General features: G+C 38.4%; 13 protein-coding genes and 1 long non-coding RNA gene across 27 annotated transcripts in view; 7 read left to right on the forward strand and 7 right to left on the reverse strand.

Annotated features, from left to right (window-relative positions):
• Positions 1-3980: 3980 nt before the first annotated feature.
• ctns (cystinosin, lysosomal cystine transporter) lies at positions 3981-19092 on the forward strand. Of its 4 annotated transcripts, XR_003297908.1 has the most exons (12): positions 4010-4095; positions 4986-5082; positions 5276-5354; positions 5903-5993; positions 10005-10108; positions 10844-10981; positions 12504-12603; positions 13335-13454; positions 14634-14804; positions 14918-14972; positions 15231-15348; positions 17679-17813. XR_003297908.1 is itself a non-coding variant. In XM_026345921.1 (11 exons), exons 2-11 carry the CDS (start codon positions 5007-5009, stop codon positions 17822-17824), a joined length of 1143 nt encoding a protein of 380 aa, XP_026201706.1. In that variant the 5' UTR covers positions 3981-4084; positions 4986-5006; the 3' UTR covers positions 17825-19092. The 4 variants fall into 4 exon arrangements, 3 of the variants coding, with proteins under 3 accessions (XP_026201706.1, XP_026201707.1, XP_026201705.1); XM_026345921.1 differs by lacking the exon at positions 14918-14972 and having other exon boundaries at positions 3981-4084; positions 17679-19092; XM_026345922.1 differs by lacking the exon at positions 14918-14972 and having other exon boundaries at positions 5951-5993; positions 17679-19092.
• Positions 19093-20162: 1070 nt separating this feature from the next.
• On the reverse strand, positions 20163-61455 carry trappc8 (trafficking protein particle complex 8). Its single transcript, XM_026346424.1, has 29 exons — positions 61165-61455; positions 58926-59135; positions 53255-53344; positions 49800-49974; positions 48882-49035; positions 48450-48546; positions 47578-47840; positions 47271-47386; positions 46525-46675; positions 44982-45082; positions 43990-44095; positions 42774-42905; positions 42416-42640; positions 40598-40703; positions 39734-39928; positions 38880-39046; positions 38701-38775; positions 38365-38470; positions 31853-32010; positions 30024-30457; positions 29239-29392; positions 27486-27582; positions 27179-27247; positions 27001-27059; positions 26038-26238; positions 25343-25444; positions 24102-24241; positions 23405-23494; positions 20163-22200 (listed from the first exon to the last, which is right to left on the reverse strand). Exons 1-29 carry the CDS (start codon positions 61319-61321, stop codon positions 21966-21968), a joined length of 4365 nt encoding a protein of 1454 aa, XP_026202209.1. The 5' UTR covers positions 61322-61455; the 3' UTR covers positions 20163-21965.
• A 2453-nt stretch (positions 61456-63908) lies between these two features.
• commd2 (COMM domain containing 2) lies at positions 63909-69365 on the reverse strand. Of its 2 annotated transcripts, none has more exons than XM_026346469.1 (6): positions 69200-69365; positions 65996-66073; positions 65343-65425; positions 64910-64984; positions 64708-64794; positions 63909-64445 (listed from the first exon to the last, which is right to left on the reverse strand). In XM_026346469.1, the coding sequence occupies exons 1-6, from the start codon at positions 69264-69266 to the stop codon at positions 64236-64238; spliced, it is 600 nt and encodes a 199-aa protein (XP_026202254.1). In that variant the 5' UTR covers positions 69267-69365; the 3' UTR covers positions 63909-64235. The 2 variants fall into 2 exon arrangements, with proteins under 2 accessions (XP_026202254.1, XP_026202253.1); XM_026346468.1 differs by having other exon boundaries at positions 64708-64806.
• Positions 69366-71344: 1979 nt separating this feature from the next.
• lmnb2 (lamin B2) lies at positions 71345-84767 on the reverse strand. The gene is made up of 13 exons (XM_026345849.1): positions 84324-84767; positions 79921-80057; positions 79577-79733; positions 79120-79245; positions 78866-78964; positions 77460-77531; positions 77251-77376; positions 76953-77173; positions 76035-76269; positions 74769-74876; positions 74145-74264; positions 72975-73052; positions 71345-72520 (listed from the first exon to the last, which is right to left on the reverse strand). Exons 1-13 carry the CDS (start codon positions 84540-84542, stop codon positions 72485-72487), a joined length of 1734 nt encoding a protein of 577 aa, XP_026201634.1. The 5' UTR covers positions 84543-84767; the 3' UTR covers positions 71345-72484.
• Positions 84768-93055: 8288 nt separating this feature from the next.
• On the forward strand, positions 93056-95752 carry rpl36 (ribosomal protein L36). The gene is made up of 4 exons (XM_026343027.1): positions 93056-93186; positions 94046-94140; positions 95372-95506; positions 95626-95752. Exons 2-4 carry the CDS (start codon positions 94048-94050, stop codon positions 95713-95715), a joined length of 318 nt encoding a protein of 105 aa, XP_026198812.1. The 5' UTR covers positions 93056-93186; positions 94046-94047; the 3' UTR covers positions 95716-95752.
• Positions 95753-99176: 3424 nt separating this feature from the next.
• Positions 99177-110732, forward strand: pde6d (phosphodiesterase 6D, cGMP-specific, rod, delta). 3 transcript variants are annotated; one of them, XM_026346166.1, is made up of 6 exons: positions 99177-99454; positions 103985-104073; positions 106749-106874; positions 108726-108831; positions 109510-109570; positions 109758-110732. In XM_026346166.1, exons 1-6 carry the CDS (start codon positions 99405-99407, stop codon positions 110010-110012), a joined length of 687 nt encoding a protein of 228 aa, XP_026201951.1. In that variant the 5' UTR covers positions 99177-99404; the 3' UTR covers positions 110013-110732. The 3 variants fall into 3 exon arrangements, with proteins under 3 accessions (XP_026201951.1, XP_026201953.1, XP_026201952.1); XM_026346168.1 differs by having other exon boundaries at positions 99180-99454; positions 109510-109620; positions 109739-109893; XM_026346167.1 differs by having other exon boundaries at positions 99181-99454; positions 109510-109620; positions 109758-109892.
• Positions 110733-113483: 2751 nt separating this feature from the next.
• LOC113152071 (prohibitin-2-like) lies at positions 113484-120036 on the forward strand. Its single transcript, XM_026345032.1, has 10 exons — positions 113484-113622; positions 114973-115105; positions 115489-115573; positions 116456-116535; positions 116940-117124; positions 117457-117586; positions 118744-118847; positions 119009-119086; positions 119271-119350; positions 119732-120036. The coding sequence occupies exons 1-10, from the start codon at positions 113536-113538 to the stop codon at positions 119754-119756; spliced, it is 987 nt and encodes a 328-aa protein (XP_026200817.1). The 5' UTR covers positions 113484-113535; the 3' UTR covers positions 119757-120036.
• Positions 119729-138555, reverse strand: lrrc40 (leucine rich repeat containing 40). Of its 5 annotated transcripts, none has more exons than XM_026345028.1 (15): positions 138326-138555; positions 135605-135786; positions 134682-134755; positions 131871-132000; positions 131653-131776; positions 131256-131395; positions 130284-130456; positions 130013-130103; positions 127100-127145; positions 126409-126511; positions 124869-124976; positions 123745-123798; positions 123407-123484; positions 122609-122794; positions 119729-122331 (listed from the first exon to the last, which is right to left on the reverse strand). In XM_026345028.1, exons 1-15 carry the CDS (start codon positions 138474-138476, stop codon positions 122226-122228), a joined length of 1746 nt encoding a protein of 581 aa, XP_026200813.1. In that variant the 5' UTR covers positions 138477-138555; the 3' UTR covers positions 119729-122225. The 5 variants fall into 5 exon arrangements, 4 of the variants coding, with proteins under 4 accessions (XP_026200813.1, XP_026200812.1, XP_026200816.1 ...); XM_026345027.1 differs by lacking the exon at positions 123745-123798 and adding an exon at positions 123848-123958; XM_026345031.1 differs by lacking the exon at positions 119729-122331 and having other exon boundaries at positions 122654-123484; positions 123621-123798.
• A 32261-nt stretch (positions 138556-170816) lies between these two features.
• Positions 170817-210443, forward strand: nfic (nuclear factor I/C). 2 transcript variants are annotated; one of them, XM_033325956.1, is made up of 13 exons: positions 170817-171090; positions 177085-177255; positions 177454-177630; positions 180027-180210; positions 187107-187181; positions 188080-188154; positions 188286-188418; positions 189714-189835; positions 190311-190424; positions 190507-190664; positions 194306-194489; positions 197938-198026; positions 198459-199503. In XM_033325956.1, exons 1-13 carry the CDS (start codon positions 171010-171012, stop codon positions 198462-198464), a joined length of 1569 nt encoding a protein of 522 aa, XP_033181847.1. In that variant the 5' UTR covers positions 170817-171009; the 3' UTR covers positions 198465-199503. The 2 variants fall into 2 exon arrangements, with proteins under 2 accessions (XP_033181847.1, XP_026201975.1); XM_026346190.1 differs by lacking the exon at positions 198459-199503 and adding an exon at positions 199554-210443 and having other exon boundaries at positions 170818-171090.
• On the forward strand, positions 180227-186000 carry LOC113152762. The gene is made up of 4 exons (XR_003297915.1): positions 180227-184348; positions 185464-185518; positions 185611-185692; positions 185906-186000. It is a non-coding gene; the product is annotated as an uncharacterized LOC113152762 (long non-coding RNA).
• Positions 210444-212557: 2114 nt separating the features above from the next.
• On the forward strand, positions 212558-233445 carry sass6 (SAS-6 centriolar assembly protein). 3 transcript variants are annotated; one of them, XM_026345137.1, is made up of 16 exons: positions 212558-212787; positions 213256-213316; positions 215181-215260; positions 215351-215455; positions 217475-217643; positions 219111-219188; positions 219725-219844; positions 220232-220423; positions 223532-223726; positions 225349-225438; positions 226406-226585; positions 227739-227820; positions 229591-229700; positions 230073-230176; positions 230771-230859; positions 232922-233445. In XM_026345137.1, exons 1-16 carry the CDS (start codon positions 212726-212728, stop codon positions 232972-232974), a joined length of 1770 nt encoding a protein of 589 aa, XP_026200922.1. In that variant the 5' UTR covers positions 212558-212725; the 3' UTR covers positions 232975-233445. The 3 variants fall into 3 exon arrangements, 2 of the variants coding, with proteins under 2 accessions (XP_026200922.1, XP_026200923.1); XM_026345138.1 differs by having other exon boundaries at positions 230091-230176; XR_003297885.1 differs by lacking the exons at positions 230771-230859; positions 232922-233445 and adding an exon at positions 228176-228272 and having other exon boundaries at positions 230073-230095.
• Positions 233446-233548: 103 nt separating this feature from the next.
• ahsg1 (alpha-2-HS-glycoprotein 1) lies at positions 233549-237632 on the reverse strand. The gene is made up of 7 exons (XM_026345139.1): positions 237403-237632; positions 236785-236895; positions 236568-236652; positions 235869-236038; positions 235552-235668; positions 234365-234442; positions 233549-234279 (listed from the first exon to the last, which is right to left on the reverse strand). Exons 1-7 carry the CDS (start codon positions 237598-237600, stop codon positions 233668-233670), a joined length of 1371 nt encoding a protein of 456 aa, XP_026200924.1. The 5' UTR covers positions 237601-237632; the 3' UTR covers positions 233549-233667.
• Positions 237633-242965: 5333 nt separating this feature from the next.
• LOC113152105 (leucine-rich repeat-containing protein 24-like) lies at positions 242966-254401 on the reverse strand. The gene is made up of 8 exons (XM_026345136.1): positions 254070-254401; positions 252096-252261; positions 251436-251522; positions 250634-250825; positions 250122-250290; positions 247387-247649; positions 244662-245234; positions 242966-243373 (listed from the first exon to the last, which is right to left on the reverse strand). Exons 2-8 carry the CDS (start codon positions 252258-252260, stop codon positions 242966-242968), a joined length of 1857 nt encoding a protein of 618 aa, XP_026200921.1. The 5' UTR covers position 252261; positions 254070-254401.
• Positions 254402-254938: 537 nt separating this feature from the next.
• Positions 254939-260482, reverse strand: part of lonp1 (lon peptidase 1, mitochondrial) — an 11950-nt gene continuing 6406 nt past the window's right edge. Inside the window, exons 11-21 of the mRNA XM_026346142.1 lie at positions 260312-260450; positions 259335-259513; positions 259025-259112; positions 258308-258430; positions 258095-258211; positions 257804-257944; positions 257514-257679; positions 257342-257428; positions 257123-257250; positions 256707-256871; positions 254939-255592 (exon numbers count right to left, since the gene is read on the reverse strand). Of these exons, the coding sequence (XP_026201927.1) occupies positions 255437-255592; positions 256707-256871; positions 257123-257250; positions 257342-257428; positions 257514-257679; positions 257804-257944; positions 258095-258211; positions 258308-258430; positions 259025-259112; positions 259335-259513; positions 260312-260450 (1489 nt within the window). The 3' untranslated portion in view covers positions 254939-255436. The remainder of the gene's footprint in view (positions 255593-256706; positions 256872-257122; positions 257251-257341; positions 257429-257513; positions 257680-257803; positions 257945-258094; positions 258212-258307; positions 258431-259024; positions 259113-259334; positions 259514-260311; positions 260451-260482) is intronic.

Below are 260482 nucleotides of genomic sequence, written 5' to 3' on the forward strand. Positions count from 1 at the left end.
GAATATCTGACTACCTCGTTGTTGTTTTCACTCGTTGTTTAACTCGCTGTTTATTTAATTACGCTTTGCTTTAATTTAATTACGCTTTGATTTATTTAACGACACACCGCTCTCTTATGTGCTTTGAGCAAGTGGGTTGCTCACTGTGGATCAAAAAATTGGAGCAGTTATCTGCCAATCATAGGATCGGTGGTTTAATTTCAAGCTCCTTCTATCACATGCAAGAGTGTCACTGGGCAAGATACTCAACCCTAAGCTGCCCCCCGTGAGTCAGATCAGCTGCATAGCAGCTCTGCCATCAGTGTGTGTGCGAATGCGTGAATGAGATGCAGTGTAAAAGCGCTTACCGTACTAATTAGGTAGAAAAGCGCTATATAACTGAAGACCATTTTCCATTTAACTGAATAATTCAATGACTGGTCAAATGGAAAGGAACATCAGCTAGTGTGATTTTCTGAAGTTTAAAGTAGGTGCAGTCCGAAACACATTTCTTGCTTTTATACAGACATTAAATACTGTATCTTGCCAGGAGTCAAGCAGATGACTTGATGAATTCTCCTACTGATTGAATGGTGGCAAATATCAGGTACCTACTGTTTCTGGAAGTTGAGTCATGGCAACTGGACTTCCTTTTTATTAGGTTGAAACGTTTTACTACTGATCCAAGTAGCTTCTCCAGTCTCAAGATAGTTGGTTAGAGCCCACAGATGTATGCTCCAGGTTTGGTTTCACTCCACCCCTGACCTAAATAGTATGGAGATTTGGAGAAACCAAACCTGGAGCATAAATTTGTGCACTCTAACCAACTATCTTCATACTGAAGAAGATTCTTGGATGAGGTAGGTGAAACAAGGAAACGGGAGGTTGTGAAAAATTTAATAGTCACACCTCCAACCCCTCTTATCTCCTAAAGTGGATTGTTAAATGAGCCCAACCTGGTTAAGGTGTGAATTGGACCTGGTCTTTCTGTGGATTGATGAAATGGCAGCATGATAAGTATGATAAGGCAGCATGATAAGTAGAAGACAGGTTGTGTCTAAGGCCTCCACCTGTGTTGATTGAGGGGGTGTTATTTTGCACAAGCAAGGCTTTCCTTACCCTGCTCTCAAACCACTTCTCTCTCCAATATGTGAACCCCATCTTCAGACTGAAGAAGCTACTTCAATGAGTAGTGAAATCTTTTGAACTAACAATAAGGAAGTCCGGCTGCCATGACTCAACTCAGATAACTTCACCTGGATGACTGAGAATCGTCACTGAGAGCAGGTACCCATATTGACATAAAACAAAATAATCACTATTTTACAAAAGCACATGAAAAACAGATTTGACAAATAATTTGAATCTGACTAGCTGTTGTCTTGAAGACCGCAAGTTATGGCTTTGCAAGGCATGAGTTGCAAGTTGTCATATTTTTTTGGATAGAGGTCCCAATTAGAGGAAGAAGGAGTTACCACCCAAAGGGCCTGAGATGGCAAAATGAGGTGTATGACACATACGAAAAGTGCTCAGAGAGGAACTTCCTATGCAAGGTCTTCATTGTATCAATAAGCACCTCTTCTGCATCTTTTTCTCTGCATTCGACCGACATCATCTTAAAAAAAAGACCTTCTTTGTAATCCCAGTGAAAAATGACACACTTCCTCTCAGAGTAGGTAAGATACACAGTATATAGATAATTTGCTCTCTTCTGTGAGTAGCCAAAAACAGCTAGGGCATACTTTTAAAGTTTGTACTTCCTCACCACATTCTACTACTTCCTACAACAGTGGCCACTTTTGCAATTAACTGCTTTTCTTTGTTTGTTTTTGTAGTTTATACGCAAATTAAAAATTGAAAATTAAATTTTAATTAAATTTTATTTATATATTATTATATAGCGCCAAGTGACAATATCAGTCATCTCAAGGCACTTAACGGTGTTTAAGACCTTACAAAACATATCTATATATAGAAAACCCAACAACCCCAGTTGAGCAAGTACTAGCAAAAACACTGGGCAGGTTGGTAGGGTCGGTAGCTGCACCCTGGAGACATACAGCAGAGGATACCTGAAGAGGATTACATAAAGATGAAGACAGAGAGGAGAAAGCACAACTACAGGAGAGAGAAAAGACAATGTTAAAGACATTTAATTGTAGCACTTGAACGGATAGATGAGAGTTTAGGAGGGTGGAGGATAGAGGAGAGGAGGTGGGGGGGGCATATATAGAGAAGAATCAGAGACACTTTGTCTAATCATATTCTTACCTTAGATGACTTTGTATTGGCCTCAAGTAACACTATGAGAAATGTTGGAGTTATCTTTGACCAGGATATAATAATAATAATAATAATACATTTCATTTAAAGCACCTTTCAAAACACTCAAGGACACTGTACAATCAACAATAAATCAACACAATAAATCAAAAACAGACTATACAAGTAAATCAACACAATAAATCAAGACTATATAAGTACAAAAGTAGATTATATCTCCTGTACTTCATACCTAAAATACATATCTAGAACTGCCTCTTTGAGGAAATATTGCGAAAATTAGGAGCATCCTGTCCCAAAGTGATGCTGAAAAACTAGTCTATGCATCTGTTACTTCCAGACTGGACTATTGTAACTCATTATTAATAGGATGTCCCAATAACTTCTTAAAAAGCCTCCAGTTAATCCAAAATGCTGACATGTTTCTCCTACATTAGCTTCTCTCCATTGGCTCCCTGTAAAATCCAGAATTTAATTTAAAACTCTTCTACTCACGTATAAACCACTTAATAATCAAGCTTCATTTTATCCTTATTAACACCTCATAGTTCTGTATTTTCCAGGCAGAACTCTGTTCTCAGAGTGCAGGTTTACTTTCCTAGAAAAATCTAACCAACATTTGGTTGGGAGGCAGACACAATATACAATATAAAGAGGGAGGCAGACACCCTCTTTATATTTTAGACTAGACTTTAAACTTTTTTTTTTTTTTGTAAAGCTTACAGTTAGAGTTGATTCAGTTAGTTATGCTGCTATAGGTCAGTCTGCTGGGGGACCTCTACTCATACACTGAGCTCCTCTCCTCTCTCCTTTCTCCTTTATCAATTCAAATGCCGGATAGATCTAAGGTTCCCAGGTCTGACAGAACCTGTGCTGCAGTTACAGTGCCGAGTCATAAAACGGACATATTCAAAAGAACATTGAATGATTTAAGTGTATATTCGGTGGAAATGTATGCCATTGTATTGGCATTGCAATGGATAAGTACTGTACTGTACAGCATTAGGTTCAGTTCATCTAAGAACAGGCAGGTTAAAACTGCTGTCATTATACTCAGAAGCTGTAAGTCAGGGTATGGAAATTAGATTTGTGTGGACACCTGCTCATGCAGGCATAACTGGAAATGAGAAAGCTGATAAATTAGCCAAGCAAGGTCTTGATCAAGAACACATGGACATTGATTTTAAACTCATTAAGTCTCCAGGGAGGAGACAAGTGTGGAGTGTGATAAATAGAAAGTGGCTGCACTGCTGGGACCAGGAAGGGAAGACATTTATTTAGGATGCAGAGGAAAGTAGGATACAGACAGAGACAGAGTATGGGGCACAAACAGACGGGAAGAAGTGTTTTTTAAGCAGACAGGAAGAAGTGTTTTTTAACCAGACTACAAATAGGACACAGTAATTTAAACAGTGCATTAGATTTAATAGGGAAACGTGACACTGGGATGTGCAGAGAATGTCAGGAGCCAGAGACTGAAACATGTTATGCTGAGATGTAGGAGATACAACCATAAAAGAGAGGTCATGATGGAGGACTTCAGGAGGAGAGGCTTGCAGGCAAATTATTTAAATAATATTTTGAATAGTAGAGGCTTGGATAGATTAAGTGTCTTCAACATCGTAAGAATGTCTGAACTCATGAAGAGACTTTGACTAAGGCAACGCAATAAGTATCCTACAGATGGCAGCAATGCAACATTTTTGGATGCCGGCTGCCTTAAAACTCCACAGAAGAAGAAGAAGAAGCCGCATTCAGATGTGTCTTGTGACATGCTAATGGGGAAGTAGTTGAGGTACACAGTCGGATATAAAAAGCAGAGGTACAATCGCAGTAAGTTTTAGCAGGGGTTAAACCAAATGCACGCTTTTATATATAAGGTCCATATAACGGACTTTCAGATTTAGTTGGGACCCAGTTCACTGGCGACTGTCAAAAGCGTCAGTAGTTGCTCGTAGTTACCTATGTAACCTACAAATATGTGCATCAATCTGTTTCATTTAGGGTTAGCATCTAGGCATGCATATTCCACAATTATATTAATGTATTGGTGGTGTAGGAGCCATTTTCAGTCTTGGGATAACTGGTGTGGTGTGTGGTTCACTTTTGGGTCCACTATATGTCAGTAAACATAATTGGGTTCAATTCGTATAAGGAACCATCACGCAGCTGGTGTTCCTAGACGGCCAGAGCAACAGTTTTTGACCACTTTGCTTTGCTTCTCTTTGTCCACTCCATGTTTTGACGCTTTGCCCCCCCCCCCCTATGAAAAGTAGCCTATACGTATTATGTTTTTGACTCTAGACACTTTTTTGTGTCATGCTCAATAAATAATTCACTGAAAACAGCAGAGCAACCATGGACAATATATTTCAGTACGAGCGCGTCAATTACTTTTTTTCCCGTCTAGCAGCCCCTCATTGGCTTTATGTTTAGGCTTAGCTGCTACAGGTGGTAGACATCGTTAATGTAGCAGTTGGGAAATATGGAGCCGTTTTTACCCGCTTTATGTATAGATACAGTAAGTTGTTAATACATAATAATGTAGTGAAGTAAAAATTGTTAATTGTAGTGAGTGTTAACTGTGTTAATTGTTAATCTCTAAAACTACAGCATGTTCAGTATAACACTTGTTCCTGGTGCATTTCTACTTCTGTAAAGCCAATGAGTCTTAATGACAGATGTACTGTACTGAAATGCTGTTTATTCCTTGTGTTCTCTAGGTTGACAGAGGTGTTACAGAGATGCCTGCTCGGGATTTGACAGAGGGATGGCGACCTGCTCATGTGTTGCTTCTGTGGACTCTGATTAACATATCTGGTGAGTGAACATTCTGTAGCTGCACTCTAAACAATTGTTATTTCATACAGTAAAAAGTAACTGTAAATACTAATATTATTTACAATTTAATTAAACATGCTTTGATGTTACCATTCCATAATACCTGTGTAATTTGCCATCTGTGAGCATCCGGAATGATAGAGGATTGTTTTTGACTGTTTCTGTCCTTCAGATTGCAGGGTTAATTTGTTTGCACCTGATGCTGTCACACTTGAGGAATACTCTAAAGCCAACATCACCATTACTTCCAAGTAACAAAGCTCTTTTTTTTTGTGCTGCTTTGCTCTAGTCTGTGTGCTTTGGAGATGAACATTAGATTTCATTTGTAGAACTGCATATGTAAAAATTATAATAATAATTACATAACTTATTGATCCCCGTATAATAGTTGTAATAGTAATAGTTGTTAGAAAGCTAACAGACAGTTCTTGGTGTAACATGTTCCTTTTCACAGACGGGAAAAATACTCTGCAATGCTGGTTAGGTTTTGAGAGCAAAAAAGATAATCTTTAAAAAGGAATTATATAAAGACAGTGGCTATATAAGCTACAAACTTTTTTTTCAGAAAGTTAGAGACACATTGTAAATATATTATATTTTATGGCAAACCTGGAAGTAAAGAATTTAGAATAATAACAAATTATGACTTGTAAACAAATTTATAAATATTTAAGATTTTGCACAGTTTCCTAAAAATCTAATGTAACCAACTTGCACTGACTATTTTAACTTGTTGATGTTTTGACAACAGCTGTCCGGATACATGTTGTTCACATTGAATTTTTGTGTCTTTTCTTAGTTCGTCTTTCAACCAGTCAACCGTGATTGTGTTTAATGTCACCTACAGCTCCAAGTTAAACTACTCATCTATAATCACAGTGCCTGAGAAGGTAAGAGATGTTGCAGCAGTCATACCTACACTCTCTATTTAAAATAAGTGATAAGTGAGTGGACTCACGTTTACCATACAGCCACTATATGTGGTACTTCTGCACCATCTACCGGGCAGCACACTCCTCGCCTGGTATGATACTTGTATCCACCACTTTATCTAGGCAGTACAAGAATAACCTCAGAAATAGCCCTTGCTGTACCCTGCTTGATTACTTTTGATTTACCTTTTACCTACCTCTACCTTACCTACTTTATTATCTTGACTAGGAATAATATTAACCACAAGTCCAGTTGGCCAGTCATTTCGTTCCTGCACTAGGGTTACAACGTAAGCCACTTTCTCAGTTGACTGCGGTCCAAGCTACTTAGAACGCAGGCTGGTGCTTTCTGTGATTTGAATATGTTTGTTTAATATGATTTTAATATTGCTGAAAATATCTGCTTCCTTTTGTGCAAATGACAGTTCTTTCATCTTCAGCCTTTGCTCGAGCAGCTTCAGTTGATGATGAGATGAGATGACTGGAGTGAAAAGAGCCAGAATATCTTGATCTTGTCTCTAGGGTGTCTCCAAAGCTTCATCTGCAGTTGCCATGATTGATGAGCCCTTTCTGATCCTTGATGTACTGACAATTTAGCTTTAGAGTGTGAAATGACAAATGCCTTTTCACATTTCTGCGCTCCCTGAATATGGGTGTCCAGTTTGGCAGAAAAGGAAATGGTTCCCCAAATGAGAAACAAGAGTTGCTAGTTTGGGCTGTTTGTTTGCCTCCGAAATGAAAAGATCGTAAAACTGAAACAAACTAAAAAAAAAAAGAATATATAACTCAACCAATCTGAAAACAACTAAATACGTTTTTACAATGTTAAGTTATATAAATCAGTATTTGTATTAATGGGCATATAATTACTTTGCTCTATAGAAATCAAGATATGATTTCGCATTTATCTAAATAACATTGTGCTACTCTGTTAGCATGACTGACCTCTGACCAAAACTCAAATACAGCCAATTTATGTGTTTTTACTGTGCCATTTACTGGGTGGCACATTTTGTAAAGGTCTTAAACTTTTACTCTGTAAAGTGTATTGATATGATTTTTTTTGCCTGGCTATTTATTATTATTATTTTCACTATTATACTGCATTGGTTTTACCCAAAATGTAAATAAACCCACTCACTGTTTTAATCACACCCTTGATCTTGTTCTGACATACGGTGTTGAAATTGATCATTTAATATTTTTTTTTCCCCAAAATGTCTCTTAGACCCTATCCTGACTAGACTGCTCAAAGATGTCTTACCTCATCAGCGCATCCATATTAGATCAGATCAATCTATTTTTCCTAACAGGCTATGTACCACAGGCTTTTAAGGTTGCTGTAGTCAGACCTCTACTCAAAAACCCCACTCTGGACTCAGAGTAGGGTTCTATCCAATCTACCCTTTATCTCTATTCTTGAAAAGGTAGTTTTGAAGCAATTATGTAACCACCTGCGCAGGAATAACTTGTACAAAGATTTCTAGTCAGGCTTTAGAGTACATCTTAGTGCAGAAACAGCAATGGTAAAGGTCACTAAAGATCTTCTATTAGTATCAGACAATGGACTACTCTCTATACTCGTCTTGTTAGATCTTAGTGCTGCATTCGACACTATAGATAACATTTTATTACACAGACTTGAACATGTCATTGGCGTTAACAGAACAGCGTTGAACAGCACTAAGCTGGTATAAATCGTATCCATCAGATAGATTTCAGTTTGTGCATGGTAATGATGAGTCTTCCATGCACCCAAAAGTTAGCTACTGAGTTCCACAGGGTTCTTTGCTTGGACCAATTCTTTTCACTCTATATTTGTCTTCCTTAAGCAATATTATTAAGAAACACTCAACACACACAAATTTTCATTGCTATGCAGTTGATACCCAGCTATGTTTATCTATAAAACCAGAAGAAACTAATCAATCAATCAAGCTTCAAGCATGCTTAAAAGACATAAAGGCCTGGATGTCCTCCGGTTTCCTTCTCCTAAATTGAGACAAGACAGAGGTTATTTTGTTTGGTCCTAAAAATCTCAGAGACACCATGTCTAATCACATTCTTACCCTAGATGACTTTGTATTGAAATCTTGGGTAGGATATCTCGATTAATTTCTACATAAATGAAATCTCCAGAATCAGAGTGAGGGTTTACTTGTGGTTCCTAGAGTTTCTAAATGTAGAATGGGAGGCAGAGCCTTTAGCTATCAAGCTCCTCTCCTGTGAAACCAGCTGCCTGTTCAGGTTAGTGAGGGAGACACCCTCTCTACATTTAAGACTAGATTTAAAAAGACTTAAAACTTTTCTTTTTTATAAAGCTTACAGTTAGAGATTGCTCAGATGACTCTAAACCATCTGTTAATTATGCTGCTATAGGTTAGTCTGCTGGGGGACCTCCACTCATACACTGAGCTTTTTTCCTCTCTTCCTCTCTCCTTTCTCCTCTATCCATTCAAATGCCACCATTGCAGTTGCTCTTTTCCTTGTGATATCTTTTGCATCACCTTTATGGAAGAGTGGAAATTGTTCAAAAAAAAAAAAACCTAAGAAGTCCTGTTTGTAGTTTGCAATTAGACAACGACAAAGCAATTATGTGAAAGTTTAAAGCGCTCTTTAAAGTGCTCTGCTCAGATTAATCCAGAATTGAACTTTTTGGTCAATATGGAAAACTTTCACTTCCCACACTGAAACATCGCTGTAGAAGCATCATGATGTGGGAATGGTTCTCTTCAGCAGCTTTAGGAAAGCTGGTCAGAATTGATGGAAAGCTGAATAGAGTAAAATACAAAAATAAAAGGAAATCTTAAATCAAATCTGTTAGGATCTGGGACAGAGGGTTTACTTTCCAGCAAGACAATGACCCTAAACATATAGCCAGAGTGATAATGGAATGGTTTAGATCAAAGCATATTCACGCGTTAGAATTGTCCAGACCTAAATCAAACTGAGAATCTGTGGCATGACTTGAAATTGCTGTTCACAGACACTCTCTATCCAATCTGACTGAGTTTGAGCTATTTTTCCAAAGATTTTATGTGCAAAGCTGGTGGAGATATACCCCAAAAGAATTGCAGCTTGAATTGCAGCAAAAGGTGGTTCTACAAAGTATTGACTCAGTAGGGTTAAATCCAAATGCCCGCCACAGTTTTCAGATATTTATTTGTAAAAAAAAAATGTGAAAACCATTTATCATTTTCCTTCCAGCACACAATTATGTGTCGCTTTGTTTTGGTCTGTCACATAAAATTCCAATAAAATACATTTACATTGTGGTTTAATGTGAAGTCGTATAAGCATTTTTGCAAGGCACTGTAACAGGAAGTCGAGTTGCCATGATTTTACGTCAAGACGATGTTTTATCACAGCAACTCAAAATGTGACTCTGAATGTTTATGGCCCCTGTGTGCCTGTCTGCATTCCTGGGAACATTTGAGCATGATCCTGATGAGTCAGCCTACATGGTGTAAACTGATTGGGTTCCAGCTACTGCCTCATGCTACCTGTAGTGACAAGAACACTAGCAAAACACAAAATCTGAGGAGAGTCTGTCAGAAAGGATTAGGAGAGATCATTTGGACAACACATACAAACATATAGAAATACACTTTGGGTTCTTTTGCTTTTGCCTCTCCATTGCATTTTATGTCACTCTCATTTGCACAAAATGGACAGATTTACTAAAGTTTAACTGACTTGGTGATGATTACGTAGAAAAGTAGTAAAGTGTTTGAGCAATGTAGTGCTGTTCTAAACTAGTCTGGAAACAAATAGATACAGGTAGCACGTCACTAATCCTTGCTATAAAGCCCAACTCTTGTCCAAAAGAGATATTAAGATATGTGAAATACAAATAACAGATGAACCACATGTAATTAGTGTCACTGAAAATTAACTAATAATTATAATTAGAAAATACTGTTGCTGACTAAACTCTCTTAAGTTTGTTTTTTTCTTGTTTTTGTTTAGGTACTTCTACCAGTGAAGGAAACCTCTGTCAGTTTCACTGTGACAGGCCTTGATGTTGGTCAGGTGACTACTTACCTGTATAGCAACAACACAGACCTCAACGGGTAGGCATTTATACCTGTGGTTAATGCATTGAAAATGCAGTGCTGGTATACCCATCTCAGTACCTGAAAGAGACAAAATCCACAAAAACATAAACTCAGAAACCCATAATGAGGATTCACCACACTGTGTTAGACAAATAATATCAGTTTTAGTACACAAGTACATTTTATTGAATGTCATTTAAGGAACAACCAACTTACATATAATTTCTTCTATTCAGAAATTGATCCTTAAATTAGTAGTAATAAAAACCAAGGCATCAGTGAAACTGCCTTGCTTTTACTGTTCCATTGGAAAAGTAAGCCTAGATAAGTAAATAAGCTATTTTTCTCACATAGACTTGCATGCTCTCACTCTCAGTCACTCTGAACCATGGACGCTGCAATCATGGGAAATGCACTGTAACCATTGGATTATCAGTGTACTTGGGCTCAGACTGTTTTTGAACTATTAACAGCAACAGGTGCTTTTAATGTTGTGGGGGATGATGGTCAGCATGGTCAATCAGTGGCTCTGCAGCAATGCACAATGCACTACATTTTTCCCATGCTGACCTTTGTCTACTACAACACCACCAGGTTGACTGGTGTATATTGCATACTGCTGAAATTCTATGACAATAAACCTTTCTTTAAATCCTATTTTATATGATGATGATGCTACTGTATATTACAATGGTATATGGCTACGTTCCAGTTTCTTTGTGTCTATAAGCCTGAATCTCTCTCGTCTAGTTTGCCTGTCAGGATCAGCTTTATGGTTGTCCATAGCAATGCCCTGTCAGTGATCAGTCAAGTGATTGGATGGATTTACTTTGTGGCCTGGTCAGTGTCCTTCTATCCACAAGCTTGGGAAAACTGGAGGAGGAAAAGGTAGATATTAATGGCATAAATTCATTCAAACATGAGCATGTTAATTATGTTAGTAATAATTTTATGTATTGTTTGTTATTTATTAAAATACAACACATTAAGTAATCCAAAAGTATTGAAATGAAAAGACCAGTTCATTTATGTTTGCCGTACACTGAGCAACATTGCATTTTAGGTGAATTGTCACAATTTCAGTTTTTCACTTTATTTGATTTGCATTTCACCTAGATACATTAAACAACATAGAAAATGGCACCAATTGAATTAAGTGATCCCAATAGTAAGTAAGTAAGTTGTGAATATGCATTGAACATTTGACTGACAAGTGTTTCTGGTTGCTCAGGTGAGCCATGAGAGATTGATTGTTCAAACAATTATGAACTCTATATGCCTAACCTTTGTAGACTGTATTTGTTGTTAAAAAAGATAAATCTAAATGAAACCATGGTGTCTACAGGAGAAAAGCAAGCCTGGAATCTAGGAAATAAGGCATAACAATTAATGGCAAAGCACAAACATAGGGCTAGCCAATACAATAATTTTGAATGTCTTGAAAATAAAAGAAACCACTGGTGTACTGAGAAATATACACAAAACAGATGGGCCAAAGAAAACAATAACAGCTAATTACAGAATCATTGTGACAGCTGTGAAGAAAAGTCAGTGACTTCAAGAAGCCTCACAAAGCAGCGGTGACAGTATCACAATAATAACAAAAGTGATAAGAATGAGAAATCATGTTGGAGTTAGCAAAGAAAATATACAGAGATGAGTCAGAAAGGTTCTGGAACAAAGTTTTATGAACTGATGAGACCAAGATTAACTACCAAAAGTGATGGAAAGGCCAACATATGGTGTGTGGAGCAGGAAAGAATCTGCTCATTATTCAAACCATAATTTGTAACATCATAAGATCTTTAATGAAAACATGAAGAAACAAAGTGAAGGTAGTGTCTTAGCTTTGGCTGCCATGGCTGCTTCTGGAACAGGCTTATTAATCTTTATTGATGATATAACTCATAATGATAGGAGGCAAGTCAGAGTTGTACTAAAACATCTTGTCTGTTAACTTACATAGAAATTGGGATGAGCTTTGTAATGCAGCAAGTCATTAATCCAAAACACAGGGATAAAGTGGAAGACTTTTAACTAACTGACCTTCTGCCTGGAGATGTCAAAAGGAGATACTAACAATTTTGATGCAGTTATTGCAAACAAGGTATTTGCAACCAAATATTGAAATGTAGATACTGTCATTTATTGAATTAGGTATCTGTTCCTATTAATTTGCTCACTGAAAAATTGGTTAATCTCATACAAAATGTGCTATGTTCTATTTTGTTTAATGTCTATAGCTGTAAATATCATAAAATAAAAGCTGCAGTTCTAAACTGAACTGTCCAGTGCCTGTTTCCATCCATCTTTATACTAAAATGTTTTCAGTGTACAGCAAAAAAATTGACATTTTAATACTTGTGGAGCAGAATCACACGCGCAAGACACATAATAAAATTGTTTTCAGTGTTGTAGGTCTCAACTTTGACTTCCTGGCTCTCAACCTAACTGGCTTCACTGCATACAGTGTCTTTAATATAGGATTGTTCTGGGTGCCATATATAAAGGTAACTTTCTCCTTTTTTCAAATGTTTCTATGCTGTTTGTAGACATGGAGATAAGTTTTGCCAGTAACATTTAGTGCTAATGCATTGAGAGATCTTTCATGTGATATGAAATCACTTCATTTATCATTTAGTCATTTAATCAACAGAACAAAGATCTTTAATGTGTTTTGAAGAGGTTTCGTGGAAATAACATCCATTACCTCTTGGAAGAGTTCTATTCAAACAGACGAAGTGCTTAGCATAGCTAAAATGCCATATGATCAAACAGGGAGGCATCTTTTCTAAAGGTCACATGAGACCTGTCTTTTCTGTCGGACTTGATCATTTGACAGTCATGCTCATGTTTTTCTATTCGGAAACAATTTCCCATCTTAGTCTGATTAGGTTCCTCTCGTTCCTCCCCTCTTGTTAAATCTCCTTACACTTGAAGTAAGGGATAAAAGTTTAGAAACAAGATAATTACTTGTATAGGTTAATTAATGCTAAACAATGCTGACGATTAGCACTTTGCTTTGATGTTTTCCTGCTCGATTTAGATTTTTGCTTGCCTTGTTTTTTACTTGTAATTCGCCAAATGACTAAATATAAATGTACATGAAGAATTTAGAACACATCATTATTGGCTAAAATTTTGTACGCCTTACCTTTGTTTAGAACTATAATGGATTTTGGGTGATCCATGTACAGTTTAGAGTCTAATGTCTGCTATTTATTATGTACCTGCACTGTAGGAGGAGTTTCTGAAGAAATACCCTAATGGAATTAATCCTGTCAGCGCCAATGATGTCTTCTTCAGTCTTCATGCTCTTCTTCTTTGTTTGGTTTATGTAAGCCAAGCTGCTATCTATGAGGTGTGTCTTTAAAGAATAGAAGCTTGTGGTAAAATTGAATTTAAGTATTCTCCTAGTATTCAGGAAAGTGCATCTTTCCCATTTATTTTGATGATGTTTATTTGTGTGCTTTGTGAATTAAATATAATAACCTAAAGATAATATACACAATTCAGATGCATGCTGCAAGAACGAGTAAACATGCCTTCATTCTTTAGAAAATAATTGGGTAATTTACTTTGGTGTGCAGGCGGAGTATCCTTTTTATTGTCCTAGCAGAATCATTCACTGTCCAAAAAGTACATTGGTATAGTATAGCTGATTGTGTACCCAATAGTAACGTTGTGGTTAAAGGTAAAACAAGCTTGAAATTTCAAAATCAGCAATGGTAGTAAAACACCCTGATACCAAATGTATTTATTTAGTGTAGCTAAATGAGTGGGATGAGACAGGAGATACATTTGCTGAGAAATTGTGGGGAAGATAACTAAGGGAGGTATGGAAGACATACAATTACAGGCATATAGTTCATTTAAGTAGTCACGTTTTTCAGTTTTGTTATGTTGCAGTTTGATACTACAGTTGTTTAAATTATTGTTGTCTCATAATCTACGCTTAGTACCCCATAATTACAAAGTGAAAACAGAATTTCAGAAATGCTTGAAAATGTATTAAAAAGAAAAAAAGAAATTAGGCGTAAGTAATCAGACCCTTTGCAACAATAAATTTAGCATTTAATTTCTCTTTATTGTTGCTGAGATGTTTCTACGGGTGATTCTACAACCGTTCAAAATTTATTTAAATGATTATCGTATCAGGCTGCCACATAACAAAAGTGTAAAAAGTGAAAGGGTCCTGAATACTTTCTGAATGCACTAAACATTATACATTTGTTATTGTTGGGAATTCTCATAAAGACAAAAATACAATGAATCCAATTAAAGTATTCACTCAGGTACTCACTCCAAATAACATGTAACTCAGTGTGCTCAAAGACTAAAATAAGCATACAGAGTGGAAATGTGGCAGCTCATCTACAAATTCAGATGGACATGTCTCTACAAATATTATTTAAGCGATTATAACTTAAAAAATATAGATTCTCAACTCTTAATGAAAACCAAAGATTGATATGAAATGAAAAATGCTTGTGTGTGCTTTACTTGTCAGTGGATAATCCTTTATTGAACTCTCTTCCAGAGAGGGGGACAAAAAATCTCTTGGATGGCCATGTTTTTGTTACTGATTGGCTGGACATTTGCCTTGGTCAGCTTGTTTGTTGCTGTAGCCAGAAAGATCACGTGGTTGGAATACCTCTACAACTTCTCCTACATTAAACTAGCAGTTACTCTTGTCAAATATGTGCCACAGGTAAGCTAAATGCATACAAAAAGAAAATTAAAAGAAACACCTGCACAGTATAATTCATGCAATACACTACTGTAGTAATGCAATGAATTCTGTTTTTGTTAAATTTCATTTAGGAGTCAGTAGTAGGCACAAGCCATAACATCAATGCAGACGACAGATTGGAATCACGTCAGTAATTCAAATGTTTAGATTGACTGTTTTGTTATTGTGCATTCCACGTAACGGTAGCTTTCATAGTTGGTTGCAGACTTTTGTTGCATGTCATACTAAAGCTAATACTACATACTAATTGAATAATTGAAGAAAAAATGGAAAATCGATAATACCATATACAGTTAGGGTGCTAACCAAAAAAATATTTGTTCAATATCATCCATTATTGCATTTTAAGTTTCACCACTGAAAGATATGTGGCTGTGTTTTCAGGCATACATGAACTACCGAAGAAAGAGTACTGTGGGGTGGAGTATTGGTAATGTGTTGCTGGACTTCACTGGTGGAGTCCTAAGTGTTCTACAGATGATCTTACAGTCTTACAACAATGGTAACCACTATAGCTTATGCTATTTTAAGCTTTATGCTACTTTACAGAATTATGTAGACTTATGTTGAATACATTTCACTGACATTGCATTGCTTATCTCTCAGTCCTTTGTGGAGATCAATATGTTCTAAAATCAGTCAGAATCAGTCGGAAAGAAAATAACCAAATAACAGACAGCATTTAAAATATTTTGTGTCCACTATGTTCACTATGTAAGTCAACCCTTGCATTTAATAACCAGTCAAACCTCCTTTGGCAGCAATAACCTCAGTCAAGAAGCTGCAGATAAAACCATGTTAAGGAGGAATTTTGGACCATTGTTCTTTACCAAACTGCTTCAGCTTTACTGTACTTATTTTAACTAAGCGGTATCCCTTTAAAATTACACGATGTGTATATGACGTACTAAGAACAATTAAAGGCTGTGATCTAAAGCTTAACCCTAATTTCTTCTGTCCTTCAGCTGACAGACATGATATTACCTTGTTAAATTGCTTGATAAACTTGGCAAATCATTTTCCTTTTATTGATGGCAAGCTTGGCAGGGCCAGAAGCCATGAAGTAGACCTAAATTATGATGCCTTCCACCATACATACTTACATACCATCCATCCATCCATCTTCTTTTGCTTATCCATTTCCATTACACTTACATTTAGTCATTTGGCAGATGCTTTTATCCAGAGCGACTTACAAGGTACAAGGCAAGCAAAATATCTTGAACTGTTTCTGTTTCAAAAGGTGTAAGCGCAAGATATTTTTGTAAGATTTAAGTGCAGACCACAAGACGTCAGTCACTGGGAGAGTGCAGTGGATGGGAAGGATTGTAGACCTGGATAAGGGAGTTCAGGTAGGAAGAGAATGGGCAGCCCTTGATAGAGGGCCCTGGACCCCTTACTCCAGGAACAACCCCCTATCTTCCATTAAGAGGAGTTTATCCTCCCCACTGTTGTCAAGCAATGCTTAAGTGGGATTGTTAGATTTTCTATATAATTCTGTGTACAGTTATGTCTTGTAAGGCCTTTTATTGAAAGTACCTTGCTTTGGCATATATTGAATTGAATTGAATTGAATTGGAAGTCTACAAAGCTCACCCTAGGGAGGGTATGATATTTTCGCGTTGCTATACAGTGACCTTTAAACCATCTTAGTGTCATCAGTGGCACTGTGGGGTCTCATGTTTCACTGTAGCTTTACTTTAGGCATCGTGTTGTGTAAAAGAAAATACATGAAAATCTTTTTGGCATCAGCAGATGAGTGTTGTAAATGGCAAACTCAAAACATTTGAGTAGTAGTAGTAGAAAATGTCAAATTACCAAACCACATGCATTTAACTGTGTAGTTGTACTGAAAGTTGTAAGTTGAACTAAAATCCTGTGTACACACAAAAATTCGAAAATGCATAAGCATTCTTTTCACCTCAATTATAAAATGGCAGATGCATTTGGTTCTGTTTAATGATTCTAAGTTAATGCACAACTGAGTCTACTTGCAAGCCCCATTTTCACTCTCAAAGCTGTAGCAATGGATACAGAAATGACCTAAATCAGGTGTTTACAGTTGGAGTGGTGCATAATCCTTCACTCTTGATGAAAAGAATGGCAAAAAGGGCAGTTAACAACTGTCAGGTCAGAGAGGTTCTCCTAATAATATTTCTCATTTCACTGATGATCACTGTAATAATAATGACATTAAAATTGTTGTAGATGTAAATTAAAACAGATAATCCGAAGACAAGCTCTGTGCCATAGGTTGCTGTAACAATACAGTAGTACATAGGTTGTGTATTTCTTCAACTATGGCATCACTGAGATGAACAGTTAATCAGCCGTAGATAATCATAAAACTTGCACTATAACTTTATATACTATATATATTTATATACTGTTAAATTATGTTAATATTTGATTACACCCAAACTGCACAGTTTTATTAATAATTGAAAAATGAAATACGGTACATACCCCTACATGTGCACATATAAATGCTTCAGTGTATATATATGATTTCACACAACTCCTATAACCCATAGTAACAGACCCACACACATATTAGCAAAATATAGTTCAGCAAAAGGCTGGGTCTAGTTTTATTGGTATTTGGTTATAGTGATGATTTACCTGAAGATGTAGGTAAAAGTAAAATTAGGATACAAACAAAGTGATCACAGCTTATCCTGAGGGAAACGTGGATTGATACATGTATTGAGAAAATGTAATTAGTTTTATGAACTGCACACACATTTTTTCATGACAAATGGCATGCATTATATACTTTCTGACTGATAAAGCATGCTGTTTGTACTAATAATTGTTTTTTTTTTCTCTCAGATGAGTGGGGGCTGATATTTGGTGATCCTACAAAGTTTGGTCTGGGTCTGTTCTCGGTGGTGTTTGACATCCTCTTCCTGGCTCAGCACTACTGTCTCTACAGGCATTCACAGCAGTATGAAGTTGTTACAGAAGAAGAAGATTGATGTTTGTGGATTAAATGTCTCAAAAGACAGTCACAAGGGAGCATGTGATAGTTTTCTACCAATCAACAAGAATTAGCACATCTGATTAACCAAGAAATGATTTAATCTGCTAAAAAGAAGTCATGGTTTTTCCCAACTTTGATTTCCATCATCATATGTTTCAGAAAAGCAGGTTTATCATATACATACCCAGCTGCAAACATACAGATCCTGAGATACTGTAGAAGGAACATACAGCCTTCTACAGCATCTCAGGATATATACCTTTTTTTAACCATTATAAAATGTATAAGAAAAGCTGATGTAATGACAATTTGTATTACTGTTATACTACACACATTTACTTGACGTGACTGTGTTTAGTGTTATACAGATCTGATGGTGCTGAAACTGGATAAGAAAGAACTGAACAGACTCCTGCAGTACAATCCAGTGTCACAACAAACCTACTTTTAATATGTGTGTAATTTCTCCTAACAACCTGCTAATTAATACACTGACTGCCTCCAGTGCCCAAGAGACAAAATACTCAGTTGATTTTCATGCAATTTCTCAAACTAGAAGTGTGTATTTATTGGACAGAATCCTGTATTATTCCAATCCGGAAGATATATGTGTAGGAAGAGTATGTGAAGGTTTATCAAAAGAAATTCAAGTCAGGTATCTCTATCAGTGGGATGACAATCAGGTGCAAGTTGAATCTCAACCTTGATTATAAACATCTGGTTGTCACAACATAAAATTTGAAAAGTTAAAAAAGTTGAACAAAAGAGATTTGGTGTACATGAGCTGTCACTATGGTGACAGCTCATGTACAAATGCAAAATGTTTAACACTATTGTTACCCTACCCAGGAAAATATCACAGAGCTGTGGTGTGCATGAGTTTACAAGGAACCCCAGGGTAACATCTATGAAAGAGAAGCCTTTAGCTATTACAGTGTCAAGAAAAACTGAAGGGAAAAATTAGCAATTTGCATGTGGAGAGTCAAAGTGGTCTTCAGCAGAATTCAGGCAGTGCTTCCTCCATGGTGTCCTGCCATGGATACCATGACTGTTCAATGTTCAATGTGCGTATGGTTAACTTGTCAAGGTACGTCTACAACACAGCTCTATTCTTGCTACATTGATTGGACTCTACGTTTGCTAACATTTGACTCCAGCTCTGTTTAATGACAAAAGAAGCCTATTGTTTCGCTTTTTTCTACCATTACTTCTGTTGTGATTTGGCGCTATGCAAATAAAATTGAAATTAATACTATAACTATATTTATTGGGTGTGGTCATTAAAGACATGAGTGATGATGACTGCTTGTGTTTCATCAGCTTCGAAATATTGTCTTTGTTGATATGGGTGACTTTGGTCAATGTCAGATTGCATTTTATGACCAGAAGTAAGTAAGTACTTCAAAAGTAAGTTAGAACTGTAGTTCCCTGTGAGTCAAGTGAAAAACGATGAATCTTTATCCTGACCTATATATACAAGCCATATATGCTGCCATCCAGATATCTTTTTAATGGAAGATAATTTGCAAATCTTTACCTTATGTTTTCATTTATATTTTGCACAGCATCTAAGCTTTTTTTTTTTGATAAAGTTGTAAAACAGAATTTATTTCAAAATAATATTCTCTACTTAACATGAAGAGGTACAGAAACTTATGATGGAAACAAGCACCATAATCCCTGTCTATAAATTTTTAATTTAAATTAATAAATAGCTCAGGGGTATTTTCTTTCATTTGAAACAAGGGCCACAGATAGAAAGTGAATTGTTATACATATGGATTGTCTTAATATCAATATTGGATGGTTGTTTTCTATTCTGTGTGCCTCACACTCACTCTATTAGTGCAACCATGCTGCATTCATTTCACTTGTTGCATGTATAGCATAAGTAAAATACAGTTGCAGATTACAGCCTGTGCCATCATTTTCAGTTAGAGCCCAGACTTTCCAAATTAAAATATTATGTAGGTAATTAAGGTAGCTTCAGCTTTTGTATGAAGAGAATAAAGAAAGAGACTGAATCACAAACTACACAATTTTTGTTAAAAATTGTTTAAAATTCCATCATGCATTCGCAGTCTGGGTAACACAATGTGTAGATTTGTGCCATGGAACCAGTTATTCTGGAGGACTGGCAATGTTTTGTTATAATTTCTTAGTTACAATTTATTTGAAACCAGTTACCAAAGCCTTCAGTTGTAGAGATAATTAGTTTTCAATAATGAACTATTAAAGAATGAAGGACATTGTGACAATGTTAGGGGACTGATGTCTAAGGTTTTCTATCTGGGGAATTTGAAACATACATAAAATAAATTTACAGCAGGTAATAATAATAACATACTTTATTGATCCCTTTCAGGAAATTATGGTTGGCCAGACACTACACACCGGCACTACTACAGGGTTTAAGTATCTTGTCCAAGGACACCTTGACCTTGACAATTAGCCAGGAGAAACTGAACCACTGACCCTGGGGATTATAGATAGCTAAACTACTGCCACCCCAAATAAACAAGGGAATATAAATGCTCATTAATACCTCTGCAAACACTAATGATACCAACACTGATACTGTTATAAATCTGGTTTCATTGCATTAATAAATTAATTATTTAACTATGTTAAAATGGAGCATATAACTAGATGGATTAAAGAAAGTTAAAAAGCTGACGTTCTTTTTATCCTGAAACAGTAAGAGAAGGAATGTAGTGACCCTGACAAAACATAAAATGTGGATACAACTTTGCTAAGTCCTTATATTCATGTTCCTCTAATGTTTCAGTCATATTTTTTGAAAAAGTAAAGCTTGCAATTATAGTACTGAAAAGGAATATAGATATTTGTGTTTTTGACTAATCTAATTTAAATCACAGATCAACTTCATCATATATAAAATGGCTGGGTAAAGCTCTTGGCCCTGATGTTGGTCTGACCTCAGTAACGTAAAGCAACAGGGATGCCTAATATGAAACATTAAGTTATGACTTGCAAAAATAAAAGAGCATTGGATAACATAAGACCTATTACCTTCCTCAATAGGGATTATAAAATTTATCTCAACACTTAACACTAAACAACTGACATTTTGTTTTTTTCCTTTCAACATTTTGTCCTGAAACTATCACAACATCTATAAAAACATATCCCTGCCCAAACTGTAGACAGTGTTTCACAGTACATACAGTATAGTTTGTTGTTTTTATTGTTTTCTATTTACATCTAATTTGTTGTATAAATATAATACATAACTTTCATTAGAGGCATCAAGTCATTGCATACAGAAGCTTGATCACAATATAGTGAAGCACAGAGGTTGGGGGGATCTGCAAATTTGATTGGCTGTGAGAAAATCAAGAGGGGGACATATTGGTGTGTACTGAATGAATGAAAAATCAAAGAATGGCCAGTAAGAAGGAGGTCAGTAATCAACATTCATCTTGGTGACTCCAGTCTTTAGCTAAATTCTTAGCTAAAGACTGGATAAATAGACAGCTGGTTGGTGAAATGTAAAAAAATCTGCTGTGGTCAGCATGTCACCGTGACATACGCTCAGAACATCTGATTCCTCTAGAGGTCAGTAAATATGCAGATTAGCTCAGAGTCTATAACTAAAAGCCAGTCCAGATGACTCGGACCAAACATATAGAAATTATATGACGATCTTGTAATGTGGTTGAATGTAGAATGAAGCCTTTTAGGTCTGGTCTACCATCAGAATATTCTAGCTTGTGTTATGTCCAAGCAAAAGACAGTGTTTAAGATTCAGATGATGGGTGGAAACCATTAAGACATGGAGGGCAGGATGGTAGATGGATAAACTAATGTGTTGATATGAGGGGGCTGCATACAGAAAAAGTCATATGCAAGTGAAACTGAAAAAACTGAGTTGGGGCCGGGGGGTTCATACATTCCCTGACCACTTCATGTGTAACATCAGTCTATCTTTATAAACTGTTGCTGTTTGTTATAAATAAACCTTTTTATTTTACTAATTGATACAAAACACATTGCATTTTCTGTCCAGTAGTATTCCAGAACAACAATATGGTCATGTATAAAGCAGTGAATCATTGGGTTCTGGGTGCAAGTCCAAGTCCAAGCACTGCTATTTGCAGGCCATCATGCTCTGCTCAGGCGTTGTTGATTATTATTAGAGCAGGGCTTGCTGTCTGATGACTAGTCTCACACATTGTACCCTGCTCAATTGGCTTGGCGAAGATTCGCAGAGTGTTAAGGTTGTAGACTCCAGCCTTTAGGAAACAGGCTCGCAGAGTCAGACACAGCTCCTCTTGAGGCTTCAGCTGCAACTTGTACTGGGTCTGACCCACCCAGGAGAAGGAGCTGTGGACATCCAGAGACTCTGGGCTAAAAAAGAGATAGAAAATATGTTTTTACTTAAGACTATGAAAAATTATACTGATATCTTTTCAATGTCAGACTGCAACGTCTTTCAAAATAGAACAGAATTTTACAGCATGGAATTGTGATTTTGTGAAAATCAGTGAACATTACATACAAAACAAAGAATAGGAGAGATTACAGAATGTGATTCTTTTGATGAAAAGTTTATGAATTATAAAATGTAAAAAAAAAGGTAAATGGTCTGCACTTACATAGCGCTTTTCTACCTAACTGGTACTCAAAGCGCTTTACACTGCGTCTCATTCACCCATTCACACACACACAAGCACACACACACCGATGGCAGAGCTGCTATGCAGCTGACCTGACTCACCGGGGGCAACTAGGGGTTCAGTATCTTGCCCAAGCATACTTTGGCATGTGACGTGGCAGCCGGGAATCAAACCACCAATCCTGCGATTGGCAGTCAACTGCTCTACCTATTGAGCCACAGCCACCCCTTTTTAATTATATCTTTCCTTAGCTCCATTCTGCCTGTTAAGAAATGTCTTTTTCTGGACTCTGTTTAACTGTAGTGCACATTTTACTAAGACCCAGGGACACACCTCCCTCTGGAATTATGTTTACATTTATAAGAAAACATCCTACAAATTTCCATTGCTATTGATCGATTGATAGATAATACAGAAGTTATTTTGTTTGGTCCTACAAATCTCAAAGACACTAGATCTATTCACACTCTTATCCTTTGCATTGGCCTCAAGTAACACTGTGAAGAATCTGTGAGTTATCTTTGACTTTTACTTCATACATTAAAGAAATATCTAGAATTGCCTTTTTCCACCTGTGGAATATGGCTAAAATTAGGTCTATCCTGTCTCAAGTTGATGCTAAAAAACTAGAGTTTCCAAATGTAGAATAGGAGGCAGAGCCTTTAGCGATCAAGCTCCTCTCCTGTGGAACCAGCTCCCAGTTCATGTTCAGGAGGCAGACACCCTCTGTACATTTAAGACTAAATTTAAAACTTTCCTTTTTTATGTGAGTGCAGTTACTGTCCCTACCAACCTGCCCAATGTTTTTGCTGCTTGTTGTTTTCTGTTGCCTGCTGGTCGCATCTCTCTCTCCTTTTTCCATTCACCCCAACCGGTCGAGGCAGATGGCCGCCCACCCTGAGCCTTATACACACATCATTTGCTATAACACTCACCTTGTGCTTTTGTGCCGTAAGTCAATTATGACATCCACCTGAGCCAACGAGCAGTTGGACAGAGTCAAAGTAACTGGCACCACACAGAGACTAGAGACAGAGAGAAAACCAGTTTTAATAACAAATTGCTTTAAAAGCTTATATTATATATACTATATTACAAAAATATCTGGGCTTTTTATGAGTTGGTTTAGTTTATTCCTGTCTGCTGAAGTGAGGTCACTGCCCAGAATATGGCTGATGCCACAACAGAGTCATAAAACATTAGAGAATGACAATTACAAAACTCATAGCGTCATATTAATCTAAAAGAACACTGCAGGGCTAGATTGGGAGCCTTTACCTATCAAGCTCCTCCCCTGGGGAACCAGTTCCCAGTTCAGGTTCAAGAGGAAGACACCCTCTCTACTATCAAGACTAGACTTAAAACTTTCCTTATAGTTAGAGTTGACTCAGGTGACTATGAACCTTGATGTCTTAGTTATGCTGCTAGACTTACGTCTGCTGGGGGTCCTCCCTTGATAGAGGTAGGTAATGGGCCATCTAATCTAAGTATAGTTCTGCTAGGTTGTCACCTGTGCTGCTAAATGGGGATAGGTGGGGTTTTGTCCTTAAGGTCTAAAAGTTACTATGTAGTATCTGGAGATGATTTTGTGTCATGTAAATCTATGTTACTGATGAGACTTGTGTGTCGTACCTATCCTGGACAAATGGATGTGTGTAGGTCTCAGGGTAATGCAGGTTGGTTTTTATGAGTTGAGACAGATCGGCAGAGGGCAGGACAACTGGAGGAGGCAGCTCTGATTTAAACTTGAGTAGTACCATCTCCTGAGCTTCCTGACAAAAACATACACAAACACACTCAGTCATTACAGTCTACAACACTTGCTTTAACACATCTTATTTATAGCTGCATCCATTTTCATATTATATCCTAAATAAGATATGCTGTCCATCCAAAAGAAAGTCACACACTCTAATATTTTGTTGGACCGCCTTTAGCATTTGCTGTGGCATTGTTTCAATAAGCTTCTGCAATGTCACACCATTTCTTCCCATCCAGAATTGCATTAATTCTTTACCAAGATCTTGTATTGATGATGGGAGAGTTAGATCGCTGCATAAAGTCTTCTCAATGGGATTAAGGTCTGGACTCAATCCCTGTGTGAAAATTATGTGTCATCCTCCCTCCCTTAACCTCCCTTAACCACTCTTTCATAATATGAGCCGGATCAGGGAAGAAAAAAAAAAACGTTGATGGTATAACCTGGTCATTCAGTATATTCAGCTGACATATCATAGCACTGCCCCCACAGGCTTGTACGGTAGGCACTAGGCATGATAATCATTTCACCTGCCTCTCTTCTTACCCTTATGCGCCCGTCACTCTAGAACAGGGTAAATATGGACTCATCCCTCCCACCCACTATACAGTGTGCTGGCTGGACAGAGGACTTTACAATTCTGGCTCCCTCTGTAAGGGGGAAGGGAACTGACTATCATCAAAATTATTATTTATGTAATTCCACCATTATTATTGACCTCTTTTTATCCATCTTTACATATTCTGTAAGTAAAATTACTGTTAGTAAATATTGATGTCATTTTGTAGTTGTGGTTCCTTTTCTTTCTGTCTGAATTGAGAGCAATTCTAACTAGGCAAAACAATTTCCCTCTGGGATTAAAGTTTTTTGAATATTGAAAATCTTAAAGCTGTCTCTGTGGGAGCTGTGTTACTCAAGAGAAGAGTACCATCAAATGTACACTTCCCACTCTGCAGTACTTGTTCAACAGAAAGTACAGAAACAGAGCTAGTAGGATTTTTAATCGTCTTCACCAACTGCTATGGTGTTTAAATGAAAAAATGTGTGACAGGAGGAGCTTCTTGATTAGCACAACACCTCTAAATAAAAGCTCTGTGTGCATGTACTTACTGACCTCTTTGAGAGTTAAAGAACTGCATTCTTTGCCAATGGTCTGCAGTGCTACGTGTAGTTGACCTTCAAGGATCAGCTGTTTGTTGTCTTCAACCACATAAGCCTAAAGAGACACACATCATAAACTGGAAATTAAAGCTGTTGAGTGTCATTGAAGTTATTACATCTTCAGCTGTGTTACTATTAAAAGTAACTTCGTGTGAAAAGGTCAACCCCATGGTCCCTATTACTATACAGCCTCTCATTACCAGGCCTGACCTTTGACTTAATGGATACATTTTTCACAGATGGTAATTGTGTACATATATAACAACCTTGCTTGGTTTACCCAGATATTACCAAAGTAATAAATGGGATATTGTTTCAAAATAAGTAGAATTGGGACAAAACAAAAAGTGCACCCCATTGACAAAACTATTAGCCTTGATGGAACAGTTACTCAGAATATGCCATTATAAAAACCATTACAGGGCAATCACCTATTCTGGTGAGAATAGCTACGACCAACTTACTTCCAATGTTGCATGGAAAGACATAATTCTTGTCGAGTTGAAAAAAAATTTGAATATTGCTGTTTGCTTTGTTGTAAACATACAGAGTGTGAAGGAAGTATGAATGATATTAATTTTCGATTTTTGAGGGGTTTTTTTTTCCCTTTATCACAGAGTTAATTATCATCTAGCTTGTAATATGTACCTTCCAAATGACAATTAGGTTGAGGTCCAGTTCATTACACTTCTTGATAATGTTAGCAACATCAGAGATTCTGTCTTCAGTGGGGACAGAGGTCTGACTCTTGCTGCTGGATGATGTCTTGGATGATGCTATATTCGACTGGTGACTGGTCTGACAGCAACGGAAAAAGAAATCTCCACAGGGTGTGAAGGAACTGATGATCTGCATGGAATCAGTAAACAGTGGTAAGTGAAAGGCAAAGTGGGGTGAAAATCATAAAATATACAGGTACATGTAAATCAAATAAATGTGTAGACTTTACCAGAATGACATCCATACGAACTATGCATTATACTATTTAGTAGTTACTGTAGCAGCGTGCCATTTCTTGCATGTTGCGGTGGTTACCTTTACTATAGGGATTTGCTGTTGTGTTGCACCTCTGGGTCATCATTTAGATACTGCTCAATTGCATTTGCATTAGAAACCCCTCTAACATCATGACGGTCCTAGTGAAAATCATTTTTATTTTTTTGCAGTTACCTCTGATAGTACCCCAGACCTGAAAGGTTTCTGATATGATGTTTTCTTTTTGGGGCATAAAGATTTGGGACAATTTAATGTGTAATGTATATAGAACTAAAATAAAAACAAGTGATCATGTCTGATCACTAAGCTCCAAGAGGGACACATGACAAATATTACAAAACATCAACATAAGAATATTACATTTAAATGTAGTCAACTGGCAGATGCTTTTATCCAAAGAAATTTACTTGTGATGCAGGCAAGCAAAAAAATCTAAGTCAAGGAGAAAAACATTAAATATTTTCTCCTATAGCAAAGTGCTATAGGAAAAAATATTTCTGTTTCATGAAGTGCAAGTCCAAGATGAGACAGACATTGTTTTCTATTAAGATTTAGGATAATATACACACAACATTGCTATTAGCAACATCAATTAATCAATTAACATTAATTTACCCGTTCATTTCCCAGGTTTAGGTCTGCAAATGTGTACTTCTCTACAGCACCCAAGCTAGCTAAAAAAACAATAAGACAACAGACAAAGCAGTCAAACTCATGCTTATTCAAAACTGTTATCTTGTATGTGGTAACAGAAAATTGCAGCATTTTTTGTTTTTTCCCCAGTATAAATTACCTTGGTAGGGTGTGCATCGTGTAGCCTTGAAACACAGCTTGGCTCTTTCTCTGCTGGTAAGCTTACAATCTGCAGTAGAACAGACAGAAAGAGATGTTTAATGCAGCACTAATGTTGCAGCATTGTGGGACAATTGAATATGTGGCCATTCACATCCACAATCAGATTCCACAGTCTGAGATATCTGTCACCAACGTAAACTTCTTTGAGGTAGATGAATATAGGAGGAATATTAGTTCAATTCCAGATGTTAACTGAAAAAGAAAAAAAAAAACATCTTCACATTTTAACTCCATGTGCAACAAACCATTGTCCTCGCCCGGGTTGATACACTTATGGAGGCGCCAGTGTTGACTGCTGCTAGACACCTGGACAATGTGGAACTCGCGAACGCCAGCTTCACTCTGAAAGCCAACAGGAGAGTCATTAACACAAAGTTTCACCTGTGTCAATTTGTTCAACTTGAAAGCAAAAGCAAAAGGATGCCTACTGTGGTAAAATTAAATCAATCAAATAATTCAACCCTACCGAGTTTGAAAGGGCGTACACATTAAATATTGTGTGATCTAGAATTTTTACAATTACATTACTTGGTTGAGTAACAATCTTTCTAAATAGCAGACCTTTGCAAGATAGCTATATTATTCCACCCATCTAAAATTGCTGTTTTTAAATGAAGTACTATATGCTAGATCGGGGGTCACTGACAGGCGGACCGCGGATCCGGACCCAGAAGCTGTCCCATACGGACCCGGAGCTACAGACATTACCAAACGTTTTGATTCCAAATCTGGCGGGACACCTTAATTTTAATCGGCACGGCTATTTCAATCTTTACGGTATATATTTAGTGGACGCGAGAACTGCAAAAGGAAGAGATAAATATAAAAATGTCCAAAAAGAGAAAAGTGGACAGTGAAAGTAGAGTTTTTAATCTAGAATGAACAGACTCCTTTCTGTTCTTATTACCCACTGGGAGCACTAAACCAGTGTGTCTGAGATTTATAGAAACTGTGGCTCTTATTAAAGTACCAATGTCAAACAGCATTATGAGACAAAACACAAAGGTTTTGAACACACATACCCACACAAATCTGAAGTGCGATCACAGAAAGTTGCTAGTCTCAGAGCCCAGTATGACCAGTCCACCAGGATCTTGAGCCACATGCTCGGTTTGATGTTACATAATAATACATTTGTCAAAGGGATTTTGAATTGTACTGAATTAATTAGATTTGACAGTAAAGTATGGATTACATGTAGACTACTTAATAATATATCACAGTAAATAGTTAGACAGTTGGGGGTGGCTGTGGCTCAATAGGTAGAGCAGTTGACTGCCCATCACAGGATTGGTGGTTTAATTCCCGGCTGCCACGTCACATGCCAAAGTGTCCTTGGGCAAGATACTGAACCCCAAGTTGCCCCCGGTGAGTCAGGTCAGCTGCATAGCAGCTCTGCCATCGGTGTGTGCTTGCCCATGTGAATGGGTGAATGAGACGCAGTGTAAAGTGCTTTGAGTACCAGCTAGGTAGAAAAGCATGTTATAATTTTAATCATAAAAATATACACGTTATGCCACTCTTCAGATCTCTGCTACTTTGTGTAGCTGCCAGCATCAGTTTCAAAGCCCTGACCCTTGCATACAGAGTGGTCAACTCAACAGCACCTGCCTAGCTAAACTCCCTCATCAAGGTCTACAATCCCTCCTGCCAAGAGCAAAAGATCCCAAGCTGAGCTCTTTAGCTCACTGGTTGCACTATGGCGGAAAGCACTTCCAAGCTCAGCAACCCCACTTTCAGTTTTAAAAAACAGCGGCACAAGGACAAAAAAAAAAAAACAATCTTGCATTTGCACCTCATTAAACAGACATGTATTTGCTTGCCTTGTACCTCACTTCTCCTGTTTTGGGGGTGTTTTGTTGCTGCAGAAAGTGACATCATGGATTCTTGATCCATGAAATATCAGGCCTTTCTGAAGATAAATGTGCTGGGTGGCCATAAATTCTGATTGCAACTGTAAGTATTAACTAGAGGTGTGCAGCATACTGTGTATCTTACCGTATTGATGTTCTCCACATCAATAAAGACCAGTGTTCCACAGTTTCCTTTGTTATCTAGACTATGATGTGAAGCACTGCTGCGACATGCCGATGCCTGCACACTCAGAGACCGACTGGCACAGATAAAGACTGTGTGACGTAACACCCGATGACTTAACAAAAAGACAGAGAAGAAAGAGACAGAGATGATGTACTGTAGATGGGTTCAATAAACAGTGGCCATCCTCACAAATGAAGTTACACACAATTCACTATTTACCCAACATTGCATTGATAAACATTAGAATTGGCACACGGACTATACGTGGAAATTGTTGTTTCACAAAATATCTTTAAAGTGAAAGATTAAACATTAAGAACATGAAAAAAATCCTGATGAATGTTTGCAGCACATAATTTGGTCAGATGGAACCTAAACAAATGAGTTTGGATCAAATGGGCTTCAGCCAGTTTGCTACAGTCTAATATGTGAATGAGCCAGTGCAAAAGTTTAAACTTAAACACAGATGAAGCTCTCATGTACCTAACAAGTTCCTGGAAATAACCTACAAGATCGATAACCTGTGTGCACACATTTCTACTGAAATTAACAGACTTTATTCTTATAATTGCAGGTGTGTTTGAGCCATTGGCACACAGATACAGGTTTGCTGTCTTGTAAATACAAACACGATTCACTTTAATTTAATATGTGAGCTTGTTCTTCATGATACAGGCTAAGCATGTTTGTGTAAAGGTTTATTATTATTATTATGCATATCTTTCAGTTGATTTAATTTGTACCTGATTTTGTTTCCTTTCTCTGTGCTCTCGTAGTAGAACAAGAAGTTGATTTCATGGACTCCCTCCTGGTCTGGTCCTCTGAGCCAGAGAGGCAGCTGAGTGGATTCCCCTGGTTGTAGCATGTTGCCATTTAATGGGATCTCCATTACACCTGATGGCTGGCTGAAATCTTCAGCTGAAACTAACATTTCAGTTGCCACGAAGTCTGGCTGAAGGGGCGTGGCCAAGGTTTTATAGGCTGAGCAGTTTTCAGCTGAAGTTGGACTGAGGGGCGTAAGGGGTGTCGTTGCCTGACTACCAAAGGTGAAGAAATCAGGGTGTGTAGATGAAACTCGTAGACCGCTCAAAGCAACACCACTGACATTACAGAATTCAACATAGGCCTTCCTGATCTCACCACACAGCAGAGCAGTAGGAAACTGCAGGAAGAAAACCTGACAAGCACACACAAAAAAACACACAGACAAAAAAGCTTAACTAAGAGGCAAAACTGCATGACCTTCTGTTTATATCAAGAAGAATTCATGACAACATCAAAGGATTGTAAACAATAAATGGAATATCATCGCAAATTCTCAAAATTATCTACACATTTATCAAAAATGTTACATGCTAGAAATAAGTAAATCACATTAAAGGTAAAACGTCTTAATTTGGTGAACGCACTGGTATAGCATAACTCGTAGTAGTGCAACCTTGCAGCTGATAAAACCTACATTAAATTTGATTTTTTTGAAAATAAAGACCCATATCAATGTGTTTAATTTGTCTTTGGAAAGACATCTGGATATTTTGAATTTGATAGCAGCATCACATTTCAAAAAGCTGGAATGAGGTAACAAAAGACTGGAAACGCTCAAAAAAGAAAATGAAAGACTAAAACAAAATAAATAGCTAGCACCAAATTGAACATCTCACAACTAATAAGGTTAACAAGGTAGACAGGCAACTAGTTTTAGAAGGTCTCTCTACATTACATTTAAGGTATGGGAGTGAATTAGAGCAGAACTATGATGTACTGCCTACACAGTACAACTGTCTAGGCCCCAGTAATGTTGAACAATATATACAGGTTTGAGAGGTGCAATCCAAACACGGTAAGGTTTATATCAGTAAAACAATGCCAAACTACTTTAAGCAAACAACTGTCATGTACTAAAAACATTTGGTACATTATAAAAGTGAAAAATATGTCAAAGGACACTCTGAGCTGCTGAGCAAATGAAAACCTATATCAAACAAAGGTGGAGAAAAAATAATTAATAATGTAATTTTTGTATATTATAAAAAATGTTTATGAAATCAGGATTGCTGTATGATGGATGGATGGATGGTTGGATGTTTATTCATCCCCAAAGGGAAATTCAACTGCCCAGTAGCTCACAAAGAAAACAACCACATTTCCACTTCCTCAACAATAAAAGATTATTGATAACTGGTTTAAAATCTAACATTGAAGTAAATTTAAGTTAAAAAATAAATCAAAAGGATATTTTCCCTTCTCCCATTCAGCTGGGTTGGGTACAGAAATATATGCAATTAATTGATTCATTAGATTATTCCATTGCTGAGCTAATCTGAGGTCCTAGGTGTGGTGTGCCTGTGAGCTTATGTCATTGTCACAGTATTGCAAACTAGGCAAAGTATGCTCGTCTGTTGTTTTATGTAGGAAAGTAATTAAATAATAGTAAATGCATTTAATTTACTAAACATAAAATTACTTATATTGGGTTGGGACAATAAAAACTAATAAGGACATCTTTGGTCTTCCTAAGTAGATATTTGAGAATCTATTACAATTGCAGTACTGTCTCCACAGTTACAGGTACCTCCATCAGGGGCATGGGTGGTGTTATGATGGGATTTAGACGTCGATCAGGACCATGTTGAACCGACATCTTGTCCTCTTTGGTCTGGTTGAGTCGTGGGCCCTGGATCTTCAGGTCCTGTCTTCCATATACCATCATCGTGTCCATTTTCTGCTGGCCTGTAGATGTAAGGAAATTAACACTTTGAGTTAGTGTGGCATTAAAGAAACATCCTGAATAATTTATCCTTTTTTTATGCAATACACTTTAATGTAATAATAATGTTGTTGTCTTATTGCCTGCTGTTCTTTTCTCTCTTCTTTTTCCACTCACCCCAACCGGTTGAGGCAGATGGCCGCCTACTGTGAGCCTGGTTCTGCTGGAGGTTTCTTCCTCTAAAGGGAGTTTTTTACTCTCCACTGTTGCCTAATGCTTGTTCAAATGGGATTGTTGGGTTTTCTCTATAATTTTTTGTATAAATATTTTCTATAAGGTCTAAAACCTTACACTGTAGTAAGTGCCTTGAGATAACTTCTGTTGTGAATTGGCGCTATACAAATAAAACTGAATTGAATTGAATAAATATAATATAGACAGAATGTGTCATTAAATTAGAAGAATAATTTAATTCCCACAAGCCAAAATTCATTGTAGTCAGTTAGTTTTATTAATGTGACAAGTATACATCCAAACACACATAAAGATGATCTTATCATCCCAACTACTTTTTGTTTTCTATCCACTGCCTATAAAACTAATTTTTAAGCAATTCAGTAAGTTGAAAAGTATTTCAACTTACTGAACAGGTCAACTGGTTAAATCGGACTACCCTGTTTGGAGGACTTTTACAGAAGCAACACAGCCACGTTTTCCGATATGCTGGTGCAATCCTGCAATGTGTAACACTGTATGGGCCTGTGGCTTTAGACTTAAGCATCATGTAGTGAAGAAGTAATCATGTGTGCTGCTGAGTGGATCAACAATGTACTGATTATATTTTTTCGGCTGGCAGGTGAATTATAAATGCACTCCAAAAACTACTGCCACTTTCTTCACACAATGGTACAAGATACAGTCTGTAGAATTCAAACAGACTGATATTTCAGTTTTTCTTTTTTAGTAAATCTGCAAAAATGTCAACTGACTGTGTATGGTGGGGTCCCAATGAAAAACCTTGCCCCCCGAAACCCTTTTTTCCCCCATATTTTGCTAAATTGACACATTGGTTAGACTATCAGGGGTCTCAAGGTCGCGGCCCGCAATTGGCCCGCGGGACGATCATTTGTGGCCCCCTGCCTTAATATGAAAGTTTAATGTTAGTGCGGCCTGCGAGTTTTATATGTATTACAGTGTTGGTGCGAAGCTGAACGAACCAACCAATCACAGTGGGGTACATGGGTCTCGGGGGCAGGACATCGGCCGGGCTTAATCCAATCAGAGAAACATTTCTCGATGAGTGACAGCAGCGTTGCCATGGAGAGTTTTCAGCCTGGCTAGCGGCCTCGTTTCTATGAAGCACACGCAGACATTCTCCCAGTGCTGCGTTCACAACACTTCAAAAAAAAAAAGCTTGCTGCCCAGCGGGACATTATAAGTCAAAGAGATGCGTTTGCGGCGGGTTAAATGAAAATTAAGGAAGTCAATGCAGCCTACTGTAGTCTGCAGTCACATAGCGACACCTGTCCATCGACAATAACAGCCCCCGGTAACCCGGACCAATTAGGGTCGCACCGCTATTTGTGGGTCATTGTTTTTTATTTGCATCGCGCTATTTGTAATGTATTTTCATAGCTCTTCTCCACCTTGTAGGCTACTTCAATAAGTCGCCGAACAAGCTAAGTGGATCAACTACAGCCACTGCAGAAAGGTTTTAGGGACACATGAAGACTTCAAGTTCTACCCACTCGCTGTGCACGCACATATACAAACAAGAGCGAGCCTGCGGTCCCCGAGCGTAGGCGGACACAAACGAGTGACCTTGAGTCACCCACGAGAGAAACACATGTGAACCCCTAGCCTAAGAGCTAATTGAAGCCAGGAATGAGCCAACCTTGAGTCCAATCAGTGTGATGATGTTGGATGTGTTGCTGAAAGCTGTCCTGTCCTTTAGAAACATACACCAGTTCTGGGTTTACTGGTTTCAAGAAGCACTTCCTGATGTGAACCATGCCTCGCAGAAAAGAGCTCTCAGAAGACCTATGATCAAGAATTGTTGACTTGCATGAAGCTGGAAAGGGTTATAAAAGTGTCTCCAAAAGCCTTGATGTTCATGTGTCCACGGTAAGACAGACTGTCTACAAATGGAGAAAGTTTCAGCACTGTTGCCACTCTCCCTAGGCGTGGTCATCCTTTAAAGATGACTGCAAGAGCACAGCGCAGAATGCTTAATGAGGTAAAGAAGCATCCTAGAGTGTCAGCTAAAGACTTACAGAAATCTCTGGCAAATGCTAACATTTTTGTTGACACATCTATAATAAGGAAACCATCAAACAAGAATGGAGTACATGGGAGGACACCACGGAGAAAGCCATTGCTGTCCAATAAAAATATTGGAGCACGTTTGAAGTTTGCAAAAGAGGACCTGGATGTTTCACAGCACTACTGGCAAAATATTCTGTGGACAGATGAAACCAAAATTGAGTTGTTTGGAAAAAACACTATGTATGGACAAAAAAAGGCACAGCACACCAACATCAAAACCTCATCACCACTGTAAAACATGGCAGAGGGAGCATAATGGTTTGGGGCTGCTTTGCTGCCTCAGGGCCTGGACGGATTGTTGTCATTGATGGAAAAATTAATTCCAGAGTTTATCAAGTCATTTTGCAGGAAAACATAAGACCATCTGTCCGTCAACTGAACCACAGATGGGTGATGCAACAGGACAATGACCCAAAGCACACAAGTAATTTAACAAAAGAATAGCTTCAACAGAACAAAATATGCCCTCTGGAGTGGCCTAGTCAGAGTCCTGACCTCAACCCGATTGAAATGCTGTGGCATGACCTTAAGAGAGCCATTCACCTCAGACATCCCAAGAATATTGCTACACTGAAACAGTTTTGTCAAGAGGAGTGGTCCAAAATGACTCCAGATCGTTTTGCAGGTCGGATCTGCAACTACAGGAAACGTTTGGTTGAGGTTATTGCTACCAAAGAAGGGTCAACCACTTATTAAGTCCAAAGGTTCAATGTTTACATGTTATGTTCACTAAAAACATGAAAACATATAATGTTTGTGTAGTATTATTTTAAGCAGACTGTGTTTTTCTATTGTTGTGACTTAGATGAAGATCAGAGCACATTTTATGACAAATTAATGCAGAAAACAATTCCAAAAGGTTCACAACATTTTTCTTGCCACTGTATGATTCATGAAATCAGGGGTGTGACAACCTGTGTTTTTTAAATTTCACTCCTAGCAGCGCAGCCAGATAGTTTTGAATGCACTTTAAAAAAAATCAAAAAACATGATCCTCACTAAGGCCCCGGGGCTTGTCCAGGTGGGTGTAGGTGCAATGGAGCAGATGTATGATGGCATCATCCACCTGGGGTTGATAGGCTAACTGGAGGGGGTCAAGTAAGGGTTTGAACAAAGCCCGGAGGGACTCCAGGATCAGTCTCTCAAAAGCCTTCATAATATGTAAGGTCAGAACCACTGCTCTGTAATCATTGAGGAGACTGGGATGGGACACTGTCTTATTCATAGGAACTACACACAACTTTTTCCCAAGAGTTCCTCTTGGGTGGAAAATAGCGATTAATGGTATGTGAAAACACTCTGGGCAAGTAATATGGACCAAGTCCCACAGCCAGCAGTTCAATGTTAGGGCTACAGACATACTTTCTCACAGTTACACGATTAGGATGGCCTGTTGGCCATTCTTATTAACCTGTTGTTAATAAGAACGGCAAGCCTCCCTCTTCTCCTCTTACCGTTCTCCTCTCGCCTCCGGTCAGTGCACGGTGCTGAAACATTCTATATTACCCGTCTATATTAATCTGGAAATAGTCTGGATTAGTCACGCAGCCATGTCTCTGTAAGACACATCAGACTGCACTTGACAAAGACTTTCTCCATGCTCACCAGAGCTGTCCGTTCATCCATCATATTGTCTAGTGATCTCACATTACCCATAATCAGAGAGGGGAGATGCGGCTCAAATCTTCTCACCTTCTCTCTGTGCATCGCTCTTCCCGCTCTTTAATTCCTCCCTGCTGTTTTCTGCCTCCCTTGTATCCCCTCGTTGTCTCCCTTCTGATCTATTTTGGGATGTTTAAAGTCAACAATTCAATTCACTTCAATTCAATTTTATTTGTATAGCGCCAAATCACGACAGAAGTCATCTTAAGGCACTTTACAGACAAAGTTTGATCTTTTACGCCAAGCATCCTCAGTAAGATCAGCTGATGCCGAGTGTAAACAAAGGGGCTGGCTCCATGGTGATGGAGCAGCTGCCAGACACCGGCCTATCAAATGAGTGAAAATATGAATCCAAAGATAAAAACGGAGATAAAAACTCTCTCAAACACCATGATCTGAGAGGGTATAACTTAATTTCCAAAACCAGTTATTTATCTACACTAAAACAATATGAATAAGATAATAAAATAAATAAAAAGATATCACCGGGAAGAGAGCTGTAACCACTGCAAAACCGCTGTAACTGCAGCCCAATAGCAACATGCAAAAATGACAAAAAATCTGCCAGAAAGGATGGGGAGTGGGAAATGGTCTGTGGCCACCACCTACAGAACCCTTCCTTTATAGGGTTTGTCTTGCTAATTACCTCTAATCTCCAACTGTTCCATTTGCACAGCCGCAGATGAAACGGATTCACAGGTTGATATCCCAGAAGTGTGATGGACTTGGACTTACATTGGAATGATTATGTGCTCCCTTTATTTTATTTTTAGTTTTTTTGGTTTGGATGGGACGGTTGTTGGTATCTATTTTTTCAATTGGGGTGACAGCTGCAGTGTGGAAAGAGTTCCAGTGGTGAGTGAGGCATGTATGATGGCAGATGTAAAAGGAAACATAAGAGGAGAGGCAGGATTTGACCGAGGCTATGGGGAGGGGATTTATGGATGAGGTCTGAAATCTCTGAAACCCAAGCTGGAGAATGTCTGACAACACAGGAGAGGTTCAGAGAAGGAGAAAGGCAGCGAGTTAGAACATGGGTGCTGATAAATATTTAGATTTTTTTCATAAAGAAAATTGCACTAAACAGTTGCATGCCTCAGTTGTACAAGTGAGGGGGGTAAGGAGTCTGACAGTTGGAGAGGTTTATTTAATAATGAAAATACCGTTTTGGTACTACCTTTGGTGGAGCAGATCAGGCAGGAATAGTCGTCAGATTTAGTTTTAGCAATTGAGTCCTAGTGTAATATGTGAGTTTTGTGTATTTCTTTGTGAATGGTAAGGCCAGTTTTCCTGTAGAGTTGCTAAAGTTGTCGACCTTTATCTTTCATTGACTGGGTCAAGAGAATTAAGAAATGTTTGTTAAACCATTGTTATATTGAGCTATCAGGGGTGGATAAATAGTCTGGAATAAGAATATCGTCGATACTAGAGAACAGGGTGTCAGAAAATGTTAAATGAAAGGAGGAAGTGATCACTTATGTAAAGTTCATCAACTGTGCAGTTGGAGGGAGTGAGACCAGAACAACAGATTAAGTCCTGAGTATGTCCTTTAGTGTGTGTGTGGTAAAATCAATGTATTGGTGGAATGCAAAACTCTCACGGCATGATAAAAAAAATCTCTAGTGAGAGGAAGATTCTTACTGTTCATATATATATTGAAACCCCCTAACAATTTTATTTTTATAAGTTAATCATTTTAAAAAGTCATTGTGCGGCTTAGGGGGACGCTAAACTGTAGTGATGATGGTGGGAGTGTGTCCAGACAGTTTAAAGACAATAGATTCCCATGAATGGAAGGCTGGTACAGACACAGACAGGACTTTCCATTAAAACCGCCTCAGCAAGAGCTACAGGATTGACAAATGTAAATAAAACCTGGAGGAGTAGAGTCAATTAGTTGGGAAAATCGCTGGGGTGTTGCCATGTTTTAGTCAAACAGAGAAAATCAAGCTTACAATCAATACAGAGATCCTGGATGAGATGTCCCTTGCTGGCCCACATTGTGGACTGCTAAGACCGGAAGGGTCACAAAGCCGGGCAATGTGTCAAACAGGTAGGCCAATGTTAGCCCACTCACACAGGAGTGTGGCCAGAATTGCCTGTTCTCCGCAAAATAAGGCCAAAATTATAGTAGGACTACGGAAATGTTCATAGTTGGAGGATAGATCGTTGGCTTCAGTCTCACATTGTGCAATTGCACAAAGTTAATTTAGGACATAAAGCCGTAGACTACTTAGAAGTTGCCGTTGAGCAGCAACAGCAAGTTGCACCAGCTTCCGCACAACCAGAAGAAAACTTACTCCAAATATATTAGACATAACTACTAACAGCAAAATAAATATTAAGTAGCCAACTATAATAACAGAAAATATTAAATCTGTGAGCATTACCTTCAATGCCGGGAGACATCTCTCCAGAGGAGGCTGCAGCAAGGTAGTACACTACACCTACAATGTTCAGTTGTCCAGTTCTATGCGGCAAAAGCTGGAGTCGAGCCTGAGATAAACATTAAAAGGGATGATAAACAGCACAATAGTTCAGCATGATATGTCATGGGCCAATGGCTTGGTTCAAGCCAAATATTATTTGTTAGAGGTTTTTAAATTTTCAGTTATTTCAGTGGTATGTATGCATTTTTATAGCTAATGCCACTGCCATGATATGGAACACCCACACTGAACAAATAAACAGAGCCTTCTTATGACTCAGAGAGTCAAGCGCCTTACCACTTTGGTCTCTTCTGGACCCATGTGAAATTCCAGGATGGTCTCAGTGGTGACAGTCTCATCTTTTTGTTTTATCTGTAAGATGAATGAATATAAGAGACTATGGCTTTTATAGGTGAATATATTACAATTAATTAAAAATCACAATTTCTCAAATTAAATTTTATCAGGTTGCCCACCTGTAGTGCCAGGGTCTCCTCATTGGTGATGGTCTCTCCAGCCAATTCTTCAGTCGTTTTCTCTTCTGATGGAGAATAAGGAGTGAACCTCCAGAGGAGTGAGAGTTTGGATAGAGCCAGAGAAACCTTCAAAGGGTTCCTGAACATCACCTCCACTATGATAGGCTCTGCAGAGATAGACTAAATGAGGGCCATGTGCAATTTAATGATATAACGGTTCATATTATGATTCTTCACGTGTCAGCAGAGGGGCCCCTGGGTAGCCTACCGTGGCCTACCTTACCATGGAGACCCAATTACCACATCCATGATGACGAAACTGCATCCTCATTGTCATCCCACCTCTCTCTTTAGATTAACTGTCTGTATCTCTACTACCACTTAGAATTCTTCGTGGACTCAAAACTTTGGACCTGCCCCAAACAGACATGAGAAATCTAACCCACCCCAAATATAAATACATTTATTTAAAAAAAAAGAGGGTTCTGACCTGACAAGGATGTGAGCACATGTGTGATGCAAACACCGGCAACACGTACACGCTGATGTGTCACTAGCTGTGACCTACTTATACTCTTCGTAAAAGAGTGAAAAGAGACCTAACCTAATTAGACTGAGCAGAATTTGGACCTGTGAGGACCTCTACTACCACTACCAACACACACCCAAGGTGGACTTCTGTACTTATGTTATCTCTCTCTGAGTGCAAAATTTGTTACTCTATATTGTGATATGTTTAACAGTATACATACAAGTGCTGTAATTCTACTCCTAAGACAAGCAGCTGTCAGATTTTGTACTGTCTATATGTATTAGTCTAGATACCAAGTTCCATGTCTGCCAGGACCTCTTACCCTCCACTACAGCCAGTGGGTTGCGCAGGTTGTCTGTTTTACTGTTAAGGCAGAACTGGGTGGGCAGGAAATTTACTGGGACAATCCCCCGGTTGGCAGAGGCCACAAGCTGCTCCTCTAGCTGGCACCACATGGCTGCCAAATCCTGGTCATACTCCTGGTCCAGGGACACATGAGTGGCTGCTTGCTTCTCCCCTACACACATTAATTAATTAGAATAGGAAATTCAGTTGTTATAGTTGTATACTCTTTCCTGTCACACAGTCATTCCTCTGAGCCCCATGTTTGTTCCAAAATATAAATTCTATTGTTACTGTTCAGATCAGACTTGTACCCTTTCCAATAAAAAGTCGGCACCTGAATTTAACTAAGCAAATAGGTAAGAACCTCCCATTGAATAATAACTGCATGGATTATTTTTCAGCTGGCATCAGTTGTTTAACCCCAACTGATGCAGTGATTAGCTTCTCATTTCTTAAACAACCATGTCAAAAGACACACGCTGTGGTCGTGGAAAATTATTGGCATGCATCAAGCAAAGGGATTGCTGAAACTACTAAAATTGGGTTAAGAACTGAGGAAGAGACTGATGAAAGAAAGGTCATAGGATTCATGATTTGCACCACACTGACTTTACCTGACAAAACTAACAATGTTGCTGAGTCACTTGCACTGTTGCAAACAAAATAATTTGTCAGCTTTAAGGTTTGCTCATGCATTATAAAATGACTATTAACACAGATTAAGTCACATACCGACTGGAAATATGGGTTCAAGGTCAAAAGTTTGCACTCTTGTAATCATCAAACATTTCTTTGGATTTCATTAGGCTTGGAGATCACAAATTGTCAATTAGTGCATTACCTTCTGCAAGACGGCGTTCCCGTCCAAAATAGACCCTTGTGGCTGAGCTGTTGATACAGGGCAGAGGCAGATGGGGTAGGCTGACTTCATTTTCCTCCATCACACTCTGAAAACCACAAAGAAAACTTATTTGTGAACTTGTTTGTGAACCTATGTAAGTCTATTTAATTTAATTATTCCTTATGATAATCTAAGGATCAGCTTTGAGTCCCTTCTTGTTTGCTATGTTGATTGACAGGCTGACAGATGAGGTCAGACAGGAATCACCCTGGACAATGATGTTTGCGGATGACATTGTGATTTGCAGTGAGAGTAGAGAGCAGGTGGAGGAACAGCTGGAAAGGTGGAGGTTTGCTCTGGAAAGAAGAGGCATGAAGGTCAGTCGTAGTAAGACAGAATACATGTGTCTGAACGAGAGGGATCAAGGTAGAAATGTTAGGTTACAGGGGGCTGAGGTGAAGAAGGTGCAGGAGTTTAAGTACTTGGGGTCAACAGTTCAGTGTGATGGAGAGTGCGGAAAAGAGGTGAAGAGGAGAGTGCAGGCAGGTTGGAGCGGGTGGAGGAAAGTGTCAGGAGTGTTGTGTGACAAAAGAGTGTCAGCAAGACTCAAAGGAAAGGTGTACAAGACAGTGGTGAGACCAGCTCTGCTCTATGGGTTAGAGACGGTAGCAGTGAGACAGAGACAAGAGGCTGAGATGGAGGTAGGAGAGATGAAGATGTTGAGGTTCTCCTTAGGAGTGACCATGTAAATGTAAATGTAAATGACCAGGTTAGACAGAATAAGGAACGAGTACATCAGAGGGACGGCTCACGTTGCCTGTGTTAGCGACAAAGTCAGAGAGGCCAGATTGAGATGGTTCGGACATGTTCAGAGGAGGGATAGTGAGTATATTGGTAGAAGGATGTTGGAGATGGAGCTGCCAGGCAGGAGGGCAAGAGGACGACCAAAGAGGAGATATATGGATGTCTTAACAGAGGACATGAGGTTGGCTAATGTTAGGGTAGAAGATGTTCATGATAGATTTAGGTGGAAAAGGATGATTCGCTGTGGCGACCCCTGATGGGAAAAGCCGAAAGAAGAAGAAGAAGAAGATTCCTTATGATAATCTGTCTATATACAGTAAATGCACTTACAGCTATTGTTTCTTTAATTTCTATATTTTGTCTTACATCATTCTTACAAAACAATCCTATCCATCTAAATCTTTCAGAATGACATCTGTGTTATTAAAATGTGTAAATAATTAATAAAGGCACTCATACCATAAATGTTACCATACCATATAGGTTCTGAAAAGGCATGTACAGGTTTTGCATATTTGTCCAAAATATATGTTCATCCATCCATTCATTATCTATACCTCTTATCATGTTAAATTTCCTAGCTGGACAGGCTGCCACTCTATCACAGGTTTGACAGGCAGACAGACAACCCTTCACAATACATATACATGACCACAAATCACTTGGTTCCATCACTGTGAAAATGTGTATCTGGTCCACATACACTTCTCAAAAAACAAAAAGGATGTCACATATGTTCCATTGCCAGGTTAGCCGTGTCTCCCAGCACATTTTCAGGAGCACGAAGGAGATTCCAGGAGACAGGCAGCTACTCTAGGAGAGTTGGACAGCGCTGAAGAAAGACTGATGTGTTCCTTTAATTGTTTCTTATTTTTGAGTTGGTGGATGAATGTGGCAGAATATACTGAAGCATTGAGTCTTGGGTAATGTTATTCACTCAGGACTATGGTTACTCATACTAACTCAAGGTTGTCTGTATCCTGTAAAGTCATATAGATTACAAATTTTATTTACCTTGTAAACATATAGATATTCTCTGAGGAAGGCGCCCTGTTGTGTGGCTGTCTGTCTACTGCCATTGGTCAGGATCTGTCTGAAAGCTGTTACAGCATCCTTTGGTTTGTGAAGTGTGAAGGACTGACGACCAATTGTGAAGTTGATATGGTCCTCTGCCAAAGACCATCCCCTGTCCTTGTACACCTGCATGGCTTGGCAGTAAGAGCGCAATGCGTGCCTCCTCTACAAGAAAGATAATTAACACAAGAAATCAGGTTTGAAATGAATAAAACTGCAGTTTAACCTTAACAATTCTTGTCTGCATGTTTGTGCTATTTAAGAACCAAAATTAACAAAAAGTTTAAAAAAAGATTACCTGTCCTGCTTTGCTAAAACGATGACCAGCCAGGATCATATGGAAAGCAAACTTGCGCACCATGGGATTACGCATATTAATAAAGCAGTGGGCAGCCTGTTCCAAGAGCAGAGCACTGCGCAGGTCAGAGTCCTGCACCCAAAAAAAAGGTTCCAATAACTTTATAATATACACATTTCTCAGAGATAAGAGCAAGGAATCAGCTGCTTTGAAGAATAATCTGGGCACTTCTTGTCAAACAAGTCCTGCCTATGAGGAACAACAGGTCTTGCAGACTTTCAAGCATTACAAAGCTAGAATTAGTCCTTGTCCTGATGCCATCAATAGCCTCCTAGAACTCCTAGAGGAATTGTGCTGAGAAGCTTGGTCACATTTTCACATACATTTTCAATTTGCCAGCAAAGGGTGCCAACTCTGTGGAAACAATTGACTATTGCTAAGCTTAGAATGAGTGAGCCTGTAGCATTAATCTTACTGGTTATGAAATCTTTTGATTAAATAAATTAAATTATTTAGAAAGGTCAGATTAAGCCACACAGGTCAAATTAAGCCTTTTGGACCCCTTGAAGTTTTCCTATAGAAAGCAATAGGGGAGTGCAGGGTGCCACCATAATACTCCTTAACTAGATCTATTAACACCTGGAGAGGAATGGAAATCTCTGATTTCTGCAAACAACAGAAATTTGCAAACAACACATCCAGCCCCACCTGATTGGTGGTGAACAGTTTGATTTAGATGTAAATGTTGTTGGCTGGATCTTAGACTTTTTAACCTGCAGGACTCAGAGTAACCGGGCACTTCTCAGACCAGACCAGGCCGGGTAACCAGTTCTTGGAGTCCTGGTTGTGTCGAACTTCTTCAATTTGAGAATTATGGAGGCCACTGTGATCTTGGGAACCTTCAGTGCAGAATTTCTTTTGCAGCATCCCCTAGATTGCCTTGCAATAATCTCATCTCTGAGCTCTGCAGGCAGTGTATTTGACCTCAAATGTTACAGTATGCACTAAATGTAGATTTATTAGAAGAAAAAAAATTCAACAACTGTAGTATCAGGCTGCAAGATAAAAAAATTAAAAAAAGAAATGGGGTCTAAATACTTTCTGAATGCACTGTACATAGCCATCATAGCATTGCTTAAGAAACAAATTTTATGGTGGCCTTGCACACTACTGTATCTTTTGGAGAAAGAACTAAAGTCCATGTGTGTTTCCTCACCTCACTGGTCATCTTAATGAGGAGAGTTGCAGCATCTGAGTATTTTCCCTGACTCTTAAGTATCTCAGCACTAAGTAAAGCACAGCGCTCAGCCAACACCATGTTCCTGTGCAGGGCAGAAGATATGCTGTTAGGTGAAATACACATAATATAAACAGTTACCCTAAACTCATTACTGATGAATTAGCGAACTACAAATATTGTAACATAATGGATGTTAGAATTAGAAGAAGTATTTTGTTTTGTGTCATTTTATAAAAAAAATAAAATATTACAATAGATACATTTTCGATACATTTGCCATAAACAATCGTGTGTACCATCATGCAACCTTGTGGTGAAGAGTTATATATTATATGCTTGATTAGAATGCACTTTTTTTTTTTTTTTTTTTTTTAAATCACACTGACTTCTGACTAATGTAAATGAGCCAGAAATATTAGACTGTGGTCTTGCACATAATGACTTACAGTCTTGAAAGAGTTTTTATTTAGTTTCTTCACTAGTTCAGTGGTTAATTAGCAGATTAGATGTGGTAATAATTGCAGATGTGCTTGAATGTTTGAAACCACTTGAGCCTGGTTCTCCTGGAGCTTTCTTCCAGTAAAAGGAGTTTTTCTTGTCATCTAGTGCTGTTCAAGTGGGATTGTTGGGTTTTCTCTATAATTCTGTGTACAGTTATATCTTGTAAGGTCTTAAACGTTAAACATTGTAAAGTGCCTTGAAATTACTTTTGTTTTGGCTTGGTGCTTTAGTAATAAAATTTAAATTAACTAAATTGAAAAAGAAAAAGTCTTGAAACGGAACTAAACACAACTCTAGATACTATTAAACATCCTTTGCCTAAATTTTCTTATCAAAAGGAAGACAAGTATTAAAAATGGGATTCTGGGACACAATACATTCACACTCAAACACCATAAAAATACATTCACACTCAAACAGCTGAAACTTCCTATTAGGTACAAAAATATTATTTCATTAGGTCATACTTGCAGACATCCTTATAAGTCTGCATTGCTGTGTCCATGTAGTGTGCTGGATACGGTCTGGGAGCTCCAGCTTGCAGAAAGGCTGACACTGCAGCCATTTCCTAGAGAAGAATTAATGAAACACACCATTGGTCAGTTTAATTTGGTGTTTTTTTTAGATTTTTTTACTAGTTGGAATATTAGATTTAATGTTGCTAGGCCTGGAATCTTAAATGTTCGTCTCTAATCGACTTTGTGGACTTTTGTAATATATTAGAAACAATCTACTCTTTTACAAATAACAGTGTACTTTATTGTTACTAATAATAAGTGTATTGGTTTATTTTGTGTATTGTGAATTAGTAAATGTGAGCTGAGATTTAGTTTTTTTTTTTTTTTTTTTCTTCTAGAGATTTTGATTTTTATACTCCTACTGTCGGCTCCTTACAATGAGCATACACTGCCCACCAAAAGAAAAAACAAGTCAGACACTCTAATATTTGGTTAGCTTTTGTCAGTTTGTTTACCTTTGATTGTGCCACACATTTGCCGTGGTATTGTTTCAATAAGTTTCTGCAATGTCACATTTACTCTTGTCCAGAATTGCATTCATTTTATTTAGTAGTTTCAGCAATCACCTTAGATGTTTTATTTGCTTGATGCCTGTCAATAATTTGACCCTTCTGAAACAGATTAACATCTTTTCCATGACCACAGCGTCTTCCGACATGGTTATTTAAAAAATGAGAAGCTACTTTCTCCATAAGTAAGGGTTAAATAACGTGTTGCCAGCTGAAAAATAATCATCAATTCAGTAATTATCCAGTGTGAGGCTCTTACATTGGATAAGGCTGGCTGGTTAATTAAATCCACATGTTTTTTTGGACGGGCAGTGTAGTTAAACCTGGAAGGGGCACAGTAAAATTCTTCGGTGCATTCTAGCAAAACAAGTAGAGCTGAAAGCTTGGTGAGACAGCTCATACTGTGATCTCTGTTACTAGCCACACAATTAAAGTACTGAACAATTACATTAAGTCACACATGCAGTTGACATTCCATTGTGGAACACACCAGTGTGACTTAGCTCTGTCGCAAATAGAACCACAGTCTCAAGTGCAAGATTACAAGCACAGCACAGCAAAACACTGCATTATTGTCAAAAAAACTCCTGTTAGAAAGTCCTGCCTAACCCTTTCTTATACTTTCCTTAAACTGACTAACTTTCTTTGAAAAAGTCAAATCATGTTGCATCGTGAGTTGAGTACTGAAAAAAGTTTTAGACAACTTACAACTCTTTTCATTTGCCTGAAACTGTTTAATCTAGCTGCTGTCTCTTTAAAGACCCCCCTCAACCAAAGCTAATAATAATAATAATTTAATCATGTTGTTAACAACTTCTTAAATAAGAACCCATCACCACAATATTAAAATAACAACTGAAAATACAAAAGCAGCATGACCGTTTTAATGTAAATTTAAGATGTGGGTTGAGAAAGTAAAGTTACCAACACATGGTGCTCATAAGGACAAATGGATAGGTATATATGAGTGTGTGTGTTCTCACCAGTGACCCTGCAGCATACAACATGGCCTGGTCTGACAGGAAGTCTTTTTTGGCAGTGTGGTAACAACTGTAGGCCAGCTCGTAGTGCTGAACCAGGAAGCACAGATCAGCCATCTTCCTGATCTGCAACTCAGGGGCTTCTGGGGGATATCTGACATCACAGAAAATAATCATCAAACTAGTAATGTACATTTATAGTGTAGCATAGTGCCAATATATACAGTACATGCCCAGCAGCTAATGGTGTGTTATTTATTAGTCTAATCTAATGCGTAATTTTAAGGATGTGCGAGTTGAGTTGTGTCATGTTGTTTAGTAGGACAGACTACTCAGTTGCCCATGTCAGGCCTAAACCAGCCAGACACCAGTGCAAAGACACACTCAGCAAACGTCCCATAAATCCTTCTGCAAAAAAAGTGCCTTATGACAATAAAAACAGCAGATGGTACAACATAACAAATGCTGTCATTAATTACATCACAAAAGGTAGTGCTAAATTCAAGCAGTTTGAGAGAGGTTTCAAACAACTTTTCTATACTTTAGGCCAAGATACACCCTGGCAGAGCAAAAATATTAGAATTCAATAACTATAAATTTCCTAAGTTGTATAATTCATGTTGTCAAAGTTAGTTGCAGAAGGTTTCACATTTTACAAATATTGTCGACTTATTGTTTTTGACAAAATGCCAGAAAATACATTTTTGGACCGTATCACACATCCTACAGTGTGCTGCTGAAGAACTTACTGAAGGCCACATGAGCTCTTTGGTTCACTGATGCTCTTCTCAGGAACTTTCCCTCCACCAAACCACTTTTTAGTTGCAGTGAACAGTGATCGACTTAGACCCTTCCTGGAGATCAGCTGTGGACAGAAAAGTATGTCATGTGCCTCAGTGCTGAGAGGATGTTGTGAGTTATCAGTTACTAAAAGTTGAGGTGTTAAGGATGAAGTACTATTGGAATTCAATACACTTTTGAAGTAGCTCTAGTGATTACCAATGCTCATTTATCCCAATGTTTCAGTGTGTTGGGGATTAAGATTTGACGTGGCACCTGGTCATTGAGCTGTCTGATGTTCTTCTCTATGTGTGGCAACAGGCCCCTGAAGGTAAACTCCTGGATGAACTGTCTGATACGATCATGGTCATTCAGGGTGAGACATGTCCCATGGCTCACTGAAGCTCCTGCCAAACTCTCTGGATCTCTTGCTTCTTTCTTTAGGTTGGTGTTAACAGCACTTACAGTTTGCAGGTTCCCCGAGCTGCTTACTGTGTCCAGCTGGAGTGGATGGCTTTCAATGCTGTTTGACACTATGCCTGATAGAAAACATTTTAAACAATAAACTTAATCACAAACATGTGACATTTGGTCAGCATTGTTTTCTCCTTTCCCTCAGACTTATTTTAAAAAGCGTGGCTCACAGATTTTGGTGGTGAGGCACTTTATAATCATACAGTGAGTATGTGCATATAGTAACCCTATGCCCACCTCCCACCCAATAGCAAGATTACTTCCTGTGCTGATAAACTGTAATTACAAAGGTTGACTCACATTTTTTTTGTTTCATTACAAAGCCAACATTTTGCATACATACTGGACGGACAGCTAGAGGAACATGAGGACAACATGAGGAGAAAATTGGTGAAACACTGTTTAAAAAAGTTTAGATTTCAAAACTGCCAGTAACACACTGAGGAATTAATGTTAACAATATCACAGAAACACACAGCCAGGAACACATTTAAACTGTAGTCAATTTCTGCACGGTCCACGATCAACCAAAGTTGGCAACAGTCTCCTAGGTGCAGGCAAACATGTAAAATGTGTTTGTATTGTTCCAGTGAAAACAGGCAGAAACATACAGAAAGGTGGGTTAATTTATCTGTGATTGTCTTAATGTTTTCAGAGTTGTTAAATTGCCTGACCTTTCTCTGCTGAGTGCTGGCAGTCTTCTTCAGTTGCACTGAAGTTGTTCTCAACAGCATCACTGATTGTAGTTGGAGCTACATCATTGAGCATATTCTGCAACAAGGTATACAATGTTAACAAGACGCATTTTGGTACACAAAATGGACTGATCCTCCACCTGATTCATGCTTTCCAGGAACTTGAAATTTCTAAATTTGTGCATTGCTAAAAATAAATAAATAAATATATGATTCATGTAATTACACATGCAGATTTTAGGCCTGGAAACGGAATGAAATGACATCCAGCTTAAAGGAGATTTGCAGGTTCACCACTGGCCAAGCTTTGTCTTTAATAGGGCGTAAGTCAAGGGGATGTAGATTTTTCCAAAGCTGAAGCTGACCGTTGACACTACGTTCAGTTCATGTGGGTAAAGCTACAGTGTTTACCTCATTATGCAGAAAATTTCTGTGCAGGTATTGACTCCATGGGTCTGGAATCTGTTCATCATCTTCACTTGAGAAAGTACGAGAGTTAATTTTCAACAGATAGCAACCCTGAGGACCATATCTCTGTTTCATATCCTCATACAATGTATCTGCCCTGAAGAGAAAGGAGGAACACTGGTCAAACATGCAATATTTTACTAGTGATAAAAGCAAATCAATAAAGTAGCAGTTTTTTTGCATTCTAAACATTTTTACTTTTACAACATCTGATACCATTTAAATAAAGAAGTAGAAAAAGAAGAAAATTATTTCAACATAAATTGGAAGATTGGCAGAAATGTATATGTGTGCAGGGGGGTACGAAATCGGAGACCACACTAAAAAAAAACATCACATTTTCATGTAAACCTGTCAACAGTGAGATAAAGTGTGACACAAAAACTGTTCTCAGTAAAAAAAAAATTTATGAACATTTTTAGATTTACTTTGTGAACCTGCAGTTAACATCTTTACTATGTTAACGTCGTTGTACAAAAGGTTACAAGTTGGTATATGTTTTTTTTAATAAAATAAATTTTTATTGGTTTATCATCATCATCAGTGGAGGGGGGGTGGGGGTTGCAATAATTTTACTGAGTTGTAGAGGATTAAGTCTTTAAACCATTTTTCAGAAAGGAATAAAATGTGTTTTTAGACTGCTCATCAACCTATGAGACCACTACCTGAGAAGATCAAATTTACCTGCCTGTTATCCAAACATATTTTAATAAAAGTGATAAACTCATATATGTTCATACAGTTAACGTCACAAATTTGCTTACATTTTTACATTTTTTCCAGTTTTACATGAAAATAATAATTTTTTAAATGTTTCAGAATTAAGAGCCCCACTGTACACAGTAAGTTTTTATCCAGTACCTCTGTTCTTCTCCCTCGTTTATGTCATGCAATAACACGTAGTACTTGAGTGTGTTGGGGATAAACCACTTGGGGCTGCTGTATTCTCCACTGTGCTGAATTCTGTGCTGCTCCTGAGAAAGCTTGAGAAATTGCTCAACAGGCACTGCCTCAGTGGATGACACCACCAGTAGGCCTGTCATGATCAGCTGGTCAAGGATACAACTTTAAACCATGGAGATTCATCAGAGAGACAAATAAAACAAACTCACAACATTTTTGGAAAGTAAAAAATTTGGAAAGGCACACACCTCTCTATAGCCTCACAGAGGGATGATACATTCTGTAGGTTTCCAAGAACACAATGGCCTCCACAATTTTCAAAATGGAAGAAAGTTGAGAGTACATCACCGTACAGAAACAGCACTGGTAGAGGTCATTAATGATCTTCTATTAGCATTGGACAGTGGACCTCTCTCTATATTCACCTTGTTAGATCTTAGTGCTGCATTCGATACCATAGATCACAACATTTTATTATACAGAATGGAACATGTCATTGGGGTTAAAGGAACAGCACTAAAGTGGTTTAACTCGTATCTATTAGATAGATTCCAGTAATTAGTAAACACTATAAATTTCCATTGCTATGCAGATGATGCCCACTTGGATGCCCCTCAATTTCCTTCCCCTAAATTCAGACAAGACAGAGGTTATTTTGTTTGGTCCTAAAATCTTAGAGACACTATGTCTAATCACATTCTTACCCTAGCTGACTTAGCATTACTCTGTAAGGTCTTAAACCTGACACTGTAAAGTGCCTTGAGATGTCATCTGTTGTGATTTCGCACTATACAGATAAAAATGAATTGAAATTGAATTAAATTGAGTGGCTAGTAAGAAGCCATGAGAGCAGAGAATCCTGTTCCTCACATTCCGAGAGTCCTTCAGATGCTTCAAGCAGGCTTGTGTTTTGCACTGAGGAGAGGCTTTAGTTTAGCTACTCTGCCATAAAGCCCAGATTGGTGGAGTGCTGCACTGATGGTGTGTGCCAATGGAGTTTACCACAGCTGGACTCCAGACAATGTGTAAAAAAATCTCAGTAATGATCAAAGGGAATCAGAAACACCTAAATGTTTTTCCAATTGGTCCATTTAAAAATTAAGAAAACTGAAGGGTGTCTGAATACTTTCCCAATGCACTGTATATAATATAATTAAATTTAATTTGATACTTTAACCACCTTGGGAAACTTCTTGGGATATATACCTATCTCTCTCCAGTTTGGTGTTGATTGTGCGAAACATGGTCCACACATTACTTTGGCACAATTTATATGTAAGGTGCCCTTCCTTGCACCCTACCCAACCCTCCCAGGGACACTTCAAAATATGCAGAGAAAGATAATTTATTGTTGTCATTAACTGTTAAAACTAGTGTCAAGGGGAAACCACTCTACCAAAATTTTTATGGCCTAAATAAAGGCCATTACCCTTACAATACCATAGCAGAATTTTTGGCAGTAACAGCTCTTTGTGTACTGCAAAACAAATGTTTGTTAAGAATGTTAATATGGAAATAACAATCTTTCAGATAAATATTGCAAATGTAATTTTAATTACAAATACAAACCTAATTTCAAGAAAACCAGGACTTTCAAAAATAAACACGATGCCCTTTAACAGACATGGACAAAATTGTCGGTATTTTCTGCTAAAGAAAGGTTTGTCAGTTTCAATTACTTGAAACTGACCAAAGGACCAAGTCTAAGGACCATCTCCCATTAGTTTGATGTTCCTGTGACTACAGTTGCAGATATTATTCAGAAGTTTAAGGTCCATGGGACTGTAGTCAACCTCCCAGGACATGGCCACAACTGGATAATTGATGACAAACTGAAGAGACTGAAAATACAAATGGTAACTAAAGAACCCAGAACAACTTCCATAGAAATTAGAGGTAAAATCCAAGGTCAAGGTACATTAGAGTCAGATCCCACCATCAGTCAGTGTTTAAGCTAAAGTGGACTTAATAGAAGACGACCGTGGAGGACTCCACTGATGAAAGCAAATCGTAAAAAAAACAGAATACGCATATTCACAAACCACAAAGGTTCTGAGACAAAACTGGAACTTTTTTGCAAAATCACATCAGCTCTAAGTTCACACGCAAAAATGAAGCATACAAAGAGAAGTACACTGTACCTACTGCGAAACAGGAGGAGGTACAGCGTAGGAGGCTTGGTTATGTTCTTGGGCTGCTTTTCTCCTCCTGCTCCAGGGTATGTTAAATCAGTGCAGGTTGCAATGAAATCTCAAGACTTTCAAGACATTCTGGAGCAAAACATGCTGCCAAATGTCACAGTCTTTGTCACAGTTCTCCAACAGTAAAATGACCCAAAACACAGCTAAAAACACCCAAGAATGGCTAAGAACAAATCATTGGACTATTCTGAAGTGGCCTTCTATGAGTCCTGATCTAAATCACAAGGAACATCTGTGGAAAGAGCTAAAACATGCAGTTTGGAGAACTGACCCTTCAAACCTGGGACAACTGAAAAAAAAAAAACCTGTTGACAGGTGCAGAAGTCTAATTGTTATAAAAAATTGTCTGATTGCACTGATTGCTTCAAAAGGTTGTGCAACAAAATGTTAAGTTAAGAATACTATAATTTTTGTCCACACCTGTTTCATTAGTTTGTTTTTAAAATGATTTTATTTTGCCTATACTACTTTCACAAGTATAATATTTTGCCCTTCATCTTGGACACAAGATTTTACTGCACAACAGTATGTGATCATCTTTGCCCAATTCTCCTCTTCATGATGGACCATACAATTTCCACAGGGAACGGATGTGGACTGTAAGCAGGTCACTAAAGCACATCACTCTTTATCTACAGCCACACAGTTGTAGCACATGCATTATTAGGCCTCATATTGTCCTGCTCCAATATGAACTGCCTTCCTGGGAAGAGATGTTGGTGGCAGCTTATATCACTCTAAAAACCTTATTTAGACCTCATCAATAGGATCTTCATCTCAAATGCAAATCACCCATGCCATCTGTCTGAGACTATGCCTTTTGTGTATGCTACTTTTGTCATCAAAATCTTGATACCTTCACCCGTTACCAATTACATCCTAGTCCTAAAACCAAATACTAAAATTTTGAATTAGCAAGTAAGCCAAAAACAGGACAGAATGCACAATAGTTATCAGTGTTAAGAAACTTAAGTATGTTAAACATATAACAAATAATTTTCTGATAGAATCATGACATTCAGTCAGTAATAACCAAAGTTACAGTAGGCTGGCAATGATCAACTACCAGTAAGTCTTGCCTGACGGTTAATATAATACACAGAAAATGATAGCAAAGCAGAACCAGGACAATGCATAACCCAACTGGAATTTAGAGAAGAAATTATGTGACTAGAGCTAGTTCATGAGATTTGTGCTCTGTTTAAAGGATACAGGCAAGGTAGTGATTGAGGAACTCGTGGTCGGAGGCAGGCATTGACTGCAGGAAATTCTCCCTGTAGGCTTCAAACCAAGGTGTGGTTGCTAGAAACAAAAAGACAAAAAGAGGCAAGGTTTCATCAATAATTTAATTGAAATATATACATCGTATAACTAACAACAAAAGCAAAATGTCACTTTCATCAAGGATAGTGATTAAATTCAATTAAATTTTATTTATAGTATAATTATATTAAAAAAAATACATAGAAAACCCAACAATCCCATTTGAGCAAGCTTTGGGCAACAGTGGAGAGGAAAAAACTCCCTTTATAGAAAGAAACCTCCAGCAGAAACCTCCAGCAAAACACCATGAGCAGAAGGCTCACGGTGGGCGGCCATCTGCCTCGACCGGTTGGGGTGAGTGGTAAGGCACAGCAGGCAAGAAAAACAACAACAACAACCAGCAAAAACATTGGACAGGTCAATTGGAGTCTGAAGATGAATAGCTCCAGGCCAAGGTTACCTGCAGAAAAGTACAGAGAGAGGGACACAGAGTGGAGGAAACACAACTACGGGAGAGACAAGACACAAAGTTAATGGCATGCAATGGTGGCATTTGAATGGATAGAGGAGAAAAAAATAGAGGGAAAAAGCTCAGTGTATCAGTAGAGGTCCCCCAGCAGACTAACCTATAGCAGCATAATGAAGAGATGGTCAGAGTCACCTGTCCATCTCTAAGCTCTCTATAAACTATAAGCTTTAGAAAAAAGATAAGTTTTAAATGTAGAGAGGGTGCCTGCCTCCCGAACCTAAACTGGGAGCTAGTTCCACAGGAGAGGTGCTTGATGGCTAAAGACTCTGTCTTCTATTTTTTATTTGGAAACTCTAGGAACTAAACCTGCACTCAGAAAGTTCTGCTGGGAAAATATGGAACTATGAGGTCTTTAAGATGAGATGAAGCTTGATTATTGAGTGCTCTATATGTGAGAAGAAGAATTTTAAATGAAATTCTGGATTTTACAGGGAGCCAATGGAGAGAAGCTAACATTGGAGAAATATGATGTCTCTTGCTAATTCCAGTCAGATCTCTGGCTGAAGCATTTTGGATTAACTGGAGGCTTTTTAAAGTAGTTATTGGGAGAAACTATTAATAATGAATTACAATAGTCCAGTCTGGAAGTAACAAATGCATAGACAAATTCTCAACATCACTTTGCGACTGGATGCTCCTAACTTTAACAATGTTTCTTAGGTGGAAAAGGCAGTTCTAGAGATTTCTTTTATGTATGCAGTTTCCTGATATAGATATCCTGGTCAAAGATAACTCTGAGATTTCTTACAATGTTACTTGAGGACAATACTAATACTTATCTAGGGTAAAAATGTGATTAGACATTTGCTGATATCACAGCAAACCAACATGTTTTCACAAATTGATACCTTGCACTGTTACACACATTCAACATTTACAATGTTTCTGCACATGCAATGCAACTCAGTAGCCAATTTGTGGTAATTTCAAAGCCATGCAGCCAACTACATATGCATTATTTCATTGTGTTGCTCTGATGCATTGATGGAGCTGCAACTGGCCATGATATGTAAATGCACTGAATCAAGAAAACTGCTGCATAGCTGACTAATCATCAACACCTCACTAAAAGGGGATAGCTGTGATTGTCCCATTATCAAGTCCATTGAAACTTGTGTGGGAATGGCTTCATTCTGTATTTAGAGTGAATACCATTGTCCAAGAAGAACCACTTCCACTGTGACGGGAGCACATTACAGAGGATGCCAGAAGGAATCATCTAGTTTATGGGAAACTTGTATCATGTCATTTGGATTTTTGTGTTATTTGTCTAACTTAAGCGCTGACTTGTGTTTGAATTCATTAAGTTCAAAGTGTTAAGGCCGTTGTATGTGAGAAATGGAAGTAAAAGGTGATTCAAATCACATTCAGATTAACTCAATCATTCAGATCTACATCCCCTCCTGTCCACTGTGCTGGGCCAGTGAACAACGTCTGGGGGTACCAGCACCACACAGTAGATAACAAGGAAAAATCTTCAGCTCAGTGATCCTACGATGGTGGAATGAACTGCCAAACTCTACACGCTCAGCCACTGCACTTTCAATATTTAAAAAACTGCTGAAAACAGAAGTCTTCCACATCTTCCTTGGCACTTTGCAAAAAAAAAAAACTTTTCTGCTCTCTTGTACTTATAGAAACAGAAACACTCTTTGATAGCACTTTGCTTTGATGTTTTTTTTTTCTCCTTGACTTAGATTTGCTTGCCTTGTTCTTCACTTGTAAGTGGCTTTGGATAAAAGCATCTGCCAATTGACTAAATGTAAATTTAAATGTAGACATAGTGCCTCTAAGATTTTTAAGACCAAACAAAATAACCTCTGTCTTGTCTGAATAACCTCTGTCTTGTCTGAGAAATGGATTAAATAGCGGCTGGATATTGTAGTGGTAAGATTACCGCCCTCTATGCAGGAGACCAGGGTTTGAATCCCAGCTGTGGCCTACCTCCAGTAGGAGTCCCTAGGCAAGACCTCCGTAAACTTACTGTGCCTTTGCCTTGTACCCTTGTAAGTTTTTTTGGCACTGCTGACTGTGGGACTCTTATGGGACACTTATTTGCCCAGAGAGTTTTCACACACAATAATCACTGTTTACGTTCCTCCATCCGCTAACACCACTGCTGCATGTTACATTATACAGACGGTCACCACCAGTCTTCAGACCAGACACCCTGACGTCTTCTTTACGATCTATGAAGACTTTAATCATGCTCCTACATTTACCCAGTTTGTGAGCTGTCCCACCAGGGGGGAGAGGACACTGGTCCTGATATATACTAATGTTCAATGACTACAGACCAGTGGTTCTGAACTCATATTATGAAGGCTTTTGAGAGGCTGATCCCGGAGTACCTCCAACCTCTGGTCAAACTGGAGTTTGCCTATCAACCCCAAGTTGCAATGAATGATGCCATCATACATCTGTTTCATCTCACCTACACCTACCTGGACAGGCCCAGGGCTTAGTGAGGATAATGTTTTTTGATTTCTCAAGTGCATTCAACACCATCTGGCCTGCACTGCTGGGAGAGAAATAAAAAAAAAAAAAAAAAACATGCACATTGACACTCCCCTGATTTTGTGGATCATGGACGACCTCAGAATTGTGTGTCTGACACTGTGGTCTTTAGCACAGGTGCTCCACAGGGTACAGTTCTGTCTCCATTTCTCTTTACCCAGTATACCGCAGACTTCAGGTTCAACTCAGAGTCCCCTCACTAAGACAATTCCTACATTTACCCAGTTAGTGAGCTTTCCAAACAACAAGCTCCGGGTCACAAAGGACATCAAAGCTATCCAGAATGACAAAAAGAAGGCATTCAGGCCAGGAGACAGGTAGGCTGCAAGAGGGTCCAGAGATTGCTGGCTGTCAGCATCAGGCAGAGAGGTTTACAGGAGGAAAATGGAACAAAGCCTTCAACATAACAACACCAGGGAGTTGTGAGTTTCTTTTCCAATAGGCTGAGAATTAGAACCTCCTACACTTCTCTACAGGCTCCTCCGTCCCTCCCCCACAAGACTCCACCACCCAAATGATCTTAGCTGATCGGGTGAGAAGAGACCTGAACAGGCTTCACCCCACAAAAGCTGCAGGGCCAGATGGATTCAGCTCAAGGGTGCTGAAATCTTGTGCTCCTCAGCTATGTGTTCACCTCCAACATATCTCCAATCTTAGCCTGTGTCTGGAGAAAGTCCCTCTTATGAGGAAAAAGTCATGCCTAGACTTCTGGTACAAGTCAGAGACCTGCCATCTTCAGAAGTTCTCTGATGTCTCTGCCGTTGTAGGATGTATCCAGGATGACAACGTCATGTGGTAATGACTTAATGTACCCAACGTCAAAACTTGGGTACATTATTAAAAAGCATTTTAAAAGGCCTACAGAATACAACTCAAGGAATGAAGACAAATGAAAGGGGAGGATGTGAAGCATGTCAGACCCGTGCCTACCCCTCCTAGCACCTAAAAAGGGTTGTTAGGTGTGTCAAACCTGGTGCAGGTGTGAATTGGCAGCATCCTGCACCAAAAAAAGAACAATGAAACAGTCCAGGTCCAACGCAAAAACCTGGTCATCATTCTTTACCCATGGCTGGGGTTTCAGAAAAGCTGATAAGGATTTTTAGAAAATATAGCATACCAGTCTATTTCAAACCCTCCAACTCATCCACCCCAAAGACCAGACTCCAGAATTGTTAGGTTTAAATGTTTAGTTTCTTGAGAAAATCCGAGTTATAAACGAAACACGATTGATTTCTGGTGTGTACTTTTTGTGCCATGTCGTTCCTCCTGCGCGCTCCACACAAAGACCCCCCCACACACCAAAATCAAAAGGAATATTTCCCAGAGTGGGATAGTATATCACCCGAACTTTCCTCCTGCACAATGTCAAGACCTGATCTACCAGAGATAGTCCCGTGTTCATATGTGAAAATAGCTTTAGTTATTCTGTTATAACCTGGCAGACCTCTTTTGAAACACTGAGTTCCTCTCCTCTCCCTAATCATATTAGATTACATGTCAATAACTTTGCCTCTCCCATAGTTTTGCTTCTTTCTCTTTGCCTCCCTGACCAACCTGCCCAATGCTCTGCTGCTTGTTGTTGCTGTTTTTGTTCTTTTGTTGCCTGTTCTTTTCTCTCTCCTTTTCCTATCTTCCAATCAGTCGAGGCAGATGACTGCCCACCCAAAGTCTGTTTCTGATGGAGGTTTTTTTCCATTAAAGGGTCCTCTTTATTGTTGCCCAGTGCTTGGTCAAGTGGAGTTGTTGGATTTTCTAATTGCCTTGTTCATAGCCCTAGAACTCTTTCACATTAAGTTACAATGAAACCACAAATGTTACATGTATTTAATTAGAATTTTTTTATGAGTATGAGTCAGTAAAAACATAAATAAAAACAGTAACAGTACTTAGTAAATAAAAACAATCAGACACCACATACACCCGCGGCAATAAATAGCATGTAGGGCTCTACTCCTAAACACAACCATATTGTCATGGGCCTCTTGGCTGCTTCTTTGATTAATGTTCTCCTTGCCTTGCCAGTTTAGGTGGATGGCTATGTCTTTGTATGTTTTTAGTTGTGCCATACTCTTTCCATTTCTGGATGATTGAATTGAACAGTGCTCCATGAGATGAAGATTTTTTTATCCACGTATTAAAAATGTAATTTTTTCCAAATACCTGAAAATAGAAGTACTTTTTATATAATGACTGTGATTCCTAAATGGTAAATATGATATGTCTGTGAAAACTGAATGTCTACACCACATCTTGATTGCATATCAAATCCACTGTGGTGGTGTATAAATGCAAAATCATAAACAAAAAATAATAATTATAATTGTTATTGTCCAAATACCTCCTACCAGGAGTGACCAGAGGGGAACCCCTATGCATAAAATTCAAAAATACACTCCTGGCTACATTAAACTTACATTAAACATGAGTGAAAATCATGTTGCACCTCCAAAAAAGATCATCAAAAAATCAAATATGTTTATTATTAAGTTTACCATGGGTGGATATGATGTCTGAAAATCTGAACTCAGTCAAACTGAAATTCCACTTTTGAACCTGTTAAACTATAGTCCTTACCACTGAAGTTGAGATTATAGTCTCCTGCTGTAATCACACTGCTCAAAGCGCCCTCTTGTGGCTGACAGGATAACACCACTTCATTGAGCAGCCTGCGTTGGGTGGCACTCAGAGCACCAGACACTGTGTTTGGACATATCATCATATTGTTGACACAGATGCGCAGGTTTTTCACAACCTGCACCTGGTTGTTGGGGTCCCGGATGTGACCTTAAAAGAAGGCAAAAAGACAGAGCCAGAATTGACTGTACTGGAAGTCACATAAATGGTTGCGACTAAATGGCTGTGGTCTGGAACCTGATAAGAAATAGGGGTTTATTGATTGCTGTTGTGTCCTTGTGGCTACAACTCTGCTAACAGCCCGTGGCACTGACTAAATTTGCAGTTGACAAATTGATTATCAAACCCTTTTGCAAACTATATGCAACTTACATATATACTTAAGTAGTTCATGCGGCCACAACTAAGCAAATTACATAAACTCATGAAGACAGCTGGTGGACGTTGAGTTAAGATTTTATTTTTTTTAAACACATTTATTTATTCTTGAATTACAGAAGTTTCCTTTTAATTTAAAAAGGAGACTAATACGTCATGTCACTAAAATCATAATTACTCTAAATCTGATCATCAATAGCAGAATGATCGAATCCAACATTTTTCCTATTTACAGTAATAAGCTATTAAAAAAAAAAAAAAACGCTACCATATCTTCATCGCCACATGCTTTCCACAAAGGACCACGTGCAAGCATCTCTGTTAGTGAGTGTGCACCATCCACAATAATAGATGTGTTCATAATGAGAGCAGGCACTGTTGATGCTCCCTGACAGTGCAGAGAGAGAGAGTTCTTGCAGTGTTCAGAAATCAAGAAGAACCACTCTAGGTTCATGTCAGTGGTGTGCACAGGGTTTTGCAGCACCTTGGGCAAGATGCATGAATCAACTCTTAGGTTCCACCTGTTGCTCATGTTACCTATTCTTCTAGTGACCCCTATTTTTTCCCTTTTCTGTTTATGCCCGACTTGTTCAGTATGAATGCACTGATTGCTGCAGATGACACACGCTCACCCACAGAGATTCATGATTCAATTCAGGAAGAGTGTGCAGCTCTATTTAATTTTTTCTCTTCTCTTAATTGCATTCATCTTAAGAACATCTGTCTAACTAAGTAAATGTTACAAAACAACATAGGTGTGAAACTGAGTTCTCCCTCTCTCTCTCTGTCACTGACACTCAGGCACTGATATCTGTTTTTATAGTCAAATATTACACACATTGTTCATTTTTATAATACTGAAAATTAAGGTAAGTTTTAGATTGTAAGTTCCCTGCAGCGAATTATTTGTGAGAAGGGCAATGTTAATACTGTAGTCAAACAGTTGACAATGTAGCTGCTTTTTTCTTTTGCTCGCCTTGTGAATTTTGAATAGTGTTTCAATTTTTTTATTTCTTTAGTTTGAGAGGGACAGATCCAGCAACTAAGTTTGGACAGCAGATTTTCTCCATCAGCAAACTAATGCAATGGCTACTTTATAAGAGAATTCTATCCCATCTATATTTTCATTTTAAAATTAGTCTTTTAAATGAGCAATACGGGGCTTAAACCACACTGTTACAATGATCACTGATTACAGATAGTAAGTAGCATTTTAACTGGCTAGACCAACATCCAGTGAAACATCAACACAATTCATTAGGAACTGGATGGACTGCACTGATAACATTTTGTTCCGGTTTGGATCAAACATGACCAGTGCTCTAGTCGAGGCGAGTCTGGGTAGAGGCGTCATCCATGTGAAAGAGCCTTTTATGTTTACAGTATTGTGTTGTAGTCAGTTTCCTGCAGAGATGTGTTTTCTCTTACTTGAACCCAAACCATCTCACCTAGCTATTGTGTTTACGCTAGCCTTAAGGTGTGTAGTGCAATTGTTGCAATGCAACAAGTTTGTATACTCCTTCAGGTGCTCTAGTTCGGTATGATAACTAAGCTTCCACCGGGCCAGGTGTCGTAGAGCCCTCTTAAATGTAAAGTCTGGACTTCAGCTCTCCTTCTTTCAGCGAACAGCTGCTTAGTCACAATCCAGACAACTAGCTGTCTGTTAGCGCGGAGCTAATGTTAACTGTGACCCCTCTCAGGCTACAGAGCCTAGCTATCTCACTAAAGCTCACTTTGTTACCGCCATGTCACTGAGAATGCGCGGTCATGGTGGGTTGTAACGTTAAAAATCTGCTCTCACCTTCGGAGGTTAGCCTGCAGAAAGGCCTCAGCAGCTCAGCGAAATTCAGGTTGTTCTTGCGAGTCACTCTCTCCGCTTCTTCACTACATAAGACGGCCACCATCGGCACAAAGGAGTCCTGAACGAACTCCTGCACAGATTGAACACATCTGGCCATGTCGGATGATATCTGCTAACAAACGTAAACCAGTCAGTTTCCCTGTAGTTCCCGAAAGCCTAGTTCATTTCTTAAGACAGCTCCTCCTCTATTTTCCCTCAACAGCCATATTGAATTCGCCAGCCCACTTCCTGTGTAGAACTCACGGTCAGGTGATGTTTGACGCTAAATGGCCAACTTCCTTTTCCGGAGTTATGCCAAGTTTTATATATATATATATATATATATATATATATATATATATATATATATATAGACACACACACACACACTCTCATCTGTGATCTTTGTCCAGAAGAGTGCAGTCCTAGACCTGAGCTTTTAGGAATAAGACTGCTCCAAAAGAGGGGGCGAGTCGGGAATTTATGAATATATATATATATATATATATATATATATATATATATATATATATATATATATATATATATATATATATATATATATATATATATATATAATGTATATATATATGTACATTAAAAATTTAGATGATCGATTTTTTTTTTTACTTTTTTCTTTTAGATAAATGAACATTATTGAGTAAACACTTATTACTATTAGTCTTATATAGTGTATAACTATAGATACTATGATGTCCAGCTATATTTCCATGTTATCCAAGACTAACTAGCTAGCTAACCTTAGACATTAACTGAATGTAAAACCAAAAGATAAATAAAGAAAGGAAGAAAAAGAAAGGTAAAAAATAAGCAACCACCCATTATCCTAATTGCTTGTATTCTTAATGGTTGTTGGGGTGCTGGAGCCTATCCCAGCTGTCGTTGGACATGGAGATATGGGGTACACTCTGAACAGGCCGCTAGTGTATCACAGTGAAATCCAGACAACCTAACTGCATACTTTGGACATTGGTAGGATTACCGAGAGAAAACTGATGCACAGCACCATGCCACTCTATACAAAAACATATAAACAATATAACATAAATAAATAAATAAAAATTATTATGCAAAGAGACAGAAACAAATTAGATGGAAATGGAATGGAAATTATTCATTGGGATACATTGTTAAAACATAATAGTATACTTGGTTTGGCCTTGGAAATAGAGGGGTGTTTTTTTGCTTAGGGTGGCAGAAGTGTGTGCATCGGCTCTGGATATACAGCAAAGACACAAGATGGCGCCTGTAATTAGACAATGTCCAAATTTATTAATTATTCTCAAATTTCATTCAGTATATTCACATTTTCATTAAATATTTTTATGGTCACCTGCCTGACTTTCTGCTTTGCCCATATTTGGTTCGTATAATTACCTCTGTCTGTGTCTCATCCTCCCCCTCCTGAGTACCCTTTAATAATCACTGCTCTTTTGAAACAGCCGTGCCTTCTGGTTTCTCTTATAAGCAGGTTTGCACTCCTACAGTTTTGAAGAGGCATGCCAACCAAGACAGCCCAACAATAGTCAATGCCTTCAGCATCTTAGGTCAGATCTCTTCCACACCGGTTGCCGTGCCTCCAGGTACTGTAGCTTTTTAATTTCTCAGACACCTCTGCCAAGGATGTAGATTAGGCCTCCAACAATGCTTCAGACTCTGCCTCCTCCACAGAGGACATGTCGAATGAGTCAACCCCCTCAAGTCGTGTTAATTATCATGTTCCTAAAAGCACAGGTCAGTGGACTGGACTTGGCAAGAGAAATCATATTTTCTCCCTCTTTGTATGATCCAAAACTGAATTTTTAATAGTAATACTAACTTTGTGTCTTTTCCTCCTGTGGTTGTGCGTTCACCTCTGTCGCCCACTCTCCCCAGCCTCAGAACTGTATATATAGTGCAACTCTGTCCAGTCTTTTTGCTGCTTACTGTTATCATTCTTTTGTTGCCTGCTGTTCTTTTCTCTCTCCTCTTTCTACCCCCCCCCCCCACACACACACACACACCCACACACACACACAATTTTACTTAAACTAGGCAATCTCTAACTTTATTTGAGAGAAGTCTATGTTAACAAATTATTAAATAAAATTTAAATAATTTCTTCAACCACATTAGTCAGCAGTTTTTGATTTGTTCACCAGATTGCAATTGCTTTCTTCATAATGGCTAACAGCAGTGCTTTTAAACCGAATCAACCACCCTACTATTTATTTATATAGCACTATATATATATATATTTATTATTATTATTTTTTAAACTTATCTCTATCTTATTACTTCAAGCTCGGGTCCTACCAGAGGTCTGGGAGCATGAGGGTCCTGTGCAGTATCTTAGCTGTTCCTAGGACTGCTCTCTTTTAGACAGAGATCTCAGATGTCGTTCCTGGGATCTGCTGGAGCCACTCTACCAGTTTGGGAGTTACAGCCCTCAGTGTTTCTATCACCCCGGGTACCACTTGTGCCTTCACCTTCCACATCTTCTCCAGCTCTTCTTTCAGCCCTTGGTACTTCTTGATCTTCTCGTGCTCCTTCTTCCTGATGTTGCTTATATATATATAAATATTCTTCAAGGTTAAACAATTTGCAGTGAAAACAGCAATGTCTTAAGCAATGGTTAAACACTCATCAACATCATTACCATGATACAAGTTATTTTTTTGTTCCAGTTAAATGCAGAAGTAATGTGCTGTTTGAAGTAAGTCTTTCTGACTTTATATTCTTGGCTTTGACAAACAAGAAGAATTGCGTTTGTAATATCAAAAGCACTTATGTACCACAAAGTCAATACCATTTGGCACCTTTTATTACCCTCATTGGTAATAAAGACATTTATAAGGACGTAATAAAGACATTTGCCAAAAAGGCAAAAATCTAGTTTAACCTCTTACACCAAATGAAAAGGAACTGAAAAATACAGAGACACCGCTAAATGTTTTCCACATATGAAAATAGCAATATGGTGCTTTGCAGGTGGTACAAGGCACACATGTGAGACAGAGTGATGTGGATAGTTATTTGATGTTGCGTAGTATGCGCCGAGTGTGAGTGGTTTTCATGGTGGCCAGAGCAATTTCCAGCGTAGAGATGAGGTGCAGAAGGGTGCTGGGGTCAGTCTGGAGAACCATGCTGCTGTGGTCACTGCAGCTGTCACAACCTCTGGTTAGGTGCAGGTGTACTGTCAGCAAGGGAATTACCCGCTGTCGGACTGAACGACTTGCCAACTGGCAGGAAGGAGTGAGGGCAAGCACAAAAACAGAGAACAAAGGGAAATAAAGAAGTTAAAATCTAGCTGAAACACAACCTGTATGGGCACAAGTTGTAAATATAAACCTATTAGTTGCTCAGTTTTTAATGTACCACATATTTCTCCTTTTCAAACTCACTGATGGGCTAATCTTTGAAAATTGTTTAGCTTTAAAACTATCCACAGCAAATGAATAATAATTTCTAAATTGTGCAAAATATACACATGATTACACACACCTGCACATCCAGTCTCCATTCCAGGTTGTTGTAAGCAGGGAGGTTGGAAGGCAGTTGACTCAAGATGGTGCGGATCTCATTGTGGTGCTGTAGGTAAAGCTGCATTAAAAACATTCAGTCAGCTGGAAACTGACAAACACTAACTGCTGTACACTGCTCAAGTCATTCTCTCCCAAACACCCGGAAATAATTAAAAAAACACCTGTAAGAGGATTTGGTTAAGCTCATCACCAAACCCCAAAATCAACACTGAGTCCAGGAAGTCCACTCCAGAGATCTACACACACAAATACAAACAAACAAGAGATGCTTATCTGTCTTTTTAACCATTTTTGGTGTTTAGTATTCAATGATGACACAAAATGTACACATCACTAAATATTACAGACAGACGTTGATTAATTGATTGATTAGTTGATATTTAATTAGTTATGCACAATGGCTCACAAATATCAAAAAGCCATTATTAATGTTGTTACAGCTGTGTTTCTTGTGTTAAAGTCTGCTATAAAGCTTTACATTAAGCATTGTTTTGAGGATATTGTAGCTCACACTAATTGATGTGGAAAAAGACACTGATTGGCACTTATTGTGTCTTTTCTACTATTTCAGACAGAAAAGTGATTGTGTGTCACCATGTGTTTGGAGCACTCCGTCATTAGGAACATCAGGCCTTCGACTCCATGTTGTACCATTTCCACAGGGACACACAGCTTTCCTGCAAGCAGTGAAGCGTCATGGATATAATTTTAGGTCCTACTGCAGCTGGTAGCGAGTTAGTACAACGTGTTAAAGCTTCACTTCTGTTCAGCACTAACAGCCTTAAACAATAACAAAGATTTATATCGTGTGACTTATCAGGAATGTTGTACTGTGTATGCTTTGATGTTTTTCTCCTTGACTTAGATTTTGTTTGCTTGCCTTGTTCCTCACCTGTAAGTCGCTTTGGATAAAAGCATCTGCCAAATGACTAAATGTAAATGTAAAGAAGCAGGTGATGACTGTGTTAAACTAAAAGGTATTATATTATATATTGTCCATGTCACAAAAGTTTAACATTATTACTGTGTGGCTGTCTGAATTGACTTTAGTGATTTTGACAACTAAATACATATTTTTAAAGCCACATATTCAGCAAGAATTCTGCAGTATTAAAAACATTAACAACTACTGGATACAATATATGGTGTGTGTAAATGCAGATGAATATAATGTTACTGAAAATTCTGTTTAACCATTGCTTGCTGGCTAAGGAGTGCACAGTATAATGCAAGGAGCACAAACTTACTGGCTGCTCCTTCATAGATCTTGGGGCTAGAGCCTTTCCTGAGGAACTGCAGTGCTATGCGTCCAAACTCTCCGACCACTGAAGACAACAATCAAAGACAAATATATATCAGTTTATTAAAGAAAGCACATAATTGCACATAATATGCACATAATTCTCAGTGTCTATGTTAATAGACAAATAACTAATGCCTTACTCTCTGTCCTTCATTGCCTTCCTTAACAGTTTTAGTATTACACTTTTCTGAATATTCTTTCCAATCTATGGATACCAACTTGTAAAAATATTATTTTGAAAGAAAATTTCTATTCAATTCAATTTTATTTGTATAGCGCCAAATCACAACAGAAGTTATCTCAATGAGTATAATTCTATACAAAATCATATAGAAAACCCAACAATCCCATTTGAGCAAGCTTTAGGCAACAGTGGAGAGGAAAAATCCCTTTAGAGGAAGAAACCTCCAGCAGAACCAGGTTCATGGTGGGCGGTCATCTGCCTTGACCAGTTGGGGTGAGTGGAAGGAGGAGAGAGAAAAGAACAGGAGGCAACAAAAACTACAACAAGCAGCAAAAACATCGGGCAGGTCAACTGGATTCTGGAGATATACAGCTCCAAGGCCAAATATACCTGCAGACTAACCTATAGAAGCATAACTAAGACATGGTTCAGAGTTATCTGAGCCATCTTTAACTGTAAAATTTATAAAAAAGGAAAGCTTTAAGTCTAATCTTAAATGTAGAGAGGGTGTCTGCCTCCCAAACCTGAACTGGGAGCTGGCTCCACAGGAGAGGAGCTTGATAGCTAAAGGTAAGAAAAGGCAATTGCTGAAGAAATTACATGGGAGAGCTGTTGACTGTTCTTATCTAAAAGACAAAAGAAAAAAAGTTGTCAAACTGAAGGTTCTGTGTATTTCTGTATATATTTGTTTTCACAACGAACATGTTTCCCATAGGAAATAATAATAATAAATTGAAATTGCATTCATCACTAAAGGGAACTTTATTATTATTATTATTATTATTTATTTAATAATTTGTCAACATAGATTCTTTTTGCTAATGAGACATTTGGTCAATGCAGAGTGGGCTTTCAGTCCAAATGCTCTTAAAAGTCGAGAAACTGTATGACGAGACAGACCTTTACCCTGCTCGGCACTAAACGTCCTAGCAATTCCAGCTGTAGTGTTAAAGAGATTGCCCACTGACATTCTCTGGATCATCCTGTCCTCTCTTGCATTTATCTGCCGTTGTGACGTTGTAAAGATGAAATATTTTGGAAATTACAGATTTGGAACAACCAACATCTCTTGCTATGGATGATTGTGTCATCCCTTTGGCCTTCACCTGGTTTGTCAGATAATTAAGGAAATAAGCACCAGGTGCTATATTTACACCAATAACTGAAAGGTATCTATAAGTGTTCTCTAATTGTTCTTTTTCAAATATCACATTTAGGTTTTTTATATTGTACTCAGAATATATGTAACTACTGAAATATGGTTAAAATACTATTATTGTATTCTTGTTTAGAAAAGTTCAATTAGGACTAAGCAGTGACCTTGATATTTGGGAAATTGTAGGTTGTTATCAAATTTTGATATCTAGTGTAGATAGTAAATGACGATGAAAGAGATTAACAGGAATTTGGATATTTCATATGCTTTTAGTTTTGAAATGTAGTATTTTGCAAACCGACGCCAATATTTTGAAAATTTAAGCCACTGTAACCGCTTCCTTTTTGACTTTAGGTATGAGGGCTTTCTTTGTGAAATCGGGACTCTTATTTTGAAATTTGACTTTCAGGTAGCGCCATGAGCATGTGTCTGTATGAAATGATTAACAGTTAATAAAGAGAAAAAGTGACAAACACAAAGAAAAAAGCTGCAAGGAAAGTAAAAAGATGATTGAAAGCAGTAAAAAGAAAGTCAAAGTTCAGGAGACTTTAACATAAAAGGCAGAAAGCTGAGTTAACCAAAAAAAGAAAATACAAACAAATACACTGGACAAAAATAATGGAAGGACACACATAAAAAACCTACACCTCGTTAATGTCATACAGGCAAAAACTACCATGGAAAACGCGCCATTCAAAAAAAGGATGAAAATGAAAAGTAGAATAAAGTAATACCAAACATGAAGACACGTTTAGAAAGTAGAAAGACATTTCTACGACCAAGTGTTAAGGACTAGTTAACGACCAAAGAAATGGGCGGAGTAATGATAAAGAGCAAATATAACCAGAATGTGCATTCCTAAAGAAAATGCGTGTGATTGCTCTCAAATACAAAACGTTTCAGTAACATCTAAGGAACCTTAGGAAAAAAGGTTATACTACTACCCCTTATGGTTCGGGAGTAAATGGAGTTAACTCAGAAGAAAACTGTAATAACTGTTCACATGGTTGCGGTGTAAAGGCAGGTTTGAAGTATGTGAAGCATTTCAGCATGGGGCTGCTCTCCACAACGTTTCCCCACAGTAACATTTATAGTTTTTGAGAAAATCACTGTATTTGAGCTACGACAGACCTTCTATTAAAAAAATCCTAACAAATTAATCAAAACTCAACAATAATGGATATCAGCACTTAAAGTGAATGTTCTGCACTTATATAGCGCTTTTCTACCTACTGGTACTCAAAGCATTTTACACTGCATCTCATTCACACACACACAGCTGCTATACAGCTGATCTGACTCACCGGGGACAACTTGAGGTTCAGTATCTTGCCCAAGGACACTTTGGCATGTGACATGGCAGCCGGATCTCGGCATAACACCGGGAATCAAACCACCAATCCTGTGATTGTCAGTAGCCTATTGAGCCACAGCTACACAAGTAATAGCACCTATTTCCACAGTAAGCTTCATATTTAAACATTGGAGCCATGTTTCTAGCTGTTAGTGTTTAGAAAGTTATTCGCGGTCCAAATTTAGTGCGGAATAATAATAATAATAATAATAATAATAATAATAATAATCTCTCCCACTAATAAAGAGCGAAGATAACAATATCAAATAGTACAATGTACTATGTCAAATACTGGCAACGTTATTAGATTCCACTCTTTAACAGTATAGCTAGTTAGTTCCAGATTTACACTATCAGTCAAAACTTACACATAGGAACTAACATATTTTTTTAGTGAAAGATTAAAGGGATTTTTCGACCTAAACCCGACCATTGGAGCACAGCAGATATTTACCTGAGGCGTCAACTTGAGGCAGAAAGGCGAGGTGTTCTTTATGGCCTTCAGACAAAACTAGTAACATCTTGAACAGCAGTGCCTTGTCTAAAGCCACAATTTAAAATCGTTCACAGACATTTTCAACAACCCGGAAAATGAGTTCGACACGACTCTTCTTCGTTGGTGGCTTATTCTTCATTTGTTGTTTAATCGAGGTTGGCAAACATGTACACATGTAATACCGCCATCGTCTGGATTGGAGTGTAGCTCAGAATTGTTGCTATTTTTCTTTGACAATGTGCACTCTTAAGTTCTGTTGGGTAACAAAACATTAAGGGTACAATGATTATTGTTTAGGCCAGTGTCATTAATTTGGTTTTTAATGCTTCTCTTTAATCACTGAACAATTCCTGTTCAATGCTGTTCAGCATTCAAAGTATTGTTTTCCTAATCTTTAGTATTATTCACTGTGAATGGTGTTCAGCACTCACAGTGATAATATGTAGTAATAATAATAATAATAATAAAGATTCAGCAAATCTATTTCAACTTTTTTAAGTTGACATTCAGGTGTTTCAGCTTCTTCTTCATATGTTTAGCTCTATTAAAATGATTCCTATTTATCTTCAGCTAATTTCAGCAGTAGTAGTACAGTTTTAAAACATTTCACCAACTTTCAGCAATTTTTCAGGAATCAATACAGCATTACAGCATTCACAGTGCATTTTCTTCAGGAAATGCTTTATCTAGTTTATTATTAGTTTAATTTATTTATTATTACTTTTGTCAGTTTCATATTGTTTTTGTGACAATTGTGGGTTGTTCTTTCTTTACCAGAAGGGTATCAACAATATTGTCCATGTCTGTAAACCCCCAATGAGGTGGCATACTGTCGGTCAATACATGTACATTTATTAAATTGAATTGTGTTAAATAAAATATAGTTGGTTGACTGAGTTTAAAAGCACTCCTGACCATGTCAATGCAGTTAGCCATGAAGAAAGGAATTGCATCTGGAGCACAAATCACAAACTGCTCATCAATGTGGTTGTGTTTGTGCTTGTGAAATTATTTAAATTTTATTTAATAATTATACTGTAGAATATACTAGATGAGGGCTAAGTGTATCAAGGGAGGTCCCCTAGCATACCAAGTCATAACTAAGATATGCTGTCTGCCTCCGGAGCTTGATAACTCCCATTCTACATTTGGAAGCTAAGATTGTCAAGTTGACCTGAGAGCAAAGTGTTCTGGACTCTGACCCCCACCCCCCCTTTCCCCTCAACTGGATTAAACGAGGTGCGAGTCTGAACAACTCTCATATGAACAATCACCAATGATGCCAAATTGGTATATGTAAAACATTTATTGTGTAAAAAAGTAGTTAATTATGAATTAAATCAGACATATGGCATCCCCCAGCCTCAACACCACACACCCACCCACATGTAGAGAAGTATACCACATCTCTGGTTTAGAGATTAAAACCTGGGTGTTAAAAGTTTCACCAAACTACAGTATAACAGTCACACCAATACTGTAGAACTAGTTTGAGCCCTCCAGGATCTGAGTTCAAACTTTGTTAAAAGAACAAACTGTTAATGCATACTAATATGCAACAAAACTCTCCAGAAAAACAAATGCCAAAAACAACTAACCCTTCATGTAGTTCCAAGGAAGTCATTTTTGTAGAAACACTTAATTATTTTACTTTGGCTTGTCTAAAAGGCCCTGACTAGATTTTGAGAAAGTGTTTATATTTCAAATGTGGTAGACTGCGAGTTCCTGGAGGGACACCACTGTACATCAAAGCTTTAGGAGAAGTCTGAAATAGAAGAAGTCTATTTCAATAAGTCTAGTGTTAAGCATTTTATCAAAATCCTGAAATAGGCATGTCACTTTCATTTAGGCAATAAACACCCAACCTTAACCACTCTACAAATTCTAAGTACAAAATAAGAAATGGAGTATGTCATGTAGATAAACTGATTACATACACAATAACTCTACAGAGAAATAACTAGTAATATCAAGCACACTTGTACAAAGAGACAATGCAGTAAATACACAGATGGAAATAGTGCAGTCTATATCACCTTAGACACAGACTCATCCTAGGGTTGCCTTTACTGTTAACCTTGTGCAGACTTAAAAAAGAGGAGGCAATGTTATGTCAGTTTAATATTTCAGATTGACAAAGCTAACAAGCTGTTCATCTCAAAAACACATCCACCATGTAGACCTCCAGTGAAATTTTACCTGCTTTTATTTTTAAGAGCAATGATGTTGTTTTGTGTCTTTCATAGACACAAGACCTATTGTCCCATCTGTAGTTGGCCAGTCTGCAATGCGGTTCCATACGCTTCATGGTAATTCAATGATTACTAGATTCATCTAAATCCAATTTCTCTCCCATCTGTGTACACAAACACTTCTGTTCTGGTGCTGTATGTGTATCTCTAACTCAATGTTTTGGCTCAAAAACATGTAGAAAGATTGAGACAAACAAACTTTCAAAGGATGGGACAACCTCACCTCACAGAGTCAATAAGAACAAAAAACAAAACAATGATTTAAAAAATGTTTTAAAAACAGGTTACCACTCCCTTTAACACGGAACATTTTACTAGATTTGCTTCGGGTCTTGAGATTTCAAGGTACACTTAAATTTTTTATAATAAGCTGACAATTGGGCTCATAAATCTAACAATAGGATCACTCTCACTCTCCTTGACATCCCAATCTTTTCTCACTACACTACTATAAAGCACACATTGTCTGCTTATTTCATGGTAATTGCTACCAGGAACCAGAGGTTATCAAACTGCAGAAATCTATAGTGAGCACCTAAAGGTAATGGAAACCAGTTACCTATAGAACACCTGAACAATTTTTTTAGGAAGTTGCTGATTTTGGAGAAAGTTGTTCATCAATTATTAATTCATTCATTCTACTATTGCTCAACACTTTGTTATTACAAAATTATAATTACTTCATTCTGTCTGTAAAAAGCACAGGCCCTTGTCCTGAGAATTCAAATAAAGGTTTCTTATAGTCAATTTCTACTTTGCAGTCATTACACAAAGACACAAAAGTGTTGTAGACAGGACACCAAGAATCATTCACATGTACAGTACTATTAGTAATGGGGGGGAAGATTCAGTCTGGATTTATCATCTTTGGGTAATCCAAACACACTGGCATTCCTATAATAATTGTGAAAATTTCTTACAGTAAAGACAGTAAAGAAAGTAAAGAAAGAAAAAAAAAGACAGAAATCTACAAGAGGAGAACTGGAAAGCTTCACATGATAATGCACTCTCTTGAAGAAACCTTCCCCTGCAGGAAAAACAAAACGGTTCAGATTATAACAAGACATTTTAGGATGCATTTATATTAAAACAGATATTTTATTTACTCTAACCTGCAAAAAACAGAACTCTTCTGCAACTTTCTCTGCACTTAAAAAAACAGCAACTTACATTTAGTCACTTGGCAGACGCTTTTATCTAAAGCGACTTACAAGTAAATGACTTACATGATGCATTTACACCTCATGAAACAAACTGTTCTTCCTAGAGCACTTTACTTTAAGAAAACTGGTTCCACCTTGTCATCAGTACTGGTGAAGAACTATTACTAGAACTATACTAGATCAATGGGATCAACTAAGCTTTGTTGTAAAGCTACAAATCCGATTGTTTATTAGATTTGAAAATGGTTTAATGCAATGAAGAAATTTATGATTGCAATTCAGTTTTGTACATAGACTCAAAATAAAATGTATACCAACCTTCTGTACTGCTTCCTCCTCTTCCTCTCCATTCTCTACCTCCACCTGAGTCTTGGTTACACTCCTTCTGGCCACCTCCTGAAGAACAGAGAGAGGCTGTAGTGCAACAATCACCAAGTAAAATGCTAAGGGACAACATACATCTAGGAACAAAACAATGTGTCAAATTGATATATTTACATCATATTCTTTATAATCTGTTGAGCAATAGTAGACTGTATAAATATATCCTGACTCCCACTCCTGAGCATGCCGATTGTTCGCTGCTGTCAGTGCCTTAGAGTAGACTTTGCATTTCAGACAAGAACTCAGTGGAGACTGCCTAGAGAAGATGCTAACAGGCAGTATGGCAACATTTGCAAATTGTATGCAGTTTGTTCACATGCATAGGCCTATAAACTACATAGATTTCAATTAACAGTGCACAGTACATAGCTGTAAATCAAAAGTTTTGCAGCTAAATAATATACTAACATTTCTCATTACAACCAGAAGTAGCAGCCCATCATCAGTACATCTTTGGTGCATTGACGCATGGTACAGAATGTAGGTAATCCATGTTTCTGAACCAGTCAGAGCTTAAAAGGCTCGACCTTGATTATGCACACCCCCAAAATAATAGAATATAGTAAACAACACCATTCCTAATTAGGCCTGCCATGCATAATTCTTTAGTTTTTTAATGAATAGTATCATAGGGTGAAAGTGTCTTAAAAATAGTTCCTCCATTCCAATCCTTAATCGTTAAATAATAGCAATTCTAATAATGATGATGACATACTTTATTGATCCCCTTGGGTAAACTGGTTTTGCACAGCTGCCAGACAGTACATGGTGGCACTACTACAAGGTTTCAGTGCCTTGTCCAGGACACCTCAACATGTAGCCATGAGGAAGCAGGAATTAAACCACTTACAATGGGGTTTGTACACAACTGGCCTACTGACTGAGTTACTGCCATCCCAAATAACAAAACTGTCAGACGTTATGGTTATTATTTATGCGTAAGTATTAGGATATGAATTAATCCAAAATATTCAACAAAAAAAAACAAAGAAAAAACAATATACCACATAAAATATGTAGACTAAGACTAATAGACTAATTTAAATAAAATCCATAGATGTATCTATTAAACTAAATAAATAAATAAAGTATAGATGTCTTTACCTCGCCATCAGTATTGATCAAAGAGGTAACTATATCATTTCCTGTGCCCCAGGAAGCCTGGCTCTTCCACAACAAGTCAGATGGTGGACTGTGGGCAATACCAGCATCAGCAGACCATACCTGTAGTGAAAGCAAATACATCATGTTGACTTCTTCCATTTCACACAAATTGTTTTTGCTCCTTTAGAAGTAAATAGTAGCATGTCTAATAACTTGTGGGAAACAAAACGCATGTAGTCAAACACAATGTTATAATAAGGAGGGGTGCTCTGTCCATAGCAGTATAAATATGAGAGCATGTTTGTGGGGGTATATCAAAACAAATCAGTTTTACAGTAGAAGGTTAGCAGTAGGTGCTAGAAGTCAGTTAATGTCTGTAAGTCAAATCCAGCATTTCATTTTTTGCAGGTCAACCACACTACGTTCAAAATACCGTACATTTAAAAGTATGTTATTTCTGTAAAGATATTTATTATAAGGTTGTGAGACAACAACAGGAAAGAGGGGCAACTAGAGGATAATGTCCCACTAGAGTTTAAAAGATACATTTAGATGGAGTTAATTCATTATATTCATGAAACACATGGCCTATTCACACTTAGTATCTAACAAAGCTTTTCTCACCGTTACTGACTGTCCAGCCTTGAGGACAAACTTTGGGGAGAATTTGTAGATGACCTCATCCCCATTGTCAACCTGTCTCTTCAATCTCCAGTTGCCTAAAGGCTGGTCCTGCAAAACACATTAAAATTTAGCAGCAACTACGGTAAGTTCCTAATAAATACCTATCTGAAAGTTTAAAATAAAATTTTACATTCAGAATCTAAGTGATACTTACACACAGACACAAACTTGGTGTTTCGTTGGTTTGTCTTTATTCTAACTTAATGGTTTTTTGTTTTTTCATAAAAAATATATAATCATGGATGCTCAAATCATTTTTGAACATGGAGTCAACAACAACAAATACAATTTAAATTGGTGATGACACACAAAAATTAAGTATTCTGGACTGTTTACTCTAAAGGGAAATTCATCTGTTGAGAAAAGAATTATCCACATCTCTGCCCAAAATGTGGACATAGTTGACCTGAAACAAGTGTATTTTGTCCCTTACAAGTACACTACTGATTCTGGACTTGAGGTTTACTTCTCCTGTGTTGCCCCTAGGCCTATGAACAAAATCATGCTAGCATAGATTTATGTTAGCATGCAACATTCAGTGCTAATACTACATAGAACTTGTTATTGAAGTTTTTTTATGCTGTATTACAAGATCATCATTTATGGCCATCATTGTATAATAAAGCCAAGCTTAATAAAGCCTTTTCTTCTTCAGCCACTCTTAGGCTATACTTGCTGTTACCTACGCAGTTGCCAATCGCAACTTGGCACATACATAATCAGAAACAAGTTGGTGTGCTGTTTATATGTGCAAAATGCAATTCCACGTGAAGGGTGGTATGATATGAACTCAGCAACAGTTTTGAATGACCACAACAATAATTGTAAGTGCTGGAAAAAAAAGAAAACATACTGAGTTTTTCCAGAAATACTAGAATTTATTTTTCTGCCATTTTGTTTGTTGTAATCTCAACATTGTTCTCTGTTGGTTTGGCTTCTGTTTATGTTGTGTAAAGGCGAATGTTTATGAGGAAGAAACTATACTGGTGAGGGATGATTAGGCCCTGGTCTGCTGCCTTGTGGCTAAATGTTTAAATCCTCCACACATAAACAAAGTATGCAAATACAGGAAGTATACTCCCAGCCTTACACACCTGATCAGTATCATTGGTCAGTGTGACCTGCTGCCTTGTGGCTAAATGTTTAAATCCTCCACACATAAACAAAGTATGCAAATACAGGAAGTATACTCCCAGCCTTACACACCTGATCAGTATCATTGGTCAGTGTGACCGCATTTCCATCCATGTCAGTGGGTGATATGGTGACTGCTCCACTAGCTGTAGCCTCTTCCGAAACCAGCAGCTGTCCCTCTCCTCTTCCCTCAGGTACATCCTTAGCCTCCACATCCACCCTCTTCCTCTTAGAGGAGCGGGAGGATGAAGATCCTGTCATCCGAGAAACACTTACCCGAGGCGAAGGGCTGGGGGAGAGTTTCAGTCTGGAAAAAGCACACCAGAAAATTTCCCCAAGGGGATCAATAAAGTATTAAATCAGTGAAGTTACTGATGTATACTGCTACTGTATACTATACATATACATATATATACATATACATACATATATATACATATACATATATACACATATATATATATATACATATATATACATATATATATATATACATATATATATATATATATATATATATATATATATATATATATATACACATATATATACATATATACACATATATATACATATATATATATATATATGTGTGTGTGTGTGTGTGTGTGTGTGTGTGTGTGTATGTATGTATATGTGTATATATATATATATGTGTGTGTGTGTGTGTGTGTGTGTGTATATATATATATATGTGTGTGTGTGTGTACTGCTGCTGTGACTTTGACATAAATGTGAGTAGGATGCTTATTCAGACACGACAGCCACAGTAAGAAAAAGTTTAAAGAAAAATACCAGCCAGGCTAGGAGCACATTCTTTGTAAAAGACATCAATATTACCAGTTATTGACAAAACTTGGGATACTCTAGAAAACCACTAACACAACTTTAGTAAAAACACCTCCCATCTGGAAGTAATTTTCATTTATCCGTTTCACATGGCATGAATTAATACTGTATGTATCATAGGTCTGCCAGTGTGCACTGTACCTGTGTTCCTCTCCCTCTAGAAGTTTCCTGTATGCATTTATCTCCATATCTAGGGCAAGTTTCACATCCAACAGCTCCTGGTATTCACTGAGCTGAGCATTCATCTTCTCTCTCAGTTCGCTCATCTCTTGCTCTTTTCCTTCAATGGCTCTGCGGTGCTTGTCTCGCTCTGCAGACAGAATTTCCTCAAGCTCTCTGATACGATCCTCTGAGGTAGCCACCTTCAAAATACATACATTTGTGAAACTGAGTGGCCAAAGTCCACAATATTATATACAGGAGGATCAAAAAGCAGTACCTGTTTCTGTAAAGCATTTAGCTGATATCCAAGACCCTCTATCCTCATACGGGACTCTTGCAGCTCCTCTCTGGCTGTGCTCATTGCCTTGTCATTAATCTCTGAAGAGACCTTGGCATTATCCAACTACAGGAAGACCAAAAGAGACATGTCAAACTCGGGATGCCAAAACATACAAACAAATAAATTAAACAAATAAATGTTCTCACCTTGGCCAGGAAGGTTTGTTCCAGTTCTTCTTTATAAAGAGACACTTGCTCATCATGTTGCTTTCTTAGGTCCTGGTATAAATCACACAAACCTGATTATTTCTAATTCTAATATAAAGCTTCCTTGGGCAAATTCAGCAAGTTACATCTTTCCCACAGAGCTTTTACAAATTATTTCCGTATCCTAGTATAATAACAACCTAAACATTTTTTGTCTTCAACAGGCAAACATAGCAAATAATATTATGTTGTAATACAGTTAATCATTTTAAAAGGTGGCCATTTGTTTAATTTAATTTGTGTTTTAAATTTCTTTATGTGGTTATAGAGTTAAAAACTAGATAAAAATTACTTCAAAACTTGTAACTTTCTTAATTAGCCACTAAGAAATGAGCATATTAAATCAGTGCATTCATTCTCTACCTGCCAATGTCTGTGTTTCTAACTTCGTCATTTTAACCTGAACTCAGCAAACTCTACACTTTCTGCTACTAATTGTTGGACACCACAGCATGTGAGTGATGCAGAGTGCCAAATGCAAAATGTTTTTTTAGAGAAAAAAAAAAAAGAGCATCGGCTTATGTACACCATCAATTTCACTTCAGTACTGCTCACACCATGAACCTGAAGCATATCCAAGTCCAAACCAGAATGCATTTTTCAGTCAGAAATCAGCTGTTGTTCTTTGACATTTAGGGCTAAAGTTTAAGTTAATAATAATAATAATAATAACTATTATTATTATTATAAATAAGCCTCTGTCCCACCTTGCACTTGCATCTCATGAAATGGAAACATTTATTCTTATAGTATTTTTTTAAATGTTTACCTCTTTTCTTGCTTGGGTCTCACAGGATAAAACGAATAAAAAAAAAATAAGTGTATATTTACTACTATTGTTATTAATACTACTACTACTACTACTACTACTATTTAATTTAACTGTTTATTATAACAGGGATTAAGGATGAAAAATCATTGCTTGGTTGGACCATATTTTATTAATGACAAATCTAAAAAAATTTACTTACCAAACAACAAACATTGATAATACATTTTTATGTAAAGTCAAGGAGATGACCATGTACAGGAATAATGCCGATATAACCAAGATGTACAAGTACTGTTAATTTTGGAAAGTCAATTTGCACAACAATCCCATCAGTAAAGATACCTGCCACAAAGAGTTACTATAGTGTACAAGAGTAATTTAAGTGAATCCTTTTAATGTTTGTTTGCTGTAGTGACAACCTTTGATTCCTAAACTTTTGTATAAAACTGAGACAATCCTACACATGCTTTGTCAATTACAGAATACATAATATCTATTTATTGATCCCACTACCCAGCAATACCACAGACAATACAGTACAAGAAACGACAGTTAGAGTAAATTCATAACATACCTGTAAAGCTTGTGCAAGTTTGAATTCATAGTCCTGTCTGACTCCAGAGTCAACCTCTACGATTCTCGCCTCCTGTCGATGCCGAGATTCGCGCACCTCCTGAAAACAAGTGCAGACTAAATATGCAGTTTCCTTTTAGATCTGATGGAATTTCTTATTTCTATTTGAGTTGTTACAAAAGTAGCACATGAGGTGAAAAAAGATAACTCCTACACACATGGCACTGTCCTACAAACAACACACATAACCCTTACCTCCTCAAACATGTTCTTTCTGAATTCCAGCTCTTCCATAAGTGATTGGCAACGGTTCTCCAAGTCTACACGCATGAGTGTCTCTGCTTCCAGCTGGCGCTTAGCAACATCATGACTTTCCTCTGCCTAAACATCACATAAGATCTTAATGAATATCAGCACATGGAGACTGCATAGGTTTAACACTACATAAGTTTATCAGCTGAAAACCTGCTTGTCATGAGACAAGTTGTCAAAGACATTCTACTTCATTTTGTTAGGTTCAAAACCATTGTCATTATATGAACTGTAAATGTGAAATAATTACTGGAGTGCCGACAAACTGACTAACTTTGATATGCAATACCACATTTTGACTGGTGGTAAAACTCACGCCTACTAACCAGACTATAAGAATTATAGATGACAAATACATACATATGTTTCTTGTCTTTTAAGGAAACACTGCACTACAAACCTTAGCCAGCAGGCTTTTGACATCAGCAAGCTCAGAAGCCAAAGCAGCATTCTGGCTTAGAGCTGTAGAAAGTGCTGCTTCACTCTTGTTCAGCTGGCCTTCCAAACCAATGGCCCTGGACACTGCAGCAGCAAGATCACTATCCTTCTTTTTGACACTAGAACATATGTACACAGGAAAGAGAAGAGAATGTTTGCCTCCAACTAGCTAACAACAAATTCTTCTAACAGTAACAGCAATTCCAAATTTCAAGATTATGATTAATATAATGTAAAACAATATGTATATAATGTATAAAATATATAAAAATATAAACCTTTGTGACACTTAGGTTTATATCTCACCTGCGCGTGGCTTCTTCCAGCTCTGCCTGAACCTTGCCAAGATCTATCTGGAGCCTGGCTCTCTCTTTTGCAGTTTCATCCAAAACCCGGCGAGCATCAGCTAACTCTGCCTCATATAGAGCCTTCAAGCCTGTCACCTAAAGAAAAGATCACAAATTTTAATTACCGGGTGGATGTATCACACGGAGAAAGAAAAATTGCAATTTAAATAAATTACCAACATCACTATAGTGATAGTGTAGTGGAAGTCCTAGAGGTCAAGTTACTTAGGATGTTGCATCCTTTTATTGACATTATAAATCAATCTAATAAAGAAAATTTGGCGACCATGACAGAAATATTCAGAAAAATACCTCAATGTCAAAGTGAAGACAGGTTTCTACAAAGTAATGTCAATTAAATAAAAATTTGTAAGGAAAGGAAAATAAATGTGTCTTTGGTCTGGTTTTGAACTGGTCAAACTTATGGGCCATTCGAATATTAAAAGGCAGGCTATTCCACAATTGGGGCTGTTACTGAGAAGACTCTCTCCTCTCAAGCCTGGACTGGGGAAGAGCCAGAAGAACCTGATCGAAATAAAAGATTATGATCAATTTTGTCAAAGGCTGCTGTTAGATTAAGGACTTGCATCTAAAAGCAAGTCATCCAGACTGAAATATCTCCTAAATGCCATTTATTTCAAGGTTAGATTAAAGTTGATTGAACTTTCTCTAAAACCTTTGATAGAAATGTGAGTTTTGAAACTGGCCTAAGCATTCATAGCTGTGAAGCTGTGTAGAAAAGCAGAGTGAATAGAAGAAAACTGGACTTCAAGTACATTATGAAGCTACAAAAGAGTCACTACTCCACTATAATATGATATTAAAGAATGCCAGAGCTAAATACTTCTCAGACCTGATCACTGCTCATCTCCACAACCCTAAGTTTCTACTTCAGACTTTTGATAAATTTGTAAACCCAACCCCTCCCAGCACACCGGCTGAAAGGGACGCAGAGTGTGAGAAGTTCCAAACCTATTTTAATGAAAAAATAGAATCAATCAGAGCTGCTGCAAAAACTCTGTTTTGTTTAATAGTAAACTAAACCTTGAGCATCATGTCACAAAGCTTGTTAAGACATGTTTTATCAACTTAGGAATATCTCCAAAATACGTTCAATTCTATCATTTCATGATATTAATTCAGATTCAAGATTCAAAAAACTTTATTAATCCCAGAGGGAAATTGTTTTGCCTCATTACCATTGTTCTCAAAACAGACAGAAAGAAAAGGAACCACAACCAGGAAAGATCCAACACCAACATAAATACACAACATCAATACCGAAAAACTCAATATATATATACAGAATATGTAAATAGATAAATGAAATTGGGTCAATATATTCACAGCAAGTATATGACAGTTTCACCTTCCCCACCCCTTACAGAGGGGGGAGGAATTGTACAGATTGATTGCCACAGGCAATCTGTGGAGCATTTAATGTTAATGAGTCTTTGGCTAAACGTGCTCCTCTGACCAGCCAACACACTGTGCAGTGGGTGGGAGGGATTGTCCAAGATTGAGAGGAGTTTGGATGAGGTGGAATGACAACTGGGCTGGAAGATGGTTTCATACTTGAGACAGTTTGTAGTGGCTCAGATAAGCACATGGGAGGAAACCGGCTTAAAGTGCTTTCTCTAGAGGGGTCAGAAAATATGATTGATGAGGAATTAACAGTTAAGGGATAACAGAAGCTCTGATTGATACAGAGGTTACATGCATTTATTTCCTCAAGTCTCGACTATTGCAACAGTCTGTTCACCTGTCTCAGCCGTAAATCTATTAATTGGCTCCAGATTGTTCAGAACTCAGTTGTAAGACTTTTAATAAAAAGAAAATGTGAACACATCAGTCCTGTCTTGGCTTCCTTACACTGGCTGCCAGTATGTTTTAGGATAGAATTGAAGATTTTATTAATAACTTTTAAAGCCCTGCATGGCTTTTTCCCCGGCTATATATCCCAGCTGTTTAAGCGTTATGAGGCAGTACGTAGCCTGAGATCCTCTGGTAGAGACCTTCTGTATGTCCCTGATGTTAAAATTAAAATTAGAAGTGACAGAGCTTTTGCAGTTAGAGCCCCCAAACTCTGGAACAACTTACCTGAGGAAATAAGATCAACTGACTCATTAACATATTTTAAATCGCTCCTTAAAACATACCTCTACCAGCAAACCTTGCCTGATTTTCTTTAAACAGAGACAACTTCTCATTTAGGATGACTTTCTATTAACTTAGATGCATGTCCTTCCGTTGGAACTGGTTTTCTAAGGGACTGATGCCGTAGTTGTAAGTTTTGTTTGTATTATTGTTTCCCGCACCCCAGCCAGTTGAGGTAGATGGTCAACTAACTTGAGCCTGGTTCTGCTGGAAGTTTCTTCCTCTTGGGGGAGTTTTTCCTCTCCACTGTTTGCCTAGTGCTTGCTCAATTTGGATTTGTTGTTTTTGTTTTTGTGTCTCTTATGTGAAGCACTTTGTAACACTTTGTTTGGAAGTTTGGAAAAGCGCTCGATAATTAAATGTATTATTTATTATATTATTATTATCACTTCTTTTTGCGCGTTTAGTGTTAACAACTTGCATGCAACACCAAGAATGTATTCCTGGAGAGACAGGAATTTTCTTTTTAAATATTCACACTACACCCAGTGTCTTACCCAATCTAGTGAAAGCAGACTAAGCTAATGTTTTTCGACTCAAATTACTAAATGCAAATGTTTAATCATTTATGTATGCAAAAACATTAAAAAAGATCTCCATAAACTCCCTTACACTGTAAAATATTTATTAATTTCTGCTTCTGCTTGTTCAATCATCATTTAATAAGGGTACTGAATTATTTAAATTATAGAAAAATTACAGAATTTTGTAAACAATCGTTCTTTCTCTCCTACATCTCAGTTTACCCCAAAAATTAGTCCTTTTTGTGAATCTATATGAGAATCATTCTCATTTCTAGGGATATGAGTAAATCACTTTGCAAGGACGTGGAATTCCATGCTAGGAAACACTGACAACAGCTTACTTACACACTTTTTGCTTGCAATGACAATTGCAACAAATAATTAGATGTTGCGTGATTTGTTTAATTAGGAACTGTGCAAAAGTTTAGCTTTTGCCAGTGCAGTTCATGACACGCGTAGCTGTAGTTAATGCTGTTGACCTTTAGAGACACTTGACTCAGCTAATGCTGATAACCAGCTCTCATGCTGCCTTGCTGAACTCAATATTTCCTATACAGGCTATACAGCAGCCTTTAATGACAAATATCTAATGAGTGCTTTCTTGTGTGTAACAGTGCACGGTTAATTAGCCCGTCAACTGCACATATATGCCACCACCCTGAGTAAGGACACAGAGGAGTTTGTGAGCAGTTCTCCACAGGAAGCTAAATTTCTTACAGGTTATTTTCCATTGTATCAATAAGATAGTCAGTTTAGTACAACCAGTACTTGTTTTGTTATATCTTGAAATGAAACAGCAATTTGAAGACGCTATTTGTCCAGAGACTGACTGGGGTTGCCAAGCTGCTAAAGTTACACTTCACTGTACCAAACATAACAGGAAGAGCAGCAGGAAAATCAAAGAGACAAAACTGTTATTATTCCTCATTAACAATTACAGGTTGTGATAAAGATTAAACAGGGGACCCTGGGATTTTTTTCGTAGGGTTTTAGGTCAGTTAATGTGTGCTCGATTTGGGACTGCGGTCTTTTTTATTAGTTTTAGCAATTTGGACAACCACCATAGTTTTCTTTGTACCCTTTATTGGACACAAGCTAACTGCACACACACGACCGAGTGCCTCTGTATTACCTTATCACCCAACGTCCTGTTAGATTGAAGATGAATTTAAACCTATCATTAAATGATAGTAAGCATCAATTCATATAATTAACGTTCTGTTTTTCACAGCGCGTTTTGTTATTCATCTTTTGTCACCATCTGTAAAAACGGCAAAGTAAAACAACAATAAGCTTTACCTTAATTTTGATTAAATGTAGTCTTAACATAATATATGAAGTAAATGTAGTCTTAAGAAAATGTATGTGTGCACGTTTCCCGTTAAGAGACGTAACTTTACCTTCACACAGAAAAACAGATCATTTCTTGTGATTCGCGCGCATAATCACCCGCCCAATTCTCCGAGCCTCGTTAAAGGGAGTTTGATTTACGACATAGACATGGTTAGCTACATTCTGTTGCAAATGCAGCGGCATGTGCAAGATAAGCATACTGTTGTTGAACAAATCTAGCTATCTGTGCTGGAAAGCGAACTATAGCATTTAGTTACGAATAGGTAAGTGGTAAACACAATTAAATAACGTGGTTTAATTATCTCCATTTTTTACAAGTTGGACTGACCTCTCTAGTAGTCACCTCCTCTTTCTCAGACACTTTGACCATTAGCCGGTCGTTTTCCAGCTCCAGTGACCGGACACGATCGATATACACAGCCAGCCTATCATTTAGGTGTTGTAAATCTTGTTTCTCTTGCAAACGAGAGATCCGAGTCGGGGAGAGAGGTGTAGAGGCCACCAACCGGCCAGCTTCACGGCTTGGAGTAGCAGTAGCAGTCGCCATAATGGTCGTTTGATTATCCTGAGTTTGCTTCACACCTCAGCCAGCAAAAACAAACAAATCTATCTACTGTCTTCCTTAAACAAGAACGAAGAAACTGTTTATTTTTTTTAAATAACAATAACAATATCGATCAATAGGTTCTATGGTTATGCAGTGTCTCAGATGTGTGGAAAAGAGATGAGACTCCAAGATGGCTAACACCGCGCCAAAAGCACACTACGCTTCCTGTCTCGCAATGGATGATGGGGCAACAAAGGATCCGCCCGCTCCAGCTAGCGGCCGGATGTCAGGCATGGCCGCACATTTCAATGACAAATATGAAGCTACACTTTCTTCTTCTTCTCTGGGGTTTAAGGTAGCCGGCATCCAAAAATGTTGCATTGCTGCCATCTGTAGGAATCGCGTTGGTTCATTCAAATTATTATTATGAGTCCAGACGTTCTTAAGAAGTTAAAAACACTTTGAGTGTCAAACTCAAATTCGCAGTGGGCCAAACTCAACCTTTATTGAAAAATTAACTGCAATTGTGCATGTTTTTCCATCTCTCCACATAGGCCTATGTAATGTTAAACATTTTTATATGGAAACAAACTTTAGTTTTGCGTAAACATTGAATCTGGAGCAAACAAAGCTTAATATTATAAACAATTGAGAAATAAAATTTTAAATAAAACACACATTAGTGGTATTCATTTCTTATTATGTATCTGTACTCTTTCCAGTTCTTTTTAATGAAAACCTTTTTTTACAGGCCAACAACAAAACAACCAAAAATAATAATAATTTACTTTTAATAACTTTTATGCCTTCCTTTTCATGCCATGCCAAGCATTTGAGCAGCTTGGGCATGTAGTTGGGGCAGTGTGTCGGGGAGGAAACATGGAAACTGTGCAGCACCCACAGTGAACTGTGCACTTGGCCTCTTTCATTTTGCCATTTTTGGGGAGGTTTGGATTAAGTTTGTCCGATGTGACTGGTTGCATGGATGCTAATGATTGTCAACAGAAAAGGAGGGGGCACTTACCAAAACAAAATATTCTGGGATTTGTAGTATTAGAGGTGTACGCTCTATATACTGGAGGACCAGCTCTAATACACATTTGATATGATCTCGCGGGCCAAATATAATTAAACCGCGGGTCAGAGAATCAGAATCAGAATCAGCTTTATTGGCCAAGTTTGCACAGGACAAGCAAGGAATTGGATATGGTCTGACTCTGTATTTTGTACCCTCTGGTTGCATGAAACATGAATTGTTTACATGCTTAATTGCAATTATTTACATAATATACAGCATACTATATCACATGGGGTTGTTGCACTGAGTCCTTGCTTTATGGGATTGGAGAGTTGAGTTGAACTGTGACTGTGTCTGGTGGTTCTGGTGGCTATAGCTCTGTGGCACCTGCCAGAGGAGCTTGAACAGTTTGTGTGCAGGGTGTGTGGGATCAGCATACTGACAGCCCGTTTTCTGAGTCTGGACTGCTAGATGTACAGGTGTTGGACGGAAGGAAGCTCAGTCCCAATGATCTTCTCTGCTGACCAGACGCACATATCTTCGCAAAAGCTGATGTAAGATGTCTCAGTGTCAGTGAGCTCGTGGATGTCTCTCACTGCAGCTTCAAAAACCTCCCAGACAGTGCAATCAAAACAGCCCTGCAACTCCAGTTTTGACTCCTCTGAGTTTGACACCTCTGGTCTAAGCCTCTACCATTCAAAATATAATCATTTGCCCTTAAATCTCTCCTCCTGATGTCCTCTATCATGACTTCTCTTTCAGGGCTGTACCTCTTATATCAACTCACAAAAACAGGAAAACAAATCCAGACTCCAGGGGGAAGTAAAGTCCAGGATATCCAAGGGAAGAGAACAGGACTGAGAACAGAACTGAGGAGGAGGGCTGTTGCATGAGACAACATGAAACAACAAGACAATCTGGCAACAGGCAGAGGACTGAGGAGGGCTGTTATAGGAAGGGGGCACACAGATGAAACTGATCTGTAATTATGGCCAGGGAGAGTTGAGAGTGAAGTGGTCCATATATGAGCATCAGGAAGTGGCTGGTGAAAAGACCAGTGGCAGTGGATTCCGGTTGAAGTGGGAAAGAGGGGGAAAAGACACAGCTGTGCAGGTACCAGGCAGGAACGTTGACAATGGGTGTCAGATACTCTTTTCCAAATATTTTTTCAAACACCTAGTCTTTAATATGCAAGGTGTCTGTGTGAGTTTATGTGCTCTGAAAAGAATACAAAGTAGAAATTCGTTAGAATATTCCTAAACAATACAATGTAGAAACAACAACAGCAACATTTCTGCTAAGCAGGGTATTATGTGCAAAATCCAATTATACAATCAAATGTCACTTGCAGTACTTACATAAGCAGTAACAACTGAATAAGCAACTTAGGCTAATATAATCTGTAAATGTGTGCAATCAGTGTGTTAACATACACTCAAGTAACCAAGTTACAATTGCATTTCTCAAGGAAGCAAGTAAGTGTCATGTAAACAAGAAACCTGGTTACCGTAATTGGGGTGGGGAATTAGAGAAACTTAATTTCCCAAGAGTGTATGGCTTCCATACTTGACTGTTTTAACCACAATTTTCTCTACTTTTGATGTAAAACCAGCCATGAAGAGCCCAAATTGTGTGAATTACAGCAAATTACAAAGAAGATTTTGGATGAATTCAACTTCATCTCCGCCTTTCCGACCAAGGCTCAAACAAACCATTTGAAAAGCATCAATGTGATCTGAAAATATATTTGTTTGTTTAAATGCAAGTAAGAAAGTACAAAAATGTGTCAGTTGTTTTTAAAATGTTTTTAATGATTTGAATATTTTAAGGTTTGTTGAATAATGTAGATTCTGTATACAAATAGTTTTCTTAGCACGTAATCTCTCCCTGTTTTGATGTGAATTAGACAAGCCCAATTTCACCATTTTGTGATGATCTGGATTTTTGAAGGGGCCAATTATAAAGCCAGACACAAATAAAGGGAGAAAATGAGTTTATTGCTACAAAGGTAGTGAATGGAGAAACAGGAAAGTGACTGGAAAAGCAGTGGACTCTAAGAGCAGTATTCAAGGGAACAAAAAATGACAAGATGGTGATCCTTGCATAATCTGGGTGCTGCATACTGAGACCAGTGACTGGGGACTAAAATACAATCTAACAACAAAAACTTGACAGGAGGCAAGGTACAAAGACTTAAAGTAACAACACAACAGAACTTAGGCTCAGTCCAAAAGGTGAAAAGAAAATGAAGAAACAAAAGAACGAACAAAATTTGAAAGTCAAAAACTAGAACAATGGGATTAACAAAAGCGCAGTGCCCTGTGCCCATCGCCTGGTGCCATGGAGCTTGATTGGCATTTGCCATAGATCACCAGAATTGGCAGGTCCACCACTGGTGCCCTGTGCTTTTCACTGGGACATTATGTTTCAGTCCAACATTTTCTCAAGGACACTTGCTGCCATCATGGAGAAGGTTCAGGTCAATCAAAACTAAGATTCATTTGTGTCTGCTTCATTTAAGCTGGTCTGGTGTGCGAGTTTCTTTTGTTTACTTGATGTCTGTTTTTTATACTGATTTTAAGTTATTTATTTTGTTTTGTTTTGTTTTTTATTTTATATATTGCACAGACTGTTTGGCACCTTAATCTTGTTGTACGATGTTGCAATGACCATAAGAGTTTATCTCCATCTCTATCATCTGATGCTACCAGGTTACGCCTCAGACTGTCCGGGAGGATAGATACCATCTGTCGTCTCCTTAGGAGCATGCTCTGGCATTGTCAGGCATACATACAAGCACAGGGGGCCATACAAAACAACTGAATACCACTAAGATGATGCAATGAGATTTCAGCAAAATTGATTAAACCCAACCCTAATCTGTGTAAGTGTTTCTTTAATTATTTTGAGCAGTGTATATAGCATCTGCAGTCATGCTTCCTGTGAGGCCCATATAATGGTTTAATTATTACTCCTCTGCCGCTAACTACCTGACCAGCCTCATCTTTGCACTAGCTCTCGCTTCATTAGCAGGTCTGTAGTCCACACACATCTGCCAGAATGTGTCACTTTGCCTGATCACATTACTACTTGTTGCAGACCTGACCTGCTTTAGACCTCAGATTCTCTTTTCTCAACTGGTCCTTGAAGGTCTGACTGCCCCCTAATCAATTTTTAGCCTTCTTAGATCCTTACTCTGACTGCATATTTTGTATTTGAACTCGTTTTGGAACTGACCCCTGTTTTTTGATATCCTTTAATTACCTTTGCTCTGGATCCTCTCAGTCTCCCTTGTTGTAGTAACACTTCCTACCCACAGTACCCACGTACTCTCTGCTCTTCTAATCTCCAAACCTAAATTGAAACTGCTACACATTTCCTGGACTCCAATACCTAGCATCTCCTGCTTGACCAACGTCTTTGTATGGCCCGGCTCATCGAACTCACCTGACGTGCCTTTCTCCTGTCATCGCCACAGAAGACCAGGACTACATTATCCAGCTCCCCTTGCTCATTCCCCACCATTGTCTTCCAACCTACGTTCTGATTCAGAATCAACGTGACAGTTAGTGACTATTTCTGATCTGCATTTTGCCCAATATCCTCCAGTGACTGTCTGTTTTAGAACCTGAACTCGCCTGCCAAGACGCACCTCACCTTACCAGTCCACCCATTTCCTTCACCACACTTGAGCTTAATAACCAATCATAGCGTGTGTGTCCTCCTTGAGCCTGGTTGAGCCCAAAACTTATAATCAGATTTAGTTCATAGTAAAAAGTAATTATAGTGGGTGATTTTAAGATTTATGTAGATATTGATAGTAACTGCCTTAATTCACTATTAAATTCACTGCCTAAATTTACTCAAATGCAAAAAGTCTGGGACTTCTAAATAAGTCCTCTGGCTCACTTTTCCTATTAATGTCATTAATGTCATGGCAGAACCAAACGGTATTGGACTTGTTGTTAACAGAAAACTGAGGTGTCTGTAGAGTGTGTCATACTGTACATTCAAACCTCACAAAACAGCCCCACACGCTAGCACTACTGACTGCACTGTCTGAAAAACAACATGAAAATTCAGAGGTAGATGATCCTTTTACCTCCTTGGTTGAGAAATGTTTTGGGAGATGGAGCAGTCTAATTGCTTCTCTTCTAGTCTCTATTGCAGTGGCGGCTGCCCTGGTGGTTGTATTGATGTCTCTGGGGACTAAATGCAGGGGTGGCTCAATGCTGCCTTAACTAAGACTATGTACCAACAGGTCGCTGATGAGGATAAGAACCTTGAAGATGACAACTATATTGAAGCCTACATTGAATAAGTTCTAAGTCTCCTCATACTAAAGTGAATACTTGATGATGTGTATTATGAAAGCCGAACAGAGTGTTATATGCTGAAATGTAAATGTCCACAGTATCATGTGATGATTTATTGTTGGTTTTCTGTAAATTATTTTCTTTTTCTTGTTTTGTTGTTCATTATTTAAAAATATCATACACTTACTTTTATGATTTTGATAGGTTACTGGTATGATTTTTATTCAGTGTCTGATATTTACTTTTATTTTTCATTGTTATGGTTTCCATTGTATGTAAAAGTATAAACAAGAGGAAAATGGTAGAGCAGTTGTCTGCCAACCATAGGATTGGTGGTTCAATTCCCAGCTGCCATGTAACATGCCAAAGTGTCCTTGGGCAAAATACTGAACCCTAAGTTGCCCCCGGTGAGTCAGATCAGCTGCAATGTGATTGTGTGTGTTTGTCTGTGTGAATGAGATGCAGTGTAAAGCTCTTTGATAAGAGCAGACAATTCATAAAACTTAAACATTAAAAGTGATTCTTGTCTAACTTTGCCCTTGGGAGTCAGATAGGATATTCCGGCGTGGAATTCACCTCAAGATGAGAACCAACTGCAACATCACAACTGCCATTTGTTACATCTTTAGTTACAAACAAAAAAACTGTATGTGGTAGATTCTTTGAATATGTTTCTGTCAGTTGTGTGCTGATGTATACATTATCCCTTGCGCAACAGAGAATAAACTAAATAAACCACTGCCTTATTAATCTTATCAGTGGTCCTGAGAAGTTTGTTACAGAAATTTCCTTTTTCCTTGCATGTTTTTTCTTCTGAACTAAATTCCCCTGACTTGGCAATAGCATTTACATTTACATTTACATTTAGTCATTTAGCAGACGCTTTTATCCAAAGCGACTTACAATTAGGGTACAAGGATAGGCAGGGTAAGTGTGAGGAGGTCTTGCCTAAGGACCCCTACTGGTGCTAGGCCATGGCTGGGATTTGGGGCAAACTAGGGCAGTGCTCTCCACTGAGTTTTTTCTCTGTTGATTGCCTGATGAGTTAAGCGTGTGGGCTTTTTGTCACACTCATGTCTTGTTTACCCATTTCCATGTGGGCTTTCGTTGGGGTCCTAAGAGATCTCTTGTTTTATTGAGTGCTTGTCTTTATATCTTCATATCTTAGCTACCTTTATATCCAGGGACAATATAATACTGGTGCCCTTGTATCAATAAACAAATTTTAGCCAAATAAATGCATAAATGTCAATGTGCGGTGCATCAATTCAATTTTATTTGTATAGCACCAAAACAGAAGTCATTTCAAGGCACTTTACAGTTTTAAGACCTTATAAAATTTAACTGTATACAGAATTATATATTCTATAAACAGAATTATATAGAAAACCCACAGCACCTAACCCTTTTCACATTTTGTTATGTTACAGCCTTTTTCGAAAATGCATTAAATTCATTATCTTCCCTAAAAATACTAGAAACAATACATCATAATGACAACGTGAAAGTTTGTTTAAAATCTTTGCAAAGTTAATAAAAATTATTATTTCCAGAGATGTTCAATTAGGTTCAAGTCTGGGCTCTGGCTGGATCACTCAAGGACATACCCAGAGTTGTCCCAAAGCCACTCCTTTGTTATCTTAATCACAGCCCCAGTCTGATGTCCAGAGAGCCCTGGAACAGCTTTTCATGAAGGATGTCTCTGTACATTGCTGCATTTATCTTTCCGTCAATCCTGACTAATCTCCCAGCTCCTGCCGCTGGAATACATCCCCATTGTATGATTCTGCCACCACTATGTACCTGGCCAATACCATCCCTACTTAATTGTAGGGATGGTATTGACAAGCGTCTGCTGGTCACGCATTTATCCAAAATAAAAAAACTATGGCTAGGCTATGAACCCCAGTCTCCCACATAGGGAGGCGGTGATGTTACCACTACACTAAACAGCTGCCTTTTAATAGCAAGGAAAATAATAATGGCTTCTTGGGTAGGACCACAGCCTCCCAGTATATCGCAGGTGAAAGAAAGAGTAAATGAGATATAGATAGATATTAGACAAAGTAAAAAAAAATTCCCCACTCGCTCCTTCCAAGCTCGGGTCCTCTACCAGAGGTCTGGGAGCTTGAGGGTCCTGCGCAGTATCTTAGCTGTACCTAGGACTGCACTCTTCTGGACAGAGATCTCAGATGTTGTTCCTGGGACCTGCTGGAGCCACTCTCCCAGTTTGGGAGTTACAGCTCCCCAGTGTTCCTATCACCTCGGGTACCACTTGTGCCTTCATCTTTCACATCTTTTCTAGCTCTTCTTTCAGCCCTTGGTTCTTCTACTATTGCTATCACTTGGTATTGCTACATCTATCACTACAGTTCAGGTTTAGGAGGCAGACACCCTCTCTATGTTTAAGATTAGACTTAAAACTACCTAACTAAATAAATAAATATGGATATATACTAATAACACATTCCTAATAGAAGGTAATGGGATGAAAGATGAACTGAAACAGTTAAGTTCTAAAGGCTACTAATCTGGCATGTATAGACCTAGAAAGTGTTCTGAAGTTTAATATTTTTAGACATTTCAGTAAGTCATGGTTGTACTGTACGTTGTCATAAGAATAAGTTTTGGAGTAATTTAAGTCTCTATACTACCCAATACTACTAATAATACTAATGCTAATAATCAGACTGAAATAATTTAGTTGTTTAGACTTCAAGTAATAAAAAACACACCAAATATGTTAGGATTTCAGCTTAGGTGATTTTGGCATGCTTTGGAGCGCTAATTAGATAAGATATACAGCTCCAAGTATCCTCGGCCTGGAGCTGTTGTCTCCAGAATCCAGTTGACCTGCCCAACGTTCTTGCTGCTTGTTGTTGTTTTGTGCCTGCTGTCCTGTTCTCTCTTCTCTTTCCACTCACCCCAACCGGTCTAGGCAGATGGCCGCCCACTCTGAGCCTGGTTCTGCTGGAGGTTTCTTCCTCTAAAGGGAGTTTTTCCTCTCCACTGTTGCCTAAAGCTTGCTCAAATGGAATTGTTGGGATTTCTGTATCATTTTTTGTATAATTATTCTCTGTAAGGTCTTAAACCTTACACTGTAAAGTGCCTTGAGATAACTTCTGTTGTGAATTGGCGCTATACAAATAAAACTGCATTCAATTGAATTAATTAAGCAGCAATACCTCTTCCGCTCCGGCAGGGGCATTAACCTGCTGACGATGTAGGTAATCTTCCGGGTCAAACCTTCCATTATCCCGCTTCGCTCATTGAGCAGTCCTTCCGGTTTGACCGCCATCGCAGACAGCAGGTAGGATTTTTACAGTGATTAGTACGTTGTAAAACCAACACGTAATCTTTGCCATCCATTTATTTTTCTCGAATAAATTGACAGTATCACACTTCATTGACTTATTTGAACATACATGTGCATTATTGTAATACAGTAACGAATTCTTCATTAGGGAAATTGTAGCTGGGTTAGCGACTACACGGCATCCGTTCATCTATGCGACAGCACACTACAGCAGTTAACAAGCTACAGAAATGCGTACTTAGTGCATTATTTGTCGTGGATTCCCCAGAAACAGCACAGTGTTCTGTAACGTTAACTGATTGAACGAACAAGCAATGGGATTCTACGTCAGATCAAAGTGGCCGATCGAAACCTGGACACTATCTTTAGGTGTCTTGTCATCTCGACAGTAACCGTTCACTCTAAATGAATTCTCCTACATATATACTTTAAATTATTTTACTGTATGTCACATCAGCCACTGTAACATTTTAATACACCAGTTGTATTGTTACTGGGAACAGACCAGTCTACATTAGCTTGGTAACTTCTCTCATGGGAGAAGGTGGACACCACCTGGTCCCAAAGCAACAATATTTTTCTGTGTACATTAAAACTAATCATTGAAGAGTCGAACTTACTATTGCATAAAAAGGAAAGTAGGCGAAAAGAGACAAATAGAAATGGGACACAATTAGTGACCATTGTAATAAAAGGAGAGGGTTATGTAGAAGATTACAGTTGGGGAATTATTGTAAGTTTTTACCCTTTACTAACCATCTTGATGCACACATTTTAATCCAGAATGTGTAATTGATATCAAATATATCAAAGATCTAGTAGAAACTAATCTTTGTTTGTGTCGTCTTTGCAGACATGGCAATTCGCTACCCCATTGCCGTTGGCCTTAACAAAGGCCATCCAGTTACCAAAAATGTAACGGCTCCTAAACACAGCCGCCGACGCGGGGTGAGTATCTTGTTCTGAAGAACTGAAATAAGGCAAACCTTTTATTTATTCCTGGTCGGGTTTGCGCAGTAACGATTCCAATTAAGTTTCATGTGTCATGGTGGCTGTCTCATCAGTGTTGATTCTCTAGGAATGAAAGAAGAGCAGTATGGAGTTTTACAGAGATGCAGACAATATTGTCAGTTGTGAAGTATTTTCAATACAGTTTTAGCCAAAACATCTCAAATATACTATTTCAAAAATATTATAACAAGTTTTTTATATTGTTATCATGGCCATTTGTGAAAATAGACTGTGGAGCTGCTCACACTGCAGATGCTCTGTCTGATCATCCTACTCCAGGTGTAGGATTGTTAATTTAGGACAGCACTATGGACAATACTCGTTGCAATGGACAGAGGCATACGTTTTCTTTCTTACCTTAGAAAGCTCAACACTGCTGTCTTATCTGCTCTGCTCAGTGGTTGAAAGTAGGAATGTAAAGCAGTACTACGAAACAAAGTACAAAATTATTAATTAAATAAAACAGTCAGAATATTCGTCTTATTTATTATGTCACTAAATTATAACGCAACTTAAAGATGAGGATGCTGCAGACCTATAAATGAACATACAAAAGGACATTTTCTCTATCCTTAAGTCATAATTGACTACCCCTGGTTTAGGGTGATTATTGGGCACCGGGAACCTGGACAGACTACACATCAAATGACCAATAATTTTCTTAAAGTTTGGCTCACATGAACTGGGAAATTAGGTTGAATTCTTACAGCTATGTTGTAGCAAGAAAATGGGTATTGACACTACATGGGATATAGCAGCGTGATACATGGCAAGGTCTTTTAACTACAAAATATTTCCTATCAAAAATTAGTTATACTGTATCCTGGGACTGAGTGATTAGTCAAATGTAAATGTTGTGGTGTAAAACATTACATGACTAATATTTTGTATAAAAGATTATACAAATAATAGATTTACATTGCAGTGAATTGTGTGTTATTAAAAATTTCCCAAAGCCTTTAATATGTTGTAGTGTGGGTTTTAAGCTGTAGTTCTCAGAACTGAGCTCTTCAAGCTTTGGAGCTTTATAATGTAAAAATATGACACTAATTAGAATGTTGTAAAAACACCAGTCTGTAATTTGAAGTGTAGTTGTGCTGTTATGCTTTTGAAATTTGAATAATAGATCAAATGTTTAAGTTTAGTCTAACTTGTTTTTTCTTTGCAGCGTCTGACCAAGCACAGCAAGTTTGTTCGGGACATGATCCGTGAGGTGTGTGGTTTTGCTCCATATGAGAGGCGAGCCATGGAGCTGCTGAAGGTGTCAAAAGACAAAAGAGCCCTCAAGTTTATCAAGAAGAGGGTGAGTGTTCATTTCTCTAACCTTACCTGCACTCCACTGACAGCATAACATACAGGGAGAAAGTTCAGAGTTTACACAGTGCTGAATCGAATGGTCTCCTTTTGTTGTTTCTTCCTCAGATTGGAACTCACATTCGTGCTAAGAGAAAGAGAGAGGAGCTGAGTAATGTACTGGCTGCCATGAGAAAGGCAGCTGCCAAGAAGGACTAATCTGACACTTAATAAAAGTTCAACTACAAAAACAGGAGTGCTGGTCTGTTTCTTATGTTTGTCACATTGTTTCTCTTTTTTTTGTAGTAACTCCACTCTTACCTAAACTACCTAAAAAGTGTTAATAAGTATTTCACAAAACATAGTTAATTTCACCTCTTTTTATTGCTTCATTGTGACATAGGCCATATGTAATGAATTCCAGTGTTTTTCAGGTTTTTATTCCCCTTCTGTCACTGCTGCTAGATTTTCTGGCTACTTTAATATATAGAGATGAAGAGGTGTAGCAATTCATTTGACCAGGGACTCTTGATTGCAGATTGAGCGTAAGTGTTAAGTTAAATGTTTGGTAAATAAGTGGAAGCTTTTAATTTTTATTTTCAAATAACTGAATTCTCATTTTGTCATAAGTAAACGGACTCTTTGCAATTATACTTGAAATTTATAATTTCAAAGGAACTGCCTGTAGAGCTCAGAGATAGGAATGTTGGAAGGCTACAAATTCTGCTGTACTAGAGGTTCCCAAGATGACAATTACCTCTATAATTCTCAAATGGCAAAACTTTAACTCAACAAGGACTCTTTCATGAGCTGGTCACCTAGCCAAAGAGCAAGTAGAGGAAGACGGGTCTTAGTAGGAGAGGTGACCAGGAATCCACTGGGTTCATAAAAGGGTCGCATAAGTAGAACCAGACTGGGGCATCACAAAATTAACAGTAAAACTGACTAAACCATACTGTATCAACAAGCACACTGACCTAATAAACTAAACGCAAAGGGAAGCATATACAGTACATCTAAGAAGGTATACACATTAACATTTTCCACATTTTGATGTTACAGCCTTAATCTATAATGGATTACTTTTAAGATTAAGTTCTACACTACAACAATAACCCATAATGACAACAATGAGATAATTTTGTTTAAAGTCTTTGCAAAGTTAAAAGTAAAAAACTAAATTGTATATACATGTATGTATTTTCAGCATCTGCTGAACAACTTGATTGTTGTCCACCTGTGGGGAAATTCAGTTAATTGGAGATGATTTGGAAAGGCAAACATCTATATAGTCCCACACTTAAAAGTATATGTCAAACCACAAACTAAGCCATGAAGGCCAAGGAGTTGTCTGTAGACCTCCAAGATAGGATTGTATCAAGGCACAGATGTGGGGAAGGCTACAGAAAGAAATTCTGCAGCTTTGAAGATCCCAGTGAGCGCAGTGGCCTCCATCATCTGTAGAGTGGCCAGACGGAAACCACTCTTTAGTAAAGGTTTGCCAAAATGCACTGGACCTTAGACTGGGGCAATGGTTCAACTTTCAACAGGACAATGACTCCAAGCACACAGCCAATATAACAAAGAAGTGGCTATGGGACGACTGTGAATGTTAAATTTAATATCTTCGAAGAGATCTTCAGGGACAATCTGATTATTATGATTCATGCACATTCACTGGTCATATAAACTTCCATAGTTTCTTTGGTTGTGTAAAGCTGCTTTGCAACAATGTCCATTGTTAAAAGCCCTATACAAATAAAAGTGAATTGAATCGAATCTTAAAATGGCTGTGCACTGACGCTCATCCAATCCTGATGGAGCTTGAAAAGTTACTACAAAGAAGAATGGGAGAAACTGCCCAAATATAGGTGTACCAAGCTTGTGGTATCATATTGGTAATTGGTGCTAAAGGTGCTTCAAAAAAGTAATGAGCAAAGGCTTTATGTACATGATTTTATTTTTTACATCTATATATATATATATTTGCAAAGATTTCAAACAAACTTCTTGTACGTTGTCATTATGGTATTGTTTGTATGTATATATAATGAATTAAATCGATTTTGGAATAAGGCTGTAACATAATAAATAGTGAAATAAAAATACTTTCTGTGAAAAATTTTTCGATGTACTGTATACTGGCTGATCAGGCAAACAAAGGGGGATACAAAGACAAACATTAGGAACTAATTCTGGGGCTGGTTTAAGTACATTCTCAGTGGAGATGGGACAAAGTTCCAGAAGGACAACCATAACTGCAGCCGCCCACCAATCTAGGCTTTTTTGACACCAAATTAATATAACGCGATATACTGTATCACACTTTCTATCTATGCAATTATTATTCAATCCCTAAAAGGGAATCCCCAAAGGGTTTTCATTTTCTGCCTTTTTGCTTTGGTGTAATGGTGCTAATGTAAAAAATATTGTATAATTGAGTTCATGCTGGTGATGGTTTTAAAGTTTTAAAAGAATACGTGAAAAAATGTTTTGATTACAGTAATTAATTCATGTTTGAATACCACAGTTTTTTGTAGGTGTGAATCTATTACATGTATGGGGAACAAACCATGTCATAAGGGAAAAAACTATAAAGTGGAGATAAAAAATACTGAACAATGCACCTACAAAGAAAAGAGTATCGGTTTCAATTTTTTTTAACTTTTTAAAATTCAAAAATGTTATTTCTCCACTATCTATATTTTGATCTGATTTGATTATTCAGGTGGGAATTTTAGTTATAACCTCAGCCCATTAACCAAGATGTTAGGTATCTTTGCAGTTCTCATGATTTGTCTTGTCCCCAGCACTTGCAGGCAAAACCATAATAAAACTAGTGGAAATCAAATCTCATTTTAGACATATAACAATTTATTAATAAATATTGGATATAAGCACAAACATAATTTATATACATAGACAGGATGCTATCTTGAGGTGGGAAATAATTTATGAGGACCATATAATTAAAGGAATAATTCAACTGACAGATGTGTCTGAGGAACATTTTAACAGTTATTATGAATGATGTGAAGAACAGTTACTCACAAGCCAAATCACCAAATATATACACATTTGTTGATTAATTTACATGTACATGCAGAAAGCTTGTTCATTGAATGAGGGTGGACTCACTGGAGGTGAGGGGATGGTTGCAATACACCAACCATCCCCTACACAACATCATAATGGACCAGAGAAGTAGCTGCAATGAACGACTCACCTTGCTGTGTTGCAGGACTGAAATGCACAGGAGATCTTTCATCCCCACGGCCATCAGGCTCTAATTATTTACTACTTTCCCTATCTATCTACAAGACTACCTGAATTTTTCTTTGGGGATTAATAACGTTAATCTTATCTTATGTAGACATGTAAGACATTTGATAAATGCGATGAATGTAAAACTGCTAAATATTCCGTGACATTAAAAAGAATGGCTACTTCTGGGAGTAGATCATTTACATCTGTCCTCTCCCTCCTGTCAACATGTAGGTTTTTCAAATAAAGCCATAAGTGGTGCGGGACGCCCCATATCGTCCTGTTATATTATAGTACAGTAGGTGTTTCGTTGCCCCTGGTGACGCGTCTGTGGCGCGTATAATCCCACCCATGTCTTTCTTTTCCACCTGTGATTGGCTGTTAGGAGTTGGCCTGTGCGTTGACTGGCTAGGTTAGCCCTCTGTTAGTTAGCTTGATATATTTAGCTGATTGCATTATCGGATAACATTCAACCTGCAGTCCTACAACATATAGTGAAATATAACTAGTTTATGCCATTTTACATTAGCAGCAGTACAGCTAGCTAACAAGTTAAGCTAACATCACTAACAGCTTTGTTAACCTTTTTTCAGTAGATACAATTTTTTTATCTTTGTAAGAAAAAAAAACAGACGAGTTTTGAAATGTCTTCAGACGAAGACAGGGCCAAGGAAATTTTGAAGGGCTTCAAACTGTATCCTTTTCTGTTTGGCGATACTCTGCGAACGTTAGCTAGACGCGTTGTAATAGCTAATGCTACATTTAATATAAACGTTAGATAACGTAATCTAACATTAGCAAGATTGTAGTAGCGGCTTATGTCTAATGCTGTTGAGTCTAACGTACGAGGTTAGCTGTCGTGCCTAACCATTCTCATACTTAATTTGACAGCGCCAGCTAACGTGACATAGATGATGTTTGTGCTGAGCAAAAGAAAAACTGTTAAAGTTAAGAGCTACTAGCCATATAACTCTTCTGACTGTCGGCCAGACAGCGAACAGGAGCGAACACGGCCTGTGGCTAACTTGCCTGGGTAACTGCTCTGTGTACTTGGTGTAGCAGCTGTAATGATAAATAGCATATTTAGCATCAGTGGCTTACGATAGAGACGGTGCTAAGATTCCTGCAGGGGGATTTTAGACGTCGGTCAGTTTTTTAAATATTTGCAAGCTTCCGGTTTAAATCAGAAATGTTAAGAGTTAAGAATAGCTTGTTTGCTTTGCTGTACGAACGAATGAACTTGTCAAGGGTGCATCCCCAGTTTATTCCCTTGGATGGATTAATTCCCAGGTTAATATGAATTTCAGCACTGAACTGGTTTAAGGTCATACCTCTGTATTTTAGTGTTATTCTTTCCACTGATTCGTTGCCGTTGACAAATTTTAGATAATGATCCTAATTCTAAGTCAGTATTATTCCTGTCAGTTTCGTTATTTCATTTGTGGTGATCCAGCAATTTAGTCTCTGTTGAGCACAGAACCAAAGGAAATCTGACTGCATCCCAGCCAGTTTTAAAGTATATCTGGGCCATTAAGCTGATCTGCCTGAGCAAATCAGGATTGATATAGAAAAACTGATCTAATGAATCTTCATCACACCTGAACAAAACAGTATTTTAGTTAGTCACATTTTCAATTCAGCCTAGCTGTAAAATGTAATTCTTAGTAACTAGAAAGCCTGTTGGATCTGTGGTCTTTTTGCTGTCTTTTACACGTCTAAATTCATGATTTAATGAAACCGGGAATATACACTATCTTCTGTTCATACAGCCTATTAAAGCCACCTCAGAGGCTAGGTTTTCCTTCAAGACTGTAAAGGCTACCATCTTTTAACCAGAATTCTAATCGATAACATAGATAAGACTTTAATTTCAATATGTATAGTAATATGTAAAGTCTACAGCAAATATAACTGATCATCTAGTGTGGTGTTTGTGAAGCAGTCCCACTTGTTTGTTTCTTAAGAGCAGAGCATAGAAGCACACAGGCGGAAACTATAATTGGTGGTGTATAGTGGTGGTCTCTCACATTCAAATTTTGAGTCTGGTTTACTTGTTGTTGTTCTGGGAAAATACTGGTGTGTTTTTTTTAGATACCTTGTATTTCTATAAATAAATATACCGTAGCCTAAAATACTAAAAATCCTAAAATAGAAATAGCACCTATTTATTATTATTGTAAAATAATATGATAATACTGCAGTAGCTTGAAATTGATTTTCCCAAATGAATACTCATTAAACAGGAAAAATAAACTTTGCATGTGTATTTGTGTGTCTGTGTGTGTGCGTGTGTGTGTGCTGGTGATTAGATTAGATTTTCTGTTCCTACTTTTACTAAGAGAAGTGTATTCCACAGTTTACATATATTTATGGACTAAATCTAACTTGGATGTATTTAGTATTCATTGAGTGGATGGAAAATGTTTACCTGTTACGTAGCTGTTGTTATGAAGCTTGTGGTTGAGAAGCAGTCTATACTTATTAAGCTATTAACACATCTTTAAAAATAAATGAAGACTAAACCTTGACAGCAGCTGTTCACTGGGGGCTCATTAACTTGTATGTGTGTGTTCTGTCAGATTTGTGCAAGCACCCTAGTGGTTTACACACAGTCAAGATTGTGGTATGAGGTGGTTTGATGTTGATGTTGATTTATCAGTTCCTCTTTAAGACTTTGTCTTGTTTGTTTGTGAGGAAACGAAAAGAGCACATTATCAGTGGGTGATTTTTATGCTGACAGGTTTAGAAGTCAGGGTAGCCAAAAGCATCAATAAGAAAGGCATTGCAGCCTTGCCTGGATTTTTCTGGAACGTATGGAGGATGATCAGTTTGATGTAGGAGATTGGATTTAGTTAGACTTGAGAGGATTAGAGAAACATTTCAACTTAGCACACTTCTGCAAAGCCAGAGGAAGAGGTGGGGGATGGTGTATGTTGTGGCGCTCTACTGTGTGATCTTACTAGTTTCTTAATTTCAGCCCAACACAAATAGACACGGAGGTTTACCACTGTTACTTTTTGTGATGATGATTTTTGCTTTTTATTTAAAACCCTTAGGGAGATACTTCATGCAGAACTTCAGGTAATTATTTGTGTTGCTGCTCCATGAATCTCTGATGCAAGTGGAATTTGAAACAGTTTCACTGTGATGTGAGGAACCACAAGAAAGTTGAGTGTAGTCTTTATGTCCTATTTTGATTTTGATTTATGCTGGGTAGCCTAAGGAGATGTGGTATGTGAGATGAATGGCTAAACTAAATAAAATTTCTAATCTTAAAGTCAACAGAGAAAAACTTTCAAAAGCACAAACAATATTTAATATAGCTTAATTTAATCTTGTTGAATAATTGTTGCCATAATAGTTTAAGCCTAAAATAATTAAAAAACATATAAATAATACAAATAATTATAATAATACATTGAGAAGTGTATAGTGATGTTTTAGACTGAGCTTTATTTTTGCAATCTCGGCAGAGCTGATTCCTGTCTCAAAGTTTTTAAAGCTGTCTGTTGTAAGACTGTAGATCATGGGCTGGCTGGGATAAAGGCTATTCCAGATGGTGTGGAGTTGAGTGCATGTGACATTAAGTAGTATCTGAGAGTGACAGGATACTGAGTGGAGAATCCTCTAGAACACAACGCTGTAGTATGATAATGGCACTCATGAGTGTCTTATCCAAAGTTAAAATTAGCCTCTCTCGACTTTAGGTTGTCTCATGATAAATTTCAAAGATTTTTTCAAACCCAACCAATTAGCAACACACTGACCAGCTTACTATACCTCATTGCACTGTAAAAGTAGTGCCAAAAGCATAGGTATTAATTATCAACATAAGATAAATTTTATTAATCCCTGAAGGGAAATTTAGGGTTATAATATAATTTCGGGATTACTGTACTGCGCAGTCCTAACATTTAATCCAATGCCCAAAATGGGCCCAAACCTTAAAACAACAGCATAGAATATTTTATAATATTTATTAATAACCAAAAATAAAAACAGTGTGATCTAAAATCTTGCTTCTAGCTGCATGCTGTCCTATGAGTAGAATTTCTGTCTTATCAGGATTAAGCAGAAGGAAGTTAATTAGCATCCAGTCTCTTATATCCTTTACACATTGCTCAACTTTATTAAGCTGGTTTTTCTCTTCTGGTTTTGATGAGACATATAACTGTGTGTCGGCTGCATAACAATATAGTAATACCATGCTTACAGATTATGTTGCCCAGAGGAAGCATGTAGAGGGAAAAAAGCAGTGGTCCCACCAAACTCCACTAGAGAACATGCAGAGTAATCACCATTTAAATCTGCATACTGATAATGATGAGTCAAATAGGATCCAAGCCAGGAGAGGGCTGTTCCCTTAATTCCTACAAAATGTTCTAGTCTGTGAAGGAGAATACTAAGATTAATGGTGTCAAAAGCTGCACTGAGCAACCTTGATCAGAAGCCAATAGGAGGTCATTTACTGCTTTAACAAGTGCTGTTTCTGTGCCCCTACTGCTACAGTTCGGCCTGTAATTGGGCAGCTGACAGGGGTCGAGTTCAGGTTTCTTAATTGGCAGTTATTAAACTGCTAATTTAAAAGATTTGGAACATACCCACTGATGAGTGACTAGACAACACACCTCATTGTGTAGGCTCTGGTCATATCGCAGCTTGACTACTGCAATGTATTGCTAACGGGGCTACCAGCATGCAAACCACCCAAGATGATTAGCACATCTCATTTTTGATCAGCCGAAAAGGACACAATACACAAATTTGCAGATATCTGCACTAGCACACGCTCACTGTGCTCTGCAAGTCTTGTGGTCCCCTCACGTCAACTCAAAAGAGCCCAGACAAACTTTTCAGCTCTGTGGTTCCACAATGGTGGAACAACCTATCCAACTTTCAAAAACTCTTTGGAAACTTTCTCTGGACTTAAAAAAAGCATTAAAAAATATTGCACTATTACCCCATGATACTGAAACAGCTCTTTATAGAGCAATTTTAAGTTTGTCTTGGCTTAAATATTTGCGTCCTTTGTACCTCACTTGTTAGTGGCTTAGGATTAAATTATCTGCCTACTAAACTAAATGTAAAGGTAAATAAATCACTGACTAGGTCTGTAAATAGGTAGGTAGGTTCATAATAAGAAGTGCTAATAGATAATTGTAAATCTTTTTTTTTTTTTGTATCTTCTTTAGTTCGTTCTTGTCACTTAACCTTTTTCTGGCAGAAACTGGATGAATCTTCGAGATGCAGAGACAGGCAAAGTGTTGTGGCAGGGAACCGAGGACCTCTCTGTACCAGGTGTAGAACATGAAGGCAAGTTAACAAAACAATATAATTTATTTCTTGTGGGGAAAAAATAAGTGAACCCTTTGATGTTATAACCTCATTCTTGATAGGAAGCTCAAATAAATGCTTCCACTAACTGCAGATCAGATCAAAACAGAACAAGGTTCTGGAATTTTACACCATTCTTCCTAGCAAAATTATTATTATTATTATTATTTTTATTTATTTTTTATTTTTTTGGGAGTAATAGTTTCACTATTGAAATGTGCATTTACAGTGGCAAGTATGTAAACCTTTTTGGAATTTGGAATCTTCCTAAAAAATTATTTTGGAGGTGTGGAGCTACTTCGACTGACAGAAACCCCTCAAACTTTTTCAGTTTACACAGGAAGAATTTGCTTATGTGAGCCATGCCTCGCCAAAAGGAACTTTCAAAGGATCCACGATCAAGAATTGCTGATTTACATTATAGCCAGAAAGTGTTACAAAGTGATTGCAAAGACTTTAGAAATTCACAAGTTCAGTTAGGCAAACAATCTACAAATGGAGACTGTGGCTTCACTTCTAAGTAGTGGGTGGCCAAGATTGAACTATTTGTAAAGAACACACAGCACTACATCTGGCATAAAAAGGGCACAGCATGTCATTATCCAACACCATCCCAACTGTCAAGTATGGAAATATCATGATTTGGGACTGCTTTGCTGCATCAGGGCCTGGGCCAGCTTGCAGTGAGCGGAACATGAATTCCAAGGTGTATCAAAAAATTCTTCAGGATAATGTGAGAATGTCTGTACGTCAGCTATAACTCTATAGAATTTGCGTGATGCAACAGGACAATGAATAAAAAGACCAAAGCCACAACAGAATGGCTTCAGAAAAACAAAATCCGCCTTTTGGAGTCCACCAGTTATTTATTTCAAGGGTTTACATGCTTTTTCCACTAGCACTATGATTTTTATGATTGTTTTCAATAAAGGCATGAAAGATAATATTTTTTTTGTTATTGTTTTAGGCACATTATATTTCTTAATACTCTTGATAAAGAATAAGATCAGATCACATTTCATGGCAAATTAATGCAGAAAGCCATGAAATTCTAAAAGGTTCACTTTTTTCTTGCCACTGTACAGTATATGTATGTTCTTTCTAAACAATAGAGCTCCAGGAGGTGACATCACAATATCCCAGAATTAGTCCAATTAAAACACTGCCATATTGGAAGGGGTAATGATACTTGAATTATTTCAGTTCATCAGTAATGAAAATTTACTTGGAGCAATGCAACAACAGCAAGTGTGGATCATAGTTATGGCAAAGACATTGTTTCATGTATGAGCTGAGTTTGAGTCAATCCCATGGTTAACTCAGTCAAATATGGTTGTCTGTAGAATGTGTGTAGTTATCTTTAAGGACATCCTATATCTAGGTAGCACACTACTTACATACTGTGCTCATGGTTTTTGCTAATAATAATTATGATGATGTGACAGTGGAAAAAGACTTTTTTCCGGAAAACAGCTTTTTAGCCCAGCCTGTGTCTGTCATGTTTTATTTACACCCGATTCAAAGAGACCTGCTGTTCCTAATTTATTAATTTTATAAGTGCCTTGAGATGACATCTTTTGTGATTTGGCGCTGTACAAATAAAATGAAATTCCAGTGTTGTCTTATTCTTTTAACCACTCGGTTAAATAAATACAGACCTGCTAGACCCCCTGTGTGCTGTGGTATCTGGCACCAAGATGTTAGCAGCAGATCCTTCAAGTCCTGTATTTTGCGACGTGGGGCCTCCATACATTCGACTTGTTTGCCCAGCACATGGTCCAGTTCTGATGCTCTCATGCTCATTGTTGGAGTTTTCCTTGAAACACTTTAGCTATATACTGACCACTGCAGACTGGGAACACCCAACATTTTAGGCGATGCTTTGACCTAGTTGAAATTTTTACTTGTTGCCTAATATATCCTATATTGTCTGTATTATGGACTTCACCTGTCAATTGTCATAATGTTATGCCTGATCGGTGTATTTAATAACAATGGGATTTAGAAAATACCACTGGGATCTTGTCTCTGTGACTCCAGAAGCACTAGCTAGGGCTACAGGTAACACTGTCAATTCTTGTTTCAGTATTTCTGAAAAGCACATTAGGGCATTATAATTATCAAATATTTAGTAGAATTTAGGATTTAAGTGCGCAATAAAATCTAGTGTCTTGACATCCACAAGAGTGCCATCAACCTTTACTTATATGTTTATGCCAACATTGCAGGATAAACAGTCTGACATCCAGATCTCTGTTTAACTGTAATTTCATTAGACCCACACAGAACATTTTCTTACTAATTATGACAGTGACCCTGATCTCAGATTGTTGACGTCTATTGAGTGTTGCTGTAGTACTACTCCATTTACAGATAGTTGCCCTGACTATGGACTGATTAGTATGTGTCTGAGACTACTACCCTTTAATCTGCTGGTAAATTCAAAAGCTTTACTTAGTTACACTATTTTTGCCATTGTTTGCTGCTTTTGTTCTTGTTCCACAGTTAATTACACTCCCTGAGGGTTTATTGTGTTTGCTGTTCTATAAAATGTACAAACCCAAGATGGGTAATAATTTTTGACCCTGCATTAATAGGACACTAGAGATGGAGCCTTCAAAGCAAAGCTAATAGGTGTTCCTCTGTCTCTCTAGCACGTGTTCCAAAGAAGATCCTGAAGTGTAAAGCAGTGTCCAGAGAGCTTAACTTTTCCTCTTCAGAGAAACTGGAGAAGTTCAGACTGGAACAGAAAGTTTTCTTCAAAGGGCAATGTCTAGAAGGTAATCAGCCGGAACACTGGACTACATACAGGGACAAGAACCTGAAGGTTGTTGATAAATTGTGAATGCCTGACCATTTTGTGAAATGAAATGAATTTGTGTTCTAACAAGGGGGCCTCTTGTTAGAACATCACCCCTTTTCCTGGGTGATGTCATATTTTCTCCTGACAGTAGTTATACACTAGCAATCTATAAGTGACAGTGTTGTTCCAACAAATGCAACAGTGTACTAATCAAGACAAAGAGAACGTAGACAGCTAAACAATAAATTGCACGTAAACACTGCACTTATTTTAAAGTTGTTTGCTGTTTGAGATAAAAGGCCACACTATTAGTAATTGCATCTCTATCTATCTATCTATCTATCTATCTATCTATCTATCTATCTATCTATCTATCTATCTATCTATCTACACAGTTACCATGGTGATAGAATTTGTTCTTGTGTTGTTCTTAATGTTTTTGACATTAACAGGACTTTGTGCTGCTGAATTTTCACAGTTTCACATGTCAGCTATTTTTGTCCAATTTTAGAGAGGAAGAAAAGACCCACAACCAGAAAAGATCCATAGCAATTCAAGCACAAAATTACATCAATACAAAAAGGGCAATAATAATCCAGTGTTGAACGTATTGCAGAGAAGACTGATAACATAAGTATGACAAATAATTATTATGATTATCAGATCCTCTCCCACTTACATAGGAGAATGAACTTGCACATACATTTTGATGGCCACTGGCAGAAAAGATCTTCTTTGGTGCTGTGTGGAGCACTTGATGTTCATCAGTCTCTGGCTGAACGTACTGAACGTATGTGTCCTAAGACTTTGATTACTTCATGCTCACTTGTCCATCTTTCATATTATGCTTTATTACATTATATAGCATGTTCTGGGTCTACTCCAGGGTCTGCTACCACATCCCTGGAAAACTTTCAATGGAAGCTTCCTTCCAGCTCAACTCCATCTTCTCTGTACTTCAAAGAGGAAGCTGTTTTAAAAGCATTAAGATGAATAACTGTTGGCACTCCATCTTTGGAATGTTTTGTTATTCTTAAACCTACAGGCTTGTACATTTAGGTTTGCATCTGTAAACTTAAATATGTAAGCTTTTAAAAATCTTCTTATCTGTAAAAAATAGCGTGTACCATAAACTTCCTTTTATGTAAGTGAATCTTTGTAAAAACACATGGGATTTGACCCAATGTGTGATTTTAATACACTGCCATTAATGTGGCAGCTATGCAATGTAATAGAGAAAATAAGTTACAGTCATTACTTTAAATACACTCAATATCATAATGTGCACTCAGTTCAATTTGAAAATGTTATTCAGGGTATTATTATTCCATTGTTCCAAGGAAGTCCATCTGGGACTACAGGGCATCATGAAATGTGAAATGATTTGACCATTTGAAACATGGTCTTAACTCAGTAGCATTTCACTGCTGAGTGAGAGGAAGTGTGAAAACCTGTAAAAAAAAAACAAACAAAAAAAAACAAAAGCCGGCCGAGTTAATATAGGACAATTAGAGACAAACAGGAAGCTCCAATCATGTCAGCAGAAAGCCCAGTTAATTGTAATAAACTTCATTCTTACTGTGTGTCTGACTGCTGTCCCAGGGGCCCTGCTTTACAGAGGCAAGGTTACTGAGAGCCCAAGAGGCAACACACAATCCACACTAACACAACATGTTTATGCTGCTGGTTTCTACCACAGAGAGAGAGAAGTCTCTGAAACAGTAGGTTTCGGGTTTTAGGTCACTAAAACACTGTTTAAACAATGTAGAATAATTATTTTGAAATTGTTATTGGTGGCACTGAACTCTGTTTGTGTTTCTTTGTCTAGAATGGTTCTTTGAGTTTGGTTTTGTTATCCCCAACTCTACCAACACATGGCAGTCTCTGATAGAAGCAGCTCCAGAGTCCCAGATGATGCCAGCCAATGTTTTAACGTGAGTCTCCACTCAGATGATTACATGATCAGACACTGAATGCTACACATGTAGCTATACTTAAATGTTAATCAGACACTATGGTAGATGTAATATACCAACAAAGTAATGCAAAAACAAGTGAGTTATTAACAGGGTTGTTGTGTTTTCTATATAATTCTGTATACAGTTATAATTTGTAAGGTCCTAAACCTTACACTGTAAAGGCGCTATACAAATAAATTAAAATTGAATTGAATTAACATGCAGCACATTAATATTTTGTACAATATTGCCAAAAAGTAGGACATTTTGCATCTTTAGTAGTTAGTTGGTGGGGTGGCTGTGGCTCAATAGGTAGAGCAGTTGTTAGCAATCATAGGATCGGTGGTTCAATTCCCAGCTCCTTCTGTCACATGCCAAAGTGTCCTTGGCATTAGCAGGGGGTTTTATACAGTTTACTAATGATTTACAGTTTCCTGATTGCTTAACTCCTCTTGTTTCTTCATGTGTCAGACTTTATGTTAGTGATATCACCAAGTTCTCACATCTCATACACAGTTTATGTGTAGTGGGTACAGTGTTATAATGATGATGGGAAAAACTGTTGAAAAAATGTTATAATCCGTCTAAGTGTTCCTTACTTACCTTTTGTGACAGTGATATCTCTGTTTAAGTTGACATGTCTTTTTATTCCAGTGGTAACGTGATCATAGAGACGAAGTTCTATGATGATGACCTCCATGTCAGCACCTCCAGGGTACGACTTTTCTACGTCTGACCTCTGACCCATGACTCTTCTTCCCCATGGTTAGCTACAATTTGCAGCAGTTCATTGCTGAAATGAGATCAGCACATCCTTGTAAAAACCAACAGTCAGTGAAGTGAGCTTTGTGTTTGGTTGTTCTTTTTTTTCTGTGATAACCAGAAAACTTCTTTAACTGTAGACCTTGCGGGGGAGAGGAAAGAAGATGAGAGAACCTTCCCTTGTCCCAAGATCATCTCTCTCTGGATTTTCTCCTCCGGACTGTTCCACTGTAAATAGGTTAGCTTTAATCTCAAGCTGGCCAGGGAGCCACTCGGAAATTACAGGATTTGTGCTTTTTTCAAATTCTGCCCTCTCTCAATACAAGGTTGCATTTACTCAGGAACGGAACTTTAGACTTGTAACCTTTCTTTGGTCTGATTTTCTTTCTGTCTGAACATGGAAACTTGCAATGTTATGTTTCAGCGTGAGCTGCACAGCAGTCTTCACTGAAGTCTGTCCTGAGATATGTTCTCCTCATCATAAAACACTAGAGAACATTTCCTCTACCTGTGAAGTCTGTCATCATGGGTAAATAAGACTGTCCCCTTCTAAACGCCCAATAAAATGCAGCCTCCTTTTGTAAACATTTATAGGACACAACGTATATATTGTGTATAGTCCTCAATGTTCCAAAATCCACTAATTACTTTTCTATCTGCTTTGTGAAGTCAGATTGTCATCATCAGACTGAAAAGTTAGTTTAATTTATTTGGACATATTTACTTTGTCAGCCAACATTTTAACTCTAACTGAAATGTTTACTTTCATGAGTTGATGAGGTTTCCTTAAATATTCTGTTAATGAAGTTGTCTGTGAAGCCAAGTACCTCTTCAGGTATCCTCTGAAACATGCATCACTTATTCTAAATAGTTCAGCTGTTTACAATGTTATCCCAACTTGACCCACATGTTAACAGCTGCTTAAGGTGTTTATTATTATCTTCTCCCTATGTCCTCATTAGATTTTTAACTTTGATGTCCCATCCATATCACCACATTTATGTCATGTATGTCACGCATTTATGTTTTTCCTTAGCTGCTGTCTGAGCTGTGTAATATAGACTTGTTTTAATATGACAGGAATTGTGGATTAAAGTCATCCAATGTTGTAATAACATGATGTGTGTGTGGTGTTTATTGCATTGCCTTGAAAATGGTTAGATTTAACCTATTTACTTTTACACTAATGAATTACAGAGGAGAGAGAAGTTGCCACCGGCAGAAAAGATCTCGTGGCACTTGAGAGCACTTGGCATTGATCAGTCACTGGCTGAACATGCTCCTATGTCCACCCGAAGGATTGTCATACATACTTCTGCCACACACAAATAGTTAAGTTTGGATAACTTTTCAAAATAGGTAAATGAATAGTAGCTGGTAATAATAATAATTATATATAATGCTTCCTGCTGCTGTCTGTGCTTCTGTTACTGTCTGCTTTAAAAACTTTACTATGCCTTTATCCTGATGGCATTCTGGACCTGAAGATATGCTATGTATTAGTGTTAAAAAGGAGCACCTTGTCCACGGGACAAATTAAATAAAGACAGAGAGAAGAAAGAAATTGGGCTGTAAACAACAGTCTGTAAGCTATCTAAGCTGACTAGCAGCCACATGCCCCCCTTCTTTTCCTCGTATGACCTTCACAAGCTTGTCCAGAAGACTGCAGCATTTGTAAACAAGAATAATCGATCAATAGAAGTTAATGCGGAAATACAGGTGTGGGAATGATACCACCTTACCACTCACTCAGAAAAGTGGAGAAGAGAATCCTAACTCACAGCTAGTTAACTCCAACAAAGCTGCTGAGAAACAGGATGGTCCTCTGTATGGCAAAGAAATTACAGGTAGCAGCCCTTCTAAGATGCTAAGCCTAAGATTAAATCACGTCCCTGGGAAATAGGAAGACAAGTGGCTACTGGAGATATGCAGCCAGATATCTCAACCGGTCTGCACTTCCATCCAGTCAGAGAATCTCATCAACCCCTGTACATAGTAGCACACAAGAGCGGACAACAGATCTTTCTGATCTAATCTTTAAGAAACATGGAACCCTGTCAGATAACATCGATAACCTTACGCTTTCACACAAATGGGTAAGAAGTAAGAGCAATCCTAAAAAACAGAATGCTACAGGGAAAGCTAATGACTGGGCCTCAAACATTGATAATAGGTGACCATGTTCATCATGCACTGTTTTTCTTACATAGTGCATGTTGGGGTCCAAGATATTGGGAAACAATAATCAGAGGATCTGAAGAAAGATTTCACAAATTTTTGTTGTCCTGTTGAAAGATAAATCATAACCCCAGTCTGAGGTCCAGAGCACTCTGGAACAGGTTTTCATCAAGGATGTTTTAGTTTAAAGTGCTGAAATCTTCTGGACAAACTTGTGAATTTCATTCGAGGAAAAGAAGGGGAGCATGTGGCTGCTAGCTAGCTAACAGCTTGTTAGATTAGCTGTCAGCTCCAAAGAATGTTGTTTACAGACCACTTTCCTTTTTAACTCTGTCTTTATTTAATATCTCCTCTGGAGATATTAAATAGCAGCCTACTTTTGCAGCCTACTTTTGATTTGTCTATTGTGAAAAGTTATCCAAACTTAACCATTTGGTATGGGAAGCCATAAAGTTCACATACTTTACTGACTTAATCTGAAAAGGAAATTAGAGTCAGTTGTGAGTCTGGGAGGTCCGATCTGAGAAGAGAAATCTGGGTTTTCACTAATCCTAACTCTACAGGTTTGCAGTAACTGTGCCATGACAAGATCTTAGAAGAGTTGCTGATGCTCATCAGGCTGGACATGGTCCCAAAAAAACTTCTGACTCCACTAGTTGACTGTCAGATTGTGTAGACTCAATGCCATTGTTACTCTCCTGAGGAGTGGTCAACCGTCAAAGTGTCATAAGGAACCTCAGGGTAATGTCTAGGACAATAAAAGCATCTCATGCATTAGCAATAGTTCTAAGTACAGGGTGTGTGGATGTGAAGAGGAAGCCACTACTCCAGAAAAACATAATTGCTGCAGTTGGTTCAGGGTTCATGTAGATAATCCAAAAAACTACTGGGTAAAAGTGAAAAATGAAACATTTAATGTGTTTTTTTTTTTTTTTGTTAGTTTTTTGTGGCTTAAATGAGGAGAAAGCTTTTCACTTCTGTGAAACATAGTGGTCTTGATTTGGGTAGTTAAATAGGGGAAAATGTGTTTAGGGCCATTCTTAAACAAAGAATCGTTAGAGCTACCATATTGATGTTAATTTATGGTTTATATTAGCAAGATCATTTACTTTTCAAGTAAACAATAAACAGCAAATACATGTTTTAATGTCTCATTTTGCAACAGCTCTTCTGGCCTTCAATCTTAAAGGTTCTTTTGAGCTCCTGTATCTTTAGGCACCCTTCTTGGCCAGCTTTTGGCTAGTTTGTCTTTCTGTCGGCCAAGCTATACCCATGTAGAACAGCGCTGTCGTTCAGCAATGACCAACCCAAACATCTTCTGCATACTGGGGTAGATTGTGAAAACACTTGTTGCTGGCCTGTAAGTATTTGAAAAATGATACATATACTTATTATCATGAGTATTCTTGATTTCTGTTGATGTTGTGAAGGGGTTTTTAGATAGTTCATGGATAGGTGCCAACCAACAAGGATTGTCAAACTAATTTTTTGATTTACCATATTTTTCACCTTAGAAGGTTTTTACAAACGTGTCGTTTTGGATGTATTTGACAATGTTTTGTTTTTTGGAATTATTTTATATACTATATTTAGATTATATTATGTATAATATATAATATAAATATTATACTTGGACCCATTAACCAAATAAGGCTAATTGGAAGAATACACAGCAACGAAATTGCTAAAACAGAAGGGCCTTTGCTTTCGCACTACATCTCCCAGTAGACTTTGCGGTCCATGAGGGAAGTGGGGGGCGTGGATTGTCTCTGGTCGACCTTGGCTAGGAGTTTGACGTCCAAAAGCATGGCGAACAAGGAGCCTAACGTAAGTGCTTTATACGTTAATTGATTAATTTAGTGAGTTTTTCATGGAGTGTGAGTGCTCCACGATATGTTTGTGGTAACCATGTAGACCAGATACGTCTTAGTCAAGAAGACGTCGGTAACCGTAACGTTAACTAGGGTGACGTTAGGTCAACCAACATGTGGCAATATTTGCACTGTTAGCCCATGCGATGCTCCACTTTACAAGCAGTGTCGTTATTTGCAAATTCGTATTTGTACTATTATTAACGCTACACTAGCTGTTAGTAATTTAGTCTGTCATGCTATGAACAGAGACTGAGGGGATCTGGCCGGAAGGCCTTGGCTTAATCGTTTAGCTAAGCACGAGTTGAAAGGTGGGTGTAGAGCGTTAACTAATTCACACGTTTCTCATTTGTGTTTCATTCATCCTATGCGAGCATGGGACGAATGGAGGAAGCTGAGTACTTTATACGGTGTAGCTTATTACAGAAACGTGCTACTTTACATTACGCAGTGAGGAAAACGTCCCAAACTGTTTCTGTGCACTAGACGTTTGAATCGAGTTTTCTTGTGACTTCATTGTTGTTGTGTAGGATCATGTGTGAGCAGTGTGGCGAATAGAAAAACACTTCCTACAACAGATCAACAAATCACATTAATGTTATACCTGGACAGATATTATTTATGCCATAATACTGATCCATGAGACGCCAGACTGTTTGTAATTGAGTATTTCTTGTTTGCTTTCTATTAGTAGTAAAATAAAGGCTGTACAATTGGTAGAGTAACAGAGGATGCATGTCTTGGCAGCTCTGAAATAATCTCTGTCAAGTAATAAAGTGATGCAGTTTTGTTTGTGTATAATATACATTGATATGAAATAGATAGCTGACTGTTAAATTTCTGGCCAATTGATTAATTGGATCCAGTTAACTCCAATGTAGACATGGCCCTGACCAAGTTAGTGCCCTATACAAGATTTTAGCTGGGTCCCTCCTCTTCCTTCTCTCTTTTTCATGTAATAGCTTAACATTTTTTTACTTCTGTGACCAATACCAATAACCACAGTCAGTGTCACTGTCTTCGACGGCTCATTTGGCCCCCAAAATCAAGAGGTAACAAGGAGCAGAAGGAAAATGGAGCCCACCTTTCATTTTAAGGAGGATATCTAGTCATGTTGGCGTCTTTTGTATGTTCTGAAATAATAGCAGTAAAATACAATAGTTTTAGTAAAAACCAACTCATTCCTCATTTGGTCGCCAGTGGGAGCCTTAGGGATGGAAGGTCCCCCTAGCATTTGCCTATACCCAAATGTTTACATTATTGCAAGTTAGTGACAATGATGTTAATTTTATGGCGTTGATTGTAGCGCTTGGTCCAGCACCTGAGGGATCTGGCAGCTCGGATGTCTTCATCTGGTGGCAAAGGGGCAGGATTAGGACTGAAACTGCTACTTGGAGCTGGTGCTTTGGCGTATGGCATTAAAGAAGCAACCTACACAGGTAAACCTACTTCTGTTTCGTTGTTTGCACCAAACTCTCAATATGTGGGACAAATAGCCCTGACAATCTATACAAACTACAAGGATATTAGGATAACTATAAAATGCCACTGACCACTGGTGGCTCTGTAAATGTTTTATAGAAAGTGTATGTATATTCATCTATATTCTGTGACTCGGGGTTAGGCTAGATCACACCAAGATGTCATTCTTGATGGATGTTAAAAATGCCTCAATAACTGCTTTCTTTGTAGATTGCCAATAGTGTCTTGTATTGCTGTGCCTTTGTGTTTTGTACTTTCTTTCCATTTCATTCATAGAATATTAAATAGTTTCTATGCGTGTTACATATTGATCTCATATTGTTTGTGTGTTTGTGAGCAGTTGAGGGTGGTCAGAGAGCTATTATCTTCAACAGGATTGGAGGAATGCAGATGGATACTGTTCTGTCTGAGGGCTTGCATTTCAGGTAGGATGAGCTGATGAACTCAGTTGAACTATTGTTCAGTTCTTGAACCAATGTCTGTGCTAAAGAGTCTCTTGTCTCTCATTCCTTTTAACATTATTATCACTCTGAATAAGTATGCAAGGAGAAGGAGAATAAAAGGTGCAGCACCCTCAGTAATTCATAATGAATCATAATCTCTCATCAGTATCATCATTTAGGGTTTCACAATTCTGGGTGAAATATAAAGCATGATTTTTTTCATTCAGAATTGATATCATGCATGTTTGACAATTGTTTAGCAGTATATTTATGTATTTTGCAAGTTTTTTTTATCAAGAAGGAACAAATAATATGACTACTGAAATATAATAATAATTTATGTAGCGATGACGCTTGTTGAAGTGGAGAAAAGGCTTGCAGTCACACATGGTTTATAGATCCAGTAGACACACACATACAAACTTAATGAAACAACTGAAAAACAATAATATGTGATGATGGAGTAACAACAAGTCCCTTAATCAAATAATAATTTCTCTAATGTCCAACACTGTAGAGTAAGAACCTGCAGCGATGCAACAGTGTGTCAGGTAACATTTAGTGCACATAAGCAATTTATTAAACTAGTGCTCACTGGAAGTTGAAGATTGCATCTACTTAAAACCCTAAACAAATAGATGCATTCATATCCATAGCAATCGTAGGCATATACTCAATAGGTGAAAATCTTTTAACTAAAGTATAGAATATAAGGCTCAGTAATGAAGAATGAATAATAAAATTATAAGTAGTAATAACTAGCTGGGTGCAAGATAGTTATATAGTATATATATTTATGAATTCACTTACGCCACCTCATATTACCAAACTACTTGCGCCATGACATTAGTATCAATGTTTTAGGATCCCTTGGTTCCAGTACCCTATCATCTATGACATCAGAGCCAAACCCAGGAAGATCTCGTCTTTGACAGGCAGCAAAGGTAACAAACACTGTACACAAACTTATTAATTTTTTTTAGTAGTTATGAGAACATCTCATACATCTCAACCTCAAACATCATCTAAATTTTTAACCGCAATCTTAGCTCTACCACACTTAAGATGTAAAGGATGTAATATTCACACTTCTGCCCAACCTCTCTTAACACCTAAAATGGGTCGTTAAGTGTGTCCAACCTAGTGCAAGTGTGAACTACTCTTGGTCCTTCTGGGGATTGTGTCTTAGACACAACCTGTCAGCATGGGTGGGATTTCTGTAAACCTCTATTTCCAGTGTGCTGCCTGTTCCAATAATGACCGCACAGTTCAGGAAGGCCAGATGGTTATCTTTGGTGTCTACTGGTGTCTTGTGTGTGTGTGCGTGTGTGCATGCGTGTGTGCGTAGATCTGCAGATGGTGAACATAGCAGTGCGGGTGTTATCCAGGCCCATGGCGTCAAAACTCCCGGTCATGTACAAACACCTGGGCAAAGATTATGATGAGAGAGTCCTTCCCTCCATTGTCAACGAGGTTCTCAAGTCTGTGGTGGCAAAGTTTAATGCCTCACAGCTCATAACACAAAGAGCACAGGTACTGTTTTCACCACACTCTGTCATGTTAATGATGCTAATGATATTTGTCTTACCCATTTATAGTAACATTTTTACTTTATTAATTATTGTAATCGGTAATCTTAACCAGCTGGTAGAATAATAGAAAGAATAACTTTCTCACCTTAATGCACTTTTTTCCCCTTTTGCCATTTCTTTAAATACTGTACTAAGCTTGTTTCTCCCTTGTGCGTAACTAGAACCTGTAGCAGAAGCATAATAGAACTACAAATTGTGCCACAATTCAGGTTCACCTATACTTTGTGTACACCTTGTGTTTGTTAAATGTTGTTGGTCTGTCTTGTTATCTAGGTGTCCCTGCTGGTACGCAGGGAGCTGTTTGAAAGAGCCAAAGACTTCAACATCATTCTTGACGATGTAGCCATAACTGAGCTGAGCTTCAGTAGCCAGTACACTGCTGCTGTGGAGGCTAAGCAAGTTGGTAAGACTCAGTGTACTGTGCCACACTCACTTTGTCAGTCAGTTTTTGTCATTATGTTTAGTATGTTTAGTAGCCCCATTAATCTTGGATAACATCTTAATGAGCTTATATGTACTACTGAATATTTAAAAACATATAAGGTATGCTGTTGATATTACAGGAGACTCTCATTTATGAATGAACAAAACACTTGAATGTGCTTCAGTCGTGCCCTTTACAGGGTTGCTATGGCTTCGGTTGTCCATCAGATGTCACCGTCACTGAAGTCTTGAAGCTTTGAAACTTTTTCGACACAAGTGTTATGAAAGCCTCAGTGCTTCATAAGGCTTCATTTGCCCACCACTAGAAGCTACTCACTGCATCAGTTAGGGTTAAATAACCTGTTGCCGGCTGAAACATAATCATTCATGCAATAATTATCCAATGGGAGGCTCTTGCCTAAATACTTAGTTAAATCCAGGTGGCGACTGTTTTTTTTTTTTTTTTTTTTTTAAAGCTCTTAATCATAAAGAGCACAAGGTGCAATGGCAACTCTGGCAAATAACCAGCCTGTGAGCACAGGCCCCACATGTGAAGGGCTCTGGCCCTCATAGCATTCATATGGAGTCTGTTTCTGACAGTCTGAGCAGAAACATGCACATTACTGACCTGCTGAAGGTCATTTTGTAGGGCTCCGGCAGTGTTTCTTCTGTTCCTCCTTGCACAAAGGAGTAGATAGCAGCCTGGGTTGTTGTGGTCCTCCACGTCTCCTGGTATCTCCTTCATGCTCTTCACACTGTGCTGAGAGACACAGCACAGTGCGCATTAGTGTGCCATAATGGATGAGCTGCTCTAACCGAGCAACTTCTGTGGGTTGCAGGCACTGCCTCATGTGCGTGAGGGCAGAAGTGACCAAAAATCAGACAGAAAGGATAAGGACAGGGAAACCACCTGCAGAGCTATTCTTTTATAGCGGTTGTCTTGCTAATTGCCTCTAATTTCCACCCGTTGTCTGTTCCATTTGCACAACAGCAGGTGAAAATTGATTCACAATCAGTGTTGCTTCTTGGACAGGTTGATATCCCATATAATGTTTTGAGCACTGTACTTTGTAGGAATTAGAAAAAGTTTGATCTAAGAAGAACTTCATCAGTAATGGTCTGTCTGTGTGTGTTTAGCCCAGCAAGAGGCTCAGAGAGCCCAGTTCTATGTGGAGAAAGCCAAACAGGATCAGAGACAGAAGATCATCCAGGCTGAGGGAGAGGCTGAAGCTGCCAAAATGGTAACTGTCTGTCTGGACAGATTGTTCAGTGTTTCCCCAGACATTGTATCCTGCAGCTCCTTCAGTTTCTGTTATCATGAGAAACATTTTAGCAAGGACATAAAACATTTCTGCTTGTTTATTATATGTTTACCAAAGTGTGTGTCTCTGTGTGTTATCAGTTGGGCCAAGCAGTGACTAAAAACCCAGGTTACCTGAAGCTGAGGAGAATTAGAGCAGCACAAAACATTGCTAAGACGGTTGGTGCTATCATTTTTCTCATTCAACACTTCCACTTTGATTTGAACTGATTGAGATTAAAACTAACAGAAGGTAAATTCTGTAAAAGCATTGCAGGATCGCAAAATAAGCAGCTAAAAAGTGCTTGTTCCGGTGTTAGTATTTATTAAGTATGATGACGGTATTTTGTGTGTCTGTTTCCAGGTGGCTTCATCTCAGAACAAAGTGTATCTTAGTGCTGACAGTTTGGTTCTAAACTTACAAGAGCAGAGTTTTTTTAACAAGTAAGTTTGCACATATTGTCTTCTTCTCAAATCATTGTGTTACATGAGATGTCAGGGCAATCTTTAATAAACTCCAAAACTGTCTTTATCTGCCTACATAGAGCACTGTAACCAACAGGTTCTCACAGAATTGTAATTCACATTGAATGATTGAATGATCACTAAAACCATGTACAGCTCAATGGGCAAATGTGGGCAATTTTATAAATTTAAAAAGTGAATTACTTTATGAAGCCATTGTATATATTATACAGTATAATTTCATTTACTTCACTTAACGTCTGGGTAGGTGGTAGTTTATGACCTAAGAAGCATCATCAACAAAGCAGATAAATCAAATCCTACTAATCTAGATTTATTCTGTAAACTCTTGTTTCTCAGCTTATCAGTGGGCCAAAAGAAGTGACGAAGAAGACATGAAGAGGGGCAGGACTTCATCACTTTGCTTGTGATATAGTGAAACAACATAAAGGACTCTGGGCAGGTGTGAATGTGGACATGAAGAAAAAAAGCAATGTAATTGTGATCTTCAGCTCTCTGACTTATGGGAGTGACCTCTGTTACCCTTGAGGTTTTATCATTGAATTTTATGGTGGTGGAACAAAACAGTGTCCTTATTTCAAATTCATGGTGAAATCACTGAGATTTATTTGTCAAATAAACACAAAATTAACTGTAAAGATGAACATATATTGAGTGACTTTCATTGGAATGTAATCCATAAAGACCTTTTCATGCAGAAGAATTAATGTAACTGTGCATCACATTAAGAAGGTTGATCCGCTGCTCAAGTTGTAACACCTTTTTAGACCAAGATAAGGCTACTATATGAAAGTCGAATGCTGTATGAAAAATATACACTGAAAAAAAAAATTAAAGGAACCCTTTATAAACACATCAGATCTGAATAGGTAAAAGAGATATCAATACTGATATGGGCTGGGTAGGTTGTTAGGAATGAAGGGATGCCAAAGAAAAATATACCTATAGAGGCCTGTCAACAACCCAAAAATCAAGGTGAAAAAATTATGTAGCAGGGTTGGTCTATTTTACTGAAATGGCAGCAATTTAAAATGGTATTCAATAGTTTGTATGTCCCCACATGCTTGTATACATGCAGGATAACATAAGGGCATGTTCCTCATGAGACAACAGGTGATGTCCTAGCTTAAGACCTGACCTGAAGCAAGGCATCACTGAGCTTTCGGACCATCTGAGGTGTAACCTGGCTGTGAAAAATGAACCAAAGCCTAATGTCCTAGCACTTCTAACATACTTGATGAATGAATGATGAATGATGAATGATGAACTTTCCACCATGGCCAAGGATGTCGGGGACAAGATTGTCCATTCCTGCACAAGGCTGGAATGGACTACAAGACCATTGCCAAGCAGTTTAGTTAGAAGGTAACAACAGTTGGTGCAATTATTTGCAAATGGAAGAAACAAAATAATAATAATAAAATGTCAGTGTCCCTCTGTCTGGGGCTATATTTTACCTCTCAGAGTTTCAAAGGTTATGAGAACAGTGAGAAATAAGCCCAGAACTACACGGAAGGATCTTGTCAATGATCTCAAGGCAACTGGGACCACAGTCACCAAGAAAACAATTGGTAACACACTATGTCGAAAAGGACTGTCTGTTCGCCAAAGAACATCTAAATGATTCTCTCTCCTCTTTCCACTCACCCCACCTTTCGAGGCAGATGGCCATCCGCCTTGAGCCTGGTTCTGCTGGAGGTTTCTTGCTCTAAAGGGAGTATTTCCTCTTGCCTAAATCTTGCTCAAATTTTTTGTATAATTATACTCTGTAAGGTCTTAAACCTTTGACTGTAAAGGGCCTTGAGATGACTTCTGTTGTGAATAGCGCTATACAAATAAAACTGAATTAAACTGAATTGAAACTACAACAACTGTCCATCGAAGTCCACAAACTGTTGGGGACGAATCTGTAAGTCTGGTGATGACTGCGTTCCAGGCCAGTTCAGTCAGTCGCCTGTGCCTTCTTTCGAGAGCTGCAAGCTCCGTCCCTCGCTAAACTGAGCTGGGGGGACACAGAACACACCTGTTCAATCTAGATCCAGCCCACACACGTGCAGGTTTCAGGTATGTTCCTCTGTTTGTGCATGTTTCTTTCAGGGAGATTGTCCCGTGCCTTTCTGTTCCTTTTTCCTCCCTGTGTCAAATTGCTTATAAGGGATTGTAATTTCTACTTCCCCAATGTGGAATAGTTAGGAAGGAGTCAATTAAGTATAGGTATACTCCATAATGATCCACTAGCACCTAATACATGCATTATACACAACACACAGAAAGATAAACCCAAACTAGAAAACTTTCAGCACAACTATAGAAATATACATCATCTTAATATATCAAGACATGCAGATTATGGATCATTAATTACGTAAAAAAAAAAAACAATACAATAACTGCTTTTTGACATCTACAAACTATTTATTTCACACCATCTCTGGATCTTGGCACAGAATACTGCCCAAAGCATGAAGCAATGAGTGAAGTGAACAATAGGCAGGGTGCAAAGCACTACTGAAGGATACAATTAACCTAATTTTACCATCAAAGTCTAAATTTATCTAGCACTTTTTCAACAGAATACATTTTGTTGAAACTAAACAGTAGCATAGACACTGTTTAAATATTATACACATATTCAGTATATAAACATAAAAGAGTAGCTGTTGGAACATGAATTGTGTGTGGAACAGTAACGGTTCTTTAGTCTAATTCTATCTTGAATGTGATGTCTTCCCTATTTTATTGAAATTGAAAAAAGGAACATAAGGGTTGAAAAAATGTCAGATTTTAATTTGACAGTTGATGATGGAGGAGTAGTCTCAGCTGAGAGCACAGATCATGTAGTTATGCGGCTGCGAAGGTACTCCAACACTGCATCTGTCCCTTTAGCCAGGATGGCTGCTCTGGGTGTGCGGAAAGGGTTTCCATCTAGAATGAGACACCTAATGGACAATGCAGGGAAAGTGTCATTTTCATCCACATTTTATAAAATAAAGAGAAAATCAAATTTTCTTCAGTAAAAATAAACAAATAGCCACAAGACATAAATGCTGTTAACGTATTACCAGCAAATATTTCATTATCACACCACACAGGGACAATACTAAATAGAGTTTTCCTCCATCACAAAAACACCAGGGACAGCAGCAAGTAATGCAGTGAAAGAGTTCACACACAAACACATTAGTAGGCACAGGGAAGTGTGCAGGTGTGTCCTACCTGAGGTTGGTACAAAGGCCCAGTTCAGGGGGGATGTTAAGGAGGTCATTGTTTGACAGATCCAGTGTTGACAGATGATCCAACTTCATCAAACGATTAGGATCCACTGCACTCACCTGATTGTTACCAAGCAACACAGTCTCCAAGGTAACAATGTGATAGAGGACTTCAGGGAAGAACCTGAACCTGTGTTCAGTGAAAAGACTGAGTGGACAAACTGCAGCAGACCATCTGTACACCTAACATAACTGATTCACAATATATACTTTCCATTCAGCTAATTCTGCTGCCTCCCAATCTTGCTCCTAAAGTCTATAACACAAATCGAACCCGCATCCCTGAAAATGTTCCAATCCCTTAACTGTGTCTCAGAGGAGCAAGGATATAGGAAAATCCCCAATGAGAATAGAACTCCAGGTGGGTCTTTAGTACAAATTTCTGCCCCAACATTTTACTGACTAGTTAGCTAAAAGGAACGTAAAAAGAAAGAGGAACAATGGTATCTGTTGCTACAGCTATCTACAGCTCTATAGTTCTCTAACATTTCCCTAAAACTAAAGTGTTATTTATAATTTAAAGTTTATACATACAGCATGTGCTCATTCAGGAAAATTGAAAACTGCAATAATTTGTAGTATTACTCTTTCATCCCTGACATCACATGATTTACATGTGACATCAGCTCCTTGTCAAGTAGTGTGTTTGGTGTTTATATGAACTTCAGTTTTACTACAACAGATTCCATCAAATGACAATTATTTAATATAGGTCTGCTAACTGGTCCTTAAACTGTGTTACCTGTTATAATTGAGGATGATGGAACATAATTTGGTTAGGTTCTTCATTTCAGGTGGCAATTCATCCAGCTGGTTATTTCTAAAAGAAAAATAAATACCAGTAGAACATCATTAGAAAACCCTTTTGCTTTTGTCTGAGGTCACTTAGAAATTACATATTTACAGCTGCGCTAAAAAAAAATCTAATCTCTAATTGATCAAATTAGCAAACACACCATGGCATTGGAACACAAGACTAATGATTGCTGATCATGGACATACTCCATAGTCCTGGCCTGTGGGGGACTGACTTCTCTATGAGAAACTGTAATGGTGGTCATGATTGAGCAGTGCACATACGAGCCATGTTGCCCCTGTCCAGCAGTACTTGAAAACCACCACCATGTTGCAGTTCTGTGGAGAAGAGTAAAATATAAATGTGTTTGTGTGCCCGCGTTTGTACCTGAGGTCAATATGTTTCAGATTCAAGAGCTTGCAGATATCAGGAGAACAGCAGGTCAGTCGGTTGAATCCCAGATTGATATCTGATAGTGAGGCGTGGAACTCCACCAGTCTACATACACAGCACATGAACGTTGCGATGGGTTAGAATATTTGTGCAATGCATGACAGGCATCATCTGACCTACAGATAAATATAAGCTGGATTCCAGTGTCACCAAAACCTCCAGCAGGATCAGGAATGCTTACCAGGGCTTCTTCTTCCTGAGGACACTGAAGGAGAACCATCTATCCTGAACTTCTACCGCGCAGTGTGTAATAGAGAGCATCCTCACCAGCAGTATCACAGTCTGGTATCAGAACTGCACTATCGCTGAGAGCAAGGCACTGCAGCAGGTGGTGAAAACTGCCCAATGCAATAAAAGAACTCCACTTCTAGCTATTGAAGATGTCCAGTGGAAATGCTGCCTGAGCTGAACTTAAAGCATTCTAAAGGACTCCTCTCATCCTTTTCTATACACTGTGTAACCTCCAGCCCTCAAGGAGGTGCTTCAGGAGCCTTCGGACTTAGACCACAGGAACAGCTTGTTTGCCACAACTGTATTACTGAACTCTGGTCCCCGCTGACCCGACTCAACTACACAACTCTCTCTCCCTAACCCTAAAGTAAGAATTTACTTTACATCTAATAACACAAGTACATCTGAATATTATGTCCATTTATTGTAGAGACTGTAAACACATATATTTTGCACTTTACTGCTTATAGCACTTCTGGTTGATGCTAAGCTGCATTTCGTGGCATGGTACTTGTACATGTGTAATGACAATAAAGTTAAATCTAATCTAATCTAGTAAAAGTCACCAATAATTAAAACTACTTTTATTTTATTGACAGAATGAACCTTCACAAATACATCATGATCTCTCCAGGCCTGGTTTATTCACCAAGATGATGCCAGCACCACGAGCTTGAGGGTATGTGTGTAACTGTGTCTATGGTTGTGTGTTTTGTGTGCATACCTGGAAGGTATGGATGTCATCTGGTTCTTGCTAAAGTTAGCAGTGGTAACATCTTCACCTGCTGCAGCATCAAACAGCTCATTTGGAATTTGATCAGCCTGCTTCTCACTGAACATAAACACACATCAAGTAACACTAGAATTAGTCATGCTTGTAGAACAGGCTTTAATCATTATATCGGTGAATAGTAGTATCAAACTATGCAGTTTTAAAGGATCATTTCTGTGTTTTAAAGGTTGCTGCCTTACTTTTAAATCAATCATGAGGATACTGCACAAAACACTAGGAGCCTGACTTATTTAAGGTTTGCATGTACTAAATCACTTCATAACACCCATGAAAAACAGCACAAATGGTAAATGGTTAGGTAGAAAAGCGCTATATAAATGCAGACCATTTACATGGCAGCCAGGAATCGAACCACCAATCCTATGTTTAGCAGACAACTGCTCTACTGATTCAGCCACAGGCACCCCTGATCTATTAAGAGTGTGCATTAAGGATTGCGTCTTTGAAATGAGGAAAAATGGCGCAAGCTTTGGGTTTTACACCTTTGGCTTCAGAAATATGCCAAGTGAGGCATTGTTGACCAAGTGCACAAACTACAGGAAAAAATGCAAATACAAGTGCAATATTATTAAGCGTCAATGTCATTTGCAGTGGGTCAGATTGTGTCTTAATTTAATACCTTTGAAAGGCAGGTACAATCTGCATTATTATGGGGAAGTAGCATGCAAAAGAGAAATTAAATAATATGTCCAAAATATTTACCCCTCATGTTAATACAGTTGGAAAAAAATACAAACATAGTAGAGTACATTAGTAGCGTAATAATAACATATACAATTAGAGAGGTGAGACTCTTGCTTCCTACAAAGTTTGTAGGAAGCAACAATTGCACGGAATTGACAGGTGCCTTTAAACTGAGAAATTAAGCAGATCAGTGTGAGTTTATCCAGGTTACTTGAGTTTGTTGAAAGGCATGGAAAAAGAAAGATGGAGGAAAATCAGATGCTAAGCAGCCATATCCAGTCTGGTCTAGAACTTAAATAAAATTTCTGTTCCTGAACGCAACAACTATGACTACTAATGCAATTACTTATTTCTCTTAGTTATTGCAGCGATTTTTTCTTCCTAAAATACTGAAGTTTGCACTCAAAATCATGTATTGTCAAGTCTAGGGATCCAATACCTGCTCAGGCTCTGTCCAAACACTAACCATGACGACCTGGTTTTCAAGCCTCACAAGGGCTTAATAAATACGGCCGCCTCCACTATTTTTGTACCTTTTGTCAATTATACAATTGAACCAGCAAAACATCCACAAATGAAATGCTCACCTTTTAAGATATTATGTAATATGCATGTATATAATATTTAAGCTATTCGGTATCTTAGTAAATCAGGTCCTAGAATGTAGGATGGGTCAACAATCACAACATTAATAAGACATTATTCTTTTGCCAATTTTCACCTCTGGAATGATGTTTGAAAGAGTGTGCATGCGTAAGTTTGTGTGACACAAATGTGTATCACTAACCTGAATTCCAATAACTTTAGGGTTCTAATTTTCTGTTCATTGAACCTGGCCTGGCTGGGTAAAGTCAAAGCTGTATGTCCTTCATCCGCTCTCTGGGGCTTCTCTGCAAACACACACACACACACACACACACACACACACACACACACACACACACACACACACACACACACACACACACACACACACACACACACACACACACACAAACACACACACAAACACACACACACACACACACACTTTTCTATTGCAATTATGAGGACACTCATTGACATAATGCATTCCCTAGCCCCCTACTTTTGTTTAGGCAATGTTAATCTACTCTGTATCAATTTCTAATTTATCATATTTACTGCCTTACACTCAACCTAACCAAGACCTAATTGTAGACCTAAATTAGGTCTTGGTTAGGTTGTTTTAAGGCCAAAAACCTAGTCTTAACCCTAAAATTGCTCCTTCACATTGTGACGATTGGCTAAAATTACTCACTTTGTAAAAATGTCCTCACTCCAAGCATGGTGATCCTCATAGTAATAACTATACTCTCTCTCTCTCTCTCTCTACCAGGGTCCTAAATGCAGTCTATTTACTAGCTTTCACAGTTTAACAACTCACATTGTATAACTTCAGTTACATGAAACACTTTTGTATTTAAAAAAACCCATTAAAAACAAAAAGTGAACTATACCTTGGATTCTTCCTCTTAAATATTTCAGAAGCTCATTGGTTCCTTTCTGTTAAGAAGATAACAAAATAAAAGAGGAGTTAGAAAAATTAATAGGAATATGTTGCAGAGTACAATGTAGGATAGTGTTGATGTTTTTCATGGAAGCGTAGCAAAACTAGCTTATCTTATGAAGAAGAAACAAAGCTTTCCTAGTAGCTGTGCGAAGGTGCGAGCCATGCTGCAGCCGATTACAGTTGTTCTCTTTCTTGTGACATCTTTTCTGTATTTTAATATTTTCAAGATTCAATTCATTCAAGATTCAAAAAACTTTATTGATCCCAGAGGGAAATTGTTTGCCTCATTACCATTGTTCTCAAAACAGACAGAAAGAAAAGGAACCACAACCAGGAAAGATCCAAGGAAAAAAAAAATACACCAACATAAATACACAAACATAAATACACAATAACATCAATAACGAAAAACTCAATATATGTATATACAGAATACGTAAATAGATAAATGAAATTGGGTCAATATATTCACAGCAAGTATATGACAGTTTCACTTCCCCCACCCCTTACAGAGGGGGGAGGAATTGTGTTACTTTTATGTAGACAAGTAACAAGATTTAGAAGTTGAATTATACCTTCTCAGATTATGTTGTCTGAGAGAGTTTTTATCTCCATTTTTACCTTTGGTTTTATACTTTCCCTTATCCGAAAGACCAGAGCGCAATAGCTGCTCCATCACCATGGAGCCAGCTCCTTTGTTTACACCTGGGATCAGCTGATCTTACTGAGGATGGCCGGCGTAAAAGATCAAACTTTCTCGGGGACTTTAAACATCCATGAAGAGATCGGAAGGAGGCAGGAGAGGCAGAAAACACCAAAGAGGAAATAAAAAGCAGAGAAGAGCGATGCGCAAAGAGAAGGTGAGAAGATTTAAGCCAAATCTCCCCTCATTGATTATGGGTAATGACTACTGGACAATAAGATGGACAAACTCACAATTCTGGTGAAAAGGCCTTCCCCTCTCTGGGAAAGTTGGGTCACAACCTGATACATCTCCTCCCACAATATGGGGTGGCTGTGGCTCAATAGGTAGAGCAGTTGACTGCCAATCACAGGATTGGTGGTTTGATTCCCGGCTGCCATGTCACATGCCAAAGTGTCCTTGGGCAAGCAACTGAACCTCAAGTTGCCCCCAGTGAGTCAGGTCAGCTGCATAGCAGCTCTGCCATTGGTGTGTGAGTGTGTGTGTGTGTGAATGGGTGAATGAGATGCAGTGTAAAGCGCTTTGAGTACCAGCTAGGTAGAAAAGCGCTATATAAGTTAAGAACATTTACAATAAACACCATTGATTCAGAGGCAGCCTGCCACCATTAAAACCGTAAAGAAGTGAACAAAGTGCACATTTTGCCCTGCAGGGTTGCTTTGAAGATACAGATTGAAAGACTCTCTGTGAACCTCCATGGTGAGGACATTGATGGACAAACTGCATCACTGATTACATCAATTTCTGCGTGGCCACCCACATACCCACAAAAACTATTTGCTGCTTTTCAAACAACAAGCCCAAGTGTCACACAAGACATCATAGTCATCCTGAATGAAAAAAGAAGGCATTCAGGTCAGAAGACGTGGAGGCAGCTAGGAGGGTCCAGAGACTGCTGTCTGCCAGGATCAGGGAAGGGAAAGAGGCTTACAGAAGGAAACTGGAACAAAGCCTTTAACATAATAACAACAGGGAGGTGTGGAGGGGCACGAGGACCATCACTGGCTACAAGTCCAGCAGCCAGGCGACTGAGGGGACTGTGGACAAGGGCAATGAATTCAATTTTTTTTTTCTCCCAATCGATTCCAGGCTGAATCCAGGCTTATTTTGTTGATGGTATGTCCGCCTGCAGAACTGTGTGTCTGACACTGTGGTCTGTAACAGAGGTGCTCCACAGGGGACAGTTCTGTCTCCATTCCTCTTCACCCTGTACACCTCAGACTTCAGGTACAACTCAGTGTCCTGCCATCTTCAGAAGTTCTCTGATGACTTTGCAGTTGTAGGATGTATTCAGGGTGGAGATGTCACCGAGTACCAGAGAGTAGTTGAAAGTTTTGTGGACTGGTGTGTACTCAACCATGTTCAACTCAACATCAATAAAACAAAGGAGCTGGTGATGGACTTTAGAAAATCTGGGAGTCCTGTTATCCCTCTCTGTATACAAGGGGAGGAGGTGGAGGTCATATCCGAGTACAAATACCTGGGAGTGTGCTTGGACAACAAACTGGACCGAACTAAGAACCCAGCCGCACTGTACAAAAAGACACAGAGCCAGATGTACTTTCTCAGGTCCTTCAACGTGTGCAGCACCATGCTGCAGATGTTCTATATGTCTGACAATTTCTGTCATATCATTTTTCATTCATCTCACATATTCTGTATATACAGTATATTGAGTTCTCTGTATTGATGTTATTGTGTATTTGTGTTGGTGTGGATCTTTTCTGGTTGTGGTTCCCTTTCTTTCTGTTTGTGTTGAGAACAACTGTATTGAGGCAAAATATTTTTTCTCTGGGATTAATAAAGTTTTTTGAATCTTGAATCTTGAATAGACCACAGTGTTTATTAGCAAATGTGCTGAAGGTTGTTGACCTCAGTCTAAACAGTCTTTATAAGGAGGTTATGTTCAAAGTTGGCACAAGAAGATAGTTTCCCAGCTATTGTTATACTGAAAATCATATTTAAATTATGCATAATGTGGATCCAGATCATGATTTTAGTTTAAGAATGTTTGATTTATATAGTACAATAAAGCACAATTGTGTTAAACAATGTAGTGTTCCAATCCTGTGATGACAGTGATTGGATTATCGCTGCATTATCTTCCTTGCTTCTTCAATATGTTTGCTGTGTGTGCTCTGTGTTTGTGTCACCTACAGTGAGCAGGTCTCTCCTGATTCCTCGAAGAGGGTTTCCCTCCAACAGTAACACCTTCAGGTTAGGCAGGAGGCTGAGAGATGCTAGAAGACTGAAGAGAAGCGAAGAAGAGATCCATAATGTCATGCAAACTTATGAAGCTGCTAATTTTCCCAAAGTCTACCTGTTATACTTGTTCCTGGCTGCTTAATCATAGTCAGTATTATAAAGTCATAATTTGAATTTTTCTGCTAAGAAAACTTGGTCATGATTCATGATGCCGGTGACCTACGTGGTAATGTCATTGTTGGTGAGGTCAAGGCGTGTGAGCGTGCTCAGTGAGGTGATCTGTTCAGGGATGGTCTTTAGCTTGTTGTCTCGGAGTTCTAAAATAGAGATGGCTGTCAGGCATTCCAGCTGTTCTGTCTCCAACTGCTCAATCTGGTTGTTCCCAACATACAACTCCTACACACCCACACACATTGAAAACATGATACAGCAACACAACATAAAATAAGGTCATGTTAATAATCAATCTGTTGTTACATTAGCAGACAGAATGCATACATACTTTAAGCACATTGGTTATTTGATCCAGCAAAGCATATAATTACAAGAAAATAATCCAAATCATATTTTTTAGGGAAATTTCTGCTCCTGATCTGCCAAACTAAACTCTACATCGGAAACTGTAGCAATCCATTTTCAGTTTGCTGCCGACTGTGACAGTATACCTCAGATGGCAGCACTCTCAAACTATTTAATTAAATATATACTGATCAGCTATTAACCTGTTGGGTTTAATGTTGTGGTAGAGGGGATCAGCATAGGAAAGGATCAAACAGCTTGCTGTGTATGGTGCTATGCAGATGCAGACTGTGCCTGTGCTTTTATGTGTCTGATTGGTACATAAATTGTTTTCAGACATACAACTTCTCTAGACATTACCCAGGTGAACTGAATGAGAGAATGCAAAAGTCCAAGTCAGTCAGCCCAGACATTAAACACACATTATCCTACCAGCTCCCAAATACTAAGTTTGGGTAATGTCAGACAATGTAAGCCAATGTCCACAGCAGATAATGCGAGAACACATCTGGTAGTCCTTTATCTCCTGTTGTGTGCTGTATGAGCAACTTCAACTTCGTCATTGTCTGGAGTTCATATATAAAAAATGCTTATGACTTTGGGCACAATCTAGTCACGCCATGAGCATTCATTCATTCACAGCTTTACACCTGGGTAAACACGTGGCTATGGTCACCTTGAGTGTGGGTGCAGAGAGCCGGGGGAGGAGGCAGAGCTTGTTGTGTCTAAGGTAGAGCTGCTCCAGAGCAACCATCTCTGATAGACTGGCAGGAATGTGAGTCAGTTGGTTATTGCTGCAATCCAGCATCTTAACATCTGTCAGGTCAAATCAGAACCAAAGTCAAACCAGTTGCTTTTTTTTTTTTTAGTAGTACACGCATAACACAAATGTTTGAGTGTTTCAGGGAAAGACTGTATTGTAAAGAGAAAGGATGAGCAAGTCATGAAAAAAAAATTTTTTTTTCTTCCTATAGCTGACGTAAAAAGTTGAATGTTTCATAATTTATGGACAATGAAATGTGAAGCAGGTCCATGTAAATGAGTAGAAAAGCTGACCCACAGCCGGATCTTACTTTTGAGCTGTCTCAGGCTGTCAGGCAGACAGGTGAGCTTGTTGTGACACAGGTTTAGTTTCTGGAGGCCTATGAGACAGCCCAGGCTAGATGGCAACCCCTTTAGATGGTTTCTGGATAAGTCCTTCAACCAAACACAAAAGACAACTCTGTCAGTAAATGCCATAGTAGAGGAGTCAAGTTTAGACTAAAATACTCTACATACAAATTTAAGTTACCAGCTCACTGAGATTTTCCAGGTGCCCCACTTGCTCTGGCAGGCTCTCCAACAGGTTCTGCTGGATTGTGAGACTACGGAGGTTCTTCAGGGTACACAACTCCTCTGGCAAAGATGTCAACTGGTTGTGACTGGTCACACAACAGAATAAACACAGGATTTTAGTTTGAATCAAAAGTATGACCCATTTCTTATTTCAATTTACAATACTGTTAAAACAGATCCTCTCAAGCTCCATTAGACTGGATGTGAAATATCTGTGAACTGTCTTCTTGAGATTTATCCACAGATGTTTAATAGGGTTTTGACTGGACCACTCAAGAACACTAAAGCGACTTGTCTTGAAGTAATTCCAGTGTTTTCCTGGCTTTAGGTTTTTACTCCAGGCTCTGGAGCAGGTTGTCTTCAGGGACTTCTCTGTTTGACTGTAATCATCCATCCTTCAACCGTGCCCACTCTACCAATTCCTGATTCTGAAAAGCCTCCCACAGCTTGATGCTGCCACATTAACGCTTTACCGTAAGGATGGTATTAGCAGGGGAAAGGCACTTCCTGGTGTTTGACTGACACTGCGTTTGAAGTTCTAGTTCATTTCATCATTTGTGTATCACTTTGAGAGTCCTTTAAATGCTTATTGACAATTTTCAAGCAGGCTGTTATATTCCACTGATCCTCAGGATAATATATAATCATAGGTGTTGTATAATATCTTCTTGTGCTGTTCTTTGCACACAGTTTTACCGTGGACGTCCATGCAGGGTCCCGAGGAAAAACTTCCTTTAGAGCAGGGGTCTCAAACTCAATTTGCCTGGGGGCAGCGGGAAGCAGAGTCTGGGTGAGTCTGGGCCGTATCAGGTTTTCCACAAGAACTAACATTAAACTTTCATATTAAGGCAGGGGGCCACAAATGATCGCGGGACGCGAGTTTGAGACCCCTGCTTTAGAGGAAGAAACCTCCAGTAGAACCAGGCTCATGATGGGCACAGCTCATGTGGCTAACAATAGCTTCTCTCAGACTCTGGAAGAGGACAAATTTCCAGGTTACTTACACGGGACAGTCAGGATGTCCTACAGACATCATGTGAAACCTTTAAAACTATTTTATGTAAATAGTAACATGCTTATCTGACTCCTCAAAACCAGCGATTAGTGAGAACAACTGTCTGCAAATGTTTTCAAATTGTCCCCTAACTATAATCTACATCAGTGGTCCCCAACCCCTGGGCCGCGAAGAAAGAATACATAACTACATAATTACATTATTGCCGTTTTATTTATTATCTAAGCTGAACCATGTTTTATTTTGGAAAATTACCAGATTATCTCCTCTACATCTGTCTATGACTCCCTCTTGATGCATGTCAAGATGCTTGCCTCGGTCACATTACCTACACCCGCTACCTTCTTAAAGGGGCTGCTCCGGCCGGTCACACATGTACTGTACATGCCCACTTTGTCCATCACCAGCCAGGCTAAAACACATCCTGGTGGGATGGTGCAAGACTAGCCTCTCGCAAGGCTGTTACACTTGGCAGCACAACCAAGTGTTAAGATGTCTTGTTGCCAATCTAGGGGCCAGACTGACAGCCATCAATGTCTTGCATCCTCCCTCAACATTTCCCACACCTGCAATAACATTCATCAGAACAGGTGCAACACTAAAATGAACCCACACACCCAAGCCACATCTTGGTCAGCTTGGTGGAGTACAAGAATGGCTAAAGCTGTCGATGGACGAACCAGAGACAATGTTTCCCTGTTGAGATTACAGCAACAAATCTCAGACCTCACATTATACTCTGTCAACTTGTCCCCAAAGCAGCAGTAGCAGTAGAGTAAGAAGAGGGAGTCCTGTGATGCCAGGTGTTGTCAACAAGCCCTATGGAGGTGTTGTGGGCTTGTCATCGAAACACAGTTGAAGGAGGTTACCCACCTAAAGACCCCAGTGAAGCCCACAACGTCCCTCCACACTCAGCTAAAGATATCCACCTCAGATCAATTAAGGTAATTTGAGATTGTTTTATCTAGTCGTAACACTGAGTATGAATATGTATTTCTTGCAGTGAATTATTCAACCTTTGTTTCATTATTCCAAAAACACTTCCCCAGTAGCATTGTGAAGTGTGAAGTTGCTGCAATGTCATTTCTAGAAAGAACATACAACACTACGTATGGCATAAAAAGAGAACCGTGTACCAACATGAAAACATTACCCCAACAGTGAAATAGGGTTAAAGGAGCATCATGATTTGGTGGCTGCTTTGCTGTCTCATGACCTCGACAATCTGGCCAGGTCCATAAAGGTGAAAATGTATTCCCAAGTTCTTCAAGGCATCCTACAATATAATGTGAGGATGCCTGTCTGTAACATAAAGCTCAGTAGAAACTGAGTGATGCAGCAGGAAAATGAGAGTAAATTTACTACAGAATGATTTTAAGACAATATCTGCCTTTTGGAGAGGTCAAAAAGGAAAAGCATAAAGCAACCCAATGGAGATGCTGTGGAATGACAAGAACCGTTCACACTACACTTCTTAAGAGTATGTCTGACCTGAAGCAGTTCTGTGAGGAAGAAAGGCCCAAAACTCCTCCTGGTCTAATCCACATCTATAGAAATCACTCAGAGCGATTGGATGAATTAATAAATTGCTCTTGCCATTATGTATGGTATGGTATGTATGTTTTCGTTACTTTATCAGATCAGTTTATAAGATCAGATAACACGGCACCAATTTATGCAGAAAACCAAGACACTGCAAACAGCCACTTTTTTTTCTTGCAAGTGTATTAGGTCTACAGTGTGTGTCTGTACCTGAGTCTAAGTTGGTGAAGCTCCTGCAGTTCTCCCAAAGCACTAGGTAAACTGCTCAACTGGTTGTCATGGAGCTGTGAGAGCAAAATGATTTTAGATGAAATGTTTTTAGAACTATGATAAATATTTTGTGTAACCTATTAGAAACAGTTATACACCATAACTAAAATGCATGCTACTTAGTGACTTACTACTCAGCAGATTTTACAGGTAATTTTAAATTTTACACAGGAGCTTAATTTTTAGCGGATAAATATAATTTTGGATGCATCAGTTACTTTGGGAACTTTTAGTTGCATTTAGATATAGTACTGTGAAAAAGTATTTCCCCCCTTCCAAATGTATTTGTTAATTTTGTTAAACTTAGATGATTCAAACAAATGTGAATTGATGAGTTAATTTATTAAAGGAAAGGGAAAAAAGCTGTAGAAACACGCATGCCCTATGTGAACAAGTGCTGTCTAAACCTAATAACTGGAATAACAATAAAATGGCAAGAATGAGTAGTGAAACGTTTCATCCTAACAGTAAGGAAGTCCAGTTGTCATTACTCAACTTCCAGATAACTTCAACTGGATGATGAATCTTTACTAACCTAATAACCGGCTGTGGTAATCAAGCCTTTGCGATAACTGGCAATGCTTTGTTAAGGGAGTCTTTTCTCCCTTAACAAATGAAATCAGGATTTATAAACTGCATTTTGTATTTACTGTGTTTATCTTTGTGTAAAATTAGTTTGATGATCCGAATAACTGAGTGTGACAAAATAAAAAAAAAGAGATGAAGAAGAAAATACTTACTGCCTGATTCTAACTGCCATACAAAAAAAAAAAAAAACATTTAGACAGCGTTCTGCCGGCTTTAGTTGTTTTAATGCTTTAGGTTTCATAGAATCATTGTATAAAAGCGCTGGTGATACTTACATCTAGTATGTTGAGTCCAGCCAGTAGTCTGATGTCATCAGACAAATGTGTGAGTTGATTGGATGAGAGCAGCAGTTTGGTAAGGTCAGTCTGTTCCCACCAGCGATCTGATGCATCAAAGGACACATTCTGGTGGGCATCCTCTGGAGGGTCAATGTTTAGACGATACACGTTCTGGGGGACTGAGAAATGTCTTTATACAGTACAGCTGTTACACACAATTATACATCTGTCTATAGTTGTAGGTGCAGTAGATTCTCAGAAAACAAACAAGACCCAGCAGTCATGATATGCATGCTCTTAAGGCTGTGCAATTGGGCAATTAGTTGAAAGTGGTGTGTTCAAAGAAATAGCAGTGCCATTGTACAAACTCAGACCATGTCAGCTGATTTTCTTATGAAGATGCATAACCTTACAGCTGGTACACTTAAACGCATCTTTTATTTCTCTAAATCCATGCCGTAGCCTTAAAGTTCCACACAAAGGCATTTTGGCAGGGGGTGGCTGTGGCTCAATAGGTAGAGCAGTTGACTGCCAATTACAGGATTGGTGGTTCGATTCCTGGCTGCCATGTCACATGCCAAAGTGTCCTTGGGCAAGATACTGAACCCCTCGTTGCCCCCGGTGAGTCAGGTCAGCCATCGGTGTGTGTGAATGCGTGAATGAGAAGCAGTGTAAAGCGCTTTGAGTACCAACTAGGTAGAAAAGCGCTATGTAAGTGCAGACCATTTACATTTCAAAATTTAGAATTTTTGAAAACCTGTTTAGTCTCATTTAAACCCCCCTAACACTTGGCTATTACAATGTTACTTTTTATTGCCTGTTACAGAGGACATGCCTGCCAAGATACAGGACAATTCTAATGAAACTGGACATAATTAGGCAGCGCCTTGATCTTATTAGTGCTACAATTAGCCATGGCATTACATCTCAGGACCCTGAGATATTGGAGGAGTTTGGCACACCCCTGAGAGATCCACTACAACTTGACGGTGCTTCAGAAAAGCTGAGGGACCAGGCCTACAAAAATAAAATGGTACGAGGAAGATAAGTCTATTTGTAAAGCATGTTTTGCAGTTGTTTGTAGTGTAGTCAGCTGCATAGCAGCTCTGCCATCTGTGTGTGAGTATGTGCGAATGGGTAAATGAGATGCAGTGTGCGCTTTGAGTACCAGCTAGGTAGAAAAACGCTATATAAGTGCAGACTATTTACTACTCTTAGTCTTATTGTGTTGTATTCAAAGGGACTGATGCATTTGTTTCAAATATTAATTCCTATAAAAGCATAACAAACAATGGATTTTTGTTTAATAACTACTATTTCAATTTTCTTTTTGTCTGTTCTTTAGCGATGGATGCTACAAAACACATCCAGCTATGGCCTAGCAGGTCTTTGTGCACTATATTGCAGACACTTTAAAGTATGCTCCCCACAGAGGGCTGCAGGTTAGTGTTACAGATTTTAGATTTAGATCGTCCATCCTTTATGAAGATATGTTCAGTGGTCAGTGTTACTAATTGCTTTAATAGTTGTTTGTGTATGTGTGTGAATTTAAGTACATTATGTAAGCAATGGGCTTTTTCAAATGTTATGAGGTTGAAAATAATTGTTCTGAAGCTGCATAATAAATATTCTCAATACTCATTTAAAAAGGACTTTGGAAACGTTATTGTAATGAACAATGTATGCATATTTATTTAGTTCTTTACCAACGTTAGAAAAAAAACCTCCCACTAAAACACTATAGGAACAAAAATATGTAAAATGTTTTAACATTTGTTGACCATTATTTTAAAATATAATGTTCATAAACCCACCAAAAGAATATTGTAGGAGTTTTTTAAAAACTTTCAGCTTAAAACGTTATGGTAACATTCTTTCAATATTTGAAATGTTTTAGTAACTTTTTAATGTTCTGTTAACCGAACAGAAACGTGAAATATTAAAATTGAACATTAAAATGAACATAAAATTCCTAGTTGGGAGTTTGGGAAACATTTTGGTTTTACAAAACTCAGCCTCTCCACTCTCCACACCTGTGACATGAACCTCTCTAGCTGCGCCAACATTCCGTCATTCAAACCTTTTAAAACTCAAAAAGTATAAAAGATACAAAGAAGCTGCCTCAAAGGAAAAAGTTTAGTGTCTACAAGTTTAAATGACGTTTCTCCGACAAAGTATGACGATACAGGAAAAGAGGAAAGTATATGAAGTTGAACGAAGACTCATAGACGACAATTATAAAAAAAGAGATAAAACGTTGAATAAAATAAAAAGTTGAAGAATTGAAAAAGTGAAGCGTAATAGTCGCCAAAAAAGACACACGTTCAGTTGAATGACGTTTCTACGACAAAGCGAAGAAACGGTGAAATAACACACATGATAATAATAATAAACATAATAAAGAGCGAAGATAACAATAGTATGAAAGCTGTCAGCTCTCCCACTAATAAATAAATACACTTAAACACGTCTATTATATTTAACATTAATTAGGCCTTATGTTGTTATGCTATGTTGTCGGTGAAGATTCTCACTCATCCAGGTGAAGTTATCTGGAAGTTGACTCATGGCAACTGGACTCGCTTTTTGTTAGGTCAAAACGTTTCACTACTCATCCAAGTAGGTGCTATGTTTCAACACAATTTTTTTCACAGAACTATAAGTTACTTCGATCGGTTAGTGTTACTGTAGGAATGAGAAGGTAGCTAACAGTTTTACCTTCTGACAGCCCTCGGCTACTCAGATTTAGCTGGCCGCTTTTCCTCGCAGCGTTCAGCACACCGTGAGAAATGACTGTGTCTTTCTTCTGCGCCCTGAAGCCCGCCAGAGAGTCCACATTATTCGCTTTAGCTTTACCAAATCGAGACATATTTTCTATATGTTTAGTGAAACAGACAGCTGTGGGTGTTTATCTCCACATCCAAAGAACGATGATCTTCTTCTTCTTCTTCTTCTTCTTCTTCTTCTTCTTCTGGTGATGTGAGGCAGTGTACACGCAGCTAGGCGTATTACCGCCCTCCACAGGATATTACTAACAGCAAGAGTAATTCATATTTTGGCGTGCAGCCCTGTGAGGTGCAGGTCGTTCTCATTTTGACCGAAAAAAGATTTTACAGAAAAAACTAGCCAGTCCTAAGTACCCAACAAAGCTTAGCCTTGCATACCCATTTCCAAGTCTGAAACAGGAAAAAAAAATATAATCAAATCATCTAAGAATTTGAAATTCTTCATCTCTCTAGAGGAGTTGTTGAACTACTACAAATGTTGAATTATTCCCCTAAAGGGCTTATATAACGCATTTTGTGGTTTGATGTTACATACTGTATATACTAACGTGAGGCTAGGTGCTGTGCATAACTGGTCATTCGTTTGGGGCTCCTACACTTACAGCATCTCTCCCACTCTCTGATGTTAGCTGACACAGCTAGCCTGGGAGGGATTTTACAAGAATATCAACCTTTACAGGAGCATTCAAACCACCAACTACAGTCGCCACAGCAACAGAAATTCTAGCCAGCATTTAGCCAACTGCAGCCTTAAAGACAGATCCTGCATCCTGTCTTTATTCAATCAGACATTATGTTTCTCTTCATAAATATGCAAGTGCAGAAACATCTATGAATGCTGAATAAACTGGCTCTCTGTGTCTGTGTCAGTGGACACTCACCCAGCCCACTGTCAGATTTTGTAAGGAACCTGACCTGAATTTCAGCTTTGTGAGACGAAAGCACATAGAAGCACATAGAAAAGGATGACATCTCTTGCTGAAAACAGAACTCTTCCGCATCGTCCTTTGCACTTAAAAAAAAAAAAAAACTTGTCTAAGTCAAGCTGATTAAATTGCTTGAGAATGAATGAAAAATTGACCTAGACAACACTACCTCTGGTATCACATCCTGTTATAATATTCCTGACAAGAATAACTCCTTATTTACTATGATGTTTTAATTTGATTTTATTTTTTCATTTGTAGTCAGATTTTACTTTTCAATGTAACACTACAACAGTAGCTGCCAGCAGAACACACATGAACTAATTTATGCCTATGTGCATGCTTGTGCTCAACACTGGAGAAAGAAGTTATTATTAAGATATGAACGTCTTAGGGTTCAGAACGGTCTGACATCTTAGCCAGGTTGCATTTGACATGGCTAAATACATATTTCAAGCTAGTATGGTACTGAGAAAAATGTGGCATTTACTGACTGGAAGTCATTAACATGGTATAAGTACCTTACAATTGTACAGTACACTAAAATGTACAGTACTTGAGAAAAAGTTACTTAGTTAGGATAATTTCCCAAAGAACAAAATTGGGCCAAAAACAGCCATCTTAGGATATCATGTTGGGGAAGATAAAGAAACTACAAGTCTGTGCTACTTGCAAGGTAGGAAACCAGATTGAATAAATGTTTTTATTTTAAAATATCTTAATAAACAACTTTCTAACTGCTTTGGGAGGGTTACTCCAACTTAAGCTTTTATAACCATTCAAATGCTCTATTAAGGCCCTAATTGCATTTTCTCAGAGAAATAAGCTCAAAAACAAAACAGTTTATGTACATCAATGTACAAGAAAAAACTATTTACCATAAAATATCTTACATCTAGACTGTAAATAAGAAAGAAATACCTAACTCTAACTGCTTTGGGAGGGTTTCGCATTTTCTCAGTGAAATAATGATAAGATAACCATATTAGTGTATATAAATCAATGTACAAGCAATGATATCAGCATTATTTAGCTTTGAAACAGTTTCTGCAGTTAAGGTTGTTCATAATTCACAAATTAACTTAAATGTATAATTGTAAAAAATCTAGTAACGGCGCTTCAAGTTCAAATGTAATAGTAACAAAAGAAATAAACAAAGAGATTGTACTTAAAGTGGTTTAAATACAACTAGAATAATTCTGAAATAGCAACTGTAATCTTAATTTATTAAATCATATTTAATAATAAATCATATTCAGTCCATCTATTTCCTCCACCAAACACAGAACAAGGTTTCAGTGCTTTTCCTGTTTCTTTGTCATTACTGACAGATTCTTCTGTTGTAAACTTCTGTTAACTGTTCTTACATTTATTTTCTCCTTAGGCTAAATCAGACACATTATCATTAGTAATCACCAGTGGTACCAGTGGGATGAGGTGCTGGGTCTTGACCACAGCTGTCTCTCTTTCCCTTTTTCTGTCCTTTTCTTCCGCCTCTCTGATTCTTTTCTAACTTCCTTTCATCTCTTTTGCCTGTCTTTTCAATTTCCTTCACTAGTTTTTCACAGTCTGCTACCTTTAGTTTCCCCAGAAACCCATATTTACTTTGCCATATTCTTAGGTGTTGTACACTTTTAGGATCTCTTAGTTTCTTTCCCTTGTTTTTCTATTTCTTCTTTTTACTTCTTTTCCAAACCTGTTTTTCAACATTTTGCACTAACTTAGTCTTTCCAGGTACACTTAGGATACCCGGAGTCCAATATCTTTTGCAGTGTCCAGGCTACAGGACCTGAGACTGTACACGGGGGAGTCTGGGACTCCTGAGTAAGTCCTCTGGCGCACTCCTCCTACAGGAGTGTTTTGCCCTTTAGAGAGGCCAGGTTCCTCTGGACGTCTGAGAAGTGATGGGGTCGACAGAGAACCAGGGAACTGGATAAATAAGGTAGGATCTGCTTTATAATAAAAATAAAAAGAAAACTATCGTAAAATCAACAAATTAAAGAAAAGGAGGGGAAAAAATGTGGTTTTCAATCAATTATTCTGAGACTAGTGGTGATAAGTGGGTGATATGAGACATCATCTCCAAATTGTTTAATAGGTCAAGGCAACTGTGAGCCGATATTGACTCAAAGAAACATACTGTATGTTGAAAGGTAGATTGAGACAAAACTTATATTATAAAGTTTTGGACTTCTACTTCTTACTAGCCTTTTCAGTCCATAGTCCATGTGAGGAGACTACAGGAATAAATAACTCTGTGCCGCACCTTAAAGATAGCGCCAGACTAGGGCAATCTGGGAGGTACCACTAAAATAGGAAAAAGTATGATAACTAAATATTAGAATAGACAGAAAAATAGGATTTCCTTGTGGGAAGTAGTTACAAGTGGTGTCTCAGTAGAACAATGAACAGGGGCAACTTGATGGTGGCAACAAACTGTTTGGCTGTGGAAACCTAACGATGGCAACAGAAACAGTGACCTGCTGATTACTCCATACAATTGGGTTGGTATTTAAGGAGGGAGTATAATGCCAATTTTATAAAAAGATAAGTTAAATAAAGTTTAAACTTGAAATTAATTAATATAATTACCTGTATTAATGGAAACAAATAACAAAAAGTATTAGTAGAGACATATATATTGCACAACAACTTGTATGATAAAGAGAAAGAAAATCAACAATTTAAAGTATGGGAAATTGTTATGGGAAACCCATCCTTAAATGGAAGACATTTAGGATGACCAGAACCCTTTCTAGAGCTGGCCGTCCAGCCAAACTGAGCTATCGGGGGAGGACAGCCTTGGTGGGAGAGGTAGAGAACCCAAAGATCACTGTGGGTTGAGCTCCAAAGATGCAGTCAGGAGATGGGAGAAAGTTGTAGAAAGTCAACCATCACAGCAGCCCTCCACCAGTCGGCCAATTGAGCATCTCTGGAGAGACCTGAGACTGGCCGTCCACCAACGTTTACCATCCAACCTGACAGAACTAGAGAGCATCTGCAAGGAGGAATGGCAGAGGATCCCCAAATCCAGGTGTGAAAAACTTGTTGCATCTTTTCCAAAAAGACTCTATGGCTATATTAGATCAAAAGGGTGCTTCTACTAAATACTGAGCAAAGGGTCTGAATACTTATGACCATGTGATATTTCAGTTTTTCTTTCTAAATAAATCTGCAAAAATGTCAACGATTCTGTGTTTTGTCAATATGGGGCACTGTGTGTACATTAATAAGGAAAAAAATGAACTTAAATGATTTAGCAAATGGCTGCAATATAACAAAGTGAAAAATTTAAGGAATCTTATGACCATGTGATATTTCAGTTTTTCTTTCTAAATAAATCTGCAAAAATGTCAACGATTCTGTGTTTTGTCAATATGGGGCACTGTGTGTACATTAATAAGGAAAAAAATGAACTTAAATGATTTAGCAAATGGCTCCAATATAACAAAGTGAAAAATTTAAGGAATCTGTGCAGGGCAAAATGTGCTTGGTTATATGTTGTGGTATGATAACAGCTATTTCTGTTTTGTTAGAATTCTGCTGCAAGAAATTTTAAGCCATCCATTTTTTTTTTAATCTCATTAATACACTCATATAATGAACTCAATCCCCCATGGTCAGAGACCTTAAAGGGACAGTACAGCTGAGTGTCATCAGCATAACGATGGACATAATATGTCCTAAAGTGGGAGCATGTACAGAGAGAATAATATTGGCCCCAGCACTGAACCTTGAGTGACTCCGTACTTCACAGGAGAAAAGAATGACTTGTAATTATTAACGGAAATTAAAAACTATCTATTAGAGAGCTATGAGGAGAACTAGTCTAGTACAGTACCTTTTATTCCAGTTCAGTGCTTTAGTTGGTCCAACAATATGTTGGGAGGGATATGGTTTCCATCTGCTTTCCTACACTCAGCTTTACAGCTACAAATGACATCTATCCAAGGCTGTTTGTTGGTGACTTCACAGGACACATTTGCAGTCTTTAAGGGAGCAGCTGCTTCTAAAGCAGAGGCACAACTATTATTGAGCAAACTGACGATATCATCAATATGTGTGCAAGACATGCCTTGCTTCAACATAGAAAAGGTCCTAGTAAACTTTGCTGTTGACTGGCTGTCAGATAGACAGGGTTTAACTATAATCTTTTGAGGTCCAGTGGCTGGATGAAGACAAATATCAAATACAACACATTTATGATCTGAGATGAGTCCTTTAACTCAATGGAACAAGATTCAGTTAGACTGGTAAAATCATTTGCTAGAGTATTTGTATTATTATCTATATGAAAGTTAAGGTTTTCAGCAATAATTACCTTATCATACCTAACAATGTCAGCAACATACTCAGAATTCTGATAATGACTTACTGTTTGCTTTTGGTTGGGGGTAGATGACAGTAATAACATACAACATACAGGAACAGTGTACTGGATAAGAAATGACAGAGCTTCAAAGCTTTGAACTTGTTTAAGTGAAATAACTGAGCATTTGAATTGATTTTTAAAGACCACAGCATCGCCACCACCCCGACCGCTTAGTCTAGAGGAGTTTAAATAAATACAATTAGAGGGGAGAGCTCATGTAACTGGATATACTCACCTATTCTCAGTCAGGTTTAATTTAAGTAAAAGAAGTTTGAATTCTGTGAGAGGATAAGGTCATTTAAGAGATATGTCTTGTTAGTGAGGGATCTGACATTTAGCAGGCCAGATTTTGTAGTAGGGATGCTAATATGACTACCAGGGCTGGTCAGAGGCTTAACAAGACTGGAAGAGTTTCTTTGTACTGCTCTGTAGCCTGTTTGCTGTCTGTTGTTGATAATAACTGAAATGTTATTGATACTGATTGGACCTTTGAGGAAGCTGGTGAAACGTCCTATTGATGAAGAATTACACCTGCTACCCCCTTGATGACAACTGGTTCCTTTTCACCATTTTCACCATGTCCCTGGGCTCACTCCATCTTGTTTAGAAAAAGATATACTCTCCCACAGGGGAGGTTAACAGAAATGCTTGTGCTTTCTTTTGTTTCTTTTTACTTTTAAAGTGACTTTCAGCATGTTTGGCATAATCTAAGGTATTAGTTAATCGGCCTGTTCTATGGTAAAATCATCAGTTTTGTCACAAAGCTGCTAATCTTTAAAGAATGCATTCTTTAACTGTTGTTCACGTCCACTTCATCTTTTTGAATGCATCTATTTATTTCGGTCTAGCCTGGTACCCATTTTTAACTCTTGAAACAAAACTCTTTAGTCTAGTGTTTAAATCAGCATGATCACAGAGGGGTGGGCTCCCTTGTTCGTTGTTTGGGTTTCAGTCGCCACGGACCACACACCACACACCACACACCACACACCAATCAATTCCTATTACCTGTCTCAGTGCTTTCTCTAACTCAAAACCATTGCACCTTTAGCTATGATATAGCCCCTATACTCCTCTTTTAAACTATGTTGCTTTCACTTTGGGAGCTTTTAAAATATCATCATTTGTCTATGGTCTGTAGAGATACATGGTAGGGTGGTCTCTGTCTCCATGAGGATTTGAAACCTCTATCATGGGCAATGTCTCAGATATATCAGGTGTAAGTTGCCTAGTACTGCCTAGGTTTGCGAAATTATATATTTCATGTAAATTTGGATGTGAAGTTGTGACAGATAAATCTCTTCTAGGTACAGAAGTGAGTGTACAGAAGTGTCATCTTCAATGTGTGTCAATGTGTCTGTTTTTTGTTTCCATGTGCACCGGCCGGTGTACATGGAAACATGTTATGTTCAATAAAAACATGAAAACATTTAAGGTTTGTGCAGTATTATTTTAAGCAGACTGTGTTTTTCTATTGTTGTGTACTATTATTTTCAGCAGACAAACCCAACAACAACAACAACAACAACAAAAGTATATATATATATATATATATATATATATATATATATATATATATATATATATATATATATATATATATATATATATATATATATATATAGTATTATTTTAAGCAGACTGTGTTTTTCTATTGTTGTGTACTATTATTTTCAGCAGACATACCCAACAACAACAACAACAACAACAACAACAAAAGTATATATATATATATATATATATATATATATATACAGTGGCAAGAAAAAGTATGTGCACTCTTTGGGATTACGTGGAGTTTTGCATGAATTGGTCATAAAATGCGTTCTGATCTTCATCTAACTCACAACAATAGAAAAACACAGTCGGCTTAAAATAATAGTACGCAAACATTATATGTTTTCATGTTTTTAGTGAACATAACATGTAAACATTCACAATGCAGGGTGGAAAAAGTATGTGAACCTTATTCCAATAACCTCAACCAAACATTTCCTGTAGTTGCAGATCAGACCTGCACAAAGATCTGGAGTAATTTTCGACCACTCCTCTTCACAAAACTGTTTCAGTGTAGCAATATTCTTGGGATGTCTGGTGTGAATGGCTCTCTTAAGGTCATGCCACAGCATTTCAATCGGGCTGAGGTCAGGACTCTGACTGGGCCACTCCAGAAGGTGTATTTTGTTCTGTTCTCTGTTAAACTATTCTTTTGTTGGACTACTTGTATGCTTTGGATCATTGTCCTGTTGCATCACCCATCCTCTGTGGAGCTTCAGTTTGCAGACAGATGGTCTTACGTTTTCCTACAAAATGTCTTGATAAACTCTGGAATTCATTTTTCCATCAATGACAACAATCCGTCCAGGCCCTGAGGCAGCAAAGCAGCCCCAAACCATGATGCTCCCTCCACCATGTTTTACAGTGGGGATGAGGTTTTGATGTTGGTGTGCTGTGCCTTTTTTTCTCCACACATACTGTAGTGTTGTGTGTTTTTTCCAAACAACTAAATTTTGGTTTCATCTGTCCACAGAATATTTTGCCAGTAGTGCTGTGAAACATCCAGGTGCTCTTTTGCAAACTTCAAACGTACTGCAATATTTTTTTTTGGACAGCAATGGCCTCCTTCCTCTGTGGTGTCCTCCCATGTACTCCATTCTTGTTTGATGTTTTCTTTATTGTAGACGTGTCAACACAAATGTTAGCATGTGCCAGAGATTTCTGTAAGTCTTTAGCTGACACTCTAGAATTCTTCTTTACCTCATTAAGCATTCTGCGCTGTGCTCTTGCAGTCATCTTTACAGGACGACCACACCTAGGGAGAGTAGCAACAGTGCGGAACTTTCTCCATTTGTAGACAGTCTGTCTTACTGTGGACACATGAACATCAAGGCTTTTGGAGATACCTTTGTAACCCTTTCCAGCTTCATGCAAGTCAACAATTCTTGATCGTAGGTCTTCTGAGAGCTCTTTTCTGTGAGGCATGGTTCACATCAGGCAGTGCTTCTTGAAACTAGTAAACCCAGAACTGGTGTGTGTTTTTAAAGAGCAGGACAGCTTTCAGCAACACATCCAACATCATCACACTGATTGGACTCAAGGTTGGCTCACTCCTGGCTTCAATGAGCTCTGTCATTAATGAGTCATTAGGCTAGGGGTTCACATACTTTTTCCACCCTGCACTGTGAATGTTTACATGTTATGTTCAATAAAAACATGAACACATATAATGTTTGTGTACTATTATTTTCAGCAGACTGTGTTTTGTTGTGAGTTAGATGAAGATCGGAGCACATTTTATGACAAATTAATGCAAAACTCCACGTTTATATATAATTTCTGAGTGATCATTGATAGCGACAGCCTGCATTTTATATCACTGTATTCGATACATATTTTCCAAATTTATCTGTATTGTTGAGTTGTGCTTGGTACAAATACCAAGACTGACCATTTTCTATAGATACCGGTGATTCTGTACTAGTTCAGTAGACATGCATTTGCCGTAGATGAAATGTTGAAATTTATTGGGAATTATTATTATTATTAGGCAATATGTGTCTCATTGGGGAGCCATGAAGATCAGTTGGTAGAGTAGTTGTCCATAAGCTCCATGGTCAGTGTTTCAGAGCTATAAAGTCATCATTATAACAGTGTAAAGGCTCCATCTTGTGGCAGTATTATGGATAGCATGTAAAGGTTATATTCAGTCATGAAGAATGTTCTGCCTGAAAAAAACCTCTGGACAAGAGGATTTAATTGTTTCTACCTATTTATTTATCTATTTATTTGCAAGTTATATACTTCTGATATGTATAAAAATATACTTTTCTTAACTTTTAACACAGTTGAAATGTTAAAAGTGTAAGTATGACATGGAAAAATTATATTTATTTTTTACTTGGGGGTAGTACCTGTCTTTGTGAACCTTGTGAGATATTTTGACAGAACCAAATATTCAACTCTGGTAGTTTCTCCACAAGTGTGCTACAGGCCTCTGTCTGTCCTTTTCCTTTCCATTTATACCATGTCCCTATGTTCCATTATCATATTATCCACACTACTTTTTCTATGATTGCTACACTGATGACATGCAGCTCTTACTATCATTTTCTCCTGAACCTCCTGTGGTGCTTTGTGGAGTACTTGATGTTGATCACTCTCTGACTGAATGTGCTCCTCTGTCCAGCCAACACACTGTGTAGTGGGTGGGAGGGATTGTCCAAGATTGAGATGAGTTTGGACAGCCTCCTCCTCTTCCTCTACAACATGTAGAGGGTCCAGCTCCACCCCCCAGAAAAGAGCCAGCCCTCCTGAACAGTTTGTTTAACCTGTTACTGTCTGCCTTCATGTTGGTGCCCCAGTAGACCACAGCATAAAAGATGACACTGGAACCACAGAATCATAAAAATGTTGAAGGACCTGAGTCTATTCAGAAAGTACATCCAGCTCTGAGCCTACAGAGCCAGATGTACTCCAAGGTATTTGTACTCGGATATGACCTCCACCTCCTTCCCCTGTATAGAGAGAGGGATGACGGGACTCCCAGATTTCCTCCCATAAGTCCATCACCAGCTTTTTTGTTTTATTGATCTTAAGAAGAAGATGGTGTAGTCCACACAAGTCCACAAAACTGTCCACCAGCCCCTGGTACTCTGTGATGTCTCCACCCTGAATACATCCCACAACTGCAGAGTCATCAGAGAACTTCTGAAGATGACAGGACTCTGAGTTGTACCTGAAGTCTGAGTTGTACAGGGTGAAGGGGAATGGAGACAGAACTCCCCCCTGTGGAGCACCTGTGCTACAGACCACAGTGTCAGATATTCAGTTCTGCAGGCGGACATACTGTGGGCAGTTAGTGAGGTAGTCCATGGTCCACGAAATCAGGGGCGTGTCAACCTGCATGTTTTTTAATTTCTCTCCCAGCAGTGCAGATTGTATTGAATGCACTTGAGAAATCAAAAAACATTATCCTCACTAAGCCCCCAGGCTTGTCCAGGTGGGTGTAGGTGCAGATGTACGATGGCGTCACCCACTCCAACTTGATGGTTTGAATGAGGGTCTGACCAGAGGTCGGAGGGACTCCAGGATTAGCCTCTCAAAAGCCTTCATAATATGTGAGGTCAGAGCCACTGGTCTGTAGTAAATGGGATGTGGTGTCTCATTCACTGGAACTAGGTACAACTTTTTCCACCCTAGAGGAACTCTGTCCATTTGCAGTTTGTTTAAAATGTGTTGCATTAATTCAGTTAAATTTTATTTGTATAGCGCTTTTTACAATTGACATTGTCACAAAGCATGTGTATGAGTCATAATAATCAGATTGTCTCTGATGAGCAAGCGGAGGGCAACAGTGGCAAGGAAAAACTCCCTGAGAAGCCTCCTTGGCTGGGCGAAGCCAGCTCTCTTTTCGCCTGCTCTGCTGAGATTGTTTGGGTGGTGGCTGAGTCTTGTGAGGGACTGAGTTAGTGTTAGTGAACTGCTTTGGGGTCTGCAGCTCAGCCTGGAATTTATGGAAAAAATGATTACGTTTGTTGGCCTGGTCCACAGTTCCCTCAGTCGCCTGGCTGCTGGACTTGTAGATAATGATGGTTTTGCCCCTCCACACCTTCCTGGTGTTGTTATGCTGAAGGCTTTGTTCCAGTTTCCTTCTGTAAGCCTCCTTCCCCTCTCTGAATCTGAACTACATTTACTTGACCAGGATGGCACAACCTGTTGACAGCTCTCCTCTTAACGCTCTATTCTTGTCTCTTGTCCCAGCGTATGATGCTATAACCATCTATATAAACTATTAATTAAATCTGGAATACCAGCATGCAGCCATTTCTCTGTACATCAGACTGCACTCGGCAAAGATTTCTCTATCCTAACGAGAGCTGTCAGTTCGTCCATCTTATTGGCCAGTGAAACTCCTCACTTGGCAGTGTTAGTGTCAGGTATTATAATATTCAACACCTATATATAAAACCCCCAAACAACTAAATAAGCTTTCTTTCTCCCTTATCTGTTACTTCATGTCTTAGGCTGAAACATTTCTTCTACTTGTCTTCTTCCCTACGTAGCTTTACTGCTTGAACACCACTTGTGAGTCATTTTTGTTATAAGTATCTGCCAAATGAATAAATGTAAATGTCATGTGAGGTCTACAACAGCTTGAGAAATGCAACCATCTGCCTTTTGTCCTACTCCAATGTCTTAAAAAAGTTGCCACATTTCCTAAAGGCGACATGGTCTCAACCTGCAGTACCTCATGCAAGCATGCCCATCCTGTGGCAGACGAGTGCCCACTGTCTGACACAGAAAACAGCATGATCTGTACCTGAACAAAAAAAACAAACAAAATGAAACCAAAAAATCTAATGAATGCCATACAATTAATCCTTACAGTTTTGTGTAATACCGACGCTAGTTTTGTAGTGTGACTAAAGTTAAATTGTAGTTATGAGGCATTTATTAATGCTGTGTAAATAATGCACTTACATAGTGCATATTCCTGAATAACGTTGTCTGTTAGTAAATGTAATAAGTGCCACCCGACTTAACCAAAAGGCTGCTAAGCATGATAGGTGTGATAGGCACTACATGGAATCAAGTTTATTGTTATTATAAAAAGACACAATCAGCACTTGTAAGTGCTTTTATTATTCTTCATGGTTATGTATCATGTAGTACAAGAACTGGCTGAAAACTGCTGATGAGTAGCAAAGTAGATAACACACACCCAGATTGCTGTGACAACCTCCTTGGACTGTGAACTTTGTGTATGAGTCCCAGCAGACCAGTTAAGCTGAAGCTCCAGTCTTGGTGTGTTGTGTTCACTTGACTTGATCTGTTATATTCAGGATGGATCTGTCTTTTGTGGTGTGTGTGCTGCTCTCTGTAATCACCTGCACAGCTGGCAAAGGTAAAGCTTTTCTATTTTATAATATGCACAGTACAGTGGCTTGAGAAAATGTTAAAACTCCTTCACTGTGTACATACTTTCTTTTGTTGTAGATTAATTGTAAATGGATATAATTGTCTTTTCCAATGACTGCTGAGATCCAGTCCACCACCACATGTGACACTTATCAGGAAATCAGGATAATGGATAAATGGACAATTGCCCATCATTGTGCACCGAAGAATAAAAACAATCTGACATCTAGGTCTTGGGGCTTTGACTTTAAGCAAAAAAATGAATTTTTTAACTCAGTAATGGTTATTTCGTGTACATTAATGGGCAAAGGTGTGCATTTTATCCATTTAAAGTTGAATTTAGAAAAAAAGTGTAAAGGGTTCTGAATAAGTTCTGAAGTGACATTCAAGCAAGAAACAGTGATGGCAGAATGTTTAAACCCAACCTAAAATAATGTTTGCTATCATTACATTACCTCTTTGTTGTTAACCTGCCTTGGTGGAATAAAATTGCCTGAATATGTTTGCTCGAAACACTGTGACACTGTCATAAAGAAATGAGAACTGAACTGGAATATCTGGCACCTTATACATGATATTTTTGTCTCAATAAGGCTTACATCACATTTAGATTATACTAGATTTTTGAAGAAAAATATACAGTTCACCCATCTCATAAAAAACAAATACACATAAAGCTAGACTAAAAAGCAACAAAAACATCAGAACCCAAATCCCTTCCAGCATAAGCTGGGCGGAAAAATATAATTTTAGTAGCATATTATTTAAAGTGAATGTGTGTGCATATATGTTAAGGTATGAAGACTGCTCTGCAATCACCAGGATCTCAGTCAGTCACTCTCCAGCCATGGTTGGTGGGTCTGACAGCTGTAGTTGGTTTTCTCCTCATCGTCTTCATCGTCTTGATTGCTTTCAGGTTGCTTAGGAACAACAGGTCAGAAGCACACAAAGCAACACAAACCTACACTCCCTGACACATATATTGGCTATATATTGGCTTTGCCTATTTATACAAAACCCCTAAAGCTCAAGGCAGCAGGAAGTGATTAGTGTTGGAATAAATTTGGATTCAGGTTAGGCATCATAACACATGACTGGTTAGGCTAGTAAAAAACTGCTTCTTCAGCTGCTTTTGTCCAACTGTTTGCACATCGTAGTGACCCTTGGAGAGTTTCCCCAGCTCTCTTCCAACATACAAGCATCTTATTGCACTAACAAGTTTCTTACACTAATCCAGTCTGTGAATTGGACATGAAAAAATGATTTGGTAGGAAATAATTAAACTGATGAATCCAGCAGAAGCCATTGCTGGAGGTGAAGATGCAGCATTAGAGCTCAGGACAGCACCTCCAGCTAGAGCCAGATTAGAGGTTGTGGTGAATAATGCAAATTGTAAATGGCTTTGCAAACATCTAGCAAAAGTTGTTAGGAAAATACAGATTCACACAAATGTACATAACTTACACCATTCATAGATTTAAGCATTTGTAAAACTTTGTCAAAATGCCCATAATATCAGCTGCTACACTGCTGCTGCATATTTATTCTTTAAGGGCTTTGTAAATGTTAATACATATGTAGTGTCAGTGTCATTCAAATATATTTTGAAACTTCTCATTCTGTCTAGTTTGAAGGACTAATTAAAGGACTAATTGTGAATTCCCCAGAAAAAAAAGTAACACAAAACTACTAAGTATGATGTGGTGCTTTATTTGAGGTGAAAGAGTGAATGATTGATGAGTGAGTGAATGAGTGAATAATAAAGAATAGTTAAGTAATGGTAAGTCATTAATCAGATACCTGTGAACCCATCAATTATCTACAGAATTATTATTATAGCAAAACCCAGTCTCACATGTGGACTTGCATGATGATTTACTTTACTTTCACCCCAGTGAGTAGAGTGATATGCATCTATGTTATCATAAATGTTATGAATATTTGGATTTTCATGCATTTTTACTTCATTTAACTGTTCAGTTAAGTGCATGTAAACCAGGCTGTTGTCTTGTTTTTCAGGAAGAGCGAAAATGTATGGGATTATAAGAAAACTGTTGAACTGGATGAAGGTCATTTTCATCAAACCTCTATGTAGAAAAGAAATTGAAGAACAACGCTCTCTGTCACGTATACTACTGCTCTGATGTTATAAAAATGCTATCCTGTTGAGCTGAAGAAGAGCTATTAGCCTACAATGTCTACTCTATTTACTGTAATAAATCTGATGGGCTCTAAGCTGTGTTGACACATTCATCCTTTTCTAACCTGATCTTTGTTTTGTTTCTTTTAAAATCAGAAATGTAAAACTAATAATTAGTAAGTAGTAGTAAACATAACTGTTGATCCTACTTCCATCATCTGCACTAATGAGTTATACACATAAGGACTGTTGGAGACAGTGTAACACAGTTCAGTTCAGGGGAACTATAAACTGTATCTTCTGCAGTAGTTGTGCAGTTTAAACAGTTTTATAACATGAAAAGACCAGGCAAATCCAAAGCAGCAACAAAAGGCCCAGTGTTTCTCTGCTGTTTCTTGTTCTTCTATTCCTGCCTCACTTTCCACTCACCACATATGTGTGGGTGTGGGTGTGTGGAGCACTGCTGAGCTTCTATGACTTGAAGGTTACTGCTGGCATAGTGGCAACAAAAAGAGGATTCAAGGATTCAAGTCAGGCTGCTTAGTTTGTCATATTAAGTTTAAACTGGCAATAAATCGTTAATAGTAATATAGTGAAGCAAATTTTAGAACATTTTCCTCCGGATTTGTCCAAGCTCAAACACCAATTTTAACACATTACTGGTTTTTGTAAATGTTAATATTGAATTTATCAGTAATATGTAAAATATTCCAACATTTCAACAGTGTTTTGACACAGAGCTAAATGAGATAACTAGTACATTTAAGCTGAATGTATCAAACTACAAACACTCCTACTTAAAAAACATCATACTCTCACTTTTAGAAAGGAAAATTCACTGTTTAAACAAAGGCTTTATGTTTAATAGAAAGAGAATAGGTAGCACAAGACAACACTAAAAATAACAACAATAATAATATGCTATGCACAACAATAATAATATGCTTAATACAAATGTATTATATATTTGGTCTATTTCTAGATATTTGTAGTTTATTTGAAAGCCACTGATGTGACTACCATACATTCTTCTCATCCTGGTCAATATGCTGAGGTTTGCAGTCAGTTATCTTCTTGGCTGAGCGGATGATCTGCTCATCTGCTCTGCGAATGTCCTGTTTGGTTGCTGCACTGTATCAGGCAGTGATGGGTGGAAGAATTCCACAATGACAATGTAAAAGTGGATCAACATTGTTTGTGGCAGGTTGAGCTTCTTTATTTGCATCTGTCATCTGCTGGACCTACAGGCCTGTATCATTAAGCTCTGTAAGCCTCTGTTTTTAGAGACCAGAATTAAAGTGATGATGATGACATACTTTATTGATTACCTTGAGAAAATTGTTGTTATGACAGCTGCAGTAGGTAATGGCACTACTGTGGGGTTTCCATGTTATGTCCAAGGACACCTCAGCACATGGCCAGGGGGAACCAGGAGTCAAACCACTGACCCTGGGATTTATTGATGACTGCTCTACTAGCTGAGCTATAATTTCACCCCAAATGGCAAAATTCCAAAATGTCAAAATTCCAGAAAAGACTGCAAAGAGCTAGTGACATACACATGTATATGTTGGTGTATACAGGGATTAGTTAGCAGAACTCTTAAAATCCTTGTCATGACTTTTACATGTGCTACACAACAACTTCAGGGAGATAAATAGGTGTGTGTATGTCTGTGGCACCATCAAAGCAATCAGAGTTGTAACAAATTCAATTCAATTCAATTTTATTTGTAGAGCGCTTTTTACAATTGACATTGTCACAAAGCAGCTTTACACAACCAAAGAACAGTACATGAACAGTGTATGTGTATGAGTCATAATAATGTGATTGTCCCTGATGAGCAAGCCGAGGGCGACAGTGGCAAGGAAAAACTCCCTGAGAAGGCAACAGGAAGAAACCTTGAGAGGAACCAGACTCAACAGGGAACCCATCCTCATATGGGTGATTACATGCTGTGTAGGCAGCAGTCCAGTATAACAGTTAAAGTCTTTTAAGTTAATATGGAGTCCAGTTAGTTATTGCAGGCAGACTTGTTCCATTCCTTGACTATCGAGCGTTGAGTCGAGACCTCCAAGAAACAAATCAGAGTCAAATGGTTTGCACTGCAAAAACACACCTCCCATTGCATTTGATGTCACTTCAAGGTTAAGGTGTGGTGTGAGAGATATTGTATTTTCACTAGGCATCATGATCTTGGAGGCCACACCTCCAGCTAGCTGGAGACTAAATACCTTCTTTAGCAATCTGCTGTAGAACAGAAAAAGAACTGTGATAGTGAGAAAGAGACAAGAGAGACAGCTGTGAGATGTTCTGGTGATTCTGTTATGGTTATGTGCAATGGCTCTTCTCTGGACATCCAGATCCCACGATTTCATCATTCTGATTGTGTCTACAGAGACGTGCTGCTTGAGATACAGATGTGGTTTTTGAGACTTGAAACCTGCACCGTAATAACCTGTGTTTCTGAGGCACTCCTTGTGTACTCAGGAATGAGGTATAAAAATGACACCATAGTCCTCATTGAATCAATAAACTTTATCTTACCAAATTCCATGGCCTTTATCAGCAGGTGGAGTACTAATGATTCTTACTGGTTCTGTTTATTATTTTATTATTTTATTAGTCTGGTTTTTATGTTGTGTCCTGTTACCATTGTAATATACATGTGTAAAGGATATACGAGACTGGATGCTAATTAACTTCCTTCTGCTAAATCCTGACAAGACAGAAGTACTAGTTATAGGATCATCTGCAGCTAGAAGCAAGATTTTAGATCACACCGTAACTCTGGATGGCCTTTCTCTTACATCTAGTGCAATAGTAAAAGACCTTGGTTTGATTCTAGATTCCAGTCTTTCATTTGAAGCTCATGTAGATAATATCACCAGGACAGCTTTCTTTCACCTCAGAAATATTGCCAAAATAAGGAATATTTTGTCACTAAATGATGCAGAAAAATTAGTCCATGCTTTCATCACCTCTAGGTTGGACTACTGTAATGCCTTACTGTCTGGCTGTTCAACCAGGTGCATAAACAAGCTTCAGTTAGTTCAGAATGCAGCAGCGAGAGTCCTCACTAGAACCAGAAGATATGAGCACATCACGCATATCTTATTTACACTTCATTGGCTTCCCGTGAAATTTCGCATTGATTTTAAAATACTACTTTTGACATTTAAAGCATTAAATGGTCTCGCACCGCAGTATCTAAGTGAACTGCTAGTGTCTTATGATCCACCACACCTACTTCGATCAAAGGATGCTGGCTGCCTGTCAGTACCTTGTATCATAAAAACTACAGCTGGGGGCAGAGTCTTTTCTTACAAAGCCTCAAAGTTATGGAATAGCCTTTCAAATAGCGTTCGGGACTCAGACACGGTCTCAGTGTTTAAGTCTGAAAACCTATTTATTTAGTCAAGCATTTTTATAAATAGAGCTGGGAAGGACTCATGGACGTAGAGCATTATGGTGAACTGGTATGTTTAGATGCTGTCTTCCCTACTCTCACTGATCACTCAGGTTTGTTGATGGTGAAGTGTTCGGTTGCTCTACATCCCAGGGAGCCCTCATGTCTGTGTTTCCTTCTGGCCCACCCTTTTAGTTAGGCTGTCATAATTAGTCCTGCCGGAGTCCCTGCTGCACTATACTAAATATACATTCACCTCAAACTTTATCTGACTGTGAATACAACTAACTGCCATCTCTCTCTTTCTCTGCCTCTCTATTTCCCTCTTCCTGTCTCTCTGTTGAGCTACACGTCATTCCACCCTCTGCCCTCTGGACCTGTCTGACTCGTCCTGATGCCCAACTTCTGGCTGGAGATCTCGTCGCCTGAATTCACTGTTTGCCCTATGGGATGTGTTTGGAGACTGGAGTTGGTCACACACTAATATGAAGTCGGTCTTGGCCGCTGTTTCTCGGAGGTCTCGACTCAACGCTCGATAGTCCAGGAATGGAACAAGTCTGCCTGCAATTAACTAACTGGACTCCACATTAACTTAAAGACATTAACTGTTATACTGGACTGCCTGCTGCCTACATAGCATGTAATCACCCATATGAGGATGGGTTCCCTGTTGAGTCTGGTTCCTCTCAAGGTTTCTTCCTGTTGCCTTCTCAGGGAGTTTTTCTTGCCACCGTCGCCCTCAGCTTGCTCATCAGGGACAATCTGATTTCATGATTCATACACATTCACTGTTCATGTACTGTTCTTTGGTTGTGTAAAGCTGCTTTGTGACAATGTCAATTGTAAAAAGTGCTCTACAAATAAAATTGAATTGAATTGAATTGAATAATACGTCCAGTATAAACCTGTATTTTTCAGTGTATTTGAATTTTATTTTTTTTCTACATAGATGTGAACAACTGTCGAATGAGTGAAATTCCAACAGTCTATTACAAGATAGATAATCTGTATCCAGAAAGGTGACAAATTAAAGGAAAAGCATGAATAAGTGCGCAAAAATAATAAATACAGATGCTTCCATATACTGACGAATATGATGTGATGTGCAGTGCTGTTTATATTCTACTATGCAATGACATACTAAATGGTTTAATGTAATTGGACAATAAAAATTATGGGAATTATATGCTGTAGACTGCATCTTGATCATCTGTGAGACAGGCTGTTAGTCAACATTCTTTACCACCATCATCAAAACATCAAAGAAGCAATATGTTTTCTAAAAATGCTGTTAATCTCTCAAGTAGACTTCCAAAAAATTCTAAATCTAAATCTAAATATCATTGTTTATTCTATATTAATGGTTTAAGATTGCACTGAGGACTGTTGCCACGGTTTGCAGCTCTTTCGTAATTTCTTTTTTAAAATGTGTTTGTTCTTCTTTTTACTGGTAATGAACTGCAGACCAGACTGACTTTTGCTGGCTTTCACAAATGCTGGAAGTTCTTGTGGAGGTCTTATTTGGAGGAGCATCAGCTTTGTATGGCACTTGGAGGAGACGGACAGACTGAAGGATAAGCTCAGACTTTTCTGTCTCAGCAGCCTTGTGATTCACTAAAACACAGTGACTCCATCCCGGACAGCATGTTGCAGCTGCCCGGATTTCATTTCATGGTTTCAGTCACTGTGTGGTGCCATGACACAACAAAAAATACCAAAAATACAGGTACTTTTGGTAGAGGAGTTATTTCAGGCCAGTATTTCTGCTCAGCTGAAATGTGCATCTACAATTGTGTGCAATCTTTTGACAATCTCTTAGTGGCAAACATAGATTGTCTATTACAATGAAAACACTGTATGAGTGCCTTGTTAGGTAGTACAGCTGAATGAAGGAGATATAGATATAGGACCATTTTAAGCTAGGCTGTTCTTTAGATAATTCAAGGAACTTGAGTAGCTTAAAGACAGTGTAAAACCTCTGGCAAGAGAGTGTACAGCTAAGACTAAGGGCCATTTAGACAAGAAAACAAACAAACAAACAAGCACTACTGCCAATGTCAATTGTTGTGATTAACTTTGTTCCTACTGCCATGAAAGTAGGAACGCAGAGCTGTTAAATTAAATTAAATTACACTCACAAGATACATAATACACACTAAAACGTTAGCAATGCTCAGATGCTCAAATAGACCTCATGTGGCTTGAACGTCTCTTATCCTCCTATACTGAAACTATTTCTAAACTTTTTTTTCCAAATGTTCAGAGGTTCATAGAGGTTTCTTCTATTATTTATATTGGGGTGGCTGTAGCTTCATAGGTAGAGCAGTTGACTGCCAATCACAGGTTCGATTCCCAGCTGCCACGTCACATGCCAAAGTGTCCTTGGGCAAGATACTGAACCCCAAGTTGCCCCCGGTGAGTCAGGTCAGCTGCATAGCAGCTCTGCCATCGGTGTGTGAATGTGTGTGTGCTTGTGTGTGTGAATGGGTGAATGAGACGCAGTGTAAAGCGCTTTGAGGTAGGTAGGTAGCTAGGTAGAAAAGCGCTATATAAGTGCAGACCATTTACCATCTATTATTAAAATGCAGATGTTTTAGCACAGTATGGTTACTGTGTGACTTCACTTGCTTTCTGGCTGCTATAAACTGCTACCTAACGTCTACTTTCAACAGCAGAATAATGGAACAACCGGAAAGTAAGGTGAGTAAAGGTTTTATTACATACTATCTGAGTCAAAAGGTGAGTAACCAAAAGCTTAATGTCTTTTAATAAACAGTTTCTTCCACAATAAGACTCCAACTATAAGAAGATAATAAGAGCAGCTTCAGCTTGAGTAGTGATGCCTGTAGGCTTGGGCATAGCATTGCAAAGCAGAGGAACAAAAAGCAAATAAGTCACCAATTTCAAACACTGTATAACAGGTAGGTTGTGTATATGGTGGGCCAAGTGAGTATGAGAAGGAAGGAGGGTGTAATCAATGGAGTTGTGCAAAAACAGGTAAAGAAAGGTGGGGGAGGCAGTGGAGGAGTAAGAAGATGAGAAATCAAACAGAGGAACAACATGGCGAGAGTATGGAAGCGCCATAATATATGAATATGATAAAGAGTTGAATCCTGACAGTCCACTACAGTGTTGGAGAGCAACAGTGGTGAGCTTATGGAGTTATGAACTCATTGATTGTTGCACTCACCCACAGAGAAGCTTGCTCATGGTTTGCCCCAGGAATCACATTCCAGGTTTTACTCCAACAGAAAATATTAAAGGAAAGCCACTTTGCACTCATTGTTTAGCGACATTGAACTAAATAGATAGTATCTCTGCTTATTATGTAATTAAGTTAAACACAGCTTTTCAATGTGTCTATTTGCTGAATGAATACAGTGTTTCAATTAAGCTGGTAAAAAAAACATGCAGGCAGTTTTAATTAAACACATCTTGATAATGGTAGCAGCATTGGATGAATGTTGTGCATTGCCAGAAACAGTACAGTAGATCTGAAGCCACATAGTGTAGAGAGGGCCATTCTGCTCTGTCATTCAGTAAATGTGAGGTCTGTTCTGGGTTTGAGTAATGGAGTGTGTGTGTGTATTCTGCCCTGTAATTATCTCTCTTTATGTTCTCTTATTTTTCTGCACCAACACTGTGATTGGCTTAAAGTTGCTGTGTTTAAGCCTGATTGGCTAGATGTTTACACCTCTGAGGGAGGTTAATTGGCTAATTAACTGAGGGGGTGGGGGACTGGAGTTGACTGATTGGACTACTAATTACATGATTATGTTTTAGTTTCTGGTGGGACGTGGGCTGTTTCTCACTGCTAAACCCTTAAGATGTAATCCTTTCCTGCCCTCTATTAACTTCTCCTAAGGTTTTGGGTATGATATATGAAAATACACTAAAAAGGACAATAAAGAGCAATGTTACCATAAATAATGATACCAGTTAAGGGCAGGCCTAAAACAGCAGTGTGGCATTTGGTGGAAGAGTCTTGACCTTCTCCACAGTGGGCTGTGGTTGGTCCTATCCGGAGACCTCAGCTGTAACCTTCAACTGTAGGTCTTGAGCTCTGTGGGCTGACATAGACACTAACCTGACCACACTGTCACCACACCCTGAAAAAACACTGGTTCTTGACAAAAGGGTTCTCTTGTGAGGGTATAGACAAACTGGTTGTTTAACTATATGATGGTAGTGTGAAGTGAGGTGTCAATATTTTATAAAACCCATATCTGATGCCTGTATTGCCAGAAGAACAATATTTGTATGATTTAATGTTTGGTTAAATTTAGACACAGAAAGTTTTTAGTTAAGTTTAATGAAGGATTAAATTGGAAAGTAATAAAAGTAGGGACAGTTCAAAAGAAACATCATTTCTGTATTACTGTCATACACTTGTTGTAACAGGACTAACATCTATGCCAATGTTATTTTATACTACTTTTGACTTTTTTCTGCATTTTGGAAGGACAATACATTTACAATTACATAACTATAAAATGGTCCACTGTTGTTTGCAGTAAAGGAAGGAGTATATGGTAGTAATGTGTCTATGTTTACTTACCAAGCAAGCTTTGGTGCTCATACCTTTTCTGGTAATATTCATAAACACAGGTTTTTGTATAAATGTGCTCTGAAACCTCTGGTCTTTTTTTTTTTTACAGTTTTTTAAATGTTGCTTTTAGTTTAGGGAGGTTAATTGTCCATTTGGGGACATAGAGAAATGTTGTGGAATGTGGAACACTGTCATCAGGACAAACAAATCCCTCTGCCGAGTAATGTGTGAAAACAGATGTTAATTTTGTAATATCAGACCTACTGCTAAGTAGGTCTGAGCAAACAACAGTCAGCACATATTAGGACTACCCTCCAGGTCAAACTCAAGGTCTAACAACGATTACTACCTGTTTCCAGAGCTTCAACTGCTTCCAAGGTCCTTCAGCAGCAATTAGCACCTGTGCTGTGATGCTAGCATGAAATTGTCAGGTAACAAGCCAGTCTAACAGTCATTTTGTTTCCACTATTTATGCTAAGCTAGGCTGACCACATCCTAACTCTGTCTCTGTAGGTATGTTTACATAGACATCTCTTCATATCCATGTTGACATAAGTCAGTGAGAAACGTATTGTATACATGTTTCATTTAAGACTATATTTTGTCATATTAGTGTTCCAAAGGTGTTCCAAATAATATCCTTGGATAGGAACCCCAAGTTTCACCACCATCTAAAATGGGAGTTACGCCATCTTGGTGTGACCTCAATTTCCCATCAAAGGTCAATGAAGTACTAAAAACTAATTCAATCATTAGAACATAGTTAAAGGCTTCTCAGTAGTAAAGGGTTGGGAAGGGTTCTTCTATAGGCCAAAGTCACAGAAACATTTTAGGCTCCTTGCAGAAATCTTTTTGTTTAGAGGGTGTGAGGAAGATGGAAAGAGGGAGAGAGAGCGAGTGAGACTAAAAAAGAGAAAGGTCAATGCCATTATAGTAAAACAGGCACTGAGTCACAGTGGACAGATGAATAGATAATAATAAAACACTGCTGTGATCTTGTTTGTGTTTTAACCATACATGATAAAATAAGGTATTGTATATTACACAGCTGGTAAAAGGATTGATGCGTGTGTGTGTGTGTGTGTGTGTGTGTGTGTGTGTGTGTGTGTTTGTGTCTTCTTATTCCTAATCCGCCTCTTCAAAGTGACAGCCCACTCAGTGGAATCTAGAAAGGGGCGGCTGTCTGGTTGGTTTTGTTGGTGGCTGGTACTTTTTTCCAGACTGGAACCTGATTAGACTTTAACAGTGGGACCCAAAATAAAGACTGTGTTGCACTTGTACAGCAACTACACTGGAAGCTATTTTGGACAAATCCATTTTACATCAAGGTGAAGCTATGTGCTGGTATGGGTAGAAGTGACCTAATTAAATGAAGGTTTGACATATAAAGTTACCTGAGGCTGCTGGAAAAAGGATGATCAGTGCTGAGAGTGGCAGGTAAGAGGCTTATTTTATGAAACTACTAGTAGTGAACACCCTTAACAAGAACAAATGGTGGATGTGGACTTGTGAAATTCTCTACCTGTTAGGGTTTTGATTGAATGTGAGTCCAGCAGGACTGACAGGAGAAGTGGTGCTGGATCTTTCAAGATGGCTCTGTGGTTATTTTCTGTTTTTTTTATTCAGTCTGACATAGTGGGAAAAAGTGGGAAATCCTAAAGCCTCAAAAGCATCACTTCAAAAGCCTTCTCACAACTTGGATTTACCAACAATCCTGTTTTTTCTTCAAAGCCGTGATTATTTGACATTTTGACTGTTCTTCTCAGTTGTGATGGCAATGTCAGCTACACCAGGAGGCTGTGGTGAGGCAGACAGCTCGGTAAAGTGGCAACTGTGTTATGATGTCACTGCCAAGACATGGTGGATGGTGAGTGTGACTTTTGACTTCCTTTGGGAGGAAATATTTATCTGGTTCAGGAATGTTGACTGCATACTTTGCAAAGTATTAATCAGCACTTCTCTGGTTATATTTATCATTTTGATCAGATTTATGATTTTGTATTTTTGAAGTTCCCTAAATACAGTAATACAGTCATACAGTAAGTCATTTAAAGGTAGTCTGCTTTGAAGAATTAATTGTGTTTCATTGATTACTACAAAAAGTCTTGCTTCAGTCCCGATGTGATGCCACTGCCACTCAGATGTTTTCACATTCACATAGTAGATTTTTTTATTTTCATTTTTGACACCTGGATTATTTGTACCAGATGTATTTTACATTATTACATCTGATGCCAAATGTGCATTTATTGTCCATTAGTGTTCTATACTCAACTATATGTATAATATGTGTTTGTATAACAGTTCAAACTGACTGATTTCAGTTTCCAGTTGGTATTCCTTAGCTCCACTATCCAAATGTTTAGGTGTTTGGTTTAATAACCAACGCACCAGAGGACTATTTAATCAATAACAAAATATAAAAACTGTAAATAATTTAAGGTACTATAGCTATGCACCTAGCATCAGTAACTATGCAGTGGGACCATAACTCAGAAGCTAGTCTGTGTTTATTTAGCAGCATAATGTTTCTAATTCTAGTGCACAAGAAGGTGTGATGTGTTCAGAAAAATTTAATTGTGTTGCAGAGAAATTAAGTGAAGGAAAAAAAGACAATGTTTGGTGCTGTATTTACTGCTGTACAGCTTTATTTGTCCACCCTATTTACATAAATAGGGGGACAAAACATTAGAACCACATCTTTACATAATGCACCTCTATAATAAACTTTTAGTAGAATTATCACCTTACTGACGGTTTCAACAAAAACTGAAAAACTATTCTTAGTAAAAGTAGAATTCATGGAAGCGCTACTGCAATAGATTACATTAGATTGTACAGGCGTACCTAATAAACTGGCAAATCAGTGTATACCACACACATAGAGCTGTAGCTCTATAGTGCGCTGTAGGTATGTGGCACTTCTAGCCTAAGTTTAAATTAGCCTAAGTTTAAGGAATGTATAAAACTATACAGTACGATCTATCTTTTGTCACTGTAAGAGTCCTAACATATAATTTGTCCAGATATTGTGCTGTAAAAATGGAATATAAAGTAATGGCAGAAAACATTAGTTAAGTCCATCAAGAACAGAAATACAATACCCCAAATTGAGAAAAAGGCCGGACATATACTTAAAATTTAAACAACAAAATCACTACAATATTTAAACAATTTCTATAGTAACTCGTATTTCAGAAAATGTAGGATTAGGAAATAGTTGGTTGGGTATTTTTTAGAGCATACATTCAGATATACTGTATGTATTTTTATATACTGTGGTATGAATATGTGCTGCTTTCACTTCATTTTGTTTACATTGCACATGTACAGCATTGTTTAAATTCAAGAGCAAGATCATGATAATTCTAGTATTTACTCAGTTTACACTGAGGTTAACACCAGAATGAAATGCAAACTGTTCAGATTGTTGCAAAGTTAGAAGAGGTCCACTGACTCCCTACAACTCCAGTCATATCCCATTTGAGTTTAAACAACTCACTGGGTGGCAAGAGATGTTTAGGAGGGCAGAAGGCCTCCCCCATCATTTTTATAATAAGGGGGGAAGTGAAAGGACACAGAACGACAGTGACAGTTACTCTAGCAGAGAATGGGGAGTTCACATCTGGAAAACAGTGAGAGAAAAGTCGTTACCAGCAAAAATAGAAAAAGCAGCACTCACTCAAATGGGCAGTGAATGGTACCCAGGGACACTGTCTTAAATTAACAAAAATTAAATTAAATAAATTTGTAGTGGGGGGGTTGTACAGGTAATGAGCAAATGAGCATACAAAGAACTAAGAAATACTGGTTCCTGCTGCCTCTCTTGCTCTAGTAAAAAAAAAACCCTGTCTTCCCCTGTGCATACTGGTCCTACCTGCCTGTCTACCTATAAACCCAAGGTGCCTGTAGTGCTAACCAATTACAACAGAACATTCTCGACCCTAGCACCTTATCTCTGGTCTGCTTCATTCTTCTTGTTTTAGGGATATCAAATTCAGCTGTGGACATTGCAGCACAGCAGGGATAGATTAAGGGACCCACAGGCAAAACCAGAAATTAGTGCTCTCCCATACTTTATTCTCAACTGACCAATTAGTACTAAGGAGGTAACTGATGGATTGTGTATATGTTGGTGTATTTTAGGATACTTTTAAGAAACACATATAAAATAAATACAAAAAAGGATAATTTGATTGTTATTTTTAAATCACAAAGACTTTTGTCTAATGTTCTTGTTATGTTTGGCTGTAAGTGTTGAATCTGCGCATTTGTCAGTGATATATATCATACATGTAGTCATCCAGCAAAAATTTATGCTTCTTTCATGGTATTTTGCCTTGTGCACTTTTTTGTATGTATAGTTCTTATGGATGGATTTGATCAGATTACAGTAACTGGACTGTTGGACAGACCTAATCTGTGAGTTAGCTGTACTGTATGTTTGTTGGCTATATTGCACAACTACATCAGAATTTTATTAATAAACAAACAAGCGCATGATGGTGGTATTTACTCTGTTTCTTATGAATTGAGGTTAGCAGTAAAAAAAAGCAAATTGTTCAGTCAAGTTGTTTCTTGTTTTTGTTTTTGTTTTTTGCCAAAGGTGCAGTTAATTTCAATATCTCCAGACACATCTAATTTAAGTTTAACCAACTCACTGGGTGGCAATAGGTTAGTAGGAGGGCAGCAGGCAGTATAATCTTTGGCATGAAAGATCCCAGAGAAGAAAGAGAGTGAGTTAGTTAAAATCGAGTCTCCAAACTCCAACATGCCCATTACTAATAAAAGTTTACATTTCCAACCCCCACCAACGTCAACCTCACTCCCACCCCACCCTCAGAAAACACTGATGCTCTTGCATGGCCAAGCACTGGACATTAGACAAGCACTGTGCCTCTTCTGGATTAATTATTGTGGGTGACCTTAATCTTGACTGGCTCATTGACATGTCCGACAAATTAAAAATGCCTTCAACTGAACCCTTTTCTGCTTCTACCTACACCCGCTAGACGCACTGTCCTGCTTTTTTTTTTAGGACAGAGCTAGTTGGAAACCAAGCTGGACTGTGTGTTGATAATTGGGAACCACTGACCAAATCTAAAATATAATAAAATAAAAAATCATCAGAGCTCAGTATTAATTGACAGTATGCACAAAAGCTTTACTTGTTTTTGCACTTGATAACAGTGATCACTTCCACATTGCTTGAAGTCTAAAACTCAGATGATCAAAAAAGTCTTTTTCTTAGTGATTTGTGTAATTCTGGCATTGACAGTAAGTTGTCTATTACTGACCTGGCTCTGGAACAGGAAAATCTATCAACATTTAATTCATGTTTAATGTCTCATTTAACTGCTGACAAACACATTACACACAAGCAGTTACACTTTATTTAAAATAGATTTAATTATCAGTTCTCTGCACAACTCTCCAGGGCAATTAACAGTAGAGATAAATCTTAGTCTAGGGCTAAATCCAGTGGCAGTACAGGGATTAACCTTCAGACAACTAAGCGCTATCTGCACTAGTATGATTCAAAAGGCTAAATCAAATACCTGTACTTTACAACCCTCCTGTCAAAGTAATTCCTCCTAATTCTAGAAACTACACTAGCCTATACCATCACTGAAAACAAAGACAAAGTCACTTTGGTCAGAGAATTTTACTGCAATGTAAACTATGGCGGTGTAGTGGTAACATCACCGCCTCCCATGTGGGAGACTACCCCCAGTAGGGGTCCTTAGGCAAGACCTCCTCACGCTGCCCTGCCTACCATTGTAATTTGTACTGACTTGTAAGTCGCTTTGGATAAAAGCGTCTACTAAATGTAAGTGTTATTTTTTATAGTCAATTATCTTTTTAATTTACCTACAAAAGTATATTTTGTACTTTTGCCTCTGACCCACTCAAATAAAAGCTCCCTGTGGAGTTTTGGGCTTCCATTAGTGCTAGATCTGTTTTTAAGTAACCAATGGAATGCAGGTTAGCTCAGATGTAACATGAAAACTGCGTCCACACAAATAGGTCTGTAGAGATACTTGTAAATATAGTCCAGCTGACTGAACAGCAACTGGTTGTTTGCTAGTTGTAGCTGAAGGCCTTATTCAGTTGTAAACAAGAAGGGTGGCTGATGGTCACTGACATTCACAGTAGACAAATGTGTCATAGTAGTAATAACGTGCTGATCCACTGTTGGCTTTAAAGGAAACATGATTACACTGAAATATTCAACAGGATTTTCAGTTGACAATCAACTTAAATAGCAACATTCAGCCAATAAATAAGTACTGTAGGTGGTAGAGAGGTAGGATGAGAAAGAGCTGGGGGGTAGGCAAAATGTGTAGAGAAAAGGTAGGAAAAGCCTTTGCTGCTTATATTCACTACAATCTTGCTCTGACCTTAACCATATCCATTTGGTGCCTTGACCTCCAGTTAACCATAATCTAACCATGGTTAGATCAAGAGTTATTGTGACTTCCAGCTGTTTGGGATGTCACCGGTCATTGCGTGTGTGTTTTTTCAAACTTTGTAAAAAAAAATATTTTCAGCCTGGCATCTAATTACAGTATAAAAATTACTATAGAAAATTCTTCATTCGATGCTTTCACTCCCACTTCTGATTGTCAGTCACTGACCAAGCCAGGGCATAATACATACACCTGTAACTTTACTACAGATGTAGTAGCCAAAGAAAGTCTTGTCAGACACTAGTAATGTAATGATGTGTGCATCCAGCAGAAAGAGGCTGAGCTCTATAAGCTCAGCTGATCAGACTTAAAACAGATTATTCCTGCACCAACATCTGTCCTCTGGATCCTTAGAAAGACACAGCTCTGCTTTACTCCTCATCTCCTTCTAGCTTCAGCCCAAAGTCAGGTGTACATTAACCCAACTGCTCTACTTCTTTCATCTTTCATGAAATACATGCATAATGAATTCTAGTAATTTTTACAGAGAGCACACTGCAACCAACAAACAGCCTTGGATAGATGTCAGCATTCATAGCTGTAAAGCTGAGTGTAGGAAAGCTGACCAGAAGAAGATAGAAGAAAACTGGACATCAAGTGCATTGTGAAGCTATGAAAGAGTCACTGCTCCATTACAATGTAATATTAAAGAATGCCAGAGCTAAATACTTTTCACACCTGATCACTGCTCACCTCTACAACCCTAGGTTTCTATTTCAGACTGTTGACAAATTTGTAAACCCAACCCCTCCCAGCATTCAGGCTGAAGTGATGCAGAGTGTGAGAAGTTCTTAACCTATTTTAATGAAGAAATAGAATCAATCAGAGCTTCTGTTATCCCTAACTCCTCAGCAATCATAGTTTCTGACCCCTCTAGAGAAAGCACTTTAAGCTGGTTTCCTCCCATGTGCTTATCTGAGCCACTACAAACTCTCTCAAGTATGAAACCATCTTTCAGCCCAGTCGATGTCATTCCAACTAAGTTCTTAATCTTGATTATTGATTTGCTTGCTCCTTCTGTCCTGAATATTTTCAATACTTCTCTGTCCACTGGATATGTGCCAGATTATTTTAAAATTGCATGTGTGCAACCTCTTTTGAAAAAACCTGGACTAGATCCCTCTTTTCCTGAAGACTACAGACCAATCTCCAAACTACCCTTCATATCAAAGATTTTAGAAAAGTATGTGTCTAAACACTTATTTATAGCCGCAGACAACTATAACATTTTTGACAAAATCCAATCGGGTTTTCGCATCACAGCACAGAGACCACCCTACTAAAAGTAGACAAAAAAGCTTTTGATACAGTAGATCACCACATTTTGTTGAACCGACTAAAGCACTGGGCTGGAATAGAAGGTACTGGACTACACTGGTTCTCTTCATACCTATCCAAACGGTCATTTTGTGTTTCCTAATAACTGCAAGTCATCTTTTTCTCCTGTAAAGTATTGAAAGTCCCTCAAGGTTCTTGTTCTCTTCATACATGCTCCCTTTAGGACATATTATTCAGCGTTTCTTTCCATTGCTATGCTGATGACACTCAGCTGTAGTGTCCCTTTAAGATCTCAGACCATGGACGACTGAGTTCCTTACACAAGTGTATAAATGAGATAAAAGGTTGGATGACTCAAAATTTCTTGCAGCTGAATTCTGACAAAACAGAAATAGTTGTCCACAACATATAGCCAGACACATTTTGACCTGCACGTATCCTCTTTTAGCTAATTCTAAGCCCGCTGCAAAAAGTCTTGGTATTTGATTTGATAGTAAACTAAACTTTGAGCATCATGTCACTAAGCTTGTTCAGGCATGTTTTTATCACCTTAGAAATATCAATTCTATCATTTCATGACACAGACGTAATCTTACATGCATTTATTTCCTCACGCCTCGACTATTGCAACAGTCTGTTCACCTGTCTCGGCCATAAATCTATTAATCGGCTCCAGATTGTTAAGAACTCTTAACTAGAAAAAGAAAATACGAACACTCCTCCGAACACGAACAATCACTCCTGTCTTAGCTTCCTTACACTGGCTGCCAGTATGTTTAAGGATAGATTTTACAATTTTAATTATAACTTTTAAAGCCCTGCATGGCTTTTCCCCCAGCTATATATCCAAGCTTTTAAAGCCTTATAAGCCTGAGATCCTCTGGTAGAGAGGTGACAGAGCTTTTGCAGTAAGAGCCCCCAAACTCTGGAACAACTTACCTGAGGAAAAAAGATCAGCTGACTCAGTAACATCTTTTAAGTCTCAAGGCAGATGGCCGTCTAACTTGAGCCTGGTTCTGCTGGAGGTTTCTTCCTCTAGGGAGAGTTTTTCCTCTCAACTGTTTGCCTAGTGCTTGCTCAAGTTGGTCTTGTTGTGCTACATGTGTTTTATCCTATTTTGTGAAGCACTTTGTAACATATGTTTAGAAAAGTGCTCTATAAATAAATGTATTATTATTATTATCAGTGCAAAGCACTGACAATATGAGGAGGCAACTTTATTACTGTCAGAAGTACCTGACAAAATGTCACCTGACTACTCTGTATGGTCTTTACTGGGTTGTCATGTTCTGCCTACTGCCTTAGCTCTAGCAATGTCAACTTGCAATAGTTCATATAAAAAGAATTCAACAGTCCACAGTCTGGCCTTCCTGCCATCTTGATAATGATTACTCCTTTTTTGTCGCATTGGTGCCATCTGCTGGAATACAACAGAGGTCTGGTTTATAAGTGACGCTTATTAATAGTGACAAACATAGAAATTGGTAAAATTTTAATATTTTGTTTGTGTTGTGTCACGATAACGCTTCAGATTACATGTGAACAAGTGAGGGCTTTTATTCTTGATGCTTCATTTTGATTGATTAGTGTACTGTCATTAAAATGACCTATTTCTGTCTGTATGTATGTAAGTAGTCACCCCTAAACTGATTATTAATATTAACATCAACATCGGCTTTTATTCTATATTTAATCCCAAAACAAGTATTTTTGCAATTTTTATGCAAATTATGAAACGATGAAAATGCAATTTTCCAAAGTAAATTATATTGGCAGGTGTCATATTTTGAAATAACTAGAATAAATTACATACATTATTTGTAGTTTAAACTAGCAGCTATGTTTCCCATCTGTCCTTCCTGTCAAACTGTATCCTATGATCATTTAATAGATATTGTGTAGCCTAAGTTAAAAAATACTGACTTCAGTGTCAATGCCCTTCCTTGTTTCTTAGCCCTTATCTCCCCTATCCACTTATAGGAGCCCAGTGATTATTTTACTGATAAGCTGTGTATCAAATGATGACACTGTCATTTACAGGTTGGACTGTAAAAAAACAAACAAACAAAAAACTAACGTGTGGATTTTAGTTAGAAAAAGCTTCCAATGGAGAGAAAGGGCCTACAGTCGTTCTACACAGCTACTGTATAATTCCCACGCTCAGTAAATTCACTAACACAATTTAAAGGATGAAGGAAATTCATTGGTAAAAGAGTGAAAGATGAGTCGAGAGAGGGTGGGGGGGGCGAGGGGGGGTAATGAAAGGGGAAAAAAAGAATGAAAAGGTCAGAGATGGGGCTTGAAACAGGCCAACGTACAGTTAGAAGAGCACAGGAATAGTGAAACACGGAGACAGTGAGGAAGCAGTAAAGACGTGAGGTAAGCAGGTGAAGCACTGTTCTGTTCTGCCGCAGCCCACCGAGGGGGAGGGGGTGACGATGGTGGGGGTTACTGCCGTGGAGCTCGAAGCTTGACGCGGGACGTTCCTGGTCTCGAGCACCGCGGATTACTCTAACTGGCACGCGCACGATGATAGAAATAAATACCCTATGGAATGATAACGACCGACAGCGCAAGATGGGCCGGCATTGAAATCAGCTTTAACTTTCCCCGGTGGCGGCTCAGCTTCGAAATGGTAGGACAAAACCCGTTCCAGCATAGTGTTGTACTGTCCCTTCTTATCGGTGTGCTTTCTAAAAAGACGCAATGCGAGGAGTTGAATAAGTGTGCTACGCAGCTGAAAGTGGAGCGAAAGCGGCGGTAGTTGCATCCCCTTCTCAAAATGTCTGTCAGCCTATTTTCACTGTTTCCCTTTCCGTCTTAGTTTCTAGCAGCCTACATGACGTTTGACTATAGAGAGAATCTGTCACAAAATCGAATTCAAAAACCTGGCAAATAAAACATCTATTGCATGTTAGCAAATATATACATATAACACAACACTTGAAAACAATGTTGAGTTGTCAGAATACACGCTTCAATTCGGCATATACATAACATGCAAAACACTCCATTCTTTAACTAAACCATAACTTTAGGAATATGTTTGACGGTTGCTTCAATTGACGTTTTACGTTGAACACAGTACAGGGCGGAAGCTAGCAGTACGATTATTAAAGTAGATTTTTTTGTTGACATTAAGCTCCTTTCCCAATACTATATGTGTGCCGACTTTGCCAAATGATCACCAATCAGAACATGAAGTGAAGTTACAAACGAAACAATACATATGTTTGGCGTGAAACAAGTAAATATTAAACTCCCATAGTTTTGAATGGGGTTTGGAGCCTTGTCTCAGTTTCGGAGAACATGTGTATTGACATTACACAGAACGGATCCCACCGGCAAATGTGGTTTCTCACAGCTGGTGGCGCGTGAGTAAACAGCCAGCATAGATGGGTATATGAACAAAAGTGCGTGTAGTCGCGGTTGAAAGTTGCTAAGTTCGGGGCTTTTGTCGAACAGTGTGCCATAGGCCTGTATTCCCCTGTTCCTTTCGTCACACGGGACGGCGGAAGGCCAAGTTGAAGTTCGGCTAAAGCCTCCTTCTCCCGGTTTGTGTGCGTGTGTATGTTAGTCAGCAGAAAATGGCCGCAGTTTGAGCCAGCGGGTTGAGTTCGAATGACAGGCCGACAGAGGGCCTCCTGTACCGGCATAGAGCCGAGGCTCCGAAGCGCTGTGACAAACAAGGAACTGCAACCGGCGGAGGCAGTCCTCACGTACCCGCAGTCCTGTTTGTAGAAACAGCCACTTGAAGCTTCGAGTTTAAGTTGGAAGATGAACTAGTTGACGACAGGTCAAAGTAGTCAAACGTTTCCCATACACCAGAAACAGCTCATTCGTGATACAGATTAAATTTAGTAATTTAAGGTTGATGTGATAGCAGGATGCTCCTGAATACATCTTGCAATGCACACAATACTGAAATTAAGTCAGGCTGCTTTTGATGTGTCGATGTGACAATAGGCTTTTTATTTATGCTTTTCTCGTTAAAGCTGGTTATTGGTATTGTCCATAACTTACATCTTTACATTATGACTGATGGATGTTTATTTTCCCTTCTACAATCATAATGTTACACATAGTGTGTCTTCATAGTCACATTCATCCTCATGCATTATCCTGTTGTTAGCAGTGGTAAAGTATTCAAATTTGTATTTTCAGTTAAAGTAGCACTGCCACATTATAAAATCCTATCCCTAACCTTGTTACAAGTAAAGGTCCTATATTGGAAATGTGACTCATGTAAAAGTACACAACTGAATTAATATTGAAATCTAATTAAAATATCAAAATATTTATACAAAAAGCTTGTACAAAGTGACAGATATGTGTCGTGAGTGTTAATAAAGAAGGTCCTACATAGGATTTTAAGGTTTTATTTGGTTGATTGGAGCTCATATGAACCATTTCACAGACTGGACAGAGAAGCATGACTACGCAGTGTAATTTGAATATTCTTTTATAAGATAATGCATTTTTTGTATATAAAATCTTAGTTATACTTTAGTACAGTAACTAGTATTACTGTCTTGAAGTAATGTAGTGGAGTAAAAAGTAGCCTACAGTATCTCACTTTGTAGTGAATGGTACACGTACCTCAAATAGACTTGAGTATTGTAATCTACTTACTTACATTCCTATACTTTCTCAAGAAGCACACAGTAGGCTAATGAACAACATGGGAATAATGTGCTCTGTGGAGAATGTAATCAGTAACAAAATATGATTCTTTACTTTTGAATCATTAGAAGACCTTGTGTGTTTAACCGTGTTGTGAACATATAGTCTGACTTGCTGCTGTGTGCCTTTATGTTGTTAGGGCCACAGTAGGTGACAGTGCAGGCTACGGAATGAGAGGTGATCCTGATGTGAGCCGAGCTTGCAGAGGCTTGAGTGCAGCAGCAGCTTCTGCGGCTTTAAGCCCTCCATTTGGGATGGGCTGAGTTCGTAACGTCATTTTTGTGTTTTTCTTTTATTCTTTGCCCCCTCATATACGTTCCTTCCTCTCCTAAATGACACAGCCCCCTGCCCCGGCCATACTCTCTTAAGAATGATTATTGAGAACTTTCTGCATTTTTCTCCCTGCGGGTATTTTTCTCAACTTTTATGGTGTGTCATCATTTCTGGAGTTAGCACAGCAGAGCTCTCTTCTATCTGGATTCTTAAACCCCCCAGTTAAACAGCCTAGAAAGTGCAGCGTTTTCTCTAAGCCAGAGGTATCGTTGCTAAACTGAGTTAGCGACAAAGAGCGTGTAAAAATGTACAGAAAGGAATGATGAGACTATGGACATGAAAAACACAAGCCCAGGAGTGGTTGTTTTAATGCACAGTCACAACATTTAGTCAAAATGATGTTTTCTCCTCTGTCCCTGTCTCAGGTAAAACTGCACTGTGTTAATCTCTGTTGGTACGCTTACACAGCTAGAGGAGCCTACTAACGCTGAAGCTAACAGGAGACTCTCCTGGTTTGATATTGCATGAAAAGCGTTTAATGACAAATATAGTTAATGACAACATCTCTTAACTCAGTTGTTGTCCTTATGCAGAGCAGTGCAACCAGTGAAATGAATCATAGATGAATATCAGGAGCAGGTAGCCTACACACAGTGACAGAGTGTAGTGCCGAATCAGACTGACTGCAGCAGGCCTGTTGACCAAAAACCTGGATTAATTTAGCTGTGCCTATTAGGTGGAATATGCTGGAAGGACTATTTGAAAGGAAGACTGCTGTACAGTTATCATGTCTACAGAAACGTATTCAGCTTGTCTGCTTATATTACGCAGTAGATATTAATGTGAAACGTGTGTCAAGCTCCAAATACTAAGCACACACAACCACTTGTGTTAAAATATTAAATTCTATCCTAAAGTGTATGAAGAAAGTGGGGCAGCTGTTTTATGATAATATACACATATATCCACAGTTTTACCCCAGGTTAATGTGGTTCTTTGTTATCTTAACTACAAGGCAACTTCCATCAACATGATCAGATTTAAAAACAAAAATTGGAAATGTTTGACCAAAATGTTTCATTTACTGTAACTGGAAAAGACAAGCTTTGCAGCACAGGTTAATATAGTTATCTATTTAATTAACATTGACTAGAACATAACTGAACTGCATTACAGTGACATGGGCACTAGTTTGTCTGTAAACAGCTCTAAACAGTAATAAAGACAGCAGCCACTGCTCATATGCTAGCTTATTTTACTTTTGCAGCCTCTTGACTTTTTTACTTATATTTACAATGTCTGGAACAGATTTTGATGCATATCAAGAGATTGTCGAATGTCATGGATTTTATGAACTGGAATATTCATGAGAAAATACAACACAGAATTGCTGTTTACCATATGTATTTATTCCAAAGTTTGGTAGTGGAGAGGACTTAGTTTAGTTAGAGAACGCTATATAAACTTTACTTTTCATTTGACCTTTGCTGTAGCATTTTGAATGTTTGGAAACTTATCTTAAATCTCTGAGAGTTTAAACAATGCAAACAATACAAGACAACACAAAGTAACAATTTGGGTACCAGGGTGCTTTTATGTTTTATTACAGTATTTATCATCATATTGATGGGGAGATTTGTTTAAGTGATTTACACTGGCAAACTGGTTATTTTTTTATGCAAACATTTTCTTTTGTTAAGTTTCCCTAAGTTGATGCTCAGTTTGGACTGTGAAGCTGTTAATACTATAGCATGTTGGCACAATTCCTAGCATGCCACTTGATAAGACCGAAGGATATAGTCCAGGATAGGAACAGTAGGCGTCTGAATAAGTAGATCTATGAGGTCACTGTGCTCAGCTGTGATGCAGCATTAGAGACTGATGAGAGAGAGTACCCAGTGTTATTAAATAACAAGTAGTTGGCACAGTTGCATCATTTAAAGCAGTCTGTCTTATTTTACGCACTTTTATTCTAGTGCTATGCAGAACCGTTGTTTACCTACTGTTTGTTTGCAGCAAGTCTGCAAAGCAGCAGCTCATCATGTATTTAACACAGGTGAATTTTTTTACAATACACATTTTGCTTAAAAGCAGACTTTTCTACTCAAAATTTAATAAGCTTTTATTAGTCTGGGTACGGGCAGCATGATGGTGTAGTGGTTAGCACTGTTGCCTGACAGCAAGAAGAATTCAAATCGGCCTGGTGACTTTTTTGTGGAGTTTGCATTTTCTCCCCATGTCTGGGTGGGTTGTCTCTGGGTACCCCAGCTTCTCCCACCTCCAAGTTAGCATGTTATGTTAACTGATGACTCTAAATGATCCATAGGTGTAAATGTGAGTGTGAATGTTTGTCTCTGTAGGTCAATCCTGTGATAGACTGATGACCTGTCCAGGGTGTGCGCAGCCTCTTGCTTAATGACAGCTGGAATAGACTCAAAGCAGTTCCTCGACCCTTAAGGGTGAGGAGACATGACCTGCCCTGAAAACCTTTAACAATATCCTACAATGAGGGAGAGAAAGTATTTGATCCCCTGCTGATTTTGTTATTTTGCCCACTGACAAAGAAATAATCAGTTTATAAGTTTCTCTGCATCTTTATCATCATGGATGATGTGTAAAATAAGGCTATTGCTGATATTTGATTAATGAATGGAAGTGATTCATCACCAATTTGTGTTAGTAAAGATAATGACATGGGGAGCAGGAGGCTAATGGCTAAAACACCAGACAGTAAGGTGGTCGAAGAGTTCCGTGATTTGGAGTTATAAGATTAAGCATCAGGCAAAATGCTGGAAGAGGTTTGTAGCTACAGAAGGCAGGGTATACTCTACCATCCCACCTCATGAGTGTGAGAGGAGTTTTTGTGCCAATAATGAAAAATATTGCAAGACTTGCAGACTGAGTGTGAATCTGTGCTGCTGAGCTAGAGACCTTTTTTGTTAGTTTTTATACTTTATTAAACACAGCGTAAATTACCTACACAACCACCTCTCAGTGTAATGCAGCCATGGGTCTGTCACTGGTAGGATCCTTTGACAGCTCCCATTTACTTACCTGTTTCTTCATTTAGAACATGGAACTTGAGCAGGATGTTGACAAATTGACGATACTGTAATATATATATTAACAAATTATTTATTTATTGAACAAATCCTTAAAATCTAGATTCTCAGAAATGTACTAGACCAGTCAGGAAACTGGAAGTTACTGGGAAACAATGAAAAGTCCTTAAAAGGATTGTACTACTGAACATTCTTGGGCTCTGTGTTCATACATTAGGGCTTATTTGTGTGAGGAAACACTAAATACACTCCCTCACTAAATACATCCTAAGCCCTTTTTTAGAAAGATGAACATTGTGTCAGACATTTTGTTTTTGTTTTCTTCCTTACTAAACAATTTAATATGTATTGAATATTTTAAAAAAGATCTCCCCTCCTTGTTTGCCTTTTGTGCAAATAAATGGCTTATTTTGCTTATTTTTTATTTTAGCTTATTTTTATTGTTCCTTCTTTCTAGTGCAAAGTTTCGTACTCCTCACATGTCACCTTACAGACATTATAATTGTTGAAAATGTATGTCTTGTATGTCCTACAGCTGGATTGGCTACAAATAATTGTATGCATACATTACAGTTTGTGTGTCAATTTATCTTAATTTTTCTCTCACATAGGATGAGTTCCATCCATTCATTGAGGCTTTGCTGCCCCAGGTCCGTGCCTTTGCCTACACATGGTTCAACCTCCAAGCCAGGAAAAGGAAGTACTTCAAAAAGCATGAGAAAAGGATGACTAAAGAAGAAGAAAGAGCTGTCAAAGATGAACTCCTTGGGGAGAAGGCAGAGGTGGGATAGATACATTTAGTGGCAGAAAGTAGAAACAAACATGGACATTTTATTTTGTTTGTTAATTAAACAACTGAAATGACATGTCTTTATTTATATATATATTAGAAAAATACATTATTTGAATATATTATTCAAATAATATAATAATATATTGAAATAATTGACATAACTCTAAACAATTTTATTATGACCTAGGTGAAACAGAAGTGGGCCAGCCGTCTTTTGGCCAAGCTAAGAAAGGACATTAGACCAGAATGCAGGGAAGACTTTGTTCTTTCAGTCACTGGGAAGAAATCTGCATGTTGTGTGTTGTCAAATCCTGACCAGAAGGGCAAAATGAGACGCATAGATTGTCTCCGACAAGCTGACAAGGTAAACTGACCTCTGCGTATTATTAGAAGTAATAGTAGTTCTGATCCACAGCTTTGTTTAGATCAGTATTGCAAGAATAAGACATAATGACAATTCTGGCTTTGGACATTTTGTGTCATAGGTAATAAATGTATTATGTAATGTATGCAATTCGCTATATCCAGAAAAAAATGTTCATGTCTCTGTATCAGTACTGTATCAGGACAGTTTTTCTATTTTACATCAAATGTCACATCAGAATGGCCTGATCCATTATAGAAGACTTCTTGCGTTGCCCGCACTAATGCCCATTTTCTTAGACTTTCTTTACTTTCTTAGCTTTTCTTTAATCCAGTGCAAAAGAGTGCATGCTTGAGCACCACCTAGAGCACCACCTAGAGCAGGGGTATTCAACTAAAATTTAAAGAGGTCCGGTTACTCAATATTTTTGGTCCGGAGGATTATAATGTCTATTTACTGCGATATATTATCAAGTAGCCTGCATGTAATCAATACTTGACTGTCCAATCAAATTAATTCAGTATAATTCAAAAACACTGGTTTAGTGCTCCCAGTGGGTAATATAAACAGTCTGTCCATTACAGATTAAAAACTCTATTTTCACTGTCCACTTTTCTCTTTTTGGACATTTTTATATTTATCTCTTGCTTTTTCAGTCTCAGCGTCCTTTTATCAACTTTCTCCTCTCTGTCATCTGTATCTCTCTCCTCTCTGTCTGTAACTACCGTAAAGATCGCAATAGCTGCGCCGATTAAAATTAAGTTGCCCCGCTAGATTTGGAATCATAACGTTCGGTTTGGTCTGTAGCTCCGGGTCCGTGTGAGACAGCTTCTGGGTCCGGATCCGGACCGCGGTCCGCCTTGTTAGTGACCCCTGACCTAGAGCCTATTTTACATGTGCCTGATCAGTTTAGATGGCAATTGTGTGCAATGTCAATTTCAGGTCTCTCCGCAAAGCCTGTATAGGTATTAGGTGTGGTTAGACCACTCAGGGGCACTTATACTGAAGCCACTCCAGCATTGTCTTGACTGTTTGTCTCAAGGCATTATTGTGCTCAAAGGTGAACTCCTGAAAGGTGTGCTCCAGCCACATGTCTAATGCATCATGTAGCAGGATTTCTTTTGCAGTATTTGGCTGCATTTATCCTTCTGAAAGTTCTTTCGTGTCTGTCTGCTGAGAAGATGATGCTGCCACCACCATGCATCATCATAGGGATAATAGTAGTGCATGTTTGACACACATAGCACTTTAGCAAGAGTTTAGTTATGTGTCGTCAGACCTCAGAAACTTTGTCCATGTGCTCTCAGAGTCCTTTAACTGCTGTTAGACAAACTCTAAACAGTGATTGGCTTTCATCTAACAAACCTGACTGATGGAATGCAACTAAGATGGTTATCTTTCTGCTAGGCTCTCCCATCTCTGCAGTTTACCTCTGATGCTCAGAGTGACTGTTAGGTCCCTTGCCACCTGACCAAAGTCCTTCTTGTCCATTGTGGCTGAACAGACAACTTTTTTGTCTTCCAGCTACTGATTGAATGAACAACTCTAAGCTAGACAATTAGAATGTCAGATAGGTTTTGTTAGATAGCAAGAAAGGCAGTGGCCTGTGATAACTGAAAGAAAAAATAAAAACAGTATGAACCTGACTGCTTCAAAAGATCTGGAACCACTTCAAATGGTCTGCATACTTCAGTAAGTGAGAGTTTAGGATTTTTAATTTGTTCAATTGTTGAATTGAATTGTATTTTTACTTGGACACAGGTCTGAATACTTTTCAGCGTGAGAAATACAATGTGGATCTTGCTAAGTAGTCATCGAATATTATAGATACATTTTCAATACAGCAGTCCTTCACATTATACTGTATATCCCAAACTAAAGCAGGGCTACAAGGCAAGCAAATTAAATAGTTTCTCAAACAAGGTCACTTGAGTTTAGCATCACAAGCTGATACGTATGGTTCATGTGTGGTTCATCACATGCTGTGTTCAACACAACTGTGATGACAATTTACACTGTGGAAAATCATAATATTATTTAAATGCTGTACATATACATTCTCTAATTTACAATCTAATATGAACTCGCACACTTGAATAACTTAAGCATTCAATTAAAATGGTATCTTGTCTGGTAAGTTGTAAACAGTTGGCCGTGAAAGATACTTACATTTTGGGGCAACCTGGCTGACAAGGTGATGATAGGAACTTTTCAACATCAGAAAAATTGGCCTAGTTGTTAGTATTTGCAATCATGGTTTTACAGTCACAACTTAAACTATTGAATGAAATTGTATTGCATTTGTGATGGAAAACACTGGTGCAGTTCTTTTACATGGTATATTTATGGAGTTACATTTATGTTGTTTTAAAGCCAACATTGTTGTCTTTTGAAAGGTGTGGAGGTTGGACCTAGTGATGGTCATCCTGTTTAAAGGAATCCCTTTGGAAAGCACAGATGGAGAGCGGCTGGTGAAGGGAGGCCAGTGCTCAAATCCAGTCCTCTGTGTCCAGCCTCGACACATCTCTGTCTCTGTCAAAGAGCTTGACCTCTACCTCGCTTACTATGTACAAGAGAGAGGTACGTACCAACAAACACTATAATGGTGCACTTTATGTTAAAGTTCCAATATGCAACTTAAGCTAGTGCTAGCATGTGAGTCGATGTTGGTCTGCTATGCTCTGCTCTGAGCCACTCTACCTATTATGAAATTACAATAAATTAGAATGCACCAAACTGGAGGTGCCTCATTTGTTGTATCAGGATTAGAGATTTGGTATAATTACATTAAATGCTTTCTAAATTGAACATGGTATTGTTGCTCCAGCACTGTGAGCAAAATCCTAAAGCAAAAAAGTTGGCTTGCAATAGCAGAAATTAATTGCAGTTCAGTTCATTAATTCTGCCTATTGCATTCATCATCTTATCCAGGTAGTGTTTGTCTTGTCAGCAACTCTTTCATTATTTTAACTTACTTATCTTATCTATTTTAACTTTATAAAACTAAGAAGCTGCTACAGCCATGGAGCATGTGCTATGGTTGTAATTTTTGGTTTGGTTTTGGTTCTAACTCGTAAAGCAACCTTTAAGATTAATAGACTTACAAAGTGCTTCTTGGACCGTTAACTATTACCGATCTGCATGGTCTTATTTGTCTTAAGCACAGAACCTGGGGCCTTTTTTTCAGAGCATGTCTGATCACAGAACATGTTTCCTATGTCCATCTGACATGAGCTTGGGCCCAGAGAGCTTGGTGACATTTTTGCACTGAACTGATGTATGGCTTCCTCCTTGCATAATACAGTTTAAGGTTGCATTTCTGGATGCTGTGGCAGATTGTGTTTAGTAACAAAAGCTTTCCAAAGTACCCCCGAGCCCAACTAGTTGTATTCATCAAAGTGACATGACACTTGAAGGCTTGAAGTTCACGCACATTCAACAGTGATTTCCGTTCTTGTCCTTTACGTATGGAGATTTCTGCAGAATCTGAACCTGAACCTCTTCTCTCTAAATTCTTGGCAATCTGGCAGGTCAGGGCTGCCCATAGCATGGGTGATATAGGGCACAAAATGCCACTGTCTCACATCAAGTAAACCAACACAGAACATAGACCTTTTTATTTGACATTATTAAATCACTGTAGCCAACACAGCAGCAGGATTGACACGTCCCTCCAAATTGATAGATTGCCATGTATTTTATGGTGGGTTGCTGAAGAGTGCTGAACTGAATGTGCTGATTTACTCTGCAGACACGACTTTGCACATAGGTGCAGACATGTTTGACATACTAGGTGTGCCTATGACAATAAATTATTATTTTTAATTTTCTGAGATTGTTTCAATAACTAGACAATATTTTGTATTCTTCAATTTTGTACAAGTCTCATATTGTACTGACTCAGCTCTGTTAATAACATATTAATTGTTAATTACAGAAGATATTAATGCAAACAACAGGTTTCTAAAATCTTGATAATCTCTTATTTTAGCAGAACCACTTTGCTAAAGTTTGCTGATTGTGTTTTTGTGCTGGTTTTGTGATGGACAACAAGCTCCCAGAGTTTTTCATATCCTTCATATTATGTGTGGTGGTTATTTTGCATTTGGTAAAACAAAATAGAAGTAGTTGTTACAGTAGTTGCAGCAACATTCATGTTTTCAAAGCCATGTGAAACATCATGTGAGGATGATCTATGTTTATGAAGAAGCTGAGTAATGGTGCAGTACAATAACCCTAAACACTGAAGTAAATTTGCTACAGAATGACTTCAAAGACACAAATTCTGCCCTGTCAGAGCTCAGACCTTAACCCAATGTAGATAATGTGAAATGTCAAGAGAGCCATTCACACCAGATGTCCTAAGAATAAGGCTGAGCTGAAACAGTTCTTTACGGAATGAAAAGAATGCTCCAAATTTCCTCTTGGCCATTGCGCAGATCTAATGCACAACAAGTGCCTGCTTGAGGTTATTGCTGCCAAACATGGTTCAACCTGTTGTTAGAAGACTGTTTCACAGTCTTTACACTAATTTCTCTTGCTAAATAGTTCTGATGGACAGAACAGCACAGATGCATCTGAACCACTTACTAGTGACATCACTGACACCACATGTATACAACAGTACATAAAATAAATAAAATATCAAATAACTACATTATAAATCTGATGAACAGCCAGTCAGGACAACAAAATAAGTTTTATAAAAAGATCTTTTGAGAATTAGCTTGACTCACAGTAGTATCCTATTGCTGGAACTGTAGTTTTAATAATATGATGTGATAGAGACAGTAGTTTTAACTAAGCAATGCTTTCTCAAACAATATTAGGATAGGATTCCATTTCTTTGGCTGCATACTGTATAAAATAATAAAACTATTCTGTTGTCATTAGCAACAGTCTGCATGTGAATAAAGTGTCATCTAAACAATTAACTAGTTATTACTAGATATTTTTGGATTATATACCTCCATAACCTGACTGAAGGCTTGCTCTCTACCACACTGTAGGAGTATTTTTGCTTACATTAGACTTAATTCATAGATCTTGATCCAGATATCTAACACCTCTCTTTTGTAAAATACAAAATTATGTAGTATGCAGTATTTAATCTTGATATGTTATGTATCATCTTCAAATATGTAGCCAAGCAGCCTGATCTGCTCGCTGATTTTTATACAGCAGAGTTACACTCTCTATATCTAATATTCTTGTAAAACCCTTAATTCTGTGTTTGTATTTATTTGGTTATGTACTGGGGGAAATGGCACCTCTGATGCAGTGACATCATAAGATACATTTCTGCTTCCTTTACGCAAATTATGTGTAACAGTTTGTGGGTGTTAAATGATTTTGAAGAATACAGCTAATTAAATTTAAAGTATTTTTATTGAATACATTTTAGTCTCCAGTGATCTCTGTTGTGATGACTCTACAAGTGTAGAGTTTCAGAAGTCATTTCAGTCCCTCAGAAATGTTTCTTAGCAATACATAATTAAACAGTAAACAAATAAATAAATTCAAGTTACTTTGCAACATTACCTATGTTTTTAAGTCATGGATTGTGAATGATGGTGTTTTGTTGTAGCAGTTTCCTGGTACGCAGGATCATGAGATGTGCATGATGCATTAGTGTAGTTTTGATGTGAAAAGTAACTGTGCTAAGATGCATGTTTAGAGTTTTGAAAAACGTAAACTCAGAATTGAGAAATGGAAGCTTACCAGTTGTAAAACGACAGCTGTAACACACTAGTAATGTACTGGTAGAAAGATGTCCTCTCAACAACAGGGCTAATACAGCTGAAATTAGTTCCTTTAATAACTGTCAAGTACCTAAAGATAAGTAACCTATTATGCAAAATCCACTTTTGGGACATTTTGGTACATTTATATGGCTCTAGGATGCATGTAGACCAGACCTGGGCAAATTAAGGCCCGCGGGCCACATCCGGCCCTTTGTACGTCCCTGTCCGGCCCGCGTGAGGCCAATCATAAACACCATAAATTAAACTTTTTTTTTAACTTTTATTTTGAAATTTTATTTTGAAATTTTATTTTGAAAAGCGTTACGTCGCTACGTATGCACGTCGTAGACGTAGCACCTTCACTCGCGTATACACGTGTGTGAGGTGGAAAGCATTACAAGTTATTGTTTGTGGAGATTAACAAGTTAAAAAATAAATTGCACTGGTTCAATGTTTTTCTTATTTAACCAATAGACCACAGTTTCACATAACCTAATATACATATTTACAGAGTGCTTTATTCTTCTGATTATCAGTACCAGGTATTCAAAATATTTAATTTAAGTATTTTACAATGAAAGAAAGTTGGTGGCCCTCTGACACAATTCAGGCTTCTCATGCGGCCCCTGATAAAAATTAATTGCCCACCCCTGATGTAGACTAACACCAAACATGTTAGAAGTGTACTTCCTCCTTTTTTCACATTTTGCTGTTTAGTCCGAGTCTCTCAGAACGGTCCATTCAGAAACCCCTTGTCGACATAGACTAGTGTCTGATATCACACAAACCGACCACAGTGCAAACACCACCCACTCACAGTTCTACGTTGTTCATTTCACACTGCGAATGGGAAAACTGTAGCAGCGAGGCGTGCTGTGGTTCCAACCATGGCTGCTGGATTTACTTCAAGACTGAAGCTCAAAGATAGACTTATTCTGACTGCTACTACTGGGTCTCATTCAAAGTTTGACACCGTAAGTTTTACCTTTTTGTTACCTTTTTAAGTGTTTTGTCTTGTTTGTTTACTTGGTTAGCTTGTTGAATGTAGTCAGTAATGCTAAACGACTAACCTAGCTAATGTTAGCTTCACTCAGACTATGAAGCGGGAGAAATTTTCAGGCTGATTACACAGCGGGACTGTCAGGATGTCATAGAGAAGTCGTGTGGACTTGTGTCATTTACAGGTATAGTTATGGGAATGGTAGCAACCCTGTGTTACTAATAAGAGTGAAGTTACTCTAAAAAGGATAGAATCACTGTCTCAGTTTTCTCTCAAACTTTCCTTCAGCACCAAGTTACACACGGTAAAGCTGCAGTGAGACAGTTTGTAAAGTGAGGGTGACATTAGAATGATTGTGTTGATCCACACATAATATCAGCTTTACTGTAGTACGGACAGAATACTGCAGTACTGTTACAGTGTGTGTCTGTGTTAATGTTGCTTTCACCAACTTCTCAGTTAGTGATTGTTGCACTGGGAACTTTACACAATATAGTAGATTGAAATTTGTCACAACACCAGTTCTGCTCAACATCAGAGAGTTTGGAAATATATTCCTGTGTTCAATCTAAAAATTAATGATTTTCTTTGCTATGATAGTTTCGGCACATTGGAGTAAACAGCTGTTTCCTGTACAAGACAGCACATCACATTTAGACTATCCCAGCACTGCTACACTATCTACCTTTGCACACACAGCTGTTTCTGAGGTGTCTTTAGCTGCATAAAAATGCAGGTCTGTAGCCTAATATATTACAGCTGCTTTAGATAAAGTCTTTAATAGTCTTTAATGCTGTTGCACCCTAAAATAAGCATGGTAATTCAGACTCTGTAGTCTCACAGTATTTCCTCCCTCCATGAAGCTTCTTATGTTCTGTTACTTAGAGCTCATGCTGTTGCTAAATGCTGACAGATGTTTGTCATTTTATGAGGGCAGACTTAACAATGAGGAGTTCCACAGCAGCACAGCAGTGTATATATGATAGTTATAGCTATTTGTTCATTCATGGTGTTTTACAGAGTTAGCACAAACACTGTCATTACTAATACACACTTTTTTCTACTTTTTATTTTGTCATGTTGAACAAGACAAACAAGAGGATCCTAAAGGAGGATGAACATTTTGTTCACAGCAAATGTGCAGGTACCTTAATTGTTACCTTTTATCTTAAAAAACTGTTTTTGGTTTGCTTTTAATAAGAATTTAAATTTGTTTTATTTTTACTGTACTTGAAGACTCACTGGAGACTTGCTGGAGACCCCTTCCTTCAAAGGACAGGAAGGAAGAATGCTGAGCCAAACCAATGAGGACTGAGCTGTAAGTTTTACATTCCTTTTTTCTTTCATCAACAACACCTTTGTAGATTACATGTGATGTTTACTTTGTGACACATTCACAACAATTGAAATAAAAAAAATAAACATAAATTAATAAGTAATTGTTTAAATTCTACTCTGTCATTATTTAGTGACGCACATTTAGAAAATTGAAAAATACCAACCAGTTATTTATGTGTGTCTCATATTACAGAACGTATGTGGATTATGGTGCATGGACCATCTTTGAGAGATTTTTTGCGAACATGTCTCCAGGGGACCTTTGTGGAGAGCATGAGCAATGAGAGCATGAGCAATGAGATGAGCCGAAGCCATCGTCACCCAATTGTCCTGGTCCAGTGAGCTGGTCTTGCTTGCTTAGAATCCACAAACCACACCGGCTGGAATAGCAGCTTATTTCCTACATCCAGGGAGGCACCAGCAACACATATTAAATATTGTTAAATACATCTTTATTTTAGGTCATGTTAAGATCTTTCTAAGGTGTGTTACCAACTCCTCAGCTCTCTACTACTCCTTACCCTGGTCTGTGTTAATAACACAGATTGGGACACACAATGGTAACAATGTTAAGTGCTAACATACAAGTGTAAACTACTGGTGATGACAATAAATACTTAAATACAGTTTCTGTATAATGTCTGATGTGATTTTGCATTTAGCTGATAAGCAACTGGGTACATGCTCAAAAAATATAACTTTATGAATATTAATTTCAGTTTTACCCCATTAATACTACATTATATGAAGAAATGGGGGGTGGCTGTGGCTCAATAGGTAGAGCAGTTGACTGCCAATCATAGGATTGGTGGTTCGATTCCCGGCTGCCACGTCACATGCCAAAGTGTCCTTGGGCAAGATACTGAACCCCTAGTTGCCCCCGGTGAGTCAGGTCAGCTGCATAGCAGCTCTGCCATCGGTGTGTGAATGTGTGTGTTCTTGTGCGTGTGAATGGGTGAATGAGATGCAGTGTAAAGCGCTTTGAGTGCCTGCTAGGTAGAAAAGCGCTATATAAGTTAAGACCATTTACCATTTACATTTACTGGTGTGTTCATCTTAGCTGTAAATGCCCACAACATACACTTTACTTATATTCTGTAAACACCCTTGCACAGTTTTGTTAAAAAATCTGACCTCGGCACCTGTAGATACCTTTTTAACTTACCTCAATTTTTTGTGTGTGCTGAGATTAAATGAAAATACTGGTTTAGTATTTTTTTAGAATGTTTTTTATCAATTCTGTCAGTTTCTAAAGATTAGGCAACTCAGGAATGGCTGTTGGTTAATGGGTAGAGTGATCTTTGAACAGAGACAATGAACATTAATATGAGTAATACGCTGTGACAACCCCTAAAAGTATTAAAGACAGTATTTTTCTCTCTCTCTCTATCCAGAGGCAGAGCAGAGCAGCAGTCCCAGTCGTACTGGAGTGGGTTCTGACCAGGAGGACAGTCGAACAGCCACCATGGGTATTATTGAGGATATTTGATAACTGACGAACATATCCGTGTTGGAGAGCTGAGTAGCAACAGCTCTCATACTATTGTTATCTTCACTCGTTATTAGTGAGCTGAGAGCTGAGCAACAGCTCTCACACTATTGTTATCTTAGCTCTTTGTTATTAGTGGGAAATGGCCCAGGTAGTTTTGGGCAGCTTTTTCCCCTTAATAAATAAAGACATAATTTAAAAACTGCATCTTCTATTTACATTGGTTATCTTTTTGTAATACAAAAAATAGTTTTGTGACCTGTATCATTTACCTGTGAAAAATTTGCAGAAAAAAAATCAGGAAGGGAGCCAATACTTTCCCACAGCACTGTAATCACTGTCTTTACACATTAACAACCTTTTGTCCTTGTTTTCTAGTATTCTAACTGCCCCAAATATTGAAGGTCCTGATGCAGAACTAAAATGTTGATCATCTATTAATATGACTATTAACAAAGGTGAAGTTACTTGACAACCACTGAGAAAGTGTAAATACCCCTACACTCGTAGATGACTTTGATAATTGATAAGAATGTATAATCTGTTTCCTTATTATAGGGTGTGATACCAAGACTGAGGATACTAGAGATGGGTTTCTAATTAGAAATTGGAAAGCAATTCACATGCTTTCTTTAGGGGTGAGGGCTTTTCTTGCTACTAGGAGAAGTGGTGGATTGGTTACCAGCTGGGCCCTCATCCTGTCCTTGTCATAATCACAATTTTGCAGAATTTACAATTAAACCAGCACACACTAAACAAACGTGAAATAAAAAGTGAAACAAAACATACTGTAGAATTTTCTGATTAAAAATGTCTCATTGCCTTAGTGTTAGTCGTCTCACAAACACAAGTACCTGACTGCTGTTGTTTTTCTACAGATGGTCCAGAGTTCCAGGAGAGTTTTGTGACATCAGGAGTTTTCACTGTCACTGAGCTGGTTCAGGTCTCAAGAAGTGAGTCTGTGCTACCATTAGCTTTATCCTTTAAGACACTTTCTTACCGCTATTCATTGCAAAGCCCACTTTTTATTTACAAGTTTGTGTTGCATTCTTATTACATATTGTGTGTTCTCTTTTGTGTGTAGCTCCAGTAGTCACAGGAGTAGGACCTAGTTTCTCTATGGGGGAGCTCCAGGGTCATCTGGCCTATGACCTCAACCAGTCTGTCAACCAGCCAGTTAGTCTCAGAAGATCACTGGCCAGCACGTCATCCAGCGGGTAACACACACTCATAAACAATGCAATTTGCTCTAAATTGTCCTGCTTTGCATTAACCTCTGTTATCAAAACATCACAAAGTACAGTGTGATTTGTTAATTTTTACCTAAACCCAGTACAAAATTTAACAGTCATATCAGCTTTTGCCATTATCTTAAACTAAGCATATTTCACATGTCAGCCTTGAAATTAGCCTTTGAAGAAAGTGAGACCCATCAAATAAATCTTCCTTCTGTGTGTCCCATTTTAATCAACCCTCATCTTCAAAGTTTGTATTTCGAAAAAAAAAGTCTTTGGCCTGTTCCAAACGCTCAACCAATGAGGCCAAGAAATGCAACCTTCTCTTGGAGAATGCTGGACAATATTTGTGGATCTTTTACTATGGGAAGGAAGTTAGGACTGTATAGTTGTGAATCCTGAAAGGAGTGGCTTTTAGAGAAGAGCCCATCTCTTCTTCAGTCTAGGACTACACCTGCCTAAAGACAGACTAACATGCCCTGAAATTCGACAACATTTGTGGCTGGATTGTAGTGAAAATCTGGGAGTATGTACACCCTCAATATATTTTACTTTTTACTCCTACTTTCTTTCCACGTTTCAAAGACATACAGGTTCATTTACCTGATTGGGCTTGTTGCGTCGATGAACTGGAATGGATGAATTCCACTGAAGTATATTTGTTTTTATAATGACAAGCATGTAGAACATGAGTGATTCACACATTATGAAGTTGTGGCTTATACTTTTTTGTTTGCACTTCTTATTAAATTGTAACTGCAACATAGTATCTCATTCTCACACCCTAGTTAATCATGGCTCGGAGTACTATGTGACTGGAAGGGTGGTTAATGGCACTGAGTCATCCATTAAGAAATTACTTGTAACACTTTTATCAACAAACCACACAGAGAACAGTAAAAGATTTCAGACGAGAATACATTCTTGACTTTCTGGATAAACTACTGACCTCAGTGTCAAAGGTATTTACTTGAAGGTACTTCCTAATAAATAAATAAATAATCTTAGCCTTATCAATACATTTTCAAATAATGATTTTACTCCTATTGAGAGCCCATGATTTCTTAATTATTACTAACTTATTTTAAAATCTGGGATTGTTAAGGTTGTGCCTGTATACATAACATAACATAACAGCAACAGGTATAACATAACTACAACCATAGCCATAATTACAGTAGCAGTAGTAGCAGTTTTAAGTAGTTTTAAGTAGTAGAAAGACATTTTGGAAAATACTTACAGTAAATATAAGCATCTGTTTACATATGTGTCTGCAGGAGTAAGCGTCACAAGTCTGGCTCAATGGAGGAAGAAGCTGACAGCCCAGGAGGGGAGTACTACCACTCACCTTCCTCTCCTGCCAGCAGCTCCAGGAACTGGACTGATGACATGGAAGGAGGTAACATAAGGATACATAAAGTAAACTATGTCCAGTGTGTGTACAGAGTGACCCACAAAGTATTTATCTTTAAAACATGAGCACACCTAGATACTTTATGTCACACTGAAATACTGTATCATTGTTTGTTGAACCATAAAGCACATTTCTTTTATTCCCTGTGTAGATGCACACTGCAGCACTGTCATGTTTAATCATAATTTATCTGCTGTCAGCACAGTTTATTTGTCATATATGGGGCTGGTTTGTGGTCTGATGGACCTGTGGCTTAGTGGGCAAAGTTTTCCACTTTTTATGTGGAAAACTTTGGTTTCATGGTTTGGGTGTTAGCATGTACTTTCTGGCTATGCAGTGCAGTACTTTAAAAAAAATGCTACAAATTTTTGATTTCCTCCAATTTTCCTCCCATTTTTTCTATTTTTTATTATTTGTGTATTTGTGTTTGTGTGTTCATTTATTTTTACATGTGTTTTAGGTCTGTCTCCTCCAGTAAAGAAGGCAGAGCTGGACAGTCCCTCTCCCCAGGAAGACTCACCAAGACTGACCTCCTTTACTCAGCACCAGCGGCCAGTCATAGCTGTTCACAGTGGTTAATATCACTTACATACCTATTGTACACACATTAGAACAAAGGAACAAAATGTAATTTAACATTTCTTCTCTCTGTCCAGGGTTGTCTCGGAGTCCACACCCTTCTTCATCTCTTCATTTCCCATCATCTTCCTACTTTCCCCATGGAGCAATCCGCTATCCACCTCATCTAACCCAGGACCCCCTAAAAGATTTGGTCTCACTGGCCTGTGATCCTGCAAGTCAAACCCCCAGCTCAGTGAGTACAAACAGTCATGGCTAAGAACAGTGTGTAACACAGTTTCAAATTAGCTGGCTGGCTGACAGCAAGCATTTTTTACACAAATAATTACACACTAGTTAAGATGGATTGTTAGTTTTATCAATCCCCAGTGGGTAAACGTATGGGGTCATCATTGTAGAATAACAAGATAACAGCTCACAGCCACACAAAACATAAGCTGTTTTCACTCAGACTGAATCTGGAGAATCAGTTTCCTGCTGTGTGCTCCACACATGCAGCACCCAGCAGGAGAGAGCCTGCATGGCATGCTTCTCATTTTGGTAAGAAAAAAGTCCATTTGGATTTAGGGTGGAGGGTGGTTGTTGTGCAATTCAACAGAAAAGCATGGTAAATATTGTCTTTACTTTCTGGTCTTTAATTCAATTTCAACTCAGTTTATTTATAGTGCACTTAATCAACAAAAGCCATCTCAAGGCATTTTACAGTTTAGGTTTAGGAATTTACGGAATACAGTATAACTTGCTTTAGAATTATGCAGAAAACCTATCAATCCTACTTGAGCAGCACTATGCAACAGTGGAAATGAAAAGCTCCCTCTAGTGGAAAAAAAACACAGCAGGAAACAGAACCAGGCTCAGGGTGAGCGAGTGGAAAGAGGAGAGAACAAAAAGAAACAACAAGCAGCGGAAACACTGGATGTGTAAAAAAGTGTAGAGAGAAGGACACAGAGGAATAAACACAACTATGGGAGAGAGAGACACAAAGTTAATCACATGCAGTGGTGAAAGGATGTACCCCAGCAGAGTGACTCTAATGCAGTGTACCTAAGAGGTGGTTCAAAATCACCTGAGCCAGCTTTCAATATAAGAATAAAGTTTTAGGTTTAGTCTTAAAAGTAGAGAGGGTGTCTTTCTCCCAAACCTGAATTGGATGCCTGTTCCACAGGAGAGTAGCTTGATAGCTAAAGGCTCTGCCTCCCATTCTACATTTAAAAACTCTAGGAACCACAAACAGAGCTTCACTCTGAGGGTGGCGTGTTGTGCTAGAATAATATAATACTATGAGGATTTTTAGATATAATGGAGCTTGATTATTAAGTGCTTTGTATGTGAGTAGTAAGATTTTAAATTGTATTCTGGATTTAACAGGGAGCCATTCAAGAGAAGCTAATGTAGGAGAAATATGATCTCTATTGCTAATTCCAGTCAGAAGTCTGGTTGCAGCATTTTGGATTAACATGGAGGCTTTATAAGGAATTATCCTATTATTAGGTAATTGGTATTGGAATTACAGTACTCCAGTCTAGAAGTAACCAATGCATGTAATAGTTTTTCAGCATTACTTTGAGACAGGATGCTCCTAATTTGATCAATATTCTTCAGGTGGAAGAAGGCTGGTCAAAGATAACTCCTCAAAACATTTTAACTCCTCAGATTGGACTGGACATTTTCATACAGGTTATTCCTGCACATGTGGCCGCATAATTGCTTTGAAACTACTTTTTCAAGGATATTAGAGATAAAAGGCAAATTGGATATTGGTCTATAATTGGCTAAAACCCCTAAGTCAAGACTATGTTTTTTGCGTAGAGGTTTGCCCCGGAATGCTTTTACAACTACAGGCTTTAGTACGTTATCCTTCTTGGTACGGTTCGTTTTGTCTGGTGTGAACACAGTAATCGCAATCGACTACTGTACAAACGTACAAACGTACAGTAGTCCACAACACTTCACCTTCTTCTTCTACTTTTTTCACAGGCCAACTACAAAACAACCAAAAAATTATAATAATTTACTTCAATCTTTCAACTATTAACAGTCAATGCCTTGAAATAGAAAAAGTGCATAAAGACAGCATTTATTCAAGCTCAGTTTGCTACACTCTGATTTACTCTGATGCACTTTGGTTCAAGCCAGATACCTGGCATCTCTGGGGTTAGGCTTTGAGCTGAGGGAAATCTTCAAGATTGAGTAAAGGAGATGACTCCTGAGTGGTGTTTTGTTTATTGTCATCAACATAGATAAATGCTGCCGAACATAGAGAGCATTTGAGCTGCTTGGGCACGGAGTTGGGGCAGTGTGTCGGGGAGAAAACATGGAAACTGTGCAGCGCCCACAGAGTCATACTTTAACTTGAGCGTATCACTACACTGGAGTTCAATCAGCTCCATTTGGAGTTTAGTTGGTGTGCTTTCCATGTCAACTGCAAACGGATTACCGAGCAGTTCAAATCTACATTTCTGGGCATCAAAGTCAGCAAATCGCCGGGTAAACTTGACGCTGATTTTATTTTGCGAACTGTGCACTTGGCCTCTTTCATTTTGCCATTTTTGGTGAGGGGTGGATTAAGTTTGTTCGAGGTGACTGGTTGCATGGATGCTAATGATTGTCAACAGAAAAGAAGGGGGGGGCTTGGCGGTCTAGACTGATGCGCTAATGCACTAATAAAAAATTCTGGGATTTTTAGTATTAGTGTTGAGTGTATTCAATTCAATTCAGTTCAGTTTTATTTGTATAGCGCCAATTTACAACTGAAGTTATCTCAAGGCACTTTACAGTGCAATTTAAGACCTTACAGAGTATGATTGTACAAAAAAATGATATAAAAAAACACAACAAACCCATATGAGCAAGGTTTAGGCAACAGTGGAGAGGAAAAACTCCCTTTAGAGGAAGAAACTCAGGCTCATAGTGGGCGGCCATCTGCCTCGACAATGCGCTATATACTGGGGGGCCAGCTCTAATACACATCTCATATGATCTCGCGGGCCAAATATAATTACACTGGCCTGAGTTTGACATCTCTAAATTAAAGTGTGAAAGCATCCTTAAAAGCCTGTGGTACATAGCCTGTTCAAAACGATAGATTGATCTGACCTAATATGGACGTGCTGATTGAAGGTAATACATTTTTTACAAGTCTCGTTGGAATAGATTCTAACAAACATGTTGATGGTTTAGATTACCGTAATTAACTATTGGAATTAACTCAGCATGATCTATGGTGAAGAAGCACTACAAATTTTTCTTCGATAGTTCAGATTTTATTAGTAAAGAAATTCATGAAGTCATTGCTGCTGAGAGTAAAGGGGATACTAGGCTCAACAGAGCATGTCTCTTTGTCAGCCTGGCTTCAGTGCTGAAAAGAAGCATGGGGTTGCATAGTAGAGATGCACCATCTAAAATGCAATAGATCCTGTCTCTTGTAATTAAGCCCAAGTTTTCCTCCGCAAAAGTTTTTCAATTGTCTATGTAGCCCTACATTATCCACCACTTAGACAGCCAGCGGTTTATTGACGACATGCAGCTAAATATGTCATCACTAGTCAGATTGGGAAGGTGTCCAGAAAAAACTACAGAGTCCGACATTTGTTTAAAGTTGTGAAAAGCACTCAAAGTATACTTATATTATTGTATTGTATTGAAGAAAAATATGTCTGCACAAAAATAGTGAAACATGTACCTAATACACAAATGCAAAGAAATTTTAGTGAGAAAAACTGTAGCTTTAACCTGTGCGTCGGGTAAATATTGGATTTGCTGCTTCTAATACTTCTTACATTCCTTCTAATGATGCAGGTTGGAATTAATAAACTACACTCATAGCAGTATCTCACCATTTCTATGTAATGAGGGATCTGTCTTTGAATTTTCCAGTTGAATGGCAGCAACCAGGTCAAAGTGCCCAGTCATTACATCTCCTCCCAGATGTTGGCACCACCTGGAACAGCACCCTCCTTGGCTCCGCCCACATCCTCTCTCTCCAGGCCATCACATCCTGCAGAGTCAAAGGCCAGTACCACCTCATCTGACGGGGGCGCAAACTCACCCACATCACCAAGTAAGTGTTCAATTTCATTGACAGTATTGGTGTGTGGCATGTCTCAGAATGTGTCTTTATACATAAGCTTTTTATGGTCAAAGTAGAATATTTTACCATTTAAGAGGAAAAAAGGATTATTAATGTATAAATGTAAATTCTATGAGGCTATTCCAGAATGTCGATGGTATTAAATCTGCTAAAGTAAAACAATATATAGAGTTGCAAGAAAAAGTATGTGAACCTTTTGAAATTTCATGGTTTTCTGTATTCATATGTCATAAAACATGATTTGATCTTCAAAGTCAAGAGTATTAACAAATGTGCCTTAAATAATAATGCAAAAAAATTTGGTCATTCATGTCTTTATTGACTTAAAAACCTCATAGTGCTAGTGTAAAAAGTATGTAAACCCTTTGAATTAATGACAAAAAAGCTAATTGGAGTCAGGTGTTAGCACAAAATTAGTATGAGCTGAATTAGTATGAGGACTAGAAAGACACTAAAACCTTTTGAGTTTGCTCAAGAGACAAACAACCCCAAGTGACAGCCAAATATTTGAAAGCATCATTGGAACTGGCTAACATTTGTGTTCATGATTCTACGGCAGGTTAAACATCGAAAAAGCAGGGTGTCTATGGCAGGACACCACAAAGGAAGCCACTGCTTACTAAAAAGAAAGTGGGGTGGCTGTGGCTCAATAGGTAGAGCAGTTGACTGCCAATCACAGGATTGGTGGTTCGATTCCCGGCTGCCACGTCACATGCCCTTGGGCAAGATACTGAACCCCTAGTTGCCCCCGGTGAGTCAGGTCAGCTGCATAGCAGTGGGTGAATGAGAAGCAGTGTGAAGCGCTTTGAGTACCAACTAGGTAGGAAAGTGCTATATAAGTGCAGACCATTTCTGCATGCCTGAAGTTCCCCAAAGAGCACACTGACACTGCACAGCAGTATTGGCAAAATGTTTTGCAGACTGATGAAACTAAGATTTAAGAATTTGGAAAGAACACACAACACTGCATCTGGTGTAAAAAGGGCACTGCATATCATTATACAAGCATCACCCCAATTGTAAAGTATGGTGGAGGAATCATCATGTTTTGGGCCTGCTTTGCTGCATCTGCAACGATGCTAAACAAGGGCAAACGAGTCAGTACAAAAAACGAAAACAAGGTCCAACAAACAGAGGTGCAGTCCAGGGTGAAACAAATTGTGGAGTCCAACCAGAGAAAAACAAAACATGTGATGGAGTCCATGAACCAGTCTGAGAAAATTCTTGACTGACGAACAAACAAACAAGAGAGGTAGAGGGTGTAGTGCAAAAGAAATCCAATAGACGAACAAACTAACTAAAAGGAAAAAATCCTTGATAGGTGGGCGGACGGACGAACATACAAACCGGAGTGGTGGAGGGTGTAGTGTGACAAACCAGCAACAAAATACTGAGGGAAGCTTAAAAAAACAGAAGGGGCACAAAGGTGAAACAAATCCGTAATCAAAGTCTGTCACGCGCCTAGGATCCGACTCCATAGCCAGAGACCACACAGGACCAGAGAACTGAGATAAGAAATGTTTTATTGACAATAATAATGCAGTGGGTGAGAGTCGGGACTTGCGGCCGAACAGAGCTGTCGTCAGGTGAGTATGGTGTTCTAAGAGAGGAAACAGAGTTAAATCGAGTCTGGCTGGATCTTGGGTAATGTGAATTTTCGAGGCGCAGAGTAAGAGACAAATCCAGGGTCTCACACACACACACACACACACACACAAGAAGCAGTCCAAGCACTAAAGTCCGTGAGGCAAGATCCGAGGTCCAAACAACAATCCAGGTCAGTACTGAGAGGTAATATAGAAACAGAGATCCGATAGACTGATAACGATGTCAGGGGACGGTCCAGGTCATACACGAGGGAATCCAACTTAGAGACAGAACAGGGACACAGGCAGAGGGGAGCAGGAACAGGTCAGGCAGAAAACACTCACGCTGTCAAAGAGCAGAGCAGAGGCAGGTCAAAACAGAAGGCAGGTCCGGTTAGGGGGGAGTCAGGCAGAGACAGGTTTCAGGTCGGGCAGGGTTCGTTTCCAAAAAGCAATCTTATGATAATGCCGGATAGTGCTGTTCACAGGTTGAAGTACAACTATCTGGCAAAGAGGAAGCTGACTGACAGGGAGAAAACAAGGAAAGCAGGGACAGACAGGGAGGCGGAGCTGGAATCATGACAAGTCCAGGAGAGGGGAGGAAGAGGAAGTCCAACTAGGGGCAACCAGGAAGTGACGGGAGTGAGTGACAAAACAAAAACAAAACCAACAGACAGGGGTGCAGGGAGGAATCGGAATAGCATCAGGGCCTGGCCAGCTTACAGTATTTGGCGGGGGGAGTAAAATTCTTCAGCCTAATGTGAGAATATCTGTATATCAGCTGAAACTCTGTAGAAGTTGGGTGATGCTAAAGGGCAACGACCCAAAACAGCAGTGCAAGTCCACAACAGAATGGTTTCAGAAAAACAAAATGCGCCTTTTGGAGTGAATGCGTAAAGCAATTCTGCCAGGAAGAATGGGCTAAAATTCCTCCTAAATGTGCAGGTCTGATCCACCGCTACAGGAAGCCCCTGGTTGAGGTTTCCACCAGCACTCTGATGTTTTTTATGGTTCTTCTCAAAAAAGACATGAAAGATCAGAAGTTTTTGTGTTTTGTGTTGTGTTTTTTAAGCACATTATATTTGTTAATACTCTTGACTTAGATGACGATCAGATCAAATCTTATGACAAATCAATGTCTAATACTCCAAAATTCCAAAAGGTTCACATAATTTTTCTTGCCATTACATATAAATTGTGTTTTAGTTTGGTAAATCACATAAAAAGACTCAACTGAACATCTGATCCTGTTTATCAGTGTTTATGAAGTGTATTCGCTCCCATTGGAAGTTTTCACTTTTTGAACCGTGGTCGATTTAATTTGACTTTTTTTATTATTTATTTTCTGATTATTATTAATATTTATTTATTTACCAGAAAAATACAATACTCGACTACACTTATTGTCTTTGACAATACATCTCTACAGAGTAATTTATTACATTTATGAAAGTGAAAAGGTCTGAAATAGCCTAAGGAGAATTTACATCAATAAACCTTTTTTCCTCCTTATAAAAGAATGATCAGGAGAATGGGCACTCTTTTAAAATTGTTTGTTATGTTGTGATTCTGCATTATATTTAACAATACAGCACAGTGTGTGACATTAATGAATACAGCACTTCACAATTTGCAAACCTGAAATACGTCTCAGGTGTGTTTCATGCCTTTTGGTACAAATTCACACAAATATAGGTTAGATCAGGATGAATTTGATATCTTTTGTGATATGAGCAGGTTCTATTAAAAGTGCTGCATCATGAAACTTTGTACGCTATATGGAAATTTAAGAGACATTATGAGACTGACATTGTTAATACAAACATCCTCAGCATATTCTGCCCCTGGGACACCCCCTGCTAATCGCTCCTCCTTCGTTGGAGTCACCCCTCGAGACCCTGGTGGACTCTACCAAGCCCAGGTTAGTAAGTTACATTTTAACAGCCATAGTAGTAGAGTGATAGAGGAATTTCGATTAAATTCCATTCAATTTTATTTGCGCTAAATTACAACAGAAGTACAACAGGAAACCCAACAATCCATTTGAGCAAGCATTAGGCAGAAGTGGAAAGGAAAAACTCTCTTTACAGCAGTGGTCCCCAACCTTTTTTGTGCCACAGACCGGTTTAGTATCAGACAATATTTTCACGGACCGGCCTTTAAGGTGTGGCGGATAAATACAACAAAATAAATGATACCACCGGCATAAAAACTGGTATTTTCTAAATACATAGGGGTCATTTCTGATCAAAATGAGATTTTGACGATCAAAATGTACCTGTCGTAATAAATCCATATTTCAAGTAGGACTCCTGGTATTGTCTGTTAAATGCAGCTTTCTTTTTCTTTGAAGTCATAGGCTCTTCTTTTGTCTCCTCACTGGCTCTTTTACCCTGCGCAAAGAAACTTTCCAAAGACGTTTGGTTTTTGTTCATTTTGCTAGATTGGGTGTTTCAATTTAGCTGTAATGTATTATAATATATATATATTATGTGTTGATTATGTGTGGAACAGTATACATAGGTAAAGAGGCAAAATACAGTAATGTAAGTATTTAAAACAGTAAAGTATACAATATGTGTTGGTAAAGTAAAGCCTCTGTCTTACAGATAGTGTAAGCATTTGCATTGTGTTGTACAGTAGCTGCTGCATTGCAGTGCCACTGCTCCAGAAACAGCTCAGCTAATACTGCTGAGCCAGGAGTGCTTACTCTCCCTCCGTCTCTCTCTCTGTCTGTCCAGTTAAATGTATGTTTCAGTGAATTCCGCTTTACCCAGTTCAATCCACCAAAAAACAGAAAAAAGAAAGTATCAATGCTGGCATTGTGTCACAATGAATGGGCCTGGACATGTATTTAACCTGCATAATTTACCTGTACTGTACTAATTTAGAAATGCCACAAAAAAAGCTTTAGCCATAATACTAGCATACAGATTTATAGAGATAGGGCTTATAATACAGTAGGGGAACAGGAAGTACAGGAAGTAGAATCAAATTGGTATCTGCAGGCACCGTGTACACAGGCCATTGTATTCTTCATCCATGTCATATTGAGATTGGTCTGTATGTGTTGATCATTGCTGCAGTTGCATGAGAATCCAGTCTCATATTTCTGTAAAATTTTACAGCCTGTTTAATAACCCGAGTATCATGCACAAATGTATGTCTGTTAACAACAACTTCAAATCCCTGACGTGCAAATGAAAATGAAGTGCAAATGAAAAAAATGTTTCTTAATACAAATATCTGAAGTAAAGATACAACGTATTTGTAATTGTTCAAATGTCAAAGTGTTAACAATGCATTTGTTAAATTGTTTTACATATTTGTTGTAAAAATACATTGTCAAAAAAATGTTAATTCTGTATGAGAGAAACAAAGACTGAGGTTATTCATTTATAATCTCCTTCCAAAGTCACTTTTAATTATGTGTTTGTCTCTGTTCCAGTCTTGGTATCTGGGCAACTGAGTGAACTCTGGAGGGGAGGTGATTGCCATGGCAATACTGCCCTGGAGGAAAGGAAACTATTTTGCCAGAGATAAAGTATATTCAGCTTTGTAGAAGCATAACAAGTGTTCATACATATATATAAATATGTTTACATATATATATATGTTGACATATATTTAAATATGTGTATGTACCCAGAAGAGGCAGTCTGAATGGAAGAAGGATGCTGCTCTCACTCAGCCATTTTGCAACCCCTGAATGTACTATGCTATAAGACACTAAATGGTCAAAAATGGTGGTTGTGATTTTCAGGTGAGAGCAATGGATTAATGCAAATGTCTGGTTGGCCCAGATTAATTGCAAACCAGAACCAGGCCACAACACACCAGATCCTGAGAAGCCTGTAACCTAACTGTGTCCCCAGGATGAGGCATGTTTTCCCGGGATGGATGCCAGCCTTTACCCATGTGCCCTATGTTTCTACACTAAATCCACTACAAGGCCTAATCCCTGGGACAGAAATAGACCTCATCCCCCTCAACACTCAGAATGCCCCCTCCGCTGCAGGTGCTTCTTATAATATATGCAAATAAGCCCTCCTTATTTTCTGAACCGACTAGAAAGAGAGATACTGATGTTAATGTTTTCTTTGCACTTTTTAATATGTTATTGATATGTCTGACAAAAATCGAGAGTTGAAATTGCAAGATTTTTTTCTTTTCCCACTTTTTTATTGACAATCATCAGCCTGAAACCATTACATTGCATTGCGAGGTTCATGTTTTTTGTTCTTTTTAAATCAGAAAACAATGAGTAATTGTGGGATATAAGAGCTATATTCAATTCCCCGTGAACGCACCACATAGTGCTAAAAGTTCGACCACTAGAGGAACCGTGGTTACTGGTCTGAGGACTTGCTGTCTGTTATACAGAGAATCTTTTTATAAAGTTGTGGGTGGCTGTAGATCAGGAAGTAGAGCAGTCCCAATCATGGGAACAGTGGTTCGATTCCCAGCTCCTCCTGTCGCATGTCGCAAGTTAGGTCAGCTGAATGGCAGCTCTGCCATTGGTGTGTGAGTGTGTGTGCTTGCAAGGAGGAGTGTAAAAGCGCTTTGAGTAGCTTGAAAAGCGCAATAAAATTGCAGACCATTTACCATTTGTCCTGCTGCTTCCGTCCTAAAATTTCACTAATTTTGTCAAGATAGTATGTATCCAAATGGTCAAAGGCACAGTTTTGCGACGAGGCATTTACCTGGCACAAGCAAATGGCTCAATAGAAATGATAAAGGGCAAAGACATACTAAAACCAGTATTATGTGACAGAACTGACAGCTACTAACTAGCAGCTGAACTCAGTTTGTTTGAAACTGTAGCATGGTGTGGTCAGTGCCAGGAAGTGAATATGGTTCTTGCATTTCTAAACTCATTCCTGCTCTGTATTGAGAAGATGTGTATTTTTTATGAATGTCTCAGAGAGCACATTAAGGGGGTTTGTTCTTGCATGTAGGTAGATTAGAAAGAGAAATAGGGTAGCAGGAATTGCACTATGATTATGTTAAAATTACTTTGTGAAAATGGTGCAATGACGAGGCATGCTACCAGGCAGGAGGGCTGCAGTGTGTTATTCCTTAAGTTATCAGTGCTGATTTGTCCTGAGCACAACATTCAGATTTTTGTTATATTTCAGCTCTAGAATGAATGGTGTTTTAGAAGGTGTGTCTGTGCTCACGGGTTGTATATCTTAACCCCAACCCCACCTGAGCAATCTGTGAAGCAGTGGTAGGGTTTGGGTTGGGGTTCAGACTGAGGTGAGCTGGAAGCAGAAGAACAGAAAAACAAATAAGCCTCAGTTTTGAGGATGGTTTCAGGTTAAACATTGATGATTTTTACGCCTTAAGTTTGATTTTCTTTGTCCAACTTTTACAATGTTTCATGTCACTGCTTTAAAGAGGCAAATCAGTACTCTGTTAAGGCTGGCTTTTCATGGCTTTATTTAGTTACTCTTTTGAAAGGCATTTAATAGCTTAAAAATCATGCATGCATTTTAACTTTGATTATAATCATCTTGAACATTTCACAAGGTTAGTATTTTGTAGGATCCAAATACGAATTCCTGTCAGGTTTGAAGATGTCAGTTTGTGGGATGAGAACAACTCCTTGATGTATATGTAGTTGTCACAGATCTACAGTAAATGCAGAGGGCCGAATGAAATCAATGCAAGCTCCAAATGCAATAGTGGTAGAACATGTGCACCCAGAACACATGATATTTCGTATGCTATCTCTTTGGAGAATAAACATTTTTAGGAATGAGTATTTTATAATCTGTGCCATATTTTTACTTTGAAGGCTTTGCAACTATAAAGTAGTCCACTAAAGCGTGATACCTGGTAATATAATTAAAGGATTTGTGTTGAGGTGTGATAAGAGAGAACGTTAAGCAAATTTTGTCTCATTTACATACATTTGAGCATTGCAGAGTTTCTGCAGTCTACAGACATTACTGCATGATTTGGTCATTTAAAAAGTCAAAACATAGGGTATTTTTGTGATCCCACAGACATCTGCCTTCGAAATTAGGAAATTAGTTTAAATACAGTATTCTTAAGCTGTGTAGTGAACAAGAGGAGTAGAACATAATGGTAAGATAAGTGGAAACATTGAGAAATCATTTGATTAAACATTTATAAGCAAGCGTCTGTGGCATCTTGAAAATACATTTCTAGATGTATCCAGCTGCAGTAAAATAGAATGTTTTGACTTTACCTCTGGGTGAAATTTGTGAGATCCAGTATGCGTGGTGAGGTCCCAAACAGCCAGTGAACACACTATACAGACTATCACAAGCTTGAAATGCCTACTGCATGTGTGGAGTGTAGCTCTGTGTTGTGGGAAGTCTGCAGTTTTTCTCTAGTGTTTCTTCTTGTTTGGTTGATCTAAAATGTTAGTGTTTAGTTAAAAGTGATTTTTTAAGGTGACACAGTTTCAACATCTTGTGGCTTTCTGTTGTTGTTCACTGTTTGCAGACTGCATCTAAAATTCTCTTTGCGTTCAGTCCAGACACACAGGTGTTCATGTCTTGTCCTTTTCCTTTCCCAGGGTACCGTGGTTAAAGTTAACAGCAGTAGGTATCTACTAGCTAGTAGGCGTAGACTACTGACTCTGTACAGAAGGTGCTGATATGAGCTGGGTTTTGGCAGGTCGAGGCTTAAGGTTCGGTTAAAGTTGACTTAAAGCTAATGTATACTGCATGGTGCTGCCCTGGTCGCTGTACTGACCTAAAGAATGCATGGCTCAAACTGATGATACCTCTCCCTCTATTCTGCTCTTCCTCCTACTACCCCTCTTCCTCTCTTTGGACTGGATGAAAGGGGTATTCATTTCTTTGAATTTTAATAATTGCCCTGTTGTTAAACGTCTATTTTGCACGATTTCATAAAACACATTATGTGCCTTGCCTTTAGTTAAAGAACAGTAATACATTATGGAACATGATCATACTTTTCATGTTACAGCTGATAGCACTTAAAAAAAACAAGAAAAAAAGCTGCATGATTGCTTGACATGAGCCAGTGTAGCAGGTATATCGTTTTAGGTTAAACAGTGGCAGTGGGATAGTGAGATAATGGAAAGCTTTCATTAGCTTCACCACAGTTTGGGACAGTGCTTATCATCTACTACCATTTTAACTAAGGACATATCACAAGTCAAATGAGAAGGACAGTATGTCTTTCTACTAGAAACAGTGTGGGCAGGGTCACTTGAGGTACTGTAAAGGTTGACAGGTTTACTGTGAAACCATAAATCAAACTCTGATCTACAAGACTGAAGAAGTATGACCCGGACACAGAAGCACTGTTACCTGATTCTGTGAAAAACTACATAAGATATATGTTCCCTAAATGTTTCTTTGAGTGGTGATTTTTCACCATGTCCTGATTCCACTCACAGAACAGATGTGGTTCAGTGGCACTGCTGTTGAATGTGGACAGACATAAGTGTTTGTAGAATGAAGGAAATGGACCGTGTTGCTGTATGTGACACATTACTCACACAGTGTTAAAAATAAACTTGTGTAAACTCTTATTTAGAATGTGGCAACAGTATGGCTAAAAGGTGTTTGTTCTGATGTTGGGCCCTGCCCAAATGTTTATAATACAAACAAAAGCCATTTTTAGACATGCTGATCAGCTCTGTCTACATCCTATTTTAACAAGTATTGAATACATGCAAACACACTCAAAGTATTTATTGCAGGGACAAGTCTTTTAGTGTATAGCAAATATTTTGTCAGGCATTTAGCTAATGTGGCCATGCCACTAAACAGTCTAATTGAGACATAATAAACATTTTCAGGTTTGGCCCTATTTGCCTAATAGCTTTGACCACATGACTAATCGTGACAATATACTACCAAAGGGCATAGTTTGAGTTTTGTATGGATGCATGCACTTAAGACTTTTCTTATGCAACTTGTCTTTTAGCAATTTTTTTAGTTATTTCCTGAGTTATTTTATTATGTTGCTTGTACAATTTTAGTTAAAACACAGCAGTGTGTATAAAATATGTATTATGGAAAATGTTTAAGTGTGTCGTGTTTGTGTTTTTTTAGTTTGGCTTCCCCAAGATAGTGGCCAAGCAACAGAGTCACCCATCAAATGGGAAAAAACTGTGGGTGTGTGCATAGTGAAGTTTAGTGATGAAAGAAAGTAACTACACTATTTTGGAAGTTAAGTCAACCATTTTATGAATATTGGTTATTATAGTGAGGACCTTTTCAACCATTCTGGTTGCTGGCCATCAGAGGTATGTCACTAAGCATAGTATTCATTACAACAAACTGTGTCTGGTAATGTGTATGCTCTATTTCAGACAGTGCAGCCAAGATGGCCAACAAAATGTCAGGATGATCTGCCCAGAACAAATAAATGTGGTCTACAGTAGCAATCATGCAATATTGGTTATAATTTAGCTACAAATAATGTCAGACTAAACTTTATTTATATAGAAATGATCATTTGATCAAAATACTGTGTACACCCTGAAGTCAGGTTTAAAATCCACTGGTCTCATCTCACTAAAACAATGCAAGCTAACAATGTTCATCTGCATGTAGTGTGTTGTAGCTCTATGCATGGAGCACTTTGCTGATTTTCACAGTAAATATGTTAGTCCATTTTTCAGCTGAAATGCAAAAGAAGAAACTGTTTTTTTTATAGGCCAAATTTTGGAAATTATTGGTCATTATTTAGGCTGCCACAAATTATTGTTTATTAGCAATTCATCTCCCTATTATTTTGCCCGTTTAATGATTAATTGTGAAAATAGCAAACTATGCATTTTATACTAATCTACAATTTTTATTCAACTACCAATCCGAAACCCAAAGATCTCTTTTATTATCAGGCATGGCAAAGAAAAGCATGAAATCCTCACAAATGAAGTAGCAAATTGCTAAATTTAAAAAATGCTAAATTTTAAATGATAAATCAATTATCAAATAGATGCTGCTGATTTTTGCAGATTTTCTTTCAGTAATAAATGTACATTTTCCATCCTATACAGTTTTCAGAAAATTCACAGTTCTTTATATTCCATTGTAAAGTTATTACAATCCAACACATACTGTCCACCATGTCAAAAACTTAAAGGAATATACATTTAAAATTTTCAAAATATATTTTGCACACTGGAAACTTAATTCTTAAGGCTCTTGAGGCTTAGTTTATGCATGAAAGGATTAGGTAGCTGCTGCACAGTCCTCTAAATGTGTTGTAATGCCAGTGTTTAGAAACATTTATAACTGGATCTGAATAAAGTTCACACCAATACTTGCTTACTAGCTACTGGCAGTGATGTTTTTAGCAACTATCCTGAAATATTGGATTTTTGTGTGTAATGATCTGTACAAAGTTACACAGAGCAATTAATTTTTTTATATACAGTATATAGATATATAGATTTAATATACTGTAGGTCATACGCAAAACAAGGTGTGTGAAGGAAAGGATATTGCACATCAAAAGCAAATGAATAAACCAAAGCTGCCACATCTCTCAGATCAGCACAAAGTGTCACTTCTCGTCATATTATTCAAAATGTATTAAATAGAGATATTTGGTTATTATACACAGATTACTAGCACCATGCCAAAATGTAACAAAACATGAAGGTATTGTTATATCACACCTACTTAAAAGTAGAATACCATACATATCATATCAACTATGATATCACTGTTGTTGGTTTCTTCCAACTGAGGAATTACCTATTAGAAAATAAATGTAGAAATTATATCTGAAGAATCATGTGTTCATCTCACCATTGAACTTGGAGTTACAGTAGTTCACATCAGTTCAGTTTGATGTGAAGTGGCCTCTGCTCTGCTGTGTTCAAATGAACCAGCAAGGAACCTAAAAAAAAAACAACTAAAATTAGCATTGCCTGTATGTTTACTGCTAGTTTATTTTGTACAAACACTACATGGTCAAGTGACACACACAAAAACACACAGCATAGGAGCTGGTGTTCAGTCTTGGCTGGATTGGGTATTCAGGTTGTGGGTTGACAAGCCATAAAATAGCTTAGTAAGTATAAGGGATATAGAGGAAAACCTGTCAGTGCACTTTGAGGATTCATGGTTCTTAGTTTGGATTTGCTTATACTTTCTTAAAAAGACGGGAATGTTCTAAATACAGCTAAAAATGTAGTGAGATCACTTTAATAGAGAGGTAGAGTAATCCATGATTTGTAACCAAAGACAGACCAAAAACCAAATCAGAAAGTCAGTGTTAAATGATGAGTAGCTAACAAGAGACAATAACAGTTAACAGTAGTGATCCAGCATGACAATTGACATGACAATAATGACAATTGTCTTTATCTGCTTTAACTGAGCACACTTACCTCATTAGGCAGAGGAGATCTTCCAGTTGGAAAAGCACAGATGTACGGTAACTAAGAAAATGAATGATGGCTAAATTCCATTTTGCAGCTTTGATTTCAGTGTCATGGAGCCTCAGATGCTCCTACTTTTGTGTAATTTACTAAGAAGGAATGTTGGAAACCCTGTCCTTTTGCTGCCTCAGGGTTTTTGTCCAGCTCGGTGTCTAGAATCATCCTCTGTCCTAACAACTGACAGAACAACACCTACTGTAGTGTAGCTGGAATATTTTCCACTGTAATATCTCAGTGATTGTCATTCCCTTCACCTCCTCACATTAGTTATAGAGCTCACATGTTGTCTTTTGTCTGCTGATTTCTGATAGCGGACTTAAAGCTCTGCAGTTCGAAATTCTTCTTTGTACTCTTGTACTCCTACAAATAAAACTGAACAGCAGCCTTAAATGGTGATTTTAACTGCAGCTCTTTATCTAATGATCAACTCTCAGGAACCTATACCTCCTCATGAACAGGTGGCCCTAATCAGCCTGAACATGTTTGGTGATGTGTGACAGAAAAAATTAATAGAAATGTAAAAGGATATAAAAATGTTGTTGCACGAGGCCTAGTGAGGTAAAGATGCTACAGCATTAAAAATGATCCACCTGATTAAAAATAAATATTATTGTTGATGTGTTGTTTTATTGTTACAGGCAATGTAGAGCATAGAGCATGTTGGGGACAGGTGATAAACTTTATGTCATGCTCAAATAGGAGATTTGGAAATGTTAACTATACATTTACCTTTAGCAGACACTTTTATCCAAAGCAACTTACAAGTAGGGTACAATGGTAGGCAGGGTGAGCGTAAGGAGGTCTTGCCTAAGGATCCCTACTGGTGGTAGGCCACAGCTGGGATTTCCCACATGGGAGGCTGTGATGTTACCACTACACTAACCAGCCGCACTATAGAACCACTTACCACTTAACAGTTAAAGTAAAATAAACCTGTCAGTTAAAACTACTGATATCATTGAAGGATAAGGCTGATGGGTGGCTTTCAGTGTTATTGTTGCGGTCAACAAATCCCTCAAAAAGACTATAACAAACAATGGATTGTGTGAATCCAGAGTCCGATATTAATTTATTGGTCTGCGATAGAGCTCCACACTCAGAGAGCCACACTGCTGCACTGAGTAACATGTGCCTCACCAGCAATGTCTCCAGTGTACAGTACAACTGAGGTTTTGTTACTTTATGTTCTCTGTTTTAAATCTACACACATTTTTAATAATGCAATCCAACTGATACATCTGTATTGTGCAAACATTAGCATACTCTCGGTTTAAGCACAAAACTAGGAATATGCAGGTTGATAAATAACGCCCTAGGTGCTGCGCAGGACAACTTAACTTGACAACTTAAAACTTAAATTACATGATTAATACACATTAATAGCTGGAGTAATTGTTGCATCATACTGAAATGTTACCTGGGCTATATCATTACATCATCATTAAGTAACATTTTGACAGAGAAGACACCATTATACTTAAGTGAAACATTCTCATCCCTGCTACCATGTTGAATCAGTTTTCAGTCAAGATGCCAGCAAATGCACCTTTAGCCACCTTTTAATAGTTTAGGCTGTGGAGATGGAGAAGAAACAGTCCACATCTATGTTTCACCATCTCTAGAGCCTTTGTAGTACTGACCGTTGCAAAAATGTTGACAGAAGACAACTGCAGCATTAAACCAGAAAGAGGACTAAAGTTAGCTGTGATTAGTGCTTTAAGGAAAAGAGCTGGAGCTTAATATCTTATCTGTCAGTTATTTAATTCAGTGCTCAGTGCACCTTAATGCTCAATTTCATTTATCATATTTTTAACTAGTAGACTATAGTGTATGCCAAGTAACAACTCAATGTAATGCACTAACTAAAATACATAATAACATTGCAGTGTTCAGTAATTTATTATTTTGCCTCTGATTCAGCAGCATTTAAGCATTTTAGTTATTCAGGAACCATTTGAGAATTATAATGATGTGCTATCTTATCAACATATCTTACAACGTTGTATTATCTTCTTCACAATCTTTAATTTATTTGACATCGGTAGTATTTGGTATGAAACTATGGTTTAAACAGCAGTTCCTAATCTCATCTATGCCAGTTGAAACTCAGAATTGTGTGTACCTTAGTGGTGAGTGTTATTGTGAACCAGTGTAACCACCAACCACCAAGTGTTCACAGATTTGAATTAGGTTGAATTTGATGCAGTTGTGTAGAAGTACACAGTCAGCCTTTTTAAAGTGAGTTGGTTTTAATGTTGACTAATATGTCATTTACTCAAAGTGCTGCTCTGACCACTCTTACAGTAGCCCTGTTAGAAGATAATAACAGTGTTTGTAATGGGTAATGGTTAGTAGGCCTACTGTAAGCATTATATTACATAAAGCACTCTAACTGTACTATTAGAACTGAACAGTGGTACTGCTCGTGGGGATTCAGCTTGTTAGCTTAGCAGCTGCACTTGATGCGATCTTTAGCTGAATGATGTGTGAGGAACAAGGACTGTGGGACATGACAACATTTGATATTTAGGAAGATCTTGGGGTGGTGCAGTTCATAGAGGGCTCTTTTTTATAAACTCTTAATGTAATTTAACACTGCTGCTGTTGCCTGAAAACTTGTAACTCCAATATGTGTTTTCTTTTTTGTTTGTTTGTTTTTTTGCTGCTCCTTACTTTGACTGTTTGTTCTTTAATGTCCCTTCAAAACCCTTTCTGTAATTCAGACTTACAGCAGTTGAAAAGCCTTCCTGAGTTACTGACTGATTTTGTAGAACCACAAGCTTTTCTGTAAGTAACTTAACCTTATTGAGTTTTTCCTGTATATGCAGGTACGTCGCTTCAGCAGTGCATTGTTTACTCGGTGGGCTGAAGACAGTTTGTAATGAACTTAAGAGCTTTTTTCTCAAAGAACATTTTAATGCACTGTCATATTTAGATACAAATATAAGGATTTTTTCTCTCCCATTTTCAGATATTATAGTAAAGGACTGCTTTGCTTGCTTCCAGATATACAGTATATCCCTTACATCAGAGAGAGCATAGGCATGAACAGCTTCCATTAGTTGTTGCATGACTGTTGTCTACACAGATCATAGTCCTTCATCTCCATTGTACATCAGGTCATTATATATTTACTAGAATCTGGTGAGCAGTCGAAGCAGGCTGCCCTTCTCATGACTCTGCTATTCTCTGTATTGGAACACCTCAGAGTACACTTAAAAATATCATCAGGACTGTTGCTATGGATACTCACAGCCTAACATATATACTAGAACTTTCTTGTCTATGTTGACCAATCAACAAAATACCATTTCAGTTGACACCTGACAACTAGTCAGAAGCATGCGACGATGCACAATCTGGTATAGAAATATAAGAAAATAATAGAGAATAAAAGAGGCAAAACTGAGACATTAACCATAGCCTGAACTGTTTACTTTGGATTTACTTTGTAGCAGCTTGAACAAGAACTTGATTTTTTCCTTTGGATGTTTTTCAGCTGAAGCAAACATTAGTAGTCAACTTATCGATTTGAATTTAATAAAAAAAAAAATTTAGCACTAAATCACAACAGATGTCATCTCAAGACACTTTAAGGTTTAAGACCTTACAAAATTTGTATGATGTTTGGCTGCATTGAGACAGGGACAGGAAAAGACTGTCAGCTGTCTGTTGAAGCTTCTGATCCTGTCTGAATATGTCATAGTTTGAGTAACTGTCTGAACCAGTTATTCTGACTTAATGTTTTTATCATTTCATCTTTTCTTCATCTGCTGTGGGGGATATTAACATCTTTGGTAAAATGTCATTATAACCATATTTAGCTATTGCTGTCAGCAAATGCTGATGAACTCATTACTGGAAATTAGTATGTTTCCCTATGCAAAAATATACCATTAATAAACAAGCTATACCACAACTTAGCCAACAGACCACCTGTTTGTTCATTTTATTCATCAAAAATACTACCCAACAAGGATTTGTTTTTGCATTTGATCAATAAATAATAAAATACACACTTTTTTTCTCAATCTTTGTGTATCTCATCATTTAGTATTTTGTGGAGCAAATATTAACACACATTCTTACCTTGTTGTTAATTTAGCCTTATGTCAACTACTGTATGTATATTTAGGTACCAGTAGGAAACAAGTAGGTATTTCAATGGTACCACATTTATTCCTACTGTTGCTGCTAAATCACTTGCTAAATAACCACTGCAGAAATTTATCATGGTTTAATAATTTTCACGATGAAACAACATGTGTTGTATGTCGGTGAAGATCGTCCAGGTAAAGTTATCTGGAAGTTGAGTCATAGCAACTGGACTTCAACCTGACTCAACTTCCAGATAATGTGTTGTACATGCTACAGCTGACTTGGGCTAGAATAAAACAAAGAGGATGAACATAAACAAAGAGAAACATAGATAAAAATTTTTGCTCAAACATTCACAAACATTTGTTTGTGTTACTAATTCTCAAATTATGTCAAAAAGACATTAGCACAATATTTATTTTCTGTCCAAAAACTAAAATGGTTCTTTCATGCTGGCTCCACGGCCAGCTATATACAGAGGTGATAAGTAACTAAGTACATTTACTCAAGCCCTATATAGAATTTTGAGGTACTTGTACTTTAGTTTTACATTTCTGTTATCAACATATATATTGTACATTTATTTAGTACTTTTACATAAGTAGAAAAATAATGGATAATTCCACCTGTAGTGGAGTAGTTTTCAGGGCCAATACTTACTTAAGTATTTTGTTTGTCTGTCGACTTACTGACTGTATATCTTATCTCTTCACAAGTCCCATTGTAATGACACTTGGGGGAATGATGTATTGGTTGATTGGGTTTAGATCGATTAATTTGATGCCAAAATGTCTTTAACAGTGTCACAAGTTTACAAAGAAGACATAACAGAAAAAGAGAAACACACACTTTAACAAGGCCACGTCACCTGAGGATGATCTAGCAATCAATTGTATGTCACCAGTGTGCACAGCTACTAGTTGAGGAAATGCATCTGATCATTCATATAAGGACCTTAATAACCTTTCTGTATTACTGAATAAAACTACCAAGAGAACCTGGTGTCAGAGAAACTACTGCAAGTAATTGATGTTAGCCAGAAGTTGTTAATCTGGGCAGAATTCAAATTTGTTTTATTTGTATAGCTCCAAATCACAACAGAAGTAATCTCAAGGCACTTTAGTGTAAGGTTTAAGATCTTACAAAGTATAATTGTATACAGAATTTTACAGAAAACCCAACAATCCTATTTGAGCAAGCACTAGGCGACAGTGGAGAAGAAAAATTCCTTTTAGAGGAAGAAACCTCCAGCAGAACCAGGCTCATAGTGGGCGGCCATCTGTCTTGACTGGTTAGGATGAGTGGAAAGAGGAGAGAGAAAAGAGGAACAGGTAACAACAACAAGCAGAAAAACACTGGGCAGGTCTGTAGGACCAGTAACTGCACTCTGGACATATACAGCTCTAAGTCCGAGGATACCTGCAGAAAAATACAGAGAGAGGGAGACAAAGAGGAGGAAACACAACTACAGGAGAGAGAAGACACAAAGTTAATGACATGCAATGGTGGCATTTGAATGGATAGAGGAGAGGAGAGAGGAGAGGAGCTCAGTGTATCAGTAGAGGTCCCCCAGCAGACTAACCTATAGCAGCATAACTAAGAGATGGTTCAGAGTCACCTGATCCATCTCTAACTATAAGCTTTATCAAAAAGGAAAGTTTTAAGTCTAGTCTTAAATGTGGAGACGGTGTCTGCCTCCAGAACCTGAACTGGGAGCTGTTTCCACAAGAGAGAAGCTTGATAGCTAAAGGCTCTGCTTCCCATTCTACATTTGGAAACTCTAGGAACCACAAGTAGAAATCCAACATACAGCACAAGAAAACGCAGTCAGACATGTTAGTTCCTCTCCCAGTCAGTAGGTGGCGATGAACTTGAATTCTTGCCAATCGCCGTCAAACGCAGAGACTAATTAAAATAATTCTTATTCCGTTTCCGGGGCTGTTTGATTCCGTTGGCGGCGGAAAAGCGCCAAATAAAAAAAACTCAGGAACAACAAACTGTGGTCTGTGTAAAGCGAGTGAGCGCCTCTGAGCATTAGCCGCTCGTCGTTAAGTTTGTGTCTTGTTGACGTTAGGTTACTAAGCCAGTCTTCTTGCGCTGGGTCGTTGAAAAACATGGAGGAACTCTTCAGCGAAGTGTTACAAGTGAACGTGAGGTGCAGGGACTGTGAGGAGAGGTAACGTTAACACTGCAGCCCTTGACGGTACATTAGCTAGTTAACGTCTTAATGTCAGCAACTATGAATGTTTTAAATTAGTGCAACACACAGGACCGAATAATAATAGATAGAATTAGTTAACTGATGTAACTTGTAACGTAAACCAATTTTGTGTGGTGCTGACGTTATTTAACATTGTTTTTTAGTTAACGCTAGCTTAGTTATTTTTAAGCGTCAGCTGATGGTTCGCCCCTTTTATCAGCCAAATATCTCCAAAATGGTCTGTCATTATTTTATGTCGTGGAGCAAAGCTGTTCGTGTTTTTAAACCCTCTAAACGGCAAAGAGAAAGTGTGACTGAAACCGACTAGCTGAGTGACTGAAGTTCGTTACTTAAGCTAAATGATTGTGTTAACAAAGTCGTTGATTAAGAGTAGGTGTCATACAAGCTATTTGAAGTCAGTTGTTTTACTAATTGGTCCTACAGGAAAGCAAATATCCGTGTCACTATTGATCTTCAGCTGACAACAAGTCCAGTACACAAAAAGGTGAGTAGGAGTTTAGTATATTACATGTGTGTGTATATATATATATATATATATATATATATATTTTTTTTTTTTTTTTAAACCATAACACTAGTCCCTCCCCACAGGTTTTAAGTAACTAAGTACATTTACTCAGTACATGTATTTTACTAAATATTTCCATTTTGTGCGTTTGGCTTTACTCTACGTCATTTATTTTAATAGCTTAAACTGCTCATAAGTTTTGACACATTAAGATTATTATGGTAGATATAATTAACTAGTAAATGCTAATGTATTATTAAGGATACCTCTCCATTTCCTGACTCCTGTAAAATCCTAATTATATATATATATATATATATATATATATAGTGGAGGTCAATCTAAAATTTACTTAATATCAAAATCACTGCTCAGTCCCATTTGAAATGATCTAAACAGGAGTAAAGCAGTACTATCTAATAACATATTTCAGTTGTTGCATATATTCTGAAACACAGTATAAAAAAAATAAATTAGAAATTTGAAAACTACTTTCCAAAATATTGCATCTTTAATTCAATTCAATTTAATTCAATTTTATTTGTAGAGCGCTTTTTACAATTGACATTGTCACAAAGCAGCTTTACACAACCAAAGAACAGTACATGAACAGTGAATGTGTATGAATCATGAAATGAGATTGTCCCTGATGAGCAAGTCGAGGGCGACGGTGGCAAGAAAAACTCCCTGAGAAGGCAACAGGAAGAAACCTTGAGAGGAACCAGACTCAACAGGGAACCCATCCTCAAATGGGTGATTACATGCTATGTAGGCAGCAGTCCAGTATAACAGTTAATGTGGAGTCCAGTTAGCATCTTTACAACATTACAAACTCATACAATTCCCCCAAGAAGGCTGGTCGCTGATACAGAAAATGTCAACGGTTCAACACTGCAGCTGGACTGAAAGACCAAACCTCTTATTAGCAGAAAGATTGAAAAGGTTAGACTGATCTTTGCTAAGGAGCATGTTGTATTTACAGAATTGGTCCAAAGTAAAAAGACGGAGAAGGAATTGTCATGGTTTGGAGAATGTTTACTGCAGCAGGAGTTGGCCTTTAATACAGTTACATGGCAGAATGCAGTTCCCTCCCTGTATCCGTCACCCAATAAGCCAACAATTTTCATGCAGGACAATGCACACTTACACACAGCCAAACTGGTAAAGCAGTTCCTTGTTACTATAAACATCGAAATATTAATATGGCCAACCTAGAGTCCTGATTCAAACCCAGTAGAAAACCTCTAGAAACAAATCCTTAGTGACAAAGTTATGGCCAAGAAACCCACTACAGTCGCAGAACTGTAGAAGAGACCAAAATCACTTCAGAGCAGTGAGCAGAGACTATTCAAGATGCAATCCTTGATAGGCAAACTGGAGGGGGTCAAGTGAGGGTTTGACCAGAGGTCGGAGGGAATCCAGGATGAGCCTCTCAAAAGCCTTCATAATGTGTGATGTCAGAGTCACTGGTCTGTAGTCATTGAGGACTCTAGTAATATCCTGTGGCTGCATGTGTGCTGAAGTCATTCAAAGCAACACTTCCTACTAATTGTTGACTGTTGTGACCTTTAGAACATTTTGTTGTAATCTTTCTCTGTGCTACATTAATTGGTGTTGTCTAATGATTTTTTTTTTCCGGTGAAGTGCTTTGATTATTTTATAAAACTCTTCTAGTAGCATAGTATACCCACAACAAAAATTGCTTCAAGTGTTGAGCAATGGAGATTACATTATTCCTGAAAAAAATCATGTGTTCATAAATTGTTCTCTAATTTTCATCTCCAGTGTAACTGTTATTAATGGCTTTTCTTACTGGTGACTGTTTCTTTGTTCATATTAGGATCTTCTAGTAAGACTAACAGATGATATAGATTCATATTTTCTCTTCAACCTCACTATATCAGAAGAAGATTTCCAAAGGTAAGTATATAAATTCCAGTTCTTCTGAATTTAGATTGCCACAACAATCTGAACAATCCTGAGTAATATCTTTCGTTGTTACTTTTTCAGTTTGAAAGCCCAGCAGGGGCTTTTGATAGACTTTGCATCATTTCCTCAGAAGTTTATTGATCTGCTAAATCTGTGCTATTCTGAGCAGAAGGCAGAACATCCAAGGTAAGTGCAAACCACATTTACATTTAGTCATTTGGCAGACACTTTTATCCAAAGCGACTAACAAGGGTAGGCAGGGTAAGCGCAAGGAGGTCTTGCCTAAGGACCCCTACTGGAGGTAGGCCACAACTGGGATTAGAACCCTAGTCTCCAACATGGAAGGTGGTGATCTTACCACTACACTAACCAACACATTGTTCAACTAAATACCGTCAGATTTACTATATTTTGTATATTAATTTATATCAGTCCTACTTACTGTTTTGCAAGTTCATTACATGTTTACATTAAATTTAGATTTTTATATTTATTCCAGTGAGACTTACCAGTGAGGTACAAGGGAAGCAGAATCTCTAAGTCAAGAAGAAGCATTAAAGTGCTTAGGTCTAGGCAATAAAATAAACATAACTGTCACAGAAGAACTGCGGTGAAATTGATTTGAAGTTGGGTATTCAACAGATATTTGGCTGAAAAATTCTCAGGGAAACAGATCCACTGATCTGTGTCTAGTGCTTGCTAGCTGGGCAATAGAACCTAATGAGAATTGTCATGCTGTCAAACATATTTCAAGCTTCTTTTTATTATTATTATTATTAATAATAATAATAATAGTAATTAATTAATAAGTAACTTTACACAATAACCTATTTACTCAGAAACTTAACTTAAATGAAAATGTACAATATAGATGCATTTCTTTCTTCTTTTTTTTCCTTCATAAGCTTATAGAGCAGTCATTCATGAACCGCAGGGTGAGTGGTTTGATTCCCGATTCCTCCTGGCTACTTGCTGAGGCGTCCTTGGATAAGGCACTGAAACCCTGTAGTAGCGCTGACATGTACTGTCTGGCAGCTGTCCAACCACTATTTCCCCAAGGGGAATCATGCTGGGTATCTATACTGATATGGACTGAGTAATGTGTAAAGACAATAGGCCTCCTGGGGGTATGTCCTGGAAGTTCTGGACCAGGGCATCATTTAGGTCAGGCGAGTGTGGTATTCAGTCTATGGTTTCAATTCCTTTATACTCCAGGAACTGATTGCATACTCTTGCCACATGGTCTTTGAATCTCTGCATAGCTATGCTTCCCTAGACCATCACTGCCCCACCACCAAACCGGTCATGTTGAACAATGTTAAGGAGGAGCATAATATTCTCAGCGGCTTTTTCAGACTCTTTTAAGTCTGCCACATATGCTCAGGGTGAACCTGCTCTCTTCTCTTTGGTCTTCCTCTACACCTCCTGCCTGGCAGCTCCAACCTCAAGATTTAAGATTCAAAAAACTTTATTAATTCCAGAAGGAAATTGTTTTGCCTTGTTACAGTTGTTAACACAGACAGAAAGAAAGGGAACCACAACCAGAAAGGAGCCACACCTACACAAACACTGAGTAACATCAATTCAGACAAATATAAAAACAGTAGTTTAGTTAAGTATAGTTACATACATATAGTTAACATATACTATATAACATATAATTAACACACAAAAGTACACATACAAATACATGTGAATGTGCATTCACATTTACAGTATATACATACAGAACTATAAATACTTTGTTCTCCTATAGAGACTTTAAAGCCTGAATACAAAGCAGACACAAATTTACATAACCTGAGATCCTTTTATTGTATTAGGCCGGGCCACTGGTAAGAATTAGGCAAGAGACTGAGAGTGTCACCATATTCAGTTAGAGCAGAAGAGCAGTGCACTTTATGTGAATGGGATCTTAAAGAGACAGGACCTAAAATTGAATGGATCACATAGAGGTAGAAAAGAAATGCTGCACAAATAGACATGCAAATTTCCCTTTTAGGGGATAAATAAAGTCTTATATTAATTGAATTAGTAGCTGTAACATAACTACTTATTTTAAAATTGCACATAATGTTCATATTAGTTATTGATTAATTAATTAAACGTGACATGCATGTGGTTGTCTTGTCATGATGTGTGATCTTGTCAATCTGTGAGGTAGAATTTTTTTTTTTTATTATAACGTATTATCTTTTTCCACAGGTTTCTCCTGCAGTTATCATGTCAGTCTCCATTGCTTGAGGGCCCCATCAACTTTAGTGTTGTAGAGACAAATGCATTCAAACACCTGAATCACTTGTCTTTACGGCTTGCTCAAGGCTCTGACAAAGAGGTTAAAGATTATCTCGCATTGTGCCTCTCATCTCTGAAGGTTTGCTTATTCAGCATAATCCATTGTCCCCACATTGTAATAATACTATGTTGTCTTTTAAATTAAGTTTTTTAAGATTGTAAAATCCATATAAATATTTGTTTACAAAAGACAGGTACTGTCTTATCTAGCTGAGGTTGGTCTTGTGGAGATATACATGAGCTAAGAGCCGCAACATGTGCTAATGTTTTGGCTTCTGCATCTGGGCACAGCAGTAAATTGCGAAATGTTTACAGAAACTTGGGTGTCAGCATTGCTAAAGAAAACATTCAGACGGACACAGCCCAAGACAAAGACAATGTTAAAAAGAAGGATTAGAGAAATTTTATATTGTAGAGATACTCTGTCTCACCGCAAAGTTGCATAAACTGTGTCAAAGGCATGTTTTTACAAAGACAGGTAATACCATTAATCTTTTTACTGTCTGAAGTGGCACCATCCTTTAGAGCACGCTCAATGCAAGGCTTTACAGTCCCAGATCCAAACAAGTTTAAGGGGTTTACCTAAAACAATCAGTGTAATACTGACGCAACAGCAACAAACCCGATAGTATCCGTTTTCCTGCATGTCTTACAACAAAAAAACAAAAAACGAGACACGTGTAGTAGCCTACTTAAGTGCACAAACATAAATACAATAGTACTGAGGTCTTATAGTGAAGTGATTTACTGTGCTTGTGCAACAAAGTGCAAGTTAAAAACAAAGTGCAATTTGTTATTTCATTTATTAAGGGACGAAAGCAGTCCAAGCCTGCTTGGCTCTATGTGAAAAAGTAATTCTCTTTTTTCTATTGTTGAATCATGAACGCTGACCTTAACTGAGGCAAGTGATGCCTGCAGTTTTTAGATGTTGTTCTGGGTTCTTTTATGACCTCCTGGATGTTCCAACCTTCTTCAGTTGTGAAGTGCTCTCACCTGCAGTCAGAAATGGCTTTATGACCCTTTCCAAACTGATACACATCAATTACTTTGTTTCTCATCTGTTCTTGAATTTCTTTAGATTGCTGCATTGTGTTCCTTTTTGAGATCTTTTAGCATGCTTTACAATGTCAGACAGCTGCGATGTAAACTTAAGTTCAACAGGTCAGGTAAACTCAGAGTTGAATTACAGTTGAAATCATAGTTTGTGTTTGAGTTTTCTTCATTTAAGTGTGGCAAATATGCAAAAAGTACAAAAAAATCATGAACAATTCAAATATTTTTTTGCAGCAAACACAAGTATTAGTGAATAGATGCTTGAGTCTTGTTCTACTTTTAAGAGCTTATTGTAAGAAATAGCTGGAGAGAAAATGTTCTGTAATTGCAAAGTCAAACTTCACATGAATGTTTATGAAAATGTGGCTAATTATCCTAAAAGTAATGGTTCTAAAGTACTTATCAAAGCATCCATTGCATTTCATATACATGTATGGCTGGAATTTTTTTTTTTTTGCTTAGACACATTTCTAAAGTTATCTCAATATTTCAGGTGGAGAAGCAGGCTCTGGAGATGAGGCTTAAGAAGACTGAAGATGATTTGTCAAGGCAGCTGAGTTATGCTCAACAGGTGATTTAGAATCAGGTGTTCATAGCATAAATGCTACTCTGAGACATTCATACATGACTTGGCGCAACTACACTCCCTACTGTGGAAGAACTCTATAGTCTTTGACTATCAAATAGTTATGTGTTCACACATAAGAAGACAAAGTAGGTGGCTGCCAGTGGGCTCTGGCAACGCAGTAGTTCTGGAGGTTATTTTAAGCACTCAATTTACATGATATTCTATGATTTGACAATTGTCCTTTTAATGTATACTACATACTAAGGATATGCTTTGATATCAAGTTGATACAACACTGAAGTTTCCCTAGTGCTTTGCGTGTCCTTAATTTCCCCATGCAAGTCAATAAAATAGTTTTAAATTTAACAGTTTAGTAAATTGAAATTATTTTAAGAAGTTGTCATTTTTTTGTTTCTGTTATCAATGACAATTACAAATAAATAACATGAATTGATAAATAAAATTTAAAATTAACAGTGACTGTTATTGGTGTAGTTAATAAAATGGTATTTATGTAACCGTGTCTGTGTTTTTGTAAGACTCTCTCTGAAAAATCTAAAGAGTTGGAGAAACTGCGTTCAGAGTGGATGAGTCAGAGCAACTCTCTGTCCAGCCGTCATTCTCTGGAGTTACAGTCAGAGCGAGAGAAGACCGTTGAGGTAAGACTCCACCTTCATCCCACAATTGTTGCTTTGAACATATATTAAGTAAATTCAGTTTCTGAATTTCAGTTTTTCTCTTTTGCTTGTCATGCATGTTGCTTTTGCACTACTAACAAGTTGTTAAGTTCTTAAAGTTGATTGACTTGCTGAATATGTCAATGTAAAGCAAGTCTGTCTCATGTCTGTCATTTAATATGAGACAATTGAAGAACTATGAAGTTAACTCTAAGCTTTCAGGCAACAGCTTAAAATGATTAACATTGTACTATAGTGATTTATTAAAATGTATTTGGGCCATACCAAGCATATAGATGAGCTGAAAAGAGGTGGATTATGCTGCACAAGGTGTTAGATATTTATATGGGTTTATTCGGCATCTTTCAGTTACAGAACAGGCTGCAGCAGCAGACTGAGCAGCTTCGTCAGGAGCTGGAGAGTGCTCATAGGAAGAGCAGCCAGCAGCTTCAAAGCAGACTGACAGAGCTGGAGGCCTCCTGCAGAGAGCTGACGGAGAGGAAATACAAGAATGAGTCTGTCATCAGAGACCTTAAGGTTAAACTTGTAGGTGCTGAAGAGGCAAGTGAATATGGATGGCGGATGGAAAATTACTTGTTTTACATTACTGGCTGGTTACCAGTTTAAGATAGGGATCTAATAATATCATCAGACAATATATTGTCTATCTAAAAAAAATCTTAATTATTCAAATAATTCTACTTTAGCCAATATGTGTAAGAAGCATTGTAGAGACAACTACTGCTTTTGCCTGGGAATGAATTCAACACGCTAAACCACATACAGTATAACATCTATGACGACATGACAAAGAACAGACAGGACTGTTGAGCAGTTAGAATCAGCATAGCTGGCAAAAATGGGACAGCTCCTTCAGCAACTGGTTTCGTCAGTTCCCAGATGTTTACTGAATGTTGTTAAGATAAGAGGGACTTCCACACCATTTTAAACAAGCCACTGTCCCAACCTCTTTTAAATGTTTTGCTGCCATCAGAAGTTACCTTAGCTTTTCTTAAAATGGTACATTTTCTCAGTTAACCATTAGATTTATTTTTGTTCTATTGTAGATAAAATGTGGCTTAATGAGATTTGCAAATCATTGCATTCTGTTTTATTTAAAGGTCTCCTATTATGCTTTTCAGGCTAAAGTATGTTGGTCCTGGATGTCTCAAGGATGTGTCTGTAAAATTTCATGCAGAAAAACCGTGTAGATCGTCTTCACTGGTCTGTCTGAAAGTGTTACTGTCTGCTAGCTGTTTTCAGATTGTGTTGGTTAGTATGCAAATGAGATATGACCCCCACTCCTCTATGCGGAAGCTAATATGACGTAGCAGAGTTTGGGTTACCGCATCCTTCTTATTGCCCTGGTAACTGGGAGGTCCTTCAATACACTGGATTCAATGACTGAGCAGATGTACAAACCTTTCTATCAGGATGTTCTGAAAGGTCAGTAAACAAGTTTGTGTAATTAACCATGTTAAGTGTAGCATGTGGCTAATGCTAGTGGGCTGATTCTGTTAGCTATTTTGGTTGGTAACCATATAGTAACTAAGTAGCAGAACGTAACATTAGCTAACTAGCTTAGACCTGGGGGTCTGCAAATATTGTTTGCACAAACGATAGCAATCTTATGCTGCTTCAGTAATAAGAAAAACACAGCTAAGCAGAGTTTCAGATGCTTCAAAAGCTCACATTTTTCAATAGAATTGAAAAAAATTGTTTTTCTCACGTCATCCAATACAACACAAACTATATATATATAGACTGTTTACCGTAAGAATAAAAATAATGTGATATATTAAAGCAAACCACACTTGCTTTGTTCCTCTTGTTTTCCCCCCATAGTCAGCAAACTGTGCATATTAGGAGGATTTGTCCTGTGTAAATTAGTTGGCAAAATACACGAATACAGCCAGAAATGACACCCTTGCACAATGCTGTTAAAAATCTGCATATGAAACTAAACTAGACAGACATTGTGTGACAATTTCAAAGACCCCGTGTCTGCACCACATTTGAAACTGTGCGTTTTTATCATTAGTATTGCAGCATTTCAATACAAGGGCAGCATACAGTCCATCCATCCACCCATCGATCTATCAATCGACCTCCCTCCCAGTCTAAGCAGAGATGCCCAGACATCCCTCTTCCCAGACACCACCTCCAGCTCAGCCATGAGACATTATCCCTCCAAAGTGTCCTATATCTTCCCTAGGGCCTCTGAAACAGATTGCTAAGCCACCTCAGCTGACCCCACTCGATGTGGAGGAGCAGCGACTCTACTCAGAGCTCCTCCCAGGTGTCCGAGCTCCTAACCTTATCTGTAAGGGTGCACCCAGCCACCTTTCGGAGAAAACTCATTTAGGCCGCTTGTATCTGGGAATTCATCCTTTCACGTCATGTCCCACAGTGGATTGACCGGTAAATTGAGAGCTTCGCCTCTTGGCTCAGCTCTTTCTTCACCACGACAGACCTGTATATCAACCTCAAGATACTTAAACTTCTCCACTTGAGGCAGGATCTCTCCTCCAACCTGGAGAGAGCAGGCCACCTTTTTCTGCTTAAGAACCATGGCCAAACCATGGTCAAATCCTGTGGTCCCCAAACGGCACTCCCTTTGGCCCCTGGCTGCCCCTAGAAATTCTATCCATGAAAATAATGAACAGAACCGGTGAAGAAGGTCAGCCCTGCCAGAGTCCAAATTGTACTGGAAACAGGTCTGACTTATTGCCGGCAATGCGAACCAAGCTCTTGCTGTGGTCGTACAGCAACCTGGACCCCGTACTGGACCCCGTACTCCCAAAGTACCCCCCACAAGCCACCACGAGGACACGGTCGAATGCCTTCTTCAAGTCCACAAAGCACTGTGTACTTTGTGTACCGGTTGGGCTTATATACAGAAACTTATTAACGAAATGATTATAAACATCCTGTTGTGTCGAAATTTTTGAATGTCAAACATTATTTACAGGCATAATGTTACATTCTACTACTTAGTTACTTAGTGTTAGCAACCAAAATAGTTAACAGACTGAGCCGCGCTAGCCACATGTTATGCTAAACACTGTTATTTTTACTGTTTACTGACCTTTTAGAACATCGTGATGGAAAGGTTTATACATCTGCATGGACCTATTCTGAAAACTGTCTCCATGAAACCAGTCAGCGTTTTTGTCTGATTCCAGCCGAACCAGCATCTGCGCTTCTGCAATGAGGGGGGTGGATCACATCTCATTTGCATACTAAGCAACAAACCCCGAAAATGGCTCACTCTAAGAGAGGGGTCGAAGCTCACATTTTCAGAGAGGGAATCTACACTGTTTTTCATCATGAAAAGTTACGATTTCTCGAGACATCCAGGTCCAATATATTTAGCCTGAAAACTGTGTAATTTCACTCTTTAAATCTGCAATACAATAAAATATAAAAAAGTCAGGTCTGAAAATGTTCTGAAACAACTCTTTCCTGTTCTAGCAAAGAGCAAACCCTGCTCAGCTCTGACTGACTGATAAGCTTTTAAAAAAAGCCAAATCTTGTTCAAAGAACAATGTTCAGGACTCCTGTATTGTGGTGTAAGATATCCTGTTCTTTACTTCACCTGTATAGATGATTGTTCTTAACCATGTAATGGGATTTTAAGAATTTTCCTTCTGTATGTCATGTGAGTAGGAGTGCCAGCGTTCGAAGCAGCATATCCTGTCTCTTAGGAGGGAGAACAGCACTTTGGACACAGAGGTCCATGATAAGGAGCGTTTGGTAAGCCAGTTGCAGATGAGAGTGGCTGTTCTAGAACAGGAGATCAAGGATAAGGATCAGCTAATGCGCCGCACAAAGGAGGTGCTGGAAGCCACTCAGCAGCAGAAGGTAAAAGCAGCAACTTCAAATGAACATGCTAGAGTGAACAGCAGCACACATCAGCCAAGTAACACTTTTAGCATAATGTATTTCAGTTGACACTATCTCATTCACCTTGTCTATTACAGACATCATACAATGTGCCAAAATTGTCTACTTGGATCTAAGTCCCACATAAATAGACTTGACTTGACTTTGTCCCCATTTCACTAGCATAGTATACCAATTCTACAAAGGTGTCAATACCGTGCTATTAAAAATGGCACGATATAGATATAGAACAACAGTGTTCATGAGATCTGCTCTGAACTCTTTATACTTTCCTGTTGTACTGTGTAGCGGTTGATTTAACAAGTGCTACCACACAAACGGTGTCAAAACAAACTTTTGACACTGGGAAGCCACCATCTAGTCAGTCATGGTCACTAACAGGAAGTTAAGAGTACCTTGGGACTGGCAAACAAATGATTTGGAATGGCATACACCTGTCTACATAAGGTCCCACAGTTAACAGGGCATGGTACAAACCAAACAGACAGAAAAGGAATGTATCAAGTCACGGATCAGGGGAAGGATACAGAAAGATTTCTGCAGCAATGGAGGTCTAAATGAGCACAGTGGGCTTCATCATCCTTAAATGGAAGAAGTTTGGAATCACCAGAACTCTTCCAAACAGAGTGATTGAGAGCCTTCATGACCAAGAACCCAATGATCACCCTGAAAGAGCTCTAGCATTTGGAAAGGGAACAACCTTCCAGAACAACAACCATCTCTGCAGCACTCCACCAATCAGGCATGTATTACCATACATGTATTACCATACATGCCTGAGTGGCCAGACAGAAAGCACTCATCAGTAAAAGTTTGCCAAAATGCACTGGAAGGACTCCTAGATCATGAGAAACAAAATTATCTGGTTTGATGAAACAAAGATTGAACTCTTTGGCCTTAATGCCACGCGTCATGTCTGGAGAAAACCAGGCATTACTCACAACCCTAAGCAAACAGCCAAGATAACAAAGGAGTGACTACGGGACGGTTTGTGAATGTCTCTGAGTGGTCCAGCCAGAGTCTGCACTTCAACCCGATTGAACATTTCTAGAGAGATCTGAAAATGGCTGTGCTCCCCATCCAGCCTGATGGACTTTAAGAGGTACTGCAAAGAAGAATGGGAGACACTACTGAAAAATAGATGTGCCAAGATTGTAGCATCATACTCAAAAAGACTAAGACTGTAATTGTTGCTAAAGGTGCTTTAACAAAGTATTGAACAAAGGCTGTAAATGCTCAATTTGCAAAGAAAAGAATTTTGAGGAAAGAATTTAATCCACTTTGGAATAAGGCAGGAACATGACAAAATGTGGAAAAAGTTGAGCACTGTGACTTTCTATCCTTTTAGTGTTTTCTGTTATTAAGGATATATGTTGTGCAGTCATTTTGCCTGAGCAAAAATAATAATAATTCAAAGAAATAATTAAAAGCCGAATATTACCATAACACTAGTATTCGGTATAATCAGCATATGTAAACTTTACATAAATACAGAATAACACCTGATTTATTCTCTTTGTACGACAATATGTCTAATAATGTTTAGTCTTACCATTAACTTTAGTTTTTTTTATTTCTAGGAATCAGTGGAAGAAAATGCTGAAAGTAAAGAACTTCAGATCAGAAAACTTGAAGCAGCAGTAAAATCACTGTCTGAGGAGCTGATAAAGGTTTGTGGAACTCCTTATAGACCTACTGTACTTTGTTGTAATAGCTTAACCCCAAAAATTAACACAGATCACTGCATTTGACCTTTGCTATTTAGTCAAGAACTGTTCTATTAGTATTCCTGTGTCCATACAAACTTTCTTTGGATCTGGTTTATGCTGACACTGATATACGAGGTGTATCTGTGTCTTGGTAATGAGACAAACCAGATTTAGTATCATTAAGCTCTTGAATATTCTACCCAATCTGTGAAAGGGGAATGGAGACTGTTTGTTTTTTTTTTCCACCTGTGGTGGTGTCTGCTTAATTGATGTGGAACAGTACACCAGGGCCCATATTTACTAAGCATAGACTAGGAAATCACTCCAAAGTGGTCAAGAGATGGCATTTAGACAGTGTCAAAGTGAATTTAGCATAGCTTAGCCATAGCAATATGATAGCTTTCAAATAAACGTACCACACTATAGAAATAAAATAAAGCCTAACTAAAACATTTTTTTTATTTTACATGAACATTCCACTTTTTCACTGTGTCAGTTAAAATACAACATGTCACTATAATTTCTACTTTTTGACCCTGAGTGTGATAAAACAGTGACATCAAGTAGTCCTTCTCACTGAAAGTAAGAGTAGGAGGCTTCATAAGTAATTTTTATGTGCTACTCTAGGTGAAAGTAGACTTTCAGCGCAATTCCAATAGAGAGTCTGAGACACATAAATAAGTAAATACGTGTCCAGGTATCTATTAGCTGTTGTCTTCTCTTTTGGTGGTCAATTCTGATATAGTTTGTGATGGTGTAAAACTGTGTTGTATTATAGAGAGAAATGTAATTTTGCCCACTTGGGCATGGACAAAATAATAGAAACTGGTTTTGTTGTTCTTAAAATAAAGAAACTGGCACCTAACTGTATAAATGCAAATAATGTTTATCCACTGTCTTATGTAATTTCTTATTATTTTTAATCCAGGCTAATGGTATCATTAAGAAGCTGCAGGGTGAGGTTCGAAGCCTCATTGCAAAGATAAAAGTTAAAAACTCTGTGACTGTGTCACAGGAGAAGGTCCTCCAGGACACTTCAGAAAAACTTCAGAATGTGGAAAAGGATCTACAGAGTGTTCAGCAGCAGCTAATCACCAAGGATGCGCAGGTATGTCTTTATTAAACTCTTAATTATGTAAGTGTTGCTTTTGTTTAATCTACAGATCTTACCAAACTAGTAAAAAATATGTAGATCAAAAAGTACTACAAGGCATACATACAATCACAGCATTAAAACCACTGGAAAATGATGTGAATAATACTATCTTGTCACAATGGCAGAAGGAGTGGGTAATATTAGGCAGCTGATGAGTCCAAAGTAGGAAAAATGGGAAAGCATAAGGATCTGAGTTAGAAATGGCCAAATTGTGATGGCTAGACACTTGGCTCTCTGAGCATCTCAGAGCACATCTGAGTATAACTGAATACTTATATCAGGACTTTAAAATAATAATAATAATAATAATAATAATTATTATTACAACAACAATACATTTAGCACTCTTCTGTTACATGTTACAAAGTGCTTCACATAGAAAACGGAAAGAGAACAGTAATCGCTATTGGAAATGGAAATCCTACTTGAGAAAACATTAGGTGACAGTGAAGAGGAAAAACTCTCTAGGACTCCTAGGATGAAACCTTTAGCACAACCAGGCTCAAGTTAGGTGGTCAACTGCCTTAACCAGTTGGGATAAGGGGGGTTAATACAAGTAAAACTAGTAACAACAACAATTACAATCAGCAATAGCTTTCTTTTGGTAAACTAGCTCCAAATGAAAGAGGAAGGAAAATCTATCAAAATCAGTAAATTTGAAGATAATCAGAAAAGGCTCACCGGCAGAAGTGTGTTTAAGGAGATATTTAAAGTCATTACTCAGTCAGCTTTCTTCCTTAGTGAAGTTGTTCCAGAGTTTGGGAGCTCTGCAAAAGCTCTGTCACCTCTAGTTTTCATTCTCACATCAGGGACACACAGAAGAACTCTTCTATATGTAGCTGGGGGAAACAGGTGACTGTTGCAATAGTCAAGGTGTGAGAAATACCGCACCAAGCTCAGCCAGGCTTCATTAAAACTGTTGTGCCTTAAGTAATGCGTACATCAGCCTCCAACCTCCACTTCTTACAGACCTCACAATATTAAAATTACAACCATGAACACATATTGTCTTGTGCATTAGCGTGTTAGCTGAGTTAACAAACAAACATTTGCGGTGCTAATTTTTATATAAATACTTGGTGAAAATATTATTTGTATTTTACAGGTTTCAAATCTGAAGGAGCAGTTGGAGTCGACAGTACAAAAATTAAATGAAAGCAGAGAAGTGTTAAAAACAAATGAGAATGGTGAGAAAGCAGTCAGTTTATTTGTATTATTGAAGTGTTAGTTTCAAAACTTCATTAGAAAAGAAATGACCACATTTCCATATTGATATTTATACCTATTTGAAAAGGCAACTTATAACGGTGACACTGATCATAAAACAATTCAAAATAGCCTTGAGATGAAATGGTACAGGTGCGTTTTAACAAATTAGAACATAGTGAAAAGGGTATTTTTGTTTATGTAATAAAGTCATAAATTCTAAAATTAATTTGCAAATATTTCAAGCTTGTTTTTGTTTTAATTTTTAATTACTGTTTAAAACTCATGAAAGTAAAAAATTCTGTATTTCATATCCTAATATTTAAAGTTGTTTAGCATATTTCCAGTTAAGCAGCAACAGAGGGTCAGGAAGAGATGGCTGTAGCTATTGAAGAGAGAGGAGGCCAGCGGCCACCTAAGGCAGAAGCTACAGGTCAGATGAACTCCAAACAGAGAGATAAACTCATTATTAATGTTCTACTAAGCTATTGCATGCACACGACCCACTCCCACCCTTGTCATCAGATACTGTCACAGTCACTTACCGGTACTTGTAATGTAAATGAATTGTTTCATGTATTTGTATCATTAAGTGGAGGACTTAATGATACAGTCCTCCACTGTAGTAAAGTGGAGGACTTTACTACATAATCAAAAAATACACTCCACCGACGAGTCCAAGGCCTTCTTTACATATCACATTCACAGGTATGGGCAACAGTTGAAAGAATGCAAAGTCAGTGTGCCCTTCACAGTTCATCATTTCTCAGAACTTCATCAAGTTGACAGTTGTGCCAAATTTAAAAGGAATTCCGTACAAGCATTCCTTAGATATGGCGTTCACAACCTGAAAAGTTAGTGCCTCCGGACCTGGCTATTGTAGCACAGAGGCAAAAAAATTAGGTTTCGTTATTGGTTCGAATCCTATTATAAACATTGGTGTTAGCGTCGACACTACCCCATAGATTCACACTCGGTCTGTACTTAAAGTTTTGGATTGCACTTGTGTATCATCCCACAGTCAGGAGGAAGAGCAGAAAGGCGCAGAATTCAAGCTACTTGAAGTCCAGCGTGACATTTCCAAAACCGCTGATGATTTGGTGTTAACACACCCAGAGGAGATTTTAAAGCTAACAAGTATTATGCAACATTAAGCGTTATAACACTGTTTTCAGACTATGGTATTAAAATACTTGATTAACAAGCCAACTCGCCCAAACCTGAACTCTATAGAGAAGAAACCCCCAACCAAACAATGCAGACGAGCTGAAGGCTGCTATCAAAACAACCTGATTCTAAATGGCATCTCAACAGGGACAGAGGCTGACCCCCAATGCCACGCTTGCATAGATGCAGTTATTAATTTTAAAGTATTAAGTGCATAAATAGACATTTCTGTATTGTAAATTCCTTTCTTGATTGATATTGGAACATTTAGTAAGATTTTGAGATCCTGGAATTTTTATTTTCATGAGCTGTAAACCGTAATCATTAAAACTAAAACAAAAATATTTTACTTTGTCTAATAAATTTAGAATATGAGTTTTAACATTTTCACAAATCCTCAATTGTTGATGTACGTGTAGAGTGAAGAGAGGCCTGTAGCGAACAGAGAATGCTAGTGAATTGCAGAACTTAGACATTTTTTTATTAATTAAACCTCACACTGACTGTAAATTGTCTAGAAGTGACACTCAAAGTACAAAACCTGTTCTTTTTGTTTCTTTTTTTTTTTTTTTTTTTAATCACAGTTATAAGTTGGCTTAACAAGCAGCTAAATGAAAAGCAGCTGTCCAGAAAGCAGCAGACTCCTGAAGCTTTGGAGAATCCTTCTGTTTTGTCCACAACAATGGGATTGAGGGTAGGATATACTTCCTGGCTGTATTTACAGCTTAGCTATTAGCTCTTTGATGGCTTTCTTTTCCACTTACACACAAACCGTAGTGTTAACATACTTTACAGATCAAGTTATTTTTTGCAAGAGAGTTGAGTTGAGAACAAATTACATAAAAATGTATGTAATGTTACAAATTGAAAGAAAATGACAATATAATCAACTCCCCCTGGAAAACATTGTTCACAGAAACACATACTGTATACTGCAACAATAAAAGTTAGCCATATTACTGATAACTTGAGCTAATAGTTTTAAATTCTCTCATAACTTTGAGTGTAGCTAACTTCAAGCTGTTACGGCTCATTGCAATAGTAAAGACATCAATGTATTTTTCAGGCACACTTTTATCCTCAGACAGGCAAACCTGCTACATCTCCTGGGCCAGATGTTAATGTGACGCCTCTTGAGCAGCGAGCGGTGCCACCACTCAACAGGCAGAAGTGAGTTTGGTTTTGGATTTCATTGACTCTGTTTAGGGTTTGATTTTAAAATGCATCATGAGCAACTGGATCCTAAGTTGACAGCCAAGACACAGCCAAGTGGTATGCACTGTTACATTAAACACAGCAGACCACCAAACACTATCTGCTGTTTTAGTGTTTTGTTACTGGTGTGTCACTTCCACTAACATACATCATACAGTCAGGCAGTCAACACAGCGCACCACAGAATGGGTGCACTCTCATCAAACCGCAATTGATGACGCAATTTTCTGTAATAATGTCTTTGATGGAGGTGCATCAGGATCACTTGGTGGTTCTTTACATTTGTATTTACACTTGTCCACATTTAATCCAGTTGCCCAAGATGCATTTTAAAACGGCCTTTCTTCCCCAAAGTATGCAGAATCCAGAGCACTTTATTACATGTTTAATCAAATGTCTAACTATAATCACATCTTCTTGAGCTGGAAAAGTCTGCTTGTGTGTGTTGTCTACAGTTAAATTTTGTTTTCGAGTACTGTGAAGGTGTCAGAAGAATGAAAGATGCCTGTTTCATTTGTGTTCTTAAATCTCATGTAAACTTGTTTGCAGTGGAGACTCTGCAGGTCTGGATTCAAAGTACTTTGAGAGGAGAGATGATAGCATCCCAATCTACGGTCTGTCGTCTCATCCTTACCGAGGTAAGACCAATCATTAGGAACACTACATGTGTAGATGCTGGTTTCATTTGGCTATGGTCACACGTCTTTCTGCATTAATACCACAAGTTTAGGAAAGTATTGTTATGTGAGACAAAAGGACAGAGCAGAAGATTGTGAGCACTAATATCAAGGTACCTCAATAACTATTCTTATTGTGTACTTAGGACTGGGGAATAAAATGATTACAATATCGCAAAATAACTTTTTCTTAATATAACTTCGATCGAACCTATCCATCATGTTTTGACACCAGTAACCAATGATAATGAAAATTGCCCCACAGGAACCAATCAGCCACGTCAGGTTAGGTTGACACTTACGGACCAGACTGTAGGATCAGCTGATAGCAGTGACACATGCTAATGTTTTAGCTTCTGTAGCCAGGTACAGCAGTAGGAGAAGGAGCAAAAGAGAAAGTGATGGCAGAAAATGTTGCGGCCGGTTTTTTATCAGGCCCCCCAAACTTAAAAATTAAATAAACTTTGTAAATGTTTTATTTTCCCTGCGATTCTAATGTGCTCCCACGAGATTGCACACTCTAGATAAATTGACTTTGAGGTTCTGGGTACTCCACGTTTGCTTTTTGCTCCCTCAGCCCTTCTGTAAAGATGAGCAGACCTAAGAAAAGGAAAGTAGACGGGGAATGTCGAGTGTTCAATAAGGAGTGCACAACTAACTATTTTTTCAGTGAACATCGATCGACTGCTGTATGCCTGATATGTCAGGAAATTGTGGCAGTTTTTAAAGAATATAATATTAGCCGTCACTTCATCAAAATAAATAATGTTCTGTGTTTGGCACTGGAGACACAAATTGAATAGAAAGAGGAGAATAAGTACATCTGCATCTCTTACTGTTTTTGAAATAAAAACAGTCAGGAGGAGGGTGATGATGATATCTTGAAGATAACAGAACTTGCAGTGCTTTAAAACAGCAATTGATAGTAAACTAAAAGTTGTTGTTTTATTCATTTAATTTTCAGTGTTTTAAGACTAATTTCAATAAATAGCTAAATACTGTGGGACTTCAAAGACAGATCTTTTGTTGTAACGCTTTTGTTCATTTTCATTTGAAATTAAAGCACGTTTTCTCCATATCACATGAGATATATATGTATATAGATAGAGATAGAGATAGAGATAGATATAGATAGATATATAGATATAGATATAGATAGATATATAGATGGATATATAGATATCACATGAGATATCTATCTACCTACCTACCTACCTACCTACCTACCTACTGATATATGCAAGACCTTACAGTCCCAGAGCCAAGCAAGTGCTGGTGGTTCCCCGATAACAGTGTGATACTAACGCGACAGCAACAAACCTGATAGTGTCCACTTTCCAGTCCTGTGTCTTAAAACATAACACAGTGATATTGCATATGTACAATAATGCCTACTTAATGCAAAAGACATAATGCCAGTAAGTATGGTCTACAGCTTGACAGAAAAAGTGATTTAACTAATATTGAGAAATATATCAATATAGACTGATTTAAAAAAAAAAAAATGTTTTTTCCAATATCACCCAGCCCTACGTGTACTGTGTTATTGGTGTACTTGTATCATTGTAGTCTTAACCTAATAAAATTGTACAAATTACTTTAGGGGATCTGTAGTACTGATTTGAAGAGAAATCTAAATGAAATGTGTCATACTCTGAATAAGGCGTTCTGACTCTGCGGGCCTAAGTGTGTTTCTACAGTTGAACTGTTGATTTTAATATTTGGTCACATTTTCCATCATAAGAGAAATCTGTAAATGTAGAACCTGTTACTAAAAAAAAATTATGTTTGAATCACTAATCTGTGATCCTGCACTAACATTTTGTTAGTGTATGAAAACAAACATGAATTATGTATTGGGCATGCTTGCATTCAAGCAACAGCGTCATTTGAAAATCTGTCATAAAACAAATGTTTAAAGCAATTGTTTTTCATTGACACATTTGTGTTAGGATTGGGATAGTTTTCACTGTATGACTGTATGCATTGTTTGTTTTAAATTGATTGTTTCTTTTCTTTTCAGACTTCAATACTCAAGCAAAGCCTTCCAAAGCTTCTGCTTACTTCTCTGCATAAAGAAAGATCTTTAATTACCAGCAACAGAATGACTTTGATTTAATGTGCAGGTGAAACATCAAAATCTGGCCATATACTTTTGTGTCTTCAGTTTTCATACAAAACTGTTACTAACTTCCTGTGTTACATGACCTTGTTTTTAAATAGCTGTTGACATTTATGTACAGTTTTAAGTATATTTCTTCAAATTTGTGGAAAAAGTCAATTTAATAAAAATTTTCTGTGAAAGACTTAGTGATTATAGAGAATGTGATGGAAATGTTCCCCCTATTACAGAACATTCTGTTTGCTATCCCTGTTTATACTATGTTATATTGTTAGTTTTCTGTTTCAGCTAAGAAGCAAAGTGTTTAATAAAATACTTTAATACTCCTGTTGACTGTCAATATATTTATATTTAAGACCCAAATATTACTTCTGAATAGCCTGTTTTTCCTTACATGCTAATTATTTAGTGAGTGTCTATTCTATGCTAGTTGTAACAAATTTCAACTACTCCCACCTTTATACTACCTACTAAAGAAAATTGAGTTTATGTGTGAGAAGTGAATGGAAAAAAGGTTTGCATGACAGATTGACACTTGAAACTTTATTTAATGTGTTCTGTATTACATCATTTCCTATTTTAGAGACTGGAGGAATCTGTAGAACAGAACAGTGACTCAGTTGAATTGAATTGAACCTGTGTGGATCTCAGGACTTGCTTGGTTTTTGTTTGTGGTGGTGTCTGGGAAGAGGCCAAGGGCAAATGGGGTGAAGAGCTGGGTCGACATAGGTCAGAAATCCATGGCAGGGCTGTATGTGTTTGTGGTGGTGTTGTCTGTCATGGCCAGGTGGGGGTCCATGACCATGGCCATGGCCATGGCCATGGCCATGGGGTGGTTGTTTTTGATCTTTATCATGCCCATGAGGTGGAGGTCCGTGACCGTGGCCACGACCATGGGGTGGAGAACCATGACCGTGATCACCACCGTGAGGTGGAGGGCCGTGACCATGATTACCTCCATGGGGTGGTGGTCCTTGATCTTTATCATGAGCATGGGGTGGAGGACCATGACCCTGATTACCTCCATGGGGTGGTGGTCCTTGATCTTTATCATGGGCATGGGGTGGAGGACCATGACCCTGATTACCTCCATGGGGTGGTGGTCCTTGATCTTTATCATGAGCATGGGGTGGAGGACCATGACCATGCTTACCTCCATGGGGTGGAGGACCATGACCATGGGGCCCGTGATGGTGATGATGATGATGATGAGGGTACCTACATCCTCGCTCTTCACTAGGTGCAATAGCAGTGGTGTTCTGTTCAAAAAACAGCCAGTAGAGTTTAAGTATATTTCAGTGGAGGAAGCTGTAAGCTGTAATATGAACATATAAGTGAACTTACCAATGGAGGATAGAGCTCACAATCAACAGATCCCAGTCCCTTTGTACTGGAAAAGGATGATTTGCAGAATGCATAATGCTTTAGAGGGAGGGAGACAGTGAGAACGAGTGTCAGTGACCAAAGTATTAATCGTCACATTCAAACGATTCTTGAATGCTGGGAACTGCCTGGCTCTGATCCAGAACTGTCATGTTACTGTAGGGATCACAGTCCTGGACACTACTCCTACTAATAATAACTATTTGCATAATACTTTTTAAAACTCAATCAAGTGTATCATAGGATCACAAATAAGAAACAACAGTAAAAAGAAAATTAAAATATGAATGTGACAGTACAGAGGAGAACTGGAGGAAATGAAATTATACATTTTAAACAGAAGTAAGCTTCAGCAACCCTTGGTATAGGCTTTTAAAAAGCAAAATATGCATACACTGCCAATATGATTCTAGAAAATCAGATTACTCCAAGATTCTCTGTATGATCATTGGATCAGGGATAAGGAATTTAGCTTGGTTACCAATAAAGATGGGTCCTGAGTCACCAATTTTGTGCCACCCTTGGTGGGAAAATAGTCAATTTGAAAAAAATACATCTCAATGCAAAACTACAGAGAATTTAGCTCTTTCACCATCATATTACTGTGAAAAGATTCAGGGACTGCAAAAATGCAATTGTACATAAAGACAAGGGTGGAAACTAGTGTGAAGTGTGACCTTTGAACCCTCAGGTGCCATTTCATGAGAAACTTTCTTACAGCCATCCAGAAATACCAGAACCCAGAAATGCAACCTGTAAAAGCCAATTCAGACCTGCTGCAAAAAGTGGCAAAATATGCTCAAAATACAAACTTTTGAACAGCAACTACTGTGCACTGCTGCAGACAGGTCGTTAAGGTCGTTCCTTAACTCCATTAAGCAAGGAGCAAGCCATACATTAATACTGTGTACAAATAACCAGAGCCAGAGCTCATGTCAGATGGACCAAAAGACAATGGAAAGCTAGTGGCAGCTAGAGGACAAACCCTACACTGGGGAGCGGGGACAATTGTGCCCCCCTGTGGATCTATCCCTAATGTTCTCAGTGTTGACTAGGCTTATTTTCATGTTCTTTAAAGTTTAATCCTGCACTTTATTGTTCGATAGTCTGAATTTCCCAAAGCTTCTGTATATAGGAGTTGTACTTACAGCTCTCTCAGGGCAAAGGGGGATGCATGCCTCGGGCACAATTCTAGATCCCACTGGGCAGTGAGTCTCCCCAAGGGCAAACTCAACATTGTAGATCATCTCTGTCCCCATTATGTGCTAATAAAATTTGAAAGAAAAAATAAACTGGAGGAAAGTGGTGGGTTTAAAAAAGTATGATATATGTATGCATTACTATATGTTATTTTAAACATAAGGATGCAGTCACACACAAATAAAAAAAAAATCAAGCAGTTCTTGGTCATACTTTAGTTGTTAAAATACATGAATTGTGAATGCATGTGAGAGAGAGACTATACCCCTAAGCTTATCCGTCCAACTTCTTTCAGTGCATAGTAGTGTTTGTTGGTGGCGTTCTCATTGAATTTTTTTACAGCCTCAAAGACAGACTTCAGACCCTCAGTGTCATTGAGCGGGAGCAGTATAGGACAGTCAGGACAGATGGACATCATCTCTCTGTTGGTTTTTACTACACACACAAGACACATTGTTATGAGTCAGCCTGGTTCTACAGCGAGTAAACAACTATCCAAATCAGTTTAGGTTTTGAAAGGTTTTTCTCATGGTAAGCAATGCCTGAATTTCCTTTTGGAGATTAATAAAGTTTAGCAGCTTCAGAGATATGTTGACAATACTGGTGTTAGATTGAAATGTTACTATATCAGATTAGTTTTCCAGTAGCTGTGAATATAGAGTGTGGATCTTTAGTCTGCCTTCTACTTAAATCATATCACACAGATAGATCTTAATTTGCTAAAAATATAACATAATATAATACATAATATATAACGTTTGACTGAAAACAGGCTGCAATTATTAATTATAAAGCAATAAGAAATACATATTCATGTAGCACGTCTGTATATCTCCATGACCCAATAGTCACGTTAGCTTTAACAAGGATGTCGTTAAAAGAAATATCTTTTCAGAACCTTGACCATACAGAGTGCACAATGCAAAAATGTTTTCTCTGGCAATATGTTTGAGTACGTAACCACCTTGTCGTGTGTCACATGAATAATTGGTGACATTGGCATCTGCGTTTTTGACAGCTATCGTAACGTTGCAGTTGGCCATCACCGCCTACAGGGAAACAGAGTGACATTTTACTGCAGGCACTTCAAAAAACGTGTCAATGGCTATAAAAGGTAGGACTGATTAAAGACTGAAGGGGATCAGGTTGATGATGATGATGATAAATGATGGAGGATTTACCTGTGCATGCTCTTCACGGAGAGGACAGGACTCAAAGGATTTGGAGTTCAGAAAGTAGCATTTTGTCTCCAGAAGTTCCAACTGCAACTCAATATTACAGCCTTCATCGACCTGGACACACACACACAAACCCAAATGATTAGAAAAAAAATGTATTATTGAGGAATATAAATTGTCTAACACATTATTTTCCCAAAAAGGCATTTTTTCTTGTCATGAGAACCTACTTGATTGAAATATTCTGCACATATACATTATTAACAATATACTGTATATTAACAATATTATTAGACATTGCATATACTGTATGTACAGGATTCAACACCAGAGTTTCTTTCTTCAAAATGTACATTGTTTTTTTTCCTATTGACAACAATATATTTATGGAGAGAGAATTACACACCACTAAATTACAGCCCTGATAAGACAAATGTAAGCCCCAATACTAACAACTCAACAGTAGAGTCAGACACAGCAGATGACCTTTTTCAAGTTTTAAACACGGATCATATTGAGGAATCAGAAAGAAAAACATTTCTGCCTGAGGCTGAAAGGAAACTTGTAGTCAGCAGGACTTCAAAATGTATCTGTAGCAAGACATATTCCTGCTTCCAATACCTTTTCTATTTTGCTGCTCTCTGTCTCGTTGTGTCGGAACTTGTAGCCATGGTAATGATGCTCATTGATACTAGATACTGCCAGATGTGCTGCTGCAGCGATGCGATCCCCAGCACATGTTACTGTCTCCAAAGCTGGGCGAGTGCTGCAAAGCAGCACTGATGAGGACAGCAGCACCAGGAAGAGTAATATCTTCATGGTGCAGAGGAGAGAGATGAATCAGACCACTGCAGCCAGGGATGTTATATAGACATGAACCCGAGATAAGAATAAATGAGATAAGAGACAGAGGAGGTAGAGTGTGATGACAGACCCAAAGAATTGCAAAAGTCAAACAACAAACAAAGACTTTACCCAGAACAGTGCAGCAAGTTTTGAAATGTCTACTGAAACATTAACAGTTTCATCATAGCTTCAATGCTGTCAGAAGTTTCTAATACTATACAACATTTTTTCCTCTTTGTCGCTCTCCCATGAAGGCTTAACTGATGAACTACCCAGGTTACTGTCTGCAAGGCCTGCCTCACATCAGCCACACAGTCTTTTAAACTCCACCAGAGGCGTCACAGGTGTCTTAGTGACCTCCCTCACTAGCCCCCTTTTTGCACAGTCACTCAATTATTAAATACCAAAATGTCAAAATATAATTTATGTATAGCATATTTATAGTCCTGGTTCCAATACCTTGTGTAGTGTAGTTTTGGGGATACTAGTTCACTGACCTTCCAGATACAGTTTGATTTCATACTACAATCACTGAAACTCAGTCACTAACTTTGTGATTTCTTAAACTAACTGGCTGCAGTGATTATTTAGGTGAGTTACTTTAAAGAGGGGGGATATGTTTGTCACTGATTTTCAGTTTTTTATTTTCCGTTTTTTTCACATGACTTGTACAGATCTGTTTGTACTTTGATATGTAAGAGCATTTTTCTAACTTTTGACAGGATGATAATGTAAGGCCCACTGGACTGTATCCCTGGACTATTCCATGGACATGGTGGCTAGTCATTCCAAGATCCCCTCAGGAATAGATACATTGACCTGGTACTTCAAATTGACTTTGCGATGGTTTCAGTAACTACCTATAGGTCATCATGGGTAATTGTTGTCCAGGCAGACCATAAGTAAGATGTGTATATCAAAAGGACACCTTTGAAAGAAAAAACAGTAACAGTCTGTTACTAACTAATAGATGAGACCTAACTGCACTGCCTAATTACTTTCTGTAAAAAAACACTTGGCTCCCAGATAGATACAAAAATAATTTAAGGATTACAAAATGTACACACATATATATATATACATATATATATATATTTATATTTATATATATACACTTTGAGATAGTTTATGGTGATAATATACATGTCCCAGCACATTGGATTTTGTGACTGTTCTTTTGTCAACACCACTGGTATCAGAGTGTTACCAATAACCTATATTGACTAATAGAAAAACAAATCAGGAGGCTCACGCTTTTCACCCACACATACTGAATAATGTGAACACTCTAAACAAACCTAAACCTCTAAATGCAACTTGTCAAGGTTAGACACTGCACTGTACAAACAGACTGAAAGATAAATGTGAACAGATATAATGATTAACCAAACGTGGACAAGACTGGATGAATTGTTTTGTTGGTCACACAGAGGTTGAACCTCAAAATGTTCTTAATTGTACCCGAGGAGTCTTTCAACAACCACTAAATGAATAAAATGTTATTGTAGTTCATTTTTTATCTGTATTTCTCTTCATCTCTGTCATGTCATCTTGCAGCCACACAATCAGGTATTGCCTTAATCTACCTGTGACACAGTTTTTCTTTAGTGTTTTCAACATCTCCTATCACCTGAGCCCACTTCCTTACATGCTACCACAATTCCCTCAGTCATTTTTGAGTCTTCTATTTTTGAATGTGAAATGCCTTTGCCCCTTTGGTCATTTGCCTGGTCTGACTGCCTGTTGACAAACTTTGCTCCTATTACTTTTGCTACTAGTTTTCAGCAAAACAATTGGTTCCTCACAACAGAACATTCAATTTGTACATGCAAATAGCCATGACAAGGCATGTTGCAGCCTTTAATAAGTAATAAAAGGCAAACAACATCATGACAGAAACTTAAACCTTATCGTCTTACCATTTGAGTGTGATGTTATATCACACGGGAGGAATGGCATCAGGAGAGTGTATATTTTAATGGATGGCTAAGGCAATGTCCAGACAGTTTCTTTAATTGTGAAGAAATGCAAGATTTCTGATTCATTCAAGCAGTGAAGAGTAGTATATATATCTTACCAACATGCAATTGTGGCATATAAGTGGATAGAGAATCTCATTGTATCAAGTGAGGTCCCCCAGCAGACAAATGTATAGAAGTAAAGTTTTAGTTTTTAGTCTAGTCTTAAATGTAGAGAGGGTGTCTGCCTCCAGAACCTGAACTGGGAGCTGGTTCCACAGGAGAGGGGCTTTATAGCTAAAGGCTCTGCCTCCCATTCTACATTTGGAAACTCTAGGAACCACAGGTAAACCTGCAGTCTGAGAACAGATAGTTCTGCTTGGAAAATATGGAACTATCTGTTCTTTAAGATAAGATGGAGCCTGATTATTAAATGCTTTTATATGTGAGAAGAAGGATTTTAAAGTCCTCCCCTTGAATCTGTATGTAAATTATAATACAGCCGGCTGTATTGTGGTATGGACACAAGTAGGGTAGACACAGATATATACACCTTACACATGGTGTATTTATGTGCAACAGAAATGTGAATCAGAATCAGATCAGCATTAATAATAGAGGCGGGGCTTGGAGAACAATATAACAAGTAATCTGAACTATTAATTCATTGAGCAAGGAGAGACAAAGACCCAACACACAGGTAACTGTTAGGTTAAACTTATTTGTTACTGGAAATAAAAACCCTGTCTATCTCACAACATCATGTAATGTTAGCTAAAGTTTAAGAACAACTGAATGTTATGTTATGTAAAGTTAATGCAGTAGAACTCTAGTGGTTCCTAGAGTTTCCAAATGTAGAATGGGAGGCAGAGCCTTTAGCTATCAAGCTCCTCTCCTGTGGAAACAGCTCCAAGTTCAGGTTCTGGAGGCAGACACCCTCTCCACATTTAAGACTAGACTAAAAACTTTCATTTTTTTTATAAAGCTTATAGTTAGAGATGGATCAGGTGACTCTGAACCATCTCTTAGTTATGCTGATATAGCTTAGTCTGCTGGGGGACCTCTACTGATAAACTGAGCTCCTCTCCTCTCTCCTCTCTCCTATATCAATGCAAATGCAACCATTGCATGTCATTAACTTTGTGTCTTCTCTCTCCTGTAGTTGTGTTTCCTCCTCTCTGTCTCCCTCTCTCTGTACTTTTCTGCAGGTATCCTCGGCCTGGAGCTGTACATCTCCAGAATCCAGTTGACCTGCCCAACGTTCTTGGTGCTTGTTGTTTTTTTTGTTGCCTGTTGTTCTTTTCTCTCTCCTCTTTCCACTCACCCCAACCAGCCGAGGCCGAGACAAGTGTTTCCAAGTTTCCCATGTGAGCTAAGGAAGTGAAGTTATCTGGTTTGGGGGAAACATTTAGTTACCCATATGTTTTTCCAACAGGAAATGCTTCATGGTTGCAGACCGAAACTACACCGAAAGTCAGAGATGGCACCAATACGATGACTAGTTTTATAACTTAGTTTAACTTAAACGCTACTTTTCAATGTTATATATGGGTTGCAGTGATAGTTTTAATAACCAAAGTCAAACCACTGTCCTGATATTTTTAGTCATGTGAGAGTCGTCTGATGGTACGGATAACACAATATTTCACCCACAGCTGCTGTAGATAAAAAGTTGTTATCAATAATTGGCCAAGGTGCTATTATCCCATTAGGCCACCACCTTTGCTTTGATTAGTAAACAAAGTTATATGTTTATCATTCAAATCACATCGCTGTGGAGGAATTTTGACCCACTCTTCTTTACAGAATCACTATTAAGTTTCATTCAGCCTCACTGACTGAATAAGGTCATGCCACAGCATCTCAATCAAATTTATGGCTTTTTCTTTTTTTTTTTTTTTTGAGTCACTCAGAGGTGGACTTGCTGGTGTGTTTCGGTCCTGCAGCATAATTCAAGTGCGCTTGGCCTTGAGGTCACAAACTGATGGCCAGACATTCTCCTTCAGGATTTCCTGGTAAAGCACAGAATTTGTTATTCCTTCAATTATGGCAATTGCCCAGTTCAAAAGCAGCCCCAGACCATCACACTACCACCACCATGATTAACTGTTGGTAAAATGTTCTTTTTATGAAATGCTGTTAGTTTTATACCAGATGTAACGGGACGCACATCTTCCTCCTTGAAGTAATTTTGGCCAGCCACTCCTGGGAGGGTTCACCACTGTTCCATGGTTTCTCCATTTGTGGATAATTCAGATGTTTATCAAACAGCTTCTATTTAAGGGATTTCTTGATTTAACAGGTCTGGCAGTAATTAGGCCTGGGATTGGCAAGTGAAATTGAACTCAGCTTTCCAAAATATTTGGTTATTAATAATCACAACAAGGGGCACACTGTTGGCAACAGGGTGCGAAGCTTCATGAAGTAGTCACCTGGAATGAAGATACCAGTAGTGACTGGTTAAAAAGTTAATTGATAAAAATGTGGATGTTTATGTGCACACTAGAAAACCTTGGGGAAACTAAACCATTTTATTACTTGCTTCATGATGCCAGTTATCCACCAGTGTTTGACTCAGTGCCAGAATAAACTGAGCTCCCCTTGTGATACAGACCCTAGAGTTTTCACTGCTGCTGTCTACAAGCATGACAAATAATGGAGGATTACAACTCAGTGAAAACAAGCAGAATTTGTCTTTATGATAAGTTCTCTGTGATGATTAACAACATTCATTCTTTTTTAAATAAACACTTACAAAATTCTGTCCCACCATTGCTGACCTGCCTAAAATAGCCTGCAGAGTTGGAGATTCATAAAATGTGTTGAGACATTAGTAAGAGTTAAAAAAAACACAAGGATTTCCACATGCTTGTTGAGGAGAAGATTCCATGACCTGCAAATAACCAAGCAGCTTTATCTGAGTTCTTGAGAGAACAGTTGTTAACTCAGTAATAATGAGAAAAATTTGGTATGAAAGTAGTTCTGATAACATTGACCCAGCTATTCATGTATAGGATAGTTCAGTTACAATATGTCCAGCTCAGCATATAACTGAATCCACTTAATTTGTCTGTAAGTTTAGGGCATTTGAATAGAAATTACCACGGGTGTTTTAGCATGCAAGATCACAGTCTGTCATTGAAAAGCCTCAGTACTATGATTTAAACCAGACGGTGAGTTTTGCCAGGTCCGTAAACCTTCTCCAAAAAAAGTAAATCACTGCGGATGAGTCTTGTATAAAGTAAATGTTTCCACAGGGATGAGTACTTCTGTCAGTTACTGGTAGATTTCAGGTTTCAGCAGTGGCAACCTGAAGAAAGTTGCTGTAAACCACTGTCTCACACACACAAACCATCAGTTGCTGTGGATTTTCTCACCCTTCAGCAGTGGATCTCATAGGCGATCTGAGAGTCCATGAACAAGCCTGTGTGGTTAAGAAACATCCCTTCAGCCTCTGATGTGATCACAGGCTCAGCCTCCCCTCCCTCCCCTGCCATTCTCCTCATGGTCCGTATGTCCTCCTGTTGCTGTTGCTGCTGTTTGTTGGGTGCCGCAGTGGGACTCATGGTCTGACCGGGCCCCGAGGAGAGGGTGTGGCTGGAGGAGTCAGATGGAGCAGGGCAACCTAAGTTAGTAGTGGAGACAGATGTGGGTGGAGCAGGAGGCAGCACAGGCTTAGCCCTGTTGAGGACATACATCTCATGGCCTCGTTCGTCACGATACTCCTCAAGCTGGGCAAAGGTGGTGGGGCCGTCAGAGTAGTCATTCACGTACAGGATGCTCTCTTCCTGTAGGTGAAAATTAATCTTAATCATTTTACATAGCAATACACAAACTTATGGAAAAATGAAATGTTCTAATATTTAATATCTATACTGAATAAGTGGTAAGATGCTGGAAAAATACATGAGATAAGCTAAATGTAGCCATCTATACCTACATATAGCCACTGTAGTCATTCTTGTCAATTTGTTGTCTATATCTATAGTCATAACTACTAACTGTTGTTCTCTTATTTTAGTAATAATTTGGGACTGTCAGCAAGTGCTGTACAACCTGAGATGCAGGAAATCAGACTGTATGCGTAAACATACTGTACATAGCCAATACACTTATATTGGCTAAGAAATACACATTAGCGTGAATCCTTCACTGCCTTTCACTTTGTATTTTATTACCAGGCCACTCATGTAGACATAGATGGGGCCTTCAAGTTCTTTGTTAAAGCCTTTTCTGTCTGCTGCTGGAAAATGATCTAAGCATAATCTCTCCGTTGGAAGTGAGTGTTCTGTTTTCTGCTGCTTGTGATCACCTTGTACCTACTTTTTATCTAACATTTGACCCATTTTGTAAGTAACAGATTGCCAAACCTCGCAGAACATGTGATATGTTCTTCTAAACCAGTCTGACAAACACCCATTGGCTGTTTACGCAAGACACATCCTGTGGTTGTGGAAAAGATGTTACTGTTTTAGAAGGGTCAAATTTTTGCTTCATACAAAGAAACTATCTAAGGAGATTGATAAAACTACTAAATAAACTGGGTTAAGAACTGTCCAATGTAAGAAGGTCATGTGGTCTGATAGGTCCAGATTTACCTTGTTCCAGAGTGATGGGAGCATCAGGGTAAAAGAGAGGCAGGTGAAGTGATGCTCCCATCATGTCTAGAACCTACCATGCAAGCCTGTGGGGGCAGTGCTATGATCTGGGTTGCTGCAGCTGGTCAGGTCTAGGTTCAGCAACGTTATGTGATCAATGAGGTCAGCTGAATATTCTGAATGACCAGGTTATTGAATTATTTGAAGTTCTTGTTATGTTATACCAAGCTATATGTTTCCTAGATTTTTCATATTGTCAACAAAACACAAAATTTACAATGAATGTTCCTTATTTTTATTTATGTATGAATCATGGTGTTTGGTAATGTCTGCTTTATAATACTATGACTCTTTATGATGATGATGCCAAAAAAAATGGCTTAGTATGCAGCTCAAATTTGTGGTTCTCACCTAGGCCAGTTCAGGTTGGACATATTTTCATACTGCATGTGCTACTGTCAAACTGACAAACACAAACCTTTTCAGCTCCATCAGCCTCCTTGTCTCGTTGATGATGTCGGCTGTAGATCATGGCGACCAGCAGCAGAGCAGTCAGAGCAAGCAGGGAGATACCCACAGCAATGGCAGTCTGAGTGGCAGCTCCCAAAGCACTGAAGGCCATACTGCCCAGAGCGTACAGGGGTTCCCGGCTCACATCTGAGCCTAGAGAAGGACCATGGGTCCTCAGCCGGGGCCATACAGGGGAGTATGGTGAAGACACCTGGGACCACGAGGCCCATATGGAGGAGGAAGAGGAGGAGGAAGTGGATGAGTTGATGGCAAGTTGAAAGGTCACCCTGGCCATGCCCCCTGCATTCCAGGCTTCACATTCATAGAAACCAGCATGAGCCACAGTCACATTACTGAGAAACAGCATGCCACTTCCAGTGTCGGGATCAAAGCGTTCGCCCTCAGTCTTATGCACATTGACTCTGCCTTCCCCTGATGGCTCCTCTTCTCCATCCACCCCACCTCCTCCAGCACCCAGCTCCTGAACCAGGCCTCTGGGAGAAAGCACCACTTTACCCTGGGATGCCTTCCTCCAGGTCACCTGCAAAGGTATTCAGGTTAAAGAAGGTTATCATCACATAAATGATTAAAAAAAGAAAAACAAATTAATGTAACATCTGAATCATCCCCTACCAAACAAATACAATCATACAATCTTAAAGGGTAACTACATTCAGAAATAAAGTCTTTGTGGAATAATGTAAAGTTTAAGAGCTACTTTAAGATATACCCTTATTTGTCCCACAGTGGGGAAATTTCCATGTTACAGAAGCAGAGAATGTGCATTGTAGGGCAAAAAAGAATATCAAAATACAGTATATACAATCTAAAATGAAAAAATAAAAAATAAAAATAAGAATAAAAATATATCACATATGTATACAATAATACAAGCAACTGCACCATGGTTCATTTGCATCGCACAGTTTTAACGTGAGTTCTGACAGCAGCAGGAAGTAAAGACCTTCCATATAGGAGGTCACTGGAGGAGCTGCTTAGAGATGACACTGCATCATAAAAGGTGTTCTCCAGTCTTTTTCTGTCTGCCGTCATGATGCTGCTGCACCAGCAGACCACTCCATAGAACAGTAAATGGTCTGCACTTACATAGCAGTCTACCTAACTCAAAGCACTTTACACTGCATCTCATTCACACACACACACACACACGCACACACACACACACACACACACACACACACACACACAACTAGAGAAATGACTTGAGTTCCTATTAAGTTTAATTCTGCTCGTAGGATAAAAATGATTTTGTCACTCTAGTACATCAAATTCCATTACAAGTGACAGACTCATCCCCTTCAAAAGTATTGAAAAGGCAAGGCCAAATTCATTCAAATAAAATCTGTAATTCTGAACTGACATCTTATGTTCAGATTTTGAGCTTATGTTATCTCAAATATCCATGGCATTCACAGTTGCCAGATCTCAACTGAACACCTATAAGAACCGTTATTAGAGCATTCTCCAGTTTCATCTTTTAGCTGCATATTACAACCGCACTCTGACCCGTGTGCACTGAAAAGGATACAGCTGTTATTCCCTGCAGCATATTGTTGTGAAAAATGCTCCAACTTGCATAAGAGAGACTCAGTGATATGCACTCAATGGTGACATCTAGTGTATAGGGCATGTTATGTACAAGAAAAAGCGTATCCGTAGAGAGGGCAAGAAAAGTTCAGCCGAACATGGTACTTTTTGAATGCAGCTATAACAGGCAGCTTGGGGACGATTTATGATATTGAGCGTTTGACTGAGTGTGCATTAGGATGGTAGAATAACTGCCCTACATGGCCTTAATGCGACAGTGAAGTGTAAAGAACATAGGTAGTGAAAGGGGGGAAAGGGGTGAAAGGGTTTCTTGGAATTGATGATGGAAGAATAAGACAACTTGAACTCTTGCTAAACTGTAACTGAATTTAAAGAGGCATCTCGAGGGCATTTTGTATTGACATTAAATGAATGTGTCTCGGTGTATCAACCTTTTTGTTTGTCAGTAAACCTAACCTCACTTTTGAACAGTTTTTTCTGCCTTTTTGTCTGATTTTTATGAAGAACATTTTTGACACTTGTTAGAAGCGAATTTGACTGAATTGGCCCAAGAGATAGACTCAAACTGTGACAACGAAATATAGCTATAGGCCACTATAGAAATATAGCGGCTTGGTAGATCATCAGCCTTAGATGCAGAAGGTTTGGGGTTCAAACCCTGTCACAAGACACTCCACGCTAGCCCCCAGGGTGCTGTATGTAGCTGCCCACTGCTTCCCCCAGGGGGATGGGTTAAATGCAGAGGACAAATTTCATTGTAACATGTACATGTGACATATGACAAATAAAGGCTTTCTCCTTCTTCTTCTTAGACCCCTGGACCTACAGAATCAAGAAGTACTGATGCAGTACTGGAGGTTTGTTTTGAAACACCTTCTATACAAACTTTATAATGGGTATTATTTTCATTGCTCACATAGCATCATTTGTAACTTAGTTTGTATCTTCTTGGTGATAGTAATAGAGGGACAACTGCTTTCAAAATCACTGGTAACTTTATTCAGTATTATCACAATTGAAGTTCTTTCACATCCTCTAAAATAAAGAGTGAGTCATTTTCTGTTGATGCGACATCCAAGTTGCAGCTAGACTTTTACTAAAGCAACCCAGCTTTGGAAGTTTACCTGTGGCCGAGGGTAACCAGAGGCATGGCAGGATACCCTAAGGCTTTCTCCCAGGCGCACGGCTAGCCTCCTGGGCTCCAGCTGCACCAGTGGAGGGATGCACACCAGGCTGTTGAGAGGGACCTCCACCAGGCTTAGGTGGGAGAGGCGAGGCGGCTCGGTGCAGACCAAGCGACGTTCTGCAGAGCTGAGAAGCCGCTGGCCTGCCTCATCAATCCAACTCCTCAGCCAGTGGAGAGCACAGTCACAGCGCCATGGATTGTCTACAGCAGAAGACAGGAGGTAGTAAGATGATCAAACTGTTAAGATCCCAGTCTCTGTTTTTTACAGGATAAAAACATCAACTATATCTGTTTTATAACTAAATAAGGTGTACATGTATTTTAAAGGATTATGGATGACATTAGACTGATAATCTGAATGATTATGAATAATCATAGCAAATTTATTTGACTGGATAAAAAATAACAGCATGAAAAATGGTACATAAACAGATTCAGTAAAATGCTGACAATATTTTACCAAGACCACCATCTTTCTCTACAGCTTTATCATCATGTGTAACTTTATCAAGGTAACCTGCAGGATAATGTCAGAGTGGTTGTTTACAAGCTGAAGGATGCAGCAGGACAATGACCCTTAATGCCTGTAAGTGCCTTTGTATTGTTATGAGTTTATGGTGCAGATTATTTGCTTGTGTTTCAAATGGTTACATTAACATGGAGTTTATATTCAAATGTAAATATCACAATATGTAATTTACTGTAATGTAATGTACATTAAACCCTGCTCTGACGTGGTTAAGGAAAGTTAAGATGTGATGTAGTGTTTCTCGCGAATCTTTAGAGATTAGGTGGGAGCAAGCAAAAGAAGTTCGCGCTCCATGGACTGCAGGTGAGCAGATGGCTCCTTAGAGGCTTTGTTATATTGTACTCAAAGTTTAAGATGTCTACATCTGAAGCCAAAGCCAGACAGTCAAAGATTTAAGGCCAAGGAGGTATTTGTTTATGTACTTTACTTAATGTGCCTTTATTTTTCGTTCATACATGCCAGGTGCTGTGTAAATTGCTAATGCACTGCGTACTGTTCACAAATACAGTTCTCACGGTGTGATTAAGAAACTGGAGAAGGAAAGCAATAAACGCCCGTTAAAAAAAAAAGACCTGTGTCTGTGTTGTCTTGGAGAGAGCAACAACGCCAAAGCAAATCTTTCATAGAACGGAAAACTAAAATCCACTGTTTGTCTGAACATGTCAGAGCTGAAGCACTATTGTGAGGAAGAATATCTCAAAATTCCTCCTGAATATTGTGCAGGTCTAAACTACCAGAAGCAGATTATTTCTCCAAAGGACAATAATCTCATCAACTCCAACTTTATTGTACCCAGGGAGCAATCCCTTTCTACCCGCACAGTAGCAGAGAAAACAGACACAGTCAATATAGAGTACATAGTGGGAGGGGCCTGGGAGGGGGACACTTTCATCACTGTATTTTATCTGAGTTCACCATACTGATAGCTGAGAGTAGAAAAGAGTGTTTGAATCTGTTGGTTCTGGCTCGTGGCTGCCTATAGGAGATTTTCATACCTGCTGATGCATTTATTTTTTGGTTAGGATGTATAGGAGAGGAGAGAGAACACAGCCCTAACTGTTCACTCTTCACCATCAGGTGGGGCTGGGTGGTGTTAAATGCTGATGAGAAATCTACAAAGATTCTACAACAGTCTAGCATGATTTCCACTCCCCTCCAGGTGTTTATAGATGTAGTTAAGCTGTGTAATGGTGGCATCCTGCACTTCCCTAGTGGTTCTATAGGCTAAATGCAAGGGGTCCAAAGGGGGACCTGTGTGGCTTAATATGACCTTTCTAATTATTTTCTCAAGCTATTTCCTTACCAGTGAGGTTAGTGCTACAGGCCTATACTCATTCAGTGACCTGGGGTGGGAGAGCTTAGCAATAGGGTTCACAGTCCATCATTCCAACAGAGTTGACACCCTTTGCTGGCTGAGGGACAGATTAAAAATGTGTGTAAAATGTGACAAGCTGGTCAGCACAATTCCGCAAAGTGAGGCTGTTGATGGCATCAGGACTTGTTCTAGAATTGCAGTGCTTGAAAGTCTGCACAACCTGTTGTTCCTCCAAGACAAGGCTTATAGGAAAGAATTGATCATAGTATTCTTCAAGGCAGTTGTTTCCTTGCTGAAGTCAGGCACTTAAAATCTGGAATAAAATGTATTTAGTTTATGGGTCAGTTCTAGGTCAGATGAAAACCCTTCTAGAGCCACCTTCTTCCCATCCTTGTCATTTATTCCAAACATTGTCCTGATGCTATTCCAGGCAGACCCCAAGCTATTTGTGTTGAGTTTGAGTTCTACCTTATGTTAGTAGTGCAGTTTGGCGTTGTGGATGTCACATTTGATTTCCTTCTACATTGAGTGTAACTGAAAAATGGCCCTGCTTTAAAAGCAGTCTATCTGAGTGTATTGTCTAGTGAGCAGAGATTAAAGTCTCCCATAATAAAGTTAGGGGCCTCTGGGCACCGTGACTGTAGCTTCTGAACTGTTTGTAGTATGCACTCCAAGGCCGGGTTTACATTCGTCTTAGGGTAGGAATAAGCCACAGTCATAAATATCTGCAGGAATTCACGAGGTAGGTAAAAGGGCCACATGGACACAGATAAAAGTTCTAAATCTTTTCTAAGCTTTTACATGTTCATCTCCAGTAATCCACTCTCACCTGTGATGCGCAGCACCTGCAGGCTGACCAAAGGGAGCAGGGATGCTGGGCCAATGGTGTGAAGATTGTTCCTGCTCAGGTCCAGCAGAGCCAGAGAAGACAAGCCAGCTAGAGCCTGGTCAGCTAACATCTCTATACTATTGTGCTGTAAATGGAGCTCCTGCAGACGCTGCAACATGGAGAAAACAGTAGATCCTATGATCTACACAACTCTATGTGCAGTAGAAATGAATATACATGGAACTGGGAATGCCTATTGCTGTAGCTCTGAGATCATCATTCATTTGTAAAAATGAGATTTAACAGTCTTTATGCATGTGCCTAAAGCTTGCTCAAATGGGATTGTTGGGTTTTCTCTATAATTTTTTGTATAAATATTTTCTGTAAGGTCTTAAACCTTACACTGTAAAGTGCCTTGAGATAACTTCTGTTGTAAATTGGCGCTATACAAATAAAATTGAATTGAATTGAATTGAATTGAATTGAATTGAATGTGCTATAATATGCCTTACCTGTAAGCCACGAAAGGTGTAGTCCAACAGTCGTGTAATGTCATTTCCTGCCAGGTAAAGAATGCGGAGATGTTCAAGTCCCTGAAACATGTCCGCTGTCACCAGGTGAATCCGGTTCCCATTCAGAGCCAGCTCCAGCAGCTGACCCTGGTTCTGGAAAGAACCAGGCTCCACTGCTGAGATTGTATTGTTCTGCAGGAAGAGCAACATCTGAAGGTGACCAAACATCTTTCCTACTGGATATTGCTTAGAAACTGCAGCTTCTACAACTGACACTGCTTTTGCTGTACATGTACTGTACTGTGTGTGTTGTTTCTTCAGTTGTGATCTCTTTAACATGGTTCCTTTTTTGGTTACAATAAATTTTTACTCACACTAAATTATGGACAGCAACTCAACTGTCAGATGTGATCCAGTTTTACTTAAAGGACTTACTTAAATTAGGGAGCTGGAAAGAAAGTAAAAATGTTTTTGATAAAGAATGATATAATAGGAATGAAATATTTTAAATAATATAAATATCATGTCCTACCATTAGCAGCTTCTGGGGCATTAAGTATTCTTGCATGAAATATTGTATGAAGTGAGAAAGACTTCCTCTCTCATGTGTATATTACAGTATGAGCGCAAATGCACATTATATACAACATACAAACATGATGATGATTTAACTGGTGATATAGCTAAAAGCTCAGAAGGTGCAGATTTTGCACTGAGTAACAGAGAATAAATGAACAAATCTCTGCTTCCACGTCAAAACCGGTTCTTTCTGCCCCACCCTGTGTGCGTGTGTGTTTCCTACCTGAAGGTACAAATAGTTGAGATGCCTCAACAGAGCAAGATCCTTTCGACGTATCTGACCAATGACATTGTCCTGAAGGAAGATGGTCTGGATGAAGAGAAGTCAAGAAGAACGAAAGCACAGCTCATCAATGCTGGTGAACGTGTACTGCTTAATGAGTAGTACTGCTTAAAGTATGACCTTTGGTAGTCGGTGGAGATTCTCAGTCGTCCAGGTGAACTTATCTGGAAGTTGAGTCATGGCAACTGGACGTCCTTTTGTTAGGTTGAAACGTTTTGCTACTCATCCAAGTAGTTTCTTCAGTTTCTCTCAAACCACTTGTCCGCTTTGTCCAATATTTGAAGGGCACAGTCCTCAAACAAGTGTCCTTTGAATCAGAAGTGTACCTTCATCTTAAAGACATCCGTCCTTTCAGGCCAAGGGGTGGAGTGAAACCACACCTGGAGCATAAATTTGTGGTCTCTAACCAGCTATCTTTAGACTGAAGAAGATACTTGGATGAGTAGTGAAACGTTTCAGCCTAACAAAAGAAAGTCCAGTTGCCTTGACTCAACTTCCAGACCTTGGGTTGGTTGTTGAAATTTCTTTGGTATCAGTCATGACTGCTGACATATTTGTAGTAATGTTAGTGACTGTCCTCATTCAGCACCAGAAATCTACCTGTGTGGACGGAGGAACGTGTTTGGGGATGTCCCTCAGGCCAGTGGAGCCACACTCCACAGTGAGGCTGTAGCAACGGCAACTCACAGGGCAGGAAGGAGATGCTTGAGAAAGAGTCTGGATAGACAGGAGCAGCACAGAGAGAAGCACCAACAGCACAGCCATCCTGCCAGAAGAGAGATTGAGAATAAGGAGAGAGCTGTGTAAACATAGATCAGCCATGAGCCACATCGCATTGAGCAACTGAGCTCAACATTTTGACAGATTTATGCCAAATAACCAACAGAGTAGTAAATTGACTGCAGCTCTGCCATTAGTGTGTGAGTGTGTGTGTGCTTGTGTGTGCAAATGGGTGAATGACACACAGTATAAAAAGTACTTTGAGTATCAGTTACGTAGAAAAGCGCTATAGTATAGTATAGTATAGTATAGTATAGTATAGTATAGTATAGTATAGTATAGTATAGTATAAGTGCAGACCATTTACCATTTGCTTTGGTCCGAATCAGTGGACAAGTTTGTAAACTTGTAGCAATTTCCTCTTGTTTCGGTTTCTTTTTACACTGAGAAAAATCCAAGTGAACTAAAATTAGTCATGTCAAATCACGCAAGAACGTTCTCTCCGCTTATTGGTCTCGTTTTGGTTCAGTTCGCTTTCTCACCAGGAGGACTGCACCAGAGTTTGCTAGATGCGGATCAAGACCATGTCATCTGGGGGGTCTTGGTGCGGTTGTGTTGATGTTCACACCAGACAAAACAAAATATACAAGGCACTGAACATCCCCCTGAGTTCAGTGAAATCCATCATTAAGAAATGGAAAGAATATGGCACATGTCTAAATCTGCCTAGAACAGGCCGTCCACAGTGACAGAGTGACTAGTGAGAGAGGCCACTAACACACTGATGACCACACTCCTATCTCAGTTGCTGAAGCTTGTAATCAGGAGAAATGTACATACTGTTGCCTGGGTTCTTTACCACTCAGAGGTTTATGGGAGAGTGGCAAGGAAAAAGTCACTGTTGAATAAAAATCTCGTAAATTCAGTCCATGGTCAAATGGAAATGGTAAATGTTCTGCACTTCTATAGCGCTTTTCTACCTAACTGGTACTCAAAGCACTTTACACTGCGTCTCATTCACCCATTAACACACACACAAGCACAAACACACCGATGGCAGAGCTGCTATCTAACTCACCAGGGGCAACTTGGGGTTCAGTATTTTCCCAAATGACACTTGTGATGTACAACATCTATGGGAGTGTATGGTGTATGTTATGCTGTACACTACAAAACCACCACTAACTGGGACTTCACAACTTGAATAACATTCTTGGAGAATTTAATGCAGAGCAGTTGGATTACAGTAAAATAGTTCTTTTTATGCGCCTTATATTTTCTTATGAATTACAAATTATGTCCTCAGCATGTTAAAGACATACACTCACATAGATGTTATATATCTATGGGAGTGTATGTTGAGTCCACTCATTTAATGTAATCTAGTATCACACCACCTTCACCATGGCAACAAGTAAAACTTTAATAAAGCCAGAATCAATGGCAGAGCTGCTGCATCAAATGACAACAGATACACCTACTATGTCAGTGGCATTCACGTATGGCAGGTTGGCCATCATTCTGATGTGGGCCCTTTAAAGACCTGCAGGTAGGCCTGCATATCCTCAACACAGCGACTATTCCCACTGAATGATGTGTATCCAGCACAGTGAAGCCATGTGTCTGGAATTTATGATAATAGTCACAACGCATGAAACCTGCAGGCCGAACCCGTAACACTGAGCCCATCTGATCCCAGAACTACATGCCATATGTCGATCAGTGCTTACAAGACCCTCGTGTAAAAAATGTGCTGTAGAACTGCAGCCTCCCAGATCTGTCAGGGTCAGTGTCTGATCTGACAGTGCACATCAGTCCAGATCCAGGAAAAATCGCTCCATTGTTGTTTCATACCTGGCCGAGGATGGATGGAGACGGAGACTGACTGTGGTGTCTGCCCCGCACGACCTCTTCTTATTCCCGCTCGCTTCTACGATCCGAATTCTTCAGTGTTGAAGATAGAAGTGAAGCCGCGGCTGATGGATATTTTCTCGGTGCGCACAGCGCAATAGGCCCGTCGCATCCTCCGAGCACAAACCCAAAATAGAAAAGGGATGAGCAGCGGAATACCGGAGGAATTGTGCCGCTCCAAATGTAAACTGGTGCGAACTGGGTCAGATGTCTTTTTTAAATCACAACATCCAGATGTTCACTCCCTCCGCTCTATCAGCCAAAGACGCTCCTCATAAGGACCACAGTCAAGCCAGATGTTCCCCCAGCAGCAACAAGGAAGCACTTCCGCCCGGAAATATTCACAATAAAAGCCTTCCTGCGATCCTCTATATTGCCACTCTCTTGTTACATTTCTTTTTATAATCACCCACTTCACTATAATCAATACAAACCCTCTTCAGCTTCTTCACGTGGCTGACGTGTTTTTGTAGCTACAATGCTGGACATAAAACTAAAAGACAACCACTTGAACACACTACATGCTGCCTAACCCGAAGCCAGTGAACTTTAGGACCAACAAGAATTTTCCCCAATTTTTTCCCAAACCGAAAATAAAAAGTTGTATATTTCAGCTTGTACACATGAGGAGCATGCACCTTATCGTGGATTATACACATTCCTTTAGACTGTGAGCTTTAATCATAATTTCTCAAAATACCCAGGTTGACCATGTCATTTTTCAAAAACAGACCAGACAATTATGTCTGTGGTGTTAAAATCTGCTCATAGGTTCACAATTCATTGGAAAAGAAAACAGCAGCCCACAAATGTGTGTTTATTATTTTATATATGTCAACATCATCACATCTGGGCAATAATAATATACAATAATATAAGAAATTTATGAAAGAGTCCATCCACAGCCCTGTAGAAGAAGAGCTGTGGGTAAACAGGCTGCGTGGCAGCCAAGTCACCACCCTAACTTTTGCTCACTGCTGACATCATATCCTGTGATGACAGGTCAGAGGTCATCATTAGCATCAGTGTAGTTTCAGTACAGTGATGATGAGCTCTCTCATATGATGCTCCTACATTAGGGGTCCTGTGGTGGATGAAGGACCTCACCAGCTGCTCCCTTGGATGGATTTGGGACATAAAGCAGAGTCATTCTCCACACCAGGTCTTCAGAGTCCCATTTGTACATTTCAAGTCGAAAGATGGTAACTGGATTTTACTAACTAGAAAGTTACTAGCTTGGCTTTTGAAGTGCCATGAAAAGAAGTCAGACTTCATCTTGGACTGGTATAAGAACTGCATCTGAAAGCCGGCTACAATTTGTTCTGTGGGAACACAATTGGATAGATTTGGCTGTAGTGATCCACAAAGTGGATCTCTAGGCCCTCAGTGATGTAGTCTGGCAAGTCAGAGAAGTCTTTCTTGTTCTCAGCTGGCAGGATGATGCAGGTCACACCAGCACGACGGGCCTGATGGGGGGAAAGGTAAATTCTGTCACATATTTTTGCCCTGGCAGCAGTTTGTACATTCACCCAACACTACTGACCACGCAAACACCTGAACTACTAAAATAGTTTTCACATCGTGACTGTAAATGTGTCCCCAGGAAAGTATTTCTAAACCCTTATATCCACAGCATCTGGCTGCACTGTGGGTGCATGATTTGAGCATGGCACACTTCTGTTTTTAGAGAATGACACGCTTGTCATCAATGTTGATTAACTTTCTGTCTTACTAATGTTTATGAAATTATATTCACATTTAAAATTTCATTACAAATGTAGTAAAATTCAAATTTCATGTGAAATTATTCTGTACTGTATGCATTCTTTGTCTCAGTTAATAATGTCAAAGCTCTTAAGATATTGCCAGGTCTGTGCAGGTCTAGAGGTAGTGTTACCAGGTTCACCAGGAAATAGAACAGTTTTGTATAGTCTGATAAAGATCCTCAAGTAGAATCACTTGGATTAACAGGAATGGGATTATTGGCTGAAGTCTGCAAGTTTCAAAATTGAGGATTTAGCTGTGTGGATTTAGCGTCAGTTTAGCATCTCCAGGCTAGGCAGTGGCTGCAACCAGCATAACACAAAATGCCTAACTACACAGTAGGTTTGCATTGTCTGTAAGTACTGTAGGTGTCATATTTTGACAAGAAACAGGCTTTATGCATGCAATGTCTGGTTGTGCTGCATATTTAGGATCTTTTAAAGCTGAATTCAAAGCAATGCTAAATCAGTTCTGTTCTCTTAAACGTCACACAGACCAGCAATTAGTCTTATTGTAACACTTATTTTGACTTTGCCAATTTTCTTTTTTCTGGAAATCTCTAATCTCTTATAGCACTTGCTTCAGTTATCTAACCTTGCACACTCTTTACGGTCTTTAACCAAACACTGCAGATTTCTCCAGTCATAAAGACATTTTAGCCTTTTTCAGTGTTCAGTGTTCAAACTTCAGCCATCTACTCTAACATAGAATTGGGACACATGATTTACCACATTCATACTGTAAAGAGGGTATTTGGAGGATGACAAGGCAGCAGGATATGTGTGTGTGTGTGTGTTGTGTGTGTGTTGTCCTTACAGCAATAGTTTTCTCTTTGATTCCTCCTACTGGCAGTATTTTGCCAGTCAGTGACACCTCACCAGTCATGGCTACATTCTGACGCACTGGCTGGTTTGTTGCCAGGGACAATAGTGCTGTGACAATGGTGCAACCAGCACTTGGTCCATCCTTGGGAGTTGCTCCCTATAAACAAAGACAGTTACAGACCATTGCTGCAAGGTAAAGTTTTTTTTGGTACAGTCACAAGTAGCATTAAAACAGTATCAAATCTACATACATCAGCTTTACAAACTTCAGCTATTAAAATCTTGCACAAATAGAATGAAAAGTAGTAACTAGTAGTAGTAGTAACTAAAAAACCACAAAGTAAAAAGAAAAAAATTAGGAATGTCATTCAGTATGTAATATTTTTTTAACTGTATCACCATGGTTACCTCAGGGACATGCAGATGTAGGTGGGAGTTAATCAGGAAGTGGTTTTCTGACTCCTTGGTCATCAGGAAAGATCTGGCGAAGGTTGAAGCAATCTTTGCACTTTCTTTCATAACATCACCCAATTGACCTGCACAGCAACAATAACACTGCCAACATCAGGCAAAGATATCAGACTGCAGTTTCAATGAGTGATCCAGTTCACAGCCTTCCCGACTAACCTGTAATCTCCAAAGAGCCCTCTCCTTTTATGTCTGCTCCTCCAGAGGGACGACGCAGTGATGTCTCAATGAATATTGTGGATCCCCCTGCACAGAACAGAATGTGGGCAGATATTCAGTATATTATATTTTCTGTTGGTCTGTGCATGTATGTGAGTGTTTTTCCCCTCACCCAGTGCAGTCCATGCCAGCCCCATAGCCACTCCTGGAGGGGTGACATTGTACATACGATCCACTGTGAAAAGAGGTTTCCCCACGTACTTCTGCAGGTTTTCAGGTGTAACAGTCACTGTGGTCTGTTCACCACTGACGATACAGAATGCCACCTTACGGAAAACCTGATGGATGGATAAGGATTACAGTTAAACACGAGAGTGTGCTACTTGGAGACAGGATGTCCATGTGTTGAGTTACTGGATCCAAGGTAATACCAGTGACTAAACAGATTTTATATTATTTTACCTTTTCAACTTGTTTCTGCAGGTTCCTGACACCAGACTCCCTGCAGTACTGCCTAATAAGCAGACTGAGCGCATCAGATGAGATGGCGGCTTTCTCCTCTGTCAGACCACACAGGAAGCGCAGCTGAGGGACAAGGTAACGCTGGCAGACACAGAAAAAGGGAAGTTTAAAGCACAACATACTGATATATACAGTTTTTGCTTACTACTTCACACCATAACTGAAAAACATATGACAATACAACATTTAAACTTTAAATATTTAAATAATATGTAACAACAGAGGTAGTACCTCAGCGATGGCCAGTTTCTCCTGGGCCACATATCCAGACACATTAATCATCTCCATTCTGTCTCTTAGGGGTTCTGGGATGGTATCAATCACATTGGCCGTGCAGATAAACAAAACCTTGATTGGGGCAGATAGAAATGGGCATGCCTTACAAAAGCTGCACTGATATACAGTACATTTCTCACTAGAGTTGTGGAACTGCACAGAGTCTACCTTTGACAGATCTACAGGAACATCCAGGTAGTGGTCAAGGAAGTTGGCATTCTGTTCAGGGTCCAGAAGCTCCAGCAGTGCGGAGGACGGATCGCCCTGGTAACCACGACCCATTTTATCCACCTAATGAGAGTTAAGAGAAAGACTCATTATCATTAACACCATCAGTATCATTAAATCACTTTATACACCTGGCAAAAGCAAAAATTACTGAATCTCTGAGAGCCTCTCCATGACAGGCACCTACAGATTATCCTACAGAATGACTACGACAGAAGAACAAGAGCTGGTGATGATCGTCTGCAGTCAGACCATTATGATCGACACCTTTTACTTCACACATTTTAACCATTGTTAATATAAAATATTGATTGTAGCTGTTATAAGATCACTTTTATAAAGATGTTCCTCTTTAAAGTAGTACTATACAGTAGAAGAGGAGTGAGGAGTGTTATTTAGTTATATTTTCCTGATGAGTATAGGATGCCACTGTATCATATATTCACATAAGAAGACATAAGGTTTATGATGAAATGCTTGATAGCACTGCTGATCACATAAATAAAAATTTCACTAATAGTGAAATTTCCAACAAGGTGATGTGCTCCAACTTTGGTGATCTGACTTTTCATCTAGCGCCATCATCAGGTTAGGTTTTCACTTCTCCTGGGAAATCAGAGATATTGATGTGGCTGTGTTTATTTTGAATATACTGACCTCATCTATCAGCACCAGGGGGTTCTCTGTCTTTGTTTTCTTCAAGCACTGAATAATCTTTCCTGGCATCGCTCCAACATATGTCCTCCTGGACACACACAAAAAAGACATGTTTGGACATTATCTCATTACATTTGCTCAGCCTCTGCCCTCTACCAGCAGCACCTGTGATAGGTCATAATGTAATTAATGCAGGTTTCCTTAAGCTTTTCTGCACCTGGTCAACATCAGACACAGTGTTCAATAACTGATACCAACAACGTAACCTATCACAGTGTCTCAGGAATACTGTCAACATGTCCTTCCATACCTGTGTCCTTTAATCTCTGCCACATCGGTCATGCCTCCCACACTGAACCTGAAGTACTGTCTATTGAGGGCTCTGGCTATTGAGCGTGCAATGGAGGTCTTTCCTACGCCTGGGGGGCCATAGAAACACAGGATCTTCCCCTGAGTAGAGCCACGCAGCTGGCTCACTGCTATGAACTCCTGCACAAAAACGGAATCGTCAAAATGTACAGCAGCAATAAAAAGAATGTTAACCCTTTGAAATTTCATGGTTTTCTTCATTTATTTGCCATAAAATGTGATAAGATCTTCATCTAAGTCAAGAGTATATAAAAATATAATGTACCTCAAATTCCCTAAAAATTCAGATCTTTGTTATTGAGAACAACCAAAAAGTACTAGTGGAAAAAGTATGTGAACTTATAATATAATAATGGCCTCAAAAAAGCTACTTGGACTCAAGTGTTAAATTAGTTTGGACATGTGGACTAGACTAGGTTACTTTGACTGACAAAAAAACATTCAAACCTTTTGTTTATTCTGCACAAGAATATGCTTATGTGATCCATGCCTCCCCAAAAAGAGTTTTTAGAGGGTCTAAAATCAAGAATTGTTGATTTACATAAAGCTGAAAAGGGTTACAAAGTGATATTCAGAGTGAAGTAGAAATATACCAGTCTACAGGTAAGCAAACAATCTACAAATGGAGATACTGTAGCTACTCTACCAAGAAGTGGGTGGCCAGTCAAAACGAGCACAACGAACAGTCATCAATAAGTCTTCAGTTTGTAAAACATTCAACAAGCAAGGTGTCTATGGCAGGACACCACAAAGGAAGCCGCTGCTTACTAAAAACATTGCTGCACTCCTGAAGTTTGCCAAAGAGCACATCGACACTCCACAGGAATATTGGCAAAATGTTTCACCATTCAAGATATTTTTCACTCCTCCATTTCTCCATTTGTTAGCATGTGTGTTTATCTGTGTGCATTTCCCTACCAATATACGTTTCTTAACATCATCCATTCCATAATGATCTTCTTCCAGAACCTCTTTGGCTCTCTCCAGTGATAGGTTCTCCTCACTGTTGGTACCCCAGGGCATGCTGGTCAGCCAGTCCAGGTAGTTACGGGTTACACTGAAACACACAGCTGTTTGTTCTTTGTGTAT

The sequence above is a fragment of the Anabas testudineus genome, chromosome 4 (assembly GCF_900324465.2).
Source record: "Anabas testudineus chromosome 4, fAnaTes1.2, whole genome shotgun sequence".
Taxonomy (NCBI): Eukaryota; Metazoa; Chordata; class Actinopteri; order Anabantiformes; family Anabantidae; genus Anabas; species Anabas testudineus.

What these genes read in the sequence shown, in the direction of transcription:
- ctns (XM_026345921.1), top strand. Translation starts at nt 5,007, where the DNA reads ATGCCTGCTCGGGATTTGACAGAGGGATGGCGACCTGCTCATGTGTTG. An exon ending in AACAACACAGACCTCAACGG is followed by an intron (nt 10,109 to 10,843) that starts GTAGGCATTTAT and finishes TCTCTCGTCTAG; the next exon opens with TTTGCCTGTCAGGATCAGCT. An exon ending in GAAAACTGGAGGAGGAAAAG is followed by an intron (nt 10,982 to 12,503) that starts GTAGATATTAAT and finishes AATTGTTTTCAG; the next exon opens with TGTTGTAGGTCTCAACTTTG.
- trappc8 (XM_026346424.1), bottom strand. Translation starts at nt 61,321, where the DNA reads ATGGCCAGATGTGTTCAATCTGTGCAGGAGTTCGTTCAGGACTCCTTT. An exon ending in CCTCAATCACTACCTTGCCT is followed by an intron (nt 49,975 to 53,254) that starts GTATCCTTTAAA and finishes TGATCATGACAG; the next exon opens with GCCTACTGGTGGTGTCATCC. An exon ending in ATGTGGAGAACATCAATACG is followed by an intron (nt 27,583 to 29,238) that starts GTAAGATACACA and finishes GTTGGCTTTCAG; the next exon opens with AGTGAAGCTGGCGTTCGCGA.
- commd2 (XM_026346468.1), bottom strand. Translation starts at nt 69,266, where the DNA reads ATGTTACTAGTTTTGTCTGAAGGCCATAAAGAACACCTCGCCTTTCTG. An exon ending in GATCTATGAAGGAGCAGCCA is followed by an intron (nt 65,426 to 65,995) that starts GTAAGTTTGTGC and finishes CACTGCTTGCAG; the next exon opens with GAAAGCTGTGTGTCCCTGTG. An exon ending in AATGGAGACTGGATGTGCAG is followed by an intron (nt 64,446 to 64,707) that starts GTGTGTGTAATC and finishes CCTTCCTGCCAG; the next exon opens with TTGGCAAGTCGTTCAGTCCG.
- lmnb2 (XM_026345849.1), bottom strand. Translation starts at nt 84,542, where the DNA reads ATGGCGACTGCTACTGCTACTCCAAGCCGTGAAGCTGGCCGGTTGGTG. An exon ending in CTAGAGGGAGAGGAACACAG is followed by an intron (nt 76,270 to 76,952) that starts GTACAGTGCACA and finishes TGCTTTTTCCAG; the next exon opens with ACTGAAACTCTCCCCCAGCC. An exon ending in AGGCTGGACAGTCAGTAACG is followed by an intron (nt 74,265 to 74,768) that starts GTGAGAAAAGCT and finishes CTTTCACTACAG; the next exon opens with GTATGGTCTGCTGATGCTGG.
- rpl36 (XM_026343027.1), top strand. Translation starts at nt 94,048, where the DNA reads ATGGCAATTCGCTACCCCATTGCCGTTGGCCTTAACAAAGGCCATCCA. An exon ending in AACACAGCCGCCGACGCGGG is followed by an intron (nt 94,141 to 95,371) that starts GTGAGTATCTTG and finishes TTTTCTTTGCAG; the next exon opens with CGTCTGACCAAGCACAGCAA. An exon ending in TCAAGTTTATCAAGAAGAGG is followed by an intron (nt 95,507 to 95,625) that starts GTGAGTGTTCAT and finishes TTTCTTCCTCAG; the next exon opens with ATTGGAACTCACATTCGTGC.
- pde6d (XM_026346166.1), top strand. Translation starts at nt 99,405, where the DNA reads ATGTCTTCAGACGAAGACAGGGCCAAGGAAATTTTGAAGGGCTTCAAA. An exon ending in ATTTTGAAGGGCTTCAAACT is followed by an intron (nt 99,455 to 103,984) that starts GTATCCTTTTCT and finishes TTTTTCTGGCAG; the next exon opens with AAACTGGATGAATCTTCGAG. An exon ending in TCCATGTCAGCACCTCCAGG is followed by an intron (nt 109,571 to 109,757) that starts GTACGACTTTTC and finishes CTTTAACTGTAG; the next exon opens with ACCTTGCGGGGGAGAGGAAA.
- LOC113152071 (XM_026345032.1), top strand. Translation starts at nt 113,536, where the DNA reads ATGAGGGAAGTGGGGGGCGTGGATTGTCTCTGGTCGACCTTGGCTAGG. An exon ending in TCTGAGGGCTTGCATTTCAG is followed by an intron (nt 115,574 to 116,455) that starts GTAGGATGAGCT and finishes TCAATGTTTTAG; the next exon opens with GATCCCTTGGTTCCAGTACC. An exon ending in TCATAACACAAAGAGCACAG is followed by an intron (nt 117,125 to 117,456) that starts GTACTGTTTTCA and finishes CTTGTTATCTAG; the next exon opens with GTGTCCCTGCTGGTACGCAG.
- lrrc40 (XM_026345027.1), bottom strand. Translation starts at nt 138,476, where the DNA reads ATGTCTCGATTTGGTAAAGCTAAAGCGAATAATGTGGACTCTCTGGCG. An exon ending in TGGAAAATCTCAGTGAGCTG is followed by an intron (nt 131,777 to 131,870) that starts GTAACTTAAATT and finishes GTTTGGTTGAAG; the next exon opens with GACTTATCCAGAAACCATCT. An exon ending in ACCAACAATGACATTACCAC is followed by an intron (nt 130,104 to 130,283) that starts GTAGGTCACCGG and finishes GCTTCTCTTCAG; the next exon opens with TCTTCTAGCATCTCTCAGCC.
- nfic (XM_026346190.1), top strand. Translation starts at nt 171,010, where the DNA reads ATGATAACGACCGACAGCGCAAGATGGGCCGGCATTGAAATCAGCTTT. An exon ending in GTCTCCGACAAGCTGACAAG is followed by an intron (nt 177,631 to 180,026) that starts GTAAACTGACCT and finishes GTCTTTTGAAAG; the next exon opens with GTGTGGAGGTTGGACCTAGT. An exon ending in GACTGATGACATGGAAGGAG is followed by an intron (nt 189,836 to 190,310) that starts GTAACATAAGGA and finishes CATGTGTTTTAG; the next exon opens with GTCTGTCTCCTCCAGTAAAG.
- sass6 (XM_026345137.1), top strand. Translation starts at nt 212,726, where the DNA reads ATGGAGGAACTCTTCAGCGAAGTGTTACAAGTGAACGTGAGGTGCAGG. An exon ending in AGCGAGAGAAGACCGTTGAG is followed by an intron (nt 219,845 to 220,231) that starts GTAAGACTCCAC and finishes GGCATCTTTCAG; the next exon opens with TTACAGAACAGGCTGCAGCA. An exon ending in CCACAACAATGGGATTGAGG is followed by an intron (nt 229,701 to 230,072) that starts GTAGGATATACT and finishes TGTATTTTTCAG; the next exon opens with GCACACTTTTATCCTCAGAC.
- ahsg1 (XM_026345139.1), bottom strand. Translation starts at nt 237,600, where the DNA reads ATGAAGATATTACTCTTCCTGGTGCTGCTGTCCTCATCAGTGCTGCTT. An exon ending in AGAGCAGCAAAATAGAAAAG is followed by an intron (nt 236,896 to 237,402) that starts GTATTGGAAGCA and finishes GTGTGTGTCCAG; the next exon opens with GTCGATGAAGGCTGTAATAT. An exon ending in CCCTTTGCCCTGAGAGAGCT is followed by an intron (nt 234,443 to 235,551) that starts GTAAGTACAACT and finishes CTCCCTCTAAAG; the next exon opens with CATTATGCATTCTGCAAATC.
- LOC113152105 (XM_026345136.1), bottom strand. Translation starts at nt 252,260, where the DNA reads ATGGCTGTGCTGTTGGTGCTTCTCTCTGTGCTGCTCCTGTCTATCCAG. An exon ending in ACACCTTTCGTGGCTTACAG is followed by an intron (nt 250,291 to 250,633) that starts GTAAGGCATATT and finishes TCCATGTTGCAG; the next exon opens with CGTCTGCAGGAGCTCCATTT. An exon ending in CTGGTTACCCTCGGCCACAG is followed by an intron (nt 245,235 to 247,386) that starts GTAAACTTCCAA and finishes ATACCTTTGCAG; the next exon opens with GTGACCTGGAGGAAGGCATC.